This window comes from Paroedura picta, chromosome 3 (genome assembly GCF_049243985.1).
Source record: "Paroedura picta isolate Pp20150507F chromosome 3, Ppicta_v3.0, whole genome shotgun sequence".
NCBI classification, from domain to species: domain Eukaryota; kingdom Metazoa; phylum Chordata; class Lepidosauria; order Squamata; family Gekkonidae; genus Paroedura; species Paroedura picta.
Window position 1 is genome coordinate 146,112,046 of NC_135371.1, and position 225,947 is coordinate 146,337,992.

At 45.3% G+C, this 225,947-nt stretch overlaps 3 protein-coding genes across 11 annotated transcripts; 2 read left to right on the top strand and 1 right to left on the bottom strand.

The window, feature by feature from the left end:
* Positions 1-10,444: 10,444 nt before the first annotated feature.
* Positions 10,445-32,624, top strand: PTGES3 (prostaglandin E synthase 3). Its single transcript, XM_077328453.1, has 8 exons — positions 10,445-10,836; positions 25,820-25,933; positions 26,019-26,088; positions 27,062-27,160; positions 27,581-27,670; positions 29,698-29,760; positions 30,455-30,479; positions 31,466-32,624. Coding segments are annotated over exons 1-8 (483 nt in total). The 5' UTR covers positions 10,445-10,834; the 3' UTR covers positions 31,486-32,624.
* A 27,036-nt stretch (positions 32,625-59,660) lies between these two features.
* PRPF40B (pre-mRNA processing factor 40B) lies at positions 59,661-98,381 on the top strand. Of its 5 annotated transcripts, none has more exons than XR_013229519.1 (26): positions 59,661-59,756; positions 65,148-65,240; positions 67,675-67,824; positions 67,909-67,989; positions 69,053-69,080; positions 70,185-70,210; positions 72,133-72,243; positions 74,786-74,906; positions 75,011-75,041; positions 75,339-75,497; positions 77,072-77,174; positions 77,671-77,735; positions 79,154-79,318; positions 81,345-81,453; positions 81,636-81,786; positions 83,071-83,261; positions 83,733-83,847; positions 86,192-86,283; positions 88,334-88,450; positions 90,575-90,712; positions 92,595-92,690; positions 92,897-92,977; positions 93,683-93,785; positions 95,377-95,438; positions 97,257-97,389; positions 97,549-97,652. XR_013229519.1 is itself a non-coding variant. In XM_077328469.1 (26 exons), exons 1-26 carry the CDS (start codon positions 59,754-59,756, stop codon positions 97,639-97,641), a joined length of 2,622 nt encoding a protein of 873 aa, XP_077184584.1. In that variant the 5' UTR covers positions 59,661-59,753; the 3' UTR covers positions 97,642-98,381. The 5 variants fall into 5 exon arrangements, 4 of the variants coding, with proteins under 4 accessions (XP_077184584.1, XP_077184585.1, XP_077184588.1 ...); XM_077328469.1 differs by having other exon boundaries at positions 97,252-97,389; positions 97,549-98,381; XM_077328470.1 differs by having other exon boundaries at positions 83,128-83,261; positions 97,252-97,389; positions 97,549-98,381.
* A 3,071-nt stretch (positions 98,382-101,452) lies between these two features.
* On the bottom strand, positions 101,453-222,007 carry FMNL3 (formin like 3). Of its 5 annotated transcripts, XM_077328466.1 has the most exons (27): positions 221,740-222,007; positions 156,577-156,660; positions 153,966-154,046; positions 152,930-153,006; positions 145,482-145,565; positions 142,945-143,097; positions 140,458-140,566; positions 138,169-138,245; positions 134,591-134,684; positions 134,282-134,356; positions 131,990-132,100; positions 129,616-129,765; positions 127,763-127,864; positions 126,895-127,156; positions 126,730-126,798; positions 124,718-124,842; positions 123,013-123,215; positions 122,585-122,819; positions 121,971-122,039; positions 120,182-120,262; positions 119,574-119,703; positions 117,547-117,707; positions 116,474-116,575; positions 114,258-114,347; positions 112,851-112,962; positions 112,276-112,390; positions 101,456-109,182 (listed from the first exon to the last, which is right to left on the bottom strand). In XM_077328466.1, the coding sequence occupies exons 1-26, from the start codon at positions 221,854-221,856 to the stop codon at positions 112,299-112,301; spliced, it is 3,045 nt and encodes a 1,014-aa protein (XP_077184581.1). In that variant the 5' UTR covers positions 221,857-222,007; the 3' UTR covers positions 101,456-109,182; positions 112,276-112,298. The 5 variants fall into 5 exon arrangements, with proteins under 5 accessions (XP_077184583.1, XP_077184579.1, XP_077184582.1 ...); XM_077328464.1 differs by lacking the exon at positions 112,276-112,390 and having other exon boundaries at positions 101,454-109,182; positions 129,616-129,762; XM_077328463.1 differs by lacking the exon at positions 112,276-112,390 and having other exon boundaries at positions 101,455-109,182.
* Positions 222,008-225,947: the final 3,940 nt, after the last annotated feature.

Sequence of the window (225,947 nt, forward strand, 5' to 3'; positions counted from 1 at the left end):
AAAGTTGTTCAGGGCAGTGAGAACCAGGGAGGACTTTGAGCTCCAGAGGAATCTGTCGAGGCTGGGCAAGTGGGCATCCATGTGGGTAACTACAAAGTAATGCACGTTGGAGCCAAAAAGTCTTTACTATAAATGTATGTTGATGTTGTCTGAACTGGCGATGACCAGGAGAGACACCTTGGAATTGTGGCAGATTAACCCACTGAAGATGTCAACTCAGTGTGTGACTGCAATAAAAAAGACAAATTCTGGGGGTTATTAGGAAGGGGGTTGAAAACAAATGAAGCAGTACCATAATGTCCCTGTAAATCTATGGGGTGCCTCATTTGTAATACTGTATACAGTTCTGGTAACGGCCCCTCAAAAAAGATACAGCATTAGAAAAGGGCAACTAAAATGATTAAAGGGATGAAAGACTTCCTTAAGAAGAAAAGTTTAAAAGGTTTTTGGTCTTTAGCTTTGAAAAACACAATTGAGGGGTGACGTAATAGAGGGCTTACCAAATTATGTAGAGAAGCTCGAGAAAGAAGTACTTTTCTCACAGTAAAAGAACTCATGGGCACTCAAAGATATTAAAGAGCAGTAGGCTTAGAACAGATAAAAGGTACCTCAAACAAAGAGTAATTAACACATGGAATTCATTGACACAAGAAATGTTCATTCATGATTTGGAGTTCGAAGTAAGAAGAGCCACAAGAAATGGCAGTGGCTACAAACATAGCTTCAAGAGGGGATGGGATAAACATGGAACAGAGGTCCATCAGTGGCTGTTAGCCACAAGGTATAGATGGAACACTGAGGACATAACTAATTCTTGAGACTTGGGGGACAACAATGGGGAGAGGCTTCTGGAGTTCTCACCTCGATGGTGAACCTCCTGATGGCATCTGGGTTTTGGTCATTGTGTGACACAGAATTTTGGATGGGCCCATTGGCCTGATCCTACACGACTTCTCTTATGTTCTTGTGGTTTACAGACCTCCAGTGGCTTTAATTTACTGCAGTGTAACCATAACTGTGATTAACTGAATGCTGCTGAAACCTTGTAAGCCAGTATCGTGCTGTTTGGTCCTTTTATATAAATAAAATGATACCATGGGTTTGGTTATTTGATAATCATGTTCCAGGGGACATGGCCAGTAAGGAAGCCTATCAACAGGAGAATAGCTTCAATGTTTTCCCTTCTTCTTTTTGCACGGTAAGGAAGACTATTTGCAGTCCTAATGAGAGTTAATACCCTTCTACGAGTGTGGCTGTGTTCAGAATTAGACTATATGTATCAAAGCAAAATGAATGAAGCTGGATTTGGATACCTTTGCAATGCTCAGTATCCAAGCTTTTGGCTTTTTGTATTTCACTGTAAAAAGCAAAACTACGATAAGAAAAGCTGGATCTTGTAGCATATAGAACTTGAGCAAGTTTTGCATTTGTTACTCTGCAGAATTTTGTCACTTGTATTTGCATGATGATGATTTTGCTAGTTTGAGGGAATAACAAATTACTCTGCAGGCTGCTCTTTCCCTGCCAGCTACTTTTGTGAGATTTTAGCAGGTACTGTTCATGTTCTTTGAAGCAAATATTCTCATTTGAGGTGAAGATGACATCCTGACATTTGGGTAGTCCTACTAAAGTGGGGGAAGTCATCCAAGCTGGTTAGGTCATATCTTCATTCACTCCTGGTAAGGTGTACAGATTTTTGTGAGGACCCCTGATGGAGATACCAAAAGCTGACACTCCAGTTGGATAGTCCTGCTGTTCCTGTAGGTAACTAGAACTCTGTTCTATGCCAAATTTTCATAGATTGACTACATACTTGCCTGTCATAATTAGGAAGAATAGAGTCCATGGACTTTGTTGAGGAGGGGCCATGAACAGCCTTCTCATTAAGAAAACTATTTCTGGGAACAAAAGGAAAGTGGCAGGAAGAAGCACCTCCCCCCCCATGCCTGAAGCTCTGAGCAGCAGGGAGGGAATGTTGGAGATCCATCCTGAGGGAATGAGACTAATAATAGTGGCAGAGCAGCCTGAAGCTTCAAGATGAAATCCCCTCTGCACATGCCTTCCTGACAAGGAGCAAGTGTGCTCAGAAACAGCTCCAGTTAGCTTGTTAAGCACCAGCCACTGTGGTCTAGCTTTTCTGAGCACAGGAGAGCTTTGTACAGTATGGAACTCGTCGGAAGGTACCCCCCATATTGACTGTAAAAGGGAAACTAGATTAGGCCATCATATCTCCTACCTCATAGGGTATGCAGGGATTAATCTTCCCTGTGTCCCAGTAAGCTTCCCCACTCCTTGTTACTCAGCCATGTTGGCTTAAGCAATCATTGAGGCATTTTCCCCCCTTGCTTTTCCAGCTGAGCACAGACTGGCTAATGCAGGTCCTCAGGCATGGCCCTCCTCCAGCTTATCCCTATGGAAGCCATGGTAGTTCTACAGCACCAAGCTACCCCATTTTACCATGGCTTCCAGTGAATGCAGAGTGTCCATGAAAGTTAGAGGCAGGCAGAGCATTAGATCCTGCTGCTGGAGGGCCTCTCTGTCCCCCATCCAACTCACCAATTTTAGCAGCCTCAGTCTTCCCAACCAACATCTAAGCGCTATATCGACCACACTGGCAAAATGCACTGTCTCACACTCTTTTGAAGATGAGGCTAAGGCTCCTAGACAACCGCATCACACTAAGAGGCCTAAGTCTTAGCAATCAGTATTCAGGGCCAAGAGGATATCCTGGCGACCACCTTCTCCTGAATCAACCTCCTGAAAAAAACAGTCATACTTGAGTTGGTTCAGAAATTATTTGAACAGAGGTGAAATAAGATGAAAATCATTGAAAACAATGGATGAAACATTTGTAAAGTTGAAAGAGGAGTCTCTAGAAGAAACCTAAAAGTTTGAAAGCTCCATAAGGCAAATATCTATAGATGTAAAGCAAATAAATGACAAAGTGGAAATTTTAGAGAGCGAGACTGGAAATTTTAGAGAGTGAGTTATAGAGAAAGCACTGGAAAAAGAACTAGATAATTTGGCTCTATTGAAACAGAGAGAGAGAGAGAATTCTGTGTGAGATTTAGATCTATTTCATTGACTTCTGATGAACTTATTAGAGAAATTATTAAAGTTTTGACATTTTGGATTAGGAAGATATGAAAACTGGGAGTTTATAGAATAAATTATAGATTTGCCCGAACATCCCAAGGAATACTCTGGTGCATTTTGTCAAAAAGAAGACAAGTAGAAGTCTTGCAACAGCATTTTCATGCATGATTGAAAATGGATAATACAGATATAACTAAAAAATCCCTAGTAGAATTTTCACATAAGAGAAAAAAAACATGCCTTTCTAACCAAAAGACTAAACCAGAAAAATATCCCTTTTCAACGGGACAAATTGGAAAGTTTGTATCTTACTTTTTAAGCAGCAGAGATTCAGACTGAAGTCTGTTCAAAAGGTGAGAAAATTCACAGATTTAAAAGACAGTTGGATGAGGTGCAACTGAGACCCCCAGAAGAAAATACACAAGATTCACAACAGCTGCAACAGGAATTGGAAAAGGACGGTGATTAACTAGATTATACAGGTATTGGCTTTTCTAAATTCAGGGCCTGATTATGGATTACAAATGTTTAATATGTAACAAATGGAGCAAATGCTCCTTAAAAGAGGATTTCCCTCTCATTATTTGAAAAAGAAGACATTGTCTACAAGAGACCATCATAGAAAAAGGGTATAAAATATTTGGCATATAATAAAAGTTTAAGTGAAGGAATTTATTTCCACAGATATTGAAAAGAGAAATGGGATTATGCTGTCTATGAATCCCCAGTTGCAACCAGAACTTGACTGATGACAATGGCAGATTTATACGTGTAGAATTTGTTTTTGGGGATTGATGCCCCAAATGAGGATAAGTGGATGTTTTACAAACAATAGACAGATTAATAGATCTTTCACCTGAAAAGCTTGTGTTTGATGGGGGATTGAAATGAAGTGACTTCTCAACAAATTGATAGATTATTAGATCGTCTGAAAAATAAAATTAATGTAAATTGCCCACATTTTTTAATTATTTGATGGACAATTTGAGACTGGTTGATATATGGAGAAAGAAAAATGATTCCTCAAAATAATATAGTAAATTTGTAGAAGGACAGGGATATTTCCAAATAATAGACATTTTAGATTTCAAGACATTTAGCTATTGTGATCTCTAAAGCAGAGACTCTACCAAAGACTTTCAGTTCATAGTACTATCAGTTTGGTTTATAAAAGAACATTTAGCACTGTGGGTGGAAATTCATTGTGTTGCAAGTCTTGTTGCAAAAAGTAATTGTTGAGGACTGTAAGAATTTTTTTAATTGAAATTAGATAAAGCGTTGAATTGAGAATAGTTTGAGATACAAGTAAAGCCTTGATAAGAGGATATTTGATACAACATAATTCTGAACTTTTAAAAACAGGCAAAAGAAAACACAAAATGTTGAATTTTCACATAAACAAGAGAAATAGTTGGAATATAAACTGCGAAAAGAGAAAAGAAAATGATACTGTATCTACAAGGAGATATTGATTTAATGTACAATGCAGCTATTAAAAACATTTTACAAGTATTGTAATTATTGATGAAGATTTAACTAATTCATGAGATTCAAAAAGAAACAAGACAAGATTGCCCATTGTCCTGTCTTTTATCTTAGTTCTTGGAATACTGAATAGAGAGATGACAAGATGAGAGAATTGTTAGCACAAAGATTTTAAAAAGAGATAAGAGCCTTTGCAGATTATTTGGTGTCAATTTTAGAAGACCCCTTAAAAGGAGTGTAACAATTAATGGCTAAATTGAAAGAATTTGGGGCTTTAAAATTAATATACAGAAAACAAAGATATTTATAGAAATCTTAAAAGTGCAAACTGAATTGATGAATAAAACAAGTTTTAAGGTTGAAAACAAGGTAAAATATTTGGGTATCACTTTGACAAATATGAAAGTTTTAAAAGATACGTTAAGATGGAATGAAGTACATCTGTATATGTTAGGGAGAATATCTGTGATTAAGATTAATATTTTGCTCAAAATATTATTTTTGTTTCAGACCATATCTGTTTTCACAACTGATGTACAATTCAAACAATGGCATAAGGATAGATCTAAATATATCTAATTATATATGACAAGGGGAAATTTATTTGGAAAGAAGGAAAACGACAAATTAAATACAAGATGTAAACAAAAGAGGACTGGGTTATGTTTTCTGCTTGCTGTTTAGTTTGGATGAAATCATGGATGTTGCTGAGTTAGAAGGACACCATTTGAGATTTGGGTTGCATGGACATTTCTGGTACAATAAAGTTAAGGTTAATATAGACTTTAAAAATTATGTTAGACTAGCAAGAAAGCCCATTGCAACCAGGAATGCAATGGGCGCTAGGACCCAGGGGACACCAGGAGGTGTTTTTTTTTCTGCTGCGTGGAGCTGTGAAAGGCTCCGACAGGGTTTTTTTTGTTTTCTGCTGCTTGGAGCTGGGAAAGGCTCCTACAGGGTTTTGTTTTCTGCTGCTTGGATCTGCGAAAGGCTCCTTCCGGGGTTTTTTTTCTGCTGCTTGGATCTGTGAAAGGCTCCTGCAGGGTTTTTTTTTCCTGCTAGCTCTCGTGGGCGTGCCGGCTTGGAGCTCCTACAGGGAGCTGCTGCTTGGAGCTGGGAAAGGCTCCTTCAGGGTTTTGTTTTCTGCTGCTTGGATCTGCGAAAGGCTCCTACAGGGTTTTTTGTTCTGCTGCTTGGATCTGTGAAAGGCTCCTGCAGGGTTTTTTTTTTCTGCTAGCTCTCGTGGGCGTGCCGGCTTGGAGCTCCTACAGGGGTTTTTTTTCCTGCTGCTTGGAGCTGGGAAAGGCTCCTTCAGGGTTTTGTTTTCTGCTGCTTGGATCTGCGAAAGGCTCCTACAGGGTTTTTTTTTCTGCTGCTTGGAGCTGTGAAAGGCTCCTGCAGGGTTTTTTTTTTCTGCTAGCTCTCGTGGGCGTGCCGGCTTGGAGCTCCTACAGGGGTTTTTTTTCCTGCTGCTTGGAGCTGGGAAAGGCTCCTTCAGGGTTTTGTTTTCTGCTGCTTGGATCTGCGAAAGGCTCCTACAGGGTTTTTTTTTCTGCTGCTTGGAGCTGTGAAAGGCTCCTTCCGGGGTTTTTTTTCTGCTGCTTGGAGCTGTGAAAGGCTCCTGCAGGGTTTTTTTTTTCTGCTAGCTCTCGTCGGCGCGGCGGCTTGGAGCTCCTACAGGGGTTTTTTTTTCTGCTGCCTCTCGTCGGCGCGGCGGCTTGGAGCTCCTACAGGGGTTTTTTTTTCTGCTGCCTCTCGTCGCGCTAGCGGCGAAAGGCTCCTCCGGGGGTGTTTTTTTTTTTTCTGCAGCTTCTCGGCGGCTGGAGTCTTGTGTTGTGTTTGCGGCGGGGGCTTCCTTGGGGCCGGCCTGACGCGGTGAGAGACGCTTCGCGCCTCTCACCACGTCAGGCCGGGAGCAACTGCGAGCCGCGCTGAGCGCGGCTCGCAGTTGCTGGGGCTGGGAATCGGAGGGACCAATCGGCAGGCGCTTCGCGCCTGCCGTTTGGTCCCTCCGGTTGTCTGTCATGAGGAAGGGTCCAATCCGGACCCTTCCTCATCCCGGACACATCCCGCCCCAGAACCCCTTACTGTTTTATTTAGTCCGTGGCGCCCGCGGCGCCACGGGCGGTGTACAGATATGTCATGCAAACCTAAGTTGTGTCAGAAAACACTTCATGGCTTTCAGCCATGGGGAAATGATTAATTAACTAAACATAAATGATTTACATATTGTGATATATCAGAATTCTCTGAAGGGGAATGTAAAATGAAATTAAGAGATTTGCTAACAGAAGGCTATACTTGCCAATTTTTGTGCAGTTATCAGAAAGATTTAAAGTGGATAAAAGATCTTATGGTTTTGAGCAATCTAAGACTGAAATTTGAAACAGAATTATGTACAAATGACAAACAAATGTATAATTGCTATAATATGTAAACTTTTGTGGAAATTTAAGACACAAAGAACGAGTATGGTAAAATGGGCATACAATTTACCTAGAATGTATAAAAGTATTTCAAATTTATGTTGAAAATGTAGACAACATGAAGGGACATTCTATCATTTATGGTGGATGTGTAATAAGGCCGATTTTATTTATACAAATACAATAATTAGTACAGAAGATTCTAAAGACTAAAATACAGTTGAAACCAGAGGTTTTCTTTGGGGACTAATAGAACAGATAGCTAAAAAAAAGACATGGAATTTTGTTTGTATATATGATAATGGCAGTGAGTTTATTATATGCTAAAAATGGAAGGCTGGACATTACATACAATAGAAGAAGATGGAACTTGTAGAGATAGCTAAAATTACTTTTTTGATCAAAGACAATATCTAAATTTATTACTGACTGGAAACCTTATAGACTTTTTGCACAAAATTGGAAATAATGAACTGATGACCTGTGGATTTGATAATTAAAGGGAAGTATTAGATAATAGAAGATAGCCTTTTCTTTGTAATGATAGTGTTACATTTGTAACTTTACATGTATTTGTCAAAGAGGACATCAGAAGTTTATTTTTCCCTTCTGACACTTAGTCAATTTTTTCTTTTTTTTCCCTTTTCTACCTTGTATTAGTTTTTGTCACAAAAAAACCCTCATTAAAATTATCTTTAGAAAGAGAGTGGCTTGGGCCAGCGCTTCACATTCTATGCTAGTTTTCCACTTAGAGTTGATGCAGGGGAACTGCGAAAAAAGTTAGAATCATAGAATCACAGAATAATATGATCATAGAATAATAAGGTTGACTCAGCCTTCCATCCTTCCGAGGTCGGTAAAATGAGTACCCAGCTTGCTGGGGGGTAAACGGTAATGACTGGGGAAGGCACTGGCAAACCACCCCGTATTGAGTCTGCCATGAAAACGCTAGAGGGCGTCACCCCAAGGGTCAGACATGACTCGGTGCTTGCACAGGGGATACCTTTACCTTTAGAATAATAAAGAGTTGGAAGGGACCTCATGGGTCATCTAGTCCAACCCCCTGCACTATGCAGGACACTCAAATCCCAATTGCTCATCTACTGTAACCTGCCACCCCTTTGCCTTCACAGAATCAGCCTCTCTGTCAGATGGCTATCTAGCCTCTGTTTAAAAATTTCCAAAGATGGAGAACCCACCACCTCCCGAGGAAGCCTGTTCCACTGAGAAACCGCTCTGTCAGGAACTTCTTCCTGATGTTTAGACGGAATTTCTTTTGAATTAATTTCATCCCATTCGTTCTGGTCTGTCTCTCTGGGCCAAGAGAGAACAACTCTGTTCCATCCTCTATATAGCAGCCTTTTAAATACTTGAAGATGGTCATCAGATCCCCTCTCAGTCGTCTCCTCTCCAGGCTAAACAGACCAAGCTCCCCCAGCCTTTCTTCATACGTCTTGGTCTCCAAACCCCTCACCATCTTTGTTGCCCTCCTCTGGACACGTTCCAGTTTGTCAACATCCCTCTTCAACTGGGGTGCCCAAAACTGAACACAGTATTCCAAGTGATGCCGAACCAGAGCAGAGTAAAGCGCTATCATCACCTCCTGTTGTATTTTCCTTGGACATCTGCAATAGTACAGTCCATTCAATAGTACTGTCCATTCAACCAACTCTGCGCCCTGTCACCTCATTTCTACCGCATGTCCAGGAAAATTTAGAATAGCCAAGTGGCCAGAGTTTTCTTCTTGGTTTTTGGACTTGTCATCTGACCAGCCGCCTCAGCACCCTTTGGGGCTCAGGCAGCAGCTGGCTGAGTCACTGCTGGCATTCCTTCCCATTGCGTGATGCCTGGGGTGGCCTAGGGGGAGGACATCATCCTTAACTTTTTCCAGGGCCCCACAATCACTAAAGGCAATAGGCCTGTTTAAGATTGCTCCCAGAGTTCAACTCCTAAATCTATTCCAATTACAGGATGTAAAAGGCTGCAACTCTGCTTAGGATCATACTGCCACTAGATTTTGGGTTGCTTGGACTGCTGCAGACTAACTCTTCTGGAGTGTTTTCCCTTGGATCCCAGATGTGGTTGTGGAAATCATTTGTTTTTTTGAATTCCTACAATTCAATTAAAAACATTTCAAAGTTAAAAAGCTAAGTGGCACAGGCTTTTTCTGGGGAAGCCATCAGGGTAAAGAGCTGTTAATTGTCTGCTGCACAAAGCACTTCTGAAAGTGCCCTCGTTGGAAGAAAAAGGGCAAGCATCCAGAATCTGTTGGACAGTTTCAGTATCAAATTGTAAAATGACAGAGAGGAGTCTCTTGTACAGGGCATTTGTTGTGCTTTTAAATATTTCATTAGTAAAATGTCCATAATTATGGGATTGCATATATGTACAAGGTCCCCCAGGGGGGATGCACAATGTGTTGTTTCTGAGCACTGACCAATTGTGCCCTCTAAATGAGGTCACACTATATACCATACGCAGAAAGGGAAGGCAATTTTTGCACCGTTTTATTATCCTTATTGCAGTTAATAGCAAACATTTGTTTATATGAGAGAAAGAGCAGAGACACCACTTAGCTTTGTTCTCTACTCCTGGAAATACCAGTCTGGAACCACCAGTGGTTAAAATTCAACCCAGTCCTATCTGCATAGCTCCACTCTGATCTGTGTTTCTTGAAAGTTCTTATAAGAGAATCTTTACATATTGTCAGATTGGCCACCTTAAAAAAATAGATTTGTTCATTTGAGCATGCTGCATGTAACAGTCTTACGGCTGGACCAAGGTGACTTGGCACTGCTAGTATTAGACCTGTCTGCAGTCAAGAATCTGGGCATGAACCTCAATTTTTCCTCGACAGTGGAAGCTCAGATCACGAGAGTAGCTCGGCTGGCTTTCTTCATCTCCGCCAAGCAGAGCAGCTAGTGCCCTGGCCTATCTGACCCCAGAATACCTCACCGCAGTGATCCATGCAGTGGTCACTTCTAGACTGGATTTAAGCATGGTTTGTGAATTTGTAATCTGAATATACAATTCACAACTGTCTCACTACTGTGCTCAAATCGGTTTACTGTATTAAAACCTCCATATTAATGTGAGTAACTGAACATACTCGTTTTTGTTTAATGAGGTTTACTCTTGGAACATAAAACGTGCGCTGGATTACCGGTTCAACTCCAATCCCGGCACCAGAGAAAATGGCAGCGGAACTATTGAACTAGTAACTTGAGCGGATATTTTGTTCTGCGCATGCGCCTTGTCTGCACCCGAAAAATCTAGAGAGAGCGAGAACGTGTGCGAAAGACGGCAAAGCGCACGCGTAAACTTGTGGGCGGACCAGTAAAAATCTGAGAACATGCGCGAAAGACAGAAAGCGCACGCGCATTGAGTAACAGGTGGGAGAGGTAAAAGCGCACGCGCACTAATAAGAAGCCTGGCAACGCTGGAATGCGCGCCGTTGAGGCAGCGAAGCGGTAAAGGTGGCGGCGGGTAAAGCGCATGCGCATTTAGGGATAGAAGTTGGTGGAAGGAGGTGCTAGTCGGCTGGTGAAGGGAGGATAGTTTGCTGCGTCACCAGCCCCTGGGAAGTCACCGTTGACTGAAGAGGGAGGGAGAGCGCGCGCGCGGGCGCGCGGTGCTTTGTGGGTAACAGGCCTGAGCCTTTGAGCCTTGAGAAGGAGCCGCCGCCGCCGCCGCTGCCGCCGCCTCGTCCTTGCCCAGAGTCCTCCAGTGCCGTCGTCGTGTCCCCGGCGGAACCCCTGGAAGAGACGGGGAGGAAAAAAGGAGGAGAGCGTGAGATACGGGAGCCGGAGTCGCTGACGCCGTTCACCATGTGAGTGGGGCGGCGTGAGCTTGCTGGGTCGGGAAGGATGGACATGGATCTGGGTCCATACTGGGTGTGGGGAAGCGGAAGCGGCTCCCTCAGAGAAAGTCGGTGGGAGGGGGGGGGAGAGGGATGGGAGCCAGGAGTTCATAGTGAACGGCGGATGCGGGGCCCAGCGCCACACGGCACCTGAGCGGCTGCAGGGCGCCTTTCCCCGCGCCTTGGCGAAGTACAGGGAGTTGCCGGGCATGCCGTGGACGAGGGAGGAGGTGCTGTTTCTTTCAGCGCCCTTTCCAGTTGTGATTCCGCGGTGCTGGGCCCTGGGTTGAAGGTGCTGGAAAAGGGAAACACGTGTGGGTGACGGGGCGGTCTCGCGGAAACCCGGGATCCTTCTTCCGAACTGCGTTTAAGGGTTTCAGCAAAGCTGCTCGGGCATCGCAGCCATCGGCGGGTTAAAATCGGCTGCCTTAGGAAACTACTGAGAGAAATGGTTACTCGGAGATCAAAAGAGTGAAACTGGACATTCATCTTCATTTTGGGGGAGGGGAGGCGGACGTGGTTTCCGGAGGGTCAGAGGGGTGGGAGGAGTAAGGCACCTCTGGCGAAGCCATGGAAATGAGCTGTAAGATGCCGCATGTGAGAAGGGGAGCTTCTGGGACATGGGCTGTAATAGATTTGAGGGATGTGTGTGCTTAAAAGTGAAATGGGTTTGAGTGCTTGAGGCCAATTGAGAACTGACCATGGGGAAGTCCGAGGTAGAGGAGCATGAAATGACTTATTTGTTCATTCATATATTTGATTTATATGCTGCCCTTCACTATAGTGTCGTGGGGTTCCTTATAGAAGGAAGCTAGTGAAAGATGAAGATGTGAATATATCTGGCCTTTTCACAGGTATTTAGGAAAGTGCAGAGGTTTTGCATATACTGGGTCCCTTAACGTTTTCAGGCTATAAAGCAATTTCAATTTTCTTATGGTGAGACAGTAAGCACTTGTCATTGCTGCTCACTCTAATGCCTCTCCATAAAATACAAAGTGCTGGAAATCTCAAAATCTATGGTTTGAAACCTCTAAAGCTAGCAAGTTATGTTACTCATTCTTCTTGCCACATTCTTCTTGGTAGGGCTCCTTTTTCATCCCTATGTGTAGTTTTAAGAGGTGTCAGATATTCTGCTCTGTTTCTCTTTTAATGCCTCACTGGTTGATTCTTGTGCATCTAAGCAACTATGCATACATACCATTATGCAAAGATCTATATGCACTCATCCATTGAACAGTGTTGGTGTTGCTTTGAGGAGCCCAAGAAAGTAGATTAAGTGTGTGGGGAAGGGAGCATTGCTCAATGTGGTCCTGTTCTACCTAAAACTTAGTGTCAGTAGAATGAAATGTAGATTGAACAGGTCTGAAACCTATGAGTAAAATAAAATTTGATTGCATTCTTTACTTCAGAGATCGGCCTTACATCAATAAACATGTATGTGGAGAAGCGTAGAGATGTTTTGACTCTGTACATGCTTTGTAACTTGATCAAATGGCTGTAAATTCAGGTGCTCTTGAGTATAGATGTTAGAGTGCTCTGGAAGCAAGGCTTGGTAATGATTAGTGACATTTCCTTGCTGATAGTGTCTTTGACAGGGAATATCCATCAGTGCATCTTTAAACGTCTATACCTTTTACCAGTATATACTATTGTATGCATATTGTAAGAGCCTCTTGTGGCGCAGGGAGGTAAGGCAGCCGACATGCTGTCTGAAGCTCTGACCATGAGACTGGGAGTTCGATCCCAGCAGCCGGCTCAAGGTTGACTCAGCCTTCCATCCTTCTGAGGTTGGAAAAATGAGTACCCAGCTTGCTTGGAGGTAAAACAGTAATGACTGGGGAAGGGAATGGCAAACCACCCTGTATTGAGTCTGCCAAGAAAACGCTAGAGGGCGTCATCCCAAGGGTCAGGCATGACTCGGTGCTTGCACAGGGGATATCTTTATTTTTACCTTATGCTATTGTACTGTATTACTAGCATGCACTACTGTATACCTATTGTATATAGTGTTGTATACTTATTAACAGTGAATACATAGGAAAAGACAGCATTCTAGGATTTTAATCTAGTTGATATTATAATTGGTAATTTCTGTATATAATGGTTGGTAATTGCCGACCAAACAAGTACCTATGAGGGTTCATTCAAATGAGTAGCCGTGTTGGCCTGAAGTAGCACAATAAAATCAGAGTCCAGTAGCACCTTTAAGACCAACAAAGATTTATTCAGGGCATGAGCTTTCGAGTGCTAGCACTCTTCGTCAGTTAGGCAAGACACTTGAGTCTTTTGTATTTCAAAGTACTGACCAATGGTTCCTCTAAAGATAAATCAAGCTTGTCATTGTTGATTAGAATTGTGAACATCCTTGTGTAGTGTTTGCTTTTTATATTTATAATAATAACAGTTTAGATGAAATAATTAGTTGCCACAATATCAGTCTGTCAGCAGTAATACTCATGCAAACAGGGTATTCATAGCAGGTTTGCAGGTACATCATATGGTATTTTAAATCTCAGGTAGACTATGTGACCCATTATGCACAGGGGTTTTAGCGCACATTCGGGGTGGAATGGCGGCAATTAAAATCACCGATAACGCACGGAGCCGGCTGCAACCAGCCGCAGCTTTGCTGCATGCCGCCGAAAAAGCCGCGTCAGTGAAATGCGGAAGAAATCGCAGCTTCCGGGTGACCGGGGCGCAACCAGAAGCGGCGCCCGGATCGCCGCGTGCATAATCGGTTACTCTAGGTTTTGCCGCCGTCGCGCCCCGCCCTGTGCATAACCGGTGTGCGTTGCGTCTTCTCCCTCTGCGTTTTCCATGTGACCCGAAATCGCTGTTTTGGCGGCCGTGCATAATGGGCCTCTCTGAGGCTCAGCCACTCATGCACCCTTGCACATGGATTCTCTCTTCCGCCTTTTGTGACTTGTTATAACCATTGTGGATCTGAATTTGACCTAACTAGTTAATACTGACCAGTGTGTGTAAACTATAATTTGAAGTGTATTTGTATAGCATGGCTTGGTGAAATCTGCATTAGTACTAACTAAAGTAAGACATGATGACAAACTCTGGTTATCGCAAGCCTTGGAGGCAAGGAAGGTACAATACCCAGTGGCAGTGTGGTCTGAAAACCAGGAAACTTTATATCCAAAAGTAAAGTAGCTGTTGACAGCTGCTGATGGTGCCATTCTTTAGCAGGCATTACATATCTAACCAGCAGGATCAGAATACAAACACTAAATGGGTAACCCAAAAAGAAATAATTACCTAGCATAAAGGGAACTGGAGGGCAATGCTTGTGGTGAGAACCTCATATATAGTATTTGTTATATAAGTGAAAGCAAAACCAGTTCTGTCACGCTATAGTGCAGCCTCTCAATTTTATTTTATTTTTTTACTGTTGAGAAACCCCTGAAACATCAAGGTTATGAGAAACCCCAGAATTGGCACAATGATGCAGAATATGGTTGGGAAGAATAACTGTGTACATGCCCACTTGCAACCTCTCCCTTTCTCACCCCCTCCAGGCCCATCATTGGCCATTTGGGGGCGGGGAAACAGGTCAACATGACCATATATGGTCATATCACAGATAAATGTTTAAAAATATATTAAAAATTAACTTCTACCCATTCAGGAAACCTTTCCAGGGCTGTCACAAAACCCTGGTTGAGAAGCCTGCTATAGTGTAACCAAGAATTGAAACAGTAGGCAGGTAAAGGTATATTTGAGACTCAGTGGGTTCTGTCATGTTAGCAAACTACCTGCAGTCAGCATTTATTCTCTGGAGGAGGAATTGCCAAGGATAGGACTGGTTCCCCATCCCAGTGCTTTCCTTAATTAGAACATTCACTCATACAAATGGCTAGTTACTCATTCCTGATTTGATTTTTTTTTTGGGGGGGGGGAAGATTAGCATGGGACGTTATGATGGGACAAAACTTGCCCCCACCTGTTAGTGTGTAGCAAGCTTCCACCATGAGGCACCTAGTGGAGACAAGAGGAAATAGGTCTATGTTCATACAGCACACACATTGTGTCTATGCAACTTATATATGCACTTCCTCTCCATTTCCTATCATAAAGACCATCATTTTGCCAGACTTCATTAGTTCTCTACAACTAGATTAATACTTCTGAATTACTAATATTGCTATAGATGAGCAGTTAAATAAATTCTCAGGTTAAAATAGCTGGTTTATAGCTTGAAACATACTTGAAACTAAAGAATTGTTGAAAGGCTGTTTTTGAGAAGGAGTTGCTCTTTTACTGGGTGAAAAAACCACCCCTCAAAATCTTAACTTGACCAAATGATAAAGTTCCCCTTTGAAGTAATAATAATGCCTGGCAGGCAACGTTTATCAGAGGAAAAGGGCCAACACAGCAAGGTAATGGGAGCCAGCTTGCCAAAAGGCTGGGAATAGGGGAACAAAATTCTGGGCACAATGAAGCTGGCAATGTAATGTTCCATTTTTGTATGATTTGAGTTTCAGCTAGATGATGTGAGTAAGGGGCCCTCAATGGCTTTAGATACAGCAGGAATTGAGATACTGCTTTAACTCTTAGAAAGAAGCATTGTCTTTATAGGGATTTGCTAACCCCTTTTAGGGGAATGGTACAGGACAGGAAAGCCTGGAGGATCATTGTCCATGGGGTCACGATGGGTTGGACACGACTTCGCACCTAACAACAACAAACCCCCTTTAAGAGCAATGGGTTCCCATGAGGATCCATGGTGTGTTTACATCATCATAGAACAGTGTAGTAAATATAAATAAAGTACCCCTTTTCATGCTTTTGACCATGGAGGAACCCCTGAAAGTGGTGGCATGTCCCTTCAGAGAAGTGGGCATAGAAGTAAGATGCAGAAGCTAGCCAGTCAATCATTTTCCATTGTGAAGAAAGAGACTGGCTCTATGGAGAAATGGGGGAAGTAGGCTCCAGTAATATGTAGTGATTTCAGTGGCCATCTGAACTGAGAAAGGCCATGTAAACTCAGGGTTCTCCAGAACCCTGTTTGGGAATCCCTAAAATAAAGGATAGGGGCCATATGCATGAACAGGGAGATGTTTAAGGGTAGTAAATAAAAAAGTAGTAAACTATTGAGTGTGTTTGCAAATGAAGTAATGTGTATATTGTTGTGAGAGCAATGGAGTATACAGACCTGTGCATTGCTACATGTGAGATAGAGGTAAGAGGCCAGGATGCCAGTGAAGTAAAGGGAAGGTAGGGGTGTGTGTGAGAAAGAGAGAGAAGATATTTGAGTGAGATGTTAGTTACTATCCTGCTTGGAATACAACAGGATGAGAGCCACCCTCTGCATGTTGCCACTTGCCTTTCTGTATTCATTGATTTGATTAAACAATGTTCCTTGCCATGGGCAAAGCAGCTGTAAGTTGATCACACATGGAACAAAACTGGTTTTTATTTCCCACTTTAAAGGTTTCAGGTGGGTAAGCATTCATTGTTACAAGATATGGGGTTAATAAATAGGTGGTATCATGATTTCCTGTCACAAGTCTCCTCAAGCATGCCAGAAAATAGGGTTCACAAATATGAAACAGTAACAACAGTTAGGCTCTTTATTCTTTTGATTTGTGCATAGATGGAAGTGTAAGCCACTTTAGGTCTCCAGTGGGGGGAAAGGCAGGGTATGACTGCAGTCAATAAAGACTACATAACTTTCCTCTCCATATTGTTTGTACAGCAACCCTGTGAAGTAGGTTAAGCTGTGTGAGTGACTGGCCTACAGTCATCCAACAAGCTTCCATGACAGAATAGGGATTCAGACCTGTTCAGCACTACAGTGGCTTACAGTTAATGTGATAAGGATCCAAGAAAAGCAATTTAATTGTTTTTGACCAGTCAACTATATCTAAATCTATAGGTATCTGCAACATTTATGTTCTGATACTTCTTAGGGCATGCTAAGATTCCACTAAAGTCAGTAATTGTTTATGAGCTTCCAAAAAGTGATAATGGTGGTTTGATTAAATTCCCCCTGCAGTGTACAGTTGAAAGAGAATGTTGGGTGAGTGTCAAGGCACACATATGGTTCTTAAAGTGACATTCCAGCAGACCTGCCAGTACTTCATATATACACTCTAGAACAGTGGTCCCCAACCCCCCGTCCGGGGACCAGTACCAGTCCATGGATGTCGGTACCGGACCACGGCTCCTCCTTGTCCTCCTCCCCAGCTGCTGCCTCGGGGGCTGCCCTGCCACTCTGCTGCCGGCTCACCTTTGGTGCTCTCCAGCGGGTGCCATGGCTGGGGCTCCCCCTCGGCGTGGCACTGCGCAACTGCTGCTGGAAGCACCCCCCCCCCGGCTGGCGGCGGGAAGTCAGGGGCGCCGTCGGGAAAGCAAGCGGAGCAGGGGCTCAGGCGCCGGTGGTGATATCCCTTGGAAAAAGACTACCCCCTCCCCCGGTCTCAGTAAAATTGTCAAGCATTGACCGGTCCCTGGTGATAAAAAGGTTGGGGACCATTGCTCTAGAACATACCCTGGATTCCTACAATGCTAAGAGCAGACACTTTTGGTCTGAGGTGAGGGCATCTTGACATAAGTTATTCCTATCTGTCCATCAAGGAGGCAGGACTTCCAGGCTTCCTGTCTCTTGGGCAGGGTCAACCTCTATCCTCAGTTTATTTGCTCAGCAACTCAGAAATCTCCTAATCATATTTCTGTGCTTTTATACCTACTTGTCATTTCTTTATTCTATACTTTTCTTTTGGCCTGCTTCTTTCGCTGAGGCAATGGAGAACTTCAGCAAAGCCTCAGATGGCTTCTATGCGGCCGTTGAATCCAACAATAACAACCGTGCTGATCTGCCTGGATCCAGGTGTATCTAGGCAGATCAGTATCTGGAGATCATCTGTGAGGGCATAGCTGTCCCTAAATCATGGCCAGGGTGGAAGACAGATTGGAATCGTTCAAGGGCCGATGTTTCTTCCATAAAACTCTGTAGCTGTTTTGTCTCCCCTTCCAGTCCCCATTTTCTTGGATGCCTTCTGGAGATAACAAGCTAACTTTACAATGCATTGTTCGAGGAAGTCTGAGAGCTGGAAAAGATATTATTCAAGATCCTCCAGATCAAGGATTTTCCCCACCTAGATTCTTTGTGTGGGGAAAAAACTAGTGTGGTTTCCAGAATTGTTTAAGGACCAAAATAAACAGGATTGGGCAAACCCTCTTTCTAATAAACGACCAGGGTTTAGCCCTCTTTCCCCGATTAGTCTTTGCCTAATGACACTATGGATCTCTTACAGGTTCCAGTAGTAAATCCTCCTGTCATAACTCTCCTCTAAGGGGGCTTGGTTACTAAAGATGAGGATAGATTCCTATGTGAACAGCTGGAAGGTAAGTCAGATTCTGCTCTCAGAAAATCACACGAAGCCTTAGCCCTTGCAATAAGGGCATCAGCCACATCTGTATACATATTGGCTTCCGTCGTTTGGCCTAAGAAGCTAGTTCAGTTGTTCTTCTGGCACATCTCCAGTCCTCAAAAAGGTCCTAAAGATGATGGGGAAAGGTTCCAAAAGCTCTCCAGAAAGTTCTTTGAGCACTCTCAGGTACTCTACTTGTGAACCACTTTGCCTCAGACTTTAATCACCATGTGTCAGGCTTCATCTTAAGGTCCCAGACAGGGAGAGCAGAGCAAACAGATGCTCTAATATCCCCCTGGCCCCCAGGCATCTTTTAAACCTTTCTACCTTTTCCACTGAGGAAAATGAGACAAGAAAAAGTAACAATGATCTGAATAGACTTCAGTTGGCCGCTTAGACTCTGTTTTTCAGCATCAGTGGAGTTACCGGTAAAAAATCCTTGGTAGACTTCCATTGGTCAGGACATGTTTCAGCTAAGGTCACTGTGGCACCCAGATCCAACCATCACTACACTACTGACTACAAGGGAATTGAAAGGGAAAAGACTCTAAAGATTAGGCTATTCCGCAAGGATCACAAGTAGCACTCTATTCTCCAGAAGAGTTTCTATATTGAGAGTGTATAACTCTTAAAAGGCATATATGAGGTGATATAAATGGAAGCACCTAGACCCTTTCTTCCCTTTGTTACATTAAATCCTTGAGTCCCTGCAAATGGTGTCAACCAGGGCTGCTCAGACAAGTAGCAGCCCTGGCTGCGGTAATCTCAGAGTTCATTGGATGCTCTGTATTCAGAAGTGCTTGCTTAGTCAGGTTTCTGAAAGGAGTAGCCCATGTCAGTCCATAGATTTCCTTCTTGGCAATTGCACATAGTCCTCTTAGCATACTCCGTTTGAACTTCTGAGAGAAATTCCATTAAAACAATAGAGAATGAATGTCCTGTTTCTGACAGCTGCGACTTCAGCCAGAAGGGTCTCAAAATCAGAAGCTTTATCTACCAGGAAAGTCTCTTGTCTTGTGAGGTCAAGTGACCCTAAGGAGTCCAGCATTCAGTCCAAAGGTCAATATTTCCTTCTGCCACACCCAGGAAATATTGGCTTCATTCTGCCACTAGATTTTCAGAGCCCTAAGGATCTACATAAGTCATGCTGCATCAATTCAAAACACTCTTGGTAATTATCTAGAGTATTAATATGTCCAAGGCAGTGCATCTCATAATGCTTACCAAGTTAGCAAGCTCCAGGTGCCAACTAGAACCACAGTTCACTCCATTCATGGTGCTGCAACTATAACACAGCATTGGATGCTGAAGTTTCCATTGAGGAAGTCTTTTAAGGAAGGTCCATGGCCATCTCTTATTGACCTTCATCAGGCCCTACAAAATGAATTTTCTTGTTCAGCTGACCTAGTCTTCAAAAGGAGGATATTATATCAAGTATTGGAGGTGAACTGATTTTCCCACCTGACATGGCATGTAAGTGTTGTTGGATGTCCCATGTCAAGATATCCTCTACCTCAGAGCGAGAAGGAACATTGGGACTTACTGTGAAGATTCCTTCTGCTCTGAGGAAGGAAGGGCATCTTGTTCCACCCTGATTTGAATGGGAGCATGACAAGTTATTTTCTCCATGTAAGTGCCTTCTTGTTTTCTTTTTCCTAAAATGTTGATTGATTTACTTAGTGTTGTAGTATTGATACTGCTTTGGAAGTTACCAAACTGAGGGTAGTGATGACCCTGCACAGGAGACTGTAAACCTGGAAAAAATGGACAGATGGGTATCATTCATGTCAAGATGCCCTCTGTCAGAATAGAAGGAAGCTTCACAGTAAGTGTGAATGTTCCTTTCTAAAGTGAAAAAGTTTCCTGAAGGTTGAAGACAACTGCTCTGGAAAACCACTTTGTAGAACAGCCTTTAGAACAATGGCTTCTTGTTTAAAAAGTAAGAAATAATACAGTTTCCATGAGCTGAATCAAATGACTTGTTGGTGGAATCCTAATGTGAATCTTTGGCGCAAAGTATCTCACAGTAATCTTTCATGAAAGAACTGAAAGCATGCTTGGTACTTCACTTAATCTTTTGTTTTGTAATGCTGACACAGTTGTATATTTTTTGGAGCTGAAGTATGTGTTGTACTATCAAAATGCTTGACCTGACTTCATAGGTAGGAATATGGCTTGATGAAGAAGAAAAATCTGTGCTGCTACATTGTTGTGATTCATGAACATGTTGCATAATTGCTTAAAAGCCAGAACTTATTACATGATTCAAGTTTTGCTGTAAAATCCTGGAAGATTTGACATTATATATTGCTTGCCTTTAGGATGAGGGGTAGCCATTGATGTAAATCAAGGCTTGACATATCTCAAGTACCAAGTTGCCATGGCTGCTGGAAAATTCATTATGGTGCCTGATATTTTCAGCTATGGTTTTATTGTAGCATCTCTCAGCAATTCCCAGGAGATATAACCAAGGATTAGCTCCAACCAGTTTTTCCACTGGTGAAAGATGAAGGAAGGGGTTTCCTTTGACCATGAAAAGGCTGTTTGAGATTGTGTGATCTGCATAGACAAAGGTCATGAGGAATGAGGACTTTAATAAGGAAGGAGTTTGGCAGAGGTTGAGTGGAAAAGCTGGCTGGTTGCTACCCAAACATTACTTTTTAAATGCTTTTTGTATAACATAAAGTATTTGTCTTTGGTTGTTTGTGTGCAAACTTAACTTTATTACTCATGATTTAAAATACATAAGTTTAGAATAGTAATTCTTTTCATATACAGTCTAAGGTCAAGTATAAATTTACAAATCTTACCAATTTTAGAGTATATCCATGAGGCTTGAGTGAAAGATTCCCTTCAATTTTGTTGTAAGAATGTATAAATATAAAAGTGAGCAAAATGTAAAACAAAGCAACTGTTCAAATGACAGGATCTTGGCCAACATACTCCTGGATGGAGTTGGTATTTTAAGATTCCCATTGAGTTCCTTGAATGTACCAGTTACATTAGGAAACTGGAATATTGGGTAAATGTTTTTCTCAGCCTGGAATTATATAGAAAAAACTTTCCTGGTCATGACTTGTGCAAAACCAGCCCTTAGTTTTGCATTAAGGTTCAAGAGGGTAGCTGTGGTGGTTTGAAGCAGCACAACAAAATTTGATTCCAATAGCATCTTTAAGACCAAAGAAGATTTATTCAAATCATAAGCTTTTGCCTCCTCAGGCAAAATGGTTTAAAGCAGTGGTTCTCAAGCTGGGGGGTCGCAACCCCTCAAGGGGTCATTTGGCCCTTTGCTGGGAGTGCAGCGGTGGCATGGTCCTGGCCTCCTCTGCGCCACCTCGGAGCTCACTGAGGTGGTGCAGAGGCGAGTGCCACGGCGAGCAGGAGCAGCAGCAGTGTGTGTACGCATGCCACCACCACCACTGCTGTTGGGACCACAGCATTAGGACGGTTGAGAACCGCTGGTTTAAAGAGAAGAGACTGATGCATAGATGTATGCCTTTAATTCTGATAGCTTTTGTTTTGATTGTGTCAAATAACCTGTGGTGTCTGCTTTATGTTTTGTTATAAGATTATAGCAAACAAGAGTTTACTGTTCCAAGGCCTAACAATGCACTGTTCAGCTCAGCTTCTAGATTTGTTCTATATTTTTGTTCCCTGTTCATGGTTGTTCAAAGTATGTATTTCATTACCATGTACTAGGAACTCAAGATCCCATGTGAGCACTTTGGACTAAATCAGGGTTTCCACAGGCTTGTAGCCTAAAAGAAATTGTGGAGGCGTAAGAACTTATGCCCTTTGTATAAGGAGTTGGCAGCTTCTGAAACACATCCACAGAAATGGAATATTGAAAGTTTTCCATGGCATGTGCTCTTGTAGGCTAGATGCTAGTAACAGAAAGAAGGCTAAAACTGTCCTGCATCTGATGGACATAAGTTTTGTGTCTCTTCTTAAGACTAACTAAAGACAAGATGCAGTTGAAAAAATGCATTTGAAAGATACTAGATTCACCAAAATGATGGCAATAAAGCTAAGAATCAGAAAATAAACCAGTTATTAGATACTAGATTAAAAGCCCATTTCATATTCAAATGAAATGGGCGCTAGATGTGAAAGGGGAACCCCCCCTCTCAAACCCCAAGGGCCACCCCCCACCTGTGACTCGGTGGAGCCTTCTCCCGGCCGCCAGAGCGGCCGGGAGAAGGCGGCGCGGCCCAGTCCCCACCCGTGGCTGTCTTGAGCAGCCGGCCAGATTCCCTGGCCAGGTGAAGCAGCCAATGGGGAGCCACGCTTCGCGCGGCTCCCCATTGGCTGCTTGGGCCGGGATGGACACTCGGAGGAGCCAATCAGGAGCTGCGAGTTTTTATCCTGGACAGGGCCCGCCCTAACTCCTCCCACACAGCCCTTACTCCTTTATTCAGTCCGCGGCGCTCTGCGCCGCAGGCTGTTTAAAGATATGGAATTTGGCATGTCAAATATGAATAACCTAACTATTAACACTTGTGATAAAAGTTAATATTTGAGATAATTTGGGAGACATTGCTATATTGTAAAACCTCAAATCCTATAGCTGTTGACATTCCAAAGGATTTAATTTCTTTATAGAAGCTTCATTATAAATATTGGTACTCTTTGGTCCTTTAAAGTTTTTTGTGATATAATTTTAGCTTTAGTATAATTTTTGACTTGGGAGGGATGGTTATTACTTTAAGTTCAGCAACTGGGAACAGTTCTTATAGCTTAAATGCAAAAAAAATCCTGCAGTTTGGTTTTTTTGAATAATACAAAAATGAACCCTCAAATATTCATGATTTGTTCCTTTAACATGTGAGTAGCTTGCTGCTGATTATGCTATTAATGACATCTAGACCTTAAAATAAGCAAAGCTGGTTGCTAGATCAAACCGTTGCTGCTGATCTGATCCAGGGATAGTCAAACTGTGGCCCTCCAGATGTCCATGGACATCAGTTCCCATGGGCCCCTACCCAGGGCTTCAGGGAGTCCAGGTCGAGAATCCCTGCCTTAGGACATCATGGCTAATGGGCCTATCCTCCATGAATTTCTTGAATTCCCCTTTAAAGCCTCAATGGTAGTGGCCTGTATTAATCACAGCTGAATTACTCATGGTGTGAAGACTTTTCTTTTAGCTGTCCTGAATCAACTTTGTTAGATGTTCCTGAGTTCTCCCTCCTTGAGAAGGGAAAAGCTTCCTCTATTCTATGTATGTATGTTGATAAATTTCTGTTATCACAACAATTGTTATCACAATTCTCTAAATTGAAAAGCCCCTTAAGATGCAGCAGTTCTTCAACACTGGTTATATTTCTAATCAATTGTACACCTTTAAATGCTAAGGAAATTACTTAAAACATTGATCGTGACAGGTTTAGGTTTGATGAGGGATTCCTGAAATTCAGATTTAATAGGAGATGTTTCAAATTAGAGCGCCTGAGGATTTTATCCATTTGTTTGTGATAATTGCTGTTCTTCATTTGTTTTGGTTTTCTTTTGTCAACTACAGAGACTTGCTCCTTCTGGGGTTTTGTTCAGATCTTTGCTTGAGAGCCTTGGGATTTTTCCATGTTCTCATTTTCCTTGCTTCTAAGTTCCTGTTTCTTTGGGGAAGGCGCTTCAGTTTCATACATGTTTTACTCCTTCTAGTGGGTGATTTTATATTGCATTGGTTTGTTTCCAACATTAAAAAACTGCAGTTTAAGTGTGCAGGGAGATAGAATAGTAAATAAAGTCAGTATATAGTAAATAAATAGTAAATAAACTGATGTATTATAGAATTGACCACTAGAGGGAACAAACCACTTGCAGAACAGAACCTCCTGCACACAGTCCTCCAAAGAAACAGGAAATTAGAAGTAAGGAAAGTGAGAATGCAGAAAAGCCCTTGGACTTTGCCCTCTGATTCTTTGGAAATTTTGTTATTTTTAAGGGAAGCCGGGTGGGGTGCAGGGGCAGTGGTGCGGCGGGAAGCATCGCGGGGAGCTCCTGGCGAGGGCCAGGTGTGGCGGAGGCGGCGGCAGGGCCGCAGCAGCTGGCGGTCGGAGGGCGCGCCGCGAGGGAGCGGCTGTCCGGGCCGCATGTCAGCGCGGAAATGGCGGCGGGCGGCGTCAGGTAGGCAAGCAGGAAGGGGGTGGGTCAGGAGGCGCTTTGCGCCTCCCAATTAGTGAGGCCGGCGGCAAGGGACCAATTGTGAGCTGCGCTATGCGCGGCTCGCAATTGATCCCTTGCCGCCAGACTGAAACTCAGAGGGGCCAATTGGGCCCTCCGAGTGTCAGTCCAGGGGAAGGGGCCTATGGGCACCCTTCCCCATCACGGACAGGGCCCACCCTCAGGGCCCTTAACCGATTATTTAATCCGCTCCGCTATGAGTGGGTTAAAGATACCTAGACAACTTGGGAGTGACTCTATTTCTCTACCATTAAATAAAAATCACTGCTGCCTATTACCATATTAGACAAGCATCAAGTCTTGGTGGTAAACAAAATACGTTAGCTGTTATTCCTGCAAAGTCTCATCATTTCAAGTCGAGCATCTTACTTTGTTGCCTATTATAAGACAAATACTTCTCTATGAACTACTTAAATTTCCTAGACATGAGGAACAGAGAAGTTTCTCCATAACCGGACTCAGAGGGTAGCTGTGGAGGATGAGTTGTTGTGCTCCTATCAACTCCCTTGGGGAGTGCTTCAGGGCGCAGTGCTCTCCCCCATGCTTTTAAACATCTTCATGTGCCCTCTGGCCCAGCTGGTACAGAGTTTTGGGCTGGGCTGTCATCAATATGCTCTTGATACCCATCTATCTCCTCATGGACGGCCACCTGGACTCCCCCCACCCCCGAACCAGCCAGGGCCAGTCCTGGCCCCCACCTGGTAGAATGAGCTCCCGGAAGTGCTGCGGGCCCTGTGGGAGCTTTCTGCGTGGCCTGCAAGACAGAACTCTTCCACCAGGTTTATGGTTGAGGCTGGGGTCTGAGTAGAAGTTAGGATTGGGCCCTCCCCCCTGGTGCTCATTCAGCATTATGCCAGGGTCATCTATTGGCATCGGGGTATGGCTTCCTGTTGCCACTTCCCCTATTGGATGCTATTATGGGGGGGATGAGTAGTTGATTAATACCTCCATGTTTCTTATTCATATGTTGTAATTTTTATGTCCTGGTTTTTGATATTTTTAATGGAGTTTTATTGGGGGGGGTTATGGATAGACTGTTTGTAACCCGCCACGAGCCAGCTTCGGGGATGGCAGGAAATATAATAATTATTATAATAATTATTATTATTTAAAAAATGCTGGGGGAGATTTGCAGACAGGTCATTTGTTTATTTAGTCATTGACCAGGCAGGTACCTGGGTTTTTCAAGCCTTGGGATGATTACCATTGTCTTTCTTTGTTGTAGATTTAAAAAATGTAGGTATTAGGGAAGGACAGTATACAAGCCTATTACATTAATAAAAACATAATGGAGACTAAGGACATCTTATCATTAGCACTTAAAGTTGTTTATTGCTTTGTGGAGATGACTGAATATTTTTGAACTAATTCTTGAATGATCTTTCTAGGCAGCCTGCTTCTGCAAAGTGGTATGACCGAAGGGACTATGTCTTTATTGAATTTTGTGTTGAAGACAGTAAAGATGTTAATGTAAATTTTGAGAAATCTAAACTTACATTCAGGTAAGCCGGTGACCATGAACAAAGTTTGTTATTCAAACCTTGTTTTTGAGATTAAGTTAAGAATTTTCCTCCCCTTTCTCTACAGTTGCCTTGGAGGAAATGATAACTTCAAGCATTTAAATGAAATTGATCTTTATAATTCTATTGATCCAAATGTAAGTTGCCTTCCCCTACTTCATGTTTCAGCATGTCAGGAAAGCACTAGGTATACATGGATAATAAACAAATAGCATAGCTTGTTAAACAGGCAATGGCATCACAATTCAGTATTTGGATGCTTTGGTTAAGGTGTGCTCTCACTGGAAAGCCAAAAGAAATGTGGAGAGAAGTGCTTCCTTGTTCTCGTTGCCAGCAGCTGGATTTTCAGCTAATGTGGCTTGATGACTATTTCTGTGTGCTTTATTTATAGAATTCTAAATATAATCCAGTAACTGCCATTAGACTAATGGTCTTGTGGCATGGTCTGGAGGCACCTGAGGCAGCAACCCTACTGCATCTAAACAGGTCTGGTTATGGTCAGTGTCTAGCTAGCAGACCTTCTGGGAAACCTGTGTTACCCTGATAGTTCCATGGAAGAAAGTCAAGATATGAATGTATTAAAGAACAGGGTATGTAGCCTGTTTCCCTCTTTCTGCCAGTCTTCAAGGCTCTTCAGTGATAAACAGTTTGTTTTGTTAAACCCGCAGTACTTGGATTTTTCCCACTGCGGTAATAGAGCAAGAGATTCTTGACCTCAATAAAGTCTATCTTATCTGGTGAAAAGTTCATACAAGTAAGAGGTAGCAAGTTGCAAGGTCAGTTAGACAAATGCCATCCTAATTGCTGTCGCTTTCTGTATACTTTGAAGCCTAATACTCCTAAACAGATGAGATGGTAAACCTGTTTATCAACTGGATGGAAGGTTGGAGCTCACATGGCGATGTAGTCATGCATGCACATGTGAAATTGTAGTGTCCAGGAAAAGGGGTTCTCTATATCCAGAATTAGAAGCAGTGGGAATGAAGATGCAATCCATCATATGAGACCCACCAGGAGACTGCAATAGGATAATCTAGACACAAGTTTATCTAATTTTTTGTATGAGAGCTAGTTTATGCCTTCAGCTCTTTCTCTTCCCCCCTCCTCCAGGAATCCAAACATAAAAGAACCGACAGATCTGTCTTATGTTGTTTACGAAAAGGAGAATCTGGCCAATCATGGCCACGATTAACAAAAGAGAGGGCAAAGGTATGCCATGTTTCATTGTACAACTCTAGGCTGAATTTCAGTTGTTTTTAAACTGTGTGTGTTTGCCCTGTTTCTATATCTGTTTTACCTTTTGGGCTTACCTGCAATCTGTTCTGCGCTTGAGAACTCAGATTTTTCACAGTCTGTTCCAGTACATAAGATCAATGACTCTGGGCTACTTAGATAACACTGGCCTTAGAGGAATTGAGCAAGGCTGTTCCATACATACAGTAATATCACTCCTCTTAATGCAGGGAAATACTGAAACAGGTCTCTAGAGAGTCGGGGATATACATTCTATGCATCCCCAAAGATGAAAATTCATCTGTGGATGCAGGTCACCCAGGAGGCAATCTTCTCTATTGGATGTTTTTACTCTTCATATGTACTTCTGCCTAACATGCATATTTATATACACAGCTCAATTGGCTCAGTGTGGACTTCAACAACTGGAAAGACTGGGAAGATGACTCTGATGAAGACATGTCCAATTTTGATCGCTTTTCTGAAGTAAGGGGAATATTAGGAAATTGGTGATATCACAAACCTTCTCATCATACCTTTTCTAGCTGAAATTACAGGGCAGTTGTCTTTATTCCTGAGACCTTGCTTTGGTATTTCACTCCAAAATTCATAATAGACATTTTGCATTTGTACACTATACAGACTTTCCATAACATTCTAAATGTTACAGTGATTCTCTGAGCTACATACATATGGCAAGCATATATTCCTGTGATAACATAGCTCCTAGGCAAAGTAAAGTTGCACAGCAGAAGTAAATGGAAAATTGTATTTGTGCATGTGCGTTTTGTAAGTACTTTTGTATTCAGATATTACAGATTTAACAGCGTAAAGGATTCTCCTAAGATTACCTAGTCTTTAGACATTGTCTTATGACAGAGTATCTACCAGTATGTTATCCCTCATTTGGGATACATTGAGTCTCAAATTCAAAATCCTGTGAGGCAGTTGCCTGTTGCAGCAGTTTCCAGTTCCAGTTTTTGGTGTGATGTGACCACAAAGGGAAGAATATCTATAATTAGCTGAAAAGCATGCCCCCACAAAGAAAGACCAAACTTTTCTGTGACCCAGACAATGGTGAAGCATTTTCTCTGTATTGTGGAGCAATTCTGCTTACTTGGTAATAACTACCTGCCTGGGAAAGCCACAGGATGGGCAGCTGAACCACTCCCTCTTGCACCAGCTTCGCTCCCAGCCCTCTCAAAAGCATATGTGATAAAGAACACAAGGTGTTTGAAAGTCTGGTGCCTGCAGCTCTGGCTCAACCATGAGCCTGGCTTTTAAGTTTCCAGTTGGATCAGGGCGGCTCAGCTGTGCTAGTTCTGTTAGATCTGTCAGCCGCCTTTGACGTGGTTGTCCACGAACTGCTAGCTAGCCGCCTCACCGGTACGGGGATACGGGGCACAGCCTTGTGCTGGGTACGCTCCTTTCTCCTAAACCGGACCCAGAAGGTGGCTATGGGGGAGGATTTATCGAGTCCTGTTCGACTCCCATGTGGGGTTCCACAGGGGTCGGTTCTCTCCCCCACCCTTTTTAACATCTTTACGGGCCCTCTGGCCCAGCTGGTGCTGAGTTACGGATATGGTTGTCATCAGTATGCGGATGACACCCAACTGTATCTCCTGATGGACGGCCGCCCAGACTCTCCCCGGAACGATTCACCAGATGTTTGCAAGCCGTGGCTGGATGGCTTGAGCAGAGTCGCCTGAAACTCAGCCCCTCCAAGAAGGAGGTCCTATAGTTGGGTGGTAGGGGGGTAGGACTGGAAGCATGTTTGCCCACCTTGGCAGGGACTCAACTGGTCATCGTGTCCCAGGCCAGGAATTTGGGAGTGACCTTGGATGCCTTGTTGACATTGGAGGCCCAGGTCAAGAAGGTAGCCAGCCAGGCATTTTTCCATCTTCGCCAGGCTAGGCTACTAGCACCCTACCTGTCCTCGGAACATCTGGCCACAGTGATCCATGTGACAATCACCTCCAGAATAGATATCTGTAACTCACTCTATATGTGCCTGTCCTTAGGCTTGACCCGGAAGTTACAGCTGGTGCAAAATGCAGCTGTAAGGGTCCTCACTGGGATAGCTTGGAGGGCCCATATCCAGCCTGTGCTGAGGCAGTTGCATTGGTTACCGGTTGCTGCCCGGATCCGGTTTAAGGTGTTGGTTCTTACCTTTAAGGGCCTCCATGGTCTGGGACCCACATACCTGAAGGACCGCCTTTCGCCCTATGCCCCCAGCAGGGCCTTGCGCCCTGTGTGGACAAATTTGTTGGTCATCCCTGGCCCCAGGGAAGCGCGCCTGGCCTCGACTAGTACCAGGGCCTTGTTAGCCGCCACGAGCTTTGTGGGCGTGGCGGGATATAAATGTAATTAATAAATAATAAATAAGATACCAAATATCTTTAATAGACACAGTTCTATCTAGATTACCTTGACTGGGTGGTGTTTGTGACACTGATCAATCAGACTAAAAAAATAACAGGTCTCCATTGAAGACTCTTCTTCTTAACACCTAGATGATGAACAACATGGGTGGTGATGAAGATGTAGACTTGCCAGAAGTAGATGGAGCAGATGACGTGAGTAATAAATGTGAATAAAAGTATTTAATCTCCACTTATATTTCTCCAACTGGGAAAATAAAATACTATGAATTGCATAATCAAACCCATACCTTTAAACCCAGTCGTATATACCAGTGGTCCCCAACCTTTTTATCACCGGGGACCGGTCAACGCTTGACAATTTTACTGAGGCCCGGGGGGGAGTCTTTTGCCAAGGGATGTCGCCGCTGCCGCCTGAGCCCCTGCTCCACTTGCTTTCCCGCTGGCGCCCCTGACTTCCTGCCACCTGCTGGGGGGCGCTGCCAGCAGCAGCTGCGCAGTGCCACGCCGAGGGGGAGCCTCAGCCATGGTGGCCTCTGGAGAGCACCAAAGGTGAGCCAGCGGCAGAGTGGCAGGGCAGCCCTTGAGGCAGCAGCCAGGGAGGAGGACAAGGAGGAGCCGCGGCCCGGTACCAACTGATCTACAGACCGGTACCGGTCCCCGGACCGGGGGTTGGGGACCACTGGTATATACACTTAGAATGCTGTTCTCAAATTCTTTTTTAGTATTTATGTATGGGTTAATTTTATCTGGACCTTTAAGTCTTTAAAAGGTCCAGATATATAGATGCTACTTTATAGAAGGTCTGAAGTAAACTGCTTGCATCTTTTGTCAATGTAGTGGATGTAGGAGATGATATGTTTACTAACCTCTCAATTTTCTGATTTAGGATTCACCAGACAGCGATGATGAAAGTAAGTTCTTCCTTTTGCTTGTACTTGCTGTATACTTTTGGTTGTTAGGCAAAATTGACACTACCAAATTGTTACTCACAACAAATAAGTGCACAACAAATTTGTAGGACTTCTAAGAGTATAGTGTTCGTTGCTCTTCAGATTAATGTCATAAGAGCAGTTTCTTTGCATTCCACATGTTGCAGGTACACTACAAGGGGGGGGAGGAAGAGGCTCCAGGACCTCTGCCTTGTTCAGTTAGGTACACTCTGCTCCCAGTTGGTTTTGCCTTAGGGAATGATTGATTCCTCACTGCAGAAAGGCCTGGTTGACTGAACACTTCAGTGATTTTTTAACTAATATAGTGTTACTGAATTCCTTCATTGGGATGGAAAAGAAGTTGTGAGTCTTTGTTTTACTATTTCATGAATGAAAACTATTTTCATCCTGATTCTACTCACATACTACTGCAAGCTTCTATTTTAGTAATTGCTTGGAGAAAAGGAATCTGTTGTAGCATTACCTCAGAGAGGAAGATCATTTGTATTTAAATATATTTATTTATTGCATTTATGTCTTGCTGATGACCTGTAAAGTCCTCAGATTACACTAAAAATAATGTCCTCTTCCCTCAGTATATTAGTTCGTATTGCTGAACAAATGCTTTAGAACCCCTTCCTAGAGCAAGAGAATCTCCCGCAAGCTAAGAAGGGAGTACGTATGGGCAGTTTGCTCTGATGGTAGAGTGACAGTTGTTGGATGGTGAGCACTGTAGTCTTCCAGCACACAAGAGATGTTTACAATCAGCCAGCCATAGTTGGTATAGAAATAACCATTCCTGTATTTGTCTTTACGGTAATTTATATTGGGGATTGCAATCATCAAATCTTTGACAGTGGATAGACTACTACTCCTTGGACAAGATTAAGGGTTTTTAAATAGTTCATTTTGTGTATTTGTGCTTCTGCCACACAATATTCAATATGTTGATTTTATTTATTTTTCAGAAATGCCAGACCTGGAATAAGAAGGGGAAAATGGCATCTTTGGGGACTTGGGGGAAAGAACTTCATCACAACATTTCATAATTGAGATACGAATTCCTGAGTTGATAGCTCTACAGGCAGAAAATGCATCGTTTAACTCCTCTTCAACCTGTTTTAAGTAGCTTCACTGGTTGGTGCGTACCATTGTTCAGGGCAGTCTTAAGCCACACGAGGCAATAATGATATGCATAAATGTTTTCCAGACTTCCAAAAGCAAAACAAAAAAGAAACCAATTGAGGTATAGGCAATCGATACAAAACAGTTGCAATAAAAAGGTTTACAGCGCGCACCTCTTTGCCTCGTCATAAGATACTACAATGGAAAAACTCTCAATTTTCATGAAGTGGTAAATTTGTGCTTTCCCCCTCACATTGTGGACTGCAGATAACTTAAAACGTTTCAGATTTTATACCTGGAACAGAACTGGCTGAAGCAATGTTTTAATTGGCTTTCAAAATTAAACTGGTAACATGCTGTACCTCTAGAGGTGTCTTTAGGGTATGTTCCACTAATGTTCAGTGCTCTTCACTTTGTTGTATTTAATCACTAGTTAGTGTTCAAAATATCTTAGCTAAAACTATCAACCCCTTAAAACTTAACATGGGTGAAACCTGTACATTTGGTTGTTTAATCCTCAAAACTCTTGCATCTCAATATGGGGGGGTAAGAGTCTGTACGTTGTTGCTTGTCAATCTGTACATTTAGACCAAATTGTATTTGCACTGTTGGTATGAAAGCGAGTGACAAAATGTTAATACACTATTCAATCTTTTTTTTTGACCAGCTTATGATAAGCCTGAAAACCTCAATTTGTGTTCAAAGCAGTGGGGATTTTTTAATGTCTACATTATTTCTAATAAACTGTTGCAGACTCCATGGCTGTCAACTGTCTGGCTGGCTGTAACTTCATGTATTCTTACTATTTGTTGGAATGGAATACTTTATTTCTAGTTGGAATACTAGTGTGGGATTATTTCATCTGTTTGAAGGAGAGTTGTAATATTCCCAAGCAAGCATTTAATAAAAGAAAATAGGACCTGTAAGTTGTGGGTACGCGGAACAGCAGTTTCAAGAACGTGTTGTGATTTGACTAAAATAAAAAAAAAATGTCCTTTAAAATCTTTGAGCTTCTACATTTGACATTTTGACCTCTGAAATGCTTTAAAATGTTTAAATGAGTATGTGTGTCTGGATTAAGCTGCTCAACAGTCCACAAAAGAAGAATCAGCTGTCAGGCATATTCTGGAGAGAGTAGAATGTAAGGAGGTGTAGGTATGGGGGAAGGGTCAAAGGGGTGTGTGTGAATTTCTATTGCAAAATTAGAGCATATATGTCTTGCATGGGCCTGTGTGTTGACATGGTCAGACTAAATAACTCTCTTCCTAGCAAAACTTACAGTTCCGGAATAGATACTGTATCTCTCCTAATGCTCCAGATTCCCAGTCATATAAAGCAGTGGTCCCAACCCCCGGGCCGTGGCCTGGTGCTGGGCCATGAAGGCCTCGTGGCCGGGCCGCAGCTCCCTCTCCCTGCCCCCCCCCCAAAGCGAGAAGCTCGCCAGGCCGCGAGCAAATCGGCTGCCAAAGCAGCCGATTGGCTTGCAGCCCAGCAAGCTTCTTGCTTTGGGAGGGGAGGGAATAGAAGCGAGTTAGTTAGGCCTACATGTTTTTGCCGCATCTTGGTTTATCTTGGCTTACTGTGTTAATTATGTTTATGTATTTTGTGCTTTTATTGTATGGGGTTTTTATCTGCTGTCACTCGCCTCAAGCCTCCGGGGAGAGGCAAGTAACAGATCTAATAATAATAAAAGTAAAAGATCATATCAATAAATATGTAGTGCCCCAGAATAGCCCATATCCCTAACCATAGCAAGAGAGAAACCAGGAAACTTTAACTGGCTCTACACACATTTTTTCTCTATACACTTATAAATGAATCTGCCTTTATAAATTAGAAAAATTATAAATAATTAAAAAGTTAAAATTACATCAAACCCACCTCATCTAAAAAACTTGATTTCTGCATCCTCCCATCCTACAGGGGGTGGGTTATTCTTAGGGTGGGCCCATTAAGGTTATATCTATAGATGAATAAATGAGTTTTCCAAATAAAGTTGTAATTAAATGTTCTGTGTGTGCTCATGTACTGTCATGGCACTTTGGACATACGGTGACACAAGTATTTAAAATGGCCTAGGGGTCAGTGGATAATACTTTACTTCATTTACTTATTAAGCTTCTTGCTTGAGCAGGCTTTCTCATCAGGGTCTTGGTGAAACCCTGGGGTTTCTTGATAGCCCTGGAACGGTTTCCCGAATAGGTGAGAATTAATTTATATACATATATTTAAAATTCATTAAACATTTATTGGGTGATATGACGTATACGGTTGTCAACCTTCCCCAGAATTTGTTAAACTGATTCTCTCTCCCCCAACTTTATGTTCATAATTTAAAATAAGAGAGAAGAGTTCCAATACAAAACGGTTAGAGGGTTGGCTTGAGGGACCTCAGCCAGTCAACCATAGTTTCCGTGGTTGAAATGATTTTTTTCAATGAAAATTATTTGATAGGTTAATGGATCATGCAGAGTCAAGGGCTTGCTATGATATGGGAGGAGAAAAGCAGGAGAACTCAATTAATTGAGAGTTAGAAGTTATGAAACATTTAAATAATGCACTTGAAATGTAAATTTACTCTGCTCCTAATGGCTTAGAAAAAGTGTAAAATGTTGTCTTGCACAAGAGCTTCTGTGTAAGTGTAAGCATAAGAAAAAGGCTGCAGTAGCTACTTGTGCTAAGGCAGACGTCATACCCCTGCTTGCATCAGATGTGCCGCCAATTTCTGGGCACTATATCAGAGGAAGGAGAGCAGTAGGTCTTTGATGAGTTCTTGCTCAAGCACAACTGAGCTGTAAATGTATGTTCCCATGTTTACATAATGGATCCAAGCCAATACCTGGGTATTTTTCTTGTTTATTCCACATACTCACTGTTTCCAGTTTTAAAATTGGGCATGTTTTGATTTCATATGCTGCTGTGTTTGCACTGTCATGGGTATGCCTCACTATTGCTGTTCCTACATATTTAGGACATACATGATCCCTTATGAAGAAGAAGAAGAGTTGGTTCTTATATGCCGCTTTTCCCTCCCCGAAGGAGGCTCAAAGCGGCTTATAGTCGCCTTCCCATTCCTCTCCCCACAACAGACACCCTGTGAGGTGGGTGATGCTGAGAGAGCCCTGATATCACTGCTCAGAATAATTTTATCAGTGCTTTGGGGAGCCCAAGGTCACCCAGATGGTTGCATGTGGGGGAGCGCAGAATCAAGCCTGGCCTGCCAGATTAGAAGTCCGCACTCCTAACCACTATACCAAACAGGCCTATCGTCTCAGTTGTCAAGTGCTAATTGTCTGACGGACAGCTCTGCCACCAGAGCCCCTCCTGCCTTCTCTGCAAGCACATCCATTCATCTAGTATAGCCTTTTTTGACTTCTTCGCTGTTGAGAAACTCCTGAAACATTTGTCAGGCTTCGAGAAACCCCAGGAGGGATGTGATCGTGCAGAATATGGTCAGGAAGCATAGCTATGTACATACCCACCCAGATCCCTTCCCACCCCATCATTGGCCATTTTGGGAAGTGGGTTGGGTTGACATGACTATAGTCATTGAATCATAGAATCATACAGTTGGAAGGGGCCATACAGGCCATCTAGTCCAACCCCCTGCTCTACGCAGGATTAGCCCAAAGCATCCTAAAGCATCCAAGAAAAGTGTGTATCCAATCTTTGCTTGAAAACTGCCAGTGAGGGGGAGTTCACCACCTCCTTAGGCAGCCTATTCCACTGCTGAACTACTTTGACTGTGAAAAATTTCTTCCTGATATCTAGCCTATATTGTTGTACTTGAAGTTTAAACCCATTACTGCGTGTCCTCTCCTCTGCAGCCAACAGAAACAGCATCCTGCCCTCCTCCAAGTGACAACCTTTCAAATACTTGAAGAGGGCTATCATGTCCCCTCTCAACCTCCTTTTCTCCAGGCTGAACATTCCCAAGTCCCTCAACCTATCTTCATAGGGCTTGGTCCCTTGGCTCCATATCATCTTCGTCGCTCTCCTCTGTACCCTTTCAATTTTATCTACGTCCTTCTTGAAGTGAGGCCTCCAGAACTGTACACAGTACGCCAGGCGTGGTCTGACCAGTGCCGTATACAATGGGACTATGACATCTTGTGATTTTGATGTGATGCCCCTGTAGATACAGCCCAAAATGGCATTTGCCTTTTTTACTGCTCCATCACACTGCCTGCTCATGTTTAGTTTACAATCCACAAGTACCCCAAGGTCTCGTTCACACAGTGTTACCTAGAAGCGTCATATCACTCAATAAATGTTTTTAAAAATTAAAAATATATACAAAAAATGAATTAACTCCCACCCATTCAAGAAGTCTGTCCAGGGCTGTCAAGAAACCCCAGGTTTTCATGAAACCCTGATTGAGAAAGCCTGGTCTAGTAGATGAATTTTTTTAATGGTCCTGGGAACGGCATGAGAATGCCCACAGGGTATGGTAGCCTAAGCAATGTAATATGTTAGCTCACTTAAGAATCCACAATTTTCAAGCTGCAGTGTGCGACTATATGCACACAATACTTGCAATTGAAGCTAGAATTCTCCTTTGAAAAGCAAGCTCTTGTCTATTATTTAATTCACAATCTAATTGTGAAGCTTGTAATTCACAATGTAATTATTGAGCAGAAGGCAAGTTTGCCTAGCACAAGGAGACAGGAGAAATGTTTGTGCTGTATTGGGAAAAACAATAATTAAAGCATTCATTAATTTTAACAGTTTAAATCATTTACTAGAGTGATGTGTAATTGTTTTTAGTAATTTGAGTTATTGTAGCTAATCAGCTATACCTCTGTGCAGAAGTGAAAGGGCGCGTAGCTCTTGTTATCCTGCGTCTATATTTATGCTTCCGCTGCTGCTTTTGTGCTGTGAAGTTGACTGACCCCCGACTTGCTCAGTCAGAGGCAAAACTATACTTAAGGCACGATGCTGGAAGTGGAGCTGCATGTAGTGCCCATTAGCTTTAATGGAATCACTTCTTCCTTTGCACGATTTATGGAACAGATGACAAAAATGTTGGCTGTGGAGATAGCTTATACTCAAGGATGCAAACATTTTGATGCTTGATGAAATCAGTGGTCTATCTTGCTAGCTGGACCACAAGCAGATAGTCAGAGCGGCTGTGTCTGTACATGAAAATGCCCCCCCTCATAATAACCATAGTCCTCACATGCATATATTACAAGCTCTGTCTGTTAGTCCTTTTCTGTTACTGAATGAGACTCATAATTGTTTTTGCAGCTTTAAATACAGAGTCTACTATACTGCAAAGAATGCAACATTGTCAAAATACTTAGCATGTTGTTTTTCCACCAATGTTCCAACTTACCTGTTTTAAATCATGTTTAGCTGACCTATTTCCATTTGTCATACTACTACACAAATATTTAAAAACTTCAGAAGCTGAACATGGGGAAAGAACTGTGCAAATATACAAAATAAGCAGATATATGCAACTTGCTTTCAGGGTGCAAAGTAAATCCTGTTGTGATAATATTGCATGAAGCACCTGTGTCACACTGAGGTTCCCTATATTGACAACTGAGTGCTAATGTAGGTTGGCAGAAACTACCGGGGTTTGGATCTGCTAACCTGGGGACACCAGCAAGCTGCAGCAGACGAATTTTGAGGATGGTTGAGGCATTCCTTAGGTGCTTTAATGGATTTCAGATTTTTCTTCCCACTCTAGTGCCCCTAACTCCATAGTAAATCGAAGTGGTCACTTTACAGCAGAAAAGGATGCCTGGGTGATAGGCTCAACTGTCAAAATCACTGTGGAGTTTGAGAAATCTGTCAGGCTTTTAACTGATATAAACAAGGATTCCCCAACAGTTACCAGGAAGCCTCTGGGATCCACTCACCTGTGGGAATAGACCATTTGAAAAGCTGCCCTTCGTAGCCCTCACTCTAAGCTTCACCAATGCTGCTGCTGTCCTCCCTAAACCATTCTGCCTTGACATAGAAGAACAGATAGAAGGAATGATCTGCCATGTGGATGATACCAGTTAAACAAGCTTCAGAATAAACATTGACTTCACCCAGGACTGAAGGGGGCCTGAGTACTAGGCCTGAGGCTGGTTTCTGCCCAGCAGAATATTTCTCTGCAGCATCTGTATATACAAGTGTAATCATGTTTCTGATTAACAAGCCACCAGACAATGCCCTTCTCTGACAAGTAAGCCTTAATTGATGCCATCCTAAGAGATCATGTGGGTATAGCTTGACTAGATCAAATCCACCCCCCACCCCCCAATCAAAGCAGGTCCTGCTGATGCATGTCATTTTCAGGAATTGTCCTACTTATTGGTTCTCCATCTGTAAAACAGTTTATAGTGTAACCCTGTTCATTTTCCAGCCCTTCAGTGGCTTTGATGCTATTGACCTTGGTATTCTGGACTTCATGACTGACATGGGTATTTGAGAAACTGGTCTACCAGCTTAGTTTCTATTTGGCTGGCTGGTTGCAGAAGTTGGTGCTAGGAAGCAGCAGTTCAGCCCCAGCAACATTTTATTCTATTCCTTCCCCCTAAGCTATTTAAGATTTAGAAGAAGAAGAAGAGTTGGTTCTTATATGCCGCTTTTCTCTACCCAAAGGTAGAATGAAATGTCAGCATGAAACTGATGGGAGAAGTCAGATGTTCTTAGTATGTACAAAAGCCCCAACTCTCTTGTTTATTTTATTTCTTATATATGCCACTGCTCTTAGCCCGGCCAGTTCACAGTGGCTCACAACAGTTCAAAGATACAGTTAAAATTGGACAATAATAACAATAAACAGCCTAAAATAACCTCTCAATCCCCCTTAAAATCCCCTTAAAGACCCCCCCCCTCCAAGATGCCAACTACCTGCCCAGGAAGATTTAGGTGGATATAGAGGATATCCGAATGGACCCAAGATCCTCCCTCCTTAGCCTGGCCTCAACTAAAAGCCTCGTGGAAGAGCTCAGTCTGGCAGGCCCTACAGAACTCCATTAGTTCTAACAGGGCCTGAAGCTCTTCCGGGAGCTCATTCCACCAGGTGAATTGCATGTGGGCTGGGGACCACCAGCCTATTAGTCACAGAGCGTAAAGCTCTGCATGGGGCATAGGAAGTTAGATAGTCCCTAAGATATGCTGGGCCCAGACCATGAATGGCCTTGAAGGTCAAAACTAGAACCTTGAACTTGATCCAGAATTCAACTGGCTGCCCTTCCTGGTCCTGGAATACCTGGCCACAATGATCCATATGGCCATCATGTCCAGACTAGAGTTCTGTAACTCACTCTATGCAGGCCTTCCCTTGTCCCTGACTCAGATACTACAGCTGATTCAGAATGCAGTTGCTACGGTTCTCACCAGAACACCTTGGAGAGTCCGTATCCAGCTTTCAATGAGGCCTCTCAGTTCCTAGTCTAACTGGTGTGTCACACTATAGTACCAAGGCTTGGCTGCTTTGAAATTAAATGTTTTGTTTTTAAAAAAATTGGCTTCTATTACCTTTTGGTTCTTTGGTACATATGATTTTAGGTTTTATTCTTAGATTGTTTTAATGTTTTATCCAATGTACTCAGCCACTTTGTGTCTGTTTACATTGATGGAATACAGATATACCTGAAACATAAAAACAGATAAGTCATCCTAAAATCTGGGAATCTTAGATTCTGGAGGTGGATTGTTGGGGCTCTCCTATATACTGAGGAAAGAATTACTGTAGCAATGTGCAGATATTTAGCAGATAAAGCTTTTCTTGTCATGGAGACCAAATTATAGGCAAAGCTTCACCTAAGTCTTTTCTGTTAAACAGTAGCAGAGCCATTCCCTGACCTGGATAGCCCACACTAATCCAATCTCATCAGATCTTGGAGACAAAGTAGGGTTGGCCTTGGTCAGTATATGGATCGGAGGCTGCTAAAGAATACCAGAGTTGCAGCACAATGGCATAAACCTCTTACAGCAGGGGTAGTCAAACTGCGGCCCTCCAGATGCCCATAGACTACAATTCCCATGAGCCCCTGCCAGCTGGCAGGGCTCATGGGAATTGTAGTCCATGGACATCTGGAGGGCCACAGTTTGACTACCCCTGTCTTACAGTCTCTTGCCTTTAAAACCCACTAGGGGTCACCAAATATCAGCTGTGACTTGACGGCAAAAGTATAAGTATGACCAAGGGAAAAAAAACAGCAATCTTACTTGACACATTAAATCGATTCTGGAGTTACCAGATGCAATGCCGTGCTCTATTCCTGTAGCAGGAGATGCTTTTTGCTACAAATCAAGCTGCTCCCGATGGCACAGAATTGGCAGCTCTGTATTCTAGTGTGGCACTATTCAGAACTGCTGGCATTAAATTTTCAGTTGCCAAAGTGGGCATTCAGGCAGGAAGCTCTGCCCACCTGGCAGTAAGGACAACTGTGATTAGAAGTGACAGGTTAAAGGGGGGGGGTAGGAGAGTCTAGGAAATGCTAAATTTCCTTTAACTCTGTAAGTCGATATTAACATTCCTTTAACTCCACAGGGACCCAGGCACCTCTGCCCAGAGGGCTTGGGGGGTAGGCTGTGGGCATAAAAATCAAAGGATGGGGAGTCGGTTGTGGTGTGGTATAGAGGAATCTGGGTTGTTTTCTCAGCTCCTGCCCTTTTTCCAGCCTGCATGGGGCAAAGAACTGTAGTAGTAGTAAAGCTGGGGGAAGGGAGCAAAAGAACGGTGAAGGTGGTTATGGCACTTCCGGTGGGCGTGGCAGAAAGGTGGCCAGCTGACGTCACTTCCAGAGGTCCTCCAAGTCTGAAAACATATTGCTGGGGCGTCTCCATAGTCAAAAGGTTGGACAAGGCTGACTTGGAGCTTTATTTCCCTAAGTGCTGTGTGTCACACATTCCCAGAGGGGAATTAGTTTCTGGAGTTATCTAATAGAATTCAACATAATTTGGAGCTGGAAGCAGAATGTCTCCACTCCTTGTCCTGTAATCAGGCCAACAATGAGCAACGTATTGCTGAGTGCCGGCTGGTCAGCCCACTCACAAGGTTCATTATGATCTAATGAAAATATGGCAGTCTCTATCAAAAAAATAATGGATTGGCACAATTTTAGGATGCTTATTCAAATGTAGTGCTGAATGAAAATCACTAGGGGGCAATCTACACATTCACTTGCACCAGGTTGATGTTTAACTAATGTCATATCCTCATGGGTTATGCCCCCAGGTTCAATGCTCTTGGGTAACAGGCTTATTTCCCTACTTCCCTGAAGCATTGTGGCACCTTCATGCATCTCCCAGGTTTCCACAGTTTTTTTCCAATCTTTCTCTAACCTATTTGCTGCAGAGGTTTGGGGAAGTTTACAGTAAAGCTTGGATGACTCCTGTGTGCATGAGAAAGTTTAGATTTGCCCACCCATGTGGCAGCTGTTTTCCAGTGACTTAAATAGGTGGGGGCACAGTGGGGGGGGAAATAAAGCTCTGTGTACAAAGGACAGCACTGTGAATATTACAGAAAAAATAAAAATCCAACATCAGGAAATATATATAGATATAGATATATATATACATATAAATATTAATTAAAGTACAATATAAGAATAAAGTGAAATGAAATAGACCAATCTATGTATAATGAAAAGAATGGTCTAAATTTACAGGATTTTTACATACACACATTTAAAGTTTTTTGTAAATGGGTTATACTGAGGGTTAGGGAGGAAAAAAACCAATCTGCAGTGTCTCAAATAGGGAGTATTTCCAACAATGCTATGTTGACTCTAGAACAGTGGTCCCCAACCTTTTTATCACCAGGGGCCGGTCAACGCTTGACAATTTTACTGAGGCCCGGGGGGGGGGGGTAGACTTTTGCCGAGGGGCGTCGCCACTGCCTGAGCCCCTGCTCCACTTGCTTTCCTGCTGGCGCCTCTGACTTCCTGCTGCCCGCTGGGGGGCGTTGCCAACAGCAGCTGTGCAGTGCCACACCGAGGGGGAGCCCCAGCCATGGCGGCCGCCAGAGAGCACCAAAGGTGAGCCAGCGGCAGAGTGGCAGGACAGCTCCCGAGGCAGCAGCCAGGGAGGAAAAGAGGTGCCACGGCCTGGTACTGAGTGGTCCCCGGACCAGGACCTGTCCCCGGACTGGGGATTGGGGACAGCTGCTCTAGAACATCAAAGGAACATTTTTTTGTGTATATTGTCTGCCTGAAGAAGTATTATTTAAATGTGTGTGCTTCAGAATTCACGTAGCATACATGTATCAACGATTGTGTGCTTCTCTTGTTATATTCATTTATTTCCTGTCCCACAGTGGCCATTTCCTCCCCCAGGGAGGCTTTTAAAATTTTGTTTGACAATATGATTGTGTCAAAAGGTTATCAGATGGTCAGAAAGAACGATCTGCCTAATCTGCAGCGATCAACAGGTGACACTTTTAATGGGACAGGGAGCTGCACTGTCACACACTAAAATTGGTTCATCATCAAAAGTATGGATATGGGCAGGAGCCCCAGACCCAAAACAGCTGCTCCAGAACTCCAAACAAATCTCTCATGACAGAGCTGGGCAAGCAGCAATGATTCTTATGCTGTTTGATCAAAAACCTCATTTTACCAGCTGATGTTTCCAGCGTACAGAGTGGTCCCAGTGCAATAAAATCCCGAACATATGCTGCAGTAAAATTTAATTAGAATGGTTTAGGACACACAAAGGGTTTGCTCTAGGCTTCTACAAGTATCGTGTCTGGAATTCCATCTGAAAGACACAGATTGGACATTTAGCTAATTAATCGTCTCTAAATCATCCAATAACAACATTTCAAGGCTTTTAGAGAAATGGGTCATATTCTCCCTTAGGAACTTCTACTCCCATTCTAAATAGGTTGCCTAATAATTCGGTAGCTAATAAGATGCCTTCTACTGGGCTGCTCTTGTGAATATTTACAGCTGCATTATACTGAGTCAGATCACTGGTCTATCTAGGTTGCTGGCAGTGGCTCTCTAGAGCAGGGGTAGTCAACCTGTGGTCCCCCAGAAGTCCATGGACTACAGTTCCCATGAATTGTTTGCTGGCAGGGGTGTTTGCTGGCAGGGGCTCATGGGAATTGTAGTCCATTAACATCTGGAGGACCACAGGTTGACTACCCCTGAGACTTTTTCATATTACCCACTACTTTATCTTCTTAAAACTGGAGATGCTAGGAATTAAATCTGTCTACAGCAGTTTGGTTGTAGTGGTTAGGAGTGCGGCTTCTAATCTGGCGAGCCGGGTTTGATTCTGCGCTCCCCCACATGCAACCAGCTGGGTGACCTTGGGCTTGCCACGGCACTGATAAAGCTGTTCTGACTGAGCAGGAATTTCAGGGCTCTCTCAGCCTCACCTACCTCACGGGGTGTCTGTTGTGGGGAGAGGAAAGGGAAGGCAATTGTCAGCTGCTTTGAGACTAGGGTAGAGAAAAGTGGCATATAAGAACCAACTCTTCTTCTGTAATGACCTGTTGCAACTTGCTTCATTTTTGGGTATTTCAGCTGCTCTTACAGGTACTGAAACCCAACCAGACAACCAAGGGCAGCTCTAGCAACTGGAAATCTTTCAGGTAACTAAATAGTTCTGAGAGTGGAAGAGATTTTTAATAAGTGGAGGGAGGGCTTTTTTTTACCTCTGCAGTCTGGACCTTGCCCTTTGTTTTCAAGTATGTGCTCTCTAATCGATAGGAGGGGAAAAATCGACCCATTTAAAAATGGAGGATTTCATGATTGCAGCAATAACAACTTCAAGTGTTTCAAGTTGCAGCAGTCAGCATTGCCTAAACTGTAGCTCCCAGTGGTCATTTTCCTCGGGTCTCTGACTCTCCCCTGATAGCTTGGCTGCTTTTCAAATCCTCCCTAAAAGTTTTTCCACATTTGCTGAAATGCAGACATGCCATCCGTTTCGGCCAGACTTTTATGCTTTTAACAGATGCATGACAGGTAGAATTCCAATGGGTAGTGAAATTTGCACTAAAGGATGCCTAGCTAAGGGATTTCTGCCTGTCATGCAACTATTAAAGGCACAACAATGTCAGGAAACAGGTAGTATCTATCTAGGGCTGACAATTTTCTGACTGGTCCTTACAGCTGTGTCTTCATTTGAGGTCTGGGCTGTAGTAATGAGCCAGTAATCACATATTCCATGCCATTCATGCAAATTAAGCCTTTGTTAAAGGTATCACTTGAGACACTGGTTAAATCTCCTGGAGTCTCAGCAAGAAAGGCAGACTATAAACAAAATGAAGATGGCAATTCTGGTTGACAGGTTTGGATAGTGGAGAGAGATTTAGACTTGTGTGACTACTGTTATTCTATGTGATACCAGCCGTAACCTCCCTTTTTTCATACATTGTTAGCAAATATTCCCTTGGATCCAAATGAACAAAAAGCCTTTTGTAGTGTTATACCACCACCACCACCCCCCATATTGAAGACTACCTGTACAACTTAATTTGGGATGCACAAATTGATTCTTGTTACATGGACCAGAGTCTTCCATGTATTTTATAAGATAAATTTTGAGAATCAGTCTTCTAAAGCATCTAGCAACAGTTCTGTTTTTTCATGATCCACTGTGAAATTCAAACAGAAGGGATACCAGGAGTTCTATGAGCATGGCTCCTTGCAGCTTTTCTCTAAAAATCAGGCGTGTAGCATCCCAGTTCAAAGAGTGGGTGCAAGGGAAGTTACACATCCAAAATCTTCATACTCTAAAGTTACCCCAGTAAGCCATTCTTTTTCCCAATATAAAATATACAGTTTTGACTGTTGGTACCCATGTTCCCCCAGCATGGTTATTTGAAAGTCTTTCCCACCGAAGAACAGAATGACAAGCCAGCTCTAAATATCATTGGTTTCACTGGAAGTCATAATGATTACTAATCTGAGTCTTTTACTTGAATAAATGGTGGAAGATCTGTGATCTGCATTAGTTCAAAGCTAATAGTGTGGTAGGGGGTGCTGGATTAGGGCTGCAATGGAGGGGGGGAGGCTATTTAACCCTTCCTCCCACATATACACGTCCCATACAGTGAAGCTCCTCCATTGTGCTGTCACCGCCATCTTGAATGTAGAGGCATTCACACTGGCAGTGGAGACCCCACGCAGGAGCTTTCTGCATGCTGTCCCTACATCCCCCCTGCATTCTTCCCCACTGCACCATCGGGAGACCTTAAAAAGCTTTTTAAACAGATAACTGCCATTCTGCTAAGCACCATAATGTTATGACAGTCAGTTTTCATGATCTAATAATTTCTATTAATTCCCAGCTTTTTCTTTTGGGGGTGGGTAAAAATAAGTCTCAATCCTTTCCATTGCCGGAACAGATTCAAATCCCTACACTGTCACAAAAGTTTGCCATGTAAAATTGGGCCAGTCACTTTCTTAGCCTAACCTACCTTACAGGGTTGTTGAGAAGACAAAATGAATGGGGGGGATGCTATGTGCCTCCCTGAATGCCTTTAAAAGAAAAGCAGGGAAACGTACTAGTTAAATAAACAGCTGCAGTTAGAAACCGGTGACTGAAACGGGACCATCCCAATAGTGACGAGATCCAGCGGTGCTATTTTTTCAGAAAACACAAAGATTTCACGGTTGTTGCTCCTATTTTCTTACGAGCACAATTAGGACTTTATTGGAAAAGGTGCAAAGGCTGAACAGCAACTGTTCCCCTTCATAGGTTAAGGAGGCTGGCGCAGTTCTGAAGACACAGTGTATCAATATGTTCCCTGGCTGGAACAGAATCCTTATCCTGACATCATTTTAAGCCCTTCCCGTCTGTCACTGACCCTTAGCCGCAGCCCTGCTCAGTGATCACTTAGGCAGCGGGCAGCTCGGTAAAAAGCTCTTGGAAAAGGAGGCTGCTTGACCCACTCACTCAAATAAAACCCTGCTGCAAGAAGCCCTCAGTGCTCTCTTTTCTCTGCACTCTTCACAGAGAAGATGAACAGCACTTACCCTCCTCAGGCAGTCACCCCCACCGTGGACTCTCTCGTCAGCTCCTGCTGCACTCTGGTGACCGAGGCCTGGGTTCCCGGGGCCTCAGGGGCTGAAGGGGGCCAGAAGAATCGGTACGTAATGAAGATGGTGCAGATCGCCGTCCTGTGCGTGCTCTGTGTGACTGTCGTCTTTGGGGTGTTTTTTTTAGGCTGCAACTTGTTGATCAAGTCAGAAAGCATGATCAATTTACTGGCAAAGGACAGGAGACCCTCAAGGGAAGTTGAGGTTGTTACCATGGAGACTTAACACTGCAAGTGGGAGAGTGGTGGTGGTGGTGGTGGTGGTGGTGCAGCAAATTCCATCACCAGCTCTTGGGAGACCAATGATGCTTTGGGAGTCGCCTGCTGGATCCTTCGCTGCAGCTCTTCCCAGATGCAGGAAAGGTGGTAACAGGACAGGCATACGGGATGTTGCTGAATTCATGCTGAGTGACACATGCTCCTCTTGAACAGAACTGAAGGCTATTCTCCTTCTCATTATATTTTCTACTCTTTGGGCAGACTCTCTACATGTGGAGGATTTTGGACTTCTTTTCTGGCCTTTACAAAGGCTATACAAAAACTTCAGACGCTTAACCAGACCAAAGAATGGCCACCTTGTGATCCGTGTTAAATCTGAATCCAAAAGCCTGAAGCTCTTCCCTGCTGTCATGATTCTGGTCAGTTTTGAGGAAGATGCATGTCCGCAGAAAGAAAAAGCACACCCCCTTGAAATGCATCTAGATAATCTGAGTCTTGCTAAATTGGCTGCATGTCAGAATAATACTCAAACTTCACCAAAAATAGACAGCGTGACTGTCTTTCTGCTGAGAAACCCACAGTTGCTACAAGTTTTTTTTTTTTTTTATGCTGGTTACATTTTGTCTAAACTCCAGAGAGGATGTCTAGTGCTTGTCTGTCCTTTCCAAGTACTAAATGGAAACAGATATGGTCCCAACTTGTACTGGATTCTTGTCAATGTTCTCTTTGTGGAATTTTGAATGCTGAGATAAAAAAATAGGAAGAACTTGTTGGGAGAATGTGTGTACTTGAGGCATAAGGTTTGATATTGATCATCTCCAGTGGAGCTTTCTTGGGGTAAGAGAGACTTCTTGCCTAAGACTTGGCTAGTTGTGTTGATTATTACTGATTCCATATAAAGAAATGCCATGATTGACCTCCTCAGAGAAGAAAATGGATCTTGATGTTCTGAAGGAACACAGCTGAGGCCATGAAGAGTTAAAAGGAAATGGAGCTCTTATGATGCTTGAGCACAATTGATTGTGTTTCTTAAAGAGATTTAAAAGTACACATTGCACCTGCCATAAATGCACTTCTAGCTGGAGAAAGAGGACGACTGAAATGAAAGGGGGATTCCATCTTGTGGTGTGTTCATTCATCCCACTTTTCCCTTTTGGTAAGAAAGCCTTCTTCTTGTTACAGATGACTACTTGACTATACTCCAGGAAGACTGCTTGGTGGGAGCTAATGAGAGAGCAGCTGGGGATTCAATTTTGGGAATGTGATATTAATTAGAGAGGGTGATAGACCTCTAAGTTAAGGGAAAGGACAGAGAGAAATCAGCAAAAAAATTGGAGACAGAGTGGAGGATGTATAGCGGGAGTTAGCTAGAATGGCAGCAGCCTTAAGTGGGCTACACGGGTGACAACTGCTGTGGGAGTACCTGTTCGCTTTCTCTATGCTCTACTTGTAGATATGGAAATAAAGCCAATATTACAAGATGCTATAAGTGTTTCTCAAGCAACCTATACCCAGAAGGGGTACCCTTTCTGGAAGTTCTCTCCATTTGCAAATTCTGTAGGGATAGTAGTTTAAAAGTGTGTACATTCAGAGGATCAATGCATTTCTCCAAATCACTTTTAGCTCTCTTAAAAATTGTCTCCAGATTAAAGGTCTAACTCTGCAGTGTAGGAGATGCATGGCCACCAGTATGTGACATTTCAATTTCCCTAATCTCATTCAGTTAAGATGATGAGTTGATGTGGTGTTATGTCCCATGTGCCCTCCACAGATGGCAGCCAATTAAGTGGAACAGGGAGAGTGGAAATGCCCACCATGATAACATCATGTCACATATATTACCTGTGCAAACAGGACAAGGGAGATGACAACTGAGATGGTGGACACACATCCCCTAAAACAGCTGTTCCCAGCCCCCGGTCCGGTAACCGGTATCGGTCTGTGGATCAGTCGGTACCAGACTGCGGCTTCTCCTCATCCTCCTCCCTGGCTGCTGCCTCAGGGGCTGCCCTGCCACTCTGCCGCTGGCTCACTCTGCCACTGGCTCTCCAGCAGCTGGCCATGGCTGGGACTCCCCCTCAGCGTGGCACTGTGCAGCTGCTGCTGGCAGCACCCCCCAATGGGCGGCGGGAAGTCAGAGGTGTTGGTGGGAAAGCAAGTGGAGCAGGGGCTCAGGTGGCGGCGACATCCCTCGGCAAAAGACTACCCCCCCAGGCCTTGGTAAAATTGTCAAGCATTGACTGGTCCCCGGTGATAAAAAGGTTGGGGACCACTGCCCTAAAACATGTAGTTGGGCCCTAAGATTCAAACTGGAACTCTGTCCTGTATGTCTGGAGAGGATGATAGGGAAAGTGAGAGGAAAGCACCAAGGACTCTTTTTAATAGTTCTGAAAAATTGGGCTGCATTGCTGGAAGATGCCATGCAAGCAGGTTCAGGATAATAACCACAGGAGAGCAAGATTCAAGTCTAGGTATCTCGACAAAAGGAGTTGTGACTCTCAAAAGCTTATTCCCTAGAAAGCTTGTTGGTTTTTAAGGAGCTACTGGATTTGAATCTTGCTCTGCTACAGCAGGCCAACTTGGCTGAAAGGATCATGATTATTTCACAAGTGTGACACTGTGTCAAAAAAAGGTGCCCAACGCTTCATAACTCATTTCACCTTCACCACTTATGCCTGTTGTTATAATAGAGACTTCAGCATGTAGTCATTTCTTTTAATCAAAAGCAATGCTGCATTGCAGATGGGGAAACTTTTCCTGTTATGCTAAACATTTTCTGCTGTGCTAAATTTCTATGCAGAGTTACCCCAATCTAAGCCCACTGATTTCAAAGAGTTACTGTCGTAACTGTGCATAGGATTGCACTGTAAAAGTCTGTTAGGAAAAGCTCAAGAGAGAGATTTAGCATTTGCATTCTGGTTCTAACTATTACTCTTGAATAAATATCTAGCTTTTGTTGCTTTTTGCCTTTTCCTGCACTCAACCTCTAACAAGGATACACTCTGACCAATAATGGCGCCTAGAACTTGTAATCAGTTGGACAAGATATATCCATTCATGTATTGCAAAGCTGATAATCAGACTTTTACAATTTATCTGTGCTGCTTCTTGAACACATAGAATATATTATTTCCCAGGATCTTGGTCAAGATCTATCACTTACTATTACTTCCTGCATATTGTTCAGCTGGGGTAGCTGCATTAGTCTGTTGCAGCTAAAAATGAATGGGAATCTTGCGGCCACTCTGTGCACCAAACAAATGATGAAGGAAGATCAGATGACAAATTTCTATGCTAGAATAGAAATTCATTCGTAAGGTGCCACAAGACTCCAGGTTACCTTCCTTGTGTCAGCTGTTTCTGGTGGCATCTGACAAAATTATTATTTTTAGTTAGGGTGCGTGGCCTCAAAATGTGCATAATCTATTCCTAATGGGATGCAATACAGAAGGGAAGATTCTGATTCAAGCAGCAAGATTAAGGAATTAGCTGCTGAGGTCTGCATATCAGATTGAAATGATAATCTGGTATAGACACGTGCAAACAAGATGCACTGTTGTGAGATGGAGATGGAGCAGGATCATGGCAGCTGATCCTTTGCGCATAGATTGAACCTTGTGCATGGAACCTATGCACACATGACTGCATTTTTGCACTGTGCACATGATCAATTCAATAGCTTGTTGCTTACATCCATGCCATGAACTGTTTGACTTGCTGATTTCTGTAAATAAAACTGTTGTTAAAAACATAACAGATGGAATTGATGGATAAGACAAGTTTTAATGTTAAAAAAAGGTTAACTGTCTGGGTATTACATTGTCAAACATGAATTTAATGTTATTTCAGAATCATTATGTGACGCTATAGAATGAAGTGAAAAAGATATGTCAAGATAGGATCCATTAGAATTGTTGACATTGGGCAGAATTTCTGTGATTAAGATAAATACTTTGCCCAGAATATTATTTCTCTTTCAGAATATCTAATGTACTGTTCAAACAGTGGCAGAAATATTTATTTAAATGTGCAGGGCAAAGGAAAAAAACAAGAGTAAAATGTAAGGTATTTCAACATGACAAGGAAAGAGGTGGGTTTGGTTTGACTGATCTGAAATTATATTTTGTAGCTTGTTTAGTTTGGATGAACCCGCCTTGAGCTTCAGAATAAGGTGGGATGTAATTTGAATAAATAATAACAACAAATTAAAATAAAGGGTCATGTTGAAGAACAGAATGTTATTGGACGTAGAAGGACATGATCTGAGATATGGGTGGCATGACTATTTGTGGTATGACAAATCCAAAGTTAATATCAACTTTTAAAATAATTTTATTAAATTTAGATTATGTCTGAAAACACCTTGATGGATTTTAATGTAAGAAGTGTTCTACAGGCAAGAAATTATGTTTAAAGAAAAGTTGTTAACAAATCATGATATGCTAGATTACTCTCAGGAGGAGTGTAAAATGAAAACAAGAGATTTGATAACCGAGAACTTGCCGATACTTTTTCCCTATGCACAATTATTAGAAAGCTTTAAACCAGATAAAAAGACAGAAAAGACAGAATTTGAAGTACAATGATGAACATATTATTGCTGAGATATATTGTTAAGATGTAAACTCTTATTGAAATTTCAAACAGGAGGAAGTATTAGTGAAAGAATGTATGATAAAATGGACTAAACATTTTGGGTATAACATAAAAATGGAACAATGGGAAAACAAAGTCAAAAGGTCTTAAATTTACATTAAAATCTAGCCTTAAAGAGAACATTTATATAATGATGTTATTGTTGGTATTTTTCACCTGAATGGTTATTCAAAAAATATAAGAACACTCTGAATGTATGTGGGAAATGTGAAAACAATGAAGGGACATTTTATCATTTATGGTGGACATGCAAGAAGACCAAAAAAGTTTGGACACAATTCCATGCATTAATCCAGAAGATTTTAAAGACTAATATACAAATGAATCCAGAGACTTTTCTTTTGGGACTAATGAATAAAGAATTTGAAAAAAAAACAATTTGTTTTTAAATATATCACAACAGCAGCAAGACTGTTACATGCAAAAATGGAAAAGTTTGATATTATCCACAATGGAAGAATGGTTGATAAATAATAATGGAATTGGCAGAGAAGACCAAACTCATATCTTTAATTAGAGAAAAGCCAATATCAGTATTTGTTACAAATTGGAAAGCTCTTATATGATATGGGGGAAAGTAAACTGTGTATAGTTTTGAGAACTAAGGGAAGATATGAGCTTATACAAAAAAGAAGGACTTTGATTTCTTTTATATAATTATAGCGTAAATGCTAAGTAATTTGATTTATATTCAGCATAGTTAAAATTGAAAGGCTTTTATTTTTAAATGTCATTTCTCTCTTCTCGCTTCTCGCTTCTCTATTATCTACCTTTTATGTTGTGTTTTAAAATCTTTAATAAAAGTTTTTTAAAGAAAAAAGTATAAGAGCAATCTTACAGCAATGCTGGAAGCTAGTACCTCTACGATATGTTTTTTAAAAATGCTTATTACTCTAGAATTATACATCCAAACTGCTTTTCAGATGGCTAATGGAGCAAGAAACAGACCATCAAGACAGTCCTACGTACATTAACAACAAAGTAAATCACAATTTAACATGTAAAGACTAGAAGTGCAGTAACTGCATGCTAACGTCTTTGATTTGATGTATTTGCTCAGGCAGATAAAGGAGACATTTCAATTTCCTCGTGGCGGGTTCTGAATTAAATCTGACCCTGATTCTCTGTAAAAAGGCGAGACTCTTGGTCCCTCCTTTGCTAAAACATTGCGTCCACATTAATCCAGGCCCTCTGAGAAGATTAGTGCAAACTTGGAATTTCATGTTTTACAGTTAATCCCTGCTGGGAGCTGGCTGCAGAAACTTTCATCACAAGCAAAGACGATAACAGCTGCTGCTTACGCGGACGACCACTATAGGAAGAAATGTTGGTCTTGTGTCCCTGGTGTTTTAAGATGAAGATACCATTGATATTTTAAAATGAGTTCTCTCCCCCCTTCTTTGGCAATTCTGCACTCGGACAAGCAGAAGGGCATCACTGTTTTATGCATGGAGAGAATACATACCAGATACAATCTAACTGCCCTGATTTACCCTACCAGGGACTGATAAATCCTGTCCTTATTCTACCCATCAGAAGTACCCTGGAGGTCAGAGAGTTGGGTTAGGGACTGATATAATAGTTTTGCTGCAGCTCAGGACATCTGTGTCAGATCACTGTGATGGATCCAGAGTAAAGTTTCCACAGGACTTTTGCACAGGGAGCAGAAGTTCCCCCACTTCCTCTCTCCTGTGGCAGCTTGTAATTGTTGTTCCAGCTGGTCCCTTATTCTGAGGGCCATTTCAAGCTCCTGCAACAGTGGGGACGCAGGAAAATAGTTCTCTGTCAGCACAAATCCTTGTGCTGCACCCATGGAAATGTTAATCTGGATCCAAGAAGAGATGATTTTTATACCCTGCTTTTCACTGCCTGAAGGAGTGAAAAGAGGCTTATAATTGCCTTCTCTTCCTCTCCCTACAACAGACACCCTGTGAGGTAGGTGGGGTTGAAAGATCCCTGACAGAACTGCTCTGTGAGAACAGCACTATCAGGTATGTGAGAATCCTAAGGTCATCCAGCTGGTTGCACGTGGAGGAGCAGGGAATCAAACCCAGCTCACCAGATTATAATTTTATTATTATTATTATTTGTTAGATTTATTTCCCACCATTCATGGCAAGCCGGCTCATGGTGGGTTACGCAGTAAAACCCCCACATAAAAACAACAATCCCCGTTAAAATCCCCATTAATAATTAAATCAGAAAGCTGGCACTAAAACTATCACCCCTCCCCATAGCCAGTGCGGCTGCCTCTTGGTGCGCCAAGGGGACTGCACATGCTGCTGCTCTTAACCACTACACCACACAAGCCAAGACTAGATGTGAGACCTCTGTGGAACTCCTGGGCATGTTGCCTGAATTCCATAATGGAAGAAAGATCTTTAAACCGCCCGTGGCGCCGCGGGCGCCACGGACTAAATAAAAGGCTAAGGGGTTCTAGGGTGGGATGTGTCCGTGATGAGGAAGGGTCCAGATTGGACTCTTCCTCCGGACAGACAATCGGAGGGATCAATCGGCAGGCACGCAGCGCCTGCCGATTGGCCCCTCCGATTCCCAGCCCCAGCAACTGCGAGCTGTGCGCAGCGTGGCTCGCAGTTGCTCCCTTTGCCGCTGGTCTGGCCTCCGACGCGTCAGGCTGGCCGCAAGGGAGCCCCCGGCAGCTGCGCATAGTGCAGCTGCCGGGGGCTCCCTGCCCGGCGGCCTAACGCGGCGAGAGGCACGAAGCACCTCTCGCTGCATCAGGCCGCCGCCCGAGGGAGCCCCCGGCAGTCGCGCGGAGCGCAGCTGCCGGAGCTCCCTGCCCGGCGGCCTGACGTGGCGCCTCCCCATGTGTCAGGCCGCCGGCAAGGGAGTCTCCCGATCCGCCCCACCCATGAGTTCGCCCGTCTGCGGCCAGACGCCACCATTCTCTGCCTCGGTTGGGTGGCAGCAGGTCACCGCCTTCCCGGCCGCCCAGGATACCACAGCGGCAGAGGCCGCGGCGCCGGCGCTCCCAGCAGCTGCCACCGCCAGCAGAACGCTTCGTCGCGTGGCCACACACACTGCAGCGGCCAGCGGAGCAACCTTGAGCCGCCGGACCCGCTGGACAACTCCCTCGCCGCCTCACAGGTAATCTGCGATCCGGGGGGGCCCAAGGACAAGCAGCCCAACGCTCACAGCCCTCCCCATGCCCAGCCTCCCCTCCAGGGACTCGCCCTGCAATGCTGCTGAGCCACCCCAACAACCTCCAGAGCCCCGCTAGCGCCCGCTGTATTTGGGCTGCAGCGGGCTTATTTGCTAGTAAGAGTATAAATGCCATTTAAAAATGTTCAGAAGGTATCAAAGTTGCTTTCCTTCTGTTTTGAAGAAGAAAACCCATTCTCTTGAGTCTGCAAATGTTATGTTTCTGAATGCAGGTCAGGTGTATTGTGACTTGAGCACACATACCTGGCCCTGAACCCCAAGTGCTAGGAGCCTGATTCTACCTTCCCAGCTGGTTATATTCATCCATACTGAGGACGATGCCCGGAGTACGGGGTAAGATCTTTTTAGGATGTTTAGTATACCACCATTTTGCATTTTTATATGTTGGGGTTGTTCTAATAGGATATTTTAAACTGATTTTGCTGTATCTTTCTTGTTTTGTGAACCACCGCGAGCCAGTTTCTGGGAGCAGTAGTATAAAAATGCAATAATAAAATAAAATTTAAAAAGGGCCAGCGCAGAGCTTCCTTTACACAGCCAATTTCACCAGATAGCAAATACTGTGGAATTCTGTAAGTACAACTAGTTCCATTGTGAAATTAAACATTTAATTAAATATTCTTATATTTTGTTTTTAAGGACACTGGCCTTGGAAACCTTTGCAAGGGTGGTTGAAACAGAATAAATAACAAGTTTCATGCGATGCTGGAGTTTGGGAGTGGAATTTGGTCCTAAAAACAGATATGTGTGAACTCTGATAGGTCCATGGTTCTGAATTGTACCACTCCATACCACACTCAATGAAAAGGGGCATTTTAGACTGATCAAACAGTATCTCTTCCCCATCCTAAGAAAAACTGCCTCCTTTTTGTAAACATTGACTCTTGGCATGTGCAGTTATCACATTATGGTGTGCTACTGCTTAGGCTACCAAAATACCTGGAGAAAACCGTCCTGTCTCTATAATGGAGGCTTCATGTGAAGGAATAGGCCATTGTAGCGTTTCATAGCATAGGTAAAGGTAAAGGTATCCCCTTTGCAAGCACTGAGTCATGTCTGGCCCTCTAGCGTTTTCTTGGCAGATTCAATGCAGGGTGGTTTGTCATTCCCTTCCCCAGTCATTACCGTTTACCCCCCAGCAAGCTAGGTACTCATTTTACTGACCTCGGAAGGATGGAAGGCTGAGTCTACCTGGAGCCAGCTGCTGGGATTGAACTCCCAGCCTCATGGGCAGAGCTTCAAACAGCATGTCTGCTGCCTTACCACTCTGCGCCACAAGAGGCTCTTTGGAAATAGAGGTAAGTAATACTGTATGAAAGGACATATTCCCCCTCACATGATGGCCCTCCTACCTATAGCACCACAATAAAAGTAAAGGTATCTCCTGTGCAAGCACCGGGTCATGTCTGACCCTTGGGCTGAGGCCCTCTAGCGTTTTCATGGCAGACTCAATACGGGGTGGTTTGCCAGTGCCTTCCCCAGTCATTACCGTTTGCCCCCCAGCAAGCTGGGTACTCATTTTACCGACCTCGGAAGGATGGAAGGCTGGAAGGCTGAGTCAACCTTGCACCACAATAGCTGCATTCAATTTGGAAAATATAAGTGGCAGTAGCTTATTATAGCCATTGCCAGTATTCAAAAACCCCTCCCAAAGTCTTCTGGTGGTGCAGCAAGAAAAAAAACCACACTTGAAAAGTAGTACCTGCAAGGGTCTCATGGTGCATGGCTTCACTTAGAAGCTTAAAAATAATCCCTTAAGTTTGAAAGCTAAGAAAAACGTCCATATGGAAGCAACACAGGATTACTGAGAAATGATATGTGAAGAGCTTTAAAATGCTGCTTAAATGCCTACACATCACTTATTGCTCACATACACACACAAAAAGAATTAAAACCAACAGTAGAATCAAATCCCTAAACCTACCAAAATTGCATGGCTGTTAGAAGATGTACTGTGCCACTAATGATGCTTCTAACCACCACATACACCAGTTCTGCCAGCAGTACAAGTGCAGTGTGTGTATATGAGTGTGGGAATCAGCATTAACACTCAGCTTTGGATTCTGGCCTGTACTCTGGGGAAATAGCAAGAAATCTGAAGGGAGAACATCTGCCTGACCCACAGTAACGTTGCCAACCAGACAAGGAAAAAATGTCCTGGCCCTCTAATGATAAATTCAGGTTTGTAGCCTGTTGGCCCGAAGTAGCAGAACAAAACCTTGAATAAAACTTTGTTGGTCTTAAAGGTCCCATTGGTCTCCAATTTTGTTCTGTCCCTTTAATTATCATTAATATCAGGGCTCTCTCAGCCTCACCCACCCCACAGGGTGTCTGTTGTGGGGAGATGAATGGGAAGGCGACTGTAAGCCGCTTTGAGCCTCCTTCGGGTAGGGAAAAGCGGCATATAAGAACCAACTCTTCTTCTTCTTCTTCTAATTAATGGAAACAGGCAGCTGAAGCATTTAATGGCATGGCTGTAAATAACATCACCTGATAAATGCTGCCAATCAAAATGGCATTAAAGTGAGAGCTATATGGGCCAAAAGTTGGCAACCTGAGCCCATAACCACATGTTTGCTGACTCATGTTCTTTCCAGCATTATTAAGATTCATAAATTTTTGCAGGGAACATCATAACCTCCAAGATGCATACGGGAAAATACCTTGGGGAGGAGAAATCTTCATTTCTTGAAGACATTTTTTATCATTCAAGATGCATCTTCTATCATGTGGGAAAATTCATCATGGCAGATTCTTATTTCTTAAACTGGGAGCAGTCCTGACTCCTGAGACAATATTTTTATTGATAATTCAGTCAATATTGCTCTGTCTGATTTGACTTCATCTTTTCTGAACTTTATATTACAAAGTTTATATCACATTTTTCTTCTCATGTGAAACCCAGGGTAACAGTTCCCACTACACTGCAAATGACAATAACTCAACCCAACCTTCGCTCATTCTCATCTCTCTCTTGTATAGGGTGCCACCTGCTGTCAACAGTGCAAACTGGCAAAATAGCTGATTTCACCTTCAACCCAGAATTCATCTCAGGGAGTCAAACCACTTGTCCTTCTCATTCAGTATTTTCTCTCAATGGCAGCAGCTCTCCAGAATCTCAGGCAGAGAAAGGTCTTGCTTCTGCTGCAGATGTCATAGACTGAATCTGGGGGACATTCAGCTTGGAGAAACTGGTGCTCTATCACTGTACTGAGTGACAGTAGCTTAGATATTTAACAAATTCCAGGTACCAGCTATACAAACGCCATAATGAAGTGCAAGTCATTTGCAAGTTACATGGACTAAGGTGGAAAGGATGCCGTTGTTTGATATAAATAGGTTAGTTTGTGTTTTGTTAGTAGATGATCACAGTGAACTAGATAGCAAGTTATGGAGGGAGGGATGACTCTACCACCACAGTAGCTAGACACAACAGTTCTTGAAAACTTCTGTTACAATAATTAGCCATCACTGTGTTCCCTGGAAGTTTCTCCTTAGGTAAAAGGGCACAGGAATACAGTCTAAATCATGGGTAGTCAAACTGCGGCCCTCCAGATGCTGGCAGCAAATGCTGGCAGGAGCTCATGGGAATTGTAGTCCATGGACATCTGGAGGGCCACAGTTTGACTACCCCTGATCTAAATTGTTTCAGAGGATGAAAACATCAGCAACGTGCTAAGAACTCCATAAGGACCTCTTTGAACTAGATGACTGGGCCATAAATTGGCAGATAACATAGAAGTGTCACATAGGCCCATTATGCACGGGGGGGGGGGATAGCGCGCATTCGGGGTGGAATGGCAGTGACTAAAATCACCGATAACACTTCTTCCCCCCCCCCCCCCGCGTTTTCCATGTGACCCGAAATCGCCGTTTCGGCGGCCGTGCATAATGGGCCATACTGGGGCAACCCCCCCCCCATTTCACATATATGCTTATAGAGTTTGAACTGATGATGGCAGAAAAGAACTCTGAGTTGTGATGGATAACCCATCGAGAAGGTCAGTTCAGTATGAAATAGTATTTTAAAAGGAAAAATACTGTGTTAGGATGTCAAGGAGTCCAGATCTTAATCTTGTGGGTCCCCAGGGCTGGTATGCACAGGAAACAAGGTCTATAAAAGCAAGCAAGTCAAAGCATAAGAAATACTGGTGCAACTATACAACACATCCAAAAAATTGTATTAGAAGGCATAATCTTACAGTCATGATATGTCAGGCCTCAGCTCAAGAAGCAGACCACAGCTGAGGTGGCAATCCTTAAGCATCCAGGCTAGCCTTACTTTTTCAAATCCTTAGGCAAATTATAGTTTTTGGCCCACATATATCTGGTGAACCAGCAGGGCAAGAACTTTCTGAAAAATTACCTCATTTCTCCTGATTCCCCTCCCCTCCTGTGGCTCACAACTTCTCAAGAAGAGCCAATTAGCTCCTTCCATGTTTTAGCTTTGGTGATAATAAGAGGTCTGCAAGCTGGATGGCCCAATTAGTAACACACATTAACCCTTGAGGGGAGGAATCAGCAGTGTTTGGCCTCCCTTAGGAACTGCCAAAAAAGAGACTAAGAATAAAACTGAGAATATAGTAATGCATTTTTACAAGTCTCTAATGCCACTGTGTACAGTTCTAGTACATGTATCTCAAAAAGGATATCGAAGAGCTGGGGAAATGTATAGAAAAGAAGCAAGCCTTTCTGGGTCTTTTTAGTTAAAAAAAAGGCAGCTGAAGGTGACATGGCAGAGATCTTCAAAATTTTGCATGGTGTGAAGGAAGTGTATATAGAGAATTTTTTTCCCCTCTCCCTAATATCAGGACTCAGTAGATGGACAGGTTCAAGGATGGTGCAGAATATGGTTGTGAAGCATAGCTGTGTATACATTCACCTGAGGCTCTCCTCTTCCCATCCCCTCCAGGCCCATCATTGGCCATTTTGGGAGAGGGGGCGGGTTGACATGACCATATATGATCACATTGGGCTGTCAAGAAACCCCAGGGTTTCACAAAGGCCTGCTCTACTCAAACTGCCAATGTCTCTTTAGCTTCTCAGGTCAAAGCCCTTTGCATTAACAACTGGAGATGCTGGAGATTAAACATGGGACCTTCTGTGTGCAAGGCAAATGCTACACCTTTGAGCCACAACTCTTCCTCTTATGTTTAATGCTACATGTCCTGAACCAATCAGTGATTCCATGCCCGGTTCTCACTGTTGCTTCTTGACCTGTATATAGGTTTCTCAAGATACAGATAAGATGCTCTGGTATTCCCATCTCTTTAAGAACTTACCATAACTTGTTGTGCTCCACACAATCAAAGGCTTTAGCATAGTCAATGAAGCAGAAGTAGACGTTCTTCTGGAACTCCCTAGCTTTCTCCATGATCCAGCGTATGTTGGCAGTTTGATCTCTAGTTCCTCTGTCTCTTTGAAATCCTGCCTGTACTTCTGGAAGTTCTTGGTCTACATATTGCTGGAGCCTAGCTTGTAGGATTTTGAGCATAACTTTGCTAGCGTGAGAAATGAGTGTGATGGTGCGATAGTTTGAACATTCTTTGATACTACATTCCCAGGGAGGAAATCTTTCAATTTCCCACTATGGAAACTCGTGTTGAACCAATTGCACACTATTGCAGCCTAACTTATCTCAAAAGGTTCTTGAGATGATAAAACGGAGGATGGAAGGAGCCAGGGACACTGAAATGAATTTCTCCTAGAAAGGAACGGTCAGAGGTTGCTCGGAGAGCGCTGGAGGACCTTGCTTTGTTGTGATCTGACAGGGCTTGATCGATGCTCGTAGACATGCTTCGCCCTGCTGATTCCTGAGGTAACAGAAGGGCTCCGCCCCAAGGGTGGCGAGCAGCCTCCGCCGGCTGAGCCCGAGCTCATCGCACGGCCCTGGCCCACCGCTGCTGCGCTCCCTCCGCGGGCTCTTTTGGGGCGGACGGGGTTTGGCCGGCCTCCTCTCCCCCCTCCTCCCCCGCCGCCTTTAGCCCGCCTCCTCCAATCGCAGCCTCCCTTACTGCCGGGTGGGCCGAGCTGCCCGCCTGCACGCCCAGCAGCTCCGAGGCTCGGCCATGGTAATGTCTGCTGCTTTGTTATTCCCCCTCCTCCGAAGATCCGGGGCGGAGATGGGTTCGGGGGCGGACTGGCGGAGGGGCGCGCGTGTGAGCTCTGCACCGGAGGCGCTGGTCTGCGGGGGCCGCGGGAGAAACGCCGCCCCTCAGCCACATTGCTCCTCAGGCGCTGCGCGAGCGGGGAGAATCGGGCTCGCCCCCGCGCCTCATCCCTGGGAGTCTCCTGAGCAGTGGGGAGGAGAGGGCCGAGGGCCACGGCCCCGCAGGCAGAATTAGGCGGGCACCAGCACAGCCTAAGCTGAGCAGCGCAGATGGCGAAGCATCCTCCTTAGTGACAACGGCCACCAGGTGCATGTTCTGGAGTCCAGGGCGCCTTGCCCAAATGCAGAAGCATCCAGGTCTATACAGGTGCACCAGAGGTACATGAATTGCCCATGGACAAACGCCCATGGGCATGGGAGGCGGCGGCGGGGGGAAGTACCCATACTACCCATGTAGATTTAATTTTAAAGTACAATTAACCATATCCCTTGTTTTAATTGCTCCAGGCTAAACTTGGTTAAACATCACCCTAACCTAACGCATCCAAGTGGGTTTTATGATTGATTGAACAAGAATTGGCACTTGTGTCTCCGCATCAACATTTAGCACATTGCCTCTTTCACCAGATTAGCTGTCTCATCTATGCTTGCATGCAAACAATTCAATGCTTGTGCAAACAGGAGACTTTTAGCTTTGTGCATGCTGATATACATGCTAATGAGTTGATATAAAGATCAGTGCCATAACCTGCTGAGAAGTGCAGATTTCTAGCCACACAAATAGGCTACTCTTTAATGCATATATGTATATGTTATGTATACATATGTGCATCTCCACAGTAGGGCATGTGGAAGGTCACATGTGAGGATGCTTACCTGCACTTGAACAGTGCAGATCTGTAGAAAAAAATATATGGAGAAACAGATGTAGGTACACATCCATACAGATGGGCACAGTTACATAGGCACGCACATATCATGTTTGAAACATGTTACTTGGAAATAAATCTCCATAGACAGAATGTACCTCTGTAATAAGATGTTTTAATCCCACATCTAAATAGAGATTCTGAACTAAATAGTTCTATAAAATAATATATTAGCCCCAGATATCTCCAGAACACCTAGCCACAGTGATCCATGCCACAGTCACCTCCAGGCTAGGTTACTGTAACTCACTCTACACAGTCCTTCCTTTATCCTTTACCTGGAAATCACATTTGGTGCAGAATGCAGCTGCCTGAGTCCTCACAAAGAAAGACCCCATGGGTAACCTATATTTTACCTCTTCTCCAGCAGCTGTGCTGGTTGCCGATCAAGTTCCAGATCAGGTTTAAGGTGTTGGTTTCAACCTTTAAGGCTCTATGTGGTCTGGGACCACGTCTTGAGAGACCACCTCTCCATATATACCCCACAAAGAGCTTTTTGCTCAGCAAATTCCATCTTGCTGGTGGTCCCCAGCCCCAGAGAGAGGCACGGCCTCTACCAGAGCCAAGACTTTTTTGGCCCTGGCTCCAGCCTGGTGGAATGAGCTGCTGGCAAAGACCCGGACCTTTTGGGAACTCCCCAAGTTCCAAAGGGTCTGCAAAACGGCGCTCTTCCACCAGGCATTTGGCTGAGGCCAAGGGTTGCATCTTTACCATCTATATGGGCCTTGCTGCCTAGTTCCACACCTGGGATCTTGCCCAGGTTACTGGTCCACATCTGAGCCTGGCCAGTAATTGAATTCCATTAGCTGTGTGCCCAGCTTGTTGGTGAATGATTTAGGGATGGAGTGAATGGTTAGTAATTTTAATAGATACATTTTTAGATTTTTATATGCACTTCAACCAGTCAGTAGACTTTATTAGCAGAAAATGTATATGTACTTGTATTGGGATTATGTTTCTTTATGTCCCTATTATAAGCTTCCCTGGGACCACTTTGGAGAAGGGTGGCCTAAAAGGCAAATAAAACCTAAAATAAAAATTGTTTTGCAACCTTTAATTTCTGAAAATACAAATGAATTAATTTGTGTTTCTCTTTGAAATAAGACCAGCACTCCAGGCAGGAAAGTTTCAGAAAATTTATCTTTTATTGAAAAAAGAAATTTCTATTGCAGAAAAATTATGCCAAATTTATAAAAGCTCCTAACATTTCCCAACAGTATTATAAGTAAAATTTAAAGCGAACCAGCTTTCAGGTTATTGTCTTTTAGGAATTGTCAAAGATAAAAGAAAAACCTTACACAGAATTCTCCAATAGTTGAACCTCGAATGAGCTGACAATTACAGGAAAAACATGCATGATCAGCAAGAAAAGTGATGATGTCCTGTTGTACTTCCAAAATACTGTTGTACATCCATGTTAAAAACTTTGAAACTTCATAGCCACACTCAGCTAAAGATCAGTAGACTGGAAACAAGAGTTCCTGCAACTCATTTATACAAAAGAGCAATTCAACTTGACTTTCTCTTCCTTGAATTCCCTTGTTCTACTCTTTGGAATTTCCCTATTCCAATGTTGGCCTTAACTTATGTAGAAAAACTGACATTATTCATAAATACTCCCAAAATATTACTGTTCTCTTGAAACAGAACGATTGAGTTATAATTCTATTTTTGCATCTAGCAGCTCTGGTAACCGTAACTGTCAAATTCACCCCAAGCATATGTATATATATCTAAGGATTCAGACTGTTTGCAAGACATAGCCATCATCCACTCATCACAAACAAAAGGCCAACTTTTCCCCAGGAAATGCTAACAAGTTTAGAACTTTTTTTTGTTTGGCTAAAGGAAGAGAAGACATGGGTAATATGGGCAAAAGAAAATTCCCCCAATGATCATAATATTAGACTTTGAGGGGAATCACTTGTCCCCTTACACTGATTAGTATATGGAATTAACTGCCCAAAATACAGGGATGGCCACTTGCTTATGAGAATCAGGAAGCACCTGGCAGGCCATTGTTGAATGCTGGACAAATGATCTGATCAACGAAGGAAATGTATATAGAGTGATGACTTCTGTCACTGAGGAGGTGAATGTATTCTGTTACTGCTTTAATCATGTATGTGTTATGCTCAGGAGAGAGCCAACTGGAGGCATGCAAATCATGGGCTACCCATCCATTATACCACCAGTTATCCTTATTAAAGACTTCACTGTGTCCACCTCCCAAACTTGCCATTCTCCCTCTCCTTTGCCATCGGTTTTTATCTTGGTGGAGGAAGGAGGGAAAGAAAGGAGTCTACCTCCTGGACTGGTCTTTTGCACAGACAGAGCAACAGGTTTATGCAAGATAGAATGTCTAGAAAATGGCAGACTGGAGTGCAGAAGGGTCTGATGGCTTCCACACAATGATAAAGCATTTGCAGTGTCAACAGAGCATCCACACGCCATCCCCTCCCCCACTCTCCTTGTCTCTGCCCCCACGATTGCCATTCTCCCCACCTGGCACTCAAAGGCTTTTTCAGGATTAAAAAAATTGGCAATTAACATATTATAAGGATCTATCTGTAAGGCCTTCTGAATTCATGGCCTTTATAGGGGGGAAATCCCTCCAATAAAACCTGTTTGTGGACAGCCTCTCTCCATAGACAACTGGGGCTTAAATATTCCTAAGAACTTAGAATATATCTGTGATCCTGGAAGGACTGAAGATTTTAAATAGTTTTCATAGTGGTGGAGCTGGGGAAAAGTGAGCTCAAGGCATTTTGGCTGCCCAGCTCTGTGACTTGCCCAAGGATACCAGGTGAACTTCATGTCTGCATCAGAGTTGTTCCTGCCATTACAACTTCTAAGTTCAACATGTTCTGTTTATTTATTATATTACAGCCTGTCCCTCAACTAGATGATTCACAGAGTTGCTTACTAGTAAAATTTAACCCAAGTTGCAATAAAACAAAGCAAGCATTAGCAACAATTAAAAATTACAGGTAGCTGTATTAGCAGATGTACAGGAGTACTGGATCATCATGCTGATCTAGCTGGAACAGATACTGGGTTAGAGAAATATGCCACTGCTTGTCTTTTGGCTGTTTTAATTATTGTATATTTAATCAGGTTTCATGGGGTCTTATATTGTATTTTATTGGTTTTACTAGCCGTAAAGCCCGTTGTATGCAGGGTTGCAATGGATGCTAGAGCCCCCCCCCCCCCCAGGGCTGCTGCTGTCCCTGCTGGCGCCCGTGCTGCCCCACCTGCTGTTTGCCATTGTGAGCTAGGCTTCCTCTGTCTTGGCGAAAGGGGGGCTCTCCTCCTCTCTCACACCCTCCACGGCAGTGAGCCCCACTGTAGGTGGCAGTCCGGGCCCGCATGTCGCACCCATGTATGGTGCTGCCGTGGGGCTGTGTTCTCCAGCGGTGGCAGCTGTGGTCCCAGCCGTAGCCTCTGTCAGCAATGGCACTGCAGTCATCATGGGGCCACCACCTCCAGCACCACTGCCTCCAGTGGCGCCACCTTGGCAGTGCAGCCACTGCGCAAAGGGCCAGGCAGGCAGGCGCAGGTCCATCACCCTCTGTGGCTAGTGTGTGTGTGGCCGCAAGGACGGGTGTGGCTGGGTGATGGGGGGCAGTGCTCTAGGGGCCGGCCTAATCCAGAGTCGCCCAGCTTTGCCAGGTGCCCGGATTGGCGCATATTCCAGGCCTGGACAGACCCAGACAGGCTCCAACCTGGAGCATGTTTCTCATTTATTTATAGACCCTATGGTTACGATACTGTGAACCGCCCTGAGACAGCGGAATACAAATGTGAATAATAAATAAACAAACAAACGAACAAACAAACAAATAAAAGCAGCAAAATATTAAAACTGAGGAAGCTAGTAATTCAAAAACATAAAACTGTATACAAAAAGTGCTCAAGAGAAACAATTAAAATCAGCCAAATCCATGGACAAGCCAATATGGTTTAACCCAGCAGCAAAGATTTGAAAGGCAGTGCTCCAGTCAAATACCCAAGTGAACAGTGTTTCAAAGCTGAAAACTGAGAAGCTCCTGCTCCAAAGAGGGCTGGTGAAGGGGCATGGAAGGGGAGGGGACATTTCAGGGTGCCTGATCACTTGGGCAAGGTGCCCTCGGTGTGTATAAATGTTCAGAGTGTGTATATGATCAGTGATCACAATATTAAGGGAAGAAGGAAATGGGTGGCATGAGGGGCCCCACAGGGAATCGTCGTCTGGTGTCCTCTTGGTATTTCTGTCTTCTAATGTTGACCTGCCTCTCCTCAGAAAATGAAGGAAGATGGAACAGGTCTCTGGCTTCCACATCAGTATCCCCTTCATTGGAGCTGTAAATGGAGTTCTGTTTTCTTCTTGCGCTTACTCTCTCTCTCTCTCTCTCTCTCTCTCTCTCTCTTTTTGCTGTTTGCAGTCGGCTCCGGACTCGGGCAGTGGCCCTCCTCCTGGGCAGCCAGCATCATTCCCCCCGGCCCCACCACCACTTCCAATTCTTCCACCTCCCTTTGTAAGTTAGTTGCTCTCCAGCACATTTCAGTGTGTTCATCCTACTTGTGTGACTGTATACAGCATGCTGAGTGTGACTGGAGTGTGCACCAAAAATATGTTATGGTGTGGTTGACAGAGTGTGTGTCTGGATATGTGTTGGACTCTAAGTCCTGGAAAGTGAATTGAAGTCACATATATACTCCCACTATAGCATTGCCCCTAAAGTGCATAACTGTTGTAGTCTCTCCAATATCAATTAGGTTTATTTCCACTGAAGAAAAGTACTTAGTGGTTGACGTTCCTGTTAAAATAAATATCTGCTTTTGAATCCACAGGTGTAAAATTGGCCATTGACAGATTGAACTGAATCAAATCTGTGTGCAATTAAAGGTCTCCAAAATGTTTCCGTGGAGCTCCCAAACTCTTTTTATTTTACATTTTTTCTTTGAAAATGATTTTAGTTAAAAACATTCAACTAGAACTCGTAACTGTAGTGGAAATGTTAAAAATATAATCTCCAAACCTGTAGTTCTGCTTGCCTACCAGCCTCCATGTTTACACAAGTATGTATAATCGTGTACACAATTGTGCAGATAGACAACCCTCCTTGTAAAGGAAGGCTGTTAATCAAATCTGTGGCCACTTCACTGTTGTACTAGTTGGGAAGCCAAAATGACCCCAGAAGAGTTTTCCTTTCCTTTCTGGTGAATTACTTTCAATAACTGTTATTTAGCCACCATGTGAGGTCAGTACAGCCACAGTAATACTGTCAACAGAAAGATGCAGTACAATGCACACCTCAACATAACTTTCAAAGGAGCTCAAGAACTTTGTGAAGACAGGAAACTTCATACTGAATCAGTCCATTGATCCAGCAAGGTCAGGATTGTCTACTCAAGCTGGCAGCAGCTCTTCAGGGTCTCAGGCAGAGATCTTTCACATCCAGTTTGGTGTAGTGGTTAGGAGTACGGACTTCTAATTTGGCATGCTGGGTTAGATTCTGCACTTCCCCACATGCAGCCAGCTGGGTGACCTTGGGCTCGCCATGGCACTGATAAAACTGTTCTGACCAAGTAGTGATATCAGGCCTCTCTCAGCCTCATCCTCCTCACAGGGTGTCTCTTGTGGGGAGAGTAAAGGGAAGGTGACTGTAAGCCGCTTTGAGCCTCCTTCGGGTAGAGAAAAACGGCATATAAGAACCAACTCTTCTTCTTCTTCTTCTGCTACCAGATCCTTTTGACTGGAGATACCAGGGGTAGAACCTGAGACTTCTGCACACCAAGCTAATGCTCTGCCCTTGAGTCATGGTCTGTCCCCAAGGAGTTCCCTCAGCCAGAGAGCAGCCATCCCAAACTCAGCTCTTTTACTTTGCCACATTATAAATTGCCTATTTTATTTTATTTTATATTATATTATTTTATATTATAATAATATTTATATACCTCCAAATGTCTCGCAGCGGTTAACAGAAGTCAGTAAAACACAGTAAAATCCCCTAACAATACCCTTAAAAATATAACAATATAGCATCTAACAATAAAAACAAGGTGAACAATAAACATCAACCTTCCCCTTCTGTTCAGCATGTGGGTCAATAAACTGGGAACAAGGGTCCTAGCTGATCTCAGTTGGTTTCAGTTGGAGATCCTCAGATGGTGACACCGGGATACTGCCCTGGCCTCACCCGTAGGCCTGGCAGAAGAGCTCTGTCTTGTAGGCCCTGTGGAAAACTGACAACTCTGACAGGGCCCTTGGCTCTTCCGAGAGCTCATTCCACCAGGTTGGGGCCTGGGCCGAAAAAGCCCTGGCCCTGGTCAAGGCCACGCGAATGTCCTGGGGGCCCAGGAGAACCAGTAGATTCATACCCGCAGAGCGAAGGCCATAAACCACTGTTGATAAAACACCATAAAACACAATTGATTGTAAAGTATGAGATGTCAGCACTAAACAGAGAATCATAAACATGGAAAATACTAAAGGGCCATGTAGTCCAAAACTCTGGACAGTCCTCTAACAGTCTGGGGTTTCTTGATGGACCTGGAAAGGGTTTCTGAATTGGTGGGAGTTAATTCATTTTTAATATATTTTTTAATTTGTTAGACATTTAACATGAAATGACCATATATGATCACGTCAATCCCTGCCCCCTCCCAAAATGGCCAATAATGGGCCTGCAGGGGGTGGGAAAAGGAGGAGCCCCGGGTGCAGCTGACGTGGACAGGAGAGAAAGTTGTGTACTGTGGGTGGAAAACCATCTGTTTGTGCTCTGGAGGATCCAAAAATCTTTCCAGTTGCTATTGATGTGTGATGCTACTTTGGGGTTATCTTACAATACTGTTGCCAGTTTCTGTTTCATGTTGGCCTAGTTCCTTTCTATCTCAGAAAGAGAGAGTCTCAAGATTTGCTGCTGGCAGCTGCTCTAGCTACCTTCTCTCTCTTTCTCTCTCATGTAGATGCCGCCTCCTGGGATTCCACCACCATTCCCCCCAATGGGGCTGCCCCCAATGGGTCCACGGCCGCCCCCCATGCCCCCCATGCCCCCAGGCATGATGCCGCCTCCGCCATTGATCCCACCCATGCCTGGCCCTCCACCCATGGGACAGGTAACTTTCAACCTCAGTATCTCTGTCCAGCTGTTCACCTCTTCTATAACGGCTGTGATAACCTTGGCTTCTTTGTGCTCGCAGATTTCCACAATGGTGCCACCTATGCTTCCTGGAATGATGATGCCTGGGGTGCCAACTGGCCCTGTTTCTGTCTCTGCAGGGGTGAGTGCCTGGCAGGAGCAGTTGTTCAGGGATTAGTATGAATGGAATCTTGTGGCATCCTGCAGTACAATCCTAAACAGAATTACATCTTTGTAAGTCCATTGAAGTCCGTGGTCTTAGAAGGGAGCAACTCCACTTAGGATTGGACTGCTTCAGTGTTACTTGGCCAAAACTGCTCCTCCCCTCTAAATCATTTGCTCACAAAATTCCCCCGATCCAAGCCAATGACAGTGTGAAGACTGGACTTTAGTCCATGAAAACTCATGCTGGAATAGAATTGTGAGATGTTACAAGACTCCTGTTTATTTTTGTCTTCATCAGACCAACATGGCAGCCTCTCTTGAATTGCAAACATCCATAGTTCGAGCTGTTGTTAAAGGAACATTTACTAAAGAACGTTGGTAAACTTGGGGGTGGGGGGTGGGACTAGAATGAAAACCGAATGTTTTGTCTGGACTACTTTGGAAAATCCATTTCGAACTGCTGGGTTGGACAGATTATCCCAGCAAGGACCTCCATTTTTGAAAAGAGAATGCGACCAAGTAGGTTGGATGGACAGGGATCTTGGGAACTTCTGTCTCTGATTCTAGCCAGCAACTTCTTATATGGAGCCAGCGTGGTGGAGTGGTTAAGAGTGGTGGCTTCTAACCTGGCCAGCTGGATTTGATTCCCTGCTTCTTCACGTGCAGCCAGCTGGGTGACCTGGGGCTAGTCACAGTCCTGCTAGAGCTGTTCTGACTGAGCCGTGATATCAGGGCGCTCTCAGCATCACCTACTTCACAGAATGTCAGTTGTGGGGAGAGGAAGGTGATTGTAAGCTGCTTTGAGACTCCTTTGGGCAGTGAAAAGTGGGGTATAAAGATCAACTCTTCTTAGACAGAAGAAGAATCATCAGTCAGTCTCTGAAGGGGAGCTCTGTAGGGCAACAGGCTTGGGGCATTTTTAATGTGCTCTGAGGAGGTTCGGCTGGTAAAACAGGGTGTGGTGGTGGGTGCAAGACAGAATGACCTCCAGCTATCTAGGGAACTGAACTTTTGATCTAATTCTCATTTCTTTGTAACAGGCAGCTCCTGTGACAGACCCATCCAGTGGTGAGTGTCCTAACAGACAACTCGATGACTGTATTTAGGGTGGGTCTGGATCAAGAGTTTTTTTCGGGGGGGAAATCCTGTATGCCCACCTCACTGTGGATTTTCTGTATCCCAAAATCTTCCCCAGTGCGGTGATGCAGTAATGGGTAAAGCAGCACCAGTTGAACATTTGCCCGACGGGCATAAGATAAAGGCACAGCATGTCAGACAGCCCCCCCCCACCCCCAGGACAGTAGCCCTCCATTAAATGCTAATGAAATAGGATTCTTCCTACAAACTCATTTCCCTTCCCTCAGTGCCCTTTGTAGGGACTCTGGCCTTGTCTCCTGAAACCAGAACCTCCTGGTCACTCACCCATCAGTCTTAGACTGCTTCTGTGAGAAAGGTTTGCTCCAGTTTGGCATCCATACCAGAGTGGGTTTTGTTTTGATTTTTTATCATCCACACAACACCCCCCCCCCACTAATCCACTTTTTTGCATTCCCCTTACTTTGCTGCCGTCTTTCCCAAATCTGATGCACTATAACTGTTGGGGGAATATTGCAGCCAAGGCATGTTATATGCCAGGCAGTGAAGATGAGCGTTTTTGAAAGTCCCAGCCATACTGGCACCATTTCTCTCTGCCTGCCTCATATGGCTGCCTTCCCTGCCTCCCTCCCCCTCAAGATGGCTCTCTGGGAGCTTTTAAAATAAAACCCCTGCAATTCCTAGATCACCATAGCATAATGATGGGGGGGGGGGCTGTGAAGGCTGAAACAAGGCAAGTGCTGGGATAGCTGCCTTATGGACGCTCCGTTGCTTCTGCCGGAGAGCTACATGGAGAATCATTGCCATGTGGAAGCACCTAGGGCTGCAGCTATGGCGGCATTACTGGAGACTGCACGGTGGTTGTGCTGTAGCAGCTGTCCACCTCCTAGATTGGCATGCCCATGCAAGAAAAGTCAGTTGCAAATGATTTTTGCGTGCAGCAATTGTCCACTCTGTGTGAAGGCAGCCTCACTCCATCTCCTTTGGCCTCCACATGTTGCAGGGTGTTTTTCTCTGTCAGACCCCTCCTAGGCTACAACTGTCTTTCTTACTGATCTCTGGTCTCTTGTTTTGCAGCCCCTGTGACCCAGGCAGCCCCTGTGGTGAGTACCTGGCTATGCAGCCTCCTGATCTTGCCTTCTGCACTATAATTGCTGTTGTTCTGATGTGAGGTATCCAGACGCAATCTCACAAGGATGCACTTCTGGTGAAAGGATGTTTCAAATTACCAAAACTCAGAGTATAGAAGTGGATACTAATTTAATTATCATGAGAAGCATCTCGCTGGGGGTCTGGCTGGGGTTTTCGCCAGCACCAAACCAGCTGAGTCTGCACACCATGCAGGAGCAGGTGTACTTGGCCAGGCACCCCCCTCATCCCTGGGAGTGCAACCAGAGACTTGTGGCCTAAGGAGGCCCAACCATGGCTGTGCCACAAGGTACATGGGTGTCCTTGCTTGCAGGGAGGGGGCAAAGCTTGCTGCCCATGAGGGTCCTAGACTTGCTGCCCATGAGGGTCCTGGACTGTTGCTGGGCTTGTAGAGGGCAAGGGCGCTCCCTCCGGGATGCCTGGTGCATGCTTTCCTCCGTGTCCCTTTTGCACTGGAACTGCTGTAGCCAGGGCTTGTTCCACAGAAAGGCAGGTGCACCTGTACCTAGGCAGGCAGGCCGGCTGGGGGGGGGGGGGATGGCATTGTGGCCTTGATTGGTTGCTTCCAGGTGGGAACAAACTCTGCCCACCCCCATCATCACCTGCCTGCCTTGGGCACTGAATAGGCCAGGTATGCCACTGTTCCCAGGCAGTACCAGATAAAACTGACAAGGTGCTCTCCAGTAGAGGAGTAAAATTAACATTCTTTTCCCTGCAAGTTAAAATTGTCTGGAAGCCACAACTGTGTTTCTTCTTGATCTCTCTTCTCTTGCTTTGCAATTTCATCTTGGTAGCCAGTGCAGCTAAGGTTGTGGTTTTGATATTTGAGAACACTTCCTTTTTCTGAAATAATAATTGTGAAATAATAATAATAATAATTAGTTTTTTATTATTTTATTATTATTACTAGTTTTATTGCAGGGGATTGCAGGGGAAAGAATGTTAATGGAGGTGTGCTTCATTTTTCCCTCTTGAAAGTTTGTCTTTAGATTGTCTGAAGGTGAGAGTAGTCCATCCTTTGTGTTTCTGTATGAGTCAGTGGTTTAGGCATGCTTTTGGATTGGAAGAAACCACTCCTAGAGCATTCAGTTAATAACTGAAATAGTGATGCAGCAGGCCTCTGTGCACCAGGAAAAGTTAAATGATGCAAACTGGTGACGGGAGGCACAGTCGGATCACCTGCCCTTAGTGGAAACTGACTGGAAAGAGGCCAAGGCAGATCAGTGAATCCTGCAGAGGCATGGCGGGGAACTCTTTCCGGTTTATTGGAGCTTTTAATTCTTTACTAAATATATTTCTCAAAGAATGCAGTTCAGGAATTGTAGAACTAGGGGGCTTCTCCAGATTTTGCCTTAAGACTTCAGCCTCACTCCCTACAGAGATGTAGGCGAACCTTACCAATTTCACATCCTTTGCTCCTCCAATCCTGAATCCATTGATGGGTGCTGTGCTGCCAGTGGCTCTCCAAAAGGTGGGCCAAAAGGTAACTGCCTATTGTGGGAGATCCTGAAGCTCCATCCTTGGATTATAGCAAACCATACTCAGCACCATCTTCCCTCCACCTTATGAGATTTCCTCCCTTCTTGCTGAAGCTGGCTTTCATAACTGGAGGGGTTAGTGTGCCATCCTAAGCAGAGTCACACCCTTCTAAGTCCACTGAATTCAGTGAGCTGGGGATGGTGTCGCTCTGCTTAGGACTGCACTGATCAGACCTTGATGGTAATTTTTTTCCCTCAAATGGAAACTCATCTGAATGCTGTGCTCAGAACCCGTTTCTGTTCTCGCACGGTGCAATTCCATAAAGCTTGGGAGCTCTGCAAGGCAAGGTCAGTCCCAGTGCTCTGCTGAAGTCCATTTCCCCCCCTCTTTCTCTTAGAAGCCTGCCTGGAGTGAGCATAGAGCTCCTGATGGGCGCATTTACTACTACAATTCTGAAACCAAACAATCAAGTTGGGAAAAGCCAGATGAACTCAAGTCCAAGGCAGAGGTGAGATCCCTGGCTAGCCTTGGCTATGTGGGTACAGTATAAATCTGGAGTGCTCACCCATTGTTCAGTTGTGTTTGACACTAATGCAGCCTTTCTCAACTTTTTTTTACTGTTGAGAAACCCCTGAAATATTCTTCAGGCTTTGAGAAACCCCAGAAGTGGCACAATAGTGCAGAATAGGATTGGGAAGCATGGCATGTACACGCCTACCCGGGGCCTCTCTCCTCCAGGCCCCCCACTGGCCATTTGGTGGGGTGTCAACATGACCATATGGTCATATCACCTGATAAATGTTTTGCATTTAGAAATAAAACCATTAATTCCCACCCATTCGGGAAACCCTTCCAGGCCTGTCAAGAACCCCCAGGGTTTCACGATTCCATGACTGAGAAAGCTTGCAGTAATATTCCAACGGCAACTGGTCAGAGATCGTAATGAAGGGTCGATTTATTTTGTATTGATTTGGCATGTAGAGATTCATCTCCATGGAGAGGCATATAACTAGTCAAATCTCAGGTATTATTTGAACATGAAAAACACCTCTGTCATTATTACTGCTGGGTAAGGGAGCTTGCAAGGACCCTGCAGTGAGGAGTCACATACATAAGCGATATCACACTCTGATGCATAATCCCTGTTAGTGAGGACTGGATCACCAGGTGTCAGGGATGGAATGCAAGTTCTAGCTGTATTAAAGCACTGTTCTCCAGTGCAGCCTTTTACTGACCCATGGGAGTGAATGAGGACAATTAACTTCTTTGGGAGACAAAGGCTGCCTTTAGGGTAGAGGCTGAACTTGCCCTGTGCTCTTAGGGTCTCCATTTTCTAAAAAGGCAGCCTGCTGCTATTTGCATAGCCCCGTCCTGGTCACCCTGAAGAGTAGCAGGATGTTGAATATACAGGATGGTGAACACAGTTTTGGACTGGGAGTGGATTTAAATCCTGCCTCCTTTTTTCATGAAGACCCCTGGGTGATGTTAGACTTTTTTTCTTTCTTTCAAAAATAACAGAAAAGAAAAACAGGAAAGGGGGGGGAAATCCAGCAACTGTGTGTGTGAGAGCAGTGGAAGTAGCTAGTTCCCTAGCTTGTGGCTGAGTCCTTTAAAGCAGGAGGGGAAAGCTGTGGATTCCCTCTGGGGCCCACCTTTAACTCCCAGCAGGCAACGGAGACCTACGGAGCTGCAAGCAGATGGCATCAGAATCATATGATGGGGAGAGGAAAAACAGCCTCTAGGACTGATATGTGAAAGAGCCCTCTCCTTGCTTTCCTTGTGAATTCCTCTTAGCTTGCATGCACGGAGAGGCACAGAGTGTGATAGCTTGGCTCTCTGCATATGCACTTCAACAACTGGCCATTACAAAGAGAAACAAAAATGGACAGTTCTATAGGGCAGGGGTAGTCAACCTGTGGTCCTCCAGATGTTCATGGACTACAATTCCCATGAGCCCCTGCCAGCAAATGCTGGCAGGGGCTCATTGGAATTGTAGTCCATGGACATCTGGAGGACCACAGGTTGACTACCCCTGCTATAGGGGATTGTGCCTGATCACACGGGGCTCTGTGACCCACTGGAGGGTTCCAACCCTTAGACTGGAGACCACTGCACTGTATACATGGATGCCACTCTGAGCTCCTTGGAGGAAGGGCAGGATGAAAATGTGGTAGATTTAGATAGTTAACAAAAAGAATGTATGGGCTTTTTTGGAACCTTCCCACAAACTAACTTTGAGAGTCAGAGTTCAGTAGCACCTTTAAGACCAACAAAGATTTATTCAAGGCGTGAGCTTTTGAGTGCAAGCACTCTTCATCAGACTGACAGTCTGACGAAGAGTGCTTGCACTCGAAAGCTCACGCCTTGAATAAATCTTTGTTGGTCTTAAAGGTGCTACTGAACTCTGAGTTTATTGTGCTACTTCAGACCAACACGGCTACTCATTTGAATCTAACTTTGAGAGTGTGTGAAATAGTGGTTAGAGGGTCAGACGAGGATCTGGGATCCTCAGGTTCTGAATCTGCTCTAGGAACTTGATGAATGGCCTTGGTCAAGTCTTCTTAGGGTTGTAATCTCAGGGTTGTCAGTCCCCAGCTCTCATTTCCTGTGGAAGCGGGAATTAAAAAAAAAACATCCTTTTAAGTCAGCAGTATGGCATTCTAGGAATAGTGAGAAACTCTATGGTAAAACAGGGTTTCTGGCAATTCCTAGAGATGACTGATGTCACTGTTAGAGAAGTTCCTAGAGAGGACTGATAGCCCACCACCATTGTCTCCATGTCTGCCTGTGCTCCTGCCGGCTGTCAGTCAGTCTGGCAACCTACATTAGCCTAACCTACCTTCCAGGGTTGTTGCAAAGAAAAAAGGGAGGTGAAGACAATGGTCTCACCTGCTTTGAGTCCCTATTGGGGAGGCAGACAAAGTATTAATGGAGTACAAAAGTAACGAGCCCTTCTTCTGTTTCCAGTGTTGGGAAGAGGGTAGGTAGAATGCTGGATTCATGGTCCCCAGCTCACTGCAACTCTAACCTCTGCTTCACTGCCCCTTCAGCTCTTGCTTTCGCGCTGCCCCTGGCGTGAGTACCGCTCAGAAACCGGGAAACCCTATTACTACAACTCTCAGAGCAAGGAGTCACGTTGGACCCGGCCCCGTGAGCTTGATGATATTGAAGGTGAGAGTTCCTGGCAGTCCACAAATGATACGTTTGGGACTGTGGGGCAGAGGTAAGCCTTTAAATATTACGTGTGGTAACACAGACTGTCTTTGTTTCCCCAGCACTGATCAAGGAGGAGGAAGAAGATTTGGAGTAAGTCCCTGGAGGAAGGGGGGGAAGAAAAATGTACATGCCGGTATAGCACAGACATTGCCAAAAGGACCGGCAAATTGCAAAAAGACTAGAGTGGTGATGAGCATTTATTGCTTCTGGATCCAGCCTTATCTGGATGCTGGATCTTATTTTTGAAGGCTTCTCTCCTTTGATAACAAAAAAAACATGCGGTCTCCAAACACGGGAGGGGAAAACCATTCCTGTTTTGTGTGTTTGTGTGGGTTTTTCCCTCCTGGTGCCAGGTCCTCAAGGCTCTGACATTTTATCTCTACACAGAAGGCAGCAGCTGCATGAGACTCCTTTGTCAGGCCCTGCCAGTCCAAGCCCGTCTTCTGCTGCTACGTCAGACATGGAAGGGACCAGCGGTGTTGAAGGACAGGAGACCTCAGGCACTGAGGGGGTTCCTCCTGCAGCTGAGGAGGAAGCTATAAGCAGGTGACAGGAGGGAGGGGTTAAGGACGCTTTGGATTTAACCCTGGGTTCTCAAAATGTGGCCCAGGATCCCCACTTCCATGGGGGAACATATAAGCGAGGAGGCAGAGGTAAATCTGGGGGTTACATGCTATTGCTGAAAGGCATGCAGCAGCTCTGGTGTCTTCTTCCCACCAGTGTTGCTCACAGTGGCTCAGGAACCGCATGTGGCTCTTTGACATGTCATGCCCTGCTCTTCTGAGCATTGTTCCCCATTGTGGTGCCTACCCACATTGAAGCCTAGTAGGGCTTCTGGTTAGAAGGAATGGGTAAGCTTACCAGGAAAGGGTAAGCTGTGAGCCTCCCTGCCAAAGATTAAAGTAAATATGGCTCTTCTGGTTGATCATAAATGCAAATGTGGTTCTTTCCAAGCTGCAAAGTGTGTATCACTGCTCTACACAATATGCAGAATGAAGGTGGTAAAATCCTGACAGTGCTAAAGTGGTTTAGCCACTTTAAAAGGCAGTAGAGGGTCATATTTTTGAATGCATGTAAAGTTGCATATTAGAAAGAGTGAGAGGTTTAGACTAGCTTACGCTAATCTAAATCTATGTCCTGGGGAACTTTTTAAGGACCCATGAAGCTGCCTTATTCTGAGTCAATCCCCTGGTCTAAAGAGCAGGACTGTTTCCTCCACCTGGCAGTCATTCTCCAGGGCCCACTGCCAGATCTGCTTTTAACTGGCAACCTTCTGCGTGCAAAGCGGATGGTTTATCATTGGGCCACAGCCTCCTCCCAAGGAGAAGTGCATGGTAAAGTTGGAAGCCCACATTCAGGCACATCCTAGTGATTTACTAGAATTCTGCCACTTCTGTCTGCATTAGGTGTAGAATGGCTCTAAGCAAGAATTGTAGAAGGAGTAATTGGAGGAAAGGGGCTGGTTTATTCCTGTCTTTTGGGGGGACTGTTTCCAGACAGGAGAAGTAAGGTGGAAGGGCCTAGCTCTCGTACCACAGGCTCAAGTTCATGAGGACAAACATAAATGACACTTTCCAGAGTGCTCCAGAACACAAGATCAAATTTAGAAGGAAGCTCAGTACTCATTCGGATAGTTATATATATCATATATCCTTTAATGGCATATAAAACATTAAAATATTCATCAAATAAAATACAATACAATACAATACAATATAATACAAATATATAACTATAACTAGATAATAATACTTAACAGGTTAATTTGGGAATAGAAATGATACTAAGAAAAACAACTCACGCCGTGACCTTTTGTTGGCGCACCCTTATGGCGCACTGCAGACAATTTACCACATTGTTGATGGCATCTGGTCTGCAGTTATTCAAAAGGAACAAAATCTTTAAAGTATTGGAAAGTCCTTTCTTGTATATTAAAAGGAGATTTAAATATTTAAAATGAATATTCATATAAAAAGGACAATAGAAAAAGATATGCAATATAGTTTCAGCATACTTTGGGATTGTAGAGATGTTAGCAAAGTGCACAGATTTAATGCTTGCAGCCACTTTGGTCCTCTTGACCCCCTGCCTGTGCCACAAGCTTTTTTTCCTCTGGCCAGCTGCAGTCCCGGACGGAGAGAAGAGGAAGATCAAGGCACCAGCAATGCCTGGAGCAGCAAGGAAGAAGCCAAACATGTTTTCAAGGAGCTGCTCAAAGACAAGGTACTGAAAGGTTCAGAGCAGGAGGGAAAAGCTGATGGAGGATCATAGGTTTTCCTGCTAAGAATTTGTGTCAGTTTTTGCAAGCTCTACAACTGAGTGGTAAAGCTATTCCTGGACTAAATTGCTTTAGTCTGTCCCTTAAAAAAAACCCACACACACACACACAAAACAAACCTCCCTACTAGGGCGCCTGAAGTGGTCGGTCCCTCCCAGCACAGCGAGTATCGTGGGGGGGGGGGAGGCGTGGGCGCCAGCATGCTGGCGGGTGCACAGACACAGTCACAGAGCTCACCGGGAGAGACTGGCTGCTTTGAAGCGCCCAACCCTACGAAAAAGAGCACATCAGGGAAGAGCAATGTCACCTGCAATGGTAAGAATTTTGCCACTTAGTTTTGCTACTTGTATGAACTGGCTATGAGACCAGAGCAGTAAGGCATTTGGGATAGTGTTGTAGGGGAGAGAATTCTGGTTGAATACTGCTGTTTCCTGGTTCCAGGGTGTTCCGGCAAGCGCATCGTGGGAGCAGGCCATGAAATTCATTAGTAATGATCCACGATACAGGTATGGTTCTCACCTGATGCATGTTGGTACCCTCCTTGACCTTTCTTGTCATGGTAGCCTCAGCTTGTAGCAATCACAGTTTCAATCAGTACAGTTCTAAGCAGAGTTGCATCTTCTAAGTCGGGTGGTCAAACTGCAGCCCTCCTGATGTCCATGGACTACAATTCCCATGGGCTGCAGTTTGACTGCCCCTGTTCTAAGTCATTGACTTCAAGGCACTTAGGAGGGTGTTGCTCTGCTTTGAATGGCGTTGTTAGGCCAAGACTAAGCTCTTCTCTAAAGAGCTGGGTTCAGGCAATCCAAGTTGACTTCCCTCCAGCCACACACCAGCTGCGGGAAATGTTTGTTAAAAAAGGAAGGCAAGCCCATTTTTGTAAGTTCCCTGTTGACTTTTCAAATGAACATACATGGCATATTAACAAAAGCAGTTTATTGAAATAGCAATACAAAGCTTGTGACTATTCTTGTTGAAACTGATCTGATAAGCATTACAGTGATCAAAATAACCCCAAGAACGCCCGCCCCCAGCATACCAAAACATGCTCCAAATGAAGAAGGTGAGAGTCCCCTTTCTCCCAAGGGAAAGGCAGGCTTCTCCACTCCCATGGAAAGCACGGAGAGCAGCCTTGCACCCAGCTACACACTGCATCATTTGTGCCAAGCCAGCCAAGGCCAGGCTCTCCCAATAATATCCAAGCTGCCTGTTTCCCATGAGTCCATTCTCCCAAAAGGAACATAGGAATTAGACTACAAAAGCCAAGCAAAACAATAAAAACAAGTTACAAACAGAATTTAGCAATTTTCTAAGGCACACTGCCCCCTCGTTTATGACAGCCATGCTATCAACAGGTTATTATCGACATCTTATTGATACCTGACAAATAACAATTTCAAACGACCATGGCAAGAGGCAGATAGGCAGTTTGGGCCTTGGATACCACCAGGCAGGGAGGAAGGGATCCTAACTTTACCTCCTCAGCAGCTTTCCTCTGCCAAAATAGCGTAGACTAGGACTTGGTTCCCCTTTTTTATTGCTCCATGTACATAGAATACTTTTCTGTGGAGCAAAAACAAAGGGAGAACTTTCTCATCCACCCCTGGGGCCGTTTCAGCATGGAAAATGGCAGAGGGGGGGAGGAAGACAGGAGCCCTCCCACCCCTCAGTTGCAGCATTCCAAGATGAAATGGGATGTCCCTTATTTTTTTAGCAAGCATTCCCTGCAGCTGCTGTATGGCTGCTGGGAAACAGCTGGGCTTCTTGGACCCAGCTGTTGTGAATAGAGCATGTCTAGGTCTGGCCCCAAGTCTTTCCCCACAATGCTGGAAATAGTTGTTCCTTTTGCCTCTCGCTGTTTCTTGCTCCTTGCCAAGGGTGCAAGTCTTTGAGCATCAGTTGTGATCCTCTGCTCTGCACCCAGTGCCTTGCCAAAGCTGAGTGAAAAGAAGCAGGCATTCAACGCCTACAAGGCCCAGCGGGACAAGGAGGAGAAGGAGGAGGCCCGTCTCCGGGCGAAGGAGGCCAAAGAGGAGCTGCAGCACTTCTTGGAACAGCATGGCAAAATGAACTCCACCACCCGCTACAGGTAGAGACGGCCTTGATTGTGGGACATCAAGAGGCTTGTGTTCTGTCCAGGCAGCCTTCCTAGATATGAACCAGGAACCAGTGTGGTGTAACAATCAGGACATTGTCAGTATCTGGCTTGGGAAATGCCTGGAGATTTGGAAGCAGAGCCTGCCAACTGCTGTTTTAAGAGAAAGTTCAGCTAGCATGCAATGTTGTGGAGTCCACCTTACAACTAGGGGAATTGATCTCCGTAGTTTGGGAATCAGTTCTAATTCTGAGAGATCTCCAGACCCCCAACTGGAGGTTAGTCGCACGAAAACAGAACCAGATTCAAATCCCTACTCAATACCCAATGTTAGGTTTCCTGTCAGAGGTCAGTCTGACAGTTGTGGATGGTGCATTTTCCAGCTTGGCTTGAGTTGTAGCTGGGAATACTGGGTAACCACAAGTCTGAAACACAATAGACAAAAGAGACCGTTTTATTGACTAGGCCTGTTCAAAAGACTGGTTTCCTAATGCTCATCACAAGCATGGCCCATCCAGAGGCTTCATACTGCTTACCAATCACAGAGGCTTATGTTGGGCATCCCCACATCTAAGGTTTTGAGGCCTAAGTGCATAAAGTTCACAGTATAGGGTTGCCAGGTCCCTCTGAACAGCTGGTGGGGGGTGGGTAGCAGCACATCTGGGATGTCAGGGCTATGCTCTGTTTTTTGGGCAAAACTGTGGTAAAATAATTAATTAATCAATTAATTGACTATATACCACCCTCCCCTGAGGCTCTACCATAGTTTTTGCCCAAAAACAGAGTGTTGTCTCCAGTATTCCCAGTGTTCCTATGTCACTTCTGGGTCACGTAGGCGTGTCTCTGAAATACCAGGCATTCCTTTGGGAGGGGAGTAATTTTGGGTGGGGTCTGGAGTGGGAGACACCTCCCCCCCTACTAGTGGTTCTGGCATCCTTGTCATGGTAGCTCTCATGCTTGAGTTCCAACCTTTGGCCCTGAGGTCCTGGTTTCATGCTCCAGAGTCTTTGACGCCTGTTGTTAGGTCTGTTTCCAGGGTCCTGTGGGTACTGATGTGGCACTTTAAAAAAATTAGATTTTGTCCAAAGAGAGTGTATTCAATGACACAGATAAATTAAAGAAAACCAATTCACTTTATTGTACATCAAACTAAAAATGTAAAGATACAAGAATAAAAACAAATAGACTATCATCAAAAGAGCCTCTTGTGGTGCAGATTGGTAAGGCAGCAGACATGCAGTCTCAAAGCTCTGCCCATGAGGCTGGGAGTTCGATCCCAGCAGCCGGCTCAAGGTTGACTCAGCCTTCCAGCCTTCTGAGGTCGATAAAATAAGTTCCCAGTTTGCTGGGGGGTAAATGGTAATGACTGGGGAAGGCACTGGCAAACCACCCCGTATTGAGTCTGCCATGAAAACACTAGAGGGCATCACCCCAAGGGTCAGACATGACCCGGTGCTTGCACAGGAGATACCTTTAGACTATCATCAAGGGAAAATGCAACCATCTCAATGCGGTATTTGAGAACTCAGTTTGATCCAGTAAAACTTACTAGCAAACCCCACAACCACCATTGAGATACACTGTTCAGGGGCGGGGTTTCTGGGGGCCCAGCAGATGCTGTTGGTTTGGTCAGCCTCAATCAAATGCCTGACGGAAGAGCTTCATTTTACATATTATTCTTCAATGTTCATTAATTATTCAATGAGTATAGATCCGTGTTTCTGAAATGTTTTAAATTCCACTTTACTGTGTTTGTCTGTTGTATGGAAGGGAAAGAATTTGACTCCGTGTAGCTATGCTACATGTTGTGAAAATGACACGTTAGAGGCAGTATAAACATCTGGCTGAGCTCTCCTAGTTGCACGTGTGCCAGGGTGGTTTTATGTACATGCCTTGTAGGACACCTCCATGTGCTCTTCTAGTCCTGCCATCAGCGATCTCTTGCTGACCTGACTGCAGCACCAGTATTCTGTCCCCCCACCTCTGACGGCATGTTGTATTCCCTACCCCCAAAACACAGGAAAGCAGAGCAGATGTTTGGGGAGCTGGAAGTGTGGGCCATGGTGCCGGAACGTGACCGCAAGGAGATCTATGACGATGTTCTCTTTTTCTTGGCCAAGAAGGAGAAGGTGAATGTTAGCAAGGGCAAGGGCGGGGTAATGGGTAAGTGGGCTTGGATCTCCGATTGTCCCCCTCGCCACCCCAGTACATTTAACTCCCAAGCCACCCCACGCCTGGGAATCGGAACCCAGGATTCCTGCACTGCTGGGATGGGAGCTGGCCCCAACGCTGTCCCCTGCCACCCACCTAGGAGCATTCCAAGCAGCTGCGCAAGAGGAATATCCAGGCTCTGAAGAGCATCCTGGACAGCATGAGCCGCGTCAGCTTCCAGACCACCTGGTCCGAGGCCCAGCAGTACCTGATGGACAACCCCAGCTTTGCCGAGGATGAGGACCTGCAAAGTGAGGCGCCTTCCACCTTCCCGTTGCTCCGGCTCCCTCCCTCCCCTCCCGGACCTTCCGCCAGTCTCCCACCCAGGTCACAGTTCTCGAGCCGAAGGAACTCCATGGAGCTCAGGGCGCAACTGAGCACACTCCCATTGCCTTGACACGTAGGGCTCTGTGTTGGTTTTGTGAACATGATTTTGATGGGATGCCGGGTGCCACACCCCAAGAATCTTTGTTTTAATTGTCCTTTTTATTTTTTAAGCATGATGCTTCTGATCCTTAAAGATGTGAAGACAGTGTGTGGGCAATGTCTGCTGAAATTTCAGAAGCACACCGGGTGTCTGTGTGTGTCTGTGTGTGTGTGTGTCAGGCAAGGCTTCTCATGGCTGAGGAGTTGGATTTCCTGTTACATTCTGTTCCCTTCCCCTCCCAGACCCCCATGGCCATCAGGATGCATTCTATGGCCTTTATGAAGGATTGCATCGCTTAATGTGGATCACAGGATTCCACCTTTTGGTGCAGAATTTCCTTGCAGCACAGTGTGTTCACAGCCTTGCTAAGGCATAGCCAGTTTGGGGGACTATCCCCCATCTGTTTCTCCTGCTACATGCGATCATTTGCAATTTGCAGTGAGCTCTCTGTGGTCCTTTATTGTGTCTGCTCTCATAACATCCCTGTGAGGTAGGTCATTATCATCCCCGTTTTCCAGATGGGGATCTGAGACAGAGAGAACATGACTTGCAAAAGGGGCCATAGCAGACGTGGGATGGGTCTCTTGGACTGTGCAGGCAAGTGCTGCTGAGCAGGGTAGCATCTGTGCCGACACTGTCACAGTGTAAGTGGGATCTTGCTACACTAGTCTTTCTACTACAAGTGTCCTGTGACTGGAGGGGGCATATGTCTCTACATGTGTATAGGGGAACTGAGGGAGTTGGTGTCACATCTTCTGGAAAACTGTCCCAGTCTAAATATATAATGGTGGACCATTTCCCCTTGCCTCATTGCAGCTGTCACCATCTGGACCCCATGGCCAGGCCTTCAAGTACAGCATCCTTTGCCCCATAGAAAGCCCAGTAGTTATAACCAGGAATAAGTTGTAGCCTGCAGTTCTGCAGTTGTCTCCCATAAGAAGAGAAAGGATTATTGAACCTCTTTGCTGGGCCTTGTGGTTTTGGAGGTGAAAGGGTGTCAGCAGTGCCAGGTGAAAACCCAGACGTCACAGGAAGGACAGAATGGGCTGACTGGGTCCTGGGGCTGTCCTACCTGCCTGAGGCAAAGCCTGTCCCCTTTCCTTTCCAGAGCAGCCGCTGTGCCCATCTGCTCAAGTTGGACCCCTCCTCCTTTTGCCTCTTTCAGACATGGACAAGGAGGATGCCTTGATCTGCTTTGAGGAACACATCCGGACTCTGGAAAGGGAGGAGGAAGAGGAGCGGGAGCGTGGCCGTCTACGAGAGAGGCGCCAGCAGCGCAAGAACAGGGAGGCCTTTCAGGTATCCGCGGCAACAGTCCTGCGCTAAGAGGGCCGTCTCTAGGGAAACTCTGAGTTGCTGTCCGGAGGCCTTGTGAGCTCTGCATGTCATCTCGCATAAGTTGCCTGCTGGTTCATTGATCTCCGCCAGTTTTATTTATTTTGCCCCTCTTCTGACTGAGCAGTCATATCAGGCCCCTCTCAGCCTCACCTCCCTCACAGGGTGTCTGTTGTGGGGAGAGGAAAGGGAAGGTGACTGTAAGCTGCTTTGAGAGTCCTTTGGGTAGAGAAAAGCGGCATATAAGAACCAGCTCTTCTTTAAAATAGACACACACTCTCGGAGTGCGGTGCTGGGAGAGTGTGCGGGGAAGGTGGGTATCCGGGCCTTGCAATGGGCATATGGCCACCTTGGCAGTGCCCAGGAACGGGGGAGGGGCTGACTCCCCGATCTCTCTCACTCTATCGTAGAATAACCAGGCTGCTTCTTGCTCAGGCCTTCTTGGACGAGCTTCACGAAAGTGGGCGCCTGCACTCCATGTCCACGTGGATGGAGCTGTACCCCTCGCTCAGCACTGACAGACGCTTTGCCAACATGTTGGGTCAGCCTGGTAAGCAGCTGCTGGGCAGGAACCTCTTGTCCTCACTCCCTTCTGCCCGTACCGTCTCCCTCTTTTAAGAAGAAAAATGAATCCGAATTGATTGCAGAATCTCTGACTGTAAAGAGCTCAACAAAATTTGGGCCCAGTGGCACCTTTAAGACCAACAAAGGCATGAGCTTTTGTGGGTGATGCACCCTTCCGCAGACAATGGGATCGTAAAAGTGTAGATGTAAAGAGAGAGTAAATTAATGGCAAATTAGTAAACAGCATCACAACATCCAAAATAAAAGCAGAGTCCAGTAGCACCTTTAAGACCAACAAAGATTTATTCAAGGCGTGAGCCTTCGAGTGCAAGCACTCTTCATCATCCAAAATAGGCAGTATGATAATTCCTTGCTAGAAAAACCAATCAGTCATTTGGGTTCAGTTGTCATTCACGAAATCATTGGGGCAACAAAAATGTTTAGGTTAGAGATTAATGGCAGACCCTTTCCCATTTGTGAAAAGCAGTAATTAAGAAACTTGGGGTTAGCCCCATCCGTCTCCACCCAAGCTTGGAAGCATCCCCACAAGAGACAAGCCGTGTTGAGTTTATTAGCCTGTCCTGAGACCAGAGATTTAGATTCTAAATTAAATTACATACTTACTTACATCACATTGCAGTCCCATTGTCCCAAATAAAACAAAAAGAAGAGGGGATTGTAAGGCATGTAGACATAAGAATTGAATGAGGTTAGCATACATAGTGAGATAATAAACCAGTATCCCTGTTGAGTCCTGGGGATTCCATTGTTTTGAGTGTTGTAGTAACTTGCACTTCTGCAATCTCCCTTTCCAGTCTGTTCCTGAAGTTTCTCTTGTAAAGAGAGCTCAGAAAGTCCAACATGGTGTGAATGCTAAGCTATGCATTTGGGATGGGGGCAACACTTCAGAAGGGTGGAGTAAATTTATATTCCAGTGTAAAGCCATCAATTGACTGATCTGGTGTGATGTATTGGAATGTTCCACCCATTCAGGGAGCAAAACTGTCAGATCTTCTGGATGTTGCTTCCTAGCACTGGTATTCAGAGGTCTACAGCCTGTGGATATGGTGGTTCCTTTGAGTCAATGGGGCAAGTAGGTACTTGGGAACTGACCCTCCATCAACCTAACATACTTTTCAAGCCATCTGTGCTCATGATCATCATGACATCCACTAACAGTGGACTGCACTGTCGATGGTTGAGTGAAGAAGTGGTTCATTTTGCCCGCCTTGAATCGACAGCTTATCAACTTAATCGGGCACCCCCTGAGTTCAAGTATTATGGAAGAGGAAGAAAAAGCTCTCTCTGACCACTTTGCTCATGGCGTGTGCAGTTGTGTAAACCTCTGGAATGCCCCCCTTAGTTTTCTCTTACTGACAAGTTCTAGATTGTTAACTCTCTCCTCTTAGGGAAGGTGCTCCAATCCCTTAATTCATCAGGCCCCGTGGCTGCAGCCAGGGACATCTGAGAGCTGGGTGTGTAACATGGCCAAGAAGCACCACTGCCATGTTGAAAATCCCAGATTCAGCTATCAGAGTTTCCAGTTAAAACATCTCTGATCGTAGGGCTTAGAAAGGTCAGGGCCTGAGGTGGTAGAGAGCTCTAGGACAGAGAGGCTGTTGCCCTCCCACAAGTTTAAGGCAATTCCCTCTGTTTTATTTATTTGTGTTTCGTTTCACTGGTTTTCAAACTTCCTAACTTGAAGGGACATTTTCCACACCGAGTGATCGTCTTTGCAGCCCCCAGTGCTTATGTCTAAAGCTGAGTACAAACAACACATCCATGTGTTGACTCACCATGAGACTGGGAGAGTGCCCACAAGTGTGCTGGTCTTGCCAAGTTGCCTGAACCGTGCAAACCTGTGGAGGAAGTGCCCGGATGTATGCCCTCCCCACTGCTTGGAGGACACTGGGGAGGAGCCACTGCCCCTGTGCATTGGTAGATAACTGTGAGGAGGCAGGGGGCAAGACCAGTGCATCGGTGCCTGATGTCCTTCCCCATCTGCACAGAGCTGGAATCCAGAGGATGCTGGAGCATTTTTGAGTGTCTCAGTTAATACAGTTAGGCCTTGCTGTCCCCACCACCTGAACTGCGTTGCCTATTCTGAACATGCTCCTAATTCTGCACACTGCTGGGGGAGATTTGCCTTGGGTGGGCAGGCTGATCTATCAGGGAAGCTTGTCTGCCACTTACTGATCTTATTGAGGACCTCTGAAAAGCTTCCAGGGAAAACCAGGGCTGTATTGGAATGCAGTTTGAAAATGACAGTCTTTATTCGCCCTTCTGGTGAGAGTTGCTTATGATGGGCTCCTGTTCTCCTACCCCTCCAGGTTCCACTCCTCTGGATCTGTTTAAATTCTATGTGGAAGACCTCAAGGCACGCTTCCATGATGAAAAGAAGATCATCAAGGATATTCTCAAGGTACAGGCAGCATTGAGATTGGAGAGGATAGAACCCACAAGCTCTTTCGGTTTTATAGCAGTCCAACCCAAGGGTCCAGTGAAACCACTGCATGATTCAGTTACTGGTTGGGCTCTTTTCTTGAGTTCTGCTTCCGGAATTGTCTTTTCTCAGCAATGGTTCTATGGCCCCATTGAAATTCCTCTTCTTTGCCTGCCACAAAATCTACCATATGTAGTACTTGGAGCACTTTTGCTTCTGGTTAGGCAGGCATTCATGTCAATTTCACTTTTGTGAATTAAAAAAAAAAGACTGATTTCTTGGAAGTGAAATTGATAATAACAGGGCAGGTTCTCTAAGGCAGTGGTCCCCAACCTCCGGTCTGGAGACCGGTATCGGTCCGTGGATCAGTTGGTACCGGGCCGCAGCTCCTCCTCCCTGGCTGTTGCCTCGCGGGCTACCCTGCCATTCTGCTGCCAGCTCACCTTTGGTGCTCTCCAGCGGCCGCCATGGCTGGGGCTTCCCCTCTGCGTGGCACTGCACAGCTGCTGCTGGCAGCGTCCCCCAGAGTGTGGTGGGAAGTCAAGGGCACCGGTGGGAAAGCAAGTGGAGCAGGGGCTCAGGCAGCGGCAACGTCCCTTGGCAAAAGACTACCACCCTCTGGGCCTCAGTAAAATTGTCAAGCATTGACCAGTCCCTGGTGATAAAAAGGTTGGGGACCACTGCACTAAGGGAATTTTATGGGTGGATTCCTACACTTCTAGTTCTGCATTCTAATGAGCAACATGAAGCGTGGGAGGAAAAAGTTGCTATCCATTAAAAACATTTAGAAGCAGCTGTAGGGTCACACCTCTCTTAGGGCTCTCATGAAGGGTTGCAAGGTAGGGTGCAAGCTTTTTGAACTCTGTGAGTTAAATGTTAAACAAAGAAGGGGTGGGGTGTAGCTGCTCATAGAAAAAAAACCCTGCTTTAATGCAGGATAGGATAGGATGGAGGGGGTGCTAGACAATCTTCATAAGGCTAGATGGTGTCGGGTACAAGGAAGAACTTTAGACACCAGGTGATGATGGCCAGTCTTCGTTGGGCAAGCCAACAGTATTTCTAATCTGTCTCAGGCACTAATTGGGCCACATGGGTCCCTTCTAAGGCAGAAAATGTCCGTAAAACAGACACTAATCTTTTAATTTTATTATGTATTATTAAATTTTATGATTGAGGCTGGTGATCAAGTTGAGAGGAGATCAATAGGTAACATAAGGAGAACAGAAATAAAATGGCGTATTATTATTCAGTGGTTGGCGGGACTGTGTATTTTCAGGTCTATAGAAAAAGTTTATTGCATGGTATTAGACACAGAATGTTGTTATTAAAAACAAGATTAGTTTTTTTTTTAAGTTTCTAGTCCACAGGACTAGAAACTAGTGGGCTTAGACTGAAGTGGGCAGTGCCCGCTAAAATGTCAGAAGCCACAGTGGGTGTGATTTAAGATTTTCAGTGTCAAATAAAGTATTCAAAATATGCACCCTAAACCACAGAAGATTGCATTTATGGCAGCATCCAAACTGTGAAAAGGCTGCTGAGGCATTATGTACAAATAAATATCACAACTTGTGCCTTAACTGCACTGGTTTGCAAAATTGACCCTCTCTTGACACAGGATTTTTTCCCCCTTTATAAGCACAGAGTGCACATTAGCATTCCCCACATGTCATGGCTGGGGACTCAGAGTGATGCTGGATATGAGTGTGACATCACCGGATGCCTCAGTTTCGGTTTCTGAATTCTGGCATAAACAACTCACATAATTTCTTTATATTTTAAATTCCCTGCCCTACTAAGACTGGGAATTGTTTTTTTTCCTGGGGTTTCTCAATTCAGTTCTGTCCCAACATGCCAATCTTGCTCTTTTCTTCTGCTCCAGACAGACAGATGAACGCCCTATCTCGATCTACCCCGCAAGGCTGTTGTATGGATTATATGGTGTGAGCATCTTTTTGCACAACTCCAAAGGAAAGACGGAGTCTGAGGAGGAATTTCTAACAGTGTTTCCTCCTCCTCTTTCTTTTGTCAGGACCGGAGCTTCAGTGTGGAAATAAATACGACCTTTGAAGATTTTGCCCACGTCATCAGCTTTGACAAGCGTGCTGCTACCCTTGATGCAGGAAACATTAAGCTGACTTTCAACAGTGTGAGTGGTGCTAGGTGATCCATGATTAAGCCAGCACGATACGGTTTATGTGCCAAGTACATCAAACCAACTATGATCCACGTGTCATAGAAAGTCTCAGGGCCAAAGCATGTGAGACTTTTTCAGTGAGTCAAGTCCAGATGTCCTGGACCCAGCTCATTTCCCCTGAAGCCACACTGCAACTGCGGAGAATGTCCATTTAAAGCTCTGAGCAATGCTCAGAGAGCCAGCTTGGTGTAGTGGTTAGGAGTGCGGACTTCTAATCTGGCATGCCAGGTTCGATTCTGCGCTCCCCCACATGCAACCAGCTGGGTGACCTTGGGCTCGCCATGGCACTGATAAAACTGTTCTTACCGGGCAGTGATATCAGGGCTCTCTCAGCCTCACCCACCTCTCAGGGTGTCTGTTGTGGGGAGAGGAATGGGAAGGCAACTGTAAGCTGCTTTGAGCCTCCTTTGGGTAGGGAAAAGCGGCATATAAGAACCGACTCTTCTTCTTCTTCAATTCCATGTGGAAGCGCAGTGTGAGGAAAGCAGGGACTCCTGCCTTCCATGTTGTTTTTCTAAGACGGAGGGCCCCTAAAGAGTTACTTGCACCTTTTTGGGGCTTCATTTGCCATATCATTTTGGACGTTGCTTCATGAAGCTAGTCTCAGGGCTGAGAAAAGAAAGCACTTCTTCAGTAAGCTTAGAATGGATAAAAGGACGTACTTCTTCCTGCTAAGAGTAACTAACACGTGGATTTCACTGCTGCAAGAAGTGGTGGCAGCTGCAAGCATAGACAGCTTCAAGAGGAGATTGGATAAACATATGGAGCAGAGGTCCATCAGTGGTATAGCTGGAACACTCTGTCTGGGACCCAGATGCTTGGGGGACAACAGTGGGAGAGCTTCAGGAGTTCTGGCCCCACTGGTGGACCTCCTGATGGCACCTGGGTTTTGTTCATTGTAATACAGAGTGTTGGATGGGATGAGCCATTGGTCTGATCCAATATGACTTCTCTTCTTAGATAGCACGTGATGATTGACTTAGAATCGTAGATCATAGACTCATAAAGTTGGAAGGCACCTCCTGGGTCATCTAGTCCAACCCCCTGCACTATGCAGGACACTCACATTCCAATCACTCATCTACTGTAACCTGACACCCCTTTGCCTCCACAGAATCAGCCTCTCTGTCAGATGGGTATCCAGCCTCTGTTTAAAAATTTCCAAAGGTGGAGAACCCACCACCTCCCGAGGAAGCCTGTTCCACTGAGAAACTGCTCTAACTGTCAGGAACTTCTTCCGGATGTTGAGACAGAATTTCTTTTGAATTAATTTCATCCCATTGGTTTTGGTCCATCCCTCTGGGGGACTTGTGGAACGTTTCTTGAATTATAGGGGCCTCCTTCTGTGACAGCTTCTGTTTCTAGGTCTGGCTCTGAGTGTGAGGCTGTTACCAGTTCAGACAGTGCTTATGGAACCATAAGAGGTGGGGATGGAGCCTGCCTTATATGGATTGCAGAAATGGATTAGAAGGGCACACAATCTGTTGTCATTAGTTAGCATGAAGGGAACCTCCCTGCACACAGAAGCAGCATGTCTCTGTTTACCAGTTGCTGGGGTCAGGACCTGCTCAGTTTGTGAACTTCTGAAGGGTATCTGGCTGTCTGATTGCGATGGACCGATGAGCCTCAGAATGGTCTACAGCAACAGGCCTTAACCTATGTTGTTAACCTATGGTGTAGAGAGCCACTTTGGTGTGGTTAGGAGTGCGGACTTCTAATCTGGTATGCCGCGTTCGATTCTGCACTCCCCCACATGCAGCCAGCTGGGTGACCTTGCAGTGATATCAGAGCTCTCTCAGCCTCACCCATCTCACAGGGTGTCTGTTGTGGGGAGAGGAAAGGGAAGGCGATTGGAAGCCGCGTTGAGCCTCCTTTGGGTAGAGAAAAGTGGCATATAAGAACCAACTCTTCTTCTTCATCATCATCATCCTCGTGCTGTAGGGAATAGGAAGGGACCTCTAGGGCATGACTGTTCCTGGGCGGTCTCTGGGGCAGGACCAGTGAGCAGCACTTGGGCAAGACAAGGGGCATGCCGTGCCATGATGCCTCCCTCCCTCCCTCCCTCTGTCTCCTCAGCTGCTGGAGAAGGCTGAAGCGCGGGAGCGAGAGCGGGAGAAAGAAGAAACTCGCAAGTTGCGGCGCAAGGAGGCAGCATTCAAGAGCATGTTGCGGCAGGCTGCTCCCCCTCTGGAGCCCAACACCACCTGGGATGAGGCAAGTTCTTCCACTGCCGCTTACAGGAGCCGCGTAAACACCCTACTGGTCCTGCATGCCCTGCCCTCCGGACCGCTGGGCGATATCACAGATGGTGGCAGCTCACACAGAAGACCTCTGCCCTGCAGCTGAAGAGTAAGGGGGAGGTGGCACCACAACCGGTGGGTGTTGGGAGGTAGCGAGGAAGCATCACACAGGAACACACCTACTGAGTTGCTTGTGGAACCTGTCTCTGGAAAGTAATATCACCACTCCTCAGGTCACTCTGTAGCTGTGGGCTTTCACAGTGTTGCAGCTTCATTGCCACCTCCTGACACCAGCTAAAAAGGGTGTCCTTTCCCCCTTCTGCTGTATTGTATTCCCTGTAACCCCCACCTAACAAGCTGGTGCTCGTAGCAGATCAGTTCTCTCCTCTTTTTGATCACTGGTCATCTCTTGAAATGTTTGTTGTAAAATAATTGTTACTAACCTTGTAATGATCACCAGGATAAGGGTGATTAATATAAACCAGTATCAGTTTATACTGACCCTTCATTTTCTGCCATGTGCTGCAGCCCCACATTGGGACTGTTCACATGGAGGCCTGCCCCAGAGAACTTTCCAAGCTAAAGCTCCAGAAGGGGAGGGGACTCTCGCCCAACTTCTCTCCGAGGGCAAAGCGCTCCTTTCCCTCAGTTCCTTTTCTGCCACCGCAAAAAGAGGACGTTCTTTGCTGACACTCCATACTTGCTGCACAGGAAGGCCTTCCTGCTCTTTCCCCTTTCCTACTAAAGAGAGAGAGAAACAAACAAATGGCTTCCAAGGCCATTTTCAAAAAGTGTGTGCGCTGCAGCGTCAAAATGCCCCTCTTAAGATAAGCTTAAGAAGTGTATTCTTTGGCATTAAAAATATGCCAGAATTTCAGACAGCAGGCCAGATCAGATAGATCTTCGCACCTGAAGGCAGCATTATGGGGGGAAACCCTTTTGGCCAGCCCCACAAGCCCCCCCCCCCCCAATCATCAGAACCCACACCTTCTGTGTCCGTTCTTCCCTCAGTGAGGATCCCACGGTTGGGAGCACCATCAGTTTGGTTGTTAATGCATATTTTTCCGTCGGAACAGACTAAATCCATAAAGAAGGCTGTTTCAGCTGTGCCTGGGGCACCTGCTGATAGCATCACTGCATTGGATGAAAATAAGTGGACGGTCCACCCAAGAGACCTGGCTTCTAAGGAAGAGAAGCATAAGGACAGGGTGCTTCCATCCAGCGGCAGCCAATGTACAGGTCCTTCAAAAGACAAGACACCAGTTCTTGCTTGGCCACTGTTACTCAACACATGCGATCTGTTGCCCTGGGCTCAGCCAGGGAGTTGGCTCCAGTGTTTGAAGTGGAGTGCGTCGAAGTCTCCTCAGACCAAGGGGAAACAGTGCATCAATCTCTGGTTTGGAGACCAGGTTTTGTAAGCACCTTCTCCAGTCTCTTGATCAATAGGATTGCCTATTCCAGGATGAGGTCGTGGGAGAGAACTTTGGTTTCAATGAGAATCCACAAGCCTTGGTTAGTTATTGGCCTCAGTTTGAGGGGCTGGAAGAAGGAGAGTTGCAGTGCTCAGGAGCAAGTCCTAGTACCACCTCCAACAAAGGGGTGGGCTATCTTCCAGTTTCATCCAGCAAAGACTATTGACTTCATGTTGAATGGTGGTTAAGAATGGCTTCAGGAGCTTTAGCTTGGAAAGTTCTCTGTGGCAGGCCTGCATGCATGTGTGTCTGCACACAAGTGGTCAACGAACAGCAGTTATGGGTAATGCAAGTTTTTTTTATTATAATTTGTGTGTGGCACCCCTGACACTGCGTATTTTGGGGAGGAAGGGTGTGACCCATGTGTCTTCTCTTCTCTGCCAGGCGCGAGAACGGTTTGTCAATAACATAGCCTTTGAACAGATCACGCTGGAATCCGAGCGAATCCGTCTCTTTCGGGAGTTTCTGCAAGTGCTGGAGGTGAGGAGGGGATTAATGGGAACCCTTCTGGGAGGGCTGGAATGATTTGGGCTCTGTGCAGAATCCTGCTAAGAATCCTGGGGTGCAGCTGCTGATAAACTCCAGCAGTGGGATGGGGAATAGGTGGCACCCAGGAGGGCTGTGCTTAGACGTACCCCTGCTGTAGTGCTGAATTCCAGGTTGCCCCTGTCCCCTTCTCTCCACAGACGGAGTGTCAACACTTCCATGCCAAGGCTAAGAAGCATGCTAAGAAGCCCAAGAAACACCATCACAAACGCTCTGCTTCGGTGAGGCCTTGGGCCAGGGAAGCCAAAACCGGCAGAGTGAGCCAAATAGGGGGAGGGCATTAGACAAGGCTGGTTGGACATCCCAGGTAGAAAACATTCTCCCAACATATTGGAATCTTTGGGCCGCATCAGTGCCACAGCTGAGGAGCCAGAATCGTGGGAGGAAGCTCTGTAGTCTAGATATGCAGCAAAATGGCGTAGCACAGAGGATTTTGTCACTTTAGACCACTGATAGGGTCACAATTGTTAATGCCGTATCAGGTAGGGATGTACATTTGGATTTTTGCTGGTGTGAATATATATCCAAAATACATATATATATATATTCAAGTGTCCAGATAGTATTTGGGAGTTTTCAGAATACCACTAAATGGATTATGAAAAAACCCAAAATATTGTAAGGTGGTTGTGAAGATTAGGGGAGGTGCTCTTTGCAGGGAGGGTGGGGCAATAATGGCAGTATCCCTACAACACACATGTGGTCTGCAGGGAAGATATCTGAACTGTGGATGAGAAGTGGGTACTCTGTATGTATTTATTAGAACAGGTGATACTGAATGGCTTTACTTTTATGTGTGCACTTGCATGCACACAATGTGCAAGCTGTAGAATGAGGTGCTTTGAGATTCATATTCATACAAATACTTGGCTTTCGAGCCTCTCCCTGGCCATGAATGTTTGCTGAAACCCCATTCTTCTCCCCAGGGCTCAGAGTCGGGCTCAGACCATCCCCACCGTGCAGCCAAACGCAAGAAGCGGAACCATTCTGAATCAGCTGGCTCAGGAGCATCGTCCTCACCTGATTCAGGTAAGAGAGGACTTCAGTGATGATAAGCAGAGAGAGCAGGAATAAAAGGCCAGGTCTTGCAGAGGAGAGAAGTGAGCAGTGCAGTCCCACAAGGGTTGGTAATGAGACTGGGGCTCTTTCATAAATTATTTGTAATTACAAGTGTGCGGTGGAGTGGCCAGGTTTGCAGATGGTATCAAATTAATTCAGATGGTGAGTTCCAAGGTAGATAGTGCAGGGATGCAGGAGGGTCTGTCTAAAGTGGGTGAGTGGGGTAACATGACAAATTAAATTCATTGTAGCTGAATAAGAACGTAAGAAGAGCCCTGGTGAATCAGACCAGAGGTCCTCCTAATCCAGCATCCTCTCTCTCACAATGGCCAGCCTGTTCCTCTGGAGGTCTAACAATAGGACATATAGGTCAAGGCATTCCCCTGATGTTGCCTCTTGGCACTGGAATGCAGAGATTTGCTGCCCTCCCTTAATTGTTTCTCTTTGAAATTCAAAAGTCCCAGTCTTCATCTTTGTCTTCAGCAAAGATGCTTCAACTCCCTAATTATTTGGTTGTCTTCTTTACTTTTTTGCACCTCTACAGTGTTCTTTTTGAGGTACATTGAGAATAAGCTCCCCAGGTTACTCAGTCCTCCATCAGCCCCAGACCACGGAGTGGGGGTGGGGGTGGGGGTAGTTGTGCTGATTGGGAATCTTACTCCTGCAGGGCGTTCCCTGCCCTGACAATCCAAGGTATTGAACGTGTGAGCCTGGGGTGGGACTCAGTCAAGAAACTGGGCATCTTGCTGGTGTACTGGCTGCTGAATGCATAAGGAGATGCCTTACAGAGTCTACTGGAGGAGGCAGCTGCTAAGTGTTGCAGTACCTGAGGTATTATTCTGGGGGACTTCTATGTCCACATGGATGAGCCAGCCTAGTGTCTTCCATGGCAGCACTAGGGGCCTTGCAGTTTGTTCCTGCCCTGCCCATCCAGCAGGACCCACCCTGGATTTGATCTCTGGAGCAGGGATGGATCTTGATCTGATGACTGTCAACAGAGTGCCTCGGTCAGATCCCTTAAGAAAGGAACTGGAAATAAAATGGCCAATATTGCAATACTGCTGCAGCTCTGTTTGGAATGCTAAGGGCAATGGTTGGACCATGTTTCCTAGGAGGCAAGGCAGAAGATTCTGTGACTTTTTCAGCCTAGAAAAAAGGCAACTGAGGGTAGACATGAAAGAGGAGCTAGGCCGCAGCATCAGAGGAAGCCCTGGGCCTCTTTGCCATGTTGTTCGTCTCCAAGAGCAACCTGATGGTCACTGTGGACTGTTTGTCAGACGCAGAAAGGTTCTTCTTATGTTCTTAATTGGGGGTGCTGAAGAATTGCTCCACTGCCACTGCAACTAGTAACCCTGAGAAAAGACAGGATCTCTGTAGGGTATGTGAGATCTTGGTGTCCTACGCCCCGAATCCTGGCTGGGTCTCTGTGCTTGTGCCAATTTCCTTTCGAGTGAGGAAGGGCTGCCATGTACAGAAATGTGCTGGGCTCTCTGAGATCTTCACCTTCATCCAATGAGCCCACATCTAGAATCCCACATCCTGTCACCATCTGTGTCCACAGAGCACAGCACCAGGCGCTCCAAGAGGCAAAAGAAGAAAAGCAAGAAAAAGAGGCATAAATCGGTGAGTCAGGGGAGCATAAAGTCTCAGAAAGAAGCTGTGGCTGAAACTAGACATTATGACTTTTAATGAGTTAGATCAGTGGTCCCCAACCTTTCTGAGGGCATCGGGGCGCGGGGGGCATCGGGGGCATCGGGGCGCGGCCCGCGGGCCACGCCCACGCATCGGCCGCGCCCGCGCATCGGGCCGCACCCACGCATCGGGCCGCACCCGCGGGCCACGTCCGCGCATCGGGCCGCGCCCACATGGGCGCGGCCGGCCCTGCTTCCCTCTCCCCGCCCTCCCGCAGTAAGAAGCTTCCCAGGCCGCAAGCTTGCGGCCTGGGAAGTTTTTTACTGCGGGGGGGGCGGGGAGAGGGAGCCGCGGTCCGGCGCCTTGGCCTTCGCGGCCCGGCACCGGGCCGCGGCCCGCACGTTGCGGACCACTGAGTTAGATCACTAGAGCAGGGATGAAGAAAGGGTTCCTGCTTTCTCCTATGATGTTTTCTCAAGCCAAAATGCCCAGGGAAGGGCTATTTCCCCCATTTTGGAGCTGCATGTGCAATAGCACAAGTAAATACCCTCTGGGGTTGGTTTCAGCTCAGACACACACATGGGGGCAGGAACCTCTCCTCATGCTGTGGTCCCAAGCACAATTTGGCCCTGAGGTCTCTGAGGAAGGCAGGGCATCTGTCACATGCCGCTGAAATCTGAGCCAAATCAGTAGTTTGAATAAATGGTCCCTAGGCCTTGTTTGAAGGTGCACAATGTGACAATTTTGCTGAATTTCTTCCTGGATGGAAGTCTGCCTGCTCCCCCCCCCCTCCCATGTATGCTACTGTTAATTCTGTGGAACACAGGTTGGGTATCCCTGTAATAATATGTGTAAATTAAGTTGATTGGCCTCTGCAAGTTTATAGGAAGAGGGAAAGAACAGAACTGAAGATTGTCTTTGTTCCCTGGAAATTCTGCCATGTTTGCTACTATAAAGAGTTACGGGCTGAGCTTATCCGTCCACTTTTGGGTACACTTTATGGCTGCTCAGAGAAGATTTATTTAGACAAACTATTAAACAACGAAAATCGGCATTGCTCAAGTCAAGTGACTAAATGTTGTGCTTATCTGTGCAGAGCCCAAAACAAGGTAAATGATGGTTAGGGCGCACTAGGGTGTTTAATGATTTAGTTTTATATTATTTTATCTGATTTTAAACTAAGTAGAAGGATTTGAGGGCCGATGTTTAATTGTCCTTGACCACAATAAACCAGGTAAAACTTCAGAGTGCCAGCTGTTGTACAGATGCTGACCACAATAAACCTGGAGCAGGTATATTGTAACTTCCTGGAAATGATTGGTTTAAACATGGGATTGGCCTCAAACTGGTCTAATGCTAGGTCTCGAATCTGTTTTTGGACCTGTTAGGAAAATCTTGGTATTTTCTAATGTCTTTTAATGGAAATTGAGACTATTGTGACCCGCCTCGAGCCTACAGGGAGAGGCAGGAAATAAATATAATAATACTAATAAGTGGGAAAACCACATGACTTGCGCATGTGTAAAAGGAGAAAGCAGAAGAATTAGAACCACTCCAGCAAGTAGCAGGTCATTTTGCATCTTTCAGTACATACAAGGTGCATTCTGCTTTTGTTGGAGCAGAATACCGGCTGTTCTAGCAGAGCAGAGCAAAACACACAGACACACATCTTAGTCTGTTCTGAGGCTCTAGTTTTCCTCGCCGTGCCAAGCTGATAATCCCCACGCCAGCAGGAAGTTTAACTGTCCCAAAGCTCCTTCCCCGGCCATTTCCCCTCTGTGGTTGCCAGCTGCCTCTTTTACAGAACAGCCCCGAAAGTGAAGCCGAGCGCAAGAAGGAGCCCAGCCGCGCTGACGAGTGGGAGCAGCAGCGGGAGAAGGCTCCTCCTCCGAGGCCTGAGGGAAGAGGCCACTCCCCTCCCCGGGGGCCCAGGAGGGAGCAGGTGAGGCTGGGCAGGAAACAGGTGGGGGGTGGAGGACCAAGGGCTGGCGAAGGCCTGCAAAGCGGGGCTGTAGACAAAGGGCAGGGACGGAATTGAGACAAGCCTCTTTCCGGCGGGGTGAAGGCATGGGTGTTCTTCAGGTGTGGTTTTTCCTTGCAGAGTGGCTGGGATACCTCAGAGAGCGAGGAGCTCAGTGAAGGGGAGCTAGAACGGCGGCGGCGGACTCTTTTGCAGCAACTGGGAGACCAGTAACAGCTGCTGCTTTCTTTTGGGATTTCTTCCCTCCACCCCCACTACATGTGAGACCCAGTTGGTCCCAATCGTTTCCCTTTGACCTGTATGGCATCCAAGCCAAGTCTTGCTCCGACCGGAACCTGCTTCACCAGGCCACAGCCCTGCGTGGTAACTGTTTACTTATTTCAGAGGCAGAAGACCCTGCCTCTGGGGGGAACAGTCTCCATCAACTTGCTCTGTCTTCACGGAGAGGGATTTTGGATGGAACATCTGGACCTCGAGGGCATCCACACAATTCAGCACGAGCTGGGGGATCCTGCCTGCATTCCCTGGACCGATTGTTCTCCCTTATCTGCATTCACCAGCCAAGAACCACTTGATCTAGGCTCAGGAGGGCCAGGAACAGCTGCTAACACTCCAGTGGGCTTCAGAATCGGGAACGGTGTGTGTGGGCCTGCCCTCAATTGTTCGTTCCTGCGATCGGATCCCTCTTGCTAGTCACGATTTCTCTTGTGTGTTGGGGACGCAGTGGGATTTTTAAAATAATATTTATAAACCTGGAGCAGGTATATTGTAACTTCCTGGAAATGATTGGTTTAAACGTGGGATTGGCCTCAAACGGGTCTAATGCTAGGCCTCAGATCTGTTTCTGGGCCTGTTAGGAACATCTTCATGTTTTACAACATATCCGGGGCCCTGAGCAGATGGAGGAGCAGCCTACAAATGTTTCAAAAAAATAAAAAGTACCTGACTTTTGAGACCCCAGGCTGCCTCTTATCCCTTCAGAGTGCAGAAGAAAACTCTGGATGGGAGGCAGCATGCCTAGTTCAGTGCCCTTGACTTATGCATTATGTGCCCTTGACTTATGCATTATGTGTGGATACAAACACATGAACCTAACAAAGACGGCTCTAATAACAAGGAATGTGGGCTTTACCTACTTGCATAGATTTAGATTTTAAATAGAAGAGGCTCCCGCCCTCCCTTGCTACCTCCATTTCTCAACACCCTTTATTTTTCTCCCCCCCCCCCCCCCCGCTCCTGTTCAGGAACCAGAATGTTTAAGGCTCCTTTGCTCCTCATTTCTCTAACAGGGCCTCAGCTGAGCATTCTTATTGGCCACTTCCCCAACTCTTACCAGTTCTGAGAGTTCAGCAAGCCCCGTTGGGCGAGTTCAATGTCACAGTCACACTTCCAGGCCCTTAAAGGCACCCGGCTAATGATGAAGGGAGGAGCAGCTGGTGTTGGAGGTGAAATAACACAACAGCAGCCAGGGCTGCTCCCCCCGCCCCCCCCCCCGTCTTCCTAAGGCTGCCTCTTCATTGTAGAGGGGCTGCTGAGAATACTGTCCATGTTCAGAATGTTTGATGGCATGACATCAGTCAAAACTAGGGGTTGTGTATGTGAGGGAATTACACATACTACGCAGCATTTGGACAATTTGCATTATTTGCATAACTAATGGGTGCCATAAATCTACTAGGGTTTACTTCTGTTGTGCTCATCTAGTTGGTTCTCTTCAGATGAACATCCGTTTTCATGTTTGCCTATGCCAAGAAGAAAATGCACAAGATTTGATGTGGCAGCCAGAGGATCTCTAATCACTCTCTTTTTTGAAGCAGTAGTTTTCTAGACATGAGTGTAGCAGAGTACAGGTGGGAGACTCACAGTGATTTGCAGGGGAAACTTATTTCCCCATCTCTTTACCTTCCCTGAAAGTTGATTGACTCATGCATTCCTGCTTCCTTCTCTCTTGTCCACCCATCAGCCAGCCTATCTATAGCTAGACAAAGAGTTTGGTTTTATATACCCCACTTTCAGTACCTGGACTCTCAGTGCAGCATACAATTGCCTTCCCTTCCTCTCCCTACAATAGATATCCTGCGAGGTATGTGGGGCTGAAAGAACTCTTTCAGACCAGCTCTGACTAGCCCAAGGTCATCCAGTTGGCTGCAAGTGAAGAAATGGGGAATCAAAACCAGCTCTCCAGATTATGGGCCACTGCTCTTAACCACTACACTAAGCTGGTTCATTCCCATCATGTTTTCTCTGGCTGCCTTTACTCCAGAATGGTCCAGTTGCTCCTTAAGGGCCACCAGGCTCAGTTGCATGGTGGATAACTCACAATGACTTGTGGGGGGGGGGGATACCTCACTTTCCCCTTCCCTTCTGGCAACCCCTATATCCTCTCCCCTTTCCCTGCCTCATTTTCTCCTTCCTATTTATCTAGCAACCTACCTTTTATCTCCCCCTTCCTCTTCAGCTATTTATGCCTTCCTATATAGCCCAATTGTTCCACAGTGGGGACCCAAAGCAGCTTGCACAATTCTCCTCTTTTCCATGTTATCCTCACAACAACCCTGTGGGGCAAGTTAGACTTAAAAAATGAAACTGGCCCAAGGTCACCTAGTGAGCTTCCGTGGCAGAATGGAGATTTGAAACTCTTAACCGATACTCTCAACTGGTTTTAGTTTAGAGCTACAGACAGCCGGGCTTGGGCGAGTCCTGCACATTGCCTGGTGGGCGCAGCCCTGATGAGACCTCCCTCAAAGGCCAGAACCCCCTGCCCCTTATTTATTTATTGACTGCCGCTCCCAGACCCTGCAGGCTCGTGGCATCTTACAATAAACTGATAAAACCACATAAAAACGGATACAGTGGATGACCACATACAGCTGGCAATAACTAATCCTCCCCTCTCTTCCTCATGCACCCGACCATGGTCACCCACAGTGCCTCCCACCGTCTTGGGGATAGCTCCTGCCTAGTTGACCAACACATGGGGCCTATATAGGGCTTATATAGGAAGGGACCCGATCTTCCTCAACCAAACGCCTGGCGGAAGAGCTCCGCCTTGCAGGCCCTGTGGAACTGTGATGGTTCTGTCAGGGCCCTCAGAACCCAAGGTTCAAGGCTGGGTGCCTTGCAGTGGCATTTCTTAAAGCTGCAGGCACTGCTATTGTTTTTTTTTTTGGGGGGGGGGAAGGTAGAACCCCCCCTGCCATGTACCTTTAACAGATTTTATATTTTTCTGCAAACTAATGATCCGTCTTGTCTGCCATTGTCACAGGCTTAGCCATGTTGAGAATTAGATACTGATCTGGAAATATGAGGAAGAGTTAAGTCTAGTCAGCGTTTTTCAAGGGACCAAAGGCTCTCCTTGCCCCTCTTGTTAGGTCATTCATGGGATTAATCCAAGCATCAAAAGCCCAGAATCTTGATCAGCAAACATGGGCATTTGAAATTACAGATAATTGCTAACCTTATCTCCTATTACGTCCTCCATTCTAGGCTTGCCCAATGCATATGAGAAGTGTTCAGCCAGCCCTCTCTCAGGGAGAGTGCTCAGAATCCTGGCCTTGAAAGGGGCTTTTAAAACAGCTCTAACAAGATGTCTTGAGTTTGGATCATGTCTCAACCAGTCTAGCCTTACGTGGGATTGGCTTATGCCTTTTAAAAATAAATTCTGGACCTTTCTGGGCAGGAATGGAGAAGGGGTTGAACAAACAGCCTCGGGATACAATCAGCTGCTGCCGCAATGCAGAAGAAACCTGCAGCTCTGTGGGTGTGTTTGGGGGGGGAGGGGGAGGGGAGGGCTTCTTGTCACCTGGATCTGGAACTGGGTCGCTCACACAAGACATTCTTCCATACAAGAGGCATGTCTTTTTGACATGGGGAGAACAGATGGCATGTTCAGGGACAGCAGCAAAACCTCCTCAGGATGTGTGTACATAATACTTCCCCACCCAAGAAAAGGTCTGTTGAGCAACTAGGAAAATTATACAGGAGCTGCATCCCTTCAACCATCTTTGCTGTTCTGGCACCTGCCACTCCGCAGTGTCAATGGGTCCTGTATCAGGGGAGGTGTCCAATGGATGCCCCAGTCTCTCTTCAAAAGCTGTCATGTCCGCTGGTCCCTTGAGAACGCTTTGGCCCAAAGTCTGAAAGCTCAACTCAACCGAGAAAGCGTCAAAGTAGTTACAGGTCATTCCCCCTGCCCACTGCCACCAGGAAAAAGAAATCAGATTCTCAAGACACAGAGAGGCTTTTTGGGTGTTTGTTTCTTTTTCTCTCCCATAATTAGAAATTCTGTACACTACAAGGTGGAGGGAGGCATTGACGGAGAATATAAACCACTAATATTTCACATGTACAAAAAGTTACTTCCAACTATTACAAACAAGAACTATTACAATGCAACGGATATGCTGTAAACTCTGCAAGCAACACCAGGAAGTCCATTCCTGCCTTGCCATAAATTGCAGAAAAGGCTTTTTTCCCTGGGAAGGGTGTGTGTGTGTGTTTGTTCCTTCTGTTTCTTTAACAAAACGGCCAGCCACACACGTTTGCCTTTTCAGCTCCCAGTTAGTGGTCAGTCAAGCTCTCTGTAAGGCAATCTCTGCCTTTAAGAGAGCGCTCCATGCTAGAAAAAGATGAACCTTGTTTGACTGTCTGCAAGCCATTTGGGCCTTGGGTGTGTAAAGCAGGAAGGCCAAATACTTCATCCCTGTGTCAGAAAAAGTGACACGAGCTACCTCTTGTAAGACAAATCCCAGGTCTGTAAGAATTGTCGCATGAATGTTCCCAAAAATACTTTTTTGAAAGTAACCCTGGTTTCTCACATGGATATCCACCGATTCCTCATTGGGGCAGCCTTGTATGGTCACAAAGTCCAGCGTTCTTTTTCTGACAGCACCCAGCCAAATACTTTTGGCCATTCACAAGAAGGGCATGGAGTTTGCTCTGTTGTTGGTCTCTGATAACAGAGGTATATCTCAGAGCATGGAGATTCCTTTTAATTCTCATGACTCATGGCCATTGGTCACTCATCCCTTGATAAGCAGCATCTAAACAGAGAACCTGATAAATCTGGACAGGTCCAGAAGTGATTAATTCTTTGGTGCTGTAGCCTGCTTTGAGCTATGCACTGCTCCAGTATTAATTGTGTACAGGGGCTTCTGGGGTGTGCAAGGACATTTTTGCAAGAATATAATTAAGAAACCAACCCAAATACAACACATTGAAACAGCTCTGCTCGGACTCCTTGCATGACCTTGATGGCATCACTAGGATTCCAAGCCTTCCCAAGTGCATCAATCTGAAAAGGCCCAATTCAACTTATTCAACTTATTTTCTCCAGACAATATTTTCTTAACAGTGTATCTATTCACACTTCATGTTTTCCGCTTCTTGGGTTGTCATACATGTAGACAATATCACTATTCCCCCTGTTTATGGTTCCCCTTTTATGGTTCCAATACCCCCCCCCCGCTTTCCATTTCACCTCCTGTTTTCTAATTTTAGCTTCTCGTGGGATTCTACCTTCTTTTCCCAATCATTCATTATAAGGCAACTCTCTGTTATTCCTTCCCCAGCTGCAGCTCTTCCCTTGCCTTCAATGGCAACCTAGTCTGCCAGACATTTACAGGAGACATACACTTGTCCCAGTTGCTCCTGCATACACAACACTTCCTTTCCTTCTGCAGCATGGACGCCCACTGATGGAGGCCAGGTGCTGGGATGGGGAGGACAGAGCTGCCTTCTCCCTCTTGTTTGCTCCCTGATGATATCTGGCAAATGTCAGGGGTACAAGACTGATCCAATTGGGCAACCAAGTGGCTAGACTCAAGGTCCTTGAATCACATATTCTGGGCCAATTCAAAGCCTAATCTTTTGAAACAAGATTTTTCACCTCTGTGAATGCTACTAAAGCACCCCATTCATTCTCCCATTAGCCCATTGTCCCCATGTCTGATCAGATTTACCTGCTGAATTATGGGCTCTCATATCCACCGTGTGCCTTCCTACTGTTTTAAATGGGAGAGACTAGGTCTTTGTTCATATTTGCTTAACATATGTGATGTGATGGGCCACACGGCAGATGCCAAGAGGTATGAAATCCTCCATTCTCCTAGCTCCCTTCCCACAAGCTATTTCTGTGACTGACTTGAGCAAGGGCTGTATTGTAGGGTTGCCAAAATCCGGTGGGGGCTCGAGATCTGGAATTACAACTGATCTCCAGATGACAGAGATTGATTCCCCTGGAAAAAAGGTGGACTCTATGACATTATACCCCATTGATGACCCTCCCCTTCCCAAATCCAACCCTTCTCAGCCTTTACCCTCAACATCTCCTGCTGTTTCCCAATTAGGAGCTGCCAACCCTAGCTGAGTGGCTTGCCCAAGGTCATACAAAAGACTGTGCCAGAGATGCTACCAAAATCTCAGGCCCTCCCAAATCTTGCAGCAGCTAGTGTTAGACCTCAAGTCCATCACCCTGAGCAGCTCTTAGTGTTATTAAGAAAAATCATTAGTGGTCCATAGAAATCACTCTCTCTCCCTGCTGATACCCATGAAATTTGTGACCTCAGACAGAGCCTATTTTCCTGCCTGGTCACATGATGGTTTTTAAATAATTCAGAAGGGCAGAAAGGGTAACCAGGTACATACAGAACTTCCAGAAAGTATTTTTCTAGCTGCTGTTGGGGAAAGATTGCTGATGCATCTGTTTGCTTAGCCAGTTGATGCTGCTGCGCATACTTACCCCTTGTTCTGACAAAAGCCCTAACAGCAAGAGGGCATTATCAGAAACACGCAGAAAGGGTGCTGGGGCATGCCCTGCCATTGCTTATCTCAGCAGAGATGATAAGAAAACAGCGGCTGCCCTTTCCAGCATGCCTAGCATTTGAGCGGCACTGTTTGCTGTCAAGTATTCAAAGGAGACAGCCACATGCTCTGTGCTTGTGTGTCTGTGTGTGTGTGTGTGTGGGGGGACAACAGCAGCTCTTGCAGCACTGAGGCTGATGGCCAAGTTTTGCCAATCATCGCATGGGGTGAAAAACTGGGCAGGCATTTTTTCAAGTAGGATATTCTGTCTTTAGAATTACATATCCATCACTTGAGGGGATCAGTCACTCCTGTTCTTCAGACCTTAACACTAGGATTACTTTGATCTACTTTCATCAGATCTGCTGCCAGCTTGGTGATCCCATTTCAATAACTGAAACTGGTGGTGAAGAAGGAAGTCTGGAAAGAATCTTTGTAAGCAATTCATAACACTCTGCAGCCTCTTTGAGAGGGGTGGATGTTGTGATTGTAGACTAAAAAGTCACAATTCCATGTTAAAGTGGAGCTATCTCTTGACTCTGGAAAGGAAGTTTCTGTGAATATTTGTGTTCCTCAAATCCTGATTTCCCCTTTAAAAACTGACTTGAGGATTGCATTGTTTTTTTCTTAATCTGAAAATTATTTACATACATTTTTTGAATCAAATTTTCATGTTCACAGGAGACCTATGGGCCCCTTAGATCTGTTGCTCAGTGTTCAAAACCTCAACGGAGTGGCAGGATCTTATTCTAAGGCTACGATCCAATGCAGACTTTCTCCAATGAACTCAGTGGGCCTTACTTCTGAGCAATCCTGCATGAATCTGCCTAATAGCCTTCTTATTGGAGAAGTTGGCAACTGATGAAAAGTGTGTGTTCTTCCACTGGTCTTCACTAAAGTACAAGCCTAGAGCAAAGAAAATATTATTGAATAAAATATTTATGATATGGTGTACACAGTAGCAAAGTTAAAACAGCGGGCCAAATATTAGGCTGCATTAGAAGTCCAGCCTGCCTCTCCAAGCCTGCAGAAAAGAGAAGAATTTGGGATTCACCATCTTCGGACACTGACACCTGTGGGACCGAATAAAGAAGTGGACCGGACTTGCTGTGCCTGAAGGTGAGAGGATTTTGTGGTTAGGTGCCTGCAGCTCTGACTGGCAGTGCTTATTCTTTGACTCCTCCATCTCTCCCCTTTCCTCCTATGGGAATAGGATTACACAATATATGGGAGGGATTGTAGCATTCTTTTGTTCCATCTATAGCTGACCTTGTTACGACAAATGTGCTATTTGGTTTCAGTTCTTGGTTGAAGACACACTCATCTAGAAATATTGGAAATTTCATACCAGGTTTGATTACAGATTTGATTATTTTCAGAATTAAGTGCTCATTGGTGCGTTCTAAAAATTTTTGCTGTAATTTTTACTTTATCGATTAAAGTAGCAAAAAAGATACTTGTGTGAGTGCAGTTACTGTGAGAAGAGAGCCATGGTCTGCTTTAACAAATGAGAACAAAAAAAGTTAGGGATTAAATCAATTTTTTAAAAAATAAACTATTAGAGCTCAAATGTGTAAAAACCTTAAAAGAAGATCATTTTGGACCTTTCTTCAGAGAAGCACAGAATAGGATTCTCCAATACCCAGGGGAGGAATAAGATATATGCTGGTTGAGGATTCTGCTAATATGAACACCTTGCAGGGCCAGAACTAGCCATACCAGACTAAAATACGTTTTTTCACTGCGCCTGTTGAAAATTGTATACATGTGTGATATGCGTGCATCTCTATAATCGCCCTCTAATGAAGATACATTAGATCAAAATGCGTTAGGTCTAGGTCCTAACAATTTGGTAATACTGGTGTACTTACCCAGATATTTTACGTGCACCAGCTGATATTGTTTTAAGGTTTTTAAATATTTGACCTCTAATAAATTGTTTATTAAAAAAAAAACTGATTTCGCTTGTTTTTCAGGTTGGGTTTTTGTTTCCCTGTTCTAACAAAGTATAGCCAATCACGCAATACATGAGTTAGAATTGTTTTTGTAACTTGGGGAAAAAACTGAGTAAGATTTTCAATATAGTACAGTATCAATGTTTATTTCCATTATAACAATTTGGCTTTTTTCTGTTCTTTGGATTTTTAGATAGCAACACCTGGTCGGGATTAATTTGTAATGTTTTTTGTAGTGTCTATTTGAAAAAGTTTGTATTACTGACTATTGAGGAAGATCATTGAGGTCAAAACATGTATGGTCTTATGTTGGTCATTTGACAAGTTCATCAACATTTGTATACGAAATTATTACAACTTATATGAAACTTGTTTTTACTTTTAATTCAGCCTAATATTCAGGCCCTATGGTTTTAACTTTGATACTCTGTACACCATATAATTGATATTTAATTCAATGTTATTTTATTTGTTGTAACTTGACCCTTGCAGTATTATCAGTAATTATCAGTATACTCTGGGTTGAATACGTTTCCCCCTTTCCTTCATTTGCTATGTGCCCTGGACCCTATGACCCCTCTTTTAAAGTACAGCCTTGAGAATGCCTTTTGGGCGGACTCAACATCAAAGAGATAAACCTGCTGAAAATAGCAGGTCTCAAGTATATTTCCCCAGTGTACACTGGCTTAGTTATAAGGCACTGAATTGCCTATAGAACTCATTCTTTCTAGTGCCCTAACAGGGGGAATAAACAAACTCATCACAATGGAATTCGAAGCGGCATGGAACAACATAGTATTGAAAATAGTAATATGATACCAATTGTTTGATTTATCATTAGATACCTGACTAAAATTTTTCTTTTAATAGGAAGTGGATATTGGTTTGTGTAGAAGAAGGAACACAAGTCCTTTGTTGGTTGTCAGAGCCAAAAACAGGTCATGAGAAGGCTTCTAAGAGGCAAAGAGACAATTACTTGAGATGTAAAGTAGGGTCATGAGGCAATTATTTAACATGGATTATTTAACAGAAGAAAAAATTTATACTTACTACTCTCCAGCCAAAAAAAGGTTTATGCATGGGCTACCAAATAAGACGTCATGTCTCTCAAATGCCAAGTTTCCTAACTGAGTTACACTGCTAAATAGTGAGAGACCAAAGCTTCACCCATGAAAATCCAAACATTTAAAGGGGAATGGTACCTAAAACACCTCTTACAATTTAAAGGAACCACTAATGGAGAAAAGGCATATAAGTCATGATGTCCAACAGGTGTAGACTATGAGGTCCCTAAACAAATGCTCTCATTTCATCTGAGACATTGTGTCCACGGGGAACAAGAGTTTTTGGTATCATATTACTATTTTCAATACTATGTTGTTCCATGCTGCTTCGAATTCCATTGTGGTGAGTTTATTTATTTCTTGTTGAAATTGCCACAAGGTTCCCTGTTCTTTTTGTTACTAACAGGGGGAATGCCTGGATTGACATTGGAAGGAAGGAAGGAATAACTGTGTTGAAGCTATGCTGAAGCTACAGGCCCACTCTGTGCACTAAGATCTATATATATAATGTAGCCCTAATTGGTTCTTGATTCTACAAAGTGCCTGAAACTCTCCCCCCCCCCCCCCGAAGGCAGGTTGCTTCCCTGAGTTCAAAAACAACTGAGAAGCAATCCTATTTTTTTTGTCAAATGGCTTTATCTTAATGTTATTTGCAGCTCTTACAGGCAAAAATCTTTGGTAAAAAAACAAACAAGCAGGCGAATCCTCTTTTTTTCTGATTGTCTCTAGAAGCATCACAGCCAAACTTTCCAGCCTGGCCTAAAGGCTCAAATGGTTCAATGCCCAGTGGCCGTTCTCCCATGAAAGACAAGGAGAGTGCCTGAGGATTTTGGCTACCCCTAAAGGCAGACGAGTGGGAGACAAAACTGGTGTCACTAGGAGGCAAAACCCACTGGGAAGTCCTTCCCCTGGTATCCCCTTGAAGCTTATAGGGAGAATCTCCCAGTGGGTCCTGCCTCTTGTGAACTAGTGGAAAGTGTAGTTCAAGTACTTCAAGTACAAAAATGGCTTTGGCTACCCCCTGATAAGGTCAACAGTCATCAGATGGTAGCCGTCAATGGGTTTTACTAAAGTTTTAGGAGACCTTCGTTGGCATACTAGATTTGGTCCAGAGTGGGTGATGCCATTTGGTGCAGTAAACTGAGAAGAGGTCTGTACATAAACAACACACATGAAGCAGAATTTGGTCCTTCATAAAATTAAAAGAGATAATGTCAAAAGCAGCCTGCAACCTACCCAAAATCTTTTTTTGTGAACCTTAGTGGTTGGCTTGCCATCACTGTTCCCCTGCCAGGCCAACACCAGGCTCATATTGTACAGCTGAGACATGAGACTTTGGTCTGAACAGTTTTCCCTTCTGAATGACGGTTCCGTTGGTTCCTTGAAAGCCAGTAAGGCTGAGCTTCTCAATGCCAGCTCCCATCCTGCTCTGTAAAGGACGTGGTACTGCTGAAGGTGGCTCCTTACAAGCAACACAACTCCACGAGACTAGCACTACATCCAAGATTTACCGCTAGAATGGTGCTTCTTGTCCTCTGCTATGAAATGTTGATGGTTCTCATCGTGCTCCAACACGGATGGGTTGCCAGCAGGCCAAAAGTGCTCAAAGGCTTGCAAACAGGATGCCAGATGCTCACCAGCCAAAATTGTTTCTTCAGATGCCGTAACACTCTCATCTTTCAGAATTGACTCAGCAAGGAAGAACAGGAGCAAGGGCAGATGGGAGTGGTCATATATGTACAGATTAAAAAATACATCTTAAATAATACGAGATTAACAATAATACTGTTGCAGTAAGGCACTTCCTGAAGGTCTCTTTGATTCTTCAGTTGAAAATCTCTGCAAGGAAGGAAGATTTTTCTTTGGCAAAAAAGAACTAGGCCTGGACCACTGGAATGCAGCATCAGCCCGTTGGTAAGGCAGGGCATGCAGGACTGTATGAGAGAAAGAAAGAACCAGTAAGAATTGGGAGCAAAAAATCACTAAGACTCAATGAAGAATTGATTTGCTGTTGGCAGCACTGGAGATTCTGCAACCCTGCGCACTCCGCAGAACTCCTTTCCTGCTGTTTCAGTTGAGAAGCACGTAGGTGACCTGCTATACAGGCTGGGATTGGAGAGAGAGGGATTAACTCCCCCCCCTCCCCACAGTCCTAATGGGAAGGGCTCCCTTCAAGATGATATACGCACTAGGCCTGATCTAGATTGCTCCCCCTTCCTGACAATTGCTTGGGGAAGGGGCAAATTATACACGAGGAACTCCTGTCCACAGTCTGATCCCAAGACTTCGCTGAATTCCACTTTCCCAACCAGAGGGAACCAGCAAGACAGACGGGAGACGGGCAGCAATCTGACTCCAGCTCTTTGTGGCCCAAATTACAGCCTGTTCAGTTGACCTCTTCTACTTAGGCAGAAACAGCAAAGCAGAGGTTAACCTCTCCAGGGCTTCAGAGAGCTGGCATTTCTTACCCTCTGCTAAGGGTAAACTGAGAGGGGGCTGGAGGCAGGTGGTTCTTGCTGTTATGGAGGAGGGAAAATAAAGTCAAGTGAAATTGTGGGTGGGGAAAGCTCTTCTCGCCTGGGGATGGCCTTAATAGATGCTATCCTCAAGGTCTGGGAAAAGGCCACTATAGGACTAACTCAGTGAAATGCCAAAAGGGACAGCATCTAAGTTGCCTTCAGCAGAGCACAGGATGCTTCCTAAATAAATAAAGATGAATGCCACTGAGCTATAGATCCTCCCTGTTCATATTGCTGGTTTCATCTTTTTTGATTAAAGAAAAGGCTCAGCCAACATATTCAGAGTTTGGGGTTGAAAATCAATGGGCTATTAAACATAGGTATTTGTGTCTTTAATCTCAGAGCTGCAAGGGGCCCCAAGGGCCATCTGGTCCAACTCCAGCCAAAACAGGAACCACAGCTAGAATGTTCCAACAAACAGATATCCAATCAATACTTACTTCCCAAGTGCAACACTTTTCACTTGCCCCTATTGAGCTTCCTTTTATTTGCCTGAGCCCAATCCTCTGTCCTATTCAAGTCTGATGGAACCCCAGAAGGTATTAACTACCCTACCTAATTCAATATCATCTGCAGACTTGATAAGCACCTTCTGAGCTCCCTCATTTAAGACACTTACAAAGGTGTTAAGCAGATGGGGCCCAAAACACCGCACTGGTCACCTCCCTCCAGGCTGATGAGGCACCATTTACTACTGCCCCTTTGGGACGATCCATCAACCAGGCCTTAATCTTCCAAACAGTACTAACGTCAGGTCCCCAGCTTCTCAACAGGAACATCATGGGGCACTATGTCAAAAGCTCTACTAAAATCGAAATCGACCACATCCACAACATTAGTTACTCCTAAATGTTTTTAAAAAATAAATCAATACATTAATTATCATCCCGCCTGTCGTTCCCTTTCTTCCAGATTACCCCATCATTCCTTGTTCTTAAAGGCCTGTTTTAAAAACCCATTAAAGCACAAATATTTCACTTGAATCCCTGTTTGTGTCAGTGTCATGCTGGTACTGTTTACTCGAGTAAGGAGAGGATTAACCATTCAGCATAATTTGGTGTTCAAAAAATATCTGGGTGCTCCTGTCTAAAGAATGCTAATGAGTTGAGTAGCAGAGTTCAGAGCCATGCTACTGGCCTGCATGGACACAGGCTTTTCCTCCACAGTGAAGTATTTAAACATCCAGTCTTTCTCCCACAGGCTGAGCTGCAAGAGAAGCTTTACTCATGCGGTTTTACAGTGATAAAGGTAAAGGTATCCCTTGTGCAAGCTCCGAGTCATGTCTGACCCTTGGGGTGACGTCCTCCAGCGTTTTCATGGCAGACTCAATACGGGGTGGTTTGCCAGTGCCTTCCCCAGTCATGACCGTTTACCCCCCAGCAAGCTGGATACTCATCTTACCGACCTCGGAAGGATAGAAGGCTGAGTCAACCTTGAGCCGGCTGCTGGGATCGAACTCCCAACCTCATGGGCATAGCTTTCAGACAGCCTTTCAGCCGCTTATCACTCTGCACCACAAGAGGCTCTTTTACAGTGATATTCCCACTTAAAAAAAAAAGAGCCAACCCAAAGCATTCTGGCAGCTGGGTGAGAAGGAAAAATGGTGGGCACAAGAAAAATATTCCTTGCAGTTGTGTATGCCTCTGCTTTTGCAGAAGCAACTAGAGCACAATGGGGAGTTTTCTCTGTGTAGAAGCAGCCTTCCTTTAGGACACATTAAGGCATGTTGTTTCTATCACTACCGGGCATACAGGCAGCAAACCACCCACTCCTTCCCACTCATATCGAGAGAGGCTTTAGTAAGCAACACTTCTGCATTACGTTTGACAAGATAAACCCATAACCAGACTGCAGAATCATGCATGCAGATCAAGACAGGATGTCCGTGGCAAAACCAGCATGCCAAACATGCTAGGAATAACATGCAGGATTGTTCCTTTGCCCATGCAGGAATTCTCAACAGTGAGGTAGAAGATTTAAGAAAAATAAAACAACAACAAATTTTTTAGGATGGCTCAATAACTTAACACCCCCCCTCTAGTTTCTGTTTCTTTAAAATGACCGCCAAGATTTTAGCCCTCATGTTGGCGGATTTTCACCCTGGAAAAGGATAATGAAATGCAAGGCGCTGGGCTGACCAGATGCCAAGGGACGCACAGCTTTTTGTACCTTTTCCGAGTTGTGTAGAAGAGGGAATTTCGGAAGGTGCCCCTTTTCATGCAAGGAAGAGAAAAAACAGCCCTGGCTTAAATTCCCTCTTGTTCATGGCCACCAAAAGGTACAAGCTGCCTTGCCCCTAGTCCCCTTCGCTGCGAGAGAGAGTCAACCTGATGTCAAGACTCTTGACATCAAATCTGGGGACTTTCAGCCTGTTCAGGTAGCCATTTGCAGACAATCAAATCTGAGATATGGTTGAGAAGCCCAGAGTTTATGGGAGAGGCAGCAGCACATGCAGGATGGGGAGAGGGGAGGCGGAACTCCATGCACAGAAAAAGGTTCCAGGGGTACCTTTGACGGGGGGCGGAGTGGAGCTAACAGTTAGGCTCATCGTGGTGGGAGGGCTCGCAGAAGAAGCGAGAGCCCCGCTTGGCTGTACGGGCGGTGAATGGGACACTCTTCAACACTGCGGGGAGGAGGGGATGGACAAAGATAAATACACATCAAATAGGCTGAAGCAGGGGGAGTCAAACTGCGGCCCTCCAGATGTCCACGGACTACAATTCCCACGAGCCCCTGCCAGCATCCGCTGGCAGGGGCTCGTGGGAATTGTAGTCCGTGGACATCTGGAGGGCCGCAGTTTGACTACCCCTGGTCTGAAGTACAGTGGCTGCTTTAGATATGTAATTCTCCTCGGACACACGGAACAGGCCTCAGCCATTGCATCAATAACAGTACAATCCTGAGTTGCATCCTTCTAAGCCGGTTCGCAGTCAGAAGGGTGAAACTCAGCTTAGAATTTCACGGTAAGTGAGCCGACCGTGCCGTGCTAGAAATCAGAGGCTCCCCCATTACACAGAGTCCCTGGCCTGAAAGCTTTGCTGCAGCAAAGGAAGCAAGGTTTTGGTGGCGCGGCTGGGCCCTACCTGTGATAATATCCTCGATGGTGCCATCTTTGCCCTCGTAGACCGGCCGGTGATCCTTGGCCTGGCGTCTTCTCAGCTCGGCAATCAACTCTTGCTGCTGCCACTTGTTGCGCTGCAGAGGCAACTGGGTGCAGGTCAGGAAACAGAAAGAAAAAACAACACCCCCCCCCCCAGACTGAAGCTTTGCTCCCCAGCAAGGTCACCGATGCTCCTCCGTCAGGCAAGTGCCAACCCCCAGAACGGAGGGCAGTCCTTCCCTAGGGGACCCAGCCGTACAGGGGGGGGCTTCTCTGGGCCAGGTGTTCTCCTGGAGGGCAGAGGGACCACTTGTAGCTCAAGCAGGTACCGACTGGTATCTGCAATGGCTGGACCTCCTTCGGCAGCCCAGTGTCAGGTAAGATTTTCCACATCATTAAAGTCACCCATGTCACCATGCTGTATATTTTGCTCCCCACACCTGCACCAGTCATCTATTTGCAGAGGGTGAAGAAGATCAGTGTGATAACTGGTATGTCCCTTACATATTCTGTGTGTGTGTGTGTGGGGGGGGGGGTGACCCAGGGCTGCCACTGCTGGTAATATCTAGTCCCAACTGGGTCAACATCACTACCTCTGGCCCACATTGTATTTACTTTGTTCTATTGAATTTGAGCATTCTTTTCCTCAGCTACTCTTTGTCCGCTTTGCAGGACACACACACAAATATCAGTATAGGAATCAAAGAGAGGGAGTGAAGCCAGGGCTTCCATTCTGAGAATCCCTGCAGCTAGAAAAGGTTTATGTCTGGTCCTGTTTGCGGCAGCAGGCTGGGGTGCTTCCCTAGGGCATGTGTAGTCAACCTGTGGTCCTCCAGATGTTCATGGACTACAATTCCCATGAGCCCCATGCCAGCAAACACTGGCATGGGGCTCATGGGAATTGTATTCCATGAACATCTGGAGGACCACAGGTTGACTACACCTGCCCTAGGAGACCTCTGTTTTTGAGGAAATGGAGCTTGCCTTTTGAAACTCCTGGGAAAACTGATTGTCCCCATTTGTATTGGGTCATAATGAGGAACACTGTGGGAGAGCAAACTTTTTTTTAGCTTGGAGCAGAGTTTTCAGTCCCATTCCCGGAAATGGAGTCCTGATCAAAGAAGCTGTGTAGGAGCAGGTGCAGGCCAGGTGAACAGATGCCATTTTAAGAATATACTGCTTAGTATAGCGTAGGCCTCGTTATTGTTATATCCTGGGCTATGTCCCAGGAAAACACTGGGACCATGTCAGCCCACCTCTAGCGTGAAAGTCAAGAGATGCATGGAACCAGTCGTAATAAACAGCCTGCTTCAAGCCGCTAGTCCCACTGTACGGAATCTTGCCTCTTCCGGTCTCCTCGTACTCCCCACCATCTTGCGCTGTCTCCTACCTTCTCCAGCCTCTTGGCTTCTTGAGCCAGGGCCTGCTCCCTCTGGGCCTGCTCCTGCTTCTTACGCAGCTCGTTCTCTTGTTCTGCATCCTGGAAGAGAAAGTTGGAGTCTGGAAGCCGCAGCCTGATCGCTAGTCAGGAACGGTTGTTTGGGAAGGCGGCTGTTATTATCCATGGCCACATGATGGAGCAGCAGATGCCAGACCAGGGGCTGGGAAATCCAGGCACAGCCGTGAAAGTTCATTGGGTGGGCTGCCTTTGGGGCAGAATCATAGATTTGGAAAGTGGATCTGCTAGTCCCTTTCTCTGACCATGCCACAAGACATTGTGCATCTGCAGGAATCCATAAAGGAACATGTATATCAAAAAACTCTTGTCCTGTAGCAGAATATTGTGTATCTAAAGCAGGGATTCCCAGCCAGGGGTCCGTGGACCCTCAGGGGTCTGCAGGAGCTCCAGTGAGGATCCACGACCTTTCCCCTCCTGCCTTAAAGGACTCGACCACAAGCCAGAGAACCAGATACTTCCTTCCCTTCCAAGTCATCTCATAGTTTATCTGCCTGGGAGCTTTGAACCACCTCCTGTCTCTCCTCCCTCAGTCCTCCTGTCAGCACGGGTGGTGATGTCACTTCCGGCAACATTTCACTTCCGGGTGGTGTGGCAGGGAGGCGTGGCCAGCTGACACCACTTCCGGGGCTCCTCAATGCCTGAGAATTTTTGTCAAGGGCTCCTCCATGGTCAAAGGGTTGAAAAGGGCTTATCTAAAGGATGCCATTTGTTAGCTTTTAAAGAAAAAAAAAGACTACTAGAGATTTTGCAAAATCTCCCAGAAACCACAATTCAGTTGCTAAGCTGTTCTTACAGGTGACAAGTTCTGTATCCGCTATGTCTGCCTCCCTGTAACCTAAAACTGCAGCTGTTTTTAATCCTAATTAACTGGGTAAGTTGCAGAGGCACACTGGTGAGGCAGAGTGGGCCTCACACATTACACAGTCCTAGGGCCATGCCTGGACTCACTGTGAGGGCTTTCCATCAAACATGCCTTATGAGGTCTTTGGACCTCAGTTTCCAGGTGTGCAGGAGCCTGATTCATATCAGAATGGTGGCACACGGGGAGAAGCTGTTTAAGTCTCCTTCCTACCTGGTGTTGTTTTCCAAGCCTGACACAATCTCATGGAGATGCTTATTTGCCTCATTGAAGGAACGTATGTATCTCCCTTCAATTTGGTGAAATGACCAATGAAGCAAATTTAGCCATTTTGTCAGGAAAATGGCTCTGGGAAGGTAAGATTTAAGCCTCCTCTCCCTACAATCTTGATCTGAATCAGACCCCTGCATGACTGCAAACAGAATTCCTTACAGGGGACTCACAACACATATCTTAAAATTCTCCTGACAAACCCAGACACACCTCAAGGATTGTGTAATGTTTGGCCTGCATTCCACGGACCATGGGTCAGAGATAAGAGCGGCAGATTGTTCAGTCTGGGGTATTTAACTCCATAGACCAGAATGCCCTGTGTTCTTGAAACAGACAGCCAATGGCTACTGCTTGCCTCAAGACTTGCTGCACTCCCTCAGTCTGGACAAGCTGCCATGGAGAGAAGTCAAAACGCTATGCACCTACTTTTACTGCCTTCCATTCCCCCACCCCAGTCTAGCCCCTACTTGTTGCCTCTCCAGAATTTGAGGGCTGCACTTGTCAGCACTTGAACCTGGAAATGTAGTAGCCTCTTCCACTGAGAGCAACAAAACGTTTGAGGGAAGTGTGGCTGAAGTGGCTCACAGGCGTTAATGGAAATAGATCGTCTTTACTGGGGGTGCCAAAAGCTCACAGAGGCCCTTCTTAGGAATGGAGTGTCTTGTAGCAGCAGAATCATAGGCTTGTGCACTTTGGCATGATTCGGCCGGTTCAGCAATCACAGAAGTCCGAGGTGGCCAGTGCTGCAGCGCTGGCCACCTTGGGGTTCCGTGATCGCCGAACCGTCCGAACTGTGCTGAAGCATACAACCCTAATTCCCACTGGCTAGCACACAGGGAGGAAAGTCTTATTCTGTTGCCCGCTGGCCACACCTAACAACAGATACAACAACTTCCTACTGGGAACAATGAGAGGAAGAGTCACAAAATCGGAGGTGCTGGAGCCTGAGCGGCTATATTTGTGCCAGTTTGCCACTTTTGTAGACTCTAAGCTGGCCTGAAACTCCCATACTCACCTTGTAGGATCTGATGAAGCGGGCAAAGACCGGGAAGAAAACTGAGGGTGGTGTCATCTTGGGACTCTCACCGAAATATCTCACAACTGTGTTGTAGGCCTCCTGCCAAACAAAAGCAGCGTGAACTGAGAGCAGCGGTTGTCTTGTAGTTGATTTTGCTGTGGGATGTGGACACTGTCAGATGTGGCTGCCAGGTGTGTGGCACAGTGTGCAAACAGCATTCTCTGCATAAAACGTCTGACGTGCCCACATGAAAACTAAGCCATAGTTCTATTGTGGGAAACCCATCGGGCATATCTGACTGCAGACATCAGGCAGGCAGCACTGTGATTCTTTAATAGGCTTCAGCGACCCCGTACCAGACATTGGGGGTGCATGCAGTCTCTGGGTTTGAGTATACAATATGTAGTGCTTGCATAACTTTTCTATAAAAATGCATTAATGTGATAAGTGAGTTCTCTGGATGGACGTTTCAGAAGAAGATTAGGTGAGATTTTTGTGACTTGCACTTGTAAGAAAATCCCTAAAAGTGAGAAAAGAACCTGAAACCTAGTTTGCTTTTAAAATAAAACTTACTATATTGGCAGCATGTGCAAATCTGCAAGGGTGCAAAAGTCAACAATTATACACTAGAGCGGTGGTCCTCAACCACCGGGCTGCGGCCCCCTGCCGGGCCGCAAAGGCCCTGGCACCAGGCAGTGGCTCCCTCCCCCCCCTCCCGCAGTAAGAAACTTCACAGGCCGCAAGCTTGCGGCCTGCCAAGCTTCTTTTTTGTGTGTGGGGGGGAGAGGGAAACAGGGCCGCGCATGCGCATTTGCGCCACGTGCAGCCAAAAACGTGCATGCATGGCACTTTCGTGCATGCACGCATGCGCGTTTCCGGCCGCATATGGCGCAAACGTGCATACGTCTGGGCCAGGCAATCGCCCTCTCCGCTGCTGCCAGTCCACAGGCTATAAAAGGTTGCGGACCACTGCAGTAGAGGAATACTTTTGAGCTTGCCATGTAATATATTCTGAACATGCCTCTATTACAAAGCCTTTGCGTTGCACTTTAAGGCATCTCCCTACTTACCTCAGCAGTCTTAGCATCTTTCTGTAGCCGGTCCAACTTCCCCTCATTGGTGCTCAGGAAGTTACGCAAGATATTGTGCTCATGCAAGCTGCACTCCCGCCGGATCAGCTCCATTCCACGTCCAAGCTCCTTTACGTCCAGCAACACGTTCTCCAGGGATACTGCGGAGAAGGAAGACCACTTGCATTGTCCTAGAGGCCACTCAGATTGGGGAGGGTCAACTTGATTTCCAAGACAATGCAAGGCTCCTAGCACCACAAGGAACTAAAGGCCTCTCAGCACTTGGGCTTCCTCTGTTTGACAAAATTATACAGGTATATATATCTTGCATACACAAATGTACCCCATTATGCTAACTTTCACACACCCATGCACAAACAATATTATGGTCACATACACAGGCTCTGAATCTCCCTTCTCCCTCTTCCCTCAAATTCCACCTTTTTGTCCTTTGTCGCTCTCAGCTCTTCCCTGTCCTCACGTTATTGTCTCCCCTATCAAAATGTAGACTGTCAGCCACTTAGGAGGTAGGAGCTTTTTCTGCATATTGATGATGCTCTTCACCATTCACAAAGTAGATATATTCTGACCCTGCTCATCCCTCTAGAGCAGCCTTTCTCAACTTTTTTATCATTTTGGAAGAGGTGGGTCATATCACCTAATAAATGTTTAACACATTTTTACAATTAAAAATGAATTAATTCCCACCCATTCAGGATACTCTTCCAGGGACATCAAGAATTCCCTGGGTCTCACAAAACTCTGGTTGAGAAAACCTGCTCTACGGCAGGGGTGACCAAGCTGTGGTTCTCCAGATGCTGGCAGGGGCTCGTGGGAACTCTAGTCCATGGGCATCTGGAGAGCCACAGTCTGGCCACCCCTGCTCTAGAGAGTCTAGTTTGCAGGATCTGGGAAACCCAGATCTGAATTCCCACTATGCCACAAAAACTCACTGGATGACCTTGGGCCAGTCACTCTCAGACAAATCTACCTCACAGATAAAGAAAGAGAAATAAGTAGTGGAAGAGAGCTGCATATGCCACTATGTGTTCCCTTAGGGGAGAAAACTGGGATATCAATGAAGTTAATACATGAAGCACCATCCTGTAATACCACAAGAGAACAACAAACAAGGGAGCTACTTACCTGTTGCCCTTGAGCACAACCAATGAAAATGGCTAAAATGGCTTTCATGTGAGCATACTAGACCAATCATATTTCACCTGCCCTTACAAAGCCTCAGCTGTTGGCCCAGATCCTCAGTGTGACCACGTTGCCTGCTGAGTCAATGACCTTCTAGGTGGCCTCACCATTAAATCTGCCTGCCTGCTCGCTACTTTCTCTCTTTCTTTTCTCCCACTCTGTTTATTGGGTGATGACTTGCCATCTGCCTGCCTGACTCAAGCCCAGCTGTGCCTCCAGGATGTTCCTTCATCCAATGTTAGGTTTGCCAACAGTCCTGGAGAAAAACATCTGGAGGCTTAATATGTGGAAATGGCATTGCAGAAAAAATAGCTTTATCTTGCAAATATTGTTGTGTATGCAGACAGTCTGCTCAAGAGCAGCAGTATGCAAATGAAGGATTCTAATGTGACCAATGAGTGGATTCTAATGTGACCAATGAGTGGCTTGTGTTAGAACTTGTATAAACCAATCGGATGGTTCCATTTAGAGCTAATCAGGTTCCTGGTGGGCCAGCTCAAGTGTAAATAAATTCCATGAGTTCCTAAGTTTGTTGATTGGTGTTCCAGTTGGAGTCGATGGCTTTGAAGAGGCTGCATCTGTGTCTTGCCAAACCCACAGACTTAATAAATATAATCCAAATAAGCTGCTGTTAGAGGGACAGAACGAAGATTGGTTTTCTCTAGACACAGCTACCCTGCATGCAATGTCAAAGGTAGTTTTGTAATATGTGAAAAGGGGGATTGAAGATACCGCAAGTGAAAGACCCAGAACTGGAAAGGGAAGGAGCCCACATGGTATCCAGATCTTGTTCTCTGATCAAACCAGTTCAGGGAGGCCCTTACCTGCAGCTGCCTTCTCCACAAAGTGCAGTTCCTGCCAGAAGTTATTGAGCTCCAAGTACTTCTCCTTGACCATCATGGCAATGAAGTGCAAGAGTGTCAGTTTCCGATCCGTCGACTTGGTGTCCAACAACTTTAAGAAGGGAGAATGGGATATCAGGGCACCACCACACACACTCACAGACACACGTATCCATGAAAGTGCAGACAGGTGTGTGTGTGTGTGCATGCTCATGCATGTTCCCACTGGATTTGTCTAATCCAGCAAGAAATCAGGCTGCACAACCCTGCACATTTGTATGAATGCATGACTTCCTATATGCATGTGGGCCTGTGTCTGAACTCAAACATCTGCATAAACTACACTGGGTGGCACAGAAGACACGGGCTAGTACAGAACTTGTGCAAACATACAGTTGCATGAATGTGTGCAGTAAACATATGCCCAGAACCACAAACTATTTTAAATGGCATATCCCTACATCATCCATTTAAAAGCACCCTCTTCCACCTTGGCTCAAATCTGACTCTGACCTTAAGAAATAGGGATGTACACTGGCTTGTGTACATGCATGTGCTTTGGTGTACATCCTTTTGTGCCCTCTCATTACCAGATCAAGACTCTGCAACTTGAAGCCATAAACTGAGCCGCGTTTGCTGCTGTTCATGTAGTTGCCAAGGGCCAGGATGATCTGCAGGGAAAGAACAGCAGTGTCACTCAGGAGAAGATTGTCATAGTGCAACAAGATATTTTACTTCCACGTCCCATTAGAGAACATGGACTAAACAGTTCCTACAGGATGCCGTCAGTTCAGAACATTCAGCGGCAGATATCTCCAGGATTTATATATTAAAGGCTTTACATCTGATAATACAAACGAATAAGGTGTGAGTTCTGTTCTTTGAACTAAAACCAGCAAACCAAACCAAAAATCATCAGAGATTTTTTATCTTTCATTGAAAAAATAGTTCTCTCTATTAAGCAAGTCATCAGAAAATACAAGCACTGTAAAAAGTAACCTTACAGTCATCATAAAAACAAGTGCTAATATTCCTAACATTTCTTAATCACAGTATAGTATTTTAAAAACAAAATATGGGCCCTGGGCCCATTCTACACATGTTGGATAATGTAATTTCAATGGACTTTAGAAGTAGATTTTCCTGTTCCACACAGGAAAATCCAGCTGAGAAAGCATATTGAAAGTGCATTATCCATTGTGTGTAGAATGGGCCCAGAAGATTTCAGGGGTTTTTCTTTTCTCACTAGGGGTTTTCCTACAAGCACAAGTTGCAGAAATCTCACCCAATCTTCTAACACCTCCATCCAGAGAACATCCAGTGCACCTTCCCAGCCTGGCCGGGGCGCAACTTAAGATCTTACGCCTTATGCTCCCCTCTGCTCTGTGGGCACAAATCTGATGGTGGTTCCCGGCCCAAGGGAGGTGCATCTGGCCTTGATCAGTGCCAGGGCTTTTTTGGTCCTGGCCCCTACCTGGTGGAAGGAGCTCCTGGCTGAGCAGAGAGCTCTGCAGGAGTTTTCTCAGTTCAGCAGGGCCTGCAAGATGGAGCTCTTCCGACAGGTCTTTGGGCCCTCCTCGCCATAGTTGTATTATACTATCTCCCCACTTACCCTCCCCGTGAGGCACAGGATATGGTGGGGCCCTGTTGAATTTGGTGATGGGTGGGGACTGGATGGCTGCCGTTGTTGTTAATTTTGAGGGTTGGGGGGGTTATGTTTTACTGTGGGGATTTTTATCGTAACCCGTCATAAGCCAGCTCGTCTGGGAGTCGTGAGCAATAAATCAATAAATAAACTCTTTTGCTTATCAGTCTTTTGCTCTCAAAATCTTCTATGTTAATTGTGTGATGACTATATAGATGAGCCACTGGCTCTTAATTCTCTATGAGATAATGAACAGGTGTGTATGAGAATACATATGGTATGTCTTCATTATCTTTCCTAAAGTAAAGCCAAATTTAGATCTATTCAAAAGCAATTAATCTAATATTCCTGTAACTGTTTTAATTAGCTTTCAAATATTAAAGTGCTCTTAAGCAACCAGAACTCTATGAAACATGCATGAACCCACAAACTCCAGGTGACATGCATGATCAGCAAGAAAGGGGGGTAACAATCAGCTACTGCCATAATGGCTGGTATTAAGTCCTGTAAATCAGGAGTCTGTGGGAAACCACGAGAGATTGACTGAGAAAAGAATATCCCACTCCTCCCCATTGTACAACAGCACTACTCTTCATACTATCTGTGGCTAGCTGAGCAGGAAGCTACTCAGCCCCTAAGTGGCAAAGGAAAATACACTCTGCACGGTTCAGAGGGAAAACAGAGAGAGAGAAAGACACCTCTGACCCCATTCCTCTTGCTCTGGAGAGACCCACCTCCAGCATGCGCTTGAGCTTCTGCGAAGACTTGACAGAGGCTGAGGCCGCAATGATGGCGCTGAGTTGCTACAAAAAGCAGAATTCAAAAAGGGAGTCATTAATATTCGTATTGAGCCTCGGCTGTAGAACTGATAAAGCGTTTTTAAATGGGTTCTGTTCATAAATCTACAATCCAATAAACACTAGGTTCATTATCCAATAAGAAAGGAAGGAAGGTAGGAAAGAAAGAGACATGGCAGTAGTAGAGAAAAATGGTAACAAGATGTAAATAGAACACGGCTGAATCTATCCACCAGAGGTTAAGCTGTTGGTATAGACCAGGGGTAGTCAAACTGCGGCCCTCCAGATGTCCATGGACTCCATGAATTCACATCAAATTCAATGGGGGTTGTTCCAAAGTATATGCATGTATGATTGCAACCTTGCTTCTTCCATAAATGGATGATATTCTCTTGATTACTCTCTGTTTAACTATATGGAAAGGCACAGAAGTAACCAGACTCATTAGAAAATGCAGGAGTTCTAATCCCCTGAATCCTCCACATCCTTTCCAAGAGTTGAGGACAACATAAGAACTGCAGCTCCCATTGAGGAGAGGGAATTCCCATTACCGGCATGAGCATCTGGATGTTCTCATTGAAGTTGCCCAGGAAGGCCATAATGGCCATGCGCTGTGTCAAGCGCTCCACCTTGCTGAAGTGCAGCATGAAACGGTCCTCATCTGACAGTTCTTCCAGTGGTTTCCTCTCCTTCTCATACTGACGCAGCAGTTTGACTTCATTCTCTGTTGGGAGGAAGCGCATAAGGCACTCCACAAAGTCCACCGGCAAGGTCTTCAAGTCGAACCTGAAACACGGATCGGCAAAAACAGCCTCATGTTAGAAGACAAAGGGATTGTTTCTGAGCAGAGGCACCACTTCAAATGCTCTACAGGTGAAGGGACACTCAAGTGCTCTACAGGTGCTCTACAGGTGAAGGGACACACAAGTGCTCTACAGGTGCTCTACAGGTGAAGGGACACACAAAGTAGCACACGCACGTATGGATGGCTTTGCAGATCTCCTCAGTGGTTCTCCCTGCTTTGCGCAGTGTGATGGCAAGGTTCTTGGCCCGGTTGGCCTCCAAGAGGGTGACCCTGTTGACCGCTTTATGAGATGCCTTGTTTTTAGAGCACAGGAGGTCGATGGCAGGTCCCTGTGCTTTGGTCTTAAAGAGCTCCTCGAACTTGTCCAGGTCAAGGTCCTAAAAGAGGAATGAGAACCCAAAGAGCTGATACTGTTAAGTCACAGCCAGAAGTAACCCTTGTCAACATTAGTCAGTTCCCCAAAGTGTGTTCTGCTACGATAGCTATTCTGGAAAGTTTACCAGTCTGTGCAGAGCAGCATGAAGATTTCAGTCACCCTCTTGCTTACCAGTAACCCAGACACGAGAGACAAAATGGGAGCCAGTGTTTGTGCCTCTGTCTCGCCCTCCCTCTGAGCCTGCAAGATCCTTAGCAGGACCCTTCTTATTTACTCAAGTAACTCTCAAGCACCACTAGTTTCACCCCCTCTCCCATACATACCCATGATAAGACACTGATTCTCAACAAGGTCATCAGTCGCCCACACATGGAAACATCCCACAGAGAAAGAAAATATCAGAAGAGCCCACAACTGGCCGTCTTCCAGAGTGCCGCCCTTCTCTGGTTTCCCCCTGCCTACAAGGCACTTCCAGAGAAAGCGCAACGGAGATTGTTTCACACTGCCTGTTTTTACGTGGAACTTCCCTGTGTGTATGTCATGCTTTTATTTACTGCCAGTTCAGTTTTCACATTTGTGTGTTTGTTTTCTGCACTTGTGCAATCATGGTGGAGTGATGGGGCAATCCTCATCAGCTTATGCATTTATTGCTCCCAAAGCCCACTGGCCTTGCCTACCTCATCCTTTTCACTGGTTAGCTGCTTTCCTGTGATAAACTGGTTGTTTCAATTGGCTCTGCTGCTCTTCCTCCCTTTTTGAATAATGTGCAGTAGCTGAAGAATTGGGCCTGGAACTCTCACAAAAATAGCACAAAATCTCCCCAAAAGTGTTCTTTTATGCAAAAAATGTCTGAGTTCAAACATCTGGCATAGTGCTAGTTCTTTAGCACAAGTAATTAGTCAAACACAAGTCTTCCTGTCCCTAGATCTTGTACCCACTTTTGCCAGACTCTTACTTTTCCCTTGGTTCCCTCTTCCTCAGGTCTCCAGGTTGTAAGCAACCAACTGTGAGTGGACCCCACTGTACACCTGAAAACACTGCTCCTCAGGTTTTGGAGAACCTCCATGAACAGTGAAGTGGTCAATGAAAATCATCACCTTCCTCCACTGGTGGAAAGACCAATAGTTGTCAGTGGAGAGCAACCACTGTATACAACCCTATGGCTCTAGCCCTCTTTGCTTTCCTGGGATACCACCTCCTCTTCCTGAACTACTTCTTGTCTCCTCCATTCCTCTTTCCCAGTCAATTCTTTCTTCGACATCCCTCCTCTAGGCTCCCTGTCCATTACCATCTCTACCTCCTTAGTTAGCTGAGAGCTTAATATTCCAAGCTCTTATTCCAGCTTAGCCAATCAGTGCCATCAGGGAATCAGAGAATTCACAGCCACAAGTATAACGCAGCGGAGTTAGCGAAACAGCAAATATGAATTGAGAGAACAGCAGACAGGAAACCATGCAGACACGAGCCACGATGCCTTGGTATTGCCTTCGCCTTTCCCCTCACCTCTAAGATTTTCTCATCATCCAGTTCACTGAAGACTGTGCCACTGATCTGGTTGGGCTTCAGTGCTGTCCAGTTAAAGACTGGCAAGCGGAATTTGGTCTTGATGGGCTTCTTAATCCGGATTGCTAGAGGCAGAGAGAAGAGAGCACATACATTTTGTATTTGATTATGCAAGTGTGGGAGGGACCAAGCCACACCTTAGGTTAGCGATCCCCAACCTGTGGGCCATGGACCACATGTGGTCCTTCGACTAATTGGAGCTGGGCCCCGAAGGACGCCTTCTCCCCCCGCCCTGGCCCTTTACTTCATCCCCCCAGCCCTTTACAACACACTTCATTGTTGTGGCGTGTCTGTATCTTATTTTGAAGGGATGTTTAAACATTACCAAAGCGATCAGAGAGCGCTAGGGCAGTGGTTGAGAGTAGAGGAGTAAACTACCCCCCCCCCCACCGGGCCTCAGTAAAAGGCATTGAGTGGTCCCCGGTGAGTGGTCCCCGGTGTTGAGTGGTCCCGGTGATAAAAAGGTTGGGGACCACTGCCTTAGGTTGAGGTCTGGGGATGGATCCTCTGGCAGTTTTCTACTTGATTTTGATTCCCCCATGGAAACATGCCATCACTTCTTAAAGGTATTCTAAGGAACTTTGGGGGAGTCACCAAGACCATGCATGACTGAGAGCAGACATCTCCTTCCCACTGTTTTGTGTTATACAGAACAAGAGCAAGGAATAAAAAGCAGTCAACAAAGCCAGTAGCATCTTAAAAGCTGAAAACGTACATCAATAGCCCCCCCCAATCATTAGTCTGATAAAATCCATACTTGCAATCTCACACTAAGCAAAAACAAACCTTGTGTGAATTACATATATTGCTAAATATATGGATATCTTTTCATGATTTATTCTGTATTTTTATCATTGTCCCTCATTTTCTCTGGATTCACATGTAAATGAATAACTTGTAGATTAATAATTAACTCTTGTAAAGAGTAATTAACACATGGAATTCACTGCCACAGGAAATGGTGGTGGCTACAAGCCTAGACAGCTTCAGGAGGGGACTGGATAAAGATATGGAGCAGAGGTTCATCAGTGGCTGTTGGCCACAAGGTATAGATGGAACCCTGTCTGGGGCTGTGATGCTCTGTATTCTTGGGGCTTGGGGGGGAAACAGGGGGCTTCTGGAGTTCTGGCCCCACTGATGGATCTCCTGAAGGTACCTGGGTTTTATTGATTATTTTATTCATTTAATTATTTTATTCATTTAATTATTTTATTCATTCATTTATTTAGACCACTGTGTAACAGAGTGTTGGAGTGGCTGGGCCCATTGGCCTGATCCCTTTGGTTTTATGTCATGGCAGAGAGGAATCTATGCTTTAATACCCCACCCTCCAACTAATGGAAATATATTCAGCTACCCTCTGGCTTCTGAGATTTCAGCAGACATCGTGTACACATTTTCAAGAACATTTTTGTGCTCACAAGACTAAGAAACTTTATTTTAAAAAATTAAAAACTGAATTTGTATACAGTGCTTATGTGTTTTTTCCTGTGCCCTGGAAGAATGCTGAAAGTCATCCTCGTTGTTTACATCAGTGGTCACAAACTTCAGGGCACACAGCAGGCATAGAAAGCAAGAGCGCTGTGGTTCTTGTTTCTCTCTGCATATATGCAAGGTCAGGTCACTCACAAGTAGAGGAAAGTCCTCAGGCTCTGACTCTTGGTTTGTTCCTAGATAAAATACACACCTCCTGGTGTTCATTTTATATTCCCTGTACCAGATCTCTTGGTCTGCTACCCATAGCCCTAGACCTTACATGGATACGGTCTTAATTCTGGATCCCTGTTTCTATTCTGTCCTAGGTTTGCAATTCAGTAAGCCTCATGCTGCTTGCTCAACTGGTTCCTGAACTGACAAGCTTGAAGATCAGTGGTTGACATCACTCTTTTGAGGCTTTTACCACAGTCTCTGGGTAGAGCGGTGATGCTAGGATGATGGCCTGTGATGAATACCTGATAGCCCCATAGTGAGCACCACAGAAGGTGACATGCCAGGAAGTGGCGGAGCCGGTGGGCACTTATCTATGAATTGAAAGAAACACAGGGTCAGGCACTGTAGCAATTCAATTAACCTGTATAAAAAGACGCTATTTTCTTTGCTCTGCGGTACAAACTTACCCGGTAGTGGAGGAGGGGGTGGGGGAAGAGGTGGTGGAGGGGGTGGGGGTGGAGGGGCCGCCTCCATAGGAGGCAGGGCAGGGAGGCGGAGGTCATCCTCTGGAAGGTTGCTGAAGTTGAGCTCCACCTCCTGAGATGGCGGCAGTGGCAGGTGGTCTCCCCCTGTTGGATGTGAGGTATAGCGATGCCGGAAGGCCTCCTCTTTCTCCTTGATGATCCTGCGCAGTGTGTGCACCTGGTTGCTTGCACTCTCATAGGTCTCCTGTCCCAGGGCACACAAACGGATGAAGGCGCTTTCCTTCTCTGATGGCCATTCTCTACTTAGTTCCCACTCAGGGGCAGTCTGACTATTTCATTTACGGGGGAATTTCCTGAAGGGCTGCTACCCTAGAGGGTCATTAGTGGCCCTAGAAGGGAGGTAAGTCTAGGCTTCTGTTCTCCCTGAAACATGCAGTTTTCCACATGCAGTGAAGCATGCCTGCCATTGGTTTTCTTCTTCCGTCCCCGCATCTCCCAAATACGAGTTTACATATTACTGAAAGTCTTACAGAAAGAAAGAGGTCTTTCCAGCTTGATCATGATAATGAGAGTTCTGCTAGAGGATAAAAGGAGGCTGTTTTTCACGTGTAGTAGCTTATACTTTTAAACCACAGAGCGAGCATGTCAGGTGGCTGAGGTCTAGCATCACCTACTTCCCTGGCAAAATAAGCTTTCTATATGCAGAGATCTTTTCACTGAGAAGCCACTGGAAAGCTTGTTTGGGTCTAGGATTCCCAAGAATGCAATTTGAAACCCACTTTCTTAAGTCAGAGGAAGGAGCTCTGCTTTGACCGAAGTCCCATATCCTATTCTTTTCTTACCCACGCACCTTAACAATCTCCAGTTCCTTCTCCCGTTGTAGTAGTTGCTTCTCCAGCTCTGCCACTCGCATGATGTTCTCATTTTCCAAATCCAGCAGTTTTTCTGTCAACTGGATTAAAACAGGAACCTCGGATGAGTGTAACCTTCAGCCAAAACATTTCTTCTTTGATTATTTTACCCATACTTTCCCAAAAACTCATATCAGCTTCTGGCCCTTTTGGACGTAGAGGTATTTTATAAAATAATACACACCATGTACTCAAAGGTACAAAGGTACAAAGCAGAGGTGTGACCTGGAAAATACACCATTAGGATCTTGTGTGATTGTTTAAATGTTAATATCAGTCTGGTGTGGGGGATGAAGATGACTCAGATGGGAAGATTTCTTGCTCCCCATGCGGCACTGTGTAGAATGACAGCTAGGTCAATGACGGCTCCCCAAACCAAGATGCAAACCAGTCTTTACTGGGGTGGGGGATTCAGCAGCTGCTGACCCACGTCACTATCCCAGTGGTTCGCTGATGTTAGCCTAATGCAGCATAGTCTTAGCTGGTATCCTAGCAGTACCATCCTAAGCAGAGCAAGATGGGAGTCTGATAGCATCTTAAAGACCTACAAGATTTTGAGATCATAGGATTTGACAGTCAAAATTTCCTTGACTTGACTTGTGAAAGTGAATACCTTGGAAATCTTGTTAGTCTTTTCAGATCTTGCTCTTCTACTGTAACCAGCACGGCTATCCACCCGAAATTGTGCTAAGCAAAGCACACTTGAACAAATTTAGATTGGTTTACCTCTGCTTGGGACTGCTCTGCAAGGCTTTCAGGCTACCATTTGGGTTCCACAGATTCCAGTCATGAAACCAACTAGAGGGAGGTGATCCCTTGACTGAATGCTGAGGATTGGAAGTTCTGTTAACAGAATTCCTATTAGATGTTTTTTCCCATGGAAAAAAATGAGCCATGCATGACTTGGAATGGGAGTAACACCCCCCCCCCACATCATTTTTCTTGATCTGAATCTGCCCCCATTAGCTGCTATTTGTCCCACCAGGAAGGGTGACCACGGTGCTGTCAAATCCAGATCCATTCATAAATGCAAAGTTGCTCAGGAGAGGGATGAAAATGACAGGATTAATTTAAAAGAAGATAAAGATGAGTGTTAAGCAGATCAAATTATTTAAAATCATGATAACAGAAGTAGAGGTATAAATGCAAAATCCAGTTTAAGGATCAAGGGTGAGGTGGGAGGAGGGACGATGGAATGCAATGCTACGGCTGAGGAAGGGAGGGACGTCAGTTCCCGAGCAGATGGCTCCCATGGCTACTGTCCCAGTCTGATCCAGTCAGGCTCTTTTCTCATGATATCTATAGAATAGAATCATAGAATCATAGAGTTGGAAGGCGCCATACAGGCCATCTAGTCCAACCTCCTGCTCAACGCAGGATCAGCCCAAAGCATCCTAAAGCATCTAAGAAAAGTGTGCATCCAACCTTTGCTTGAAGACTGCCAGTGAGGGGGCGCTCACCACCTCCTTAGGCAGCCTATTCCACTGCTGAACTACTCTGACTGTGAAAATTTTTTTCCTGATATCTAGCCTATATCGTTGTACTTGTAGTTTAAACCCATTACTGCGTGTCCTTTCCTCTGCATCCAACGGGAACAGCATCCTGCCCTCCTCCAAGTGACAACCTTTCAAATACTTAAAGAGGGCTATCATGTCCCCTCTCAACCTCCTTTTCTCCAGGCTGAACATTTCCAAGTCCCTCAACCTATTTTCATAGGGCTTGGTCACAAGAAATAGGATGGATTCACCAGAAATAGGAAGTTCACAAGAAATAGGATGGATCAGCCACCTACATGAGATAAGTGCTCTTCCAGCTCTTCTACTTTCTCGAGTGCCACGTTCTTGGTCTCGGCGTCTTCCAGTAGCCCGCCCACATCAAACACATTGTCCAGATAAGCCTGGATCTGCACCTGTAGCTTTTCACTTTCTGTGTGTCTCAACTTCTGAGGAGAGAAAGCGCATTTAGTAATAGGAAAAATAGTCTCAGGACAGAGAAAGTGACCCAAGGTCTGAAGTCTGCCGAACTTCAAAGGACTTCCAGGGAAAAACAGCTGTTCAGACTCTTGGGCCACCACATGGAGTCTTTTCCACATAAGTTTAGCATAATAGTCCTGAGCCTCCCACAGGTCCCTCCCCCGGACATTTTCCATATTCCCAGTTCCTCTGGTGGCACTTCACGGGATGTACGGGAAAGAAATTCAGGGGGAAACAAAAGCATTCTGTCAGCACACTCAGGCAGGTCTGTGGCCAAAAGGCAAGAATAACACCCTTTGGGCATATCTTCAATACAGACTTCACTGGTCACAACTTGTCCTTTCTTCCTAGCATCTTGGGAACTGCAGTTTGGGGAAGATGCCGAGTGTCTTCATGGAACTATAATTCCCAGCATTCCCTTGGGCAGCCTTTCTCAACCTTCTGACCATGGAGGAGCCCCAGCAATACTTCAAGGAGACCTGGAAGAGGTGTCAGCTGGGCACACCTCCCTGCCATGCCCCCGCAAGTGACATGTCACTGGGAAGTGACATCACTACCCTCATTAACAGGCAGGCTTGAGGAGTACTGAGGAGGGAGAAACAAGAGATGGTTTAAAGTGGGAATAGTCATGCAGGCCCCAACCCTCCCAGGTGCAGATACCATGAGGGAACTCACTCATGCTCGGGAGGGGGAAGGGGGAGCAAGGGAAGCAGCTGGTTCCCTAGCTTGTGGCCAAGTCCATTAAGGCAGGAGGGGCAAAGTTACAAGTGATCCTTAAATCCTACAGATCATTTCTCCTGAGGAGAATTGCTGCTTTGCATGGGGGGGGGAGGGGCAAGGGCATGGCAGGGCTGTGTGGCCAGCTGGCATCACTCCTGGGGTTCCTGGAAGCCTGAAGAACATTTTAGGGGTTACTCCATGGTCAAAAGGTTGAGAAAAGCTGGCATAGGCAAACTGATTAAGAGAGCAGTAACAGACCAACTTCAGGTCTTGGATAACTCATCTGCCCTAGACCCAGCTATAGGATAAAGACTGCTCTCAATTCCTTTGTTGACAACTGCTTTCTAAATGTATACAAAAAGGCAATATCTTGTTGCTCCTACTGGATTTATGGGCTGCCTTTGACATAGCAGACCATGCTATCTTGTTGAGGTGCCCAGAGGCAGAAATAGGCATCAGGGGTTGTGCATTAGACTGGTTCAAATAATTCCTCATAGACTAGGACCAAAGAATTGCCATTGGATACCAGTTATCATCAATATTGGCCCTATCCTGTGGGACCCCAAAGGGGCAATCCTAACTCCCATGCTTTTCAATCTCTATGTAAAGCCCTTAAGCCAGGGGTAGTCAAACTGCGGCCCTCCAGATGTCCATGGACTACAATTCCCAGAAGCCCCTGCCAGCATTCGCTGGAAGGGGCTTCTGGGAATTGTAGTCCATGGACATCTGGAGGGCCGCAGTTTGACTACCCCTGCCTTAGGCCAAATCATTTGTAGTTTGCCTCAGTTCAGCACACTCAGTTCAGCACACACATACACTGTTCACTTTACAATGAGAAGCAATCCAGCTAAGAGGACGAGCATGTTTGCTTAACTACTGACCTGTGGGTGAACACTGCATTAGTAATGTTCCCGTCTAGACTGCACTTTAGCACATAAAACATTTTCTAGTGAACTTACTGATAATCTAATGGAACATTTGCTCTAGAAAATAAACACTTCTGCATGTAAAAGGATAAAGAAAACCGATGACTACTGGTAGGAGCATACCCACATGTCTTCTGGATGACCTATTTATTTGTTAAAAGATTTCTGTCTCACACTTCCAGGTAGCTAAGAGTGTCACAAAAGAGACAAGGTCTGGCAACAGTCCATCATGTCATGAAACAAGACAACAGGATTGGCTTGCAGAAAACCCAGCCCTTATTGACCGTGAAAATCCAGGCCCTCATCCCAACAAGCTCTGTTGACCTGCCGTGAAGGATGCAGCCTTTTGGAGCTCCTGGCAGCTCTTCAGTGGAATGTGCCATCTGCCCAGCAATGGCGTTTTTGGACTAAGACCTAGCAAGGCGCATCATTCACATCTCAGTGATTTTGCCTCAAGGATCAATGGCTGCTTCTGGGAACTCTTTTCTCCTACTTTTATAAGCCATTCTAGATAAGAGTACACATTGGTGAATGGGACAGGCATTACCTGTAAGAATTCTTCCAAACCTAGCTTGGTGAATTCATATTGCAGATGCACCCGGAAGTTCATGTCCTCTACTGAATGCACCACAATGTTGATGAATTGCATACAGGCCACCTGCAAAACAAAGAGGGGCAATTTGGGTTATTGTGCACAGTCTCAACCAGTCCTGGCCCTATGGCTCATTTGACCCTTTCCTCCGAAGCAGGGAGGTTTTTTTTTTAATTAACAAAACCTGGTATGGAATAATAATGAACAAGTCCCACTTTCTTTCCACATGTTGGTGGAGGAAGGAATGAAGATGCAGGAAGAAGGTCCAGGGCTATGCAGACAATAAGGGAAAGCATATTTTCAATGTATGTCTGAGAGGGCTGGAGGGGAAACTGGACTGCAATTCTGCATGCAAAGAAGCTGCTTAAGTACCACTGGAATATAGGGAGCAAGTCTGTGCACAAAATTACTGCAATGGTCCTCAACTCTCTGCTGAGACAGCAATCTGGAAGAGTAGAAGGGGGATGTGGAGAAGATAATGCATACGCTCCAGGCCAGTCCATAACTCTACCTTAATAGCAGAGATAAGTGCTCTGTTAGCTGATGTCCAAATTCAGAGCCAACAGAAAAAAGCATGCTGGTCCATATAGGAAAGTCTCTGTTCAGATCCCTGCATCACTGTTGACATTTTTAAAGCTCTGTGAAATTTCATTGCCTACCATTCCACCATTCATAACAGAGATAACTCACCACTGCTTAGCAATTCTGTGCATGTTCGCAAAGAGAAGGAGACTCAGCTGAGCATACATTTTTAAAGTGTGATTTTTATAGTAAGATCCATAAGGAAACCGCTGACCTACTGCGGCAAGGTTTCCCTGGTAGGCCAAATAAAATCAGACTTGAATATCTGGTCTGATCAGACTACGTCCTAGGTGGCTAGATTTTGCACCCATGTCTGCAGATTCAAGAAAAATTTGGAATTATGTAAATCAGGAAAGATTATATGAGGCACCTTATATTGGGATTGGCAGGAATTTTTTTAAAATTATTAATATGCTTTATTATCTTTGTAGTTATTTTGATTTAATTATTCAATGAGTTGATTGTCCCCCAATGCTTTTGTATATATTTACTTTGCCTGAGACTGTCCTTGAATATTGTGAATATTGTGACTGGATTAAGTCAAAGACCGTGATAAATATTTGATTTAACTTACTGGAGAAGGTTTTCGCTTAGGGCAGCTGGGATCCTTTTCACAAACTCCTTCATTCCCAATAGGCAACCAGCCCAAATTCCTTCAGCATCTCTCTCTATGGTTGTAGGATGGCTGAGTAAGTTGATGGTGCATTATGAAGCTTTTAGGTGTATCATGGCCCCCAAAAAGAAGTGTGTAGCTCCTTCCCAGGAGATGCCAATATCCCCTGGCATCACAACAACCAATGTGATACAGCTTTGAGGTGTGCAGGGTTTGTATACTGAGTTACGAGCATAGAGACAGGAACAGTAGACTGAATATGGCCCTTAGTTTCCAGTTTGATTTGGGAAATCCATTAATTTCTGCTTGATGTGATGCAGCAAAATTTAAAAAGTGTCACCACATGGTGGGGCTGGCAGTGAATTGTGGTGCACATGATAAATTGTGCTGTAGCCCTGTTGACTCCCATCTACCCCACTTTGGCTAAGAGGCTCTTCTTCTGTCCCCATGGGGAACAGTAGGGTTGCTAGCCCTGGGCTGGGAAATACCTGGAGATCTTGGGGGTGGAGTCTAGGGAAGGTGGGGTTTAGGGAGGGAGGGACATCTGCAGGGTACAATGCCATAAAGTCCACCTTCCAAAGTGGCCATTTTCTCCAGGGGAACCCATCTCTGTCACCTGGAACTCAGTTGCAATCCCAGGAGTTCTCTAGCCACCACCTGAAGGTTGGCAGGGGATGACTCTCCTCAGCTCTATGATGCTTTTGCAGCTGTTTTACTGGATCACTCTTATATTAGATACACAAACTTGCCACAGGCCTCTTGATCTTGCACTGCCCTAAGGCAAAATGGGATTGTACAATGTGCACTGCAGGTAGGTGTAACTGTTGTTATTATGACATTGTCCACAGAAGTATCAATTGTGGTTCAATTAGGAATTTACTCAACATATTTTATTTTAATGGCATGCTGTGAATGGTACCTGAAGAGTTTTCAGCCGTCCAATGAGGATGGGGCAACTCCATTACCGATCTGCACTCTACACACCCTGGCTGTGCTCTGGGAACTGGCCCAACCACTCTGGGGCTTACACAACACAAATGCCTGTTTCTTACCATGAAGTCAATGTTGCTGTCCTCATTGCGGAAATACTCCATTAATTTCTCAAAGCGGTGCTGCTCTTTGCAAACCTGGGAAGAAAGGGAGCGGGTCAGAATCCCAGGAGTGCTTCAGCACTAGCAGGCTAGCCATGCACAGATTGTTCCTGGTGCACTACATTTCAGACACATATCTCCATACATGCGTATCCACAGGGATATTCATCCTTTCTCCACTTGCACACTTTTGACTGTTTTTTACCTTTGAAAGGCTCATGTTTTAAAAATGGACCTAAGCACAGAATGGCACAGAAAGATAGCCCTCACCTCCTTGAAGTTCTCAAAGGCAGCCAAAATAATCTCATGGCCCCCACGCACCAAACAGACAGCAGCCAGTAATTCCAGCACAAGGGCTTTTGTTCTGTACAGAGAAGAAAAAACAACCTATTATTATTATTGCCATATAGAAGCTACTATAACAAAGCTCCACAACTTTACATCTGTTGAAGAAAATGTCAGTAAGATGCTGTAGGGGGAAAGTATCATTATAAGCAAAATGAAGCCTCAATGGACAAGGGCAGTATACCTCTGAACACCAGAAACTAAAGACAAACTTTTGGTAGACTAGGTAGACTTTTGATATGATCCAGCAGGACAATGTTCATATTTTTACATTTACTAGTATGTACTGAACTTTCCAATACTGAGAATATTTGTTGAGAGAGAGGTGAGGCAACACAAAGGTATAAAAGCCTAACATCTAAGTAGGCAACAGAAAAATTTCCTGGGTTGTAGAGAGATTTTGTTCTGCAGTTAATCTAGCTTGTTTGAATACAGAGGATTTGCTCTTGTTTAGTATCCAAACAGGAGTGGATTTTTTTTTTTGAGAATCCACATAAAATCATGTTCTAATTATTTTCCCCTGCTATCTTTCCCAAACTCAGTTTGATATAGAGCACCTTTAAAGCCAACAAAGATTTATTCAAGGCATGAGCTTTCGGGTCAGACTAAGAGTCAGAAGAGTCTAAAATGTCAGAAGAGTGCTTGTACTCGAAAGCTCACGCCTTGAATAAATCTTTGTTGGTCTTAAAGGTGCTACTGGACTCTGATGTTACTGTGCTACTTCAGACCAACACGGCTACTCATTTGAATCAGTTTGATACAGTCTTTTTGTACACTATGTGGACAGGAAGGCCTGCACCTTTGAATGGCCCAGGCAAGCATCATTTTCTTTGCATCAGCCCCATTCCTCTCCACTGGAAGACTTCTTCCCAAACACTTTCTTTTTTTAAAAAAAGCTAGCAGCTGCTAGATCTTTTTAGCATAATAATAGTCTATTGCCAAAACCTACTACTTCCTTTGAATTCTCAGCTTTAAGTTTTTAAAGTCACTAGCCCTTTTTGTTGTGAAGATGTAAAGGGAAAGGTGTGTTTTGTTACATCACAGCAGTAATATGGGATAGAGATTTCCATTTTTAAAAAGGAAAGCTAAGAGATCAGAGGACTTAACAGATCATGCCAATACTGTGCATAATGCCAATAATGTTTTTGTATCATAGTGACCAGGGACTTCCCCATTTTAAAAAAGCATGAAAAAGCCATCTGGTGTGTATGAGGGGAAATATTGGCCAGGTGGGAGCTGATTCAAAACTGCAGTGAAGATTCTTTGTTGTCACCACAAAATAACTCTGCATTCACAGCACTGGCCAGCTGTAGATGGACCAACTGTACATTCTTATGACCCATAAAGAGACTTGCAGCAGGACACCAGCTGCAAGTTCCCGTGGCAGCTTAATTCAGAGTGGGGAAATGTAATTCAGTGCACATGCAGCTCTCTGGCAGGATAAAGAACTCCCCTGGAGTCAATTTGAGTTGGAAAAGCACACAGCATGGAGGCAAGACCCATTCCTCTCCTCAAGCTGCTGTCCTGATCTGAACTGGGCCCATACAGTGCTTCTGAATGGAGTTATCATATGGCTGCAAGTCCCCATGATAATCAGACGGTAGATATAACATGTACTTTGGACCACAGTGAATCTTCATTGTGGAGAAGTAGCCAAAACGAGCTTTATAAACAAATCATACTGAAATACCTTGACTAGGAAAGCTGACTAATTTGGTTTTATTTTCTCATGCATACCTATCCTTTCATCATTTGGCATAAACACCAGCACAAGGTGTAAGGTGGTCCTCCAGCAAGGAGAGTCTTGGAAGTCATAGATGATCTGTGGGTATCGTATCAGCACTGTGGCTCAGCTGATATGTCTAGCTGCGTTAGGTGGGGCCAAACAATATTAGGAAACAAGAGGAAGTTATCCAAGGGCACATCTGTTCTACAAATTTCAGTGTTTAAAGCAAGATTTGTTCACTGGAAACAGGCCATAGTCATTGTCCCCCCCGAGATTTGGAGGCAATTTGAAGGAAGGATTCCTGCTAATGGGATGTGCGCTAATGCCACTTTTACCTCTTCTAAACATGTTCTATATATTTCTGTTTCATGTTAAAAACCTGCACAATCTGTTTTGTCTAGAGGCAACCGTAGAACAATAAAAGAGGGAATTTTGGAGGAATACATTTTGTAAGAGGGAATTTGGGCAGAATTTTGGAGAATAAATCTTTCAAGAGAGATAAATTTGGACACATTATAAGTGTGGGAGCCTCTGCCTTTATATTTTACCACCTTATATTATATTACCACCAATATTATATTACATGAGTGTATTTAAACTACCAGAACACTGAAGAAGACCCCTAAGAGGAGTTGAAACACATTTGGTTTTTTGTATTGGTTCATTTATCCATGTGCCAATATCCTCCAGAATTGTACAATACTGTGTAATGTTGAAATTACTATAAAAACAGGCATTGCTTGTAATGGCAATACTTCTTTTAATAATATGTTTTTTTTGGGAAAAGATGACTAGTCTCATCCTAAATCTACAGCAGCCTCGAAAGAAACTTGATCTTTCAAATAGATTGCCTTGTCACAGAATAACATACCCATAAGGCACAGCTGGAAACACTGCTGGTTAACATTACTTCTTACCATTCATTCATTCATTCATTCATTCATTCATTCATTCATTCATTCAATTTTACAAGATCTGTGACAAATTCTGCTCCAAATGATAGCATAAATTCTTAATTGCACTGTAGTTGATTAACTTTTATGATGTTACTATGATGTTACTGAGGTCCCATTTTAATTTAAAATAGGGGAAGAGTCAAGAGAAATGCTGTAAAAGAAACAAAGGAAAAGGGGGAATTGACCAAAGAAAATATGAGGGATGAAAACTGTCCTCTCAAACATGCATTGAAATGGGAAGAAACAAAGTATATTCATATATCCCCTGAACCTCAGGGGAGGGCAGTATATAAATATATAATAAATAAATAAATAACCTGATAGGATTACCATATTCCCTGTCTACTTCAAGAAATTACTATGACAAATCTCATTTTAAATACCCCTACTATTTAAGATGTGATAATTGCTACTAACTAGGAATGATCCTTATCTTACAACCCAAAAGGGGACATTTTCATCAAAAGAGCTCAAAAGAGGACATCTGATAACACTATGCGGGGGGGGGGGGGGGGGCTCCTGTTGATAGTTTTAGGATAGCAATTCCTAGTTCATGGATACACATAAAATTCAGAGGATTTCTAATGTAGGAACAATTCTGAAACTGGTTTAGGGTCATAATGTACAAAAATCCTTTAACAATTTTGCCTCAGAAAAGTTACATTATTTTAAGCCCACTAATTCTAATGGAATTAGTAGGGTTTCACTCTGCTTAGGATGGTTCTGTAAAAAACATGAAGCAATAAATCCATTAGAACATTTGTGATGAAGACAAATAGCAAATTTCCACAGAGAGCTATCTGAACATACAGGTTCCTTACCTGGGGTTTTTATTGTTCAAGCTGAGAGCAATCTCATTAACAGCATGGGGATGTGACATAACCAAATTGAATCCGTACTGAAATGCAGAATGAAAAAGAAATATGAATAAGATTATGAGTAATAGTGAAACTTTCATGGCAATTAATGTGGCCACCCAAATAGGGATCCTTATGTATCACATAGTTGCAAATGCACAGTTTATCGAGGGGGGAAAACAGGATTAATGTAGTTTATTAATAATCCAGGTCTCAGACAAAATGTAGGATAGTTATACATTAGTAAATTCTTAACATAGATTATACAATTACATAAAACACAAAGAAACATCAGGAAACCAGAAACGAAAGGAAGGAAGGAAGAATGTGGAGACAAACAATACATAAATACAAACAATACATAAATATATTAAAGGTTTCAAATATGGATAAAGAATAAGTAACAATTTTCTCCAATTTCACCTCTCCACTGCAGTCCACCCACTCCCATAATTTCTGAGGGTCCCTCATCATCCAGGTGCAGCACTTTGTGGAGATTTATGGGCTGGGTGGGAAGGGGGAGGCAGGAAAGTTGCGTTCTACTCAGGTCTTGCAAGTTGAGGGCCATGGCTTCCTTAACTGACAATTCCTTTCATATTAGGTCTTCCGCTTTTCGTCCCAACTCTTCCTAGCCAGAACTGAGTGGGGCCATATGAGTTCTTAAATAAATTGTTTGGGATAGACTTACAAGCAGAGAGGCCAGCATCCTGACGTTATTTCTAGGCCTCAACATAATTCTAGCCAAACAGTTCTGTTTTACAGGCCCTGAAGAAGTGATTAAGGTCCTCCAGGGATCTCATCATATAGAGCAGTGATCCCCAACCTTTTTATCACCGGGGACCGGTCAACGCTTGTCAATGTTACTGAGGCCCGGTGGGGGGGTAGTCTTTTGCTGAGGGACGTCGCCACCACTGTCTGAGCCCCTGCTCCACTTGCTTTCCCACCAGCGCCCCTGACTTCCCACCATCCGCTGGGGGGTGCTGCCAGCAGCAGCTGCGCAGTGCCACTCCAAGGGGGGGGGCACAGCCATGACGGCCACTGGAGAGCACCAAAAGTGAGCCGGTGGCAGAGTGGCAGGGCAGCCCCTGAGGCAGGAGCCAGGGAGGAGGACGAGGAGGAGCTGCAGCCTGGTATCAATTGATCCACAGACTGGGACCGGTCTGTGGACCAGGGGTTGGGGACCGCTGGTGTAGAGCATTCCATCAGGACAGAGCCAGGCCCGAAACTGGTTGAGGCCACTTTTACCTCTTTGGAGCCAGAGACCCTGAGCAAGTTTTGACTGCAGGATCTTAATGCTATTTAGAGAGCATGTTGGAAGAGATGGTCCCATAGATGCGAGGGTTCCAGACATTTTAGGGCTTTAAAGCTTAACATCAAAATCTTGAACCTGATCCAGTCTCCAATCTGCAGCCAGGAAAGCTGGGGGAGCACAGGTCAAAGGACCTGAGCAGTTGCATTTTGAACCAGTTAGTTTCCAGAGCAGCTTCAAGGACAGTCCTGCGTAGATCTAATCTGAAGGTGACCACTGCATAGATCTAGGGTGGCTAGACTGGATGTCAAGTTGTCGTGCCTGGTGAGATGGTGGAAAGCCTGGCAAGTGACATGTCATCTGGGCCTCCATGGATAGGGAGGGATCCAGAAACACACCCAGGCTCTTGACAGTGGTCAAATACATGAGTTGGACCCCGTCAAGAGCAAGGTGTTGTGCTAGCTGACCTGTGGCATACTGGTCTAGTCAAAGGACCTCTGTCTTAGCTGGATTCAATTTCAGCCAACGCTACTTGAGCCAGTCCACCACAGCCTCCAGACACCTGGTCAAAGAAACTGGGGGTGCAGATGGATGAACATTCATCAACAGAAATAGCTGGGAGCTCTTAGCATACTGATGACAACCCAGCCCGAAACTCCGAATCAGCTGGGTGAAGGGATGCCTGCAGATGTTAAATAACATTCAGGAGAAAATGCTGAGAAAGTCCTTTGTGCCTGAGACCCTAAAGGGCTTCTGCCAGTTAGAAAGGACAGCACTGAACTAGACAAAGGAAAGGCACAGGGCAGCTTCATGGCTTGGATCCAGGCATAACCACTTCCCCTGTCCCCCAGGAAGAGGACACTAAGGAGTATTTCAGGCTGCTGGGGGAGAGTGAAAATCACACTTCATGGGCAAATGTCCACAGAAAATGTTAGGATCTCTATGTCCATTTGTTCTATTACGGTAAAATATGGGTAGAGGAGTCCCAAATTCATTTGTGTTACCTGATAATTCATGATGGCCCGTAAACACAAGATACACACGTGGACGTCATCTTTCTGGCTAACCAGCCGTGAGTTCTTCAGGGCTTTCCTGCTGGGAAGAGTGGTGTATCTGGCAAAAAGAAAGACCTGCATTTAGCAATAAGCAATGAAGCCCAAAAGGAATGTTGCCCTCTTTCCAGTGATGAGGTCATGGCCACAACCAGGAACAGGAGATGAGAGTTGTAATTAGAAGCACTGGCTTCTGTCAGGAGATTTGCCCAAGTTCTTTTTGCAAAAGAAAGACTCAATTGATACCTCTCATTCTGATTCTTAACATCAGTTTGGGGAGTCTGCCCACTTCTTTTTGAGAGAACTGTTTTTTTCCCTCCAGATTTTAGCTATCACATTTATTTGCAGACCCAGGAATTCTGTTTTCTACAGGAGAATGGGGAAAAATTAAAGCAAAGCAATTAAAAAGTAAAGTAGCAGAAAGCTATTTTCTGCACAAAATTGTATTTTTCCAGTGTTGATTGCCAAAAAATCTACACTGCCCAGATGGCTGAGTGATAATAAGCCAAATGTTTAGTATAGAAAAGGGGGTTCAACTCCCACAGACTATCATATTTACAAGGGCCACGATGGTAGCATTCAAATAACCTTCAGAATACCTAATTCTAATTTTGCCAAAGTGTTTGACTATCACAGTACTGAATCTTTAACCAAGGTTAGGGTAGCCGCATTTATAGACCACATTCTCCTTGATAATTTGGTTACTCAATCTGATTAGAACTTTATGACCTTTGTCATCACCCAGTATGGTGATCCCACAAAGCACTAAATCCGTGTGTGCTAACAGCCCATGACCTCAGGAGCTCACAATTTTTATTAGGGAAGGAATGACAAGACTCTTCTAAGCCAGAGGTACAACTTGGCATCCTATCTCTTTAAGGCCACAATTTCCTCTTAATAGATCCCGAAGCTAGAAACAGGCAAGAGTTCTTTAAGAGCGTTGAAAGTGATATGACGGAGGCTTCACTGTATACACATTCCTTTGTCATACTATTGCCTCTGTACCAAACTATAGGTTTCAAGGACCATCAGGCACTCCTATAATGCAAAAAAAGTGTGAGGAGCATTCATTCCCACAACAACCCTGTTGAATTACCTGTGCATCATTTTACAGAGAGGAAACAGAAATTAAGACCTAAGCGAATCTGCCAACAGTCATCCAGTAGGTCTGTGGTAGAATTTGGATTTGAACTCAAAGCTACATCTGATATTCAAGCCCTTGGACTGCATGTTAGCCAGGGGTCTTGATCCGGAGACTTCAGCAGCAGGACCAAGGCTGTGCCACAGTGAAAGTTTTCCGGAGGAAAGAATTCTGAACAAGGGGCATCTGGTTGGCCACTTATGAAACAAGATGCTGGACTAGATAAACCAGACTTGGTTGGATCTTGAAGTTCTGCTCATACGTTCTTACAAGTTGCTCTCATGGTCGGCAGCCCACCTCTGGCACTGCAGCAACAATTCAACAGGAATCAGAAGAATCAAGAAGTAATTATTGTTCTGCTAGGGTGGCTTCCTTGTGGGTGTTTTGCTACATTTAGTCCTTAAACTGCAGCCATTTATTTCAAAGGATCCACTTGAATTTGTCCTCCAATCTGTCCTGCTTTCCACAAACTTTGGTGTGATCATTCCAGAAAGACTGTTGCTAAAATGGGTTTGTCTACCACAGCAACAGGAAAATGAGGATTTTCTAACCCACACGTCAACATTCCCCCTCCCCCCACACACACCACAATTAATAAATAGTAGTTAAATGGGTATAGTGTCATTACACAATAGCAATTTAGTTAATACTGGCAACACAGAATGGGTGCAAGAGTGGGTGAAAGAGGAAATGAAAAAGCACAGATAATATCCCCATATGGTTTCTCCTTCGCCACTGTGAATGCCCTTGCATCTGCAGCAGCAATGGGTACACAACAGGGAGCCATTCCTGAAAGTGATCAAGATCTTGTAATTCCTGCTAACTCTGTCCTGCCTTCTCAAGCCTGAATAATCTGTCCTTTAGGCACAGATTCAGGTACTCAGAGAACTGCCCGCCCCTTGCCACCAGCCAATTATCTCCAATCATGTGGGTCCTCATTGGCACACCTTTTCACATCCACATGCATTTAGGCCCCCCTCCAGCACAGGCATGTACAGACATCATCCCAGTAGAAATACTTACCCAGGTGACAAGGACAGAGAAAAAGAGAGGACAGGAGGCCCAGCAGAGATAGGCAAAACGGAGCATGGCAAAAGACAAGGCCAGGAGCAGAGGGGAGACATGCCCAGCTACCACCAGAGTAGCATCAAGGGGGAAGAATGCGAGAAGGGGAGAAGAGGTCAGCACGTGGAATCCCCTGGAGGGCAGAAAGCAGGGAAGGTTTGTTATTACGAACAAAGTCAGAGCTTTAAAAAGAGTATACCCAAGAGGGGCAGAGCAAGGGCGACGGTACATACCGGAGGGCAGACTGGCGCGCAGAGCGAGCAAGGCTGTTGGCGTAGGGAGCGGACAGGGCACTGGGATGCTGCAGATCCTCTATGGACCTGCTCCAGGATTTCAGCTTCTCTAGCGCTCCATCCTCACCGCTTTCCAGACCCTCAAAATCAAACCTGGAAGGCAGAGAGGGGACACACAACCATACACACAGAGAAGCTTCAGGGCAAAAGCTGCATAGACAGCTCAAGCGCTAGATTCACAAGGCCACTACAGCCCATAAGCCAGCAGCACGGCACGCAAGGAGGCCCCCACACACACGCCACTCCTTCCCTGCATTTGACAGATCTGAGCTCAAAATGGATCCAGGGGAGGATTTCAGCAGCCAGAAAAGGGATGGAGATACAATTTCCACACATTCCTCCATCTCACTGCACACCTCTGACACCTCTGTCATTGCTGTTCCTGGGTGTCCCCTTTCCTCCGTGAACAGCATTGAGGGCATTCTAGGGGAAGGGAGGCAAGAAGGTCGTGCATCACTGGCAGAAACACCTCCCGACAGCAGTGACTGCAGACGAGTCCAAATAATTGAGAGTTCCTTGTTAAACAGGAACTGACTTCTCGCCAATAATTCTTCCTTGGAAAGTGAGGAAATATTTACAGGCAGCAGAACATGAATTTTATTTCTCCTCGTAAAAACTGGGTTAGAATAGAAAACATGCTGTCCCATCGCTGGCCAGTTCTGATCAAAGAGATCCAAGATGTACCCAAAGTGTTCCACATTTGCTTGACCTGTGGGACTCAGGTAGCTCATGAACACCCTAGGTAGGTGCCTGAAAGCAACTGAACAGAAGTAAGAATACAGCCAGGAAACAAAGCCAGGAAGCCTTTCAGATACCTTTCCGCTTGAATGAGAGATTGTCACCCAAAACAAAGGTCAAAAACAGGCCTTTCTCTTGATGGGTTTACTCCTGTCTTGTGCTTTTAACAAAGCGCAACACTTTTATCAACTTAAACTGAAAGATAAATTAATGGAGTTGTTGATTAAGTAACAGGAGGGAATCTCTGAAGCAGCTGAGCTCAGTCTGAGGCATCTTTATTTTTCAGAAGCATTCTGTGCCTTACATAATAAATATTGGCTTCCTTTTAATTCTTAGTGACAATAAAGGAGACTTGTAGTCCTGCAGGTATTCAGTCCTCAGTGTTCTCTTAATGTACAAGTGGAGACAGAGATTTGTGATGGGTAGGCAGCTTGAAGCCCCTGGATTGACCAATTCAGCTCTTGTTTGGGCAACAGCATTAACTTCTCCTTGTTGTATTTCAGACTACAGCTACTGTCACTGACCTCAAGAACCCTGCCATCGAGAACACACACTCTGGGTACAGACTGTAGTACGGTCACAGGGGTTCTGGTCCTGTACTATACATTGGAAATCTTGTTACACATCCTTCAGTATCCTCAGGGGGAAAAAAAACTAGAAGTTTCAGTAACATGCAAATTAATTCCCATGAAATTCATGTATTGATTAACAAAAACCAGATAATTAACCCACTGAAAATCCTTCGCTAGGATATGGTCAGTATTGTCTCATTGAATGAACCCAGTCAGCCTGAAATGACAGCTTGGATCTGAACCATGCATGGCCTGCCCACCCGCATCAAGCCAGGTCCTACCAGGTCTAGTTTTGTGACTCTGGCAAGCAGATTTTCCATCCCAACAAGTCCCTATAATGGGCAAAAGCAATGACTATCAGCAGGGCTGAAACAGAGAGGCCAAATGGCCTATTGTTACAAAGTAAAGAAGCCTCAGAGGTGTGGAAAGGCCTTGGAATGGAAAATGTTAGAAACAAGACTGAAAATCTGAATGAGGTAAAAACCTAGTGCATAAGACCAAGCTCTGAGAGCCAGCTTGGTGTCGAGAGCCAGCTTGGTGTACTGGTTCAGAGTGGTGGCTTCTAATCTGGAGAGCCAATTTTGATTCCCAGCTCCTCCACAAGCAGCCAGCTGGGTGATCTTGGGGTAGTCACCGTCCTGTTACAGCTGTTCTCACAGAACAGTTCTGTCAGAGCTCTCTCAGCCCCACCTGCCTCACAGGCGATTATAAGCCACTTTGAGACTCCTTCGGGCAGTGAAAAGCAGGGCATAAAAACCAACTCTTCTTCTTTTTCTAGTCACCAGGGAGCAGCCAACATCAAGCGATACCAGCCTGCATTAGGACAACCAACTACAATAACTAGCCTCATTCTTTGAGACTCATATTGCCTCAGGTCATAAGGTATGGCCAGAGGACACAGGATAAATAGCAACTTGTTGCTGCGAAGCAGGTCTCAGCCTCTGGGAAAGGACAGGGTATGAATGTAACAATAAATAAACAAAAATGAGCACATATGCTGCCCCGAGCTCCGAGATGAAAGGAAGCTGGGTAGAAGTGCCACAAATAAAAACAAATAAATATAGCTCCACTACTGTGTCAGGTCCTAATCCGACATAAATATGAGGTAGTGAAGAGGGGGTGGGAAGGTCCAGGATCCCCTGACAGATAAGTATGACGGATACTTACATCACTGCACACTGAGCAAAAGAAAGGTAATCCACCAGCACATCCAGGCCTTTGTTTTCATCATTGAGAAACTCACGCACCCACCTGCAAACAAAAAACCAAGAATGTGCTTTATTACTCAAAGGCAACACTCCCCCCCCCCATACATCAGGGGGTCACTTTTGGGATCACTTTTTGAGGCTTGTTCTCAAACTTAGCACATCTGCAGTCCCTACACATCTCAATGGCACAATGAGGACAAAAGGAGGAGGATTATAACTCTCCCAAACCTAAATTACACATCATATTGTGTGTGTGTGTGTGTGTGTGTGTGTGTTTGACCAGATCTCTCAAAGTACATGGTAGCAGTAAAAGACAGTCACATCAATGGAGCATAACAGAAATCCCCATTTCCTTCCCTTGCTATTAGTCCAAGTAAAGAAAAAATAGGTCATTATATTGCATTTGTCTTTCTGCAGTCTTACTGGGATTCAGAACAGGTTTATCTAACCTAACATGCAATTTGGCTCTCAAACTATGGGTCAGCCTTAAAGATGTCAGGCTAGATACAAGATATATAGCACTCCCACCCACCCACAATTTATGCAGCATGGATCAAACTCAGTTCACCTCCAGGACTCAATTCCATCTGGGGATATGTGTTTTTGGAGCAACCTGAGAAAACTGGACGGGTTCAGAGGAGAGAAGATAACAGATGATAAATTCAGAGGAAAGTCAGCCTTGGCCCACCCAATGTGTGCATGGGGTGATTACGGCATCGCCAGATGCATGTAAATAAAGCAACTGGCAGTGTTTTATCTTTCAATGTCAGAATAAGGAGGGTTTCAGTCAGGGCCTCCTTGGTCCTCTCTAGGAGTCTGCCTGTTTTCCCGTCTCTCTGCCTCTGCTGCAAGCAAGGACAAGGCAAAGGGGGTGTGAATCTGAGACGATCCACCAAGGTCTCAGACTGTGTGGAGAGAATATGACCGAATCCACAGGAGATAATTGTGCAGCTGGGGTATGTGTATGTACGTGGGCCAGCTCTGAACAACTACCTCATAAGCAGGAGGACACTGTCTGACTAGGAGTCTGGTTGTTCTGTGTGCATTATTTCCAGAAGCAGTTTCGGCTGACTGTAACCGAGTTCATCAATCATTTGGATGCTGAAACTGTGCATATGTTCATTTTCTTTCTCACCCCCCTCTCACTCTCTGTGGGACAGAGGAACAACACGCCCACCCGTTTCCTGCCTGCCTGTACTCCAGTTTCCATCCCCCAGTACATTTCCTGTCTGACTCCAGTGACTGCTATTTTAGGACACTAAATCCATTTTGCCAGAGGTTAGAGGCAGCGAGATAGGAACAGAAGCTGCTAGAGTCACATCCAATCATGGTTCAGGTTAGGTACAGGAAAGGGGATTGTGGAAGTGGATGAATCATCTGCATTACTTGATTCCATGCAAATTTGTATACGTGCATTATGACTGCTTTGTCCATGCTTTCTATGTACAAATGGATCTACGTGCATACATGTACTTAATGGTAACTCAGTGGTAGGATGCTGGTTTTGGAAACTCCAGTCAAGGAACTCCGGAGCAATGACTGTCTGTGGAGCCACTGCTAGCCAGCATAGAGGGTACTGGGATAGAAGAACCAATCGTCTGACATTACAATTGCTTTATGCATTCATACCTAAGAGCCTGTGCCCATATGTGCAGCACATAGGTTCATATTTGTGAGTGGCAAATGGCACCACAGGAAAGAACGAAATGGTCCTACCACTAAGCAAGGGATCACCATTTTTTGTTTCAAGCAGAAAACAGGCACAAACAAGGTGTGTGCGGTGACCACCCGCAATGAAAATATAGCTCCACATGACGGTGAAGTGACCCATGGTTGTACACGCCTGTTAAAGGCACAGAGGAGAATACAGCAGCTGCTGTTGAAGCTTCTCGTGCCTCCGTGCTGCCAGCACTTCTCGAGTCTCTTCCCTCTCTAGTTCAGGATTCAGCTGATCCAGCAAGGTTGTGATTTGCAGAAAAAACGAAACTAAGGCCCACAAAAGCAGAGGGACTTTTCTCAAGGTCAAGAGGGCTGTTTGTAGCAGATTATGTCTATTCCCATGCAATCATACACCCGACAACATTTCACAGATGGAACACAGAGCTCATTGTGTCCTTGCAGCACTCCTATCACAGCCCAAGTGCCTGCCCCGCCCCACCAAACTGACACATTGCTAAAGGGCTAGATGCTTGCATTCATTTACTGGACAAATCCAACCGGCACCTTCTATATTTTGTTCTTGTCGTTATCTTGTGTTTACAGAGAAAAATACCACAATACTGTACCAGTATGCCACCACTACATGTAGGTTGAAATAGATAAGACAAGGATTACTGTCATGGGACTCGAACCAGGCCCTATAAGGCTAAAAGCACTTGACTTCAAAGTTATACAAGCTTCTAAAACAAAATTACTTCCATTCTACCAACGGCAAGCAGGTGGTACTAGTAGGAATCTGAGACCAGCAGAAAGTAGCCCTATTGAGGGCGGGAGATGTGAATTGGGGCCAAGGCACTGGAAGAGGGGCAATTAAACTCTTCACCCTGACAATTAGGGTTGCCAGCTCTGAGTTCAGAAATACATGGAAATTTGGGGGGGGGAGGAGGGTGGGACTTGGGGAGGGAGGGACTTCAACGGGGTACCATTCCATAGAGCCCACCTTTCAAAATGGCCATTTTCTCCAGGTGAACTGATCTCTATTGGCTGAAGGTCAGCTCTCATTTCGGGAGATTTCTAGCCACCCGCTGGAGGTTGGTAATCCTACATGGCCATTTCCCTGATCAGAAATGCCTCCCCACACAGCTTGAAACCCTGCATTGAGGGACAACGTGGATACCTGTCTTTTTTTCTTTGTAGCAGCTGTGAGGAACTATTTTTGATGAGGTGTTAATTCTCCCCTTCTCCAGCGTTATGACCCCAAATACTTTCATTGCTCTCCACAGCTCCATTTTGCTAAAACCCTATTTGGAGATTTGATCGCACGCCCCACTCTTCTGGCATAGCTTGATCCTGTAAAGCAGTTATTTTCCAAAGTCCCACAGAGCCTTTTCAGGTATTTTAAAACCACTCCCTTTTCTCTTCAAGCTACACCGACACTATAGCTGATTGCATAATATTTTGCTTCCATGTCATGGAAGGGCTCAGAAAGTGAGACAGTTGTATTCCTGATGGCTTTCTAAAAGCAAATTATTTGTGTGCAGTTTGTTGGAAGTATATCCTTGGTTCTTCTGCATCAATACAAGTGGTCTTTTTTATACTCGATCTACCACCTTTTATAAAGATACAGTTGGAGTCAGTGATCTAGTGCTCTGCAGGTTCGATCTGTTAGGAATATTAGGATAGTGACTGTTGCATCAGAACTTTGGAACAAGTAACATTAAAGATACTTCCAGCGCTTCAGTTGGTGCATGCGCACACAGAGAACATGCTGTTCCTTAAGCCCACACTATGTCACTGATCATTAATTGCCCAGGCCCTGCCCAAGGGTCTTGCTGACTTAGCACCGCTCCCTGTGCCAGCCCCAGCCATCCTGAGGAACCCCCGCCCAGCAGTGACCGGAAACCAAGGACAGGAACAGCTCAACTTCCTGCCCTTGTTGTCATTTCCCTTCCAGCTGGAGCCAGGACAGGTGGTGATGGGGACGAATTTCTTAGTTCACAACAGTAACCATGGAAACCTTTCAAAGTCTGGCGCTCTCAAGCAGGCTGCAACTATATCTGCAGGTGAAAGGGAAGCATCAAATAAGAGTGTCCTTATCCCCTAGCTATGAAAGGCGTATCAGGTCTTAAAATTACTGCCAAAGTAATGGACCTCATCAAAGTCCTGTGGCCCCGTGGTCCCCAACCCCCGGTCTGTGGCCCGGTGCCAGGCCGTGAAGGACTCAGTACCGGGCCGCCGCCGGCCGCACCTACCTCTTCCCCCCCCCTGCAGCAAGAAACTCGCCAGGCCGTGAGCGAAGCAGCTGCCAAAGCTCTGTGCATGCGCGTTTGCGTGGAGCTCCCACGTGTGCGCATTTGTGCCCAGGCTCTCCCCCACCCCCGGAAGTGGTTCTCAAGCTAGAAAAGGTTGGGGACTGCTGCTGTGGCCTAACACAGGGGTAGTCAACCTGTGGTCCTCCAGATGTCCATGGACTACAATTCCCATTAGCCCCTGCCAGCATTTATTGGCAGGGACTCATGGGAATTGTAGTCCAAGAACATCTGGAGTACCACAGTTTGACTACCCCTGGCCTAACAGGCATGTTGAGCTCCCACCTCTGGCCAATGACCTAGGGTGTCCCCCCAAGAACTATTCTTTTTCTTGTTGCTGTACTTGACTTATCTCTCAAGGGACCATTGCTCTGCTACTTCTTTGTACTGGAGGGCAGTCTAAATCAGGGGAGGACTACCCAGGGGAAGAAGTCGCCATATTTAACCTGACTGACCTAGTAGTGCCCTTGAATTTTTCCTTGGTCTTCCTCAAAACAGCTTCTGTTCTGGGCAGCTTAGTGATGATAACCTCTATGGCAGGGGTAGTCAACCTGTGGTCCTCCAGATGTCCATGGATTACAATTCCCATGAGCCCCTGCCAGCATTTGTAGTCCATGGACATCTGGAGGACCACAGGTTGACTACCCCTGCTCTAGGGCATGAGGTTTCTGATTTCTTCTGCTTTGGTCAATGACTTTGCCTTTGACTGCTTCTGAATTAGACAGGCAGGTATTAAAAGGTGTGCCTCTAAGCCATCATCCCTGCTAAGTCACCAAAGGAAGCAGAAGCTGTTTGTTCGCAGGAAGTATCGCCTATGGAGAAAAAGGGAACATGGTTGGTAGGTCAGCTGCGGCAACTCGTCTTTCCCCTATCACTTGACCACTTTATTAGTTCAGCCAGTCATTCAGTAACCACATGAACACAGTGCACAATCTATTCAGAAGGAAGCACTTTAAAGTCCTATAGTCTAAAATGGCAGAGATCTAAACATGTGCAAAACTTCCCCATTTAAATGAAAGGGACTTAAAAGCCCTCCATTTTGGTGGGATTGTCCTCATGTATTTTACATGTAGTCTGTAACTACACCTGCAAGTCAACATTCACCTTTATTTCATAATACTTTGCCCTGGCTTGCAAAACAATGAGGGGGGAGTAAAGAAACACAGACCACAATGAAGAGGCCGGAAGTTTGAACCCCTAATCACGTCTCCTCCACAATGTCTGTCCTCTTCCAACATGGCATTTCATTGCTCCCATTCTGAAAATGCTCCTGACCCAGAAAACAGTGACAGGTTCACAACAACATGATGTCAAGAGGCTTCGGTGCACTGCTGGAACCTGAGCGGTCTTGAGCTATCCTCAAAATGTCACTCACACAGGACAATGTTAGTGTGGGCCAAGTGTGAGGAACAGGATTTCTGGGACCCCTGCAGTGTGCAAGGGTGTTGCTTGGCCCTTTGGCTTCAGAAGGGAGACAACTAACAGGAGTCAGTTGTGCCTTCCCAACCATGTCATCTTTTTCCTTCCAGGAACCTCTCTTCTCCGGTCATGAAATTAAAAAGAATGAGCTCAAGAAGAAGCAATTAGAGACCAATAAAACCCTATTGGACATAGTATCTATATTGCAACAAGCCAATGTCCAAAATAAGCCTCTCCCTCCAAATTCTTGGTCCCAATGGATGGCCACTTTTTGGTGGTGGTAGATAGAGTGATCAAGTCACAGCCAATTTATGGCAACCCTGTAGGATTTTCAAGGTGAAAGACAAACTGAGATGGTTTGTAATTGCCAGCCTCTATGTAGCAACTCTGAATTTCATTGCTAGACTTCTCATGAGATCATAGAATCATAGAGTTGGAAGGGGCCACACATGCCATCCAGTCCAACCCGCTGCTCAATGCAGGATCAGCGTAAAGCATCCATGAAAAATATTTGTCCAGCTGCTGCTTAAAGACTGCTGGTGAGGGGGAACTCATTCCATTGCTGAAGTATTCTGATTGCGATTTTTTTCTCCTTGATATCTAGCTGGTACAGTTCTACACATAGTTTAAACCCATTACTGCGAGTCCTATCCTCTGCTGCCAATAAGAACCACTCCCTGCCCTCCTCTAAGTGACAACTTTTCAAATAGTTAAAGAGAGCAATCATGTCCCCTCCCAATCTCCTCTTCTCCCAAGTCCTTCAGCCTTTCCTCATAGGGCTTAGTTCCAAGGCTCTGGATCATCCTCATTGCTCTCCTCGGCACCCCTTTAATTTTGTCCACAGTACTCCAGGTATAGTCTGACCAATGTAGAATACAGGGGGACTATGATACCTTGTGATTTTGATGTGATACTTCTGCTGATACATCCCAAGACTGCATTTGCCTTCTTTCCCGCCATATCACATTGCCTGCTCATATTTCCCTTGCAACCTCAAGATCTCATCCACATACCCTGCTACCCAGAAGTGTATTTCCAATCCAGTATGCATGCTTCTCATTCTTGTGATCCAGATGTAGAACTCAGCACTTCTCCTTATTGAAATGCGTCTTGTTCTCATTTGCCTACTTTTCCAGCTTGATCTTCTTGAATTCTATCTTCTGGGGTGTTGGCTATTCCTCCCAATTTGGTGTCAGCTGCAAATTTAACGAGGAGCCCCTCCATCGCCTCATCCACATCATTGACAAAAATGTTGGAAACCACCAGGCTAGCCTGGGCCATCCAGGTCAGGGTACCACTTTAGAGCAGCGGTCCCTAACCTTTCTGTGGTCAGGGACCGCCTCCGGGGCGAGGGGAGAGCCGCCTGCCCGGGCACCGCATGGCAGCTGCGCGCAAACGCACACGCGCAGTTGCCGCACATGCACGTTTTCACCACCAGGGGGCGCTAACACGCATGCGCGGCAACTGCGCGTGCGCATTTGTGTCACCGGCGTGCCGGGCCTGCCTCTTCCCCGAGCTTCTCGCTGGGGGGGGGGGAGGCAGGCGCGGCTGCCGGCGGCCTGGTACTGTGGCCTTCGCGGACCAGGACTGGGCGGCGGACCAGGGGTTGATGACCCCCGCTTTAGAGCACAGGTGAAACAAGTGTTGATTTCTGCAATGTGGCATAATATCTGCAGATGAACAGATTAAAGTCCACAACCAGCTTCTTCCTTCAAGAACCTGACTACAGTAAATGGCCCATCTGCAACATGGATACCATAACTGAGAACAGCAAGTGAGAGTTTGTGGTCCACCAGGACAGGAGCTGGAGTTCCTGTGAATCTGGCTACAGAGTCTGGCCTACACACCTGCCTACCTCTCCAGCACTGTGCTGCTGCCTTCATTTTAACTGAGTAGGATAGAGGCAAAAGCATGTAACACAAGACTGTATATGTACTGCAGCAAGTGCTATCAATGCATTCCTGTACTTGGACTTGATTTGTGGCACACTTGTCAAAAGCACTGACCACTGCTACCTTACCCAATGTGGTTGGTCCTTAGAGAGATCTCCAGTTCCTTCAGCACTTTGGTTGATTCCTGTACCCTCCGACGGAACTTCTGTAAAGACAAGATTGACTGACCAACATCTTCTCCACCAATAAATACACATACACAGAGCTGGATGAACCATTAGGGGACATACTTCGCAGTGTATTTAATTTCTCTACTCCTCTCCACCCCATATTTCCTTTGTTGCTTTTCCCTTATTCTGTGTAATGTCTAGTTGATACCACTGATATGCATATTGCTGTAGGCAACAGTGAAACTCTCTGCCCTGAGAGTTTATAGAAGGCTAAAAGAAATTTGACAAAAGGATAAATTTGGTGTGAGAGTCTTCCAAACAGACGGTTTTTCTATAACCATAAGTCACATGATCATTTTGATATTATTCATAAAGATATGAGCATCTGCTTTGACAGAGTGGTCTAGAAATTAAAATAAAGGAATAAAATAAAGAACTATTTGTTTAAAGAGACTATTTGTTTAAAATATCACTGTGTTCACAAATGGAGATGTAAATGACCACTCTGCAACACACAGGGGCCATAAGTGGCCACAGGCAAGGGGAATTTGTAGTAAACAAGAACATGAAATCCTGATAGTGTCATAAATTAAGGCCCATTCCTCACATATGTGATAATGCACTGTCAATATGCTTTTGCAGCTGGATTTCTCTGTGCAGAACAGGAAGATCTACTTCCAAAGTGCATTGAGGGTGCACTATCTAATGTGTGTGGAAAGGGCCTAAATCTCAGTAAGAAAGGCAAACTATAAATAATGTAAATGAATAGGCATACATCCTTTTCTGTCTTTCCCACAACATGTTCCTCAGCTAAATGCAAAACCAAGCAGTGAAAAGCAGCATGTATAATTTAGTACATATTAGAATGGATTCAGGAAGATACACTAGCTGTTGGTCAGTAATATAGTAGAGCATGTTCTGCTCAGGTGTGGAAGAAATTGTTAGTGCTTTATTCTTTGCCATGTATCTGTAGATGTAAAACTTCAGATCTTACCTTCCGAGTGACCCCTGGGTCAAGGAAACTCTTCAGTTTCTGGATATATGTGTGGGGTGGGTTCTTCACCTGAAATCTTTCCTGTTCCAGATTGGCCATGAAGGAAGAGAAAGGGGGGAAATAATGGCTGAGAGATCTTTAAAAGTACAATGTACCAAGATCAGCTTTGGTCAGTGAAAGAAAAGGTTTTTTTTCAAATGGATTAATTAACATAAGTCTCCCTGCACATGAGTTTTGACTTAGTGGCTGACTTGTCCTGGTACTCTGAATACCTGATGCTTCTTTACATCTATATCCCTTCCTTAATAATTCAGGCAGCAAAAGCAGTTCCAGGGTCCCTTCCATTCATACACATTTGGCTCTACCTCTTCCATAGGCCTTTCCCCTGCTCAAATGCCACAGAGACCAAATCACAAGATGTTCATGCCTGCTACAGGTTCTGTTGACAGATGAGCTCTAGGAGTTCCATGCTTAGAAATTAATTCTCAGGCCCAATTCAGACTGAGACCACAGTGCATGTTAAGCCTTTCCTTTTTCAGGCTGTTTCCCCAATGGGGCAAATAGAAGCTCCTAGAGGCCATTTCAGATAAGGAAAATGGCATGGGGGGGAGGAAGATGTAAGCCCCTCTCCCATGCCCTGCTGTCCTGATCTGAATTGAGCCCATGTGCATGGGAATTGCTAAACATGGAACTTCCATAACACCTAAGATGATTCATAGAGGACACCTGAAGACTTTGTCATGTGTGAACTGGTCCTACATTATGCATGCTTATCCTGTCCAGTACAAAAAGACTTATATATACCTCCATAGGACTGAGGCGCAAGATACACTCTTCTATCTATGGGTTTTCCCTGCCTATAGTCATGCTTTTGTCTTGGTAGTAACATAGAGAGAGAAAAAATTCCATTTTCTCAAGAGACCTTCCTCGATGAATGTGTGCTATTGATTTTCACAGCTGTACAAGGATTGGTATTACTTTAAGATGAGAATTTTTAGGATACAAGGTAGCTAAGGAAGGAATAAACTTGTCCCAGGTTACCCCTCCCTACACTCAAACTGTGGGCACTTTTTAGCAGGGAGGAACAATATCACAGTGTAATGTGGCCTACAGCGTGTCATGCCTCTAGGTCTGAAACCAAGAACCTACTAGCCTGAGTTGAGGGTGGCCCATCATCATCTGGTAAATATTCCATTAAGCATCTACATCTGGGCCAGATGTTTTTTCTTCAAGTTACTGAGAACCTTACTTAAGCATGGGACTTAACCCAGGATGGGACTTTGGATTGCTCAGGCCACAGAGCCAAGGTTAGAAGAAGACTGAGCCGACTGAGAGGAGGGGGTCTGGATTTGTTTTGGTGAACAAAGGCAATGCCTTTTTCTCATTGCCCTTCATATTCCTGCTCAAGCAGCTGACCATCTCAGGGACCTTAAGCTGAAGAACACATCTTCAGCCCTAAATTCAGTATAGCCCCAGCGTAGCTCTGATAGACTCCACTTTTATGTTGATTTATGGCCTTGTATGGAGAGTGGTATTCCATTATTTTTATGAGATTTTTCTTATTCCCTTTCTGCCTTAAGAACTATGGGACTTCTCCTTCCCCTGCTCTGCTGCTATAATTGCTTCTATTGCTAGAGGATCCGCTAGGCCTCAATAAGAAACGGTTCCTCAGCACCTTGAGCAGGATCAGCTTCATCATTCCTGGCCTGCTTCTGGAACCTCTTTAAACTACCAGTGGGATGCCATGCCCCCCTGGCCATTTCCACCCACCCATGTGGCCCAGGAATCCTTGCAATTGGAGGAAAGCTCTCATTGGCCTGGGCAGCACACTATCTGGACACAATAACCAATAAGTTACCTCTAGGCTAAGACAGATAGCTCGAAGAAAGGTTCTAAGTTCACCACTTCACATGGCAACCTACCACCTACATAAAACACTCCTTTTTCAGAAAAGCAACCACAGTCCTTGTCACTGTTCCTTAGAAGCCTTAGCATCTTTTCTTACAGTAATTACTGCCTTTTGAAGTATCAAAAAGAATGATGACTGCAATGTTGGTCAGCATTTCTTTGAGTCAAACTGATTTCTCGGGAGCTAAAAACTCTGAATCCATAATATGAATTAAAGAGCTTTTCTCCCACACAGTCTGTGATTCACAAATGGTCCTATAGTGAAGTTTTATGCATTCATCATGTGACGAAGAGACACCATCCCTAGAGATGCCAGCTCTGGGTTTGGAACTACCTGGATATTTGAGTAAGGTTTAGGGAGGGGAGTGTCCTCAGCAACGTACAATGAAACACAGTCTACCTTCTAATGTAGTTATTTTTTTCCCAGAGAAGTGGAACAAATGTTGTAAGTATGTAAGCATTAAATAAATGTGCTATGTCACCCAGAGATCAGTTGGGATTTTTGGGAAATCTCTAGCCAACCACTTGAAGGCAACCCTAACCTTCTCCCAAATGCCAACTAACTCAACAGTCAAATAGAGAAATACATTTTAATAAGGGGATACAACCTGCTCTCTTTGAAGGAGGTTCAATTGAAGCTCAAGGAGATCTAAAACGGTCTCGCTTTAGTGACAGGACAGAGCCCACATTAACCCTCACTTACCTGGTCGCAAATAAGGTCCCATTTCTTCTCGTTGTCATATTGCCGCAGGAGACGAGCCTTGTCAGGAGGGAGGTTCATGGAACTCTGTGGAGGAATTCCCAGGTTTGTCAAAGAGCAAAGCAAACATTTGCCAGAATGCCAACGACATAAAGCCCAAGGTTTGGCGCAACTGAAGATTGGCCTGGACATCTTAAAAATTCACAGCAGTGTCCACAACAAAATGAATCAAAAATATGCATGTCTAGAATAAAATACTGTATGACCTTATATATTAAAAATTGTAAGTTGCTTTTCTAACATAATAAAGGTACCCGCTTTATCCTGCCCTTCTGAGAAACTATGGGTGAGATACGCAGTTCTTCTTTCTTCCATTTTATTCTCTCAACAGCTCTGAGTGGTAGGTTAGACTGACAGTGTAATGTTTAGACCAGTGGTTCTCAACCTTCCTAAGGCTGCGACCCCCTTTGGGTCGCCGAGGCTGCCGCGCTGCTGCCGCCCTGATAGCCACTGTGCCGCTACTACAGCAGTGGTGGCATGACTGCTGCCGCAGCAGCATGGCAACAGCAGCCTCGGCGATCCCTGGGAAAAGGGCTGATTGACCCTACCAGGGGTCATGACCTCCCGGTTGAGAACCACTGGTTTAGACTGATGAACCAGGACCAAGGAAACCTACCTTCAAATCCCTGCTTTGAAGGAAACTTGCTAAGTGATCTTAATTCAATCATTATCTCTCAGCCTAGTCTACTTCACAGAGTTGAGAGGATAACCAGGTTTGCCACCTGAGCGGTTTTGACAAAGGACAAGATAAAAATGCACTAAATCAATGGACAGATAATGATGTGCAGCTTCCCCTTCTTCGTTTTTTAAAACAGCCCTATGAAATAGGCCGGAATGAGAGAGATTGATAAGATCACCCAGTAAATTTCACGCCTGAGTATGGATTTGAACCTGGGCCTCTCTAGTCCTAGTCCAACATGTTAAACACTGTACTGCACTGGCTCTCACGGCTGACTGCACAGTCACAAATACGAGGTGTTGTATAGTGTCAGCCACCAAGACACAATTACTGCATAGCCTAATACAGGGAGTAAATACAGGGAACAATATCTGCATACGTGTAACAAAACCACGAAGAGCATTCTTCTAACTCTGCCTAGAACTGCACTGCTACTGCTCTGGCCCTGTTTCCTTTCAATGAGCTGCCACTGTTGGGGAACATTCTGCCAGGTGTGATTGGACCTTGGTGCAGAGACACAGAAGAAGGCTGCAACTGTATCTCACTCTGCCTGAGTACCAGATCTGAGCTTACCTAATTCCATGCAAGACATGCATTCGTGCAGAAACACAAAGGGTGGACAACTCTTTACCTTGTAGCAAGATAACCATCTTGTATCCTGTTAAGAAGCCTGTACCAATTAGCCTGCAGGAAAATTATTTTCCTGAGCTAAGTAGCCATAGACTTCAAAAGGATCTATATCATGGGTTCCTAACCTGAGGCCTGTGGGCTGCTTGCAGCCCTCCAACCGGCTTGTCTGCTGCTATCACCCTCCGGGCATTTTCCGTCAGACCCATACTGTTCTTCCTGCCTCAAGAGGCACCATCTACTGCTGTTCATCCTGTCCCTTTCTTGAAAAACAGGCAAAAACAACATTGTTCTTTCTGTCAGGCCCCTCTTGTTCTTATCCTCCCCTCTTGTTCTTATCCTTCTTATATATCTGTGATTGCAGGAGCCAGTGTGTGGCCCCTTGAGCACCCTCTTAGCAAGGAAGCTTATGGCATTCCTCTTCTCACATCTTCCTCCAGCCAAGTCCCCCTCCCTCTGCTTGCCAATTTACTTGTCATGATTGAGGCTTGGCTAAGGTGACCAGAATTTTGTGGCTGTAAGGCGGGACACACTGCGGTGGCGGCAGCACGGTGCATGCGGCGGCGGGGTGTGTGCAGCGGCGGTGTGGCTGTCTCCCTCCCTCCCTCCCTCCCTCTGGCCTCACCTCGCTTCCTGCGCGCCTCTCCCCAGAGCCTCCTGCCTGCGTGCCTTTTGTGCGTTTGCATGGCGTCAGTTCCAGCCGGCCAGCTGCTGGCGGGACATTTGAGGTCCCGAGCGGGACCCGGGGCAAAGACCAGGGAAGTGGGTGTGTCCCGGGATTTTTGCAATAGATGGGCAGCTTAGGCTTGGCTGGCAAGCAGTGATGTGTAAATGTACCCTGCATATAATCTGAAGCCAACATAATGGCATATCCTCTGTTCCAGGTGGAAGGCTGCCCAATGCCACGGTGCAGGAGGAGGGGAGGCACTGGCGCCAGTGCACTGGCAGGTGCACATGTGCAGGTGTAGAGCTGTCAGTGCACTGGTGCCCGCACCTCCCTTTCCTCCCGTGCAGCGCCATTGGCTGCTTCGGACACCAAAGTGCCCAACCCTAACTGTAACTCTGTAACTGCTACTCTGCTAAAATCCCTGTAAGATTTCTGCAAAAGGAAGTTCTGTTTCAAAGAAATGAAAAATTGCAGATAAGCACCGTGTCTTTAAAGACAAATGCACTACTGAGAACTTCTTTGTTTTAAACAAGAATAAAGCAGTTTGCCTGATGTCTTGAAACTGTTTCAGCATTAAAGGAGTACAATATTAAAAGGCACCTTGAATCCTGTTACAAGAGCTACTCAATATATCAAGGAGAGGTGAAAGTGAACAAGATAAACTCTCTTTAAAAAACAATGTTTTTGCAGCAAAACAGTTTTAGAAAATATGTTGAAGAGAACCTGTCTACTGTGAGGGCCAGCTATCATGTTGCTAAATGTATTTCTGAGAGTGGAAGACCATTCTCTGATGGTCAATTTGTTTAAAGTGCATGGTTAAAGTAATGGAGGAAATGTGCCCCGAGAAGGTATCTTGTGTTAGTTTTGTCACTTTACCTGCATCTACAATCACCAGGCATGTTGAAGTACTAGGAGAAGAGCTGCATATGTCACTGGTTGTCAAGGCAAAACATTTACATTTTTTTCCTTTGGCATTAGATGAGAGCAATGATATTATAGACACTGCTCAAGTACTAATTAATATCAGGGGGATAGATTCCAACTTCACAATTACAGAAGAGTTGTGTGCCCTGCAGAGTTTGAAAGGCACCACAGTGGCAGAAAACATATTCTTGAAGGTGTGTAAATCAGTAGAAAATCTTGGTCTGAGTTAGGATAAATTGGAAAGCATTACAACTGATGGTGCAAGAAATATGGTGGGAATTTAAAACTGGTGTACTTTCAAAAATCAATGAAAATATATTGAAATTAAATGATACGCTTCCAATGCAATTTCACTGCATCATCCATCAGCAAACCTAGTGTAGTAAGATTCTTCAGTCGGAAAGTGTGATGCATATTGTTGTATCCAGCATTAATTACATCAAACATCATGGCCTTGTTCATTGTCAGTTTCAATTTTTTCCCCTCAGAGTTAGGTGCATTAGAGGCCAAGTCCTCAAATGTTTTTTCAGTCTTCATCATGAAATTGCTGTCTTTCTTAAGGAGAAAAGATCAAGAAGCACTTTCTGACTCTGAACGGATTTTTGATTTGGCTTTCTTAACAGATATCACGAAGCATCTGGACACATTGAATCTAAGTTTGTAGGTGAAAGGAAAGCTTGTGTATGACATGTATACGGAATTGAAAGCTTTTGAAGCAAAACTATACATTTTTGTGAAGCAAGTTAGTGAAGGCAACTTCCAACTTCTAATGGGGATTTACAATTCAATGTTGAAAGGCACATCAAAGCACTGAACCTATTGAAGGTGGAATTTCAGAACAGATTCACTGATTGCCATAAGCTTGGAAAGGAAATAAGAATGTTTCAGAATCCATTCGAAGTAGCACCAGAAGATGCAAGTACATTTTTACAGATGGAACTAATTGACTGCAAACTAGTGATCATCTCAGAGACATTTACAAAGAAAATAGTCTGTTAGATTTCTATTCTTGTCTGCCTGATATATTTATCAACCTAAAGAATTTTGCTGCACGCATGTTCAGTCTTTGGCATCACATACATTTGTGAACAAACCTTTTCCAAGATGAAAATTGTGAAATCAAAGTGTAGGTCAAGGCTTAAACATGAACATTTATATGACATTTTAAGAGTGTCTGTCACAAACCTTGACTTGGACATCAATGTCTTGGCTAACAGAAAACAGCCACAAGAATCTCACTGACTGGGTAAGCATATGTAACTAAATAAAAGGATTCCATAGTAAAATATTGTTCCAAAATGGATTGCATTAAAGTTAACATTTCTTTATTTACCTGTGAATGTTTACTTTTGATCTAAATAAGTTGGATAATAATTTTGTTACATTTTGGTTTAAGATGTGGCCCTCTTTAGGCACCGAGCATGCTAATGTGGCCCCCTGTGTGCCAAAAGGTTGGGACCCCTGGTCTCTATAGATAAGGTCAACTCTTCTGTGCAATATAATAATTGTGAGTTCTGTGTTTAACCGTGTGCCAGCCAACTGGATAAAAAATTTTTAGCAAGTGAATGATCTTTTATTGAAAACAGAAATAGCGCTGACATATTAGGTAAGACTAGAAACAAAGCCCATTTATTAAAATGGGCATGTTTGGGGGCGGTAGAAGGCCGCGCGGGTGCACATCGCATCAGCAGCGGACGCAGAGCAGGGTTGCGGTGGCAGAGCAAGGGTGCGGCGTTGACGCTCCGGGGCTGGCAGGTCATGGTGAGGCCCCTCTCCCGGTAAGTTGTGGGGCACAGGCCGGGGAGAAGGGTGGGCAGGCGGTCGAAGCAACGGGCAGTGGCATGGTGTGAAGGGCTGTGTTGGCAGCAGGCGCAGAGGCGCCCGCAGCCTAGCAGGGTGAGATGGCCGCGTTAGCGGCTGGTAAAGAGGAGGGCCGCCATGTGGATGCGGCAGCCATGTTGGATTGGGGGCAGGCCCTCCCTGGGGAAAGAAGCAGGGCTGCCGCACACTGCTTCTTACCCAGGGCACGGGCCTGTGGCGCCACCCCCCTCCCCTGGCGGCCCCCCCACTCTCCGAGGAAGGTCCCTAGTCTTCGACACAGCGGCCCTGCTCCTTTCCCGGTGGCCAGGACTTGCAGTAGCGCAGAGGCGAGGATGGCTGACTCTGGAGATGGCCGACTAGCTGGAGCGCTCCTCCGAGGACGGGCCAAGTAGCCAATGGGGAGCCGTGCGCAGCTCTTGAGTGCCACTCGGAGGGGCGAATCAGGAGTCGTGAGTTTTTATCACGGACAGGGCCCGCCCCCTCTCCTCCCCTTTAGCCCTTGGTGTTTAATTTATACTGCTCTGCTGGAACGGTGTAAAGATGATAACAACAAACACTGATGATAGTTGACCCTATTAATAGAAAGCCAGCATGGTGTAGTGAGTGTTGGATCAGTATGTAGGAGATCTGGGTTTGAATCCCTACACATGTCATGGAAGCTCACTGAGTAACCTTGAGCCAGTTGCATTCTCTCAGCCTAACCTACCTCGTAGGGTTCTTGTGGGAATACAATACTATGAGTAGAATGATGTAAGATGTTTTGGGTCCTCGTTGGGGGACAAAGATAGGGGTTTAATAAAGAAAGTAAATAAATCCCTTTACAATTGTGATATACATGCGAAAATGTGTACATTCTTATGTACTTTTCATAATACTTCCCTGGCAGGATTCAAACCTGAGTCTTCCAGATTTTAGTTCAACACTCTTTAAGCACTATACCACACTGGCTCCCATTTTAATTCAGAAGAAGTTTGCCTTAGCTGGAACACACTGGAGTAGGAGTTTCCTAAAAATGATTTTTTATGTCAAAAGATCATGCACTCGTGCACTGCATGGGACACCGGATGTTTTCATGTGACTCTGCATCTTGGCACTAGTAGTCATAAAGGGGAAGTCAGGAAGCAGTGAGTGGTACTGATTTCCCCCCCTGTGTGTATATAGTGGATATGATGTTTAGCCCTGCTAAACAGTCTGATACAGTTTGAGATCTTTTCTGACTTTACAAAGTATATATCAAGGCTGTATCTCCAATAGAGCATATATGAGACAAAATTTGCTTCAGGTTTGTGTTGATGCATGACCAATATGTGCAACCTGCACTGGGTCTGGTTGTAGTTACTGAGCCACAGTCCGTAGTATGCCCAGATTAGCACCAGGATCCATTCAACCAGCAATGTACCATTTCTGGTTTGCAGAATTTCCCAGCTTCTGCTGCCCTGGATTAGGCAGCTCCTCTTGCAAACACCAATTAAAATATTGATCAGGTTTTCTCAGGGGTGTATGGGGGGGAGAGTTCAAGTGATATCCTATCTCGCCCCCCCCCCCATACTAGTTTACTTGCTGAGCAGTTAAAATCACCTCCCAAAGCAAAGAAGCCGGCCCGGCTCCCCTTCTAAACACGGCAGTTGACCAATGTTGTTTACAGGTGAAGCAATCACATGGCTCTTCTCCATGAGCATAAAGGAGAATCTGGGAGACTGAGATTCTTGTATCTCCCCCCCCCCACCCCTCCCAACAGACAACTTACTTTATCTGCCCCTCTGTCTGAAACTGCCCATCTTGCTCAGTAGCCTCTGCCTAGGAAAACTGTGGTCCAATTCTGATTCCTGTTTCCATCTTTCCTTCTCAGGCATTCACCAGCCTACCTTTACTCTGCCTCCTATCTTCAGCTATATTTATTATTTATTCACTTCAGGCATACCCCACCTTTCTCCACAGTGGGAACCAAAGCAGCCCTTACTATTCTTCTGACAATAACCCTGTGAAGCAGGCAAGGTTGAAGATATGTGGCTGGCACCACATCTCCTGGTGCATTTCCATGGCAGACTGGTAATTGAAACCCGTGTTTTGAAGCTCATGCTCTCATAGACATCAGAGCTTCCGGGACCTATATAAACATCCCTTTTGCTGCCCGACATTATATTTCTATCCAGGTAGAGGCCATTGATGGGAGGGCCCTGCTGTCAGGAAAGACTCCCACTGGAGATGGTAATGCCACGACATGCCAAATACATCCGCTTGGCCGTATGTAGCATGCATGCCTCTGTTTCCCCTGGTTTGGGCCATAACCCCCTTATCAATTGACAGCACCAGGAGCTACTGTTCCACATTCCCTGTCCTCATCAGCCCTTGCCTGAAAATCCTGTTGTGGCTGCAGCCTCCTAAGTCAATTCTCTACCTGTGGACTATACAGGTTACTGGAATGTCTTCAAGGAAAAGGGAGCCAATGAGTTGGCACTGCAGTAGGTTTATGACTGCGACACTGATTTAAAGCCAGATGCACCTCTGCCAGTAGGACATCTATGTGCTTTAACCAAGGCTGAATGAGAAGCCCTCCAAGAGTTCCTAGATACTTATTGGAAAAGTGGGTTCTTCTGACCCTCTATCTCACCTGCCTCACCTCCTGTTTTCATCAAAATAAGATTATGCAACAATTACAGAGCTCTAAATAAAGTCAGCTACACTCAATATGCCAGCAAATGTGGAAAACTCAACAGTGGCCACAGGATTGGAAAAGGTCAGTTTACATTCCAATCCCAAAGAAAGGCAATGCCAAAGAATGTTCAAACTACCGCACTATTGCACTCATTTCTCATGCTAGCAAAGTTATGTTCAAAATCCTACAAGCTAGGCTCCAGCAATATGTGGACCAAGAACATCCAGAAGTACAGGCAGGATTTCAAAGAGGCAGAGGAACTAGACATCAGATGGCCAACATACGCTGGATCATGGAGAAAGCTAGGGAGTTCCAGAAGAACATCTACTTCTGCTTCATTGACTATGCTAAAGCCTTTGATTGTGTGGAGCACAACAAATTGTGGCAAGTTCTTAAAGAGATGGGAATACCAGAGCATCTTATCTGCCTCTTGAGAAACCTATATGCAGGTCAAGAAACAACAGTGAGAACCGGGCATGGAATCACTGATTGGTTCAAAATTGAGAAAGGAGTTCGGCAAGGCTGTATACTGTCGCCTTGCCTATTTAACTTGTATGCGGAGCACATCATGAGAAAGGTGGGGTTAGATGAGTCACAAATTGGGATCAAGATTGTAGGGAGAAATATCAACAACCTCAGATATGCAGATGATACCATTCTAATGGCAGAAAGCAAAGAGGAACTAAAGAGCCTCTTGATGTGGATAAAGGAGGAGAGTGCAAAGGTTGGCTTGAAACTCAACATCAAGAAAACGAAGATCATGGCATCCGGCCCTCTCAATTCCTGGCAAATAGATGGGGAAGAAATGGAGATAGTGACAGATTTTATTTTCCTGGACTCCAAGATCACTGAAGATGGGGACTGCAGCAAAGAAATTAAGACGCTTGCTCCTGGGGAGGAAAGCTATGGCAAATCTAGACAGCATCCTAAAAAGCAGAGACATCACCCTGCCAACAAAAGTGCATTTAGACAAGGCTATGGTATTCCCAGTTGCAATGTATGGCTGTGAAAGTTGGACCATAAGGAAGGCCGAGCGTCAAAGAATTGAGGCTTTTGAACTCTGGTGCTGGAGAAGACTCTTGTAAGTCCCTTGGACTGCAAGGTGAACAAACCGGTCAGTCCTAGAGGAGATCAGTCCTGACTGCTCCTTAGAAGGCCAGATGAAACTCAAATACTTTGGCCATCTCATGAGAAGGAAGGACTCCCTGGATAAAAGCCTAATGCTGGGAGCGATTGAGCGCAAAAGAAGAAGAGGACGACAGAGAATGAGGTAGCTGGATGGAGCCACGGAAGCAGTCGGTGTGAACTTAAATGGACTCCGGGGGAGGATCATGTCCATGGGGTCGCGATGGGTTGGACATGACTTTGCACCTAACAACAACAACAAATAAAATCACTATAAGAGACTGATACCCACTTCCACTACTTTCCAGGTTATTAGAATGAGTTAAAGCGACCCAGATTTTCACTAAATTAGGCTTATGGGAAGTTTATAATAGTTTATATTAGAGCAGGTGACTGTGTTTGGTACATCGAATGGGCAATTTAAATACTTGGCCATGTCCTTCCTTCTATGTAACACACCTGCAGTCTTCCAAGACTTTATGAATGACATTTCCCATGACATCTTAGACCACTTTGTGGTTTATATCTCAATGATGATATTCTAACTTACTCGCAAAAGCCCACAGACCACACTAGGCACATGCGTCAAGTGCTGCAGAGATTATGGGACCACCATCAATATGCCAAATTGGAAAAATGTATCTTTCATTTGGACACCATAGACTTTTTGGGGTACAGATGGTCCCCTCAGGGCATACAAATGGATCATGGAAAAGTGCAAATGGTGTTACAGCCATGACACTGTAAAGTTTTGCTGATTATTACAGACCACTGACATGCTTACTATGTCCATGGGATAAATTCCATTGGGTCCAGATGGCCAAAGAAGCATTCTGAGAACTGAAACATCGGTTCTGTACAGAGCCTGTGCTGAAACAGCCAAATCCTAACTTACTTTTCATTGTGGAAACAGACATGTCCAGAACAGCCCTTGGAGCTGTTTTATTAGAGCTGCCAACGGTGACAGGAACGTTGTTGCCCTGTGCATATCATTCTTGCCAATTCACTCTGGTTGAACAAAATTATACTATATGGGAACGCAAACTGTTAGCCATTAAAACTGCTTTTGAGTTGGGAAGGCATCACCTTGAAGAGGCACCTGGATCAAGTCCAAACAGGCAACAGGAATCTGGAGCACTTCAGTCGGTATGATCAAAGGCAAATGTGATGGGCATTCATCACTTGCTTTGACTTCATCATTATCATCTCATATATTCATTGGGCACAGAACGAAATGGCAAATACATTGTCACGCACACCTTAGGTTAATCTTTTGTTAATCCTTAAGAATCAGAGACACATTTTTGGCTCTGAAATAGGGGACTTCCCCACCCCACCTCAGCCCTTAACGGTAGTATTGTCAGCTGAAAATTATTGGCATTTTATCCTATTGACATCTAAATCCTCCCTAGAGTTTGCTAAATTCTTTGCCACAGGAGTTTCACAATGGCAGAGTGTTCCGTGTTTCAGTTTCCTTCAAGCTGAGTTAGTTCAGAATGTATCATGGCTCAGTTGCACTCCTTTATCCAAGGATTTAAGGGGAGAAGGCTAGGAGGATACACCAAAGATATCACAGGTCAGTTGCCAGTTCTGATCTCCATCCCCAGTAGGGCGCTTTCATACAACTGCCCAGAGGGTGGGTAATGAAAGACACAGCAAAGCCAAATGTTACAGGAAACTACATCATCCAATAATGTGTTTAACAAACCGCCCTCCAAAGCCTGGAATCTGTACAATGGAGAAAATAAAATGCTCATTTGAAAATTCTTTCAAGATTGCTTTCCAACAAATTACTCTGATGTTCCTTTTATCAGAGAGAGAGGAGGCAAATCCAAACACTGTCTCTCTCAAGTACCAATCCAGAGGAGCATAAACTATGGCTGAGGATTGCTATCCAGTAGATTTTAATTTGGCTCTCAAGCTATTTTACATTTTGGGTCAGCATCAGCCCACTGGAATACCACATCGGTCTGCAGAGCACGAAAAGCTTCCAAAAAAGTGGCTTGAGGATGGGCAGAAGGGGGGAGAGGGCCACATCCACATCTTTGCCCTTACAGGCAGCAACCTCCAAAAGCTCAGAAGCACCAGTGCAGTCACGTGAATTTAATATGGGCAAATCAGAGACATTCTTATGGAGAATTCTTATAGAGAAATTCTTATAGAGAAATTCCCTCTCCCAAAATACTAGAACTCAAGGGCATCCAGTAAAGCTGATGGGCAGTAGATTCAGGATGTATAACAGGAAATACTTCTTTATGCCAAAAGTGATTAAAATGCAGAATTTGCTACCAGAGGATGCAGTGATGGCCACAGGAATAAACAGAGAGTTAGATTCATGGAGGACAGGTCTATCGGTGACTACTAGCCAAAGCCATGGTGGCTGACAGGACCTGTGGCTGACACACACACATACACACACACTCTGGCCATTATCTCACATGTGCACAACCATGCACACTATGTCTTTTCTAACACAAACACACAGGCTCCCTCTTTTTCCTTTGTATCATTTACACATACATCTTTACATCATTCATACATTCCCTGATTCCATACTATTTTCTTGTACCATTCACAAATCTGCTCATCCACTCTGCTATATCATTTGTGCACCCATATTTATTCCCTTAAACTATTCCCACATCCATATAATCCACTGTACTATTTACACTCCCTTAGAACTGATTCACACAGGATCAGCTCCTCTTACAAAAGGCAGGCTACCTGCCAGGTTGAGAAATCTGCAGACTCTGACTCACTTGCTCTCTGGCTCCTTGACTCCTTGGAAATGTAAAGGAGAAGGAGACTCAACAATGTCACTTTTGTTCTAGAAAGGAAGGAAAACGAAGTGATGCAAGTGTCATTGGGAAGTCAAAATGCCCACATTGCATTCCTCTCAGTTGCTTCCAACAGACACCCCACTGGATCTGAGACTGCTACCCACGTTAAGCCTCTCTCTCCGATACGCAGGGAGCAGAGTAGGAAGCCGATAGCATAACCCTAAACAGAGTTACATCATTGTAAGCCCACTGAGTTGGATTGATTTGGAAGACACTGTTGGCCTCCTGAAGGGCCATCTTTCATTGTATGTGCCCATGTGCCATCTGCACGTCCCTCAGTGGCTTATAGTGGTCATGCCATCCCACAGGCTGTTTGATAATCTTCATCCCCACGGTGGGCTTTTTCTATCCTAGGACTGATGCACAGGAAAAGTTCACCAGAGAAGGACACATAGCCTACCAGCTTTCAGGAGGCACTATACATTTTGTTCATTTTTAAAGTGTTGATACATCTATGCTGTTGATGGGTTGATTTTTTTGGTTTTCAGCAAACAGAGGTGGTTGTGGTATTCTTTACAGTTGTCATTGTTGCACGGGTTTTAAATGTTTTTATGTGCACCTTGCATACATGTTGGTAAATTGCCTTGGGCATCCCTCTAGTCTAGGCAGGCAGACAAGGTACAAATATATTTTAAATAAATAACTAAAAGTAGTACACCAGAGATAATAGGGCTCCATGCTCTGTTTGTAGGGATTCCAAGGCATGCAAGGCACAGATCTGGCAAGAGGCAGCCTCAGGACCTAGCAAAGCTTGGGGCCCACCTACCCAGGGGCAGGACCAATGGGGTCCAAGGATGGGGTTCAACAGGGTCAAAGGGCAGAGCTGAGGAGTCAAAGAGGTTAATGGGTACCTGAAAAAATAAAATAATTCACTGAAGCCCTTCTTTCCCTGCCCGAGAAGACATCAGCAGAGAAAGATAAGCAAAAAATACTTCCTGTCAACCTGAACATGAAAGCATGCAGCTAAATGGAGTAGAGGTGGATACAAGGGCTCCACACACCAGGATGCATTACTCTAAATATTGGGTCTATTGCCCTTGGGTTCATTGCACATGAGACATCACTTTGAGGGATCTCAACATTCAAATGTACATTTACAGTCTTCACTAGGACCATTTATGCACTGGAGGTTTCATGCTGGGCTGCAGGCTGGAGTTTTAGTCGTGGCAGGTTGCCCCACCTCTTCCTGTACCCACACGGGGGAGCATTTGGATCAGTGCACCTCATCCACCCGCGATTTGTGCTCCTGCACGGGAGCTGGGGCAGTGAAGTTCCCAGTGCGTAAACGGTCTAGGAGAGTACATGGATGGTTTCAGCATGATATCCTTGGGTGGGGAGTCTAATTTGGCTGGCTGCTCTAAGCAGGTTGGTCACAGTTGCAGGATACATAGGCCAGTGTGTGGATCTCTTCCTGTGGATCTTGCAGGAGACCTGGATAATCGATCGGAGAGGAGTATGCTTCTGCTTGATCACACTGGGAGTCTTGGTGTGGTGATCGGGATGACGTTAAAGAAAAAGCCTTCAGAACCAACAGGGTGACTGGATCCGAATAGTGAGATAAGGGGAATTGGCAACATGGGATAGGCGGGTCTGATTCTCGAATTTCACCTTCAGAAACAGATGAGGGAAGTGAGCAACCTGAAGATGTTCTTACAATGGAAACTGACTCTCCATTGTAAGGGCCTTGTTGCAAGGACCAGGTCTTTATAATAACAATGGGAAGGGGCGGACAATGACTTTGATTTGGGAGGCTTTTCCACATGTTTGTACTGAGTCTTTTTAAACTGTGGCTCCAAGGAACTGTGCTCTGGGAATGCAGAGATGAAGCTTGTGGTCTTTCCTGTAACTTTGGCCATGATGGGTTGGAGCTCAGTCTTGGAGCCATTAGAACTGAGGCTGCTCAGATGTTTTTCTCAAGTGGCACCGGATAAAACTTTCTCCCAGAGTGCTGCTTTTAAGTGGGAAGCTCTATCATGCCTTGTTTGAGAATTGGTGACAAACAGAGCGATGTGAGGCATTGGACTCTTTGCCACAGCATAAAAGACATTCGTTGCTAATGGTTGTCCAAGTGAAGAATTTTTGACCCACAACACCTGCATTTTAAGCCCACATTTAATGCCATGTTTTAGGCTACAGGCTAGGTGGTAAGAAGAAACAGAGCTTCTCTCAGCGTTGGCAGAGGCAGAACTGAAGGAAAGAGGCTCTGACCTTTCTATATCATGCTGGAAATGGCAAACAACATGGGGGAAGGAGAAGGGGCACCCCTAGGCATTTTGAACTTCAACAAATCCTTTCTGTAGCAGGCCTGAATATGCACAGTTCCCATGTGGGACTGCACAGGTATTGTAACGATAAACCAGCCTTTCTCCTAAGAGCTCACCTGTGAGATTTTACATTTGTGCAGTCACATGCCCTGGCCTGCCACTCATCCAAAGCAGCCACACCAACTTCAATGAGCGTGCTAGTGCGAGCACCTGCCCATGCTACATACTGCTGTCATAGCAGGCCAGTTTAAATGAGGCGCCATGTGAATGCAAAGTCTTGTGGGGAAAGACCTTTTTAAAATCATGCCTTATTTAAGCAAGATAATGTAGTTAAGCTATTGAATAGGCTAAGGAGCTGGGGGGAGGTGATTGCAATCACACAGCACTCCTGCCCTACAGGAAGACACAACTACTGTACTGTGTGCTGAAATGCAAACAAATAGCTTCAAGTGGGTCGCCGTGCTGGTCTGAAGCAGCAGAACAAATCTAGAGTCCAGGGGCACCTTTAAGACCAACAAAGTATTATCCAAGGGATGAGCTTTTGTGTGCACGACTCTAAATTTCTTCAACCAAAAAGCATCCGCCTTGCACGCTTCCAGGAGGTGAATCAGCCCTAGGCGGCATGGGTGGGACATTCTTTCAGAAGTAGCCCTGCAAGCATTAGGGATGGTCGTCCTGCAGAAATCCAGCTAGCCCATTTCTATACAATCCATCTGCCCCTTTCCTAGTAAAGTAAAATCCAGCCGCAACGTCACGGTGGCACGAACGGGAAATGAAACGTCATACCGAGCTGCTTCCTACCAGCATTTGTAATCTCCTTGAGTTTTGCTTTTTAGGATCTTTTTTAGAGGCAACACAAAGCCAAAACCAAACCAGAAACTGGTTTAGGGTGGGAAGGTTTCTTTCTTTCTTTTTTTTTAAGCTTTGTTGAAGGGGGAGAGGAAGGGGGGTGACAGGAAAAACAAAAACAGAATAGCAGATGGTGGCTTTTCCCCCCAGCATGTTTTTAAAAGCAGGATGTGTGTGTGTGTGTGTGTGTGTTGGGGGGGGGAGTGGAATTTTCCCCTTAAGCAGAGACAGAAATGGTATTGTTGCCGAACCCTGCTGCCAGAGAGGGAATAAGAAGACATTGGCTGATCAGCTGACATTCTGGACTGGGGGCGTGTTTTGAGGAAGAGATGAGGGGAGAATGTCTGTATTTTTAGCTGCATGAAATCCACTTCCCAAACCATGGAGTTGCACTCATACAAATGCCCGTCTACTGCAGATCCCGGACAAAAAGCAAAATATATTCTCTCGAGCACAGTGACTGTGACCCTGTCCCCACAGCCTAGGGAAGATGAAAGGAGACCTCATTTGTAGCCAAAACATACATACACTTGTGCTTAACAAACCAGAACAGATCCAATTTGGATTGTCTCCCAGGGATAAAGAGCCACACCCTGCATTTGAAAGCAATAGCCCAGCAGAGTGGGTGTGGTGGGAAGTTGGGGTGGCCAGGAACAGTTGTCTGGGAATCTCATTCCTCACCAAGGCTGCTCACCAGAGGTTGGATCCAGTGGTCCTACTGAGACTTGTGGGACACACGAGATCTAAAGGCTTGCTCTACACAATGTTCCTTTATTATTATTATTATTATTATTATTATTATTATTATTATTATTATTATTATTATTATTATTATTATTATTATTATTATTACAGGAATACATGAAACTATCTTCTACTGAGTCAATATGTCTATTGCAATCAGTGCTGTCTGCTCTGACTGGGAACAGACTTCCAGGGTCCCCTGCTGAGGTCTTTCATATCACCTCCTTTCTGAACCTTTTAACTGGAGATGCTGGGAACCAAACCTGAGACTTTCTACACATTAAACAGCTGCTTGGCCACTCACCTGCATCTCTCCCCCTTGACTTCCATCCCACCCGACTATTCCTGGACTGTCCTAGTTAAAGACCACCATGGGAAGGCGGATCATATGACTGGATGTTCCTCTCCATATGAAAACATTTAACATCTCTTTTTTGCTTCTGTCTCCTCTCCATCCTCCCGTGAGTTAAGCATCATACAAGGTGCTCCTTCCCCATTTTATCCTGACAATAACCTTGGGAAGTAGATTTGGCTGAAAGATGGTTGATCGCTCAAGGGCAACCAGTGAGCTTCCTAGTCAAGTGCAGAGTTGAACCTCACGTATCCCCAATCTTGCTTCAAGCAGAAACATAACCAGGTTCAAATTGGGAACCTCCTTCCTTATACCATTTTCCTAATTTGAAATGGCTGCAGGGAGCCACTATTTATTTGCCTTACTGTAGAAACATACAGCTCTAAACACTGCACTACCTAGCACTAGAACATGGAATTTTATTCCTGTATGTAATTACTAAAATGTATAGGCTACTCTTCAACAAATTCCAAAGAAGAAGACACAATAAAAAGAGTATCAATAATTAAAAACAATGAGGTAATGATAGCACAACAATTAAAATAATGCAATATTGTTGTTTAAAAATAGTAGAAGAAGAAGAAGAAGAAGAGTTGGTTCTTATATGCCGCTTTTCCCTACCCGAAGGAGGCTCAAAGCGGCTTACAGTCGCCTTCCCATTCCTCTCCCCACAACAGACACCCTGTGGGGTGGGTGAGGCTGAGAGAGCGCTGATATCACTGCCCGGTCAGAACAATTTTATCAGCGCCGTGGCGAGCCCAAGGTCACCCAGCTGGTTTCATGTGGGGGAGCGCAGAATCGAACCCAGCATGCCAGATTAGAAGTCCGCACTCCTAACCACTACACCAAACTGGCTCTCAGTAGTAGCCAACCATTGTCAGTGCTTACTCCCCCTGCCCGCAAGATACTCAAATCCCCTAACTCACAGGGGCTGTGAGATGGCAGGGACTTCAGCAGTCACTCCTGGGGAGTCAAAGTGCTTACCGCTGTGGTCTACAACAGTGGTAGTCAACCTGTGGTCCTCTAGATGTTCATGGACTACAATTCCCATGAGAAAATGCTGGCAGGGGCTTATGGAAATTGTAGTCCATGAACATCTGGAGGACCACAGGTTGACTACCCCTGGTCTACAAGACACCCAAGCATGGATGGCAGGCAGGGTGAAAATCAATCAGTGGGAGCGGTGCCAAATGGGTGCTAAGAGAACAGGATTGTAGAGCAATATGACCCAACTGGTGGCAGCCATTGAGGAGGGGAGACTCCCAGAACGCTGGGGAGAGAACAGGTAAGGGCCGTCTGGAGACTTTGAGCAGCTGGCCTGGTGCATTGAGCAAGCACCACACCCTCGTCATCTGGAAAGTGGGAAGGAGATGACTGACAGGCTTTTGATTCCTTGGTGGGTGGGACAAGGGAGTGGTGAGGGGGGCAAATAATAGGCTCTAAGCAGAAGTTGAGGAGGACAGACAGTGAGAATGTGAGAGACAGGTGGGTGTCTCAGTTTCAGAGCAGTTAGCCACACCCATTCTGAGACCTCCAGGAGCCTTCCATGGGGGAGGCAAACCAGCAAAAGGCAGCATCACATTGACAGGAACCCAGAGATCTGACAGATTAGTGGCCTGTGCAGAGAAGCTTGGATGCTACAGCAGCTTTAGCTAAAGCCACACCTCACATCCCTGCTCCAGCAGGTTAGAAACACAACTTTACAATAACAAATACCAGATTAGTCCAGAAACCCAGAGTGTTTCTGGGCTTTGACTTCAGCTATAAGAACCTTGGACATCAGTAGCCAAATCAGTCCTGGACCCATTCCAGTCTGGGTTCTGGCCTGGCCATGGGGGGGAACTGACTTTGATCACTCTTATGGATGACCTCTGAAGAAGAAGAAGAAGAAGAAGAAGAAGAAGAAGAAGAAGAAGAAGAAGAAGAAGAAGAAGAAGAAGAAGAAGAAGAAGAAGAAGAAGAGTTGGTTCTTATGTGCCGCTTTTCTGTACCCGAAGGAGTCTCAAAGCGGCTTACAGTCACCTTCCCTTTCCTCTCCCTAAACAGACACCCTGTGAGGTGGGTGAGGCTGAGAGAGCCCTGATATCACTGCTCGGTCAGAACAGTTTTATCAGTGCTGTGGCGAGCCCAAGGTCACCCAGATGGCTGCATGTGGGGGAGTGCAGAATCTGTTGTATAGTGGGTTCGCTAGGAAATAAGTGAGATGCGGTCGTGCATCAAGCAGTTTTTTATTGCTTCCAGGAGTGGGTACATGTTGAAAGTAAGCACGCAGACTGGGGACTTGCCTGGACAAGCCCCCACTTATATACATATGTACAGGAGGTTGAACCACCCTAGGCCGAGCCTGATTGGTTTAGCGGTGCTTGATTGATTCAAACTCATTGGGCCCCACGGGTGGGGACCCGACAGCTCATTGGTTGTTCTTCGGGGCTTCTTGGATCCTGCTCCAGACCCCAAGCTCAGCCCTCTGCTGCCTCACATACACAACAGAATCTAACCCAGCTCATCAAATTAGAAGTCCGCACTCCTAACCACTACACCGAACTGTCTCTCTGAAGGCAGCTGGACTGAGGCGGGTCAGCACTACTTGTGTTGTTATACCACACAGCAGTATTTGACCCTGTAGATCAGGAGCTCTTAGCTCACTGCCTTGCCAACATGGGGATACAGGGGTCAGCCTAACAGTGGCTGGTCTCCTTTCTTCAAGGTTGGGGACAGAGGGTAGCCATCGGAGAGGAACAGCCATGCCACTGTCAACTCACATGTGGAGTACCACAGGCCACATGTCTCTCCCCTACGTTAATTAACATATGTATGCACCCTCTTACACAGTTGGTCCAGGGATATGGGCTTGAGTGCCACCAATATGAAGATGTCACCCAGCTCTATCTGTTAATGAGTGGCCAGCAGGATATGCCCTTAGAAACGCTGGGCAATTGTCTGGAAGCCATGACAGGATGATTCCAACAGGGCTGCCTGAAGCTGAATCCCACAAAGACGGAGGTCCTGTGGTTAGGCAAGAAAGGGTTAGATGAGGGCGTGCAACTAGCCTGCTTAGAGGGAGTGCAATTAATATCTTCATGCTCCGATTTGGGGGTTTATCTTCAATGCCTCCCTTTCAGTGGAGGCACAAATCATGAACATAGCTCAGCAGGTATTTTACCACCTCTGCCAGGTAAAACTACTAGCACCCTACCTGGCCCCAGAAGACCTATCCACATGCTTCGGGTAGCAGACAGAGCCTCTCTCCCCTTTTGCTTTTGCAGACTTGATGCATGGGAACCTAGCTGGGTTTTGGTGCCAAGGGGTGCCGAGGTAGGGGAATGGGAGCATCTTAAATCTAGGTGAGTTTCACGCAGCTGTTTAGTTAACCTCTTAATAAAGAGATTTGTTCAACAGAGAGTCCGTTTATCGGAGAATTCAACTGGAAGTACTGGATTGCCAAAACTGCCTTGCTGTGGAGTCTCCGAGTTGCTTTCATGGGGAGTGATGACCTGCTTCTGGCAGGATGCCTCCTTCTATGACTGGGAGCCACGTGGATTGGGACACCCTGGTTAGGAAGCAGTCTGGGCAGCCCCCATAAACTGCCTGGAGCACGGAAAAGTCCCGCTGCATTGGGAGATGGATAACTTCCAGGATCAGATGTGGGACCTGATGCTGTTGGTGCTTGCCCCAGCCCTACCAGTCCAGCCTGATGCCCAACCTGGGGAACAACCTGTGCAACCCATGCAGCCACCTGAGCACAGCCAGCACAGCCACTGGTTTTCTGCTAATCTTTTATAAGGTGGTTCTATATATTGTTACGGCCTATGGCCATACACAATAAATTCAACTAATTATTACTCTGGTTTTCTTTTTCTCCATAGGCATGATGGAGATGTTCACCATGCGCAAATCCTCAAACATCCCCAAAGCCATCGTGTTTATATATTTTATTTATCCAGCTTCTTCACAGCCCCTCCCAGTTCAGCCAGCTTTTCCCTAAACTGAAGAGGCTTGTAAATCAGCAAGGTCAGCTGTCACTGGATACAAAAATGAGGAAAAGTGGACAAAAATGAAATGATCTGTGTAGTCAACTGAGTCAGAATGGGCAACCCAAACCCATAACCCAGGGGTACTCAAACTGCGGCCCTCCACTTGTCCATGGACTACAATTCCCATGAGCCCCTGCCAGCAAATGCTGGTAGGAGCTCATGAGAATTGTAGTCCATGGACATCTGGAAGGCCGCAATTTGACTACCCTTGCCCTAACCACTTTGTTGCATGCATTCCCTTATAGCACATAAACTTCCTCTGATGTTCAACTTGCCACAGCCCCTCCACAAGCTGCTTGGCTGGAAGGTCTGTAACTTCACCTCTATAAGGCACAAACAAACGGAGAAGTGTTTTAACTCAAGCCAGCTGGACTGGATTCCCCCTCCCCTCCCCATCAGCTTGCCATATACACTTCTGTTTACCTATTCTCCTTTTAGCTCTTCCTGGATCAGATCAGCTTTCAAGAAGCTAAAATTACACTGGTTCCTCCTCCTTACCCCGCCCACCATTCACAGACAAGGAGGAGCTGAAGAGGGCACAACCCTGCAATTCACTCCCTCTCCACCCCTCCCACAGCCCCTTCAATAAGAAAGTTCCCTGCAGGAAAGGAAACAGCTCTTATTTAATTCGAATTTATCTTATCTGACCTTCCTCATCTGCCTGCCTATTAGCTATCCTTTCCAGAGACTCCTCCTCCCCAGGTTTCAATCTAAACTTAGTAATGGTACCTTTATGGCGTGAGACAGGAAGGCTAAAAGCCCCCATTCTGTACCAGGTGGGGAAGGCCGGCCTATGCGATAGGGTTGCCAATATCCACGTAGCACCTGAGGGTCTTCCACTATTACAACTGATCTCCAGATGGCCAAGATCCCCTGGAGAAAATTGCTGCTTTGGAGGAGGGACTATGGCAGGGATGGCCAAACTGTGGCTCCCCCAATGTCCATGGACTACAATTCCCATGAGTCCCTGCTAGCATCTGGCGCTCCATGGACATCTGGAGAGCCACAGTTTAGCCACCTCAGGACCATAGCATTATACCCTGCTCCTTTCCCCAAACTCTTTCCTCTCCGGGCTACACCCCCAAAATGTGTAGGTGTTTCCCAACCTAGAGCTGGCTACCCTACTATGCAAGGTACATTAATTTGGAAACTGAGAAGAGCTTGCCCATTGTGCAGCTGTAGTTCTCAAGGTTCTGATCTTCAGGGAACACTTTCCAGCCCATCAATGAAGAATTACAAACAGTTTATGTAAAATGGGATTAGAGACCCTTTGGGTCATAGGGTCTGGCTTCCAGGGCAGCTTTGAAGAATAGACCTTATTTGGGTGGAACTGCTGCCCCCTAACTCTATAGCTCCCTGGCTGGAGAGGAGGACTGCAGCATCTGACCTCTGGAATGCCTTTCAGCTGAACTAGCAGCAAGTCTCTTTTAATTACTTCTCACAACTGGGAAAGTGTCTGCCATTTGTTTTATTCCCCCAATGTTTTTGTGAACAACTCAAAGGACTGATTCACTTTTCTAGCAGTGAATGATCATATTGCATATTAAGGATGTCATGGTGCTGTTTACTAATTTGCTACTAGTTTATTTTCTCCTTATATCTGTACTATTACAATCCCTGTTCCATTGTATGAAGAAGTGTGCATACACATGAAAGCTCACGCCTTGAATAAATCTTTGTTGGTCTTGAAGGTGCCAGGGGACTCAAAATTTTGTTTCAGCTGAACTGTCTATTTGTGGGGCAGCCCCTGCCAGCTTCAATATTTTAATGCAAAAACAGTTTTACAAAGATCCCATCTTAGTGCAATGTTATTATTGTTACTTTTGATTTTTATATTGCTCGCCACCTCATGTGCCTTTTAAGTATATGAGAATGCAAACATAAAATAAAATGAAACAGCATAAAACAAGCTCTACAACACTGCCAAACTGGGTGCTTTGTTTGAAACGGAGACCAATAAAGCCGTTTCTGATATTTGACATTCTCAGGCTTTTGCTGTCAGTGGCATTTAAATGCCATGGAAGGTGTGGCACGGAGGAAATGGCCTTTCTGCTACGTCTTTAAGTACCGCTACTCACCCTGATGCAACTGCTGCAGATTCTACCATTAGATCAGTAGTTTTAAAAGTTCCCCCCTTTTAGGGAATTCTTTCTACATAATTTTCTTCCAAGGAACTCCCATATGGTTGTGATGGAACCACTGCAGGTTGCAAACACTGGGGTATGTTCTACCATGTGCAAACAAGTCACTTTAGAACATGTCCAACTCTTTCCTGAACCTATATCTTGAATACAAAAGGAGAGCCAGTATGGTGTAGTGGCTAAGAGTACTGGAAGGATATGGCAGATACAGGTTCTAATCCCCATTTGCCCAATTGTACCCAACCTGCTTTGGGTTCTCATCAAGGAAAATGGGAGGACAGAAATAGGGCAAAGTATATAAATAAATAATGGACTGAGGAAAAGCTGTCTTTTGGGGAAACATGTCTTCCATTAGTGATCTCCTTATTCAGGAACCCAAGGAATTCAGAACATTAGAGACATTGAAAGCCAGTTTGGTGTAGTGGTTAGGAGTGCGGACTTCTAATGTGGCGAGCCAGGCCAGGTTTGATTCTCGTTCCTCCTCCACATGCAGCCAGCTGGGTGACCTTGGGCTCGCCACAGCACTGATAAAAGCTGTTTTGACAGAGCAGTAATATCAGGGCTCTCTCTCTCTCTCTCTCTCACACACACACACACACACACACACACAGAGTGTCAGTTGTGGGAAGAGGAAAGGGAAGGCGATTGTAAGCCATTTTGAGACTCCTTCGGGTAGAGAAAAGCAGCATATAAGAACCAACTCTTCTTCTTCATTATATAAAAAACCCAGGTTGCCCACCCACTGCCTCCTTCAATTTGTTTGCTCGTTGTTATCAACCAAAACTTTGCCCACACACGTGTGCTTGCTTGTGGTTGTTATTAAAACCTTAAAGAATGGGCAGTGTGACCACTTCCTTCTATTAAATGATGCAAGAAGATACAGGAATGGAAGAAGCTGTGACCACTTTCTATCTGTCTCCAATGGGCAGGGCCAGCATTTCAAACAGAGCTAAATATAGGCCCCTCTTAATTGAAAGGCCTGCTTTCTACAATGGCTACTTTCTGCCCTAGTTATAGAACAAGACTTTTTATTTTTGTAACAAGGCTAGGCCACAAATTACTGTGTTGAACGGTGCTGTAAAGCAGAAGCTAGGCCAGGTCTGCTTACCCTTCTCTTCAGCAGTCTGAAGGTGGACATCAGTAAGAAGGAAGGAGAAGGGCAAAGTTTTAGTCCAGTGGCACTTTTAGGACCAACAATGTGTATTCTGGGAATAAGCTTTTGCGGGCACACACACGTCATCAGACAGACACACTGAAACAGTTTTCCTCAAGCCTTACATCAGGGGTGGGCAAACTGTGACCCTCCAGATGTCCATGGACTACAATACCTATGATCCCCTGCCAGCATGCTGGCAGGGTCTCATGGGAATTGTAGTCCATGGACATCTGGAGCACCATAGTTTGCCCACTCCTGCCTTAAATTTATGTGACCGGAGGGGGGGTAGTTTCCAGGAAGGACTTGTTAGAACTGGGCAATAACTGTAGTTGAGATTAGATTAAAGAAGTTGTTAAAACCCATGAATGGCAGCAAATTATCTGGAACTGAGAGACTTGGCATGTGTATATGCACACTTCCTGAGATACATAGAAGCAGGTGTTACATATGGGTATGGGGGGGTGGGGTGACAGGAAAGGATAATTAGAGTCAAGATGCATAAGTATAGCTAAAATTGGAATAACACGGTTGGTATAAAGTCTATGAATAGCAGCAGATTAGCATATACAAGTAATAAAAGAATTAACAACAAATGTGGGAACGAAGTATGAGTCCAGTGGCACCTTGAAGAACAGCAAAGTTTTATTCAAGGCAGAAAACTTTGTGTGCAAGCACACTTCCTCAGATACAATGCAATGGGAATTACCAGTTCGTACATATAGAGGAAGAGTTGGTTTTTATACCCCGATTTCTCTACCAGAAGGAGTCTCAAAGTGGCTTACAATTGCCTTCCCTTCAAACCCAGCTTGCCAGATTAGAAGCCACTGCTCTTAACCACTGCACCAAGCTGGCAGAGGGTAAGCAGTAGATTAGTACACAGCATAATGAAGACGTTTAACAGATTCAAGGACTAAAGAGGAATAATAAGCTAAGTATATAACCATTTATTTTAGACCAACAAAGATTTATTCAAGGCGTGAGCTTTCGAGTGCAAGAACCCTTCGTCAGACTATGATCTTCTTACATGACAAGGAATATGTAAGAAGATCATAGTCTGACGAAGGGTGCTTGCACTCGAAAGCTCACGCCTTGAATAAATCTTTGTTGGTCTTAAAGGTGCTACTGGACTCTGATTTTATTGTGCTACTTCAGACCAACACGGCTACTAATTTGAATATATAACCATTTGTTCAGGTTAATTTCGGGGGGAATAAATGCCAAAATTCGGGATCACCTGGATTTCAGTAAGGCTAAACTAGAGGATTGTAGACTAGATTTTTGCATGGTTAGGTGGATAGGGATAGGACGGTTAGAAAACCACACCCAAAGAGTGGGTGTCAATGGTTTTTACATAATCAAATTGGAGGGAGGTAACTAGTGATCCTGGGTTTGTTACTTTTAAACATTTTTACCAATGATCTGAATAAGGGGGTGGAGGGACTCCTCATTAAATCTGCCAATGACACTAAATTAGGAGGAGCAGCAAACACCCCAAAAGATATAGACTTCAACAAGATCTGAACATGTTAGAAAAGCAGGCAAATGAAAACAAGATTTGATTCAATAAGGTTAAGTGCAGCTTTATTCAACACTGCTCTCCCCAATGGAGACCAAAGCAGCTTTATTTCTCCCTCTTCCATTTTATCCTTACTACAACTCTTTGAGGCAGGTTAGGCTTAGCGTGATTGGCCAAACATTACTCTGCTGGCTTCCAGTGGAGATCTGAACCTGCATCCCAGCTTCTAGTCTAATACTCCAGCAATCACACCATTCTGGCTCTCATGCCCATTACAGATTTCTGAGACCTATTTTGTGCTTCCTATAGAATGTGTTCATTTATTCCGCAGCAGCATGTCCTTCTCTAGTATCTGAAGCAGACTATGCTAGTAAACTAAGGGTCCTACTCAATTAGGACCCTTAGTTTAATAGACAAAATTAATTTACTATGCAAAATTACAACTCTGCAGTTCTCCAATTTGGATTAAGGTTACACAGTGAAGAGAAAGGAAGCTTAACTGGGAAGAAGGCTAGATTAATTGGACCCCATGCCTAGGCACTGGGTTGGATCTCATCAGCTTTTCCAGTGGAGGAAGTTTTGACCACCAAAAAGGCTATGCTGGGGATGGAACTTGTATATACAAAAGCCATGGTGAAACAGTGCATCAGTAAAGACAGGAATTGGGCAAGATTATGTGAGAATGCCACTATTCCTGTGATGTTATTAGAATTCTAAAGGCCTATAGCCATTCAAGAGGGAATGGTTTCCTTTAGAACAACAGCTGAAGGGTTAAACCCCTCAGCCCTCCCCATACACTTGGATCTTCCCAGCTACGACCCATTTCAGTTCAGACCATAATTCTGTGAATGAACAAAGAGTTGTGGCTCAGCAGCAGAGAACATGCACAAAACATCCCAGGTTCAAGCCCTGCTATTGACAGTTCATAGATCTCCAGCAGTAGTTGTAGGTGGACTTCCATCTCTGCCTGAGCACCCAGAGAGCTGCTGCCAGTCAGCGCAGGCAAAACTGTTTGCAACCACAAATGTTCATACTTTGTATTTTCAAGGGTACACTCAGAACATCTTAAATATCATATGAAGATTTATGGGAAACATTAAAGAATCTGGATACACCAGACTGAATCTACCAGCTACAGAGGCATGTTCAGTCTAGAGCTGCCACTTCCCTGGAATCCCAAACTCTTACGAATCATGGTGAGAAGGCCACACTGAGTAGCAGTATTAACAGTTATAATTCCACACATCACTGGGAACTAGTATTTATGAAAGTACATCAAAGCAGTTTTGGGGCTTGGAAGAGATGGCAACCTTTGGGCACCAAATCAGCAGCGGGCTGCAGCTGGGAGAAGGCTCTTGTTTTCTCCATGGGGCTCCTGGTGCTGCCGCCTTGCAAAGGAAACAGGAGCGCTGGTGCCCCTGTTTGCTGTAAAAGTGCCCTACCAACGGGTCCTTCTAAAAGGTAGCCCCTAATATGATCCTAGAGCCTCTTTGTGGTGCAGAGTGATAAGCAGCAGAAATGCTGTCTGAAGCTCTGTCCATGAGGTTGGGAGTTCAATCCCAGTAGCCGGCTCAAGGTTGACTCAGCCTACTATCCTTCCGAGGTTGGTAAAATGAGTACCCAGCTTGCTGGGGGGTAAACGGTCATGACTGGGGAAGGCACTGGCAAACCACCCCGTATTGAGTCTGACATGAAAACGCTGGAGGGCATCACCCCAAGGGCCAGACATGACTCGGTGCTTACACAGGGGATACCTTTACCTTTACCATGATCCTAGAAGAACTTACAACCTGGTAAAATAACAGCTCACTAAGCCTCTATTAAAAGGACAGGATATTTTCTCCATGTCAACAGGCAAAGAGGTAGAAGTTGAAATGTTCCCATACGTTAAAAATTTCCTGTAGGGCAGCAAGGAAAGAAAAGGGGCAAAGGTCTTCTCCCTGCTGTGCGAGCTCTCTGATTATGTGGAGTTTTTATAAGAAGAACATTCAATCAGGGAACCCACCAGCTATAGTTCTGCGGTCCTTTCTGTCCCCTCTGCCCGTCTGCCCCTGTCATTTGCCAGCATGTGTGGATGAGGCCAGATAGCCCACGTGCTTATGAGTTGAAATCTCCCACAGCTGTCCCTCTACAGGGTCCCTCACAGCCTCCAAAGAACAGAAGACATAAAGAAAGGCAGAGATCCCAGAAGGCCAGGAACTGGGCGCTGCTCTCACACCCCCGTTCCTGTGTGGCCAAACAGAATGAACTTAAATAGCAGGGGGAAAGATCTAGCTTTTAAAAATGTCAGCAGAAATTTTCCAAACATAATAATAGTTAAGCAGTGGAACAAATTACCCAGGGCACTTGTGGAGTCATTGTGATGGGAAGGCTTGGAAACAGTCACATCAGCTTCTGTCTCGAATGGTTTAGCTGCAAATAATTCTGGTCAGGGGCAATGAGCTATTAGATTTATTTAGTGACTGGTTATCCGCCATCCACAGTGCTTGGAGTGCCCTTAAGAGAATGAAATTAAAAACTTTAAAAAATCTCTCAAAATTTAGCAGACTAATTAAAAATGAGCAGCATCTTAAAACGACTGGCAACCAAGAAAAATATTTTTAAACCAGGAAATGCCTTCTGACTCAAAGAATGATCTTCATATGATGACAACATGCATAAAAACAAAGCCAATGCTGACTGAAGAATTCTACAAAGAAGGTCTTGCTCTGTGCCCTGACAAATCTTCCAACATGAAAGAATAAATAAGAAACAAGACCTTGCTCTGACTTGAATGGCTGCACATCACTTTCCACAGAGTAGGCCCCGGGTTCAATCCCTAGCATCCCCAGGTAAAAGGATCGGGTTGGGGAATGATGTGAAAGATCTCCACTTGAGAACCTGGAGAGCCACTGCCGATCAGAGTATACAATACTGCAGGAGTAGTCAACCTGTGGCCCTCCAGATGTTCATGGACTACAATTCCCATGAGCCCCTGCCAGCAAACGCTGGCAGGGGCTCATGGGAATTGTAGTCCATGAACATCTGGAGGGCCACAGGTTGACTACCTCTGCAATACTGGACCTGAAAGGCTAATGGCCTGACTCTGTATAAAGCATCATCATGTGTTCATATGCTCTCAGGTATATATGCCTTGTGGTACCCAAGATCCATGCAAACTAGGACAATAAACACCGGCTTCGAATTGGGCTTGGAAGCTCAAAGATAACCAGAACAGCCAGTGAGGTGTAATAAGTTCCCTGCTAATTGTCCTTGTTAGGAGGCAAGCTTCTAAATTCTATACTAGCTTCAGCTTCAAAGCCGTTTAGGAAAGCAGCCATGCATAAATGGTAGGGCAGTAATTAAGTCAAGGAAGTTCCAAAGCATTGCTGACTCCAGTGAGGTCACAGTCGGAAAATGTAACCTCTGAGGGTACATCACAGCACTAAGCTCTGTAAAATTCAAGGTTCATCAGCTTCAAAGTATTGGATTGGTCCACTTAGGGGCAGGTTGTATTTTCTACCCATTGCCTGGTGACAGTATCACAGAATCAGGCTTTTGTGCTTGACACTGTTTAGCCTAAATGATCCACGGATCCCTGATTCTGTGTCCACTAAACCAGCTATTTCTCTCATCAGCCTTGTTGCAAATACAAAGTGAATAGGAGTAGTAATGTAGAAATAATTCACAAGCATGTAGACTACTTTTTCTTCGACCTGCAGCCTGCAGGATTTCTAATTTGTTAATCTGAATCAATCAGGGAAATGGCAGCCTTCTGTATCCAGATAAATCCACTGGTTTGGGTTTTTTGCCTACTTGGGCTATGGGCACATAGGAAGTACATGAAGCTGCCGTACCATTGGTCTGTCAATATTGGTATTGCCTCCTCTGACTGGTAGCAGCTCTCCAGAGTCTTTCACAACACTTACTACCCAATCCTTTTAAGAGGAGATGCTGCAGACTGAATCTGGGACAGCCTGAATACAAAGCAGATATTCTACCACTGATCAACAACTGCAACAGTAGCCCAAAATACAGAAGCAATAGGCTGTAGTCCAACAGGCAGATAACAATTTGGGCAGTCCTGTTTTTGCACACTCAAGTTACTCCTGATTTTCTTAAGGGCTGACCCACAAGCTCTGGAATTTGTTTGGACAGGGTTCTTCCACTTGTCTATCCTCCCTGTGCATTTTTATAGGTGTGGAGTCAGCTTATTTTCTTCCACACGTGGCTAAAATAATAAGGATTTTCAAGGAAGGGTGCTGTAATCATCAGAGTTGTTATCGGTGGTGTCACAGCACCCCCTTTATTTTAATGGCCCTAAAATATTGATTTGAATATTGATACTGACTTGCAAAGATATTCCTTTCCCCCTATATCTTCTCAACAATAAAAAGGATACTTTTTTTAAAAAAGCTGGGAATTCAGAGAACTTTCTTAAACTATCATTACAACATTACAGTGTTATATTGATATTTTAGGGATGTTTGTAAACAAGCTGCAATCACTCATCTTGTGGGGGGAGAAAGAGTTGTTTAACAATGATGACTATCTAGTCATTGAAAAGTGGGCTGAAGGTGGTTGGGACAAAGAAAACACATAGAAAATGACACACTAAGAAAAAGCCAACTCAAAATCACTTTCCAGAAAAACACTGAGGTAAAAATGGTCTCAGGAGAGTCAGGAAAAAAGATGAGGGGGGGGTGTCGAAATGAAAACTCAGGGCACAAAAATGTACCTGGAAATCACGGAATAAATTAATCAATGTGAGGCCAGAACCCACCTACCCCCCAAAAATGCAGAAAGTTTTTTTCTCAGTGTATTGTAGAAGAGAACAGATGAAGAGAACAATCTAAAACTGGCACAGAGGGCATTTGTCAGAGCACTCTCATATGGTAACACCATGAGGCAAAAGATCTCCAGGATCTGAAGTAAAGGGAGAGGATTTTCCAGATACTGCTACCCAAGATCCTTTTTGCTGGAGATCCCAAGGGTGGAAAGCAGGGACCTTGTAAAGAAAAAGTGAGTACTTTGTCATGGAACCTTTCTACCATGTTCCCTGCTGTAAGGCATGTAGTGCTTTACTATATATGCCTACCCTTCCAGACATTAGTAAACTCAACTTCAGCACTGAAAGAAATTAACATTAGAACCCCAGCATTGATTTGAGATGATTCTAGATGCCAAATGTCAAACCAAGTAGGAAAGTCCAACAATGCTTCCTAAAGATGCTCAGATTTGGGCTTTGGAGTATCTCCTTAAGAAGGATGTTAGACATTAAGCAATCGTGCATATAGAAATGTATGTTAAGAAATGTACGTTAAGACCAAATTCTGAACCTAGAAAAGGTGAATTTTGCAATCCACGTTTATCCAGTTTAGGACATTTGCACTTCTTTTCACCAAAAGTGCTTCTTTTTCATAGAGTACTTTTGAGTCGATTAACAGAACGGGTTAAGAGTGAACCAAGACACTTAAACTTCACTTCTAGGCTAAAGAAATCCTATTTCAAATCAACTAGTACCCACAGAGATGGGAATACCAGAGCATCTTATTTGTCTCTTGAGAAATTTATATGCAGGTCAAGAAGCAACAGTGAGAACTGAACATGGAATCACTGATTGGTTCAAAATTGAGAAAGGAGTTTGGCAAGGCTGTATACTGTCGCCTTGCCTATTTAACTTGTATGCGGAGCACATCATGAGAAAGGCGGGATTAGAGGAGTCACAAATTGGGATCAAGATTGCAGGGAGAAATATCAACAACCTCAGATATGCAGATGATACCACTCTAATGGCAGAAAGTGAAGAGGAACTAAAGAGCCTGTTGATGCAGGTGAAGGAGGAGAGTGCAAAAGTTGGCTTGAAACTCAACATCAAGAAAACAAAGATCATGGCATCCGGCCCTCTCAATTCCTAGCAAATAGATGGGGAAGAAATGGAGTTAGTGACAGATTTTATTTTCCTGGGCTCCAAGATCACTGCAGATGGGGACTGCAGCAAAGAAATTAAAAGACGCTTGCTCCTGGGGAGGAAAGCTATGGCAAATCTAGACAGCATCCTAAAAAGCAGAGACATCACCCTGCCAACAAAGTGCGTTTAGTCAAGGCTATGGTCTTCCCAGTTGCAATGTATGGCTGCGAAAGTTGGACCATAAGGAAGGCCGAGTGTCAAAGAATTGAGGCTTTTGAACTCTGGTGCTGGAGAAGACTCTTGCGAGTCCCTTGGACTTCAAGGCGAACAAACCGGTCAGTCTGAGAGGAGATCAGTCCTGACTGCTCTTTAGAAGGCCAGATCCTGAAGATGAAACTCAAATACTTTGGCCACCTCATGAGAAGGAAGGACTCCCTGGAGAAGAGCCTAATGCTGGGAGCGATCGAGGGCAAAAGAAGAAGGGGACGACAGAGAATGAGATGGATGGAGTCACTGAAGCAGTAGGTGCAAACTTAAATGGACTCCGGGGAATGGTAGAGGACAGGAAGGCTTGGAGGATCATTGTCCATGGGGTCGCGATGGGTCGGACACGACTTCGCACATAACAACAACAAAGTACCCACAGATGCCAGGGACTGAACCTGTGACCTGTATGCATGCCAAGCAGATATTCCAGGATGAAGTCATGGCCCCTCTCCAACTTGATTTTAAAATAATGGAAGCAAAGATTCTCTGAAGCCATAACAACACCAATTCCGTCATCTAGGACAGGGGTAGTCAACCTGTGGTCCTCCAGATTTTCCTGGACTACAGTTCCCATGAGCCCTTGCCAGCAAACGCTGGCAGGGGTTCATGGGAATTGTAGTCCATGAACATCTGGAGGACCACAGGTTGACTACCCCTGATCTAGGAGGTATGATCCTCAGCTTGATTCAGGTGCCACACAAAGCCATGGTTTAATTAAACAATGATTATTGTGAGTGCATTAACATGAGCCGTTCCATGAACTATGGTTGGTTAAGTGACTCAAACCACTGTTGGAAATTGGTTTATTACCCCCACTCGTTTTAATGATGGTTTTGCATGTATAAATAGACATCCTGGCTTCATCCCTGCTTGTTCTCAGCTCCTCCTTCACTGCAGTGCAGGCAGGGATGCCAATGTATTTATTCATAACCTAGTCAAGGAATGTTATGACGCAATAAGGGGTTGGCGCTTGTACAAAGAAAGAACTGGGTGGGCCAGCTTGAAGGTAAGGGCATGCGTGGAGGGTTCAGCACTTGCACCCTCCCTTGAACTGGACTGAGGATAAAGGAACAGCAATGATGGAGGCTACAGAAAGCCCAACCTGTTTCCAGTAAGGGAGGGAAAGCCCAACAACGGTCAGCAGGTATACAGATCAGGTGACAGCACTGGAGCAGATCAAGGCTGAACTGAGTAAAGGTAAAGGTATCCCCTGTGCAAGCACCAAGTCATGTCTGACCCTTGGGGTGACGCCCTCCAGCGTTTTCATGGCAGACTCAATACGGGGTGGTTTGCCAGTGCCTTCCCCAGTCATTAGTGTTTACCCCCCCCCCCAGCAAGCTGGGTACTCATTTTACCGACCTCGGAAGGATGGAAGGCTGAGTCAGCCTTGAGCCAGCTGCTGGGATTGAACTCCCAGACTCATGGTCAGAGCTTAAGACAGCATGTCTGCTGCCTTACCACTCTGCGCCACAAAAGGCTCTAACTGAACTGAGTATCACTAGCCTAAAATGTTTAGGAAAGTCATTAACTCAGGACTGTTTGATGACCAGGCTTTTATGTTTTTTAATAATTAGACGAATGTATAGAATAGATAACAGGTCTATCACTGTGCCACTGCTAGCCATTACAGAAAAAAGTGCAACTTTGTTGTTCAAAGGAGCATATTTATTATGAGGGACCAGATTCAGATTGCCAACTACAACCCTGAGCTCTTCCCTCTGCTTATATGTTGGCTGCAGCCTTTCCTGCTCATGCTTCCCCTGAATCTCGTTGACCCACCAGCCTGGCTGTGTAGCACACTAGGGGTCCTGATCACTACAGCTGGTCTCAGCAGTAGATTTAAAGGCAGAGAGTAAAACTTGTGTGGCAATCTGAAACCTTGCCTGTCAAGAGGATACTATGAAACCAAGTGATAGAGTAGGCTATGTAGTGTCAGGTTACAGGTGGGGGGAAATATATATTTTTAAAATATCACCCCTCTTAGGAAACTCCATGCCAGAAGAAAACGATCATACCACAGAGAACTGTGTCTGTTTCTAGTCCACAAAGAATGAGTTGATAATGGCAAGGCAAAGGAGTACTCAGGTGGCAAACTGGATTGTATCACTTCAGGCAGCAGACGAGCAGTTACCTTGTACATAGCCAGCATGCTGTGGCAGCTTCTAAATTGGAGAGAACCAGGTTTGATTCCCCACTCCTCCTCATGCAGCCAGCTGGGTGACCTTGGGCCAGTCCCAGTTCTCTCAGAACTCTCTGAGCCCCACCTACCTCACAGGGTGCCTATTGTGGGGAGAAGAAGGAAAAGCAATTGTAAGCCACTTGGAGACTCCTTAAGGGAGAGAAAAATGGGGCATAAAAATCTTCTTTTTCAAAGTTCCCCTACATTAGTAATTCCATGTGGGAAAAGTAGCCCAGCATGCAAAGAGCTACCCTAGTGAGGGTTGCCAGCTATTTCTTGAGGTTTGGGGGTGGAGGCTGGGAAGGGCAAGATTTGGGGAAGGGGAGGAACCCTATGAGGCCATCGAACCTACCTTCCACCACTGCTTTTTTTCTCCAGGGGAACTGATCTCTGTAGTCTGGACATCAGTTGTTTGTCCAGGAGATCTTTAGGCCACTCCTGGAGGGCAGTAAGCCTCGCTAGAACCTTACTCACTGGTGCATTGTCCTATATGAAGGGGGATTTTTCAGTGCAAATAGACTTTCCATCTGCTGCCTGGAGTGATACTGTCCATTTTACCTCCTCAGAATTCTACCACCTATGTAAATTAGAATTCGCATTAGAAGCTGAATCCTAAACGGTGGGATAGATCTCACTGCATCTAGATTTACGTTCTAATGAGTGTGCCTAGGATTGCCCTCTAACTTTGCTTGCATCAGACACCATCCGAGGCCCCTCGAACATTTGCCCTTCAGCCGGGACTTCCTGCCTTTGTGGCTCTTTTCCGCCTGCTCCACGTAAGATGGCATTTCCTATGCTTTAGAAAAATAACAATAAAAGCACCTTGACTGAAACCTCAATAGGAGCAGGCAATGACTAGGATATTGGCAGCTTGGGGGGCTGGGCTCAAACTCTTACGGCGACTTTAATTTTCAGCTCTGTCAGTTGCCAAACATGACCTTGGCTCCTCTGCAAACACATAGAATTCTAGAGGGCTGCCCTTATTCCAGAATCAGCACTCCTTATTTATTATCTAGATATTTATATCTCACTTTACTCCCAATTCGGACTCCATGTGGCTTACAACCTTTATTTATTTAGTTCATTCGTATCCCACCATTCTCCCTGTGGGGGCGCAAAGTAGTTTACATCCTTCTCCTCTCCTCCATTCTTTCCTCACAATAACCCTGTGATACAAGTTAGGCTGACGGCCATTCTCCCCTTCTCCGTTTCATATCTAGAACCCCAGGAAATCAGTCAGGCTGAATAGGCACCCCAAGGTCACTCAGTCAGCTCCATGGCTGAGTGGAGGTTCAAGCCTGGAGCTCCTTCCCTCTTGTCAACTGGTAAAAAACCAAGGACAGCCTAACTGATGAAGACTGTTTGACATAATACTGCAAACTGAGAATGTGGCAAATAGGCAGTTAAAATTAAGGATGAAATCCATATGGTGCCTTTATTAGGACCAAACTAACACAAGACATTATGCAAGCTTTTGAGTTCAACAGAACTCTTCATCAGGATACAATGTGTTTATCATCTAAGTACATTGATCAGAGAGCTGGGACTAGCTGCAGTGTCTGTCAAGAGAACACACTGGGAAGAACTGGATCCTATGGGACATATGCAGCAGCTCTCTATCTCTGCCCCTCTTCCCTGCAATGTGCAGCAACATTTACACCCTTATGACATCGCACTGCGCACAACCCCCTCTTCTCTCCATTGATTCATCTTATTTATTTGGCACATTTTCATCCTATCATTCCTGCAAAGAGCTCAGAACAACAATAGCACTTTGAAGAAGGTTTGTGGCACAGAGTGGTAAGGCAGCAGACATGCAGTCTGAAGCTCTGCCCATGAGGCTAGGAGTTCAATCCCAGCAGCCAGCTCAAGGTTGACTCAGCCTTCCATCCTTCTGAGGTCGGTAAAATGAGTACCCAGCTTGCTGGGGGGTAAACGGTAATGACTGGGGAAGGCACTGGCAAACCACCCCGTATTGAGTCTGCCATGAAAACGCTAGAGGGCGTCACCCCAAGGGTCAGACATGACCTGGCTTGCACAGGGGATACCTTTACCTTTTTATCAGAAAACAGGAGAGTAGTAGACAGTACTCCAATTTATAAAGGGATTCAGTCAGCCGAATGTCTGTCTCAGGTAAATCAGTAGAAACTAATCAGAGACAGGGAGTTGACAAAGAGAACATTTTCTCCCTCTCCCAAAATGCTAGAACTCCAGGGCATCCAAAGAAGATGATGGGCAATAGATTCAGAGAGGGCAAAGGAAATACTCCTTTACACAGAGACTGATTAAAATGTGGCCTTCACTATCAAAGGATGTAGTGATGGCCACAGGAATGTTGGGCTAAGGATATTGGACTAGCTGGAACAGTGATCTGATCCATCAGGGCTCTTCTAATGTCCTTATATCACAAGGTGAACTTCATAGCACAACGGACATTTCAACCTGGATCTCCCAGAGCCTATTGTGATGCTCTAGCTGCCACACCACTGCAAGAAGTTCTCCAACATCTTGTCAGGTCTTTCTCAGCCCTGAATCTGAGATCCTTTACCTGGGGATGCCAACAGGACCTTAGTAGAGTCATCAAACTCCAGGTGGGGCCTGAAGATCTCCCACTATTACAACTGATATCCAGATGGCCGAGATAAGTTCTCCTGGAGACAATGGCTGCTTTGGAGGATGAACTTTATGGTATTGTACCCTGTTGAGGTCCTTCCCCTCCCCAAAACTCACCTTCCCCAGACTCCATGTCCCCACCCAGATCTGGCAACCTAAGCCTTTGGCATGCAAGGTGTATGCTCCGTCATTGTATTATTTTCCCTCTCCACTAAAGGAGGATCAGAATAATAAGCAAGTGATGGTACCCAAAAGGCAAAGGCTACTTTCTAGCCCCATCAGAGACTGACTGCACATTTCATGCAAATATCTGTACTTTAGGAAGAGGGAATTTTGATTGGGGAAGCAGCAGGTATGGTAAAAAGAGTTAAGGAGACCCACCCGTGCAACTCCTCTGCTCAAAATCATCCCCTCCTGTTGCACTTTTGCTTATTAAAAGAGTTCTGCTATGCACATTTGCAAATAACATGCAGCTAGCCCCTCTAAAATATCTTTGAACTCATCACAAGCAAGAAAAAAACTTCCCTATGAGTTTGCAAAGGAGAAAAACAAACCTTGTCCAATGCAGATGTTAGACTTGGAAGCAATGGTTTCCTGATTATTTCATAGCCTCCTAACCCAATTTTCATTGGTAGTTATACGTCTCTGTTCACACCAAATCCAGACATTCCTTCCAAACAACAACAAAAGTGTACCCTGACTGAGCTAGAACACAGAATGTGATATTTTAACATTTGAATCCCCCTGGACATAATTTACATGCCATCTTGGTGACTGATGTGTAAAATCTGAATGGAATACTAATTAAAGTAGCCTATATAAACAGAAGTAGAGCCGAAGCAGTTGAGCTTGCACAGAACTTCTCACTGGATCTTACTCTGTCGGTCACATCTGCTTCCACTTCATTCTGTTGCCCTTACTCATGTTGCAGGTCAGCCTGCTGAAGCAGCAGCCTCACCACCCTCAAGTAAAGCCTGTCTTCAACTCGATTTGGAATTGGCACAGTAAGATTGTGTCACATACACACACACACACAAACACCCCTGTTTAGATTGAACAATAATGCTCCAGTTATCTGGAAGTATCTGCTCTGCACTAGGTAACCAGATGCTAAAGATGTGAAGGATTTATTACTCTCAGGCTTGGATCCTGTGCACAAGTTTTATGCATGCTAAATAGTTTCTGCTGTGGACCTTCCTTTCTCTTCTGCACAAGGGGCCAATGAAAAACATTGTTCTTGTGCAGATGAAGAAGAGATGGCAGAGACTGTCTAGTAAGCATGGAGCGTATTTACAGGGACCAAGCCTCGTAAAAGAATGACTTTCTGGAAGATACACCTGCTAATGTCCCATCTCTTACACAACAATTTGGGTATGGCACATCTGCTCTATTTCATGTTTGCTGAACTTCCTCCACACCTATCACCCCATAGGACATCAATGAGATGTGGATAATACAGTAAGGGCCAGGTTTTATAAGGACCTGGGATGAATTCATAACCTTTTAAATTCTATAACAATTGTGGTCAAATGTATTTATTTATTTTGCTTATTCCCATTCACCATTATTAACTATCCTGGTAGGGATGGTTCCTGTATTGTATGTACCCCTAAACATTCCTAAACCTCCCTGCATTTTACTACCTGAAAGTGTCTCAGAGCAGCTTACAATCGCCAACCCTTCCTCTACCCACAACAGACACAACGGCAGGTAGGTGAGGCTGAGAGAGCTCTGAGAAGAAATGTGCTTGGCCCAAGGTCACCCAGCTGGCTGCAGGTGGAGGAACAGGGAATCAAACCCAGGTCTCATACTCTGGTTTCTCTTCAGGTTGCATAAATCTTTTGCCTTTTTTACCCAGGTCTCCAGATTAGAGGCCACTGCTCTTAACCACTACACCACCCTGGCTCTTAGAATCTCTCTAACAGTAAATATGATTATTAACCCTTCTGGTTTAAAGAAAGACTTACGTTCCAATCAAAACCATCCTTGAAATCCTTGCAGCTTTCTGATTGCAAATCTCCCTTCCCTTCAATTCACTAACAGGCAGAGTCTGGATAACATCTTTCCCCAGCAGCAGCCCCTGAAAATATGGCACTGCTTGATATCTTTAATTAGCCCATGTAGCCCAGTATTTTTTATTAGGGCTGGCAGTGGTTTTCTCCAGAACACCATGCAGAGAAAGATCTTACCCAGCCTAGATTTTGATTTCTAATATCAGCCTAATTTTCAACCATTTCTAGCTCTTAGGGTTATGTAAACAGCTTCAAAACATAACACGAAGGTTTGGTAAAGCCAGGCTTCCAGAATGGCTAATGGGTACATACGCCATCTCTGGGTTGGGAATTACCTGGAGGTTTTGGAGGTAGAGCCTGAGGAGGGTGAGGTTTGGGCCATAATGTCATAGATAGAGTCCAACTTCCAAAGTGGCAGTTTCCTCCAGGTGAACTGATCTATGTTGTCTAGAGCTCAGATATAACAGTGGAAGCTCTCCAGCCACCACCTGGAATTTGGCAACCCTCCTAATAGGTAGAATTCTCTTAGGCAAGTGGGATGTCACTGGGTTAACAATTACTCTGCCACCTCACATACTGAACTTGGTATGAGGTACAGAATTATGCACAAGTCTCAGCTTTTCTTTTTAAAAACGTAAAAAACCCTCTATGTCAGTGAAACAAAAGAACTCATAGAAGAAAACAAGCAGGATTTCCTGTGGTCAGGAAGTAAAACTCCAGAGGCACGCACAGTTCTTTGTCCTTCCCTGTGAGTGGGGGAATTGGAATAAATCATACAAGACAAACTAATACCTGCTTTATACAGGTTGTATGATTCGGAATGTTCAAAGGCTGCAGAAGTCCAAATCCTGCACAGTTCTGACCATGCCTACTCTTTTCAGGGCGATTCCATTGCCTAGCCTCTGTATCTTCCTTCAGTTTTTCCAGTAATTACACACACACAAGTCTCAGAAGAGCCCAAATCACAGGGTTCCTGAAAGCTAATTTTGCAAGCAGACGTTCTACAAAGATATAACAATGCACTTAATTTGAATCACACCCATGACGCTGGCTTGTCCCACTGATCCATCCAGGTCAGTACGTTCTACTTGGATCGGCAGCAGCTTTCCCAGGTCTCAGGCGAAAGCCCTTCACATCACCTGTTCCCTAGTCCCTTTCACTTGGAGATCCTGCGAACTGAGCTCGGAACTTTCTGCGTGGCAAGCAGATGCTCCACCACAGACCGGCAGCCACCCCCTGTCCCTTTTTAGGATCCTCTTTCCCAATCAAATTATATGTTTGTAAAGCCTGCAGAGTATAAAAATTTGGTAGTGCAATACTAAGCAGAGCTTTCAAAGGCCATTGAAGGCAACAGACTTAGAAGGGTATAACACTGTTTAGGATTGCACTGCAAATGGTTGGTCGTGTAAATGAGGGTGGTGGATTAGCAGCACAGGGCAAGAGCTGCTAATCCTCCATATGGAGCTAAAACAGTTCCACAGGGCCTGCAAAGGGGCGCTCTTCCGCCAGGCATTTGGTTGAGATCGGGCATAACCAACAACATCTGCAGGGCCCCTGCTCCTTCCCCCGCAGAGCTCCATAAGGGTGCTCTGCTCCTGTACCTGCTTGTACTGTTGCACTGTTTGCACTGTTACAATTATCAGTTAGTAGTATTCATGTTATGGTTATTTATATGTTATGGATTGTTTCTTGTATTATTTATGTTTTATGTAAACTGCCCTGAGCTTCCAGGGAGGGCAGTATATAAATATATAAATAAAATAATACTTGTGGGACTAAAATGGAAATGGGGGAGGGGGCTAGAAAATGGTTCCAGACAAAGTCCCTATGTCATTTAACCCCGTTATTATTATTTCTTCCAGGAAGACAACAGGAGCACAGAATCTATTAAATGTCTCCCTGTCACATATCCAGAAAAGGCACACAAGTACTGCCAGAAACCAACAGTGATTCTAGAAGTGGAGAAACATCAAACAGGGGCCTGTTTCTAGTTGTGGGAAGAGTGGGGAGTCTGAGTAAAGGGGCCTGGAGTTTAAACTCCTCTTTTTATCCAACAACTGCAAGCACAACTTGCTTTGGTTTATTACAAGGTGGCTACTGGCTATATTATTCCTCAAGCTACAGGTGAGGAAAAAAGCATTTCAGAAAAGAACAAGCATCAACTAGGCAACACTGCCTTTCAAATTCAGAGTTTTGCTTCCTCACAACTTTGTTTGAAACATCAACCCAGAGCTCAAACTTGCTTGGAAGTGGCACAGCCAAACCTTTGCAGGCCTGGAATTGGTTGCAGCTGCTTTCTAATTATTCCTCAATTGCTATTTGCGCTCTGTAATTATACCCACATGACATATTGGTGGCAGATTAAAAGAATCCAGAGATATGATGCTATAACAGCCCCCTCTACACTTCCCCAAACCAGGGCAATTTTCCCCTCCAAAATTTCTGTTCCCTCATTGGCTGAGTCGTCCAAGTAATGTGGTTTCTTTATTGAGAATTCTAAACCAGGCTGTCCCACCCAGTCATTGAAAAATAATTTGGCTTTTTAACTCAGCTCTGGAACATCAAGGAAAGGTGCAGAAGCCCTCTTTACCAAAATCCCTTCAGAATGGCACTTGAGACATTAAAGTTAAGCGAAAGAGTTCATTTAACACATAAGGAAAGGTCAGGTGGAATGAGAAGTCAAGATTATTAAGGTTTTAAAATACAGGCTATTGAGAGTTATAGAAGCTGATTTCCTTCGTTTTTTCCATTCTTAATGGTGAAAGCCGTCTGAAAGCTCTGCCCATGAGGCTGGGAGTTCAATCCCAGCAGCCGGCTCAAGGTCGACTCAGCCTTCCATCCTTCTGAGGTCAGTAAAATGAGTACCCAGCTTGCTGGGGGGCAAACGGTAATGACTGGGGAAGGCACTGGCAAACCACTCCGTATTGAGTCTGTCATGAAAATGCTGGAGGGTGTCACCCCAAGGGTCAGGCATGACTCGGTGCTTGCACAGGGGATACCTTTACCTTTACTTAATGGTAAAAGGCTTATGTATCAGTGTTTTTCCCAATATTAAAAAATTCTTTGAGATTCCTTAAACTCCATGGACTACCAAATGTAGATCAATCTGTCATAATTCCAATAGCCGCTTATGGCTGTGAAAGTTGTACAATGGAAAAATCGGACAAGAGAAGAATCGATTCACTTGAACTCTGGTGTTGGAGAAGGCTTCTGTGGGTTCCATGGACAGCAAAAATCACAAACAAGGAAATACTACAGTGCATAAAGTCTGATATATCATTGGTAGGCAAAATCATGAAACTCCAGCTCACTTACTTTGCCCATATCATGTGATCCAACTCAATGGAGAAAGAAATTATGCTAGGTTTGGTCAGTAAAAAAGAAGACTAGGCCGACAAAGGATGTGGTGGTTGGGCCGGCCAGAACACAGCATGGCTGAGAGAGGCAGTGCAGGATTGGGGATTGTGGCAAAAGCTGTGCCATGGGATTGCCAAGAGTTGGACATGACTGAATGGCTGACAACAACAACAACAAATTCCCCTGGTTTTCTGAAGGCTGGTACCCTCTATCAGTACACAATCTCCCCTCCATCTAATATTGCTTTTTTAATGTTTTTATTCTTTTTATGTAAACTGCCATGAGCCGGCCAGACCAAGAGTGGCGACCTATAGGTTTAATTCAAAAAATCCTGAGGGGTCCGGTTCCTTTCAAACCAGACCAAGGAAATTCTCAAAGTTAATTTCCTTGTTTAACTGGGCACAGATTCTTCTCTTTCTAGAAAAAATATCTCCTTTCCTTTGACCTGACTGAGAGTCTTGATCCAGTATCCTAAATCAACATGCTAAATATTATTCTCAGTTCTTCTATCTGTGTAGAACTGCTTTCAGCTAAAGAACCCAGGTTCTTTAGTCAAACCTGTGTTTTTTGACTAAGAATAGATATTCAACAGCTAAGGTACAGAAAGGTCTTCTCGCAATACAGATTTCTGTTGGAATCTCAATTCCCTCAGCATACAGCTCTCATAGGACTTCTCTCTCAGCTGCTGCCAACCAATCAGAGTGCTTGGAGCAGCCTGTCACCCAAGATCTCTGGCTGAATGAAGATTTAACTCTTCATCTCCTGGTTCTCTAATACTTTAGCCCTTTGATGCTTGCTTTTAAAGTGCTGGCTGACACAGATGCCCAAAAGAAACACGTTAATAAAAGTTGCAGCTAAGTTCTTGAGTTCCCACTAGAGCTCGGTAGACTCCGTTTCAAAACTTTAAAGCCCCAATTCTAGACTAGGGTTGTCCACACATTACATTTGCTTCATGCATCAACCATCACCATCAAGTGCAAACAGCCATTTTGCCAGGACAGGAAGAGGCATTTGGAGTTGCTGAGCAACCACGGGGTGCATCCTCCTCTACAGCACAGTGTCCGGGTGATCCGAGTGCAGGGTATACAATCCACATGCCCACTTCTACGCATTCCTCATGGTTCCACTATCCTCTCAGAGCAAAGGCCCCAGAAATCCTGGCCTCATTCCTCAGCCCCTACTTAGCAAGTACTTCTACGAGAAAAAAAAGTTTCCTAAAATAAGCCCTTCCCTTTGATGGGATGCTGTTTCCAGGGAAGTGACGCAACATTACTGCAATATCTGCACCACAGATTACTGGGGTCTCCGTCATGACTTGGCAACTCATCCTTTTCAGCAGCACTTCCAAACTGGTTCCCCCACTGGCCTGCTTAGCTTTCTTTGTGGGAAGTCTATCTGGGTTGCTCTCTGGGCTGTGGTCTTCTATTTCCTCCTAACATCAGTTTCCACTCCCCCTCTGAATAGGAAGGAATTTGCATCCCTCTGCCAGAATAAAGCCCTGGGTGTTTCTTCCAGATGGGAGGGTTGTGAAGATGTACAAGTTTCTCTCTCCTGCTGGAAAGCAGCCGAGAGGAAACTGATAGCTATTTCCACCCTCTTCTACCCAACGTTGGACAGAGTTAACTGTGCAGGGAAGGATGCCATATGCTATTATAACGTCATCCCATTAGCAATTGTGTCTACGGTTGTGTGGGAAATTCAGTCCCTTGCCAGAGTCAGCTCCCTTTGAAATCCCAAACCGGAAGTCCAAATTTTGAAATGCAATCCAGCCACGCAGCTGGATTCCATTGAATAAGGTTTCTTCTGAGGTTCCTTCCCCTTTTTGTAAGGAGCAAGAAGAGAGCAAATGGATCTTTCACAGCACAGTTATTAAAAAGTAGGTTTCAGTTTAATTTAACTCAGTCACAGTGAAAAATAACGGTGTCTGTAATTCTAAACCGTGAATAAATGGCTCCAAATCAATATATTGCCAAAGTTATTCAAAAACTAAAATTTTGGAAAATAAATAATTGGACAATATATGGATTCGGAACCATTTATTCACCACCTCAGATTTCTTTGAGTTTCTGCGCTGATTTCATGCGTGGAATCTACGGTTCATTATTGTAAATCTAAACAAGCATAAAGCAGTATGCCGGCTCTTGCTCTATTAAAGAACAGGCCAGCCATTCTTTTCCTAGCTCTTACAAATGAATAGAAACTGCCCAAAAACCCGAAGCAATGCTCAGAAAAGTGTCAGTTTCCTCATTCCATTTTAGTCAGGTCTTGGGAGATTTCTACTTGTTGGCAGGTATTCGAACCAACCCTTTTTGGCAGTCTCTTGCCTTCTTTTATACTAAGGGTCAACCCATGATATTTTGAAGGGGGAAATCCAAATGGCATTGCTACACATTCGTCAATTAATACGGGGCACAATCCATTAGGAAATTCTGCTGTGGAAGAATTGCTTAAATGAAGGGGAACTATGGAGGTCCTGCCCATGGGGGAGGGTGTGGGGGGAGGGGGAGGGAGCATGTGCAGCAAAACTTGTCAGTGGATTGTAGCCTGTATGTCAGATTCATTAGCCTCCCAATCTGCTGCTCTTCCTTCTAAGTCCACTCAAGTAAATGGGCCCAGAAGGGTAGAATCAAATGAGTAGCCATGTTGGTCTGAAGTAGCACAACAAAATCAGAGTCCAATAGAACCTTTACGATCAACAAAGATTTATTCAAGGCGTGAGCTTTCGAGTGCATGCACTCGAAAGCTCACAACTTGAATAAATCTTTGTGGGTCATAAAGATGCTATTGGACTCTGATTTTGTTGGGCCCAGAAGAGTGTTACTCTTTTTTAAAATTGCACTATTAGTGGACACGCACCAACTGCCACCCAAAGTATTTTCACTTTGTCTCATGACCAGGTCAACAACCTTTTGTATCACAAATTAACCAGTGTCTTACGGCATGAATTTTCTTAGGAAACAGCCCACTACATTACATGATCACAAAATAATAATACCTGGTGCTCAGTAACCTAGTGTAGGTAAATCATTATGGTAAATCACCATATTACGCCCTGCAACAGATTACGTTTTCTGATCCCTCAAAACCATTACCCAATCTCAAAAGCTAAACTGTGAAATGAAAACCTTGTAACTCATCCAAAGATATTGCTTTCATTCAAACGCTACAAGTGAATTCACACAATGGTGAATTTATTTATATGTGCCAATTTTAGTGCATGGATTCAAAAGTTGCTTACAGGAGGGGGGGGGAAGCAGTACAAAAATAGAATCTTAAATGTCAAGGCAACCAGAATACAATCAGGCCTGGCCTTTTTACCACATGATGCAAATGTGAGAACTCAGAAAGCTGTTTTTTCTGGCAGGGAAAAGTGCCTCAAAGAAGCTTCTATATACACCTGTGGCATTCAGCCCCGGAACTCATTCAGGTGAGTTTATAGGAAGACTTGTAGCATTAGAGTTAAGTAAGAGGAAAAAGGGAAGGCAGAGCTATGAGTTCTCCAAGACTGGACCATAACTAGCAAATTAAAAGAGCTGCAGACAAGATAGGGATGTGCATTCAGCTTGGCTAAAAAAAAATCAATGCTGATTTGGGGTGTGTGTATGTTAGTTTTTAGCTGAACTGCAATTCTCCAGTTTGATCCGGGACCCAAATCGCAAAACCAAAATCGGTTTTTGTTTTGATTTAATGTTCCCAAATCGATTCAGCGACATTATAACCTATGGTGCCTTAAAGTCTATGGGAAATTTAGCCTATCTAGTTGGTGTTCTGGTGGGATGAGGTTTGAGGTAAAGGCACCAAATTTCAGCATAGCTGCTGGAGTCTCTCCTCAAAAGAACTCCCAAATTTCAAAAAGATTAGACCAGGGGGTCTAATTCTATGGGTAATAAAGAAGGTGCCCCCATCCTCCATTGTTTCCTATGGTGGGGAAAAAGGGCAAGGCAATACAAGCCCACCAGAGTGTCCCAGAGAAGCTCTGCAGGGAAGAGGGGGGCATTTTTGCAAGGTCAGCAGGAGGACAAGTGCAATCCTGCCCAGCAGAACCAGTGCCACTATGGCAGTGCCAACCCAGCTAGGACCAAGTTCACTTCAGAGAGACTGTCAAGTAGAGCCTGAGGGGGAGGGGCATTTCTGCAGGGCATTTCTGCAGAATCTGTGCAATGTACTGGAGCCAGCCCCCGAATAGCACCCAGTAGCAGAGAGCCAACTTGCTAGTGTCCAGCAGCAGAACACAGTGCCCCATTGTGGTAAATGCCAGCCCAACAGGACTGCAGCACAGAATCGGTCCTGGGCATTATGGAACTGGTCCTCCTGCTCGGCAACATCTTGCAACAAAACATTTTTGTACACCCCTAGGAACAGACATAACTAGCACTGGGAACATATGACAGGAAGAAGAGTTGGTTTTTATACCCTGCTTTTCACTAGCTGAAGAGTCTCAAAGCAGCTGACAATCGCCTTCCCTTCCTCTCCCCACAACAGACACCCTGTGAAGTAGGTAGGGCTGAGAGAGCTCTGACAGAACTGTTCTGTGAGAACAGCTCTAAATGGACTGTGACTGGCCCAAGATCATCCAGCTGGCTGCATATGGAGGAGCAGGAAACCAAACCCGCCTCGCTACACTAAGCTGGCTCTCAGCTCTTTAACCACTACACCAGGGGAGACTGCTTTGTTGTAGAGTACAAAATCTACCAGTGGTAATTTTGCCATAACATATCTGCAAGTCACCCAAAGGGCCTAAAGTCAGGATATAAATCCTTGAAATTGACATCAAGAGGGAGCTTCCGTGCACTGCACATGCTGGCACTGTCTTGAAGCTATGTCATTATTATTATTATTATTGTTGTTGTTGTTGTTGTTGTTGTTAAGATTTATTTCTTGCCTCTCCCCAGAGGCTTGAGGCAAATCACAACATGTAAAACCCCAGAAAAACCATATAATCCCCCTGTGAAAGCACCGAGTCATGTCTGACCCTTGGGGTGACGCCCTCTAGCATTTTCTTGGCAGACTCAATACGGGGTGGTTTGCCATTTCCTTCCCCAATCATTACCGTTTTACCCCCAGCAAACTGGTTACTCAATTTACCAACATAAAACCCATTAAAAATACACATATATATCAACAATGAAACGACAAGATGCGGCAAAAAAAGAAACACACCCCTTATCTGCACTACCCCTAGATAACCCGTTCTAGAGGGGAGGGAGACAGAGGGCCCTGCTGCCAAGAGGTGAACCCCACCCCTTGGTGGCTCAACCAGGAAGTTGCTCACCACTCCCTGCAATGCGTATTCTAAAACAAAAAATACTGACCCCAAGAAGTAAGCCAAAATATTGAAAGTAAAACCATCTATTCCAGTATTGTAAACTGTTTTTCAACCTTTCTGTCAAAAAGAGATATGTAAATATAATAAACAATGATAATTCCACTGTCTTGTCTAGTTCACTGCTACTGATCAAGCTTTTTAATGAGGTCGTTCTCAGTGGATAGGATAGCAGGTGATGCGAGTCTCTCATCTCCGTGGTGGATTGTCAGTATGTTTTGACAAGCTTCAGCTCTGAGAAGCTACTCCCTCCACTGGCAATGACCACTGGAAATGTCAGGAGGATTCGTAGTGTTATCCAAACAGGCTTCACACTGTCTGTGCCACTCTCCCAGCAAGTGCCACTCAATGGTTTCATAGTGTAGTTGGAAATATTTTCTTTCAGTATCTGCCATCATTGAACAGAGGCAGAAAACAGCACAAAGATGCGCTGTAGAAAGCCAAACTGAGAAAGGGATTCCTTTGATGCCAACAATGATGCATCTACCAGACCAAGAGAGTGACGGGCCACAGGGTACAATGAAGTTCATTGGTTGAATCTAAGTGGCCTTGCCTGAACATCTTTCATTATCAAACATTTGGCCATGGCAATCCTTAATGGTGATGCTGTTCTCTTTCAGCATTCTCAACATGAGCTCTACAAGTCCTTCTCCAATTGATTCATGAACTGCCCTGAGTCGTAGGAAATGTTTTTTTTACACAGATTTTGCCTCCCTCTTCATTTACAAATTTCATTGTAAATGACATCTTTTCAGAGCAACTTACATCGTGTGCATTTTAAAGACAAGTAGTAGTCAGCTTCATCCAACTGTGACGTATGCCTCCTAACACTTCTGGCCATGGTCAGTTCATCCAAGATGGTTTCCCTGCAGTAGTTATTGTTCCACTCCTTGGAAGAGACACATTACAAATGCTTGAACATTACCTCATATTTGCCAAGCATCTGTATGAGACCCAGGAGATTTTCTCTGTTGTCTGTGAAGAGCTTGTCCAAAGATCCCCACAATATCTTGTGTGATGCCTGGAACACCACGATGGCCATGAAGTGTCCCAGCATATGCTGGCTTTCTTGGCTTATAATTTGCTGGAGTTCTGTATCAATGTACTTGTTTGACCTAAACCTGGATTACGTTTCAGTCCACCTGCAGTATGCAGTCAAAGAGGTGGATGACTTCTCATGCTGTTTCAGCATAATATCCTTTACGCAATTCCAATCACAACTTCCTTTACTCCTAAGTGAAGAAAGAGCTGTAGCACATCCTGAAAATACTTTGCAGCAAAAGCAAAAGGAAAACAACAAAAAAAAAATACCCTTGTTGGAACTTTTAGAAAATATAAGGCAGTGCTTTTTTCACTTCTGACCATTGTCTGAAATTCTTTCTGCAAAAGTTTTTGAGGTACGCTATTTATAATACAGAGCCTCTTGTGGCACAGGGTGGTAAGGTAGCCAACATGCTGTCTGAAGCTCTGACCATGAGACTGGGAGTTCAATCCCAGCAGCCAGCTCAAGGCTGACTCAGCCTTCCATCCTTCCGAGGTTGGTAAAATGAGTACCCAGCTTGCTGCTGGGGGGTAAAACGGTAATGACTGGGGAAGGGAATGGCAAACCACCCTGTACTGAGTCTACCACCACCACCAACAAGCCTTTAATAGCATATAGAAGTACAATATAAGAAGGGAAAGTGCAAAAGGATCCACTGCTAGTGAGAACAAAGGCAAAGATCATACTTTAGACATAATACATTCACGATTTCTCATGGCAAGATGTAAAAATTTTGCTACTGGTTCAATTATATCAGGGTTCTGGGATGTCAAAAGAAACTGAAGGCACTGACAAACCACCCCGTATTGAGTCTGCCATGAAAACGCTAGAGGGTCAGACATGACTCGGTGCTTGCAAAGGGGTACCTTTACCTTTTATTTATAAAACAGGAAAAGCCATATCCTCAATTTCACTTGGCCTACTGGAGGATCATGTCTACAACATAAATATTTTTCATTTGGAGAAAATCATCCTACTGCATTGTAACACAATTTAGCATATCTCAATGATTTTACACTGTTGTGAAAAGCCTCTTGCTATATGGTGGTGTAATAACATTGTACCAGATATATTAGCAGTTTATTTCTAACTAGTAAAATAGCCCATTGTATGAAGAAGACAATGGGCGCTAGCAGGTGGGGACCAGAGCGAGCGGCAGGCGAGGGACAGAGCGAGGGACAGGCTACCTGAAAGAGGAGGCGGACGGCGGCTCCTCTGCATTTTTTTGTTCTTCTGCGGCTTTCCCGGTGGCTCCATTGTGTTCTGGGGCCATGAGGGCAGGGAGCACCCAGCAGCTGCGCTGTGGGCGGCTGCCGGGGCTCCCAGGGCGCCGGCTTGAAGCGGCGAAAGGCTCCTCCAGGGGATTTTTTTTTCTGCTGCCTCTCGTGGGCGTGCCGGCTTGGAGCTGCGAAAGGCTCCTACAGGGTTAATGTTTTTCTGCTGGCTCTCGTGGGCGTGCCGGCTTGGAGCTGCGAAAGGCTCCTACAGGAGTTTTTTTTTCTGCTGGCTCTTGTGGGCGTGCCGGCTTGGAGCTGCGAAAGGCTCCTCCAGGGTTTTTTTTTTTCTGCTGGCTCTCGTGGGCGTGCCGGCTTGGAGCTGCGAAAGGCTCCTCCAGGGTTAATGTTTTTCTGCTGGCTCTCGTGGGCGTGCCGGCTTGGAGCTGCGAAAGGCTCCTCCAGGGTTTTTTTTTTCTGCTGGCTCTCGTGGGCGTGCCAGCTTGGAGCTGCGAAAGGCTCCTCCAGGGTTAATGTTTTTCTGCTGGCTCTCGTGGGCGTGCCAGCTTGGAGCTGCGAAAGGCTCCTGCAGGAGTTTTTTTTTCTGCTGGCTCTCCTGGGCGCCGGCTTGGAGCTGCGAAGGGCTCCTACAGGAGTTTTTTTTCTGCTGGCTCTCCTGGGCGCCGGCTTGGAGCTGCGAAAGGCTCCTCCAGGGTTAATGTTTTTCTGCTGGCTCTCGTGGGAGCGCCGGCTTGGAGCTGCGAAAGGCTCCTCCAGGGTTAATGTTTTTCTGCTGGCTCTTGTGGGCGTGCCGGCTTGGAGCTGCGAAAGGCTCCTCCAGGGTTTTTTTTTTTCTGCTGGCTCTTGTGGGCGTGCCGGCTTGGAGCTGCGAAAGGCTCCTCCAGGGTTAATGTTTTTCTGCTGGCTCTTGTGGGCGTGCCGGCTTGGAGCTGCGAAAGGCTCCTCCAGGGTTTTTTTTTTTCTGCTGGCTCTCGTGGGCGTGCCAGCTTGGAGCTGCGAAAGGCTCCTCCAGGGTTAATGTTTTTCTGCTGGCTCTCGTGGGCGTGCCAGCTTGGAGCTGCGAAAGGCTCCTGCAGGAGTTTTTTTTTCTGCTGGCTCTCCTGGGCGCCGGCTTGGAGCTGCGAAGGGCTCCTACAGGAGTTTTTTTTTCTGCTGGCTCTCCTGGGCGCCGGCTTGGAGCTGCGAAAGGCTCCTACAGGGTTAATGTTTTTCTGCTGGCTCTCGTGGGCGTGCCGGCTTGGAGCTGCGAAAGGCTCCTCCAGGGTTTTTTTTTTTCTGCTGGCTCTCGTGGGCGTGCCGGCTTGGAGCTGCGAAAGGCTCCTCCAGGGTTTTTTTTTTTCTGCTGGCTCTCGTGGGCGTGCCGGCTTGGAGCTGCAAAAGGCTCCTCCAGGGTTAATGTTTTTCTGCTGGCTCTCGTGGGCATGCCAGCTTGGAGCTGCGAAAGGCTCCTACAGGAGTTTTTTTTTCTGCTGGCTCTCCTGGGCGCCGGCTTGGAGCTGCGAAAGGCTCCTCCAGGGTTTTTTTTTTTCTGCTGGCTCTCGTGGGCGTGCCGGCTTGGAGCTGCGAAAGGCTCCTACACGGTTAATGTTTTTCTGCTGGCTCTCGTGGGCGTGCCGGCTTGGAGCTGCGAAAGGCTCCTGCAGGAGTTTTTTTTTCTGCTGGCTCTCCTGGGCGCCGGCTTGGAGCTGCGAAGGGCTCCTACAGGAGTTTTTTTTTCTGCTGGCTCTCCTGGGCGCCGGCTTGGAGCTGCGAAGGGCTCCTACAGGAGTTTTTTTTTCTGCTGGCTCTCCTGGGCGCCGGCTTGGAGCTGCGAAAGGCTCCTACAGGAGTTTTTTTTTCTGCTGGCTCTCCTGGGCGCCGGCTTGGAGTTGCGAAGGGCTCCTACAGGAGTTTTTTTTTCTGCTGGCTCTCCTGGGCGCCGGCTTGGAGCTGCGAAGGGCTCCTACAGGAGTTTTTTTTTCTGCTGGCTCTCCTGGGCGCCGGCTTGGAGCTGCGAAGGGCTCCTACAGGAGTTTTTTTTTCTGCTGGCTCTCCTGGGCGCCGGCTTGGAGCTGCGAAGGCGGGCCGGCGGCAGAAGGCTTCCCGTCCCCCCCCCCACCCATCCACCCCCCCGAGGCTCTCTGGAGCCTTCTGCCGCCGGCCGCAGCGGGGTCACAGCGTCTACGACGCTGTGAGCCCGCTGCGGCCGGCGGCAGAAGGCTTCCCGTCCCCCCCCCCACCCATCCACCCCCCCGAGGCTCTCTGCAGCCTTCTCTCGGCCGGCGGAGCGGGCTCGCAGCGTCCACAACGCTGCGAGGCCGCTCCGCCGGCCGAGAGAAGGCTTCCCGGCCCACCCCCCAGCCGAGGCTCTCACCAGGCGGGCCGCCATTTTCCGAGCGAGTGAAGCAGGCAATGGGGAGCCGCGCTTCGCGCGGCTCCCCGTTGTCTGCTTGGGGCGGGATTGACACTCGGAGGGGCCAATCAGGAGCCGCTTTGCGGCTCCTGATTGGCCCCCCCCCGAGTTTTTATCCCGGACCGGTCCCGCCCTAACTCCTCCCCACTACGCTGTTTACAGATGTTACTATAAACGATTGTGTGAGAGAAAAACATACTCCATTGTTTTGTGGCTGATAGTACACAATACTTTGTTCCCAATAACCACTGGAAACTATTATGTCTACATATGCAGACTTTGGCCAAACTGCAAGATCAGCAGTAGTGAGTGTGCTCTGGTCTGGTTCCTTCTGTACTACTATTCCCTTTGGCCTCTGAGCAGAGGCTGAGGTCTCACCATCTTCTACATTTTGGGAAACTGCATCTTTTCCTCCGTCATCTTTGAGAACCTATACATTCATGCTACCGCTGCCTGAAGAACCCCCTGTGGCTTCTAACATGGAGAACTGGTCTTGATTCCTCACATGCATCCAGCTGGGTGACCTTGGGCTGGTCACTGTTCTCTCAGAGCTCTCTCAGCCTCATCTGTCACACTCGGTGTTCGTTGTGGGAAGAGGAATGGTACGCGACTGTAAGCCACTTGGAGAATCCTTCAAGTGGCAAAAAGCAGGGTACCAAAACACAGTTCTCCCTCAGTAAGTGGAAGAAAGTTCTGCTGCACATTACCTGCATCTTATGTAATTGGGCCCATTACTGTACTCAGCATTTTCTTTTCTGAGCACCAAATGTCCTTTAAGATGACAGTGGGATATGTCTACAGATCTATATATTGGGGCACTTATTATTTTCAGAGTTCAAAAGAAAAGTAGCAAAACTTCATGAGCCTTTTAAGCAACCAAAGAGATCACCTGCAACTCATTCACAGAGTGAGTTCCACATTCCGCACCGGAACAGTCGAGACAATAAAATGAACTAGAGCTCTAAAATGAGGCTGGAAAAGAGGCATGGGAGGTTCAGGCCCTCAGAAAAGAAAACTTTGGGAAGAAAAACTCACAAAAGCCAGCTCTACAACATTCAAGAAAGTCCTTGATGCAGCTGCTGTTCTGCTGTAATACCCCAGCATACATTTCCCAGCAGTCCCTCTCCCCTAAGCTGCTCTGGAAAAGGAAGTCGTCTTCCACTGGGAAGTAGGAGTGTTGGTTCCGACTGAAGATATTCTTACTCCCCCCCTCCCCCTAATTTAGTACAGAGTTGGAAATTCCTATAGTGTGCTTAATTTTCCAGAACGACTGCTTTCAATATCCTGGAGATTTCACTCATTCTAGTGGGTTGACAACACTAAGAGTGAACCTTTTGTTTTGTTTTAAGATAGAGAAGATCTGGACAGAGGGAAGAAGAATAAAGAAGCTATAGCCAAGGGGCTTCACTGAAATCCCAGAATTGAAGCAGGAAGAGAGCACTGGCAAAAAGCAGCTCAGGGTAGGCTGATTGTTCTGAATCTTTTCACAGACATTGCTGGGAAAGCCTGAGACACAGTAGGTCTTGTTATACTGGTAGGTTTTGCAGTCTTGCACAAATCATACAACTTGGTGTACAAAGCTTGCCAGGGGGCATAGTGCTATTTATCATTGGGCTGTCTCTGCCCAGAAGTGATTCCAGATCTCTTCAGGAATCATTGGAAACTCTATGATTTTACCATGAGGTGTCCAGCAATTCCTAGAAATGCACGGCATCACTACCAGGTTTCCCCCAGAATTCACTTCATGCCATCACCACCAGTGCATGTTTCTATCCCTCCACAGTTTCCCACTGGTGGTCAAGGCTGGCACCCCGCCTAGGCATCTGCCAGCATGTGGCATTTAAAAATACATCAAGCCTTGCTGAGAAAGGGAGCAGTAGCTGCTCCATCTCCTTGGTAGAACTGGGGAGGCGAGACAGGGGCAAAGATCATGGCGGCCGCCCCCCCCCGCCCAGATGCACTGCCAAAGGCCACGGCCTCACTTTGCCTCATTACAAAGCCAGCCTGATCAGATTCCCTGGAGAAAATGGCTGCAGCGGAGGCTGGGCTTCATTGCATTATGCTCCACTGAGGTCCCTCCCTACCCCAAATCACACCCACTCCCGGCTCCACTTCCAAAGTCTCCAGGTATTTCCCAAGCCAGAACTGGCAGCCCCAGTCCTGCACCCCAGTGTGGCTCTGGCCTGCTGCCAAAAGGCCTATTGAAGGCCTACTTAAGACTGCACTACCTGAGGCAGAACCTTCAGCCCAGCTCACAATCAAACATGCAAAGATAGTTGATTGTATGTATATTTTAAGAATTGTGTTTAAACAGCCCCCCCAAAATTTAAAACAATAAAAAAAGGATTCATGTATTTTCTAAAAGGCATTTCTGAGCCTCTCTAGGAAAGGAATTCCTAGGCTACGTCAGAAAAGGCCCTTCCCTCAGCCCTGACAAAGGACACCTTTTTGTCCAGTCCTTGCTTGGGGAAAGCTGCTCCCCAGTGAGGGGTGGGCCCGGTTGGGTCAGCACTAGCATCTGAAATTAAGCAAATAGAGATCTGCAGAGTGGATTTTTTTTGGGGGGGGGGAGAATGACAAATTAAATAAAATTTCAAACTGGCAACTAGTGCAAATTGATAGTATGATTATGCCTTTTCTCCCCCACTGAAGGGTTTTCTACATGAGTTTGGGGGAGGGGGTTAGTCTAAGGTGACCAGATTGTCCCACTTTTGGAGGAACATCTGGGGGCACCTGGCAAATTGTACTTATATTGAAATTAAATAAAATTAAACAATACTATTTTTGCGTTCTATGCATTCTATGAACATTTTTGTTGCTCCATATAGACCAAATCTTTAATCAAGAACCCCCCCGGTCAATGGTGTCCCGCTTTACCAATGTTAAAATCTGGTCACCTTAGTCAGTTTAGGTCCCATACCGCTTCACATTTTTGTGCCTTCAGTTTTGACTTTGTCTTATCCCCCCCCCCCCCCCAGTTTTTTCCTGGGTCTTTTGAGAACACTTTTGCTCAGATCTTTTTATGGAAAGTGATTTTGTCACACCGCTTCCTCCCCTCCCCCTGCCTTGAAGACCAGTGGTTTCATTTTTGATCTTAAAAAAGCAAACAAACAAAAAACTAGCATTCATATCAATATAATATTGTAACAATAGGCTCAGCAGAGTCTCTAAACCAGCAGCTTTCATTTTAAATATAGTAAGTCTTTAGGCTCTACCCTTATGGATATATTTGGGAAAATGGCATATCTCTGTAAAGGAAACGGTTGGAGACTTGTTTTATTAATGAAAGCTGGGAATTTAGGGAACCTGCTGAGCCCATTGTCATAACCGTTCAGTGATATATCAATATTTTAACCCCTTTTTAAAAGGGGGCTGTGCTGTAGCCTAATAACAATGATACCACCAATAACAACAGCACCCTTCCTTGAAAACCTTGATTATTTAAGGAATAAATAGACTCCACAACTGTGAAAATCCAGAGGGAGGGCAGACATGCAGAAGAACCCTACCCAAACCAATTCCAATTTCTGTGGATCAAATGCCAAGAAAATCAGGAATAAGTTGTGGAAAAGCCCAGATAATCTGATAGTATAGAAGACAGCAGTGGCTTTGACAATTAGAATTACTGGCCTATCTGCAGAGAAGGGTGGTCTAAAAATTCAATGAATTAATGAATTAAATGAATTAAATGAATTAAGGAAGGAAGGAAGGAAGGAAGGAAGGAAGGAAGGAAGGAAGGAAGGAAGGGTTGTAACTGTTTCATTATGCATAGAAATCAAGACTCAACCTGTTTTGAAAACATTCATATTAGAGAAATTCTAAACACAGATTACACACTGACCAGAGAATCAGGATCCAAACAGAGACTGGTCATGAGATAAAAATTAACATGTACTCTTGAGACAGAGAAAACAAGATTCTCTTTTCAGCCTTTTACATGCAAAATTGAAATAAATGCAACAGAACTGCAAAATCCCCATTCTAAATAAAGCATTTGAGATATGATCTCAAGTTTTTGTCACCTCCTCAAGATATTTTCTGATAGGTTAAACAGACTGAAACTGCATGGACATTTTCAATCACTTTCATGATGGCTTGAGAATCATCCCCTGCTGTTGTTACTGTGCATTGACTTCATTCAGTCACTCAACAATTTCCCCCCATTAAATGTCATCACAGACACTAATAAGAATAAGTTATTTATTTATTCAATTTATAGTCCTCCTTCCTCCTTGGACTCAAGGCGGATTACATAGTAGTACCCCATAAAACCCCATTAAAATTCCCAAACTATAAAATCACAATCACAAGATTTGAGAGAAGAAAAATCCTCCAGCCTCCCCCAAACTGTCCATGAAAGGGTTCATCAGATGGAGTAGCATAGTCTGAGGGGGCCCATTGACCCAGCCTCAATTGATCTTAACAGACTCGGCCTCAACCTGCTGGAAGAGCTCCATTTTACAGGCCCTGTGGAACTTTGACAGCTCCAACAGGGCCCTCAGCTCTCCCAGGAGCTCATTTCACCAGATTGCGGCCAGGATTGAGAAGGCCTTGGCCCAGGTTGAGGCCAGGCATCTCTCTCTGCGGCCAGGGACCACGAGCAGATTAGTACCTGCAGAGTGAAGGCCCTGCAGTGAGCATAAGCAGACAAACAGCCCCTCAGGTAGGCAGGGCCCAAGCCACGGATAGCCTTAAAGGTCAAATACAAGACCCTAAGCTTGATCCGGGTTATAACTGGTAACCAATGCAGCTGCCTCAGCACAGGCTGGAAGTGGGTCCTCAAAGATGAACCAGTGAGGACCCTAGCAGGTGCATTTTGTACTAGCTGGAGTTTCCGGGTCAAGGACATTGGAAGGCCAGTGTAGAACAAGTTTCAGAAATCCAATCTAAAGGTGACCATCACATGGATCACTGTGGCCAAACAGTCTGGAGGCAGTTAGGTGCTAATAGCCGCACCTGGTGCAGATGGTAAATATGTTTAATGTACATCGTTACTATAAAGTTTTAAGCGCATTGAAGATGAAGATTCAATATTTTGCAGTTTCTTAGCCATCCCCAGGACTAACAATTAAACTAGGTCATACAAAATAAGAGAAATGATGCAAATATACTCAATTTGCATGCCATTTATTTCTTTATTTCTTTACAGCCCACTTTTCTTAGATTAAATATATTGAATATAAATATATTGAATATAAATTCAGAGCGTGAATTTAAAAAAAATTAAAATGTACAAAATCTACTCAATCTTGTCAGATATCATCATATTCCTATTTAATGAAATACAATAAAAGCGGATCAGTGCACACTGATTGTGCTCTTTAGCTCATTTTTAATAAAGTAGATAAAATGTTCAGTTTTGTGGGGCCAGCTTTGTTTGCTTCAGGAAGGGGGATGGCTGCACCGACCTGTTAATCCAATAAAACAAAAGGGACCTTCAAGTTCATAGTGAATCAAAGGAAAAAAGATATTACTCATGTGACTAAATAAAAATAAATGGCTAAAGAAAGAGCAGGGTTAGAACAAAGACAATTATGAGATAAAAGAAATCCGTCAACTTAACACAGAGAAAGCTCAAAACATTTCTGTTGTTATTGTTTAATGGCACTGTGGAGCTGCTGCCAGATGTGGTGATAACCAACAGAACTGGGTTAGATTTCCCAGTAGACTGACCAAATCATGTTGTTCTCAGAATTACACAAATTCTTATGGTCTTCTACTGCTAATCAGCCTGAAAAACTCATCGCTGCATGAAATAAGAGTAGACCAGGTCAAATCAAAAGACACAGATACTTTCCTTAAATCCTGGAGACTCAATTGAATCTGATTTAAGTACCCTACTAGGATTCAGAGGCAAGAAGACACATGTACAAGGAGACAGACGCTGTATCCTCCCAACTTGTACACAACACCCACTATGATACATATTAACATGCATGGCCTTTCTGCTCCCCATGAAGAGCAGGCTGTTTGGAGAATTACCTCTCTGCAGGGCAGGATACAGACATTTGCCCATCAAAATGCCATAAGAGAACAGCCATGATGTTTTGGCCTACAGGAAGTTTGTGGCAACTCAACGCAAAGCTGAACTCAGACAACTGAGAGTCCGTGGAGAGAGCTACTGGGGAGTGTTGCTGCTGACCAGGTGAGGCTATTGTTGTGCTGAGTGAGGTGATTGCTGGGTGATTGCTGGGAGGATTAAAAAGAGCTGCTCCTTGCCAGAGGTGTGAGCCGAAGGGCGAGAGACAAAGGGCTCTTGGCCTGTGGCTCTAAGCCTGGGGTTCTTGGCCTAGCAATTAGAATCAGTAGATTATATTTCCCTAGTACTTGCACTGCCGACAAGTTACAATGGACCTCCAGGACACTCATCCCATCATCTGCAGTGAGTGTGACATGATTGCCTTCCTCCCAGAAGACAAGATGGACTACATCTGTCCCAAGTGTAAGCTGGTAAGACTTTTGGAGGAAAGGATTAGGGGATTAGAAGACAGCATTATTACTCTGACCCAAAGTAAGAAAGGGGAGGAGTTCATAGACCAGAGCTCTGCAACTCGGAATACAACCAGTCCTGAAGAGGGCAAGGGGATTGACCTCATTACAGAGCCTCTGCAGACAGTTTGGAAAAAGACTCAACGGCGTAGAGCGAGACAGTTCTCGGGGCCTTTGGAGCTCCAGAATAGATTTCAGGCCTTTGCAGAGGAGGTGCAAGTGTCAACGAGGGAAGAGGTCCCAAAACAAAGTCTAAGACAAAGTAAAGAGGTCATGGGGACAGAAGGAAATGAAGTTGAGAAGAAAAAAAAAAGGTGATTACTGGTAATTGGAGACTCCCTGCTAAGAGGAATGGATCGCCATGTGGCTGAGCCCGACCCCCTAACCCGAGAGGTGTGTTGCTTGCCAGGGGCGAAAATTAAAGACCTTTCAGAACGGCTGCCCAAACTCCTCAAATCTACGGATCGCTACCCATTTGTGATGGTCCATGTGGGAACGAATGACATGTCCATGAATACCATCGCTCCTATTAAAAAAGATTATCAAGATCTGGGGAGGAAGCTCAAGCAAATGGGGGCACAAGTGGTATTCCCTTCAATCTTGCCTGTCAAAGGAAGAGGAATACATCAGGAGAGGGAGATAATGGAGGTGAATCAGTGGCTGCGTAGTTGGTGCCGGCAGGAGAGATTTGGTTTCTGGGACCATGGGATAGGCTTTCTTGAGGAAGGCCTACTAGCACCTGATGGACTGCACTTATCGAAGCTGGGGAAGAATGTGTTTGGCAGGAACCTGGGGAGATTCATCAGGAGAGCTTTAAGCTGAAGTCACAAAGGGAAGGAGACGATCAACATAGGGAGTGTAAGGAAGGAGACTGATCGGGGGCAGCCCAACCAGCAAGGCCAGCTCATAGGGAACCTAGAGTAAAAGGATTCAAATGCCTTTATACTAACGCCCGAAGCATGGGCAATAAGAAGAAAGAGCTGGAACTTCTCATGCTGATGGAAACGTATGATCTAGTAGGCATCACAGAAACTTGGTGGAATGATTCTCATGACTGGAATGTAATGGTGGATGGATATGAACTGTTCAGAAAAAACAGAATAGATCGAAGAGGTGGAGGAGTGGCACTGTATGTGAGGAAAGGGCTTACACCTGTCCGGAAATTCTAGTGAAGGAGAGTATATCTACAATGGAAAGCATCTGGGTGAAAATAAGTGAGGGGAAAACAAACAGTGCGGTGGTTGGTGTCTGCTACCGACCGCCTGACCAACGAGAGGATGTGGATGCTGCACTTTGTGAGCAGCTTGAGAAAATATCCAGGCGGCAGGACCTTGTCATCATGGGTGACTTCAATTTCCCAGATGTGTGCTGGGAAACAAACTCTGCGAAGCGTCCTCAGTCATGCAACTTTCTGACCTGCCTGGCTGACAATTTCATTTATCAAATGGTAGATGAACCCACAAGAGGTTCATCCATACTGGACTTAATAGGCAACAGTTGGTGGATGAGGTGAAGGAGGTGGGGACCCTAGGGGGAAGTGACCATGTCCTCATAGAATTCCTTTTGAGATGGGGAGGCAACGAAGCTTGTAGCCAGATGCGGATGTTGGATTTTTGTAGGGCAAACTTTAATAAACTCAGAGACATGATGAGTGTCATACCATGGACGAGAATGCTGGAAGGGAAGGAAGTATGTGAAGGGTGGGCACTACTCAAACAAGAGCTATTGCATGCTCAATCAATGACTATTCCAGAAAGAAGAAAACACTGCAGGAGTTCTAAGAAGCCTATTTGGATGAACAGAGAACTTCAAGAGGAACTAAGAAAGAAAAGGAAAATGTTCAGGAAATGGAGGGAAGGACAGAGCTCTAAAGAAGAGTACCTACAGGTTACTAGGCACTGTAGATCTATCATCAGAAAGGCCAAAGCTGAGAGTGAGCTAAGATTGGCCAGGGAAGCCCATTGTAACAAGAAAAGATTTTTCAGTTATGTGAGGAGCAAATGTAAAGTAAAGGAGGCAATAGGCCCACTGTTGGGTGTGGATGGACAAACTGTAACGGAAGATGCAGAGAAAGCAGAAAGGCTTAGCGCCTATTTTACATCTGTTTTTTCCCACGGGTCAAAGGGTTTAGGCACATCTAGAGATGGCAGTAGCCAAAGGATAGTGTCTGGGTGGCAGGTTGACATGGATAGAGAGGTTGTCGAGAGGCATTTAGCTGCACTGGATGAGTTCAAATCCCCTGGGCCGGATGAAATGCACCCGAGAGTGCTCAAAGAACTTTCCGGAGAACTTGCAGAACCCTTGTCCATCATCTTTGGGACCTCTTTAAGGACTGGAGATGTCTCGGAGGACTGGAAGAGAGCAAACGTTATTCTGATCTTCAAAAAAGGGAGGAAGGATGACCCGGGAAACTACAGACCAGTGAGTCTGACCTCTGTTGTGGGGAATATAATGGAGCAGATATTAAAGGGAGCGATCTGCAAACATCTGGAGGACAATTTGGTGATCCAAGGAAGTCAGCATGGATTTGTCTCCAACAGGTCCTATCAGACCAATCTGGTTTCCTTTTTTGACAAAGTAACAGGTTTGCTGGATCGTGGAAATTCGGTTGATGTCATTTACTTGGATTTTAGTAAAACTTTTGATAAGGTTCCCCATTATGTTCTGATGGATAAATTGAAGGACTGCAATCCGGATTTTCAGATAGGTGGATAGGGAATTGGTTAGAGAACCACACTCAAAGAGTTGTTGTCAATGGTGTTTCATCAGACTGGAGGGAGGTGAGTAGCGGGGTACCTCAGGGCTCGGTGCTCGGCCCGGTACTTTTTAACATATTTATTAATGATCTAGATGAGGGGGTGGAGGGACTACTCATCAAGTTTGCAGATGACACCAAATTGGGAGGACTGGCAAATACTCCGGAAGATAGAGTTCAACGAGATCTGAACACAATGGAAAAATGGGCAAATGAGAACAAGATGCAATTTAATAAAGATAAGTGTAAAGTTCTGCATCTGGGTCAGAAAAATGAAAAGCATGCCTACTGGATGGGGGATACGCTTCTAGGTAGCACTGTGTGTGAACGAGACCTTGGGGTACTTGTGGATTGTAAACTACACATGAGCAGGCAGTGTGATGCAGCGGTAAAAAAGGCAAATGCCATTTTGGGCTGTATCAACAGGGGCATCACATCAAAATCACAAGATGTCATAGTCCCATTGTATATGGCACTGGTCAGACCACACCTGGAGTACTGTGTGCAGTTCTGGAGGCCTCACTTCAGGAAGGACGTAGATAAAATTGAAAGGGTACAGAGGAGAGCGATGAACATGATCTGGGGCCAAGGGACCAAGCCCTATGAAGATAGGTTGAAGGACTTGGGAATGTTCAGCTTGGAGAAAAGGAGGTTGAGAGGGGACATGATAGCCCTCTTTAAGTATTTGAAAGGTTGTCATTTGGAGGAGGGCAGGATGCTGTTTCCGTTGGCTGCAGAGGAGAGGACACGCAGTAATGGGTTTAAACAACAAGTACAACGATATAGGCTAGATATCAGGAAAAAAAATTTCACAGTCAGAGTAGTTCAACAGTGGAATAGGCTGCCTAAGAAGGTGGTGAGCTCCCCCTCACTGGCAGTCTTCAAGCAAAGGTTAGATACACACTTTTCTTGGATGCTTTAGGATGCTTTGGTCTGATCCTGCGTTGAGCAGGTGGTTGGACTAGATGGCCTGCATGGCCTCTTCCAACTCTATGGTTCTATGATTCTATGATTCTTAAGGCACAGTAGACAAACTGTAGACCATCCATGCCTTTGCCATCACATAGTACCAAGCTATGGAAAACAGAAATGCGCAAAGGCAAATCAAATTAATCCACAGGCTCCATGGAACAGAGAGCTGACCAACTGTACTAGACATGCAATGAAAAGACACTTCATTAGATTTGCCACTATCTGCTTCAGCACTGGGTGGGGTTTGGCACAACTATAGCATGCCCTTTCAATGCAAAATTCTCATTTGACTGGGGCACAATCATTAGAAAACATACATTCACACAATATGATACACTAATAACTACAATAAAATCCATAATAAAAGGATGAGTGATGCTGTCATTCTCCAATAAAATCAAGTACAACCAGAAAATACACATGAAACAAGAATAACATGGGAGAAAAGTAGGCTTCCAAAAGTTTTAAATAAAGCAAATAATAGATTTTTTAAAAACTTCCATTAAAACATTCCATAGGGGTGACTGTGTACTGTGGCTTTTAACTGTAAGCTCCCTCAAGCAGGATTCTGAAAAGGCAGCACAGAAATATTCTAAATTAATAATAAAATATTATAAATGATTCACATGCAGCACAACAGAAGTCCTGTTGTGGCCCCTTGGAAAGTGACAAACTTTATTCCAGCATAAGCTTTCATGAGTCAAGTGTTGACTTCATCAGATACAAGGGGGGGGATTCTTTTGGAAACTATTTCAAAGGTATGGTACCTAGCAAATTTCCGGAGGCAATTGATTCCACAGCTTTGAAGCCATGATACAAAAAGGTGCCATGGCCACTTGCTTAGTGGATGGTGAAACAACCAAAAGATTCTCAGTTCTTGACTTTAAGATATACATGGGGGAAATATTCCTTTAAGACTCTAAATGGTGGAGCTATAGGGCGATAGTCTCAAATCATCTGATAAGGGTTTAGTTTATATCTTCTTCCAAAGGTAAAGGTATCCCCTGTGCAAGCACCGAGTCATGTCTGACCCTTGGGGTGACGCCTTCTAGCGTTTTCATGGCAGACTCAATACGGGGTGGTTTGCCAGTGCCTTCCCCAGTCATTACCATTATCCTCTTCTATAGCATACTTTAATAGAATATGGACCTTCTGCATGTAAAGTATAGACTCTGTCAATGAGCTACAGTCCCACCCACCTGCCTGCAGTTGAGCGCATGAGTTCCTAAAATGTATTATGATTAATAGCCTATGAGCATGTGGTTTTTGTACCTCCACCACTCTTGCACAGATCTGAAAGCAAATGAGATTTTTCAAGCAGCAGGCTGACCACTTCAGGGTGAACAGCGGAGGGAAGGATGTCTCACAATCTGTCAGCTTCCTGTCATCCTGACATTGCCAGAGCGGAATTGAAAAACAAACAAACAACTTTCTGTGACCAGGAAGAAAATTCCTCTAGAAATCCCCCCATGCATTCTACAATAAGTATCTGAAATGACTAAGTAGCAGTCTCAAGGTCCACAGCTACCATGTCAGGATCTTATTAGGAAAGGTCATGGGACTAAAGGAAAGTTCCCTTGAAGGTGAAAGCAGCATGCAGGATGTGCTTTACTTGAAAAAGGAATGATTACTTCAGAAAGGACTAGGGAAGTTAGTAACGTCTAGTGGGGTGTTTTATACACAAAATGTCAAGTCTTACCATAAAGATAAGTCAGGTGTTTCTGCTTCCTAAAAGATGATTTACACATTAAGCGTTATGGGATGCTACAATTCTGGACTATGCCACTTCAGGTTATGAGAGGTGAGTCTCTTGAAAGCTTCCCCAGGTAAAGCATTTCCAGGAATCAGTACATCAGAAAGGAAGATTTACCACAGCTCTGCAAGGAGAAGCTTTTTAATGCAAAGAAGCACAGAAGACTGTCATTGTCTTAGCCCCTTCCCTAAAATGGTACAGTCCAGAATTAGTCCCCCTCATCCTGCAAAATATGTACACTCTCAGAGTCCAACCAGTTTCCACGAGTCCTACTGTGGACGCTGCCTCTCTTCCTTCTCACCGTCAGCAGCCACAAGGCCACTCTATATGGCTCCTTCTGCTGGTAGGAGTCCCACCACCAAGGTTCCACTATCAAGTTCCACAACCATTAATAAAATCAGGACCAGTTTCTTATACCACACCTCCGGGCAAATGGAAGATTTCCCCCGCCCCCACACAGGAAAACAGCAGTATTCCCATAAACCTTTGTCAATTTCTGATTTTGTATCTGGGTCAATTAACTTCTAGGAGTCTCTGTTCATGAATCTAATGAAACATTAAGCATTGCAATCTTAAACAAAATTGCCCCCTTCTAAGCTTATTGACCTCAATGGAATCAGAAAGGCATAACACTGTTTAGAATTGCACGGCAGGACTTATGTTCAAGCCCTTAAAGCAGGGGTAGTCAAACTGCGGCCCTCCAGATGTCCATGGACTACAATTCCCAGGAGCCCCTGCCAGCAGGGGCTCCTGGGAATTGTAGTCCATGGACATCTGGAGGGCCGCAGTTTGACTACCCCTGCCTTAAAGTCTCCAGAAAGTGTGAACAAAGATGCACTTCCCATGTTTCCTGCATTAGGGCAGAACAAGAACGGGACATTTCTCCATCCAAAACGCTTGGAGGGAGGCACAGTCCTCAGTCAGCCCTTGTGTGCTTTACAGTATCTCCTGTGCCTGTGCTTAGCGTTGCCAGTCATTCCCCACTTCTTCTTCCTGAACAGACCGAGTGCCACTATCAGCTGACCCCTGAGGTCCCCGTTCCTTCTGTTCACTCGTCAGCTCTCGCATCACAGCAGGCAGCAAGGCACGAAGAAAGTGATTTCGGTACTTTTCAGACTCCACTTCCCTGCCTTCTCTTCCATGCCATGACTTGGCAGAAAACAGACCTATGACACACACAAAAATGCCCCCGACTGGATGCCTGCCCACACAGCATGATGATGATAAGAGGCAATTCAGAGAACAGGCATCCCTTCTCCCTTGCCACTCCTTGGTTCACAACATAGTTTACAAGCAAGACATTTACTTGAGAAAGAAAGAAGCCATCATGGCCCACAGGGAGAAACTCAACGGGGAGGGACTGGATATGGGGGAGTAGAAAAAGTAGCCAATGAAAGAGGAGTGGTTCCGAGGAAAAGGAGGAGGATGGATGTGTGTAATCTACAACAAGAGTGGCTCAAGGACGGCAGCTTGGGATCCACCATATGCATCACCATATGGGTATGGGAGAGCAAGAACAGAACTCAGAGTTCAGGTTGACTTGGGGGCCCTACCTGGACGGAAAGGCAGCATAGAATAAATCTATCAATATATTATATTAAATAATGAATACAGCCGGGATGGAACGTCTACGGTACAGAAGAAGACCTGCTTGATGGAGCTGAGGAGGAATGCAGATGCCTGGCCCTGATACTCCTCTTCAGGAAATCATCCTGGCCAAAACTATGGGGTATTTATGTTAGCAGAACAGTCAAAGCAGTGGTTGGCCTTAAGACAGGAAATCTATTTAAGAGTGGAGTAGGAGGAAAACAGAGGTGGTCAGGACCAAAAACTAGTCAAATCCGGGAGGAGAAATAGGGATCTACTAAGGGATCGACAAGGCTCAGAAGATCCCCGTTCCAAAGGGGATGGGTCCAGTTTTTTAAAAAGAGTGAAATTAGATTCTGGGATCTGGTTCCAGTGTGTGTCTTTACTCTTCTTTGGGATGGAGATGTGTGGATCAGCCAGAAGGACTGACAAAATGGCTCAGATTCATGCGAGAAAGAAGCGAGAAGCATTTGTGGAGGACAGATCATCAACCACAGGCTATCGGGGTGGCAGCGGCTGGTCAAGCAAAGGAGAAGGAAGCCTGGAAAGATCTGCAGATGATCAAGGGAAGGGTGAAAACATTCAAAACTAATCTCTGGGAGAAGAAAACGGGCCCAATCCAGGATGGCTCTCACGGTTGACGGGGAACCGGACATAAAAAGTGCATGAAAAGTTACCCGGGGGTGGGGAGGCGAGGAGGAGAGGACATTTATGACCCATGTGGGAGCTCCTCGAAGAAGCGGCTAGGAATCCGACCCTCACAGGAGCATTTTGCAGCCGCAGAAAATGGGGCTGGGGAGGCGGGACCAGAGGCGCGGCGGCGGGGGGGGGAGGGGGTCTCTCACCAGCACCAGGGCGAATCGCTCCTCCAGCTCCCCCTGATCCGGCATGGGCACCTTCCCCGGCGGGGGCTGCAGCAGCCCGGGCCCTCCGCCGGGCTCGCCGCTCTCCGCGTTGCCCATCCCGGGCCCAGGAGGCGGGGACGGCTCAGCCCGCCTGGGGGGACCCGATGGAGGGGAGCCGCCGTGGCCAGGCGGCGGCGGCGGCGGCGGCTGCCTCCCAGTCCTTCCCTCGTTGCCCGGCCTGGGCCAGGAGCGGACTGTCGGCGCCGCCCCCGGCACCGCCCGCCCGCCCAGGGGACGCCAAGCCCGCCTCCGCCTCTCGCCGAGCGCCGGCCTCGCGCGGGGCAGCAGAGCCGCCGAGCAGAGCAAGAGCAGAGCAGAGGGGCGGGGAGGGCTCCTGGCTGGCCCGTCCGCGCCGTCCACCTCCTCCTCCTTCTCCTCCTCCTCCCCCGGCTCGGGCTGGGGGCTCGCGGGAGCAGCGCTGCGCACTCAGCCGACGACGCTGAAACGGGGACCCGTAAGCAGCCCAGAGCGCGGCTGGCGTGGCGCTCCGCGGCCCACCGCAACAGGACCCCCTCCCCGCAATTGGGCAGCGGACGCCACGGACGGCAGGAAAAGTCCCGGCGGGCGCAGTCCGGGGCGCGCCTGTGCCGCTTCTGTGTGCGCGTTTACAAGGCAGGCGCGCGTCTTTCTGTGGGAGTCGCCTGCAAGAGGGACAGGACTGAGGCGCGACCCTCGCGCGAGTTCGGCACGGCTGGTTTGGACGGCCGCCGTGTGGGGAGGTCAGCCCCAATGCACTCGGCGGGACTGGGGGCCAAGTCAACGTTGCCTACGCGGCATCTGCACACCGCAGTCGCAGACAGACATGGTTAAGTTCGAAGGGATGTTCCGCTCCGAAACCGACGGGATTCATTCCTGCCCAGCGACCCTGGCTACGAAGGGACCGCGGGACAGCGTCCCCCGAGCCCCCGCCCCCCGACAGCTCTTCGGCGGGACCGCAAGGGGAGGCCAGGCGGCTGCACAAAGGGAGCCGTTACTCGGCCTGCCCAGCCCTCCGCGGGGCACCCGGCTCCGGCAGCAGGGAAAGCAGCGGCTGCCCCCAGGCGGCGGAGAGCGGCAGCGCAGCAGACCAGACAGGCCGCCCGGGTTTCTTTTCCGCGGGAGACCGGGCCGGATTGCGAGTCCCGCCCTCGGTCGCGGATTCCCGCTTGGGACATGCAGACGGGCGGTGGCGGAGACGGACTGCGGACAGCGCTGCTTTGGGACTATCGCCTTTTGTGTCAGGCTCCCGGCGGATATCAAATAAACAGGGGCTGGATTTCTGTGCTGGTTTTCGACTTGCCGGGAGGGTTTTAACATTTTTTATTTCGAAGTGGAATCTACCTCTTGCATTCTCACGTCCCTGAACACGTTGTACCGCACTGGAGCTCAGGCGCACGTTCTTCTCCTTCACTTGTAACCTGAGCCTCTAAAAGTCACTTCAAACACCATAATTAAAAGGAAGGGGGATTACTGATGCCCCCCCTAGAATTTTCCACCAACCCCCCCAGGGAAGTGGCACAGGGAGGACTAAAGGCAACACCAGAGTCCCACCCCCATGGGGTTTGCACCAGCTGCGGCATCTGGGCCAGAGCGCATCACGATGCTGGCGCAACCCCCCCCCCATCCGCTGAGGTTGCCCACCCCACCTCCTGGGGATTTGTGAAACAGATAATCCATTCAGGCTCCCATATTTACAGGTTTTCAAAATCACCTAACAATCTCCCTATTCCACTAGCCTGTACTATTCATATACATTCAAACACCATACAAAGTTATCTATCTATATATATTTAAAAACCTTTGTAATATATGAAAATGACATCATTCGAGTTACTTTTGATTGTTGCAAAGAATATTTTAAAATGATGATTACAAGTTTTTGGCCCTCAGCCAATACATCCCGCCTTCGAACTATATGTTCACGTCAGTATTTAGCTGGCCTGGGTTGCTTTTTGCAATTGTTCCTGCACCTGGGCAGATACACACTATCCGTATATTCCATTTTACTTCACTGACCTTTCTCCCCAATGGGGACCCAAAGCAGCTTAAATTCTCCTTCATTTTATCCTCCCAACAACTCGCTGACAAAGGTTAGGTCGAAAATGCGTGACTGGCTCAAGGGGATCTAGCCCATTTCCATGGCAGAGTTGAACCCAGGTCATGGCCAGCCTTTCTCAACCTTTTTACTCTTGAGAAACTTCTGAAACATTCTTCAGGCTTCAAGAAACCCCGGAAGTAGTGCAATTATGCAGAATAGCTGCGTACATGCCCACCCAGGGTCCTGCCCCTTCCCACCCCCTCCAGGCCCCCCATTGGCCATTTGGGGGCAAACATGACCATATATGGTTATATCATCCAATAAATGTCAAACAAATTTTTAAATTTCAAACAATGTCAAACAAATTTTTAAATTCCACCCATTCAGAAAACCCAGAGCTGTCAAGAAACCCTGGTTGAGAAAGCCTGCTCTAATCACTATACCGCACCAGCTCCACTGATATGGGCTATGCTCTTTGTGATCCACTAACAGAGCCTCTTGTGGTGCAGAGTGGTAAGACAGCAGAAATGCTGTCTGAAGCTGTCTGTCCATGAGGTTGGGAGTTCAATTCCAGCAGCCAGCTCAAGGTTGACTCAGCCTTCCATCCTTCTGAGGTTGGTAAAATGAGTACCCAGCTTGCTAGGGGGTAAACGGTAATGACTAGGGAAGGTACTGGCAAACCACCCCGTATTGAGTCTGCCATGAAAACACTGGAGGGTGTCACCCCAAGGGTCAGACATGACCCGGTGCTTGCACAGGGGATACCTTTACCTTAACCTTTTAAATCCACTGCCATATTCTTCTATTACTTTTTTGTTCCTTACCCAAGACTGTCATATATTCTGAATATTTAGGTCTTGGCTCTCTATCTGGTACATTTAAGTTAGTGCAGGGCTCATTGGAATTGTAGTCCATGAACATCTGGAGGACCACAGGATGACTACCCCTGACTTAGTGGTCAGGCTCCCTTGTCCCTGGCCTTTGGAACCATCCTCCATGATCTTGTTGATCAAGACCAGCAACTGTTGCCCATTATTCTGGACCAAATCTCTGACAGTAAGAAAGTTTCAAGTAGGTAGCTGTGTTGGTCTGAAGTAGCAAAACAAAAATTGAGTCCAATAGCACCTTTAAGACCAACAAAGAAAAAGACCAAATTCAGAACTGTCAGCTCCAGTTTAGGAAAGTTCTGGGGATTTCAGAGTGGTCCCTTGGGAGGATGAGTTTGGGAAAGGAGCTCAGCAGGGATGTGATGTCATAGAGCAGCCATTCTCAACCTTTTTTTGACCAGGGCCTTTTTAGGAGCTCTGCTCAGATTCTAGCCCCCCTCCACTCCCCCCCCCATCGAACAAGGATACAGAACAGCATGAATAGAAAATCAATTGAACACTGACATAATGGGAAAACTTTTTAAACGGCTGTATGAAATTAAAATTTAAACATCTATTAGGCCTAATGTGGTCCCTGAGCTTGGTGCTTGCACAATGAGCTAGGCTAAAAAAGGCCTAAGCTAAGAGTGAGCTAACTATACTCAACATCAAAACAAAGAAAGAGTGCTTCCACTTGAAAACTCATGCCTTGAATAAATCTTTGTTGGTCTTAAAGGTGCCACTGGACTCTGGTTTTGTTTGATTGTGCTGCTTCAGACCAACATGGCTACCCACTTGGATCTATACTCAACATCCTTCGCCTCATATATACGCAAGATGAATTTCTAGAAGAAAAAAAAAGTGTTCATTTTTTCCATTGAATGCATTAATTCAAGCGCACACAAAGGAACGGATTACACGATTTCTTTTTCTTTCCCTTCACAAAGTTCAAACATTTTAGCAAGCATTGACCTCCTACATGACAAAAAATACCCTTTTCATCGGTTCAGTTACTAGGGAACCCGATGAACCCTTTTGGGCTCCCCTTCTCCCATTTTTCAGTCTGTGCCCCCCTTCAAAAGACAGATGGCTCCTGTTGGGAATGGCTGTCAGAGCATCTGCCTTTGGAAGCTGCCATTTCCTCCCTGGGAAGTGATCTCTGCAGCCAGGAGACCAGTTGTGCTTCCTGGAGTACTCCATGTCCCACAGGGAGGTTGATAACCTTAAGAATACACTCAGAGTTTTACACCAAGTCAGTCCATTAG

What these genes read in the sequence shown, in the direction of transcription:
- PRPF40B (XM_077328469.1), top strand. An exon ending in GCCCTCCACCCATGGGACAG is followed by an intron (nt 67,825 to 67,908) that starts GTAACTTTCAAC and finishes TTGTGCTCGCAG; the next exon opens with ATTTCCACAATGGTGCCACC. An exon ending in AACTCAAGTCCAAGGCAGAG is followed by an intron (nt 72,244 to 74,785) that starts GTGAGATCCCTG and finishes CTGCCCCTTCAG; the next exon opens with CTCTTGCTTTCGCGCTGCCC.
- FMNL3 (XM_077328463.1), bottom strand. Translation starts at nt 221,856, where the DNA reads ATGGGCAACGCGGAGAGCGGCGAGCCCGGCGGAGGGCCCGGGCTGCTG. An exon ending in GGGACCTTATTTGCGACCAG is followed by an intron (nt 154,047 to 156,576) that starts GTAAGTGAGGGT and finishes AATCTGGAACAG; the next exon opens with GAAAGATTTCAGGTGAAGAA. An exon ending in ATGATGAGAAAATCTTAGAG is followed by an intron (nt 123,216 to 124,717) that starts GTGAGGGGAAAG and finishes TTCCTCTTTTAG; the next exon opens with GACCTTGACCTGGACAAGTT.
- PTGES3 (XM_077328453.1), top strand. An exon ending in AAATCTAAACTTACATTCAG is followed by an intron (nt 25,934 to 26,018) that starts GTAAGCCGGTGA and finishes CTTTCTCTACAG; the next exon opens with TTGCCTTGGAGGAAATGATA. An exon ending in AAGTAGATGGAGCAGATGAC is followed by an intron (nt 29,761 to 30,454) that starts GTGAGTAATAAA and finishes TTTCTGATTTAG; the next exon opens with GATTCACCAGACAGCGATGA.